The 243,793-nt window shown below is 34.9% G+C and overlaps 3 protein-coding genes, 1 long non-coding RNA gene and 1 other non-coding gene across 7 annotated transcripts; 4 read left to right on the forward strand and 1 right to left on the reverse strand.

Annotated features, from left to right (window-relative positions):
- The first annotated feature begins 45,392 nt into the window (after nucleotides 1-45,392).
- PLIN2 (perilipin 2) lies at nucleotides 45,393-72,857 on the forward strand. Of its 2 annotated transcripts, XM_051987008.1 has the most exons (9): nucleotides 45,393-45,558; nucleotides 49,237-49,288; nucleotides 49,667-49,862; nucleotides 51,483-51,565; nucleotides 55,391-55,676; nucleotides 56,351-56,532; nucleotides 58,063-58,197; nucleotides 58,622-58,912; nucleotides 71,506-72,857. In XM_051987008.1, exons 2-9 carry the CDS (start codon nucleotides 49,259-49,261, stop codon nucleotides 71,638-71,640), a joined length of 1,338 nt encoding a protein of 445 aa, XP_051842968.1. In that variant the 5' UTR covers nucleotides 45,393-45,558; nucleotides 49,237-49,258; the 3' UTR covers nucleotides 71,641-72,857. The 2 variants fall into 2 exon arrangements, with proteins under 2 accessions (XP_051842968.1, XP_051842976.1); XM_051987016.1 differs by lacking the exon at nucleotides 71,506-72,857 and having other exon boundaries at nucleotides 45,402-45,558; nucleotides 58,622-59,570.
- Nucleotides 72,858-76,780: 3,923 nt separating this feature from the next.
- HAUS6 (HAUS augmin like complex subunit 6) lies at nucleotides 76,781-113,412 on the forward strand. Its single transcript, XM_051987028.1, has 17 exons — nucleotides 76,781-77,834; nucleotides 79,605-79,700; nucleotides 81,893-81,971; nucleotides 83,237-83,369; nucleotides 85,238-85,382; nucleotides 85,997-86,059; nucleotides 86,190-86,238; nucleotides 86,940-87,113; nucleotides 87,994-88,187; nucleotides 90,024-90,150; nucleotides 90,772-90,874; nucleotides 95,497-95,578; nucleotides 100,403-100,469; nucleotides 102,252-102,425; nucleotides 107,094-107,229; nucleotides 107,914-108,900; nucleotides 112,481-113,412. The coding sequence occupies exons 1-17, from the start codon at nucleotides 77,686-77,688 to the stop codon at nucleotides 112,567-112,569; spliced, it is 2,847 nt and encodes a 948-aa protein (XP_051842988.1). The 5' UTR covers nucleotides 76,781-77,685; the 3' UTR covers nucleotides 112,570-113,412.
- Nucleotides 100,192-100,322, forward strand: LOC127546096 (small Cajal body-specific RNA 8). The gene has a single exon (XR_007949957.1). It is a non-coding gene; the product is annotated as a small Cajal body-specific RNA 8 (non-coding RNA).
- Nucleotides 113,413-121,173: 7,761 nt separating the features above from the next.
- SAXO1 (stabilizer of axonemal microtubules 1) lies at nucleotides 121,174-242,015 on the forward strand. The gene is made up of 4 exons (XM_051987041.1): nucleotides 121,174-121,687; nucleotides 208,616-208,795; nucleotides 233,002-233,204; nucleotides 240,603-242,015. The coding sequence occupies exons 1-4, from the start codon at nucleotides 121,641-121,643 to the stop codon at nucleotides 241,613-241,615; spliced, it is 1,443 nt and encodes a 480-aa protein (XP_051843001.1). The 5' UTR covers nucleotides 121,174-121,640; the 3' UTR covers nucleotides 241,616-242,015.
- LOC127555035 (uncharacterized) lies at nucleotides 205,317-219,327 on the reverse strand. Of its 2 annotated transcripts, XR_007952140.1 has the most exons (6): nucleotides 219,175-219,327; nucleotides 214,204-214,333; nucleotides 213,222-213,259; nucleotides 212,614-212,792; nucleotides 208,393-208,638; nucleotides 205,317-206,600 (listed from the first exon to the last, which is right to left on the reverse strand). It is a non-coding gene; the product is annotated as an uncharacterized LOC127555035 (long non-coding RNA). The 2 variants fall into 2 exon arrangements; XR_007952141.1 differs by lacking the exon at nucleotides 208,393-208,638.
- Nucleotides 242,016-243,793: the final 1,778 nt, after the last annotated feature.

A 243,793-nucleotide genomic window follows, 5' to 3' on the forward strand; every position in this document is an offset into this window, starting at 1 on the left:
AATTTATGAAACATGCAAAATTCATCTATCCTTTGTAAACACTGAATTTATAGTAGTCATAGAGTTGCTGAAAGACCTTATGGGATGAAAATAAAATAAACAGCTTAGCAGTTTTTATTCTCCTCAACTTTACCCTTCAACTCCAGGAAGAATTCAAATCCAAGACTATATTAAATCTATGATCTTATGATGATCTCTGGATGCTTAAAATTCTCGTTTTCTTCATCTGTAAAGTGGGGAATTTGGACTAAGTGATCTCTGAGGTTTCTTTTAGCCCTAGATCTATGATTCTATGATATTCTTTCTTTTGTATTAAACATTGCTCTCTCCCTCTGTCTCCCTCTCTTTCCTTCTCCCTCTCTCCCTCTCTCTGTCTCTGTCTCTGTCTCTGTCTTTCCTCTCCCTTCTCCTTACTACAGACTCCTCCAGAAGGGAACTTTAAGGTCATCTAATACAACTGTCTTCTACAGATGAATTAAGTAGGGCCATAAGGTAAAGGGACAGCTAGGTAATGTAGTTGACAGAGTACTGGACCTAGAGATATGAAAACCTGAGTTTAGAGCTGATAGAACTCAAAAAATGAGTTCAAGTCTAACCTTAGACACTTACTAGACATGATATGAATGGGCATTCCTTCAGATAAGTGAAGGCTTAGGAAAGACCTTAATTTAGAATGTCCAAAGTCATCTGCTGTATCCCAGGCCATCATTAGTCATCTTGATTTTTGTTTTGCCATTAGATTTCAATGGCTCTGGAGAAAAAGAGTGAGGCTGAGAACTTTTATCAGTAAATGTTTGATTTGTATTATCTATTTTATATATCTATATACCTGCGGTCACATAAAAATTTCTTGGGTAAAAATAGATTGTGAAAAAAAAATTAAGAAGCTCCGAACTAGATGGTCTATAAGGTTCCTTTAAATATAACAGTGTTTCATCAATAACAAAATTATATGATGATCAATTCTGATGGACGTGGCTCTTTTCAACAGAGAGGTGATTCAGGCCAGTTCCAATGAACTTGTCGATGGAGAGAGCCATCTGTACCAGAGAGAGGACTATGGGAACTGAGTGTGGATCACAACATAGTATTTTCACCTATTTTGTTGTTGTTTACTTGCTTTTTGTTCTCTTTCTATTTTTTCTTCATTTTTGATCTGATTTTTCTTGTGCATCATGATAGCTGTGGAAATATATATAGAAGAATTGTGCATGATTGACATATATTGGATTACTTGCCATCTAAGGGAAAGGATGGGAGAAAACAGAGGGAGAAAAAAATTGGAACACAAGGTTTTACAAGGATGAATGTTAACTATGCATATATTTTGAAATAAAACTTAAAAATAAATATAACAGTGAATATTTATAATTGCAGTGGGAAGAGTATTGTTAGAAGTTAGAGGACTAAGGTTTGAATTATGCATTTATCATCTTGTGATATTCCAAGTTATTTATTTCTCTGTGCTTCATTTTCTTAACTGTAAAAGAAATGGTTTGGACAAGATAATCTTTTCAGTTCTTTACTTAAAAGATCGTGACACACTACAAAGAGTTGACTAGAAAACTGAACTATTGCCGAACCACAACTATTTTTCTGTTTGACCATAAGAGGGAGCTCAAAATCCTCTAAGTGGAAAAGCCTAGACCCTGAGAAGACTTTCCCCATGTAGCTAGCCATGGCTGAGTCATCTGGATATCTCCACCGATAATGACTTTTCCTACAGACTTAGCTGTAATACTCAGTCATTGATAAACACAAATAATAACCAGATCTCCTATTATAATCCTAACATTATGATTGCTATAGAGGAATCAAACTACTAAGAACTCACACTTAAGACACATAATTTACTAGGACTAATCTAGGATTAGGAAGGAAGGAAGTTAGAGAGGGAGGGAGGGAGGAAAGGAGGGAGGAAGAAAGGGAGGAAGAAAGGAAGGAAGGAAGGGAGGGAGGGAAGGAGAAAGGAAGGAAGGAAGGGAGGGAGGGAAGAAGAAAGGAAGAAAGGAAGAGAGGGAGGGAGGGGGGAAGAAGGAAGGAAGGGAGGAAGAAAAGAAAAATGCAAGAAAAAAAATGCAAGTTCCATATACACCAAAATATTTATAGAAACATTTTTATGGTAACAGAAATGGAAACAAAATGTATGTTTAATGATAGGGAAATGACTAAATGAATTATGGTCCACAAATGTAATAGAATGTAATATTACTGTGCTATATAAAACAATGAATATGATGAATAAAGAGAGGTATGGAAGATATATGAAATTAATAGAAAGTGAAGGAAGTAAAACCAAGAAAATAGTATACACAATGACTATAACAATGGAAATGGAAATAACAAAAAATTTTAAATGTCATAAAATTATATTGACCAAATCTGGCCCAAAGGAAAAGATATAAAGGATACTTTTTCCTCCTTTCTTTCAAGGTGGGAGAAGGAGGTTGTAGAACCCTGGATAATGTAGGACTTGGTCAATGTGTTAGTTAGTTTTATTAAAAAATTTTTCCTGTCTTTTACATCTTTATTATAAGAGAAGGTCTCTGAACAGGACATGAAGGAGGGACATATTTGAAAATATAGGTGTCAGATGTCACACAGAAGATATCAATACGATTAATTTAGAAAAAATAAAAGGATATTTCCTTTCTGCAGCATCTTTCTTATTCTTTGTGATTTTTCTTTTTAAATAAATCTTATTTTTATCAAATCTTTAGTTTTGTATATATTCTTTATTTCTGAATACATTCCTTCCTTCTTCTCTACCTAGTGAATCATACTTTCTAACAAACATATCATAATTAGGAGAACTCTTCTGATCTGTTGAGCTGGAGCACCTCTCATACATCTGGACATGTCTTTTTTGGGTCTTTGGGGAGGAACACATATTTCAACCCTTTGATAAATAATATGTATGACCAGTAGCTCTTCTGTTTTCATATGCCCCCATTACTTAAGGCTGTACTAAAAAGGATTATCAACTGAGCCAGCAAGAGCTACCCATTCTACAAGCTCTAAGAAGGAAGAAGAGGTTTCTAGTTCTTCTTGAAGCAATTTCTTCAAAAGAAAACAATGCAAGCTCTTCCTTGAATTTTCAGCACAGACTTCAAGTCCTTGATTACCTTTTATGATTTGTGTCTTTTTTTTGACCTCTGGTCATTAAATATTGATCATAAGAAATGGTTATTTTCAGTCTGGTAACTAAGCTCTTAAGTTTAGGAGACTGATGGTTGATTTCCCAGTAGAAAAGTAACTAATTGGTAAAAGTAACACCTATTTATTAAGGGCCCTGATATGTAGGCTCAAACTTTTTTTCTAAAAGTTTATGAAACTATTTTTAAGACATTTGGTGTGGGGAACTAAGGCTTAAACCACTGGCAAATCTTCTCTTGGGAGTCAGAGGTTCTTCAAGGTTGGTACTGGCTTCTGAATAGATAAGCCACAATAGCAAATGTGGAGGGGAGTACTATACCCCGTGAATCAAGGTTGTGTTCCTGATAAATATCCTTTCCATGGTATTAAGTAAATCTCTTTTCATTAAATGTTAAATGGTCTTCTAATACCTCCTTTGTTCTATTTCCAACCCTGAAACACCTGGAAAGTCTGAGTCAGACCTTTCTCAGAACAAGTTGATTTCTACAACAGTTTCTCAAAGAAAACATGGCCATGGCTCTTGGTCTTATATATTTGTGTTAATTCCCTATATATCTTGGGTTATGTCCTATATATCAGACATACATCATGAAAAATGATTCCCCTTATTATTCTTTTCTATGTAATTGTTTGATAATTAACAGTTGATTTGACAATTAAGTCTATCAGTGGGTTTTTATTTTAAATTTCCTGGGACATAGTTGATTCGGGACTGATGACTTAGTTCTTCAAGACCAGCTAAGTCCTCTCTAGTTCTCTGCTTATCTTGCATTTCAACTCCCTGTTTGTCATTTTTAATGTGGCCCTTTCTAATCCAAAAGTTGTTCTAGGCAGAGAAAACAGAAGCAAATAATAATAGAGTACTTGAACCTTTTTTCTGTTGTTCTGTCATAAATTGCATTGTCTTACCCATTCTGAGCAATGATCCTGAATTTTATTTGATCCTTCTCTTTTCTCTAAAATAGAAAAATAAAAGAGAATAAAAATACTAATATATGTTAGTTATTATTTTTATTAGTTATTAGTTATTATTAATCCACTTAATTGGCCATTTAGTAACCTGAGATCATCCTCATGAAAGTCTATGTTTATTAGAATAAAAAATGTCCAGTAGAATGTAAGCTCTTAAAGTGTAGGTAAAACTGTTTTACTGCTACTTCCAGGTGCATATTAGATGTTAAAAAAGACATTTGCTGTTTCCATTAATATTTAGATCCTTAGTGCTGCTGATATTATTCTTATAGAATTCTACCATTCTTCTTGGTATTCATTTTCATTTACTTTACCTTACCTCCATCTTTTCTCAACCTTTTGTTGTTTTGTGCTATTTTATACATTATTGTCTTTTTCTAATGAGTCCCTAATCTTACCATATAAATCCCTTCTTGTCAGACAGTTAATGAACATTTACTGAGCACTTCCTATGTCTTTTTAATGTAGCAGGGAAGATTCTGATTTGCTGTTGTGGTAGAACCAGTGATTTTCTGACACAGCTTCCTTGATCCCGATTTAGCTTCCTTTTCCCATGCAACTTGATTGATCCCAAATTCCCAGATGTAGCTTGCTGGTCTAGGGCAATAAAAGATCTGAAATCATGTAATCATGACCTCTCAATTTGGTGAGTACCTGAGACCACTTAATGACTAACTGACAAGACTCATTTCTAGATGAGGGGACTAGATCCAGAGAAGCTGTCAGTGTATCCTATTTTCATAACCTTAATGTATTAGGGCAAAGTAAATCTCCAAGTTTGTTAAAAGTTCAAGAATTTGCAAGTGCTTATTTTATCCCAACATTGATCCTGTACTAAGAGAATTTTGATAGTAAATCTGTGGTGACAACAAGCTGAACTGGGAAACTTCCAATGGAGTTTGACACCTCTTGGACCTTGGATATGTCCCTTGTTGGGATAATAAAGGGAACTCTAGATTGGTTCTCAGTGGTAGAGGAGGTTCTATTGGAGAAGATGGGTGACTGAGTTTCAGGGGATGAACTCTTGCAAAAGAACCTATGTTTTTAGTGATTTACTGTAAGAATTGTACAAATGGCTCTACTTTTTTCCTTTGAAAAATGTGTCTTGAGAATTCCTTTTCTAGCACTTTTTCTCAACTGGACTTCTCATGGGGGAGAGGGAGTGGAAAAGGGGGAATGGAATTTTTCTCCATCCTCTGGTAATGGCAAATTGCTTGAGATGTGCAAAGCAATAATAATAATATGCTTGCCTAAACTAAATTTCAAGTCCCTAGCTGCCTTTGTCATTCTTTCTGTTTCCTTCTCTGTGTATAGGCATTTAAATCCAATTCTCTTGCATGCCATGGCATCATCTCCCTGATGTCATGGTCCTCTTTGAGAAGAAACGACAGAAAAACAATATGTGAGTAATAGCAGTAGCTGCCCCACTGGGGACCCATATGGCCAGTTTTAGTTGGGCAATGTTCTTCCTTCCTTCCTTCCTTCCTTCCTTCCTTCCTTCCTTCCTTGCTTCCTTCCTTCCTTCTTTTCATCCTTTCTTCCCTCCTTTTCTCTTTTCTTGATTTATGTCAAAACTTTCTAATGAAATGAGCCAAAAGTGGACTGGGCTGCTTTGAGAGGTATAAAATTTTCCCTCAATGGAAATTTTCAAGAAAAGATTGTTTTGACTCTTTGCTGGTTGTATTATAGAAAAGATTATTTTTCAGCCATTGGTTGGACTAACCTTTGATATCTACTGGGATTTTAAAAATAGTTTTATTGCCAGTGCTTGGCATATACTAAAAGCTTAAAAAAATTCTGCACTGAAGTGAGATGTAATATCTAAAAAGATGGCCAAGGAACATTTTGTATGCTCATTTAGCTAAAAGTAACATAACAATTTAGGGCACTAGCATCAACAACTGGAGATATTCTCCAAATGCCATCATGTGGTCAACAATTCAAATGTACAACTTGAGAAATTAATTCCAAACTTAAGTCAAGATAACCAAGAACAGAAATAAAAGACCATGTAAAAGCAGCCCTATATAGACAGAATCTTGCAATTTGAAAAAATTGACTATAAGTCTTCCATCTATCAAGAGATACTAATTTTTTATAAGTTGAATTTTGTGTTCTCTATTGACTTTCTTCATAAAACAATTGTCACCAAAAAAAAAAAAAGTTATGTTTTCTGAGGAGAAATTGTCAGAGGAAATAGGCCTTGTGACTTTCTTTTCCTACTGAAGTTATCTGTCTGTAAAAGTTATTATTTTTATCAACTTGGTTATTTTAGGAGAAATATTAGCTGTTTGTGTCTTAAATGTGATTTACTTCACATGAGTAAGTTCCATGTGACCAAAAGCTGTAGTTATGTTTCTTTTCTCTGTGATAATGTAAAAGACACTTTGTTCTAGCCTTGATTTGATGGAAATTTTTCAGCTTTCAGTTACTTCTTGATAAAAGTATACTCTTTTGCTAACAGTCCTAAATATATGCTAAATTCAAGATATTTTCTTTTATTCCTCCTAGAACCCTACCCAAGAATATCTTTGTGACTTCAACATGAGTTAAAAAACACCAAAATCTTAACACTTATGCTTTACATTCTCCAACTGATAAGTGGTCAAAGAATATGAACAGACAATTTTCAGATGAAAAAATTAAAAGTCTAGTCATATGAAAAGGTGCCCTACATCACTATTGATCAAAGAAATGCCAATTAAGACAACTCTGACATATCACTACAAACCTCTCAGATTGACTAAGATAACAAGAAAACATAATGACAAATATTGGAAGAGATGTGGGAAAACTGGGACACTGATGTGCTATTGGTAGAGTTGTGAATGGATCTAACCATTCTGGAGAGAAATTTGGAACTATGCTCAAAAAGTTATCAAACTGTGCATACCCTTTGATCTAGCAGTGCTACTACTGGGCTTATATCCCAAAGAAATAATTAAAGAAGAGAAAGGGACCTGTATATGCAAAAATGTTTGTGGTAACCCTGTTTGTAGTGGCCAGAAACTGGAAACTGAATGGATGCTCATCAGTTTGAGAATGTCTGAATAAGTTATGGAATGTAATGGAATGTTATTGTTTTATAAGAAATGATCAGGAGGATGATTTTAGGGAGGCCTGGAAAGACTTACATGAACTAATGTTAAGTGAAATAAGCAGAACCAGGAGATCACTGTACACGATAACAACAATATTATACAACAACCAATTCTTATGGACATGACTCTTTCCAACAATGAGATGATTGAGTCCAGTTCCAATGATCTTTTGATGAAGAGAGTCATCTACACCCAGAGAGAGGACTGTGGGAACTGAGTTTGAATCACAATATAACATTCTCACTTTTTGTTATTGTTCCCTTGCATTTTGGTAACAGAAATATAACTGGCTCTCAGGTAATTTTCTTTCTTTTTTTAAGGAGATCATCACCTAGGTCACCATTTTCCTCTTTTCCTCAATTCCTTCCCTTGTATTAGGGGCCTATAACCATAGAATAGGTATATTGCTTCACTGCCTCCTGTTGGTAGTTGGAAGCCAGAGGCTGCAAAACACTTTCATTAACTACTTCAGTCACAGAACATCATAGTTGGTCCTAGGGATTTAATCAAGAGTCCCTAGTCCAACCTATACTTGAACAAGAACTGTCTCCACAAAATAGTTGAGGTCTGTTATTCACATGCTCTTAAGATTCTGTGCTTGAGAGAAAGAAGATGCAGAAGCTATTTTAGTGATGGGAAACAGTGTCTCCTTACCCCATCCTAGATTTATTCTATGACCCGAACTCCTTAGGACTTCTTTTCATATTATAGACCATCTGATTCTCTTTATAATGACTCAAAACTTTTTTCACTTGGCTCTTGAAGTGAATCAATCTGAAAAAACTTAGAAAAAAGCCAAAACTGTTTTTAGGCAAAATTTCTAATTAGGTGATTTGTCTTTGTCCAAACTTCAGTCTAACTGAAGCTCTGATCCACACCCACCGCTCTCACTCCCCCACCCCCACTCATGACACAGAGTTCTCATGTCGCCCCTGGCTGACCAGAGTTTCTCTCTGTGGAGCCATATTTCAGTCTATCTACATTATATCTCCAGACTTTTGGAATTATATTAAGAAAGTGACTCAATAAATTGTGGTATATAAACATTACGGAATATTATTGTTCTGTAAGAAATGACCAGCAGGATGAATACAGAGAGGCTTAGAGAGACTTACATAAACGATGCTAAGTGAAATGAACAGAACTAGGAGATCATTATATACCTCAACAACGATACTGTTTGAGGATGTATTTTGATGGAAGTGGATCTCTTCGATAAAGAGAGCTTTAATTGATCAAAGATGGACAGAAGCAGCTACACCCAAAGAAAGAACACTGGGAAATGAATATAAACTGTTTGCATTTTTGGTCTTTTTCCCGGGTTATTTATACCTTCTGAATCCAATTCTCCCTGTGCAACAAGAAAACTGTTCGATCTGCACACATATGCTGTATCTAGAATATACTGTAACCTATTTAACATACAAAGGATTGCTTGCCATCTGGGGGAGGGGGTGGAGGGAGGGAGGGGAAAAATCGGAACAGAAGTGAATGCAAGGGATAATGCTGTAAAAAATTACCCTGGCATGGGTTATATCAATAAAAAGTTATTAGAAAAAAAAAAAAGAAAGAAAGTGACTCAAATGTTCAAACATTTTTGACCCAAAGATCCTACTGTAGGTGAAAACTCCTAGGCACATAATGATTTATCATGCTATCAGAAGATCAATGCTCAAGAATGATTGACCTATTTACTGCCAGAGAGACAATGGATTTCTATGAAGGAGAGGCATGTACTTCAGGAATGGTCAGCAGGAAATTTGCTTTGCTTGATTATGTATATTTTACTACAAGAGCTTACTTTTTGTTTTTATTTTTCAAAGAATTATTTTCTTCTTTAAGACTTTGTATCACTTCCAAGATGGAGCCAAGATGGCAGAGAGGACACATGTTTCTTTCTGACCTTACTGAAATGGAAAAGCACCCCAGATGGGACCATGAGAAACATAATCTTGAAACTCTGTAATTAGAAGTTTGTTACTAGTGCTTCATGCCCTAATGTAGATGGTATTTTTACACCCTCAGATGTGCTATCCTACAAAAATCTAAGACTTTGGCAACTTGATAAAGATAAAGAAATAATGTCTTATTGCCATCTGGGAATGGCACCCTTAGTGTAATAACCTTTGCCTTCTGTCTAGAATAGAAATTCCTTTTACTATGACAAATGTATCAAGAAACATTTTGATGTCTCTCTCTTCTTTCTATAAATATGTGGCCCTGAGACCACTCATTTGCTGACTCCCCTGTTCTAGTGGGGTTCAGTCACTAGCTAGCAATAAATGCTCTTAAATTTTCATATTTTGGCTGTCCTGTATTTTCTCTCACATGGGCACTTCAGTACAACCCTCAGACTAATTAGCAAATCCAGCCTGTGAATAGCTCTGGACCAGCAGAAGCCACAAAAATTGGGAGTGCAACAAAATACCAGCAGAAAATAATTTTGAGGATTGTTAGAAAAGGTCTGTTTCAATTGGAAATGGGAGAGAGGCAGTCAGTGCAAACAACTGAGCACAGATGCCAGTGCAGACACTGCAGAGGTGGGGCAGTGCAGACTCCATGAGATGGAGCAGACTTTGTATGGCGGAGAAACTATGAGGAGGAATCAGACCAGAAAAGGTCTGTTTCAATCGGAAATGGAAGGGAGGCAGTCTAGCACAAGTAGCTGAGCACAGACGTCAGCTCAAACAGCGCAGAGTCCCAGGGCAGTATAGACTCCACAGGGAGGTCCAGACTCCACATGACAGAGAATCTACAGGGAGGAATCTACAGCAGTGTTGGCCACTCTGTCCTGGTTGCAAGCCAATAGATCAACAGAGAAGTTATAAAACATCCAACACAAAAGGTAAATAGTGAACCCACAAATGCCAGAATCTCACAGGACCTGGCCACATCCACCCAGCACCAGGAGAGAGTCAGCACTGACCCAAAACAGCCATGGCTTCTAGAGGAAGCTTGGAAAACCTCCCTTCCCTAAAAGCAGACCATAACATTTAAAAAAAAAAAGTTTAAAAAGTAAAGAGAACTCTGATGATAGACAGCTTTTATGGTGAAAGAGAAGAACAGATTTCAAACCCTGAAGAGACTAAAGGCAGACTGTCTCCAGATGAAGCCCCAAAGGGGAATATAACCTTGTCCCCACTACACAAGGTTCTCCTAGAAGAAATTTAAAAGGATCTTAAAAGAGAGCTAGAAGAAAAATGAGGAAAGAAAATGAAAACTTTGTAAGAGGGTTTAGAAAAAACATATATCTCATTAAAAGATAGATTTGGTAAAATGGAAAAAATAAAACAATAACCAGAAAACAGAATTTGTGAAATGGAAAAAGAAAATTACTCCAGAATTTGTGAAATGGAAAAAAATTCCATAGAACAAAACAGCTCATTTAAAAATTCAATTGGACAAATACAAAAAGAAGTCAAAAAAAGTAAATGAAGGAAATAACTCACTAAAATTTAGAACTGAACAAATGGAATGAATGACTCAATGAGACAACAAGAATCAATCAAGCAAAACCAAAAAAAAAAAAAAAAAAAGAAAAAGAAAAAATAGAAAAAAATATAATTTCCTAATTGGGAAAACAACTGACCTGAAAAATAGATCTAGGAGAGAAAATCTAAGAATTACTGAACTCCCTGAAATCCATGATGAAAAAAAGAACCTAGACACTATTTTTCAGGAAATCATCAAAGAGAACTGCCTGGATGTCACAGAATCAGAAGGTTAAATGACCATTGAAAGAATTCACTGAACAACTCCTGATAGAGATCCCAAAATTAAAACCCCAAGGAATACCATGGCTAAATTTCAGAACTATTGGTCCCAAGGAAAATCTATTACAAGCAGCTAGAGAGAAATAATTCAAATACTGAGTCACAATAAGGATTACTCGGGACCTAGCAGCTTCCACTTTAACGGATAGAAGGGCCCAGAATTTGATATTCCAAAAGGCGAAAGAACTTGGAATGCAGTCAAGAATAAATTACCCTGCTAAACTGAGCATTTTCTTTCAGAATAGAAGATGGACATTCAATGAAACTGGTGAATTCCATTTATTTTTGATGAAAAGACCAGAGCTAAACAAAAAATTTGACCTCCAAATATAGAACTCAAGAAAAGCATAAAAAGATAAAAAGAAAAATAAAACTCTTGAGAACTATATTTCTGTTATGGGTATACATAGAAAGTCATGTATAATCTGATTTTACTGTTATAATATAAAAAAGAAACTAAAGGTGGAAAGGGGATTGCAACAGAAAAAAAGAAGGGGGAAAGTGGAGATAAAATGAGGGAAATTACATCTCAGGAAGAGGCAAAAAAAAATTATTATAATTGAGGGAAAAAAGGGAGAGTGATGAATATTGTATGAATCTTACTCTCATCAGATTTGGCTCAAAGAAGGAATTTTAGATATATTTGGTTTCTCTCACCAGTGGGAGGGGAAAGGGGAAAAGGGAAGGGTAGACTAAACAGAAGGGAAAATAGAAATAGTATGGGAATGGTATAAGAAAAGGGGAGGGTCTCTAAAGGGGGAGGACTGCTTGAGGCAAGTAGTGCTCATAAGTAAAATACTGGGGAGGAAGGAAAGGGGGAAAGGAAAGAGAAAAATATAATATGGGGTTAATAAGATGGCAGGAAATATAGAATTAGTGGTTTTAACTGTAAATGTGAATGGAGTGAACTCTCCCATAAAATGTAAACAGATAGCAATCTGGATTAAAAGCCAGAATCCTACAATATGTTGTTTACAAGAAACACATTTAAAGCAGAGTGATACATACAGAGTAAAGGTAAAAGGCTGTAGCAGAATCTATTATGCTTCAGGTGAAGTAAAAAAAAAAAAAATCAGGGGTAACCATTCTGATCTCAGTTCAAGCAAAAACAAAAATTGATCTAATTAAAAGAGATAAGAAAGGAAACTATATCTTGCTAAAGAGTACCATAGATAATGAAGCAATATCAATATTAAACATATATTCCTAAAGGAGAAGTTAAGAGAGTTGCAAGAAGAAATAGACAGCAAAACTTTAATAGTGGGAGATCTCAACCTTGCTGTTTCAGAACTAGATAAATTAAACCACAAAATAAATAACAAAGAAGTTAAAAATGTAAATAGAACACTAGAAAAGCTAGAGATGATATATCTTTGAAGAAAATTGAATGAAAACATAAAGGAGTACACTTTCTTCTTGGCAATTCATGGAACTTATACAAAAATTGACCATATATTAGGACATAAAGATTTCAAAATCAAATGCAGAAAGGCAGAAAAAGTAATGCATTTTTTTAAGATCATGATGCAATAAGAATTACATTCAATAAATGACCAGAGAAAAAATACCAAAAAATTAACTGGAAACTAAATAATCTCATCCTAAAGAATGAATGAATGGGTGAAACAGCAAATCATAGACACAATTGATAATTTCATCCCAAGAGAATGACAATAATGAGACAACATACCAAAATTTGTGGGTAATAAGGGGAAATTTTATATCTCTCGATGCTTACTTGCATAACATAGAGAAAGAGAAAATCAATGAATTGGGCTTGCAACTAAAAAAGCAAGGGAAAAAAAATAAATTAAAAAATCTAAATCAAATACCAAACTTGAAATTCTAAAAATAAAAGGAGAGATCAATAAAATTGAAAATAAAAAACTATTGAATTAATAAATAAAACTAAGAATTGGTTTTATGAAAAAACCAACAAAATAGATAAATATTTAGTTAATTTGATTAGAAAAAGGAAAGAGAAAAATCAAATCGCTAGTCTCAAAAATGAAAAATGAGAATTATCCACCAATGAAGAGGACATTAGAGCAATAATTAGGAGTTACTTTGTCCAAATTTATGACAATAAATCTGACAACCTAAGTGAAATGGAGCAATACCTTTAAAAAGTACAGATTGCTCAGATTAACAGAAGAGGAAATAAATTACTTAAATAGTCCCATTTTAGAAAAAGAAATAGAATAAGCTATTAATAAATCCCTAAGAAAAAATTTCCAGGACCAGATGGATTTACATGTGAATTCTACCAAACATTTAAAGAACAATTAACTCCAATACTATATAAACTATTTGAAAAAATAGGGAATGAAGGACTCCTACCAAATTCCTTTTATGACACAGACATAGTACTGGTACCTAAACCAGATAGGATGAAAACAGAGAAAGAAAATTATAGACCAATCTCCCTAATGAATATTGATGCAAAAATCTTAAATAAAATATTAGCAAAGAGATTACAAAAAATAATCACTAGGATAATACACTACAACCAAGTAGGATTTATATCAGGAATGCAAGGCTGGTTCAGTATTAAGAAAACTATTGGCATAATTAACAATATCAATAACCAAATTAACAAAAACCATATGATTATCTCAATAAATACAAAAAAATCATTTGATAAAATCAAACACCTATTCTTATTTAAAAAAACCTTAGGGAATATAGGAATAAATGGATTTTTCCCTAAAATAGTCAGTAGCATCTGTTTAAAGCAATCAGCAAGCACCATATGTAATGGGGATAAACTGAAACCATTCCCAATCAGGGGTGAAACAAGGTTGCCCACTATCACCATTACTATTCAATATTGTATTAAAAATGCTAGCTTTGGCAATAAGAGAAGAAAAAGAGATTAAAGGAATTAGAGTAAGTATTGAGGAAACCAAATTATCACTCTTTGTAGATGATATGATGGTATACTTAGAGAATTCTAGAGAATCAACTAAAAAATTATTAGGAGCAATCTACAATTTTAGCAAAGTTGCAAGATACAAAATAAACCCACATAAATCATCAGAATTCTTATACATCACTAACAAAATCCAACAGCAAGAGATACAAAGAGAAATTTCATTGTAAATAGCTGTCGATAGTATAAAATATTTGGGAATCTATCTGCCAAGGGAAAGTCAGGAATTATATGAGCAAAACTACAAAACATTCCCCACACAAATAAAGTCATATTTAAGCAATTGGAAAAATATCAAGTGCTCTTGGATAGGTCAAGTGAATATAATAAAGATGACAATACTCTCCAATCTAATCTATTTATTTAGGGCTGTACCAATCAAATTTCCAAGAAAACTATTGTACTAATCTAGAAAAAATGACAACAAAATTCATCTGGAAGAACAAAAGGTCAAGAATTTCAAAGAATTAATGAAGAGAAAAGCAAATGAAGGTGGCCTAGCTGTACCATATCTAAAACTATATTATAAAGCAGCGGTCATCAAAACCATTTAGGTTCACAGAACAAAATAATCAATGATTATAGCAATCTAGTATTTGACAAATGCAAAGACCCCCGCTTTTGGGATAAAAATTCACTATTTGACAAAAGAAATGATGGACACTCAGGAATATAATTTCTCCTATTATTATATATGCTTTCTTGAAATGGAAATTGATTATTATATATTTTGAATCCTCCCTGATATCCTGCTGGGTACATGATACTGTTTTATTTTTATTTTCCTATTTTGTCTTTTTTTCTATGCTGTTTTTTTCTTATTTTGTATTTAGTGCAATAAATAAGTTAAACCCCTGTGTAGGACGTAGAAGACCCCTACCCAAATTAATTACTCAGAGAGCACTTGAAGCAGAAAGTAGAAAGTTATTTATTATAGCTTCTCATGAGAGGCAGGCAGTCCAGCTATGAGAGATAAAGGGAAGTAAAAGTACTCACAACAGGAGGGCCTTCTTAAGAGTCAGTGAATATACACAGCTTTTATAGATTTTGTTACAAGAGATTACATCACAAGTAAGAGAGCATTGGCAGGGCATCTAATTAGTTGTTGCTATCTGGAGAGATTGGAATGGAAGGATTCTGGCTTAGGCCTTCAGGCTTTAGACAATCCAGTCGACAGTGACCAAGTTAATAGACTAAATACCAATAAATGTCAAATACTGATAAAAGTCACTGATTAATGTTAAGTAAATATGTCTGCATATGTAGGACACAGGGAAATAACAAAAAAAGAGAAGGAATTCATACAATACTTATCTTGTAAGTTCTTCATCTTTCCATTTCACACACCCTCAAAATTGGTTCTTAAATTTACTTTACCAGTAACCAGATAAAATAATGAAAGTTAGCTCAAACCTCATGTCTCTATTTAGAAAATGAAATGTGGAATCTTTTAGACAAGGCAATTCATTTTTTGATTTTTGATTGAATAGTTTTCATATTGATATATATATATGCACATACTATTTATAACTTTCTATACTCTCTCTCTCTTTCTCTCTCTCTCTCTCTCTCTCTATATATATATATATATACATATGTATATATGTATATATATATATATATACTATCTATATCTATCATCCATCTCTATCATCTATCTCCATCTCTCTCTACCTCTATCTATCTATAATCTACAACAGAAACTAATTTTACAAAATAAACTCTAATACAAAAATGAATTCATTTAAAAGTTGCCAGATTTAACTTCAATTGTAATAAAAGATTCTAGGATGGATACATACTTCTAGCACTGTTCAAATGAATAATTCCTTCACAAAAGTGATTTTATAAGATCAAACACAAGCTATTCTTCTAAAAAGAATTATACCAATATTTCTTAACACAGAACAGACAATTCTCATCTTAACTAAAGGACAGAATATCCTGACATCACAAATTTATGCTTCATTTGTCTAATTATTCCCATAGTATTGAGAAATTAAAAGATTTTAACTGAGAATATATAGCTAGTAACAGATACCAAAGCTAAATACTTAATTGTAATATTCAAAGGACTAAAATTCTAAGTTAAATAGCTCAAATCTTATATCAGCATCTTAGGAATGGGTTAAATAGGAACACTACATATATACCATATCTATAGTAACTCAGATATGCCCCCAAAATTAGCTTATATACGATAAAGATTTAATATTGTCTTCATACTTGACAGCTGATATGATTATGATATGTCAGTAGCCATAAAAGAATAGGGACATAAGGGAAAGTGTTCCTTTATTTTGATGTAAATTATAGGCAAAAGTTATGTAGATAGCCAATTTGCATCATGCATGATGGGATATTTTCCATTCAAGAAATGTCATATAAGTAAAACTGATTCAGGAGAATTTTACCTCACCTCATGTCTTTCCCATAAAAACTACATCTATACTAAACACCTAATTTTACAGAAAAAGCCCATGCAGTTTAAGTCACATAGAAAGTAAGATGAAAGATTCCAGGTTTTCTTACTGCAGTCAGAACTTCCTCAACCCACTCCCATGCCATACTGACATCTCAGTTGAGCCAGTTATCTTCTGAATTATCTTCCAGCTGGAGACATGAAAGGTTTACTAATGCACTGTTGGCAGAGCTGTGAACTGGTATGATAAATCTGGGAAGCAATTTGAAGTTATGTGAATAAAATGACTAAACTTTCCTTGCCATTTAAGCCAGAGATTCCATGGTCAGGCATATGCCCCAAAGAGATCATTGACCATAAAAGAAAAGCTCCATATACCCGAAAATATTTATAGTACAACTTTTTGTGTTAGCAAAGAATTGGAAATCAAGGAGATGTCTATCTGTTAGAGTAATGGCTACCAAGTCATGGAATATTACTGTTCTGTAGGAAATAATGAACATAATGAATATAGGTAAGTATGGAAAAGCTTACCCTAATACAAAATGAAGCAAGCAGGTCCAGAAAAACAATTGTTAAGGACCATGCCTAAGTGCCCTGCAAGGGCAGCTCAGTTCTCCAAGAGCCTCCACTGTTGTAAATCATAACATTTGAAGGAGTTGCAAAGCAGTCTTTACTGACACAGGTGTTGTTTGTGGACTGGGAAAATAAATTGGAGGCAAAGGGAAGAGGATAGAGGTCAGATAACACAATGGCCTCTCAGTGACGAAGTCAGAGAACAGCAACTGCCTCTCAGTCTCCTGGAACCACCATCATTCTCTCACAATACCAGAGGTAAAGCGAAGTTGCATATTGTGTTCCCAACAAACAATGTTTAGAATGACAGTGTAAATGAAAAGAATAAAAAGCTCAAAATAATCAAAACTGAATGTTATGAAATTATAAAGTACAACATTGACCCCCCAAACAGACATTAAAATAAATATCCTTTGAAGAGATTAGGATATAGAGGTGTGGATGACTGTTAGCAGGGTTTTTTTTGGGGGGGGAGGGAGAAGTTGCTAAATTTTAAAATTGTAATCCTAATTTTTGTAATCTTTTGTTTAAGCCTCTCTGACAGGGAAATGGGGAAGGTTATAATAGGAAATCTAGAAATGACAAAAAAAAATCTCTTTTTGGAAAGACGTAATAGAGGACATAAGTTTTAAGTAAAGATTTGAATGAAATAGGAATGTGGTTGGGGGATGTGAATTTTATTGATTATTTCTTCAAAGTATCACTGAATACATTATTTTTTATTCCCATTCAGTGCCTTATGAAATAACTTTTGGATTTTTGCAACAACTTGTTAATTATTCCCCCTATATCTAGCTTTTTCTCCCTTCAAGTCTTTGAAAACTATGACTTGTGAATTTATTTTGTTGTGAATTTAATTATCAGCAGACAAAAACATTTCTCTTTATTTTTAGTATTTTCCTCCAGTAGTATTTTATTTTTCTAAATACATGTAAAATTAGTTTTCAACATTCATATTTGTAAAACTCTGTCTTCCAAATTTTTCTCCCTCCCTCTTTTACCTTCTTCCTTCTTAAGACAACAAGCAATCTGATATAGGTTAAATATGTGCAATCCTTTTAAATATATTTCCATATTTATCACGTTGTGCAAGAAAAATCAGACAAAGGGCAAAAAAATTACAAGCAAGAAAATAAAAATGTAAAAATACTATGCTTCAATTCACATTCAGTCTCCATAGTTCTCTCTCTGAATTTGATTGGCATTTTCCATCCCAAGTCCATTGGATTTCTTTGAATCACTACATTATTGAGAAGAGCCAAGTCCAACACAGATGATAATTTCCAGTTCCTTGTCACTACAAAAAGAACTACTACAAACATTTTTGCACATATTTTTTACAATATTTTCATTGGTTCTTCATATAACTTGGGTATTAGACCTTTATCAGAAGTCTAATAGAATCAAGAAACCTCTTTTATTATCCTTTTGGGATACAAACCCAGTAATGAGACTGCTGAATCAAAGGGTATGCACCAGTTTTATTTCTCTTTGGGCATAGTTCCAAATTGTTTCCAGAATGGTTGGATCAGTTCACAACTCCACCAACAATATATTAGCATTTCAGTTTTCCCATATCCCCTCCAACATTTATCATTACCTTTTCCTATCATCTTAGGCAATCTGAGAGGTATGAGGTGGTCATTTCAATTCAAACATTTCAATAAATAATAAACAAAAAAAAGCAGTATGAGAAACTATGAACTATTACTTACAGTTTACTTAAAATATATTTGTCTCTATAGACATATATGAATGCACATGTATATATTCATACATGTATGCATGCACATGTATGTGTATATATAATTTAACAGGGTAGTAAAAAAAAACCAGCCTATTTGTTTGCTTCTTCTTCTGAACTTTTTTGTTTTTCTCCATGAATTTTCCTTCCTGAGGCAATTGAGGTTAAGTGACTTGCCCAGGGTCACACAGTTAGAAAGTGTTAAGTATCTGAGACCAGATTTAAACCCAGGTCCTCCTGACTTCAGGGATGGTGCTCTATCCACTGTGCCATCTAGCTGTCCCTCTCCAGGAATTTTTAAAGAAATATTTTATTGATTCTATTTTTAACATATTTATCATTACTCATTTATTCTTATTTCCCCTTTTTCCTTCTCTTCAGGATATCTCTAATAGTAAATCTTAATTCAAAGTGTATATACAGTTTGATGACTTTTAAGATATAATTCTAAATTGTTTTTATCACAGTTGCATCAAAGTAACTATTCTCCCATAATGCTTCCAATAATATCTATTTTTCTCTTTTATTACAATATTTGCCATTTTGATGGGAGAGATGTGAAATTTCAGCTTTAAAAATTTTATATTTCTCTAATTATTGATGTTGTGTTAAAAATTTGGTAGTTTTTTTTTTTACATGAAAACTGCCACTTGACATTCTTTGACTATCTGTTGGGGGAATGGATCAAATTCTTACATATTTGTGTTGGGTTTTCATATAATTTAGATATTATACCTTTATCAGAGGTCTAATAGAGTCAACAAGCCTTGGCAACTAAATGAATGTGGTAGGGGTGGGGAAGGGAGGATGAGAGAAGTGAAGAAATCAGGAATAACTCTGGGATTGTACTTAGGTGCCTGGAAGAATATTAGTTCCTAATAAAACCCAGAAACTCCCACTTGAGAGTTGCCCAGATCACTCAGAAATTAAACTTAGTTCCCAGGTTCATATCATCATATCTATATATCAGAGATGAAACTTGATCATGGTTCTTTTCCTGGCTTCAACACCAGCTTTCTGTAAAGTACTTCTCAATGAAACAGACCTTGTAAAATATAGATAATGTTTACAATCATGTAAATAGAAAAAAAAATTACAACTAAAAATAAATAAAATGCTATATTCATAAAAACAAAACACAGAACTAAAAAACTATTGGTTTCCATCTTAAACAAGTATTCAATACAAATTAGAAACCAATGGAAATAGAAAAAAAAAAAAGAATGCTTTGGATTTATCATCTGCTCTCCCATTGGGAGGAAGTGGAAAAGAACAGGCAAGTATCACTTCTAAAGAAAAAAAAAAAAAAAACAGCAACAATCAGTCTACCTCAGCCATGGTCTCAGGATGCTTCTTATGGATGTAGGGACTTTGAGGAAATTGATGCTGAAGTGCTTTGTTGCTGCTCACATATCAACTCTTCTGGCTACCTCATTTTTTTTTTCCGATGCCCATCATCTCCTCATTTCTGCAGAAGAACTTTGTCCAAATTTCTTTACCTGGCTAGGTTCTTACTTCTCACTAGATTTTCAGTATCACAGACAGGTTCTTAGTTGCTCTTAAACCTGTGGCAGGAGCTTATTCTTGAAGTTTTTAAGGCTATCAGTTCCTAACTGTTCACATCCCAGAAGCTGAAGTCACACTTTCACTTCCTTAAGGGAGTTAGACTTCCAATACCTTCTGAATAGCCCTGGAACCCATTGTGAAAAGTGCCGATGAGCATAGCACTTTGGGTAAGATTTTCATTGCTGTCATAAAAAGGTAATTGCCATTTGGTAACCTCAGGGATCAAAGTGTCTGTCTGAGGCAAACATAAAAAGTCGAACCACTGGTTGGCTTGACCTACTTCCTATAAGAATTGATAACACATTTCATCTCCTTGAGCAACATCCTCTGTCATGTGTTAAAAGTTAGCTTAGGTCATTTCAATCTTACACAACTCTCCATTGTACGTGAGAAAAAGCTTGTTAATGGTTTGAATCATTTCCCATTTAAATTTTGTATCTATTTAAATAGTGTTCAAGGTCTGTGAGTCTTATGATATTCCACGTGAATAACTTAGTAACTCATCTTTGGCACTGAGTCTTCAATTCTGACCGGGCTAAGGGTTGTGATTACACATTCAGCTCAGCTCACATGCTGTGGACTTCAGTCATAAGGAAATTAATGTCAGTATTTTCTTTCTAATCTTTCAATACTTTAGCATATCCATAGATCTGTGATCATTAGGCTGTGAGCAACTGGAGGGCAGGGACTATCGCTTGCTTTTTCTTATATCCCCAGTCCCTAGGATAGTGCCTATAACATGGTAGGAATTTGATAAATGTTTATTGATTGATTGCCTGATTTCATCAGTAGGAGTATTCCCTGCACTGCTATAGATGGCACCTTTTGTGTCTCATCCAATGGCAGTTTTGTTAATGTGTTTCCATAAATCTTCCAAAAAGGATCTACCAAATATGATGGAAGTCTTCCTCTGGTTATTTTAATATGTCATGAATATTGGGGTAAAAATTAGTCTATACATTTGTTTGTCCCTTTCTCTTACTACATGATTGACTCTATCTCTTTTTCTAGTCACACACTTAAAATTTCATAAGCATTATTAGAATTTTTTAAAAGTTAAAAATGCATGCATTTCAGCTACATAATAGAATTTCCCAATTTTTGGAGCCCATGGTACAATTACAAACTTATAATAACACATAGCCATTTACCAGTCTTGCAATCTATCTATATGCTCTTATGTTTAATCATGTCCCCTTTTAACATGTGTATACACATACACACATACACACACACAACCTCCAAAAATATCTCCCTTCTTGTCTTACCATTCCTTTATACTAGATATTTCAAAAGTTCTAGGGCAGTTTTAAGCTATGAAACTTCAAAACTTTTAAGTTAAAGATTAAGACTTTGTATATAATTTTGACTCTCCTGGAATTTGCAAATTGGAATAAAAAAGCAAAGAATGCTATTATCTATTTGTCAAAAGAACAAAATAATTAGAAGCAAAATAGATGGGCTTGGTTATACAAAAAGGGGGGAAGATATACAACAAAAACAATGTATTCAAAATAATAAAAAGAAATTGAGAAATAAATCTTTTTAATGGCTATATCTGAAAAAAGAATGACACTCAGAACCTATAGCAAATCAATAGATTTATAAAAGTAATAACCATCTCAATAAATAAACATTTATTAAGTGCCTACTATGTGTAAAATAAATAATTTTTGAATGTATAGCTCTTTTTTGTTTCAGTATAATTCTTGGGTAATAGTTCTAGAAGCGGGAGCACTGGGGCAAAGGGTATGATCAGTTTTGCAACTCTTACTGTATGTTGCAAGATTGCTCTTTATAAAGATTACACCAATATGCGCTCTACCATCAATAAAATTGCATGCTTGCTTCATCACCTCCCTTTCCTTTCCCAATGATTTTATTGTACTTAATTATATTTGCTTATTTGATGGGTATAAGATATTATCTTAAATATATCTTATTGTGTGTTTCTCTGCTTAGTATAGAGACTGAACAATTGTTGAATAATCATTAACAATGAACAGTTTATGTTTCTTATGTTAAAAACACTTTCTATCATTTTATCAATTATCCAGCACTTAGAACAATGCCTTACACATAGTAGGCACTTAATAAATGTTTATTTATTGAGATGGTTATTTGTCCATCTGTTCCTGTAGCAGATAACATCGATTGTGAATCTGGTGTGGGTGTGTGTGTGTGTGTGTGTGTGTGTGTGTGTGAAGAGTGATTACATTGTTTGTTGTCTTACATGAATTATATTGCTTCTCTGTTTTAATGAAATATTTTAATATTTGACTTATGGTACTTTTATGGCATGTGAATAAAAAGTAAGGATTGGGTTGGAATAAGAACTTAAATTATATTCACATATTTCAGATTACCTAGAACACTCTGACAGATTAAAAGTAGCCAAGATTTACATATCTGAAGGGGGATCCTGGTTGCATAAGGAAACTCAGAATGACAGAATGTAACAAATCACTTCATATACCATATACTGTATACCAAAGTGCCTAGGAAACAATGCTATAGAAATTAATTTATATAATAGTTAGAAAAATTCTAGAGAACACCTTTAGCCTTGATGAAGAGTTTAATATGCAGATTCTGGATAAAAGAATATCATTAATGCCAAAAGGCACATGATGCCTTGAGGTATTCATGACATTATATTTCATTGAAGTTTTAGAGATTTCTTGTTCGTCTGGACAATGAAACCTAGAACCTGTGGACCTAGGTGAAACTAATCTTAATATGTTAAGAGACTTTTATGTGAACAGGGAAGTTTTGCCCTCTTTCTGGATGCTTTAGATCTCTTCAGTGAATTTCCAGTGAATCCATGTCAAACTGGGAAAGCAATGGGATACAGTGGAAATGGGATACTGGCTTTGGGTAAGGAGAGCTTTGACCAAATCATGCTCTGCTACTTATTGTGTGCACGACCTTGGTTAAAAGATTTAACTTTTCTAGGATTCAATTTCCTTGTCTGTAAAATGAGGGGACTGGATTAGATGAATTTTAGCATCTCTCAATTCTAGTTCTATGTTTCTTATCTAATCTTATGGAGCTATTGCTAGTCCTCATAGGCTAAGTATTGTGTCCATTCCCTTCACCACTTAAGGACCCTTCTGTTCTAGACCCAAGTATTCACTTTGGACTGTATTCAGTCCTATGAGAGCCTGGCCTCTCATGAAAGAGTAGGATTCTTTTCTCACACTCATCAATCAGCTTGTTAAACCTCTGGGGACAAATTATTTAAAATTTAGGTTTAGGTTCACATCTAAAGATTCCTCAAAGGGGGGAAGTAAAAAGATAGTATCAAATGTCCAATATGAATCATGTATGGGACAAGTATTTATTTCCTATACACATACAAATGTTAAACACAGAAGACTCACAAGTATACGCTTAACAAAATATTCAAATAGGTTTGTGATCTCATCAATTCAAGTGTTCCCGCCAAGAATATAAATCACTCATCCATCTGTCTTGTGTGACTCTAGCTTAAGCTCTCTCAAAAAATTCACTACAAAAGGTCCACTCAACATGTTGAAGGCCTTTCTCATTTTCTCCCAACATTATTAGTGTACCAATGTATCACTCTGGCTGTCCATCTGTCATCCTTTATTCACCAGCCCATTTTCTCTTCCTATCTTACTTTTTCTTGATATTATTCTCCAAACAGGTTGAACACTTTACTCACTTTCTTCTGAAGTTGTGAGAGTAATCAGGATGTCAGTTAGCCCTTTCTCTTGCCAATTGACTAGTTCAACTCCTCTTCCTATCATAAAATGACATTCTTTACTATTACTCTTCTTTGAAAGTTTTGTTGATTATCTTTTGCAATCTGCTCCTTTTTCCTTGCTCATATTTTTTCCCTTTTTGTCCACAACAGAACTCAAAATTATAGATTCCAGTGATAGATAAGATAAAGGAGTCATCAAGTTTTGTGGGAACTATTTGAATTTTGATACATTCATTTATCTTCACAGCCTTCCACCTGAAGAATTTCCCTTTAATGGATGACAGCAGTTTATTTTCCTTTACTCTTAGAGAATCTAAAGATTTTCTTTGCAATTTATCATAAGGTTAAAAAAATGAATCTGTGTTAAGCCCAATGGGTGAGAAACTCAAGCAGATGCTTTTGGTCTCAAGTCCTCTTCTAAATTAAAGTTTGAAAATTTGTCAGATCTTGGAATATAAATTCCACAAAATATGTTACAAACTTAGAAACCATCATGTGGATGGTCAGTTCTATCAGGTCACACTTAGGGGTGGGGACTACTGGGTTAAAAACTCAGATTGTCATAAGGCCTTCAAGACTTGAAACCAAAGGCATTTGCTATAGTTTTTCATTCCTTATCTCAATATAGACTTACTTTAAAAAATCTTCCTAATTAGTTATGAAGAATATAGAGTCTAATTTACTTAGAATGATTCTCTGAATAGGGGGAAAAACCTCTCAAAGGGGAATTCTTCAATTATGAAGCAAGGTAAGCCATGAAAATAAGTGAATATGAAAAAGAAGGAATTTTCCTCCCACAAAATTTGATGACTCTTTCTTCTTCCCCCGTCACTAGACAAGGATTTTCCTCAGGTCATGTGGAGAGTCAGTAATAGCAGAGGATCAGGGCCAAGGACTTGTCAGTAATATAGATATAGTCACATGGGCAAGAGAATAAATCTTTGTTCCACCAAATTCATACCCAAAGGAGCCATTGCTGTCAAATTTTTTTTATTGAATTGGTGTCATACAGGCTATTCCCAAAAATCACTCCTTGCTCCTTGAGGCTTTTGTCAGCTCAGTCATCACTAACTCATATAATTTCAAAAAAAAAGTAAATCCCTGTTCTGTAGGGTTGAAGTACATACAGTAGATCAGCATGGATAGGGGATAGTAAAGGTTAAAGGTAGAGGAAAGAACAGATCAAAGGAAAGTGAGTTTTCTTTCCCTGTTTTATCTATAAAACATTCTTCAGATAGAAAACCTTTGATTCAAACTCAAATCAGAAAATTTTTACCTATTTGAATATTGATAGTTCAAAACACTAAAGTAGAAGATTGAATTAGACTTTGCAAATAAGTCAAACACTGAAATCCTTAGTGGGGAAAAGCATTAGAAATATTTGTCCCTTAGCCATGGAAATAATCTACAGTGAACCATTTACTAAATGAAAACTCTGGGTTAATTAGGCAGCAGTGACTGGGTACAGACAATACCTGATTTGGACGTTAGTTTAAATTTCAGCTCTTCCATGTACTAATTGTGTGACATTGATTGAATAATTTCATTTCTCTGAAATCCCCACCCCATTTCTGTTTCCTTATCTATAAAATGAGGAAGTTGGACTAGATGAATTCTAAGTTTCCTTCTAATTTTAAATCCTTAATATGATAATTAGATGATTTAATTATCTTTTTTGTATTGTTTTTTCTTTCACCAGGGTATATCCTGATCCATTTTATCCTATGCCATTCTCATCTATGACTTTATAAAACTTCTTTAAAAAGAACTACTTAAAGTACTAGAAGTTTTTCATCTGGTTCCTTGAGTATTTCCTGTGTTATTCTTTAGTTATCTGTCTATTATCCCTTGCTCTTACTACAGGAGGGTCCCAAATCCTTTTCTGGTCATACATTTCACAATTAGGTCATTTATAGTACCTTTCATATCTGTCATTGTTGAGAAAGTGCTAAAATTTTGTCATTCATCTTTCCATCATCCTTTGAGTCACCTGTAATTTTAAATTGCCATAGGATTTGGAAAAACAAAAAACAAAACAAACAAAAACCTATGATCCTTTTAGGAGAGGGAAAGGGACTAGACCTAAAGGCTTTCCAGGTGAAGAAACTCCTTCCTATGTATGCAGTTTGGTACCATCTCTGCAATCTATATTTTTGGATAGCTGCCTAGAGTAGTAAAAAGTTAAATGTTTTATCCAGGGTCACACAGCTAGTATAGCCAGTATCTATCAGAGGCAACATTTGAACCCAGGTCCTTCTGGTTCTAAAGCCAGTTCTATATCCATCATACAACTCTGTCTCTTAACAATTATTAATAGAGATTAATCTCATTGTCTTTCTTTCATGTTTAGAAATTATTCTAAGTTGCCGTCCCCATTAGAGTGTAAGATTCTTGAGATTAAGGACAATTTGACTTTGTATCCCCATTGCATAATAAAGAAGCACTTAAATGCTTATTGATTGACATGAAATTCAGTTTCATAAATGAATATAAACTGCTTGCATTTTTGTTTTTCTTCCCGGGTTACTTCTACCTTCTGAATCCAATTCTTCCTGTGCAACAAGAAAACTGTTCAGTTCTGCACACATATATTGTATCTAGGATCTACTGAAACCTATTTAACATGTATAGGACTGCTTGCCATCTGGGGGAGGGGGTGGAGGGAGGGAAGGGAAAAATTGGAACAGAAGTGAGTGCAAGGGATAATGTTGTAAAAAATTACCCTGGGTTGGGTTCTGTCAATAAAAAGTTATTTTAAAAAAAAGAAATTCAATTTCATAGTCATATTCTATTTTCTTTATAAGCAAAATCTTTATTTTGGTGGAATTTTTACTTTTTAAATTACATTCTCAATTATGGCTTATTTCATAATTTTGTAAATATAGTAGCTAATGCCATAGCCTGGGTAATTTCCACACAGAGACATAAGACTGTTATATATCTTCCGGACAGGAGATGATTGGTTGTGGTGAGCCAAAAGAAAATGTCACTATAGTAGAATGAGGACATTGTAAGGTTGGGGAAAATGGAATACACTGTGCACTATTTGGAATAAAGCAGTAGGAACTAGCCCATATTCACATATATTCTCTTCCTGGAATATCTTGGCTGTACCCTTACTAATTGTTAGCATTTGGTTAAGCTCCATGCACCCTTAAGCTCCATTCACAATGTTTTTAAAACTATTTTAATCCAGTTCAAACTAGTATTAGCTGGTTTGAACTAATTTAAATTGGTTTGAACTGGTTTATATTGCTGTTTGAACTGGTTAATCCTGCTTTGAATTAATTTATATTGTTTTACACTGGTTTTTACTCTTTTGAACTGGTTTAAACTAGATTGAATTTGTTCAAACTGGCTTGCTTTGGATTAAACTAATTTGAATTTATTTTCACTGGAGTAAACTGGTTTGAATTGTACTACACGATTTTTCACCAGATTAAACTGGTTTAAACTGCTTTGTACTGGATTAAACTGTTTTACACTGGATTAAACTGATTTGGACTTTATTAAATTGGAGGTCTTTAGAGAGGTTACAGCTACTAAATAGTCAGGATTTAAATTCAATTCCCTTAACTTTAGATACAATGCTTTTTCCCACTGTGTATGTAAGAGAAGGAATATATGTGTCAAGGAATAAGATTCTTGAGCACATACACATAAACTCACCTAACAATGAAATTAAGTTAACTAGATTGAAAGCTATTTGTGGCCAGATACTCTCAATTCTTTCTTTTGTAACCCTCACAGCACCTTCTATGGTGTAAAATGTATAGGGAGTCCACATTAATGTGCCCAGAAAGATGAATTTGGCCATTGATTCTGAGATACAATAATTTTTCTAGCATTCTCTAACTCTATTCCAATATTTTCATTCTTAGTTATTCAAAATTTTAACTAACAGCCCAAATGAAAAAAAACTAGTTATCTGACTAAGCTTAGACATGCAATATTGTACTTTCCAAATTCCTAATGAATTCCTATGGCTTTTCTCAATCCTCATTTTCCTTGACCTCTCTGTAATATTTGACACCACTGATCACTTTTTCTTCCTTCATACTCTTTGCTCTCCAGTTTTTTCTTCTGACTTTCTTCCTACCTGTATGATAACTTTCTCTCTCTATTCTTTGTTGAACTCTCCTCCAACTGATGTTTTGTAACTGTAGGTGTCCCTCAGAGTTCTCTCACCTTTCCCTCGATGGTGATCCCATTTACTCTCATGGATTGCATTACCATTTATATGCTGATGTTCTTAAATGTTTCTAGCTCAGTCTCTCTGCTTATCTTTATTTTTGCATCTCCAACTGTGTTTCAGACATCTCAATATCCAGTAGACATCTGGAACTCAATGTACTCCAAACAAAACTTATCTTTCCTTCTACAGCCTCTCGCCTTCCTAATTTACCTATTACTGTACTAAGCAATACTATCCTCCCAATCCTTCAGTCTTGCAGTCTAGCAGTCATCTTAGATTCCTCACCATCCCTACCCTCCACAGCCAAGGTGTTACATTTGCAACATTAAGGACCATGTCTAGGTGAAGCGGCAGGTCAGTTCTCTGAGAGCCTCCACAGCTTTGACTCATAACATCTGAAGGAGTTGCAAAGCAGCCTTTACTGACACAGGTATCTGTGGACTGGGAATGAAATAAATTGGAGGCAGAGGGAAGAGGAGAGAGGTCAGACAACGCAACAGCTTCTCAGTCAGAGAGGTCAGAGAACAGCAACTGCCTCTCAGTCTCCTTGTATCACCATCATCCGCTAATATGAAGAGTTCCATTCAACAGGTCTGAGTTAGACCTCCAGCAGCCACTGACAGGTGGCTCCCTTATCATTATACAACATCTCTCAAACATCCCACTTTCTCAGCTCTGACAATGTTACCTCTCTAGTGCATCATCTTATATATGGATTATTGAAGTAGTTGGATGATAGTTCTCTGCCTGTTTAAAGTCTCTTCTCATTCCAATCCATCTTTCACTTAGCCACTAAAGTGATTTTCCTGTCTCTTTAAATGTCTTTCCACTTCTTTCAGTATGTATCTATGATATTAAGAAACTCCTGAGGCAAATTGGTTTCCTAACTTATTTGTTGATTGAATGAGACATTTTGTCAGATTTAAACTTGAGGGGAAATGGAAGTCAAACATCTTTTTCTTTAGAGACCCATCATGTCATCCCACTACTCAACAAACTCCAGTGGCTTCCTATTGCCTCCAGGAACAAATACAAAATGTTCTGACATTAAAAATCCTTCATTACCTAGTCTCTTTCTAGTTTTCCAGTCTTCTTTTTCTTTTACTTTCTCTCTCTTCCCAACCCGCCCCCTCCCCCAATCTTTAATCCAGTGGCACTGGGGGCTGCTCTAGGCTCTTTCTTGGGATCTCCTTCATGCCTATAATGCTCTTCCTTCTCTGCTCTGACTACTTACTTTCCTATCTTTCTTAAGTCCCAATAAACACAAAACAACCCCTCATATTTCCAATGTCTTTCCTCTGTTAACTGTTTTCCTTTTTATTCTGTATATAGCTAGCATATATACATTTGTTTGCCTGTTAACTTCCCCATTTGATTGTAAGCTCCTGCAGGGCAGTGACTCTATCCTCAGAATTTTGCATAGGGCCTGGCATAATAGTAGATACTTAATAAATTTTTATTGATTGATTGGATATTGTTGGTCTAAATTAATCCAGAAGGCAATTGGGCACTTGTCTAGTGATCTCTGGAATAAGTTGTACCTTTCCTACAGTTCAGAGATGAGGAGATATCAATTGGCTGGCTGCCAGCTGAGGAAAGTGTGATCATTTGTCCAATCTGTTCTGTGGTAATAGTCTGTCCCCCCCAAAAAAGGAAAAATCTTTAAAGAAAAAGATGTTTGACTTCCATTTCCTCTCAAGTTAAAATCTGCTACAATGTCTCATTCATCAGCAAATAAGTTAGGGAACCAAATTGCCTCAGGAGTTTCTTAATGGCAAAGGCTCATACGAAGAGAGCGGAAAGGCAAATTTAAAGAGATTGGAGTAGATGCAATTTAAATCTGATAAAAATTAACAATTGTATTTTCTATTTTTAGGATATTTTAACAAAGATCAGTGAAAATAATCTAGTCAAACCGTGTGGTTCAAGTTAGTTCTCTGAAAATTAGAGAATATGACTCACATTTTCCCTCACTGTCCCTCATGCCCAGAACTCTTTTCTCCCTCCTCATAACCTCCTTAACTTCTTTCAAGTTTTGACTTAAGTGACATTTATGCAAGAAGTCTTTCCTAGTATACCTTAATTTTGATAACTTCCCTCTGAAATTATCCCCATTTCATCCAATATACCTTGTATATACATAGCCATCTCTATTATTTTCTCCCCCATTAGATTGTGATTCCGCCCCCCCCCAAGAAAGTGCAAGCTGCTTTTTTTTTTTTTTTGCCATTCTTTTTATCCCCAGCATTTAGTAGAGTGCCTGCCACATAGAAGGCACTCAGTAACTGCTTGCTGTTGATTTGATGATATGTGCTGTCGAATTCTGAAAATAAATGACCAAAGAGTCACAGATTAAATCAACTGTTAACTCTGAAAAATAAAATAAAATAAAACCATAGAGCTCACAGAGGTTACGGCAAAATGCCTTCTTTATTCCATTGGAGGAGGGAAATTAGTAATATGTGCCCAAGGCAGTGTGGCTAGTAAAAGAGCCAGGCAGTGAGGGGTAAAAGCAACAATGAGGCAAGTTTGCTTAATGGGAAAAACAAGTCTATTCATAGCAAGGTTTCTTAAGCAGAACACAGTTCCTGCAAGAGCTTATTCAAACTCAGGGACCACCTAGTGATGGCTTGAGCCAATTCTGTGATTTAGCTAGAACAGTGTTCATCTAGAAAGTGAGCAAAAAATGATTTTTGTGATGCTAAGCTCAGGGTATAGTTTATTTGCTAGGCCTTAGCTCGGAAAACAGGGTGTCTCCTAACAGTAAAAAGAAAATAGTAAAAAGAGAAGGGTGGTCTTGAATATCCTAACAATACTATTGAAAGCAGATTGACAATTTGATTTAATATAAAATGCTTCCCTATTTGTGATGAAGTTGCCTTACCTATGAGTACTTGGCTAAACATGTTTCCATTCTTGATTTTTATCTTTCACTGGAAAACAAGTTATAAATTAAGCAATTGTATTTCAAGAAATAGTACATGTTAGAATTTAAGGAAATATGGAACACACTAAAATGCTAAGAAGGCCTACTGAACAGCCAAATGGATTAGCTAGTAGGAGAGTTGTCAAAGACATGGTCAATGTATTCATAAATATGAAAAGTAGCTCACCTCTACACAGTCTTTAGCAGGGTTCTGCAGGAAAAAAACATTAGATTTGGCTTTTTTTGGATGATTTTCAAGGGTATTCTAAATATTGTAAGGCCTCCCCTTGCAAAGGAAGTTGGAATTTAAGTGAACCACTTCATGGAACTGCAAATGGGTCACTAGCATGCTGCCCCTCAAATTATTTCAGGAATAGCCAGTGTTGGCCATGAAATTGAGGGGCAGAACACTTCTATGAATATGAATTATGAACTTTTCAAAACTTTTTCTATTACCAGCCTGTTTTTCTATTATAAACTTAATTACAATCAACAAATAAAACCAAATAAACAGAATGGGGAATGAAGTTCCAGGTCAAAACAAAATATAAACTATATTTTGATGAAAATAAAAAAATACATTCACATATATGTATGTATTTATAAACTTTAGTCAAAAAATAATTTCTTTTGCTCTCTATGCCAGGAGCATCTCTTTTACATTTGGATACTAATAAGGGTTTATTTTAATACAATTTTACACAATGTGCATGTTTCATGCCACATTTTATTTACAAATTTTCCATATTGCTATACATTCTCTGTATGTACATCTAAAACACAGTGTAATGAAAAGAACATTCTATTCATATTCAGAGGAACTGGGCTCAACTACCATTTCTGCTGCTTATTAGCTATAATTCTTTTTAGTATATGTCACTTTGTTCCTTTGGATTTCAGTTGTTTCATCTGTAAAGTGAAGAAGTGTTAGATAATCTCTAAATTTCATTCAGGAAAGCTTTTAATCTTAAGACTATTCTATGGCAATAATATCTAAAATATATTTATCCCTTCCGCAATTGTTGCTTGCCATGGGTATTGGCACATTAATACAAGATTAGTGTTTAAGACTTTATCTAAAAAAAAAAATCAGCTACCATACTAATAGTTTCAATTTTTAATAGATACTAATAATTAGTGACTTGTATGTTTTATTATTTGTAGTTACACTAAATAGGATTGTAACTGTTAGTAATCTCTTATTCAGTTTACTATTGAAATCTATGTATAATGCCTTTGCATTTAATTATCATATTAGTTAATTGTTCTTAACAAGTATCTGAAGATGAAGTTGAATATATGAAGTTTAATTCTACCTTCTTAAAATTATGCCAAATTTGGGGTGATTAAGTGGCTTTTAAAAGTCTTATTATCTCTCCTCAAGTCTTGCATGATTTGAGATCCCAATAGCATCATTTAAAACCATAAACAAGCATCATATGTAATGAGGATAAATTAGAACCATTCCCAATAAGATCAGGTTTGAAACAAGGTGCCCATTATTTCCATTACTATTCAATATTGATTTAGCAATAAAAGAAGAAAAAAATTAAGGAATTAGGGTAGATAATGAGGAAACCAATTATCACTCTTTGCAGATGATATGATGGTATACTTAGAGAATCCTAGAGAATCTATTAAAAAACTATTAGAAATAATTCACAACTTTAGCAAAGTTGCAGGATACAAAATAATCCACACAAATCATCAGCATTTTAATAGGTTACCAGCAAAGTCCAGCAACAAGAGAAACAAAGAGAAATTCCATTTAAAATAACCATAGGTAATATAACACATAGAATATAAACATAATTACAAAATGCTTTCCACATAAATGAATTCAGATCTAATCAATTGGAAAAATACCAAGTGCTCACAGGTAGGCAGAGTTAATATAATAAAAATGACAATACTACTAAATTAATCTACTTATTCAGAGCCATACCAATCACACTCCCAAGAAGTTATTTTATAGAATTAGAAAAAGTAATAACAAAGTTCATCTGGAAGAACAAAAGGTCAACCATTTTAAGGGAATTAATGGGGAAAAATGCAAATGAAAGTGGCCTAGATATATCAGACCTAAAACCATATTATAAAGCAGCAGTCATCAAAACCATTTGGTACTGGCTAAGAAATAGAGCAGTTGATCAGTGGAATAAGTTAGGTTCACAAGACACAATAGTCAATAACTATAGTAATCTAATGTTTGATAAATATGAAGACCCCAAATTCTGGGATAAGTACTCATTATTTGATAAAAATTGCTGGGAAAATTGGAAATTAGTATGGCAGAAACTAGGCATTGACCCATACCTAACACCTTCTACCAAGATACGGTCAAAACAGGTTCACCATTTAAACATGAAGAATGATACTATAAGCAAATAAGAAGTACAAAAATAATCTACCTCTCAGATCTGTGGAGGAGAAAGGAATTTGTGGCCAAAGAAGAACTAGAGTACATTACGGAATACAAAATGGATAATTTTGATTATGTTAAGTTAAAAAGTTTTTGTACAAACAAAACCAATGCAGAGAAAATTAGAATGGAACCAATAAACTGGGAAAAAATTTTTTACCTCCAAGGATTCTGATAAAGGCCTCATTTCTAAAATACAATACAATAAATGCCTATCGGGTTATGACTTGCATCTTCTAAAGTCAATCAATCATTTTGTAGAAAAGTACTATGAGTGAGCATCCTGGATACAAAAATGAAGGCTGAAGAAATCACATTAGTTTTTGTGTGGACATTTCTACATGCTTTTGGTGATCCCAAGCTGCTCCCTGATGGAAAAAAATCCTTTTTAGATGTATGAAAAAAATACTCTAAGTCGTTATTGATCAGAGAAATAAATGCCAATTAAGACAACTCTGAGGTATCACTAAACACATCTTAGCTAAGATGACAGAAAAAAGATAATGATGAATGTTGGAGAGGATGTGGGAAAATTGGGATATTAATACATTCTTGGTGGAGTTGTGAACTGATTAAACAATTCTGGAGAGCAATATGGAACTATGTCCAAAGGACAATCAAACCGTGCATATCCTTTGATCCAGCAATATCTTTATGGAGCCTGTATCCCAAAGAGATGTTTAAAAAAAGGGGAAAGGATCCACATGTGCAAAAATGTTTGTAGCAGCCCTTTTGGTAGTGGAAAGAGAATGGAAAATGAATGAATGCCCATCAGTTGGAGAGTGGCTGAATAAGTTATGGTATATGAATGTTATTTATTATTCTTCTATATGAAATGATCAGCAGAATGATTTCAGAGAGGCCTGAACTAATGCTAAGTGAAATGAGTAGAATCAGGAGAACATTGTACACAGCGACAGCAAAATTATACGATGATCAATTCTAATGGACATGGCTCTTTTCAATAGTGAAGTGATTCAGGCCAATTCCAATGATCTTGTAATAAAGAGAATTATATGAATCCAGAGAGAGGCCTATGGGGCTGAGTATGGATTACAACATAGTACTTTCACTTTTTTGTTGTAGTTTACTTGCATTTGTTTTCTTTCTCTTTTTTTTCCTTTTTGGTCTGATTTTTCTTATGTAACATAATTGTGGAAATATGTATAAAAGAATTACATGTTTAACATATATTGGATTATTTGCTGTCTTGGAGAAGGGTGAGGGGAAAGGCAGGGAAAGAATTTGGAACACAAGGGTTTGCAAGGGTGAATGTTGAAAATTATGTGTGCATATGTTTTGAAAATAAAAAACTTCAACAAATAAAAACATTTTAAAAGATTTGAGGTTCCCATTCTCTCAGCTGAGAATTTTGAGTCATATTTCACTAAAAAAATTCAACACATTTGTCAAAATTTCTCCTCTCCCTCATCTTATACCACTCAGAGATGAATTCCTCTACTAAGGAATTATACTTTATACTTGTCTCAAATGAAAAAGTGGCCTTTCTCCTTGCTATGGCAAACCCCTTAACTGCACAGTTGATCCCACTCCATTCCTTCCTTTCTAGCAGATTGCCTCCTCAACTATCCCTACTCTCATTTAATGTCAATCTTTCCCTGCCTCTTCTCTACTGCCCACAAGTCCTCCCATATTTCCTCATCCTTAAAAAAAAAGTTCACTTAAATGCAGTCACTAGTTATTCATTCTCTTCTCCTTTATATTGTCTGTCTCTACATTTTCATAACAGTGATCTCTCCTAGTTTTTCCCCTTTTTGGGACTAAACTGGTTTCTCAATATCACCATTGATCTCTTAATTGCCAGATCTGATGGTCTTTTTTCAACTTTCTTCCTTCTTGACAATTTTTCTAAATTCTCTTCCTTCTGCAGCCTTTGACACTATCAATCACTCTCTTCTTTAACATGTCCCCTAGGTTTTCAGTGACACTGCTTTCTCCTTGTTCTCTTAGTATCTGTCTGACCATATTTTTTCAATTCTCCTTTGCTGATTCTTTACTCACATTGTGTCCACTAACTATGTGTGTCCCTTTAGCTTCTATCCTGTGTCTTCTTCTCTTGTTCTTTTATACTATTTTGCTTGGTTATCTTCTCAGTTCCCATAGATTCAATTATCATCTCTACAAAGATGACTTTTGGATTTGTCAAGCCTCAACCTCTTTTCTTGCTATTAGTCTTATGTATCTAATTGCCTTTTGGACATCTAGAACTGGATGTCTTATAGACATCTTGAACTCAATATAGCCCAAACTGAAAGCTTTATCTTTTTGCCAAACCCCTCTTCCTAATGCTGGTTAAGTCTCTGTGACTCGGGTATCTCACTACTCCAGTTCATTTTTAATTCATCTATCCATCATAGATCTGAGCATGTTATCTTCCTTTCTCAGTAAATTCCAGTGATTTCTTATCACCTCCAAAATCAAATATAAAATCTGCTTGGTTTTCAAATACCTTCATGACTCAGCCCACCCCTGCCTTCATAGTCTTCTTATACCTTCTATTCTTCTCCTCATACACACACTCTTCTTTCCTCAAACAAGACACTCCATCTCTCAACTGTGGGCATTTTTCGTTTGTTGTTCCTTTGCCTGAAATTTCCTCTCCCTTCATGTTTATATCCAGGCCTCCCTGGCTTCCTTTAAGTCCTAAGATTTCAACTTTTAGCAGAAACCTTTCCTGATTCCTCTTGATTCTATTACCTTTCCTATGCTATTTCCAACTTCTATTTGTGGCTTGTTTGTACACAACTATTCAAATCTTTTTTTTTCTCCTTTAGACTGTGAGTCTTTCTTCATAACCTTAATACTTACCACATGCCTGGCACATAGAAGCTTAAAAAGTGATTATTGACTGTCTGACCTATTCTATTAATACCTGCATGACTCAAATGATTATTTTGGAAACAGGCAATAACACGTTCAGGAATGACTAAAATTACATATGATTAATTTTTCACTCTGCAAATATAGTCGACTTGTCTAAATATGATGACACTTCTACTATATGGGGAAAAGGTCATTTTCCTTACCACATCCTCATTTGTTATTTAAGCCCTATAAAGACTATTTCAAGAATTCTCCTTACATCCTTCCACTGAATTTAATATTTTTCAGAATGTATCCCCAAGATTGGAAAACTAATTTTGGAGTAATGATTTTTTTTTCATAACTACAATATGCAAATAAGCAGAGAAACAGGAGAATAAAGAACAAAGAGAACTTCTTTAGGCAAGAAGGGTTCTGTTAAACTAGAACGCAGAATATATGAAGGAAATAATAGATGAGAATAGAAACAGGTTGAGGTGGGAGTGGGGCCTGAATGCCAGAATTAAAGATTAATACTTTTTTTTAACAGAAGCATCATGTTTATAATAAAAATATTGCTTGCCTTGGTCACAGAGAAAGATTGAAAAGACTAGTCTATCACTCTTTTTTGAAAGAGTGACAGACTAGAAAGAGTAATTTTGGGGAAAATATAACATCTCTGAATTTGATCTATGATTTTACTGAAAAACTAATAGATGTAACTATCAATTCAGAGGGTAAAGTGATCAGTTGCAAACCTTTAAGTTCTAACCCCCTCGATTTAATCACCCAACATGTTTTAATAATTATCTAACTCTTTAGTTTTGGGCTTCTGCAGTCTAGAAGATCCATATCATTTCATATTAAGTATGTCTTTCCTGAACTGTATATAACTGTGTAAGAACTGTAAGGCAAAACTAAGTCCTCTTCAGACTCGAAGAGCAAGATAGTCCCAAATCACTCTTCTGGGTTATGTGAAGGAAATGCTTGTTACTGTCAACAACAAACCTAATTATTATGATATTACAAAAAGTCACAGATACTGGAAGATATGATTAACGTTCTGGTTTGGCTGAACTACTTTTTCCTTTCTTTCTTTTCTGTATTACAAAGGGTGGTTTATTGGGTAGGAAAAGGAGATGGATTTATCTGGAAATGAAAGCACTGTCTAATCAAAAGATTAAAAATAAAAATAAGTTTTGGGTTTTATGCCTGTGTGTGTTGTTTCAGTTGTAATCTATTACTCTTCATGATCCCATTTGGGGATTTCTTAGCAAGGATAATGGAGTGGTCTAGCTCATATCATAGATGAGGAAATTTAGGCAAGAAGGGTTAAGTGATTTGCCCAGGATCTTATAGCTAGTGTTTGAAGCTGGATTTGAACTCAGGAAGATGAATCTACCTGACCCTGGCCCATCACCTACCTGTTTTCTTTAAAGAATGATTTAGCTGTACGAAAAATGAATTGGATAAGCTATAGATTGGAGGCATAGAGACTCACAAGAGATTAGGGTCTAAACTAGGGCTACTTAAATTTTTTTCTACTGGTGACCCTTTTTTGCCTGAGAAACTTGTAGGCAACCTTATGTACATAGGCATATAAAATAGGCATACATATCAAATGTTTGCTAACAATAAATCATAAATTTATTTTAAAACAATTTTTGGCATAGATATAATTTTACTATCTATAAAGAGAAAAACAAATTTGCATACTGAAACAGATGTACTTATTTATTTTTAGATAAAGAATTAAAACTTGGCTGAATTTTTTTTACTTTTTATCATTGCCAAATTTTTTTGATCCCTCCAATTTAAGAAGCCTTATTCTAAATTAGAGTCTTTACTTAAAATCATTAACTACCAACAAAAACATATATAGATAGATAGATAGATACACACACATATATATATATAACAACAATAACAACAAAAAGATGGCATATGAAATTTTTTTTAAAAAAACAGCTATAGTTGATCATAAAGGCTCTTCTAAGAAAAGCAAAAGTAGTCTGTTTTTATTCCCCACCCCATTTTGGATAATTTATTATTTTTGATGGAATTTCTCAGTCATTGGGAGCCAAAAAGGGTACAAAGGGCCAGGGTACATGTTGAACTTCATAAGAGGTACCCCAGTCCAACAAATTAGTGCTTTCATCATCCCTGATATGTAATCATAAATACATACATAAATATATACACACACACATATATATGGAATTAGGGATTAACTAACATTTATTGATTTAAACTAATTTATAGAATCATAAGACTTAGAGGCAGAAAGTTCTTCTAGCTAAATTTATGACCCTAATCCAACATGCTCATTTCAAAGATGAGGACGCTAAACCCCACTCCAGAAGTTCAATGTCTTATTCAAGCATGTAGTCAAACTGGAATCCAAATCTAGGGCCTCCCAAATCCAGTGACCTATTACTCACTACATCATGTGTCATTGATCTCAATTTTGGGAACTAGCTTTATCTACCTCTTGAGTTTACCCAGGGCAGGCAAATATGATCTATGGCCTACTTATCAGAAGGAAGACCAGATCACTCTGCACAAAGGTCATCATGTAAAAATAAAAAACCCCTATGAAGAGTTTACCAATCTAAAGACCTCTCCAATCCTATAAATCAAACTGATTGCCCTTGGACCTAGAATCTTTGCATGGGTCTTTTTTCAGATTTTGGGCCCTGTCGATTAGTCAATCTTAATGATGTTCAGTCACAACTATTGGAATATTTTACATGATGTACATGTATAATGGGCATTTTATTGCTTGCCTTTTCAATAAGTGGGGGTGGGAGGGAGAGAATTAGAAATGCACAATTTTAAAAATAAATAGAATGATGCATCAATGATGAGTTTAAATTTTGATTAATTTAAGCTAACAGAAACCAGACCTATTTGCTCATATCAAAGTAATTTGAACATTTTCATTTTTAAAAAATTCATGAGAATCAATTACATTAACCAGTTGTTGGGGTTGTTCCCCCTCTCCCCCTTTCCCTTATACTCATACTCTGGGAATGCAGTGTAACCAGTAATGTGACTAATTTCAGTAACACTGTTTGAAGGGGGGATGATGTGATTGTGATCTCAGAGATATTGTACCACATCTCCAAGTTATCTTTTTATTATTTAGATCATATTAATTGTATACTTTTTGACTCCAAGATGTCTGCTTTAGGAGATTGATGTTTGTCCTTAAGAATGCTGTATTAGTTTAACTACAAGAGAATGCTGGCATTTCCTAACAGAAATGAGGGCTCTGGAAGGAAGATGGCTACCCCTAGTTCTAACTAACCTCTAAGATATAAAATGAACATATCAGTAGAATGCGGCTTTCTTTGAAACTAAGGAAGTTTAACGTTACTACTCTAAAGCCAGTGATCTAAACAAACAAACAAAAAAAAACCCCTTTAACTCTATAAATATAATTTGTTGCCTTTTACTTTCCCTTTAAGAATTTAGCATGCTGAAATGAAATGAGTAGAACTAGGAGATCATTGCACATGTAACTTCTTAATATTTTAAGAAGATCACTTCTGATGAACGTGTCTCTTTCCAACAATGAGATGATTGAAGCCAGTTCCAATGATCCTGTGATGAAGAGAGCCATCTAAACACTATGGGAACTGAATGTGGATCACAACATAACATTTTCACTCTTTTTGATATAGTAAGTGTCAGAGGTCAAATTTGAATTCAGGTTCTCCCAAGTCTAAAGCCAGTGATCTATCCACTATGCCAACTGGCTGCCTTTGAATCTTAACTAAAATCCTACCTTTTTAAATCCCTCTCAATTCCAGTGTTTACTTCTTTTAATTATTTTCTATTTCTCCTTTATATAGATCACTTTGCATATATTTGTTTTTATATTGACTCCCCCATTACAGGAACTGTTGCCTTATTATTTTTTTTTTTTGCATCCCCAGCACTTAGCCCAGTGCCTGACACACAGTAGGTGCTTAATACATTTTTAGTGAATCAAAAATTTAAATTAATCTATATTTATTAGGCACAGCTGGGTGGTGCTGAGAACAGAATGCTAAGCCTGGAATCAGAAAGGCTCTTCTTTGTGAGTTCAGATCTGGCCTCAGACCTTAGTGAATAACCTTGGGCAAGTTACTTAACCTTGTTTGCCTCAGTTTCCTCATCTGTAAAATGACGAGAGGGAATTGACAAACCACTCCTGTATCTTTGCCAAGAAAACCTCAAATAATGCAAACTTCTTGATAGTATGAATTGCTTCTTTTTTTTCTTTTTGCCCTTATTTCTTAGCATCTGCATAGTGCTTGGCACATTGTAGGAACTTAATAAATGTTTGTTGATTGATTGGGATTTCTTACCAGCTGGGGGCTGTAGATGAACCAAAGAGATTTTTACTAATACATATTATTATAGTCCCACAAAGCAGAGAAAAAATTAAATGAATTCAGATCAAATAGAAAATGTTGACACATCTTGAGCCAACTATGTTCTGGTGGAGAGGAGACTTGGAAAGAAAGCTGCAGTTCTTTCCCTTAAAGATAGTGACAAAGGGCAACTGTTCTCATTGTTCTTTCCTGGACAATTCTTGGAAAAAGTCCCATCCCTCAAAGGGATGCTTCAGGTCCTTAATTAAGGAAAGCCCTGCCAATTGGAATGCCTAAAGGGAAGTATTTCAAAAGAGTGGCTCTACCCATGCTCAGAAGGAGGTAAGAGAGTGGGAGTAGATGCCAAATGCCTGCAAACCATCCCCTCCCGCCATGTTAAACTCAACAAAGATTTCTCAAGTGATTATCTTTGGGTAAAGCCCGGAAATCAAAAAACAGTATAAAGCCCTCAATCACTTACTCTCAAAAGTCCACAAATAATTATGTTGTATAATAAGGTGATTCAGACCAATTCCAATAGACTTGTGATAGAGAGAGCCATCTACATCCAGAGAAAGGACTATGGGCACTGAATGTGGATCAGAGCATAGTATTTTCACCTATGTCGTTATTGTTGTTTGCTTGCTGGTTTTTTTCTCTCATTTTTTTCCCCTTTTTGTTCTGATTTTTCTGGTGCGGCATGATAAATATGAAAATATGTTTACAAGAATTGCATGTGTTTAACTTATATTGGATTCCTTGCTGTCTAGGGGAGAGGGGAGAGAGGGAGAAAAATATGAAACACAAGGTTTTGCAAGGATGAATGTTGAAAATTATCTTCATATGATTTTTTTTACATTTATTACCTCATTTATTGCTCCCAAGAACCCTGTGAGGTAGGTGCAATTATTATACAGTTTTAAAATATATTTTTATATATTTTAATTTTTTAAAAAATAGCTTTTATTTTCAAAATGCATGCAAAGATAGTTTTCAACATTTACCCTTGCAAAATCATGTTTCAAAATTTTCATTCTCTTTTCCCTCATGATTCCCCTAGACAGCAAGTCATCCAATAAAGTTAAATATGCACAATTCTTCTATACAAATTTTCACATTTTTGCATGTACTTTGAAAAATAAAAAGCTATTATAAAATAATTATATTATAAAATAAAATAGAATTAAGAGAGAGATCCAGGCAGAATATTCTAGAAAGAGAATACTTTCATTTGAGAAGGGAAGAAAGGATAAAAGAAGTCTTCATGGAGGAGTTTGTACCAAAATTGAGCCCTGTAAAAAGAAAGAAAGGTTTTAACAGGAAGAGATGAGGAAGGAGTGTGTTCTAGGAATAGGAGAAAGCCTGAATGTCCCACGCAGAGAGAAAAGTAAAGGACAGTTCAGGCAGTTCAGTTTGGCTGGCATGGAAACTTTATGACATGGAATAGAGGGTAATACGGTTATTAATCTAGATTAGAGCAATATTACAAAGAATTTAGATAATTTGTCTCACTAACTTGACTATAGATTCTCTAAAGGCAGGGACTTTGTACTACCCACTGCATTCAGTATATTGCATCCCAAACAGTAGGGATTTCTGTATCTGGATCTGTTAGAATGGAAAGAAATTTCATAGATCACAGACACACACACACACACACACACACACACACACACACACACACACAGACAGCATGAGAGGATCTAGGTTCGTATCCTAGTTCTAGTTTTTTGTGTGTCTGAGGACAATAATTCACTTTTCTTCTCCGGGACCTCAGTTTCCTCATCTGTTAAATGTACAGAACACATTGAGTATAATTGCACTGGAGGAGCTCTAATGTCTCTTCGACCTCTATACTTCAGGATCAGATGGTATAAGTTTGTAACATTTCTCTATTGTGAGTTCTCTGGTAAATTCAAACTCCCTTAAAAAAGAACCAGATAGGTCCTGTTGGAAAGCTTATGGTTTATAGTCCAGGGGTCCTCAAACTACATCCCGGGGACCAGATGCAGCAGCTGAGGACGTTTATCCCCCTCACCCAGGGCTATGAAGTTTCTTTATTTAGAGGCCCACAAAACAAAGTTTTTGTTTTTACTGTAGTCCAGCCCTCCAACAGTCTGAGGGACAGTGAACCGGCCCCCTATTTAAAAAGTTTGAGGACTCCTGTAAGGTCAGTTTTCTCATTATACCAGATAAAAGGTAAAGTAGGTTGTGTGTAAACTAGGTTGTTTTTTAGAACTGTTTGGTTCTGCACACATATATTGTACCTAGGATATCCTATGACATATTTAACATATATAGAACTGCTTGCAATCTGGGGGAGGGGGTGCAGGGAGGGAGGAAAAAAATTAAAAAATAAACTTTATAAATTAAAAAAAACCTCATTAAAAATAGTTATATAATTTTTTTTAAAGATCTCTTTTGAAATTTCATGGCAAAATCAAAGAACTCATATTCTTGAAGGCTGTGTCATCAGAGCACGAACTCTTAAGGCATCTTCCTGGCCTACAACAGATGATATACTTTTGCTACAAGGACCAGCCTAGCTTCATGTGGAAGAGAAGTTCAACAGCAGGTTGGCCACCAATGCTTATTTTGGAGGGTACAGCAACTCATAGCATGGGGAGGCCTTGCTTCTACATAAGATCAAGGAGTCATCCATACTTAGAGGGAATGTAGAACTAGACAAAGTGTCTATTTAATAGATTAGGGGTTTCATCCTGAAATCTAACAACTATATGTCATATTTTCAGTGTGTTGTATAATGCTTTCAGAAAACACGACTCCAACAGAGAGGGGAAATGAATCAGAGATTTTGCAGAAAATAAGAGAAATATTTTGTAGCTGAAAGGGCAAGAAGAATCGCCATAAAGACTTATTCATTAATGCTGTAGCATTCTCAAGCATACTTTTATCCTTTTTTCCCTGAACTAGTGAGTTCTGTCTCAATTTTCACAATGTTCTATCTTCCTTTGATAGTTCTTCCTTCTACTTATTGTTAAAAACAAAAGCAAACAAAAATTCTCCATCTCCAAGATATTCTTCACATCCTTTTCATCATTTAATGATCATTAAAACTTGATTGTCTTTAGAATTACAAGCTTCCAATTCTTTCTTACTCATTTACTTTTTTAAAAATCTGATTTCTCTTGTGCAGCAAGAGAATTGTATAAATATGTATATACATATTGGATTTAACATATATTTTAACATGTTTAACATATACTGAATTGCTTGCCATCTAGGGGAGGGGGTGGGGGAAAGGAGGAGAAAATCTGAAACATAAGGCTATGCAAGGGTCAATATTGTCAAATTATCTGTGCATATATTTTGAAAATAAAAAACGTTATTAAAAAAAATTAGACAATAGAATTACAAGCTTTCTGAGAAGTAAAACATTATCAAAAGTTAATAAAAATGTGTATTAAAAAAAAAAAACAATACTCCTATTCAAGCACTTTGTATTCCAGTCAAACTTTTTTCTTGCACTTTGCATTCTCTTATCTCTTTATTCATAAGTCTTCATCAGTACCAGAACAAACTTCCACCTTATCTTTGCCTACTGGAATTTTTTTTTTTTTTTTTTTTTTTTTTGCAAAGGTCAGTCAGCTTAGGTGCAACCTTTTCCTTTAACATTAATTCATCTCTACTTTCTCTCTGCTGAAAGTAAATTTTCCCTTTTCAGATTTTCTTGAGGTTTTTCGTGTCTTTCCCCATGATCATCATATTCTATTATTTCATACTTGTTTCTGCAAGTCATATTACCTCTATCATACATTAAGTTTCTTGATAACTTGATAACAAGTTTTCTTTTTCATCCTTTAGCATATTTCATATAGAGCATACTGCAGGGTCTTGACAAAATTTTAAAGCTTTCATATTTTTTTTCCCAGGTGAAGCTTAAATTGAATTTTGTAAAATTGATCAAATATATCATTCTGGAGATAAATTAGGTATATAGATCTTGCCTAATTCAATTTAATAAACATTTACCAGCCAGAAGAAAGGGATAAACCAGATGGCTTTTTATCTTTTGCAGATCCATACATTTTTATTTTTTTTTAAAGTTATTGGGGGTGTAGGATTATCTATACACCTGCGTGTTTATCATTGATTCTGTTTCAATAAAGCCTTTGAAAACTTTTAAATTTCAGAGTTCCAGGGTCAATTCTTCTTTTATCAACAAGGAGAAGGGAAAATCTGTTTTCATTTTCAAAAATTCCAATCAGTCTGACCTAATTAAGGTCGTATCTTTACCAGCACTAATGAGAATTGTCCCTCACACTCCTATCTGCCTTCGGAACAGTAACGGGGACACGTCATTTGCTTTACTGGTTTAAAGAAGGTCGCCTGCTGAATGACCTTTGACATCATCCAGCACAGCCCTCTTATTTTTCAGAGCCCGGGAGGTGTCGTGTGATTTGTGTAACAGGCCTCATTCTTTGATTGCCGCCTCGGCCGTCGCACGTCGCTTGGTATTAAGTGTTGCTTTAGCTGCAAGCACTTAGTAGGGCAGGGACTTCCCCTGTGGGACTACAGTTACCGACACAAACTGGGACACAGGAAGGAATAAAGAAGACGAGGGAGGTGTCCGAGACTTTGTCCAGTGACGTCATCGTCCGGCCTTGGGCACCGCCTGCTGGGAAGGCGGCCCCCGGGAAGTCTCGCGAATGCAGTGGGGGAGGGGCGTGGGAGGCGCCCCAGTGGGTGGGATTTCTGTACATATATTTAGCTGGACTGAGGGGTCACTTAGTCTACGTTTAGGAGCGCGTCACCGCGTGAGTGGTCTGTGACATTCCGCCGCCGGTGACTCTCGCTTTGCAGGGTGCAGCCAGCCAGACGCCCCTTCCTAACTGTAGGTGAGTGCAGGGGAGAAGGTCCCGGTCCCGCGGCGAGCTTCAGGTTGAGGGACAGTTAGCCAGGCCGGCTCCGCGACGCCTTTCGGAGCCGGAGTTCCACTCGCTGCGTTTGGAGTCACGCGGGGCTGCCCGGAACCTGATCGTGGCAGTGGCCGATCGGAAAGCTGGGGGAGGAGGCGGGAGGGATAGGATTTCTCGGAAACAGAAGTAGGTTAGGTTCCGGGCGCTTCGGAAAGGCTGCTCTGCCGTCTCCTTTTGGTGGCGCTGGAGCTGGCTTTGTTTATCTCAGCTCGCTTGGTGTTGGAATTGGGAGTGATTGTTTGGATGGGCTTTTGTCAGTTCTGCAAATCAGGCTTAAGCGGCTGTCAGTCCCTGTGCCTGGGATTGTCCTCGGTCATGGGAATACAAGTGTAAAGGAGAAAGCTAGCCCTCCTGGTTATGGATTTACGTTCTAATGGGGGGAGGGTACATTTAATTACATGTGGAAGGGTGAATACACGCGAGAAGTGTTCTTCATTGATCCTGTGTGCATGTATATGCATATCAATGATCCTGTATACACGTGTGTGCATACATGCTTTTTAAATCCTCTATATATATGTATCCACATGTAATGTGTAAATATGAATAAACACATGCATAGGATCAGTGTTATAAACACGAGTACAAAGTACCTAATAGAAGATGATTTGGGAGAGCATCAGTATTCCTGAAATGGAGGAGAAAATGCCAAGTTTTGGAAAAGGAGACCTCTCTGCACCCTCGAAGTCTAGGGTTTTAAGGGGGGACGGGGAGAAGGGAAAGGCAGGGGGAGAGGGCGACCAGGGCGGCGGTGGCTCGAGCCAAACTGGTTTTTCTTCCTCTGAGCTGTCTTTTGTCTTCTGTCTATGTTTTATGTCTTATGGTTTCAGTGACCATAGTTAGAAGATTAAAGTTGCTTTTATCTGCCCTTGCAATTTGAATGTCTGTTTTTTGTCTTATACTTTGGTTTTAGTAAAATGAGTCATTTTTTTCATTCTTCCTTAAGGGTTACAGAGCTCCCAAGCCTTGTAGCTGAGATTCCACCTTCTAAGAGAATGTTGGAACAAAAGCTTTACCACGTTCTCACACTGACATAAGTTAAAATGCCTTAGGTTAGTGGAGATTTGGGCAAGACCTCAGTTATTAAAAAGAGACAGACACATCTAGAGTGCGCTCTCTCTCTCTCTCTCTCTCTCTCTCTCTCTCTCTCTCTCTCTCTCTCTCTCTCCTTCCCTCTCCCTTTTTCTCCCTCTCCCTCCCTCTCCCTCCCTCTCCCTCCTTCTCTCTCCTTTTCCCTCCCTCTCCCCTCTCTCTTCTCTCCCCCCCCTTAGTCTGTCTCCCCCCCCTCTCTCTCTCTCTCTCTCTTTCCCTCTCCCTTTCCCTCCCTCTCCCTCCCTCTCTCTCTCCTTCTCCCTTCCTCTCCCCTCTCTCTCTCCTCTCTCTCCTTTTCCTTCCTCTCCCCTCTCTCTTCTCTCCCCCCCTCTTAGTCTGTCTCCTCTCTCTCTCTCTCTCTCTCTCTCTCTCTCTCTCTCTCTCTCTCTCTCTCTCTCTCTCTCTTCTCTCTCTCTCTTCTCTCTCTCTCTCCCTCCTTCCCTCTCCCCTCTCTCTCTCTCTCCCTCTCCCTCCCTCTCTCTCTCCTCTCCCTCCTCTCCCTCCTCTCTCTCTCCTCTCTCTCCTTTTCCCTCCCTCTCCCCTCTCTCTTCTCTCCCCCCCTCTTAGTCTGTCTCCTCTCTCTCTCTCTCTCTCTCTCTCTCTCTCTCTCTCTCTCTCTCTCTCTCTCTCTCCTTCCCTCTCCCTTTTTCTCCCTCTCCCTCCCTCTCTCTCCTTCCCTCTCCCTCCCTCTCCCTCCTTCTCCCTTCCTCTCCCTCCCTCTCCCTCCTTCTCTCTCCTTTTCCCTCCCTCTCCCTTCTTCTCTCTCCTTTTCCCTCCCTCTTCCCTCTCTCTTCTCTCTCTCTCTCTCTCTCTCTCTCTCTCTCTCTCTCTCTCTCTCTCTCTCTCTCTCTCTCTCTCTCTCTCCTTCTCTCTTCCTTTTTCTCCCTCTCCCTCCCTCTCCCTCCTTCTCCCTTCCTCTCCCTCCCTCTCCTCCTTCCCTCTCCCTTTTTCTCCCTCTCCCTCCCTCTCCCTCCTCTCCTTCCTCTCCCTCCCTCTCCCTCCTTCCCCCTTCTTCTCTCTCCTTTTCCCTCCCTCTTCCCTCTCTCTTCTCTCCCCCCCCTTAGTCTGTCTCCTCTCTCTCTCTCTCTCTCTCTCTCTCTCTCTCTCTCTCTCTAGAAAGTCAGGTTAGTTAAATCTTAAGGAGGATATTGTATTCTACAAATTGAACCTATCATTAAACTCAAGGGAGAGAAGCAAAGGAGGTGCTTTGGGTACCTGGGACATATAACAAACCATTATAAGCATCTACTCTTTCCAGGAAGAACACTTGCTTAGTTCAGTTTTTGACTATTATAAATATCACATGCCTAGATATTGAGAAGAGCAGGATAGATCAGTGGAATGGAATATTTTGTTATCAGTTCCTAACTTATATGATTAAACATGGGAAGAATGATAAACTTAAGAGTACAAGGCAAGGAGTATTTAAATAAAAATAAAGCTGAAAAACTTAAGTATATCCAGAAAAGAACTCAGTAGGAATAAACAGAAGAACTTGTTTTATCTGTTAATTTGAAAAAATACTAATTTTATGACTTTTTTGAAGGAATTTAATTCCTTATGGTTAAAAGCTGTTTAATAACATAAATCTCAGTTTGATGAAGGTAGGACTATAAATATATAGCTATTATAAATGCCTTCATTTTCCCCTTTTGAATATGATAACTTAGTGTATGTACTTCACCTACTTAAGTTGTTGTGGTTTTTTTTTCCCCCTCCTGAGCTATTTTCTCCACTGTTGTCAGTCAATATGTGAGATCAGTGATCTCTGGAATCATCTGAACAAATGAAACTGGTTTTTGACAAACAATTATGGGAAAACATATATTCTAGCCCTGTTGAAATATTCCAAGAATTTGATATACATTTGCCATTAGCCTTATGAGAATGAGTCAGTCTCTCTTCTGAGTTAACACCCCTTCCTACCAAAATTTCACGCTGTCCTGGTAAGCTTGAATTTTAAGGGTGTTTTGTGTGTGTGTGTGTGTGTGTGTGTGTACACATACATATATATATATACACACATACCTCCTTATATTGAGAGAGAGCTTTACTGTGGATTCTAGAATTCAGTGATGACTTGCTTTTACTCCATATTCAATCAATTGGCAAATGTTGTTGATTGCTAAATCTAAACCATTCCTATCCCAACTCACATAAGCCCTACTTTAATTTGTGCCTTTAATACTACTTAAATTTTATTTCCCAGTCCAATCTAGTCTTCAAATAACTACCAAAGTCCTTTTATTAAAGTGTAGCACTAACAGTAACATTCAGATTTCAGTGACTATGCTTTCATGATTGAGTATGTTGGCCCTTCCCGGCATTTTGCATGTTATTCCTCACCTTGCCCTTTGTAATCAAAATTCAATCTTCATTGGGACTGTTGGGAAAACTGGGTTAAACCAAGTTATATAGGTAAAATGTTTAAAGATTGAAGGTTGCCTCTGAGCTTGATCTTAAGAAGAGACCTGGTGTTTTAAAACAAATGCTTTTTGTTTGCAGGTTCCGCAGATAAGACACTAAAATGGCTTCTGTTGCAGTTGATCAACAACAGGTATTTCTAAAATTAAATTCTATTATCAAATTTTCCCAACTCCTCTTCCTTCTACCCTCAGAAGACAAAGCAAGGAAATCAAAAATCTATTACAAATATGTATAGTTAAGCAAAATAAATTCTCAAATTGACTATGACTCAAAAAAAAAAATCTGATCTTCATTCTCCACCAGCTGTTTGTGAGGAAGTTGACAGCATATTTCATCATGAATTCTCTAGAATTGTGGTTGGTCATTATGGTGATCAGAGTTCCTAAAATCTTTACTTATTTGTCCTCATGATATTAGACAATAGATATGTTTCCTCTTCTTCCCTCTGAACACTTTTTTTCCCTAGGAAGACTTAACCACTTTTTTATCCTCCATTTTGGTTGCACAGAATGTGGTAACTAGAGTGGCCAACCTTCCCTTGGTGAGTTCAACTTATGATTTGGTGTCATCTGCTTACATCAGCACAAAAGATCATCACCCATACCTCAAATCAATGTGTGAAATAGCAGAGAAGGGAATGAAGACCATCACTGCAGTGGCAGTGACCAGTGCTTTGCCCATCATCCAGAAATTGGAACCTCAAAGTAAGTCCTTGTGTGCTTAAGACTGTATGAATTCCAGTGATCTGAAGGAAGGGGCTAAGAATTGTACTAAACAAGTCAACTTGGGCAATAATAATTCTTGAATTAGATTCTTTTTCTTATTCTCAGTCCTCACATAAATTCTTCATTAACTAGAAGTGATATGTTCTCCTGGAAAGAGCTTTGGACATAATCAGGAGACTTAGATTCAGACTTGACTGATATACTAGCTGGATGACATCTCACTGTTTTACATATATTTCAGATTAATACTTATATAACACCTACTTCCACTGAAGAATTGGGAAGAAAGTGCTTCAGATGTTAGAGAAATGTGAGGTTCTTGGGGAGGAGAAAGAGGGTGAAGGTATAGGTATATGTAAACATTTGTTTTTTGTTTTTTACTAATTTCTTCTTCTTGGGAATTTCCTGACATTTTAAAGTTGCTTATTTTACTTCTTATCATGAACTCACAATTTACTCATATTGACTCCTTTGCTAGTCCTCAAAACTGAGGAGCATCCTGTCACCTGCCTTATCCCCCATGCTTAGAATGTTCTCTCTCCCAACCTCATGACTCTTAGAATTCTTTGGCTTCCTTTGAGATTCAGTTCAAACACACCTGTTGCTGAAAGCCTTTCTTGTTCTGTGCCCCTCACCCCACAATTGCTAAAGGCATGCCCTCTATAGTATCTTCCATCTACTGTATTTTCAGTATCATATATTTTAATAATATATACACATGTTTACACACATACACACGAAACCTAATCTCTAAGAAATTTTATCTGAAACAGTGACAAATTTGCTTTAAATATTTTCATTCCATTTGTCTCAAAAAAGCAATAAATAGCAAATGGTAAATAATACTACACATGTATATGCATATGCATAAGTTATTATATTGTAATTGTAAATTGTAAAATATCTACAGTGTGTGTATGTGCGCTCACGTGTGCATGTATATATGCATTTACCACATTTTCTTTATTACAATAGAAGCTCTTTGAGGGCTGGGGACAGCTTTTTTGTTTTGTTTTCATTTTTTTTATATTCAGGAACTTAACACTGCCTACCACACATAGCACTTAATAAATGCCTATTGTGTTTTTTTTAATTTTTACTTTTTAAATTAATAATTTATGTTAGGCTGGTATAAAATTAGTATAAACAGACTTAGGAAAACTGGATTTTGAGAAAACCTGAGTAAGTAATTCTCTGATTCCTGAAATTCCTTGAGCAAGATACTTAGAGTGAATAATAACTTAACATTAGGATAATAATTTGTAATATTGTTGAACTCTGTAAGGCAGGATATTTAATGAAACCTAATATTAAACTTTAGCATAGTCTCTGTTTCTTGGTAGTTAAACTATCTTTCCTGACTTATAGACTCCTTTTCTCTTGTAAACTTGTGTGTTTGTGGTGAGTTGGGATGAGGGCGGGGGGAGGGAGGGATGGATGGTGGGGGTGGACAGTAATGGTAAGTACGGAGAAAGGGAGAGGAAGAGAGAAGCTTATAAAAACTTGATTTTAGCAAATTGTTGGATGAAAGTTCAATGAACACTTTTTGTATCAGAGCTTACATCTCAACACTGTCTCTTTACTAACTCTTCCATCTAGTTGCAGTTGCCAACAACTATGCTTGTCTAGGATTGGATAGAATTGAAGAAAGACTGCCCATTTTGAATCAGCCAACTGATAAGGTAAGTTTTGTCAGTTCAGATGGATGTGCTTTCTATGTCCTATTAGTCAAGTCTTTACAGGGTGGTTGGGGTGAAGAGAAGAGAAACTAGTTCTTCATCAAGCAACTTGGAAGCACTTAGTTCCTCATTCTACATCTTGACATGGACATTGAACTCCCACTCTTATGGGGATAAATCTCATTACTTGTATATTCTTAGAGAGCTCTAACAGTTCTATGGACCCCTCTCATATCAGGGCAACCCCCAGCTACCACTGTGTCCTAGGTCATGTTATTAACAAAATTGATATTCTTGGTCAAACATTGTAATGGCAGTGGTAGTATAGTTTCAGGATCTTGGTTACTTTGGGGCCTTTATTGAGGTCCATTCAGTGAGATAGTGGATGACCATGATTCCTGTCTACTTAGTGGCTGATGGTTGGCAACAGCGGAAGAAATGAGGAAACATTAAACTCTGGGCTAAGGGTCCTCTTAAAAAAATTTTGATATGAAACTTCTTATGTAATTTCAAATATTTTAGTTATAATTTAAATGGCGGCAACTTTAAACTTTGTTTTTTGTTCAACAATACTTAATGTATTTTTAGAAAATGTTAATAGATTTAAAGGGAAAATATTAAATATTCATAAGATCTGTCAAAAGGAGAAGTAAGCAGTGTTTCAGTCAAGGACAGAAGATAGTTGTTCCCTTGTTTAAAAAGAAAAAAAATAACATGTGAAACTGAATGTCTAAGAACTTTTATCTGAAACATTGACAGACTTGCTTTAACTATTTTCACTCTATTTGTCCCCAAAGAATAGTAAATATTAAGTGATAAATATAAATATTAAATAGGAAAGCCACATCTACTTTGATTGACTATTCCCTGACAAAAATATGACTGATACACTATGAAACTAGTGTTTCCAGGGGGTTGACATTTTTTTATATGACCATGAATATTATTTGTGTATTATTGCCATGTAGAAGACTAGATTTGGACTTAATTAGAATATGGCTTCTTCTACTGCATTGCTTCGGAAATTTCTTTACTGTTTAGTTATGTTTTCTCTTAAAACAAAGAAGTGGCAGTACAAAAATGAACTCCAAGGTTCCTTCCCATTCTTAATTTATGATCTTTTATAAGCTTCTTTAACAATCTCTATCTTAATTTTTTAAAAATTGTGGACTGTATAGATGTTTGCATTTTCTTATACAAAGAACAGAAAAGGATTGTCTATGACCCCATAAATGTACTAATATTACAATACTGCTTCCCTTGTGAACCTCTTTTTGTATTCTCTTGTCTTTGATATTTATATCCTTATCTCCTCACTCACAAGCCAGAAATAAAAGCCCTTATAAATACACAAGTCATTGTTGAAGTCTGAAAGTGTATTGTCCTAATAACTTTGAGCATCCCTTAATACATATATTTCTAGCGTCTCCTAAAATAGATAAGAAGTTCTTGAGGACTAGATCAATTTTCTGTTTTTAGACTGTTAATTGTTCCTCTAACAATCTTTAGAGTGGTCATGAAAGATTCCCCCCATTCCCCGCTCACTTTGAAGAAATCCTATAACCAGGTGACCTCTCTAAAGTACACAGATATCCCAAGTATTTCTTAGTAGTAAAATGAGACAGGTTTTCAGGGGCCCCCCAAGAAAGCAAACCTCAGAACCCAAGAAAAATAAACCCTAAACCTATCAAGCCAGATTATACCTATTTCTCCGTTTTCATGGGATATCAGAACAGAAGACTTTTTTTCCTGATTTCCCTGCCAAATGAAGCATAATGAATGATATCTTCCTCACATGAAGGTCACTTCCCTGACATTCTCTATATAATTTAGAAACCAGAATTTAGCAGTAAGTAAGAAATCTCAGAACAGGAAGAAAAAAGGTCATAAAATTTGTGCAGGGTACACATTGTATCTTCTGTGCACAGATTGTTCAAATTCTTACTAAAACCTCATCTGTAATTTTGGATCTAATGGGCTTGGCTTTGGATTATTAGAAAGGGCCAATACAGGCCTGTGAAAAGTAAACTCATGAGGAAGGATGATAGAAATATAAAAAGCACACTGTTAAGGGCAGCTGACCTGTGCTCATTGCCTCTGTTTTTTCCCCACCACATATTCTTCAGCCCTTTGAAATCTAATTTCTAGAAGCCCACCATTGTATTAATCCAGCTTTTTACAAAATTACTTACTTGCCTTAAATAAAATGTGTTTTATTCCCCTTTCATCTTCCTTGACCTTAATAGTAAAATATTTAGAACCACTCTTTCATCCTTTCTCTTCCCCTCACATTCTTAAGTTCTTTCCTTTTGTCTACTTTGTTGTTGTTTCACTTCTAAACTCACAAATATGGGTTTCCAAAATTCTCTCTTGACTTTTTCTTTTCTCTACTTTCTGCCTCAATCTCATCTAAGACATAACTTTAGTTATCTCAAAGAGTCTGGAGTCTACAGATGACTCCAAATTGTGGCTCTCTAGCCTCAGTTCATAGTTGATTATATGCTCAAACTGGAATTAATTATCCTTACCAACTTCTATTTGTGTTGATAGTAACACCGTTTTCCTGCCTGCTCAGATTTCTTTGCTCAAATCTCTTTATGAAACATATTGGATACATATGAAATATATTGTCTCAATTATTCCTTTTCCCTAATTTTGTACATTAGTTGCTGAATCTTATCAATTCTTGAACAAAGCCCTAGAGGTTTGATATGGTTTCTAGATCAGATTATTTTTCCCTGTGAACTTGATCTCACATATCTTTATTTTTGAGTGATAAAGTAACAAAAGCTATTAATCATGCATCTAGTTTCTAGTAATTTTCCTACTCTTAATTTTCAGAGGGTTTAATCAACCTAACATCTAACTCATTTTCACCTAACATGAATTAGGACTTTTATTTTGAGACTAAACTGTTGAAATTTTACTTTTAGATTGTGATTAGATAAGATGTTTCCAGTAGTTCCTAATCTAAGAAGGATTCATTTGGAGTTCTTTAAATGTTAACCTCAATCCAACTCCTCATAAATTTGTTTAGAGAAAGGGTCTCTGCTTGGCTCAGCATAGCCAGTCCATTTTTCCCAGCCCAGTTATTATAATTGATCTTGAAGTCAAAAGGTACCTAACTAATTAAATTATTCCCCTCCCAGATGGAAAAATCACCAGCTTTCTTATTACCTTTAAGGTGATTAGTAGATTTGAAAGTACCTTCAGCAAATATTTATTTGTTTTAATTTTAAAAAATTATTATTATTGTTATTATTGGTAGAAATCCATCTGCTCTTGGCCTTTGAGTGACTAAATAAATGTTTGTTTGTTTGTTTGTTTTTTGGGGGGAAGTAGTCAGATTTAAGTGACTTGTTCAGAATTACACAGTAAGTGTCAAGAATGTGAGGCTGAATTTGACCTCAGCTCTTCCTAATTTCATGATGGCTTTTTAAAAAAAATTTTTTTTCTTAAATTTAAAATTTTCATTTCCAATTACTTTTCCTACTGTTCTTCTGTCTGTTGAGAAAATAAGACATAGAATATCTGTTATATATATGAAGTCTTGTAAAACATCAAAACAATATTTTTTTCAAGGTCAAGGGTTCCAGGTGAAGAAACCTGGCTAAAAAGCTAGCAGATTCTTTTATAGTTCTGAATGTAGGTCTGTCACCCATAGAGAAAGTAACAAATTAAATCTAACTCTAAAATTTGGCTGCTCATAAGTCTCCTATCATGCTTTGCCCATTATGACCTCCAGTGTGCCAGCCCTAAGTTTAATGTCCCTTCTCATACTTAAGAGAAGTAACTTGAACTTGAAGTCAAATGGTTCTTCTTTTGTAGATCGTTGCCAATGCCAAGGGTGCGGTATTTGGTGCAAAGGATGCTGTGACAACGACTGTGACCAGTGCCAAGGATTCTGTGACTAACACTATTAATGGGGTTGTGGGCAGGACAAAAGGAGCAGTTAATGACAGTGTAGAAATGACCAAGTCTGTGGTGAATGGAAGCATCAACACTGTCTTGGGAAGTCGCATGGTACAGATGATGAGCAGTGGAGTTGAAAATGCGCTTAGCAAGTCAGAGTTCCTTGTGGATCAATATCTTCCACTCACTGAAGAGGAACTAGGTAAGGTCAGCTTTTGTTGGTACTACTTTAGAAAAGCTTCTTTTAGAAGTTTTGGGTAATTTTAAAACTCCAAATTTTATGAATAGAGTTGAATTTTTGTGAAGGGGGGGGGGGAGTAGAAGGAGTAGAATAGGAGTAGACTGTGATTCCTATGAATTAAAAAGTAGTCTAACTAAACTATTAGTGTAGTGAGGCAGCTAGCCAGAGCACTGGGCCTGGAGTCAGGTTTCAAATTTGATGTCAGATATTATCTAGCTTGAGCAAATCTCCTACTATTCTTGGGTACAATATGTGATCTTGGACAGGTTATTCTGTTTTTCCTCAGTTTCCCCAACTATAAATGAGGATAATAATAACATCTATCTTAAATGGATTATTGTGAAGAGCAAATGAAATATAATATTTGTAAAGTGCTTAGCACATAGTGCCTGGTACATAATAGGTGCTTTATAAATGCTAAGTATCATTTTTGTTGGCATTATAGAGTTCGAAGACTTGGGATCAGTTTCCAGGCCTGTGTTTAGTGAATGTGATGGTCATTTAATTTCAGGATCTAAAATGAGGGCATTCAATGACATCTCAGTCCTGTGATCTTAATTATACACAGTTCCTGTAAACTGACAGTGAAACTAATTAAGATTCTTCTCTCTTCCCTCCCCCATCTCAAATTTCAGAAAAAGAAGCAAAGAAAGTTGAAGGGTTTGATGTGGTTCAGAAACCAAGTTATTATGTTCGCTTGGGATCTTTGTCCACCAAACTCCGCTCACGTGCCTACCAGCAGGCCTTAAGCAGAGTTAAAGAAGCCAAACACAAAGGCCAAGAGACCATTTCTCAGCTGCATTCCACTGTGAATCTGGTAAAAACACACACACACACACACACACACACACACACACACACACACACAACCCCCAAAACTTTCTTTAATAAGTTCACTGACTGTGATGAATAAAATTAGTTGGGAGAGTGGGGTAGGGGTAGGAGTGGAATGGAAGCACTAACATGGGTAACTTTATTTTCAACTTTGTTCTCTCTAGAAGCAAATAGAAAGTTTTTCTTGTGCTAAAAGCACTTGATAATCTAGCCCCAATCTAGCCTCAGTCCACTACTCTGTTTTATGTGCTGCTGTCCAACCAAGCTTAGTTAGTTTGTTCCTTCTCATTCATCCCACAGTATCTGCATGAAAGGTTCTCTGCCTTCCCCAACTCATCTGTCTATTGTGTATCCTCCTTGCCTCCCTCTATTTCTCTTAGAATCTCTTTCTCTTACAAATTTCAGTTCAAATGCTGCTATCTGTGGTCCTTTACATTCCCTTTCCCCCATATTATCTTTATTATATAGGTTTCTTAAAGGCAGGTATTGTGGGGTTTTGTGGGGGGTGGGAGGGTGGGTTTGTATTCTAAAAGGCTAGCACATCTTAGATACTACTTAAATACTTGTTGGAACACTTATTGGAAAAACATGATTGCATGCCTATCAGTTTCTCCTATTTTTGACCATTTTAACTATTGGAGAATGGCTCATTGTTTTACATAGTTTAGCTAATCAGATTTTTTTGGTACAATTGGTACTTATGTCGCTTAAAGAGATGACATGCTCTTGTTGTGTGCCAATTGGAATAAATAGTTATGAACTGGATTGGAATACATTTTTTACCCAAGTTAATGTTAAACAAATATGTTGATAATGAATGATATTCTTCTTAAAACATATTTATCAAATTGTTACCACTTTATCAAACTTAATTTTAAACTGTGGAATAGGGCATATTACAAATAATTGATGAATCCTAATCATGATTCATATGAAAATTATTCTAGATAAACTTGTAACTCTTTCAAGTTTATGTCAATATATGTCTTTTTAATTTACATTTTGTATGCTAATATTTTTGTATGTGTCTCCTTAATCTACGTAAATGATAGTGGTAAATTTAATGGATTATTATTTTACCAACATATTAGATTGGTAAAGTACTTTTGAGTACCTCAGAAGATACAGGTAGGGGGAAGCATAGCAGAGAGAAAATTGGACTGGAAATTAATCCTCTCTATCTATAAAATTCTCTTATAGTCCTGATCTGCATCACTAGTGTTGAGTTAGATTAGACTTCTAAGGCTTCTTGTAACACTAAAATTCTTAATATTCCTTAATTAGAAAACCACTGTATTTATTCTCAGATTACATGGAATTTCTCTATTCCCGTTCCCTCCCCCCAAAAAAAAGCCTTAATCTAAATTGAAAATGAATGGATTAATTAACCTTAGTTTAAATAATTTTTAAAGTTGATAAGCATGATGTCTGACCTTTTAGGGTGTAGATTCTTGAGTTCATGATAGTCCTATTTTTATTCTAACACGGCTGTTTCTATTTCTATGTAACATAGATCGAGTTTGCCAGGAAGAATGTTAATAGTGCCAATCAAAAACTACAGGATGCCCAGGATAAGCTATATCTCTCATGGCTGGAATTGAAGAAGAGTATAGGACATGATGACAGTGATGAATCCCATTGTGCTGAGGTAAATGACAACTTGGGATAAAGCAAAGATGTCATATTTATTTAAAAATTCTTGAGTAAATAATATAATAAATATAACCTAATTTATCTATTGCCTTTTCTGGCATTTTGTGTACTTTAATACTAAAAGTTCATGTAATTTTGCTGCCACTTTGGAGTTTTCTCTTAGTTTTGGTCTTCTGTACATACAAGATAATGATTCTATAGGCTCAACAGCTAACTTTCTGCTTATTTCCATTCCTCTATGGATTATTGTCTTCATTTGTTAAAGAAGAAGTTCAGGCTTTCTTTATAATATGTAATCATATATTCCTTATAATATATATTATCATTTTCATGTGTCTCCAAAGAATAGTGTGATCTATGGGAGATTAATTTGAGCTATGTTTCTTTTTCTCTCTTCCTCTCTACCTCCCCTCCCCTAGCATATTGAATCCCGGACTCTAGCTATAGCTCAGAACCTGACACAGCAGCTCCAGACTACCTGCCTCACTCTTATGTCCAGTATCCAGGGACTACCCCAGAATATTCAAGACCAAGCCCACCATGTTGGAGCAATGGCTGGTGAAGTCTACACAGTATTTCGAAATGCCACTTCCTTTAAGGAAGTATCAGATGGTCTCCTCAGTTCCAGCAAAGGACAGCTGCAGAAAATGAAGGAGTCTTTAGATGATGTGATGGATTATCTTGTTAACAACACTCCTCTCAACTGGCTGGTAGGTCCCTTTTATCCTCAGCTAGCTGAATCTCGGATTGCTGAGCACCAGAATCAATGGCGAGAGATATCCAGCCACGAGGATAAACAGCTTGAACGCAGCACAGCTTAACTTTTTACATGACATTATTTTCTTCTGACATCTAGACGCTAAACTCTTCTCACTTAAAAATATCATGCTGCATTGGGGAGGGGGAGAGCTAATGAGCAGCATCCTTTCTCAGTTTTACAGAAATCTCAGCCTTAAATCTTGCTGAAGAATGGGAGAATGGATTTTTAATTTTAAATGGTTTTGGCAGTTCACAGGGAATTTCTACTGCTCATCTGGCTGGTTGTCAAGTTCTCTTTAATAGACAAAAATGGGAGACTTGGATGTCAGAGTTTGATTAGAGTGTAGTAAACAGTGCAACTACTTGAGGGTTTGCTAGGGCTAGAAGCTGCCCTACAATCTATTCTGGCTAAGCAACTGTATTAAATAAACCTTCATAAAAAGTGATTGCCATAACTAGTAAACTTGTTGGGGCCCTTTTTAGGTTGGGGTTTCTTATTTCTTTCCTTCTCCTTTTCCATTTATGTGAGGACTTTGACAATTTATTTTGACCTAAAATTTTTTGTTCTATTAATAATATTGAAAATTAATAAAAAGTTTCTTACTAATATCTATTTTCAGATTCTTCCTGTTTGTTCTAGGTATTTTGTGTCTAGTCTTCTATAAAGTTTATCAGATTTGTTCTTGTGCACATACCTGTTAAAGCATGAAGTTGGCTGGTTAAATTATAGGAAAAATAGCTACATATTAAAAACGTATTTAAATGCTTTTTTAAAAATGAAAAGTTGGAAACATTTTAAATGTAGTTTATGGCTAGAGATCACTGGCCCTTTCTTAACTTCTTTTTCCTTCCCTTTTCATTTATGAGATGGGCTCTTTGTGGTTGATGAGTCATTCTTACTCTGACCTAAGGAAGAAGATGTCAAAGCTGACTTCCCATTGGAATTGGGGAGTTAGCATCCTTAAAAGAAAGAAAGGGGACTTAGGACTGAGAGGAATTCAGGAAATTAATTAGTACTCTAGTACTTAATCTCATTCAAGAGTAGGAGTGGTGAGGGGTCAGTCACTTTTTATGGAAATTAAGGTCTCCTTAAGCACTTCTTTACTTCATTATTTTTTTACTCATTTTTAATTTCCTATTTCTATTCAATAATATTCATTATTACCTATTCATTATCTTCACTGGAAGACTAAAACTAACTTGCCATTAAATAGTGAAAGATGAATAGATTGACTTTCTTCATTGGAGAACATTTTGCTTCTTTTAAAAAATGATTAACAAAAACTCTTAACTATGGAGAGAAGACAGCATGATATAACAGCAAGGAATTTTAGATGTGGTATCAGATCTAGGTTCAGAGTCTATTCATGAGCCATTAACTTTGGGTAAATTTTTGCCCATTTTCTGATCTAGAGTAATACAGGGATACCTTTCTCATTGACTTTTGGGAAAATTAAATTGAAAAGTTGGCTAAGATCTTTAGGTATACTAGTGCTTATTTAACATTTTCATGAATAATGGCAGTCTATCTCCTATTCCTAGTAATCTTCTAAGGTTTGAGTTTTCTTGTTTCAGGTGCCTGCCATGTCAAAATTAAGAAGGTATTATGATCATTTTATATAGGTAGACAGGGTGAATGAATGTCTAAGTGACTTCAAAGTATGGATATTATAGTACTCTCATATACATCCTTTTCTTAAAAATAGAGATTTCTGAATTGGAAAGTTGAATTTTATATGAAACTTAAATTTGTTCAGCCCCAGGATGACAGAACTAGAACAAAACAAATTGTTCATGTGATAGCCACCATCATTTTGAATCATTAACAGTATTTTAAATAGGGGCTTAATGTTCACTAGATACTAAATACAGACTAGTATTTAACTTGTTTTGTTTATTTTATAAGACTAATGTTTAATCCAAAGCCATATACAGTCTAGTAGATAATTATGAGGTCAGAGCTGATTATGGATTTAGAGCTGAAGGGAATTCTAAATTTTGAGGTCATCAACTGTATCCCACCCAGATGAAGATACTACCTCAGGGGCTCACATACAGCTGGTAAATGAAAATTTGGGTAAATGGGTAAATTTGGGAAACATTAAAAGAAACATTTGAACATAGGTAATGTTGATATGTGGTTTTCTAAATCAATGTGTAACTCTCAGGAATCCTTTATGTACAGTTTAATTAATTTTAATTTGACACTACTGCGCTATACCTTTGCTTGTCAATACCGACCTGGAGTCAGGAACATCTGGGTGATACTGGGCAAATGACTTCTTTGACCCTCTGTCCCTTGTAAGATGGGGCTAATGGTGTATCCCTCACAAGTTTGTTATAAACAAGTACATTTTAGCTATAAAAAACTAAAATTCCAAGTCAGACTTTTAGGAGCAAAATAGAACATGAATTGATGTGTCAACATTAAGCAGTTTACCTTCTATAGGGAGATAGATGTAGAGAGCAAAATAATGTACCATGTAATGTTGAAAGTGGCACTAACAACTGGTAGAAGTGGGAAAGACCTTTTAAGTCTTCCTCTTTTAAAGAAAACCAACAGGTCTAGTTGTAAACATTTGATTTTTATTCCTTAGTAGCGAGAAGTTTTCATCTTGAATTAGTCTAGTAAATAAGAGATCAAGACACATTAGAGTAAGAGTTCTTAACCTTTTTTCTATCTTGGATGCTTTGGCATTCTGCAGCTTATAGATGCCTTGTTAGAATGTTTTATAAATAGAAATAAACTTCATAAAGCTACAATCAATAAAATAAATATATTAAAATAAAGATGTGATCTTTTTTCTCTTTCAAGTTCATTTGACCCCAGGTTAGCCTCTGAGTTAGAACATATTCAGGATGGTAGAGCACTAAAGATTGTCATGAGGAATGGTTGAATGAACTGGTGATGTCTGCTCGGGTATATTACATACACACAAATATAAATAATATATATATTATGTATATTATAACATACATATGTAAAGAATTTGGCACGTGGAAGCAGGATTGGATTTCTGTTGTACCTATAAAGCCTAGAATTAAGAGCGAGTGGGTAGAAAATGAGAAAAGAGTCATTGAGTTCCTTTTGGGAACTTTTAACAGCAGCTAGTTGGCCACTTTTCAGGATTTTGTAGGATTTTTACCTTTGGCTTTGGTTTTTCACTTCTAGGTGATTCTTCTGAAACAGAGATCTTTGTAACTTCTCTAAAGAAAATTGTCTAATAGCATGTATTATCTTAACTCAAACATTTGCCTACTATACATTAAATTCATGGTTGTTCATGACTTTGCTGTTCAAATGATTTTAGTTTAATTTTTTATTGTAACAGCAGAACTTCTTTTATATAAGCAGCAGACTAATCTGGCTTTGAACAAGGGAAAGAGAATCAGAAATGAAGTTTTTCTGTTTACTTGTTCCCAGAATATATAGTCATTGAGAATCCAGGCTTTCTTAATTACCTGCAGTTCTTTTCATAAATCAGTGAAGGATTAAAAACAAATCTATCTATATACAAGTGTCAAGAGATATAGTTTGGGCACTTTCTAACTTAAAAGAACCTGGAAAGTTTAGGTGAATGTATGATTAGATTCAAATATCTACTCTCTTAGGAGACAATTTGTTAAGGTTAAGATCATAATAAATTGTTCTAATTCCCCAATAAAGATGAGTATCTATAATGCAAATACATATTTCATATAAGTTAAATCAGATGTTTTATCTACCAGGGAATCAGTGTCATCAATTTTTAATAAAGTTAACAGATTTCTTTATGCCTGGTTGAGCCAGGAGAGCTTAAAAGATGAACCAGTACTTCTGTTTAAATGAAAAAAAAAAAAAATCACTTGAAGTATGACTTGTTTTATCATTTCATTTCATTTGTGCCTGACTTTTTATTTGGGATTTTCTTGATAAAGATATTGGAGTATTTTGCTATTTCCTTTCTCAGTTAATTTTTACAGATAAGGAACTGAGATAAACAGTTAGGTGACTTGGTCACACAGCTAAGTGTCTGAGGTAGATTTGAATTCAGAAAGTCTGGGCTTGGGGCAGCTAGGTGGTGAAGTAGATAGAGCATCAGCCCTGAAGTCAGAAGAACCTGAGTTCAAATGTAGCCTCAGACACTTAACATTTCCTGGTTGTGTGAACCTGGGCAAGTAACTTAATCCCAATTGCCTCAGCCAAAAAAAAAAAAAAACCTTTGTGCTAATGAAAGCAGCCTTCCTGACTCTAGAGTTGGTCCTCTATACAGTGCACTGTCTAGCTTCCTATTTTGAAGTCTGATGGAGATCCCAAAATTTTGTTTTAGGATTTCTACCAAAAAAAAAAAAAATAATGTCCCAAAAGTCACAGTGAAGTCTTAAGCTTATTAAAGCTTTTGTATATCCTGTATTTTAAATACTTTATTCACAAAGGAAACCCAATATAGTAAATGGATTTCCTTATCCTAAAAATTCATCTTTATGGCCTGCCAGAATGTTAACTTAAAGAATGTACCTCTGCTAATCTGAATGAATGCAACTTTTGGATAGAATTGAAGTTAACCTTTTAAAAATTAAATCTTTAGTTTGGTGAATGATTTTAATTTTACTTAATTCTTGTAAACTATTATCTTCCAGTTTTTCCTAGTCTAATTGTAAGGCCAAATCATAGCATAAAGGAAGAAGCCTCTCTTCTCTGTCACAAAGACATACACAGTAATTGTGCCAAATTATTTGAATAAAGATTACAAAGAAGAGGGGCTGGGACTGGTGACTGGTATTCTTATCTTTAAATTATGAGCAAATGACCATGGTGCATAAAACCTAAGCAATAGTGATGTAAAAAATTATGATGGCTTTCACAAAACAATTCTTACTTAATGGTACATATGTATACTTATCAAGATAATGAGGCATCAGGGATAATGATCAGTGGTTCAGATGAATAATATTGAATACAATTTTTAGTTTTTTACCTTTTCTACCATGACAAAGGTCAATGAAAACAATTTCTGAACAAACACTCTTCCATGGCTTAACTAACAACTGAACAATTAAAGTTACCTAGCTCTCACTTTCTTTCCTGTCTTCCCCCAGGAGTGAAATTTCCTTTTATGTAGTGTTTCCCTTTTTCTTCACTTAGAACCCTTAATGATCCTGGGATTGGAGGAGACTTTGAATCCTGTTTCTGACCCTCAGTAGCTATGTTGCCACAGGAAAATACCTCATCTTTTCTGGGGATGACAATCCAAAGTGAAATAGTATTTATATAGTGCTTTAATGTTCTCAAAGCACTTCATAATTATTATCCCATTTGATCCTCACAACTCTGGAAGACAAGTGCTGTTGTTTCTACTTTATGGATAAAGAATTGGAGGCAAAGAAATTATTGGTTGCCTCGTATCACATAGATAGGAGCTGAGGCTTAAATTGGACTTGGGTTTTCTTCCATCACAACTCTCTGTCCACTTTGCTACTTGGCTGCCTGAGATATGGAAATAGCCTGGAAACCTTGAAGATTGGGATTCAAGTGTTGCCTCTGACACATACCTTCCTATGTGATTCTGGGCAAAACATTTAAATTCTTAGAATTTTATGGTAATAGCTAGCATTCAAATACAGCTTTTAAAGTTTGAAAATTGCTTTGCAAATATATTTTTTTTTTTTTTTTTTTAACAACAGCATTGGGAATAGTTAGATACTACGATTATTCCAATTTTATGAGGATAAATGGGGCTGAGAGAAGTTGAGACATGGCCAAAGGCACACAAGTAATAAGTTTCTGAAGCTGAATTTGATGCCACAACTTCTGTATCACTTAGCTTCCCCTCCTTCCCCCAAACAACAACAACAACAACAAATCCACAACCATTAAATCCTCTCTATTTTCAAGGTCACTATGTGGCACAGTGGATAAAGTGGCAGGCATAGTCAGGAAGACTAATAGCACTTACTTTCCAGAATGAAGAAAGAGGAGACCTGGAGATGCCAAAAATTCACTGTATTCACTTAACAGTTTTTGTAAAATAATCCTCTGGATGCTCTCTTGTTGTGAAGAGATGAAGTTAGGTTTTAGATTAGCTTTGTCTCAGAAACGAGTCCAGGAATTAATTCTTCCTCAGGTCTTTGCTAACTGGCTAAGACCAAGACTGCCCATATTTACATCACATGGACTAACAAGGCATGTATAAACATTTAGGCCCTATTGTATATAAAGCATTGTGCTCAGTACTAAAACATAAAAAGACAAAATGAAAAAAATGCCCTTGCTTTTAAGGAAATTCAATTTTATTCAGTGGGACACAACTTGTACAATTAAGTAAATATAATTTAATTGAGGGGAGAGTATTTGATGAGTTTAGGGAGGGTAGTTATTCAAACCTAAGTAGATAGTTCCTTTCTTCTTTTATTCTGGATATTTCAGGGAAGAACACTGTTAATGTTTTGGGTTTCTGGGGTGGTGGGGTAAGAGGAGTCAACTATAAAGGGAGAAGGAAAAGAAACAAGCATTTATTAAACACTATTTCAGTGCTAAGCACTTAAAACCACCTCATTTGATCCACAGATGGTATTATTATCTCATTTTACAATAGAAAAAAACCAGGAGACAGATTGAATGACTTGGACCAGGATCACAAAGCTAGAAAATATCTGAAACTGGAGTTGAATTCAGGTCTTCAGTACCTTACTGCCTCTAATGATAGGCAACTCTACTTTGTTTGTATTTGTGGACATAGATAACCCTAATCTCTCTAGGAAGTAGCCTAAACATCTCATTCAGTTGGCTCAAAGAGGTTAAAATTAGGTCCGAGGTAATATGGATAATATCAGTCATAGGATAAAAGGATCAAACGAATTAGAACCAAAAGGTCTTATAGTTGAGCATTTTACAGATGAGGAAACTGAGAGGTGTAAGTGACTTGATCCAAAATCAGATAGGTTGTTAGGTAACTAGGAATTGAAAACAATTGGTTCCAAATGCAGTGTTCTTTCAGTGATACCCAGGCTCATACTGAGTCTATGTACTTTTAAGTTAACTTCTATGGAATAAGGGATAGGGAATAAATCTAAAATTTCATCAATATAGGGAACTCCCAGATGAGGAAGTACCCATTACCAATACCAGTTGTCACTTTCTCTGTAATTCAGAGTTGCTAACAACACTGAGAGTTGACGTGCCCAGGTTTTCACCATCATTATATATCAAATGTAAGACTTGAACCTAGGTCTTTTTGGCTTGGAGCCTGACTTTCTGACTATTATGCCGTGTTAACAATTTAAGGTTGTCTACACAGAGACAGGTAAAGAATAGAGGATTGATTCACTTGCAGAGGTCCAGGCAAGTGACTGGCTTTGGAAAGAACTGGCAACAGGTATAGGGGACTCAGTACTGGGAAAATGATCGTTCCCTAGAATGGCATAAAAAAAAAAATTCTAGTGGGATTAGCATACTGGGCAAGAACTTGTTCTCTTAAACAAAAGGAATTCTGGTTCCTTAAGATAATAACAGGACAATTTGATTCTGAGGATAAGGTAGAAATGTAGCTACAGGAAAACAAAATGGGAACTTATGGAAAATATAGAGTAGAGACACAATACCAGAGAGTAGCCCATTGTTTTGTTTAGAGAGACATCTTGGCAAATGGGAAGAACAGTGGACCTGGAGTCAGAAGCCTTGGTCTTGAATCCTGCCTTTGATATTTCTTAGCTCTAAAACCTTGAGATAATGATAGTCACTTTACCTCTGAATCTGTTTCCTCGTTTTTTTTATAATGGGAATACTAAAACTTCTATTACTTAAATCCCAAAATTGTTATATATTTTGGTTTCTATCTTGTTTCATTTAGTTGTGTGGTGTTATTTTTTCTTTTTCTTTTTTTAATTTAATATTTCCCCCCCCCAGTTACATTAAAAATAATTTTTTTACACTTGTTTTTTAAAACTTTTGAGTTCCAGATTCTTTCTCTTATCTCTACCTCCAGGTCCCATTAAGAAATCACATGCAAATTATGCAAAAAATTTCCATAAAAGTCATGTTATGAAAGAAAACAAATCTCCCATCCTTAAAAACAAAAATTAAAAAAAAAAAATACCTCAAGAAAAGGAGAGAGACACACACATTATAGAGAGAGTAGAGAAGAGACACAGAAAGAGAAAGAGAGAGAGAATGCTTCAATTTGTATTTAGACCCAATTAGTTCCTTCTCTGGGTATGGATAGGATTATTCATCATAAATCTTTCAGAGAATCATGTACAGTCTCAGTACTGCTGAGAATAGCAGTCTTTTATAGCTTGATCATCTCAGAGCATTCACAAGTCACTTTTTAACCTCACTCCCAGTCTCTTCTTTTATTCTGGAAAGTGGGGGTAATATAGGACTTTCTTTACAGAGCCACTTGTGAGGATCAAATTAAAGTGTATAAAGTGCTTCACAAATCTTAAAACATTCTATAAATGTTGGCTATTATTATTATTGTTTTTATTGTCAGGAAAGGTTTTTTTGTCAATTTAATAATGCAATATAATGATGAGTGTTTTGGGATGTAGAGCACTTTTCATATTCTATAGGGCTATCAAAAAGATTTTGACTCTTCCAGTTAAAAGTGGGATAACTTGAAAGGAGAATAGCAGTCTCTTTCCTAAAGATCTATTTAGGATATCCCTACCCAAAGTTAATGTCATTGCTTTCAGAATTTGAGAGGAAATTGGGGCATATGAAAGAATCAGAATCCTCTTAAGAATTAAGTAAGCTCTTTCTTCAAGAATATTATCTTTGATGATCAGAAATTGATTTTATCATCCTACTGTAATGACCGCGTATTTAAAATCAGCCGGAGTCAGGAATTCAGGTTAAGGGAAAAATCTTCAATCTTTATTGAAATAAAGAGGTGAATAAGGATTGCGCCGATAGCAATATGGGCAAGAAAGATTGCAATAGCAATATGGGCAGCTGCGACAGGAAGCCAGCTAACAGAGAGGGATGTGAGCTGGAAAACCATCGCAATGGCAATGCAAGCAGTCTCTCCTTCCCCTTCCTTTTCCACTCCTCTGCCTCCACCCACCAAAATCGTCATTTCCTATACAACACATCAGGACTTGCACAAAGAGTGGGCGGGGGCCATTCTTTCTCCAAGCTTATATATTAATAGAGTATGGTGCAATTACTATTTAGCCTCATGTACTTGGGACCTCAGTGCATCAACTCAAGCCTCAGCCCATTACATCCTATCACTCCCCTCCATTAAAAAAAAAGAAAAGAAACACAAAACCCTTGTGACAACTATGCATACTCAAGCAAAACAAATTCCTACACTGGCTATATCCAAAACCATGCTTTATTCTGCATCTTGAATCAATGACCTCTCTGCTTAGGATATGGATAGCACTCCTCTGGAATCATGTTTGATTATTTCATTGATGATGCTATTAAATTAAATCAGTATCAATAGCTGAAATTTTCAGAATATTTTAAGATTTGTAAAGCACTTTATGAACATAACATCATTTGGTATCTAAGAGATAAGCTCTATGGCTTTTACTGCTCCCATTTTACAAAGGACCAAACTGGGTTCATTGACTTACTACATGGCTGCACAAGGAATAAATGTTAAAGACAGGGTTTCAAACCATATACTACAATATATGTTCTTATGCTACACAATTCTAATCATTTAAATAATAATCACTTAATGCATTTTCCTCTTAAGATTCCTATAGAGAGAGTGAAGTTAGTTCATTTTAATTTTAATTTCTCTAAACTCAATTTTCATTTAAATCTTTTGTTTTGATGTCAGTTTTAAATATATCTCTCCTGGGGCAGCTAGGTGGCACAGTGAATCTAGCACCAGTCCTGAAGTCAGGAGGACCTGAGTTCAAATGAGATCTTAGTCACTTAATACTTCCTAGCTGTGTGATCCTGGGCAAGTCACTTAACCCCAATTGCCTCAGCTAAATAAATAAATAAATCTCCCTCTTCCTCCTCCCCCTCCCCTTCCCTATCTATTGATCCAGAATGAGGGGAAGGGGGGAAGGTAAGGAGGAAAAAAAGCTGGTGAGCCAAACTAACCACACTTCTATTGAGTCTGACAATGTATTCAACATCCAACATATATGGGTCAACAATACCTCTGCAAATAAAGGAGGGAAGTTTATCTTAAAGATAGACTAGACAAGGGCTTTTATTATAGATTCCTTTCAGGGTATAATTTCTCATCCACTTTTTTCTTTATACTCAAATAAACTTTGTTGGAGACCTTTGGGGACTTTAACTATAAATTAGATGCCATTGTTTGATCTTAATTGTCTACAAGGACTGGATATCGGGAAGCTGAGCTGTTTTGACTGGTTCTTCTGAGAAATTTAAATTTTTTTTGAAAATTTTGTGGAAAATTGTGTTTCAACACATGACAATTCCCATCTTGTTCCCAGCTGAATCCTTCACAATGCAAAAATCATTGAAAATAGTTAAATTAAACATCTGAGTGATTTTGATATGTACGTGCAACTTTCATCTTTAACAATTTTCCATTTCTTAAAAGAAAAATTGTATGTTTTAAAGGTAGTAACAATGTTTCCTGTAGTTTTTGATTTGAGATTTGTTACTGTTGAAAGTTGTCTTGTTTTTTAAGGTTGTAGTGTTCATATTGTACTTTTGGCTGTCTTTTGTTCAGTGTGTATCACTTCATGAACTCTTGCCACATTGCTTTGAATTCCTCAAGGTCTATTTTTGTGTTCTAATAATATTCTGTCATATTCATATAACACAGTTTGACTGGCTGTTCTCCAATCATTAGTTATAGAATTTTGTTTATTTATTTATTTTTTGGTGGGGTGGTGGTGGTGGTATTATAACAAATCATACCTTTGTTAATATTTTTATAGGTCTTTTCTTATCATTAGCCACTGCAGTGCATAAATCCCACAGTCAGATCACTGGGTCTGAGGTATTGAACTTTTCGAATCTTTTCTAGCATAATTATTTTCCAGAATAGTTGGGTCAAATCACAACTGATCTAGTGCATTAATAGTATGCCTACCTGTTTTCCTATGTACAAAAAATGGTGACTTTTGAAACTATTTCAGGTGTTCTTGGAGATTATGGAGAGGGTCAGCTTCTCCAAGAAGTGGGCCTTTCATGAAGGGCTTGAGCCTTTTAGATCATTCCATGTTGAGAATCGTAGGCAAAGGCTCTATCCCTATAGGATTTTGACTGCCTAGGAAACAGACACTTTTAAATAAATGATCAAGAGAAAAAAATAGAGTTGTGAGATCAACCAGCTAGACTGAGCCCCCAAGTCAGCAAATTAAACTTCTTCCAGATTGCTTTCAAATAATTAATCCAGTAACCATTTATTACATTTCCACTGTGTTAGATGTAATGGTTTGTTGCCTTTAATGTATAACTTCTTGGTGCTGTTAGTGTGTTAGTAGGTACACTTACTATTATTCCTAGAATTGGCTGCTTCTAATTGGTTAGGGGATGGGGAAAACATTACCAAGATTGTTAGAATTGTACCTGAAGGGGAAGTAAGGCTCTGATTATCCAAGAGTCTTTCCTATAGAACAAAATGCATAAAGCTTTATGACAGATTAAAAAAAAATACTAAAGGCCTTTTCTATCTTCTTTTTGCTTGTGGATATGTTTCAGAGGACTGCAATTGCTGGAAGTTTGCCTGGGGATTATTACTTTACTTTATTACATTATTACCTTAAGATATAAACAAGTTAATACTCAGTGCTAAAAGTCATGAATACTAAGTTCAAATTCTAGATCTTCCATTACTAGCTTTGTGCTCTTAGGCAAGTCACAAGCTCTGGTTTCTCTCAGTATCTTCAAATGCAAAATGGGGACAATAATTGCACCTTCCTCCCAGGGTTGTTGTGAAAATCAAATGAGATAAAATCACAGAGCTCTTAGCAACCATTATTATTACTTTGACTTTGGGCAAGTCAATTAGGGTAGGGACTCAGTTTCAATCTTAGTCAGCTCTACATCTCTGATCCTTTTATCCTTGTTCTTGTTCAGTTATTTCAGTTGTGTCCAATTCTTTGTGACTCCATGGTATTTTCTTGGCAAAGATAGCGGAATGATTTGTCATTTCCTTCTGCAGCTCATTTTACAGATGAGGCAAACAGGGCTACCTTCCCCAGGGTCACACGTTTAGTAAATATCTGAGGCTGGATTTGAACTCAGGTGTTCCTGACTCCAGACCAAGCATCTGACACCCAATTATCTCTACATACAGCTAATAAGTATCTGAGGCCAGATTTAAACTCAGCAAAATAAATCTTTCTGACTTGAACCAAGTACTCTACATTGAACTACCTGTCTCCCTTTTATCCTATAACTATAGATTTGCAATAGGAATGCTTTATACTTTAAGAAAATCTGGTACATAAAAATCTATATTTGTGTAATAAATCAAATTTTTTAATTTTTGAAAGTATTCTTATTTGGAAAGTATCAAAGATAGATTGTCTTTATAAGACAGGTTTTCATTCTCTACAGTTTTTTGTTTGTTTAAGTAGTCATTAATTTTAATATTTGTTTCTTCTCTTTCAGGTGCCAGATTTTACCATCACTGACTTATCTTCTGAAACTTATGAAATTCCAGACATTTTAGCTTTGGATGAGGAGGATGAAGCTGATTATTCACGGTGTAATGGATCTGTTAACTCAAGTCAGAATAACGAATAAGGAGTGACAAACTGTTCTTCTTGAATATACCATTTTACCTTGTTAAATCAAGATTTCTCCAAATATTTATATAGTTTTGAGGAGTGATAGTAAATTTTGCTTTAATCTTGTTGATTCCTTATTTCATACCCCAGAGTAATTGTTACAAACTCTTTCCTCTTTATTCAAGTCCCCTGCCTCACTCCTGTTCTCCATGCTTATAGCAAATACTCTGAGAAAGACTGTTTGATCCATGTTCTTCCAGCCCTCCACTCTTCAAAACTCCATGCCTCTGTCCCCAGTCTCACTCATTTCTGTAATCTTGTTCTAAAAATTAGGATCTCTCTAGATACATCATCCCCTTCCTTCTCATTACTTCTTTGCTTTTGTTGATCTTCCCATCTTAGCTAGCTACAGTTCAGCTTTCTTGTCCCTTAGGTTTCTTGAAAAGTTGAACCACTCTCTCATCACTTTCCTCATTAACTCCATTTAACTTGCCTAATGGAACTCCTCCCAAAAGATAAAAATCAGTCATCTCTTACTGTGGACCAGGCTCTGCTACATACTGTGGGCACAAATACATTGAAAGAAACAATCCCTATTTGAAAGGATTCCAATTTAATCCCATCACCTTTTATTTTATTGTATCAACATTATATATCTTTTAAATTTTCCAACATTTTTTTTCTCTCATAGTAAATCTCACTGGGTGAGGAAGGTGAAGAAACAAATAGAAAAGAGTACTTTCTTATAACAAATAAGCATAGTCAAGCTAAACCAAATTCTCCCACTTGTCATGTCAAAGAATATCTCATTCTGTTTCATCACTGCTCTATTAGGAGATGATTAGCATCTTTCACCATCAGTCATTTGGAATCATATTTGATCATTGTGTTATTCAGTGTTCTTAAATCTCAAGGTCTTTTTTTTTTTTTTTTTTTGAGTCTTTGCTTGGGGCATTTACCCCTACTGATCACTTTTCTTCTTTTGGATTCTATTTCTTCCTTTGACTTTTGAGACACTCTTATTCCTTCTACGTTTTTAATCTCCTTTTCTTTATGTCCTCTGCTGGCTCTTCAACCCTGAATGGAATTGTTTAATTTGTTCTCAAAAATACTGGAAGTCTGATTTTTGTTTTCTTTATATGGTATGTGTAAGAAACTCTGATTGTGAAGGCTATTAATTTAGCTTCATAATTTCATCATTGAAATGCTTGAAATAAAGTTTGACTACTGCCATTTGGTATCTGTATTTTATTCATTATGAATAATGCTATTTGAATAGCTTTTATCTTTAAAGTTAAAGGAGGAGTGAATTCAGAAAGACAAATTGGATACCCAGGATTGCCTTATTCTACATTGATACTGTACATAGAACAACTATCTACCTCCTACCTCCATCAAAAGTGAATGTAACAGTTATAAAGATCAAATAAGATTTAAATGGATATGAAAAGACATTCCACCCCCCTCCCCACCTCTTCAGCCCTTTGTGAAAGTGGGACGTCCATGGGTATTACATATAGCACATGTTCTTGGACTCTTTTAAAGTGTCCGTTGTGTTAATTTTTTTCCTCTTTAAAATAATACTATTCATTGTATAGGATGGGTCTCTGGAAGAGGTGGGGAGAGAAGATTTGGATATCTATGAGGATATAAAAAAACAATAAATACTTATTTCTTTGAAAAGAACCTACTACTTTCAAGGCAATCGAGATGCAACCACAAAGAATGAAACAATCCCTACTCTTAAGGAGCTTATATACTAATGGAAGATACCACAAATAAATGTAGATAAAGATGTAGCACTCCCTCTACGGTCATTTTATCACCTCAAAGTGGATGAACAGGTTGAATCCCTACAAAGCTGACTTCTTTTTCTTTAAGGGTAAAAATTTAATATCTTCTAGTACTGTTGTTCAGAAACCTGCATCTGTTGTGATCCCCAGTGATTATCAATTACTTGGCTAGAATTAATTAGCTTTAGAAAAGGATGTTCCTGAGACAACATTGCTACAAAATTGCTACAAGGAAGAACACCTCCCCTCCAATCTGGGATACTGCCACAATTACATCTTTTCATGAATTTTGATTGGTTTGCTTTTCATATCAAGATAATTTTCCCTGGGATACCTCAAAAAGTTCTCCTTATGTATAACTCTATGGGGCTTCAAGAGTTGATGCTGTTGTTGAATTTTGTTGTCTTTGGTAAGTCAATTCTTAATCAATATTATGTCCTATGCTGTTCTGGGATATTGCTACTGATACCCAATGACTAGTCTGAGTGTTTTGATCTATAATTTTAAAATTCATAAAGTTGTCTTCTGGTCAAAAGTGGAGAGGGAACTCAATTCTTCCCACTCTCAAAGGGAGGGAAGCATTAGATTGGTTTCCTGCTAGAATACTCATAGTGGAATTTTCTGTATCATTATAAATAAACCTAGATGTACATCTGATTCTTTCCCTAATCCCAGCACAATGCCATCTGATTTAATCTATGATCAAATTACTTCATTCTTCCCAAGTTGATTTTTTTCCAACTAGTTTATGCCTTTTAAAGATGTCAAACTTCTTAATTGTGGTCTTGGGAATCAAATGGTAGAATGGAAAACAATGTGGGGAGTTTCTATCCACAAATTCCTCTAGACATATTTAACAAATTCACCAAATGGAATTCTGATGGGGAAATCTGTTAGCATTCTTACAAGGTGCTAAGTCACTGGAATTGATAGACACAATGACTGTTAGCAGGGTGCTTAACAGTTCTCTAGATGTACTTAGTACTTACTACAGTTCCACAAGATTCACACCATTGAGAAAGCATATATAAGCTAGGAACCTCAACCAGGATACACCTCGAGAGATTCAGAGCCAGGATTTAGTCAAGGAGGTTCGCAAGTCAGAGAACCAAGCCCACTCTCGGAGGCTGAGTCAGATTCATTCCATCTTCCACCTTTGTGCTGGCTGGAGGCTAAAGCTGGCAGAATCAAAGGAATAGTGGCAGGAGCTCTTGGAACCAAGGAGAGAGATAGGCCCGTAAGAAAGCTAACTAGGTCCAAGGAAGGACAAGACCTGGACGGAGACAATAAAGGATTTGGACTTTAACTCCTGGTTGCATTTGAGGTGATTATTACACTGAACTGAAAGGAAGGCTGCTCCTAGAAGCCCCCAGGAAACCTGCTCCCAGAGAACTTTATATTTTAGAGAGAAACATTACAGAAATCCAGAAAAAGTCACAGTGACTACTTTGTCTAGTCCAGTTTAGCACAGAGACAGAGACATCTGCAGACCCTGGGGTGCCTGCATATTCTATTTAAAGAAATATTAAAAGAAAACTGCCCATATTTCTTAGAACCAGCCAGCAAAGTAGAAACAGAAAGAATTTTCTGGTTACTTCCTAAAAGAAACCCCAAAAATGAAACTTTTTTTTATTATTATTTCACAATAGATTATATAAAAGTACTTAAACCATATTCAAGATTAGTACCTTTTAGTTTACAAAATACTTCTATTACCTACACCCTTTTAGAAACCATTTCTATAATTTACACCAAGTTGGTATAACAGAAGGCCTATTGAGCACATCAAATATGTGGCTTTATACACTTAAAAAAATCACATATATATATATATATATATATATATACACACACACAATACATACACATATTTATATAATTATTGGGTCATACAAGAGAAAAAAGAGAAACAAAATAAAATGCAAGCAAACAACAAAAAATTAAAATGCTATGTTGTGAACCACACTCAGTTCCCTCAGTCCTCTCTCTGGGTGTAGATATCTCTCTTCTTCAGGAGCTATCTACAATTAGAACTGTTTGAATCATCTCATTGTTGAAGAAAGCCATTTCCATCAGATTTGATTATTGTATAATCTTCTTTTTGCAGTGCATAATGATGTCCTGGCTCTGCTCATTTCACTTAGTATCAATTCATGGAAATCTCTTCTGGCCTCTCTGAAATCACCCATGTCTTTCATTACAGAATAATAATATTCTATAACATTCATCTACCATAATTTATTCATCCATTCTCCAATTGATGGGCATCCATTCAGTTTCCAGTTTCTTGCCACTTCAAAAAGGGCTGCCACAAATATTTTTGCACATGTGGGTCCCTTTCCCTCCTTTAAGATCCAAAATGAAACTTTCATTAGAATAATACAAATCTAGAGCTTCTAGATCAAAGAGAAAAAAAAATACTGCCAAGCAGTCAGAAAGAATTGAAGAACTGAGGAGTCACTGGCAGGATCCCATATGATAGAGTAGCAACAGCTATGAAGGAGTAAAGAAGTTGAAATACTATATTCCAGAAAACAAAGGGTAGAGCTTGCAGCCAGAAATAATTTATTCTGTGAAACTGATTATAATACTACAATGGGAAAAAAAAGGAATCTTAATGAAATAGAGGACTTCCAAGCATTCCTGAGAAAGACCAGAGCTGCAGAAAATCTCTACAGTTCCAATACAGAAGTGAAAAGAAACATACTTTAAAAAACTAAATATAAATTCACAATGATAAAGGACAAAATAGGGATTATCAATTCTTGATATTCAAATATAGGGTGATGATACATATGCCCCTTCTGAACCCTAGATTCCAATTAGACCAAGTCTGGGAGTAGTTCTGTTATGTACTGATATAAGAAAAGGATGGAAAGAGAAGGGAAGAACTCACACTGTGGGTGAAGGAGGAATGTAAAGAGTTTAGAAAATTGTCATTTAATCAGGATGCATAAGGAGACATCCATACAAATAGGAGGGGGTGATGGTAAGACTTGAATTGAATTCTCATCAGAACTGGTCAAAAGAAGCAATGTACATATATACAGAATAAAGTACAGAAATACATTTCACTCAAGAGGAAATAGAAGGGAAAGGGGAAGGGGCCAAGTGTAGACCGACAAAAATATTTATAGCTCTTAAGAATTTTATTCCTTTTTAACACTTTTCTTTTAAAAATTTGAATTTCATTTTTTTTTCCTCTCACCCTTCTCCACGCATTGAAGAGACAAACAATATATCAATTATAAACGTGAAACAACGCAAAATGTAATTTCCACATTAGCCATATTATTAAAAAAAGGGCAAAAAGTGATAAATTATACTTCAATTTTCACTAAGGCTCCATCAGTTCTCTTTCTCTACAAGTAGGTAGTCTCCTCTTTATTAGATGAGTGCCACTGAACCAATTAATTTTCTTTCTGCACCTCATTTTCTTTGTAAAATAAGGCTAGAGAATTTCTCCGTTAAAAATTTTATTATTTATTTTTAACACGAATTTTTTTTTTAATTTAATTCCAAATTCTTTTACCTCCCACCTGCCCCTCTTCTAGCCACTGAAAAGGCAAGGAATGTTATACCATTAGCCAAGTTTAAAAAAAAAAGCAAGAGATATAAAAGAAGTGAAAAATCATACAGACGCGGTCCAGTTCTAACTCCTTTAATCCGCTACAATTCCAAAATATTAGGTTATTTTATTTAATTTAGTTCCCTTTCCAAAAAGGAATCCTCTTCTTTCCGCCAAAAAAGTGCCTAGAGAGTTGGATCTCGGTACTATAAATGGTGATGTAGCCACACCCGCATTTACCTCTCACTTCCTATCCGCGCAAAGCACTGTGGGGCTCGTATTTTCTTGAAGAGGAACGTTAATTAAAGTCTAGGATTAAAGAGCGCGCCTTGCGGCAGCCAGGCAACCTAGGCCAATCACATCAGGGCGAGTTTCCGGAAGTGACGCAATGCGCAGGGGGTGGGGAGGTGTTGCCGTTGGCGGTTCCGTTGAACCTGATGGCTTTGGGCGGTTTTTTCAGGGAAAGCAAAATGGCTGCTCCCTTGTGAACTGAAATGGGTGGGGGCGGCTAAGTAGTCATCTCGGCTGCCGCCTGAGGAGAAGTGGCGGCATGTAGAGGAGCGGTGAAGAAAGACGCATCTCGGGCTTCCGTCTTTGTAGTTCTTGCTTTCTGTCCGTCCCCACTGGGCTGCGGTTGTCTCCGGCGTTGGGCCTCCCGTGTGCGCCGGGCCGCGGCCTCTGGAGGAAGCAGCTACGAACCATGAGCGCCGGCGGCGGCGGTGGACCCGGGGCCGGGGCCGGGGCCTGGAAGAAGGAACACCTATGGCATTTTCTGCTGGCTCTGGGCTTCAAACCCGACAAGGCCGCGGCCGAAGCTGGGAAGCTCACGTCGCACACGAAGCTGGGCGTGTAAGCAGCGCAACGGGACCGGGGTCGCGTTGGGATGGAAACATGTTGTTTATCTCATTTATTTACTTTTGGAGGCAATCGGGGTTAAATGACCCGCATAGCTAATAAGTGTGAGTCCTGTTTGAACCCAGGTCCTTCAGGCTTCGGGGCCGGTGGTCCATATACTATGACACCCCAACTGCCCTTCCGGTAGTTTAATTTTTAAAACGCCTACTATGTGCCAGGCGCAGAGCTAAGGACTCTTGTCCCCCGAGGACCAGGAACCCTTTGCACCCCAGTGGGGCTTTTTATAGACTTAGTTTCACCTATTCCAATCCTCGCCCACGTGACTTTTTTTTTTTTTTTTTTTTTGGGAGGGGGTCGTGCCGCTAAAATGCTTTTGATTTTGGAGTTCGAGCCCAAGGGTGGTTTGCTTAGATCGGATGTAGCCTTCGAAAACCCCTTAGACCTTTTCCTCAGTTTCCTGAATTGAAAAATGCAAGGATCAAATGATGCAGTATTTGTAAGCGCTATAAGCATAATGCTTGGCACTTAGTGCTTTAGAAATTTTTTTTTTCTTTAACTATAAGCTGTAAAATAACAGCACCCTCCTTCAGAGTTGTGAGGTTCAAATGAGGGAACAATTGTAAAACTCATAGCACAGTATCTGGCAAAGTAGTAGATGGTGTAGAAATGCTTGTTTGTTTCTGGTCCCCCTCAACCATAAAATGAGGATAATAATAACATCATCTCCCTTCCTAACACTTATATAGTGCTTTGCACTCTGCCTGGTTTGTAACAGGTAGGTGATATAGAAATGCAAGCTGCATACTCTGCAATTCCAGCTGCAATTCAATAATAATTATTATTGTTGTCAAGGGAGATAGTATTTGCAAAGAGCTTTGTAAGCTAATACAGTATAAAAGCCAGTTACTGAAGCAAGAGATATAGAACAAAATAAAAGGTTAGGGAATTAATCTGTAGGTTCCAGTTGGAATTTCAGAGTCCCCAAATCTCAGAATTGGAAAGAATTTAAGATGTGGTGGAATTTAACCTATTCTGTAAGGTGTCCTGTTATAATCAACCTACATTTGTACTAAATAAAATGTTAGAGCTGGAAGTGATCTTAGAGAAGATTTACTTAATCCTTATTATTTTCAGATGAAGAAAATGAAGCCCATAGAAAATAGACTAAGATAATTCCTGTTTTAAAAGTACTTGATAGTATATAAAGTCCTGCATTGGTAAAGAAGGTTGGATGAGTATTATTTTCATTTTACTGATAAGAAAAGGGAATTTTAAAGTGGTGAAGTGAATTGTTCAGTGTAGTAAACATCAAAACCTCTGACTTCAACCCTCCTGACTTTCAACACCTTGTTTTTCCCCATTATGAGGCCCTGCTTCTGAAGATAGAGAAGTAAGTGACTTGGAACTTGGCCTTTCAGTGTTCCTTAGTTTTCTGTGTTTCTCTTGGTAGATACAGCATCTTAGTTGATGATTATCTTAAGGATTTGCAAACTTTAATAAATCTGAGCAATTTAGAGCTAATCGATCCATGCACTAATGGATTAGGCATTTTTTGGGAATTATCTAATATTAATGGCGCAAGATGTTATAGATTATTTCTTTTGATCAGAATTTCCCCAAAATTCACTTAGATTTTATAAATTATACAATCTATATGAATGAGAAATCTTAAGTTAATTTTTTTCCTCAAAGAAGAAATTTATGAAGCATATTGTTATTGATATTCACTAATTATTCTCTCTTATCCTTTAAAAAACCAATTAGGAGCATGTTTGACAAACCTAACAGTGATGCCTTTCACATAGTTGCCTACTTTTTGTTTAATACTTTGAATCCTTCCCATGCTAAAGAAGTATTCAGGTGAGCAAAATATTTTTTATTTTATCCATTTTTGCATATTAAATTAAAATACATGTAAATTTAATAAGTTATATAGAATTTAAAATTTTCTCACAATTTTTTTGAGTAGTTGTCTCAAAGCTCATGTTTTCAGAGGATATTTAAAGCTTCAGGCAGGTACCTATGACATAAAGTTTAAGTTCTTTAATTTTGCAGAATTAAAGTTGGGAAATACAACTTAATTTATGTCCTTGTAAAAATGTTAATTGTTCTAAAAGCACTTCAGCACCTTTCTGATGTGACACAAGGACTTTTTCTTTGAATTTACTTTGCTTAAGCATTCAATTCTTGTGCCTTGTGCGCTTTTTTTTTTTTTTTTGGGGGGGGACTTAAAAGGTCCCAGATTTCACTGTCTTTAATTGTATGCAATGTTGAAAATTATGTATTTTTGTACAGGTTCAGATTTTGGTTAATTTTATTTCACTTATAACTTTGTGTCAGAATTAAGCTCTAAACTGCAAAGGGGCAAAAGCTATTTCCCTCAGATTTAATTTTTATATAGGTTGTTAGTAGTGATTTATTAAGTGTCTACTATGTGTACCCCTATTACTACTGCCACCCACGGTTTACTAAATACTTGGAAAAATTTCATTAAGGGTGTTTGAATTATATGTCAGAGATTTATTCTTCTGCAACTCTATTATCATGCCTATCCTTTGAAAGAGAAAATACAGATGGCCTAAAAAAAGCAGAACTAATTGCTACCTTGACAAAAATATTAAGACAGGAAATTATAGTTTATATTTTGTTGTCTTCATTTAGAATATATTATTGTAACTATGGATAAATCTTAACTTATTTCATAAGTAGAGTTGAGACTTGTGGCTTCATTATTAGTCATTATTTTTTGGGACCCTTTTCAGGAGGCTAAAGCAGCCTTAGAATTATAATCCCTGATTAAGGCATTTTAGTAGTTTACTATTATATACCACCTTGGGGCAACTGGTTGACACTGTGGATTGAGCACTGGGTTGAAATAAGAAAGAGTTGATGAATTCATTCATCTTCTTAAGTTCCAATTTGGCCTTAGATACTAATTGTGTGACCCTAGGCAAGTCACTTAACTATTAGCTTCAGTTCCTCATTTGATATTGTTTGTCCTTCATCTTTGAGGACCTTGACCTCAGGAAAATGATTCTATACTTGAAAGTAAATTGGATTTGTGTGTGTGAGGGCTGTGCTAGGTCATCTGCCTCACTTTTTCCTCCAGATCCATTTGGGTCCAGTGGCCAGATAAATAGATTGGGTTGACTGGAGATGACTTTGGATATAATGGGAGACTTTGGCTTTTTGAAGATAAGGTCTTTAACAAGTTTCAGTTTGACATAGGGCTATGCTCAACCAGTGATTAAGTAAGAAATGAGGCAGAGAATGGCCTCTTTTACTTAAAAAAAAAATTCTGTCAGAGAGAGACATTTGCTCTGAGTCTATCAGGGCCCAATCCATGACCAAGTGGGGGTTGGCCTAGGACCTATCGTTGGCCAGTCAGTGAGAGCCAGAATGATTTGGGTTTAAAGAATGGTCCTTAAGAAAAAAAAAAAAAGTTAAACTGAGACCTGTTAAAAACCTTAACATCACCTCCCTGATGTCATGGTCCTCTTCTAGAAGGAAGGACAAACAACATTCTTATTTGTACAGTGAATTAGAGAAGAAAGTGTAAAACACTCCGTTATCTTTGCCACAAAAACCTCTAATGGAGTCAGAAACAACTGGATAAAAATAGAATGCCTTAATGGTGTTCTAATATATGACCTATAGGAATTCTTATGTATGGCCCCCTGTTAATCTTTGAGTTTGAATATATTGCATTAAATAAAGGTTCTTTGAATTTATTGTCCATTTTAAATGTAACTTCTGTTTATAATTCTAGGAAAGTTTTTTTCTTTTGCTTTTTATTCAGCAAGTTGAGTATTCAGCAATTTGAGTAAAAAATGCTATGCAAAAGGAATATAAGAACATGATCCTAACCTTATATGTTTTTTTTAGTGTCCATGTAGACACAGACTAGTTAGAAATGCCACCAACCTTGATTGTGTTCCTATTCATCTTAGACTCAATTAGGATAAAGGATTTTTTTTCCCTCTTAAATGGACTAGTCATGATTCTTTTTTTTTTTTTTTTTCTTTTCCCTTTTCAAAAAATAAAAATAAAAGATTCTGTTGGCCTCCAGTAGACCGAAAAGCTGATGCTGAATTTCGGAAACAGTGTTGTGAATGGTTGAAAAGAATTTCTGTGAGTATTCTTATTTTAAAGCTGGAAAGTATTTTTCAGTAGATCTCTGTTTTAACATTCTTAAAGGTATTAAAGAACTTACATGGGAAAATATTAATTGGCATAACTTTGAATCTATATTTTAAAAAAATGTTTGTTTTATGCACAGAAACTATTTTGGAAAGTATTTTTTTATTTAGAATTGTATTATTTCTTAGAAAACAAAACAAATAGGTAAGGAAAATTAGATCATGCAAAATCTTTATTTTGTGGAGTTTGAAAGAAACTTTCCTAATGATGGAAAAGTTTTAGCTTATTTCATAAATAAGGTCGACTTGTGATTTCTCCATAATTTAGAGAATCTCAGACTTAATGATCTCTAGGAGATTTTGGTTCCAACACCATATGCTAGAACTTAAAAATATATCTTATGATGCTCAGTACTGTGTTCCAAAATGTGATTTTTGTCTATGAATTCTTTTGAGTTGTGTTCATTTTTTTGTTTTTGTTGTTAATATGACTATATGGAAAAGTTTAGAATCTGTCAATGTTTTTGATTTTTGTCACCTGTTGCTTTCTTTAAGCAGGGAATTGGGGAAGGGAATGAGCATTTATGTAGTACCTCTTAGGTGCCACTTATTGTGTTAAATGCTTTATTACAAATATCTCATTTGATGCTCAACAACTCTTTGAGGTAGGTGCTGTTATTGTTCCCATTTTATAGTTGTAGAAACTGAGGCACACTAGGATCATGAAGTGTTTTAGGCCACATTAAAATATTTCTGATTCCAGGCTTAGCATTCTATCCATTGTACCACTAATTGTCTCTGCCTAAGTAATTATAAAAAGAGTAAGAAAGCAGATCAGAAAGGTGAAGAATTTGCCAAACAGGGCACCCAGAGAACTTGTGACAGAATTAGAATTATACATTTTTCGTATTTTTTCTTTTTCTTTTCTTTTTTTTTTTTATTCCCATATTTTTTAAGCAAAAAAACATATGGTAAGTAGATGCTAGCTTTTTTTTTTTTTTTTTTTTTTTTTTTGCTGAGGCAGTTGGGGTTAAGTGACTTGGCCAGGGTTAAGCGACTTGGTCAGGGTCACACAGCTAGGATGTGGTAAGTGTCTGAGATCATATTTGAACTTAGGCCTTCCTGACTTCAGGGCTGGTCCTCTATCCACTGTGCCACCTAGCTGCCCCCTAGTATTATTCTTTTAAGAGTAGATCTCAAAATTTAATCTCCAAATTTAAATTCATTTTCTTTCTTTCTTTTTTTTTTTTTTTGCAGGATGAATGTGGAAACAGCTTTCCTCAAGTTGTTGGTTCCTTGTTTCTTTCTCCTGGTGGCTATAAGTTTGTTGATCTCATGTATTCTTTTGCAAGATTTGTGGCAGTGCAGTATATTAAAACCAACTCTGAAAGTAAGTTAAGCAAAATGGCAATAATTTTAGTTTTTGAGAAACAAAACAAGAACTTTGGAAGTCAATAAAAAGGACAGCTCTTGTTAGCTTTGTTGGAGGAGTTCTAGGAAAATATATCAGAAACTGGGGAGAAAGTAATCTTATGCTTTTACATTAAAGCTTGTTAAGGGTTATCTTCGCTGCTTAAGATACCTTCATTTTACAGTTGAGAAAACTGAAAAGTCTTAGAGATTAAGGGATTTGTCTATGACATAATATAGCTATTAAGAATCTGAGGATGGGGGGCAACTAGATGACACAGTGGATAGAATGTCAGCTCTAAAGTCAGGAGGACCTGAAGTCAAATTTGGCCTCAGACACTTAGTACCTCCTAGCTGTGGTAAGTCACAACCCCAATTGCCTCAGCCAAAAAACAAACAAACAAACAAACAAACAAAAAAACCCAAACGAATCAGAGGATGAGATTTGAACTCAAGGCTCCTGATTCAGATTAAATATTCTTTTCCCCATGCCATATTGCTTTTAGAAAGAATAAATTACTAGTGTAGTGTCTGTGTTTGAGGGGTCAAGGAGGATGAGTATTATTTGAAAATATAAACGTTTTAAAAATTTACTAATTATAAAATATCACATAAGTCTGACCTTGGTTATATAAAACATGCTTTTCATCCCTCAATCTATGACATTATTATAGGAAGGCCTTTAACCCGTTGCTGAGTAAAGTAGGAAGAATATATGTGTTCAAGTGAATGCATACATATTTTGGGCTAATTGATTAGCTTTATTTCTTTTAAACATGTTAATTTTAATATACTATCAGATCTCAGATATAGGACTTTTTATAGGGGTACAATCTTTTTTTCTTGTCTCCTTCCCTAGTTTGGGTGACATTTCCAGTGGCATGCTGAAGAGATTTTTAAAAATCAGTAACTTGGATGGAAACATAGATTATTGACCACAGTTTAGGTAACATGAGACTGAAGGAATAGTTTTTGTATCAGGCAATGGGATTGAGAATCCTGACTGATGGAGAATGGTGGGCTAAAGTTAAAAAGATAAAACTTCATAGGAACAAATGAAAACATCCACAAGTACAGGAAAGGGACAGATAAGACTTAAAAGCATGTAAAAGATCGAGATATTTGGGGAACTCTGAAGTCATTAGTTAATGATAAGATTTTTAAAAAAGATTGTGATCTTCAGATGCATTAATAGAAGTGTGGATTAAGGGAGAGGGCAACTTTACTGTTGTTATTCTACAACTTTACCATTGTTAATCTATGTCTGGAGTGCTTTATTGAAATTTGTGTAACACACTTTAGAAAGTCCCTTTTAATAATACTCATAACAGTATGAGTAGAATGTCAGGTGGTTTAAAACATATCCTTAATAATTAGAACTGTCCAAAATTGGAATACACTGCCTTGGTGTAGTGAGTTCCCCATTATTGGAAGATTTTGGTTGATAGGGATGTGGTCCAAGGAATTTTGGACAGGGATCATACCAGGTAATTTGAGATCATTTCCAACTCTTTAGCTTGATAATTCTTTTTCTTGATACAGAATGCCTTTGATCATTTACTTGTTAGCTAGTACCTGTTTGGGAAATGAAAGGAGGGAAAAATCAATATTATTTCTTTGGTTTCTTGGAGCTTTAGTTAACGAGATAGCTAAAATGTTTTTAAGTCACATAGTTTTCATTTTTATTCATCCTATCACTATGAATAATTGAAACTTTCTTGAAATGTTTGAATAAGAGTGCTTTATGCTGCTCTTATGATAGCTATCTCAGTTAAATGCTATGTTGCTAAAAGGATATTCATTTGTATACAAAGTTATTCATGACTTTTTTTGTCTTTTAAAATTTAGATCCTAATTGCTTTGTAGACTCATTTAATACAAAATTTCAAGATCCTCGTAAGTCCTTTACAAGATGCCATGTAGGACGCACCCGGTTTTTACAAATTTTACAAAAAGAAGATTCTCTGATTCGACAATACCAAGAACATTCTCAGTAAGTATTTTTGTAAAATGGAAAATTTCAGTTGTCCTTCCAGTTGCATTTTAAGCCATATCTGCTTCAAAATTTTCCTTTAAAATAGAATATGATAGATTAGCCAAAAATAACTTTTTGCTGAGAGTTTCCATCACCAAAAAGTGTAGATGGGAGGCCTATATGAAAATTTGTTGGAACTGGCCCTGAAATGCCTAACTGCTAATACTATTGTTTTTGTGTATAATGAGAGTTAGCATAGTACAGTGGATAGAAAGTTGGACTTGTAGTCAGAAAGACTTCAGTTGAAATTCCTTCTTAGACACTTCTTAGCTATGTAACCATGGGGAAGTCATATAACCTTTCTGAGCCTCAAATTTCCTTGAGTGGGATTGAATTTGATAATCTCTTAAGATCCTTTCCATCCCTCAATCCATGACATTATTGTAGGAAGGCCTGTAACCAGTGGCTGAATAAAGTAGGAAGAATATGTATTCAGGTCAATGCTAAAATCATCTTTCTGCTTGGATAAAAAAATAGAAAAACTGAGGATTAGGGATGAACAATTTTTTCCCTTGTGTTTCTTAGCATGAGAGAATTTATTTGAAATTATAAATTATTTTATTTCTTTTCAGATCATTAATTAAACAAATAAGAGATTTGAATTCACAATACTCAGAATTGCAAAAATTACAAAAGTGAGTATTTTAAGTATATTTTTGTTAAGTCTGGGTTTAGTAGGTGAATTTGTTAACTAATTAAAAGAATTGACTTACAAAATCATGTGGTTTTTGTTCTAGCTAACCAAATTATTTAATTTTTAACTAGAAAGAGCCAGAATGAAGATCAAAATAGCATATCAGACAAAGTTGAAAAGGTGAGAAGTTCATTATTTTGTTCTCTAAAAACATTTAATCTTTACCTTATTATAGCTCTTCATATTGTTTATAATCTTTGTAAAGCTGGTTATGTATTACTTTTTCTCATCATCTTGGTATTCAGTGGTTTAAAAAAAGAAAACAAACATAAAAAACCATATACCCTGACTAGGGAATATTCATATATTTATGAATCTTGTGAAAGTTCCTTTCCTTGATGCAGATAACAACCCATCTGTGGTTGGCCATACAGTGCAACTAATTATTTGTTTATTCTCATAAGCTTGTTATGATGTATACTGCATTGTGTGGGAGGTCCTTTCTTGATTTTTCTTGACAATGAAATGTTATATATTCTCTATCTCAGTAGTATAATGTTCTTTTGTTTAATTACAAGCTAGATTGTCTTTTAGTGACTGAGAAGTACTTCTAGAAGTTGTGGCAATGCTTTCAAATTATTAAAGTGCTTAATTTAAATTAATTTAATTTAAAATTAATAATAATTTAATTAATTGATAATAAAAAATAAATTAATTTTAAAAATTTAAGTGTCTTAAATACTTTAAAGAAATTCTGTCTTATTTATTCTTAGAAATAAATGGATTAATGTAATTTTATTTTCCCGCCCCTCATTTCTTAGACTGTTAAAATAATATTCAGTCTTTAGTCTTTTAAAAAAAAATAATCTCTACTTTCAAAGGTTCGATTGATGTGGGCTTCTGTGATGGAAACTCTTACATTTTTGGAAAAAGAAAGAGAAGTTGTTAATTCGGTCATTACAGGTCACGTTGATCAGTATACTTTGGATGGAGCTGGTGTTACTATTAAGGTTCCAAGGCTTTTACTGGACAGAATTGAAAAACAAATGTCCCATGTAAGTTCTTGATGCTATACAATTTCTTAAAAATGACATTTAACTAATTAGTTTGTCTGCTTTTATTGCTCTGATAAAATATTTGAGCCAACAGTTTTAGAAAACATTATTCTTATGATATAAGGGTTTCATTAGCTAAACACATACATTGGGTAAAATTGGCTTTATTCAAGTTAATTCTTTTGAGTTGCTACATGATAAACCCAGAGATTAGTTACTTTTTACATTCTGTGATCCTGCATAAAGTTTAAACTTATTGAGTCACTTCCATACTTCTGCATCTTCTGACTCTTCCTGTATTCTTTTTGTGCACAGGAATTTCAGAATTTTTCATGTAGTTTTGAGGTTTTTTTTTTTTTTTTACTTAAAAGTTGAAGTACATAGATAGAACATTGAATTGCCCCCATATATTTTACATGCCATTATCAGTATTATCAATCAATAGACGTTCTCTTCATAATATTATTTTTGATTATTATGTGAATTATTATATTGAAAGAACTTGGACATGTCATTTTAAGTTTATCTATATTCAGGTAATGAATCTAGTACTAGTACTCTCATTGATCTGAGTCTTTTTGTATATCAATATGATAATATTCAGGTAATGAAGCTAGTATTGGTATTCTCATTGATTTAGTTTAATTTTCATTTAAAATGTGGATAGTATGTAATTTATTCTTGTGTACTTGTTCATTGGAAGATTGGGTGTATTTTTTATTCAAGGATTTTGTATTCAAGGGGCATATTTGTGTTTTCAGATAGCCCTTGGTGATATAGGCGACTTTTTTCTGTGGTAAAAAATATAAAGAAGTATAATATATAGCACACTCTTCACAAAATCCTCCTGTGTTTACTAACACTTTCTCCCTTTCTAAAGTTATTTATAGGAAACCTTTATGAAGCTGGAAAATTGAATCTTTTAACTGTTATTCAGTTACTAAATGAAGCCTTGAAAATTTTAAAAGATGAACGTAGTTGTATTGATCAAACAAGACTGACAGCAGACCTTAATTATGTTGAAAGAGAAGCCAGAATTCAGAAAAACTCATTGTCATATGTGCAGCAGATGAGGTATGCAGTGGGAGAAAACATTGAGCTGGGAGGCACTAGACTTGGATTATAAGTCTTGACTCAGACTTTGACTGGCCTTGTGACTTTGAGGAAATTGCTTTGCTTATTTGAGATACAGTTTGCTTAATCTTGGACTAACCTGGGATCTGCCAATTTATTTTTTAAATATATTAATAACTTTTAGTGTAATTTGTTTCCTTTGTAATGTATTTTATGCATTTAAAAACATTATTCAGAGAAAGGGAGTTGGTAGGTTTTACTTGACTGCCAAAATAGTCTGTGACATAAAAAAAAAAAGTTAAAAATACCTAGATTAGGTAATTGTCAGTTTCAGCTTATTACACCCTATTTGAAGCTTAGAAAACTTAATAGTTTTTTAATATTGGGGAGGAAGTTATTGCTGTTGTTTGTCCTTCATTCTTGAAGAGGCAATGACATCGGGAAGGTGATACCATGACATGCAAATGAGTTGGACTTGAGGGAATGCTGTGCAAGGTCACCTGCCTCACTTTCTCCTCCAGAGCCATATAGCTCCAGGAGGACTGGAGATGACCCTGGATGAAATGGGAGCTCTTGGCCTTTTTAAACTAAGGTCTTCAACAGGTAGCAATTGAAGCAAAAGAGTCTCCTTTTACCTAGTCCCGTGGTTCTCAAACTTTTGTTCTCGGTATCTTCATGTTGTTAAAAAACTATCGAGGATCTGTTCAAAGTGTTTTTGTTCATATGGGTTATATTGATAGCTATTTACTATATTGGAAATAAAAAGTGATTTTGAATTTGTAGACCCTCTGAAAGGGTTTCAGAGACCCCAACAATTCTTTGGACTATACTTTGAGGACCACTGACCTAGTCAAAAGAAAAAAAATCCAATCAATCAGTCTGGGAGGGAAAGACCCTCAGGGTTTCTATCCAGAGCAGAAATTATTGCTATTTACATTCAATCTGAGTCAATGAGGACCAAAACTATGACCAAATAGGGCTTGGCCTGGAACCTATTGGTAGACAATAAGAATCAAAAATGATTGTGATTTTAAGACCTTGTCCTTAAGAAAGAAATATAATCAGTAAACCTCAAGATACCTTGGGAGGGTTCAGAGATCTCTTCTCCTCTCCCCCCCCCCCAAAAAAAAAAAAAACCATCAAAACAATCTTTTAAGAACATCTGTAGGTAAGGATAGGATATCCTAGATAATGTCTGTCAGTAGAATGGTTTGCTTTTGATATAGTTACAACTTGTATCAGCCTTGCCAAATAAATATATAGAATTTAATAGCCTACATTTTTTTCTTCTTAACCTATAAGAAATGTTTGAACTATTCAGTAAAATCAGTATGGTTTTTCCTTGTTTGACTTAAATTGCTCACTCAAATTTATATACCTTTTCTTCCTCTCCAAAAAAAAAAAAAAAGAAAATGAGTCTCTTAGAGTCAGATTTTTTATAAGTGCTTATTACTTATTAAGTCTTATTATTAATAATACTATTTTAATATTTAATAATAATACTATATTGTTAATACTTATTGAAGTCAACTAAGGAAATATAGGGTGCCAACAAATTATTGTGGATGGTGAGCTAGTGAGATTCTACTCAGAAAGAATATATGTTCTATGAAATTAAGATTGGAATCTCTTTTGCCTTCCCCTTAAAAGAGAAGTTAATTATTTACAATGTTATTTATAGATCATTCCTTTAGTTCTAAGAAATGTTTTGTTCTATATTTAAAATATATGTTTTCTCATGGCTTATATTTACTTTTACCAGCTTTATTTTGTACAATTCTCAACTTATTTGCAATAGATTTTTATGATTTTTGAACAGTGTTTTGTCTATTGTAGGAATAAAATAAGAGAAGAAGCTATTTTAATAAAGCAATCAAATACTGAGAAACAGAAAAAATGGAATAAGAAGTGGGAACAGTTCCTTAATCAGGCTCCTTTTAGTTTAATTAAAGATGAGACACCAGTAAGTAATACTTTTAATGTTTTTTCTTTTTGTTGTTCAGTCATATTTGACTCCTTGTGAGCCAATGGACCATGTTGCCCATGGGAGTTTTCTTGAAAGCAGAGATAGAGTAGTCATTTTCCATTTCCTTCTGTTGTACTTTGCTGTTAAAGTATAGGGATGCGAATAATTTGTTTTTTTGCCCATTTTTTTGAAATTGGTGGGGATATAGACATTTATTGTGTTTGAGTCAGTATTTATAAGGTTTAGTGTTCAAATATAAGTTTGTATTATCCTAAATACATAAATGCATCATGAAGTAGCATAGTCATTAATTGTGTTTGGCAAACTTAATTTGAGATATAGATTTTATTAGTAAAGATGCTAGTCTAAACTTTTAATGTCTGAGGTACTTTTACCATTTTAACCTTGAGGAAGAAAGAGGGAGAGGAGCAGGTAAATAAAAGTCCTATAACCTCTGTGGTGGTGTACTTTCCATACATATAAAAAGGAAAACTAATTTTAAAAAATTGGTAAATTTGGGTATTATAAAGAATCACTTGAAGATCAATTTAATGGAAGTATTGCAGTAGCAATAAATAAAATGTATTTATTTCAAGATGTTAATTTTGTTCTTTTAAGGCCCTGGATCTTTTACCAGCAATGTCTCCTCTTTCTTTTGATCCTGCTTCAGAAGAAGATTATGAAAGCAGTATCTTCTTTCAATATCCCATATCACTTCCAGGTTTGTCATTCATGTGACTTTTCCTAAGACTTTTGTAGCTTTTGAAGTTTTTATTATAAACATTTTAAGCTTTTCATATTTTTCCTTGATAAGGTTCCTGAATTATCAGGAGCTGGATCAGTAATATTAAGATTTAGCTGTGACACTGATGGAAGTGCTGGTTGAAATTGGGCAGGACAGATATAGGGGCAGGCAAATGGCAATGTGGTTAGCCAAAAATATCATTAAGTCAACAGATTTTAGGGTTAGAAGGGATTGAAAATAATCCTATTAAAACCCTTAATTTTGTAGATAGAAACTTAACACAGATCTACTAAGTATCCAAGATGGAATTGAGACTCAGGTATTTTGATTCTTTAAGTCCTGAACTCTATCCACTACATTATAGACCTCATCCATCTTATTAATGCCCTCTAGTCCTGTTGTTTATTTTAGAAAAGGCTTCTATCTCTGAAATCCTTAAATCTCTCTGGATAATTGGATAATTGTCTTCAGGGCCCTCTACCATTATCATGAAAGCTCTTGGATTCTGTGAGAAGGAATGGGCTGCATTAGAAAGACCATATTTTTTGAGAAATGAGATTGGCATATGATCTTATTTCTTTCTCTGGATCTTTACCCCCTATGAGTTAAATTAACAGCTTTCTGTGAATATTTTTCAAATCTGGTGATTGAGCTTCAACCACGTTAACAGTTATGTGTAGGTATTTTCTGTTTGGTGTCTCTTAGGAGTCTCAGACTTAATGTGTACAAGACAGAGTTACCCTTCCCACTCAAATCTACTCCCTTTCTCAACTTCTTTTGAGAACACTACCATCTTCTAGTTATCCAGGTTTATAACCTTGTGTTCATCTTTGTCTCCACCACTTTCCTTCACTTTAAAAATAGTCAGTTGCTAGTTCTTGTCAATTTTGCCTCTATGATACTTCTCTCACTTTTCTCTTTAGTTATATGACTACCAGTTTAGTTTATACCATTATTAATTTTCCCCTGGATTATTACAGTAGATATATATATATATATACACACACACATACACATACATACATATATATATAACATCTTTTTATTTTCAGTTTATATGCATGGATAGTTTTCAATTTTTGTCCTTGCAAAATCTTGTGTTTTACATTTTCCTTCCTTCCCTTCAACCTATTCCCCTAGACAACAAGTAATAAGGTAAAAACATATGCAATTCCTCTATATGTATTTCCATATTTATCATGCTGCTCAGGAAAAAATTGGATTGAAAAGGGAAAAAATGAGAAAAAAAAGAGCAAGCAGAAAACAGAAAAGATGAAAATACTTTATTGTGACCCACACTCACTTCCCATAGTCCTCTTTATGGATGCAGATGGTTCTCTCCATTACAAGTCTATTGGAATCGACCAATTAGTTTTTAATTTTTTTTTCATAGAACCAATTCCTTGTGATACTTATTAATTCACTGCCTTTCTTACATTCAGTTTTATTAATCTCACCTTTAATTTTCAGGGATTTACAAATTGGTGTTTAATTGGGGATTTTTAATTGGTTCATTTTCTGTTTCTTTCTTTTTTTTTTTAATTGCATAGATAATATATTGATCTATTTTTTTCTCTATTGATATGTTTATAAACAAAAATTTTCCTCTGATTTACTGCTTTTGCTGCATACCATAAGTTTTGAAACATTGTCATTCTCATTCCATTTAATAAAATAACTTATTTTTCTGATTTGTCTTTAACCCCCTCATTCTTTGAGATTGTTATTTAGTCTCCAATTAATTTTTAATTTTTATTTTCCATGGTGATATTTGCATTTGTTTTTCTGCATTTATTGATAGTTTTTAATGGCCTAACATATGATCAGTTTTTGTTAAGGTATCTTGTACACTGAGAAAAATGATAAATACCTTTCATTTATTTCCAGATAGTTATCATATTTCACTTACCTAAGATCCTATAAATCTCCTTGACTTCTTACTTATTTATTTTTTGGTTAAATCTAATTCTGAGAGAGGAAGTTGAAATTCTTCATTATTATAATTCTGATACTTTTTCCACCTGTAATTCATTTCCATTTTATAGCTAAGTTCATCCCTTTTACATTCAAAGTTATAATTACTAGTTGTATATTTCCTTCCATTCTGTTTTTCCTCACTGTTTATCCTCTCTTTTTTATCCAGCCCGCCTCAGAAATCTAATTTACTTCTAAGTAGTTACTAACTAATTTACTACTAATTACTCCAATCTGCTCTCCTAAAAGTCCCTCTCTTATCCCCTTTCACTTGTCTAATTCTATTTAAAATTAGGACTTTTTTTTTTTTACCCCACTAAAGTTATATTTTATAATGTTATTCTTTCTTTAACTTACTTCTGATGAGAATTAGATTCTTGTACTATCTGCCCTTCACCCTTTCCTTCCTTCCATTGTAACAATTTTTCCATTCATGTTATATCTCATTTTGTATGAGATAATTTGCTTCATTTCACCTCTTTCTACTCAGTTTTTATTTTATTAGAATCATTCCATCAGATCAGCTCAGCCTCAAAATCTTCTTCCCAGCATCAGAAGTGAGAGACCATTAGGTCAGTGCTCCTGTCCTCCTTATCTACCAAGTACCTTTGGAGCCCATTTCCCCAATCTTCCCCTGATTAGTTGCCTAGTTCCCAAACCAATAAGGACAATAATTTCAGAAACTAAGGCTGCCCTCCACACAGCTACTTCCAGACTTGCTGTTTATTGATTCTGTCGTATCTGTATTTGCAGTTCATTTTGGCCAGATCACCATCCTGAAGGTGATGTCTTTCCTCATGGTCTGTCAAGTTATCTTAGGGTGGACATTTATTTTACCATGACTTATAATTATTTCTACTGCTCTAAAATTTACTTTGAGATTTTATTTTAAGTTATTTATAGGGGAATTTGAAAGAGCCAGGTAGTTTTCCTGCCTTATTCTGCCATCTTCCAGCACTTCCTTCTTTCCTTACCTTTTCTGTCTCTTTAAAGAGTGTCTATGACTTAGTCTTCCATTTAGCTTTAACTTCCTCCTGTTTTTTTGTTTTTTTCCTTCAATTTTTATAGAAAGAGTTTTCAGTATTGATTTGGTTAAGTTCTTAGCAGTATGTCACTGTAATAATTGGAAAAAAGGTCTTATGTTTAGAGTCTTGACAATCAAAGTGGGTAGATGGTCTTAAAATTATAATTATTATTTTCACCTTTTCTTCACTATCACTATCATTGCAGAGTGTAAGGGGATTATGCAGGACTGCAGGCCATTCCCTGCTTTTTTTTCTTTTGCTTTATGAATTGCTGTATCCCCCAAAATTATTACTAAGTAACCTACTGGTAATGTGCCTTTCCACACTTAAAAATGGGCTTGTTTAAGTGAAATGAGCAGAACCAGGAGCTCATTATATACCTCAACAATGATACTGTTTGAGAATGTATTCTGATGGAAGTGGATCTCTTCGATAAAGAGAGCTAATTCAGTTTCAATTGATCAAGGATGGACAGAAGCAGCTCCACCCAAAGAAAGAACACTGGGAAACGAATATAAACTGCTTGCATTTTTGTTTTTCTTCCCAGCCTATTTATATCTTCTGAATCCAATTCTCCCTGTGCAACAAAAACACTGTTCGGTTCTGCACATATATATTGTATCTAGGATATAGTGTAACTTATTCAACATGTAAAGGACTGCTTGCCATCTTGGGGAGGGGGTGGAGGGAAGGAGGGGAAAAATCGGAACAGAAGTGAATGCAAGGGATAATGCTGTAAAAAATTACCCTGGCATGGGTTCTGTCAATAAAAAGTTATTTAAAAAAAAAAAAAGAAATGCTAAGAGTGAAAAAAAAGAAATGGGCTTATACTTGAAAAGCAAATGAAATCTTTTGTTTGGACCATATTTTAAACCTTTCTGGCATAGTAGAACCTGTCAAATCTTGTCTTCTGTTGGTATTTGGAGATCACAGGGATTTTTTTACATTCTGAAGTGTCAGAGTAAAACAGTATTACTAAATGGGGGAGGGAAGAAGGGAGAGGGGAGGATGGCAGTTTCTGAAGAATTAAACATCATACAGAAGACAGTGGAGGAGAGGTACATGATGGGCATGAGTTGGTTATAGCATGTTATAACAATGGGAAACTTTTAAAAGGATAATAAGAGTTATTTAAAAATGTTGATTAGGAAGAGAAAAAGGGCTGGTCATGTGGGAAGGGCAAGTGGACTGGTGGACAGCCAGTATGTTTACTGCGTACCCTTACAATGTTAGGAGAAAGTAAAAGTCTCCAGCACAATCAAAGTGGATTCCTTCTGATGAATTTATAGGAGATCTGGACAGGAATTAGGATAAGCAGACCAGAAATAGACTGAAATTAATTTAATTGGATAAAATTTCCAATTGATGAAGTCACAGGTATATATGAGAGTATGATTATTTTCCATTAAAGATTAGTTTTCTGTTTTGAAAGCCTCACTTAACTTTAGTTACTCTGTTTTCTGTTTTATCAAATTATCTACATTACTATGTCCTTTTTTGGTTTGTTTTCATTCCTTTTTAAGTAAAAGTTCAAGAGATGCTTGGATATTTTGAGAGGCTCATTGGGTAACTAAAATATAATATAAACTATTCTTTTAGATACATCTAAGAAGCATACCCATGAAAAGTCCCACTGGAAAGATAATGATGCAGTAGGAACTATGGATGAACTAGTGAACAGGTGAACTAATTTGCCTTTTAATTTCATTTTTCATTTTAGGATACTTTTTAAAGCAGTTTTTTGTGATAGTCTCATATTCTAATTGACTTAAATAGTTCTTATTGTTATCATATGTTGCGAAAAAAAGATTTAATGTCTTATGTAAGGAGATAATTTTCTTTCTGTTCTTTACCATAAAAAAAAAGTGGGTTATTTATAATGAATATAATTTTATTTCTTGAAGTGTTGAATACAAATCCTAATTGGCAATTTATTTAGGTGTTTTAAAAATTATTCTATCATGGTAATATTCATAAATTTCTGAACCATTTGTTAGTTATTTTTGTGATTAGTAGTATACATAATTGCCTGACAGTTCTGATTAGATGGAATTTTTTGAAATAGGAAAAACTAATTAATTGGGTTTTTATTTTTATTATATGCAAGTAGATTATTGGCAAGAAGTCTAATCTGATAATTTAAAGCAAAGTAATGAAGCATTCTATTAAGACCTAATTTAGAAGTGATGAAGTAATCCATTAAAAAAATTTTAAAAATATCTCTTAAAAATTTTTGTTTCTTTCCTCCCTATTAATTAGTGGGAGGGCACCACCTGCCCGACTTCATAGTGAAGAAGAAACTAATTATTTTGTCTTAAAAGATTTTATGTTGTTGTGAATACTTCATAGGGATAGTAAACTAGATGAAAGTCCAAGTCCATAATGAACTTGCTTGGGACTTTGGCATTATACATTGTAAGATTTTGGTTTGACCAGTTGCTAGCAGTATTTTTCCTATTCTGGAGTTGGAAATGAAACAACTGACATCTATACGCTATTAAAAAATAGTTAGCATTTATGTGGTACTTTAAGATTTTCAAAGTACTTACAAATACCTAATTTTTATCCTTACAATAACTCTTAGAGGTAGGTGCTATTATCCCTATTTTGCAGATGAAAAAACTGAAGTAGAGAGGTTGAGGGGCATGCCCATGGTTACATAGGTAGTAAGTGTCTCAGGCTGAATTTGAACTCCAATCTTCCTGACTACTTGGCCATAATAATGTTCATTGAACTACCAACTTCAGATGAGATATGCTTTGTTGTTATAGTAGGGGAAATAAGAGATGATGTTTTATACATTCAGATTATCATCAGTCTCCTACACCCAAATATTAGGTCCCTTTTGTGTTGTGACTAGTTTGAAAAGGGTTGGTTTTTTTTCCTTAGGGGTTTGGGTCCTTGATAGGAGCTTAAGGTATTTGGTTCTTCGTAACAGAACAGATAAACTAGAGTGCTGTTATAGCCACAACCAATACTTGGCTCAATGTCTCTACATAGCAGGTACTTAATAAATATTAGTGGAAATGAAATTAGTTTCTCTCTCAGCCTAGAGTTCAGTTCTCTTATGTAAAATTCCAAAAGCTCTTTCTCAAGAAGAGATGAGACAAAATTTTATATTGATTCAACAGGTCTTTGTTAAGTGTCCCATTAAATTTAAGACATGAACTCTAAGAGATGAGAAAATGTTTATTGTGGCAGAATTTTGTGTTGTCAAATTGAATTTTTAATATGACAAATTCATTGAGATCTTTTATTCTATACATCTTTCATTTGTTGACTATAAAATTGTGACCTTCAGTGAAAGCCTATTTGTCCCCTTTTCATACCTTTAAGAATTTGGAGAGAGTGAATGTAGGGGGTTTATGTGTAGGAGGACTTAAGCTTTTAAAAAATTTTTAGGGATGGGAGGATAGACATATGAAATAATGGATCTAATTTCCTTTACAATATTTTTGTGAGCATGAACTATGATATGAGGTCCATAACTTTTTGCAGGCATTTATTTAGAATGTACCCCTTTCAGATATCTTGAATCACTCAACTGTTAAAAAAAATTAGATTAAATATTAATACATTGCCACTTCATGAGCTCTTCTACACTTGTCTTTTGTGTATTCACTGGAGTTGTAGGAGATTCCTTGAAGAACAGAGAGATATATATATAGACAAATACCTTGCCAATTTATTTTGCCATTGTAATGGAAGTTTTTATACACAGTCCAAACATAAGAAATCATAGATAATGAGGTCCTCCAAATGTTCCTTTGTAGATTATAGTTGCTCTGATTGCACTGTACTTCTGAACATTGTAGAAACTCTTCAGTGAAATCTGTAAATATACAAGAGTTTGAGCACTACAACATTTGGAGTGGTTTGAACATCAGTTGTATAGACAATTCAGGGGGACTGTTTTGTCAATACTTTGTTTAAGGAGAGAGAGTTCCGACTGAATTAAGGCCATAATTGGACAGGATGAAGAGAATAGTAGTGCTTAAATAGTAGTGCTTTTAGCAGCTCCAAACTTTTTCTTAAATTAGAATTCCACCTTTTTTTCTAAACAAAAAAAAAATAGAGTATTGTATAGTGCCACACTCAGCCATGATAAAGCAGAAGGTCTAGCATGTCAAAATTGTACATGGGACATAACTTAAATGAATTGATGTTGGGCAGGTAGATATTGCATTGAAAAATTGTATTGTGTTAAGGAGAATTGAAATAGTAGTGACACTATACTATATGCTAGAGATTAGTGTTCTGGATCAAGTGGGTGAACTGGGAAAGCTGGTATAGGCCTGGATAACATGACATTGGAAGGTTTCAGCCAGGTGTGACCAAAAGTTCAGACATTTCATATCTCTACCCCTGGGGCCTCTGGGCAGAACCACATGGATAGTGTAATGGCTAAAGTACTATCTAGGAAGACCTGAATTCAAATAGTGCCTTAGGGACTTATTAGCAGCTGTAGGTTATCCAGGGAATGTCACTCTTCTTTCTCTTCTCATTATAAATATATGGATAATAGTTTATACCTTGTAAGGATAAATGAGCTTAACTGAGAACTTTGGAAGCGTTAAAGCATTGTACAAATGCTGACTATTAATATCTCTGCCTCATCTTTCTCTTGTGCTTTTAACTTGTGCTTTTGTTTCTTCTTTTATCTTGCTCTCATGGTAAACTGGAATTTGACAATCTGGTGCTAAGACCAAGAGCAAATCCCATCTTTTTTTATGGTTAGTATTCTTCCACTGATACTGTGTGACTGAGTCAAGGCATATCCCATTCTCTGACAAAGCTGAAAGTTATGTAAAGGACAATGGAGAGGGACATAGTAGGTAGGACTGTGTTGCAATGCATTACTAATGAAGAATCATACAGGAGCAGTAGCATAAAAGATTTCAACAGAGCAATTGGTTAACAGAAAAGAAGAGAACCATTCATTTAGCAAGAATGAAGAATAACCACCGGACTTTGTTGGTATCTAAGCAATATTAAGAAATCTAGAAGGTGGCTCCCAGCTTATTGGTCAGACAGGTCCTAGTGAAGAGATTAAGGAACATTGCCCAGGATGAGAAGATGTGGATGGGTTATGATCTTTCAGAGGAGGTACATTCTTTGAGCTCTTCACAGATTAACAAAGTAAATGCAGTTTTGCTAAGCACTTGGGATATAAAGTTAAAAGAAAACAACCATGCCTTTTAGAAATTTATACTATAACACACAAAGAACCATGCCATGTGCAAAATGAGATGAGTACAGAAGAGAGGTCTGGGCATGAGGAATTTGAGGAGGAAGAAATCATTTTGAATTAATTAGAAAGCTCTAGAGAGAGACTTCATAGAAAGCTTATGATAATGAGTTGGCTCTTAAAGACAACAGGACTTTTTAACTGGAACTTAGGGCTAAAGGAGCCTAAATATTCCAGTAGTATATAGACATACAATAGCATGAATAATTGAGAGGCAGGTGTAGAGGAGGGCAGAATAAGAACAAAGGACAGGGAGTAGTCCAGTTTGCCAGAAAGTGAAGACCAAATTGTGGCTGACTCTGAATCCTAGAATTTAAACTTTATTTGAGGAATTGATTGACCATAAAAGGTTTTTAAATAGATAAGTGCCATCATAAATACAGCATATTGTTAAGATTTTGTGGGCAGTGTTTTGAAGAATATTATTAGAGACTAGAAGCAGGGAATTAGGCAACTAAAAAGTAGGAGTTGATGAAGGCTTGAAATAGGGTAGTTTTAGTGGAAGTTGAAGGGTGAACCATTGTTCCTATTCCTGTAATATATATGAGAGTTTGTTATTAGCAATTGATTGGATATAATGAATAAGCATGAGGGAAGAGTCAAAGAAAACAGTTTTAGAGCATGAAGAATCATTGATAGGCCATTGATGTAGTGGAGCACTATGTTCAAAACCTGGCTCTCTTTCTTATGTGGCTTTGGAGAAGTTACTTTACTATTGGTTTTAATTATAGATCATTTAATTATAGATTACCCTACATAAGGTAATTATTATTACCTTATTACATAAGGTAATTATTATTACCTTATTACATAAGGTAATTTTTGAGGATGCATAGTATAACATTAAGGCAGTAAAAGATCATCCAAAGCTAGAATATTGGAAAATATGTATATTTAAAATTTTTTGGGAAGATGAGTCACCAGCCTGAGATAGTAGAAGATTATAGAACTTTGTTGTAGACAAATATTTATTATTAATTTTTGTTTCAAATGATCTTTGTTCCAAATGAAAAAAATCTCAACAGTACAGACACAAAGTTTCATTCTGGGAGGCTGATACACAAGTAGAGCAGAATTATTGCTCTAATTGTCACAAGCTCTCCCAAGATAAAATTGCCTTTTGATGACCGGGACGAATTGAGTGAAATCGTAACGGACAGATACGGGGCAGATAAATTCTTTTTAATATACAAATGAATAAATTAAATAGTACTTTTCTACTTTTTAATGGTCATTTGGTATTTTTTCCTTTTTTAGGGCAGCTGTTCTTCCAGTGCATGCAGATACAACATCTGATAGTAGCAGTTCAACGTTACTTGAAAAGGTACATTTTAAAAAAGAGTTTTGATTTAAACATAATTTTTTCATAAAATTTTCAGTTATGCATGGGACTTCAGTGGTCAGTGGTCATCTGGGTTATCCTTACCCAAATATGGATCCCTTCTATAGTGTCCAACAAGCTGGTTATCCAGCCTCTGTTAGAATAATTCATTACTTCACAAAGCAACTCAATTCAATTTATGATCAGATTTTATTGCTAGGAAGTATTTCCTTATGTTGTTTTGAAGACTCATGTTTCACTATAACACTCTTTAAGCTGCATATTCTCAGTTCCTTCAACTTATTCTTGTTTGGAATGCCCTAGTTATACTCTTGGGCATGTTTTATCAATGACCCTTTTAAAATATAGTTTTATTAAGTGCTTACTGTATATCAGGCATTTGCTAAGTGCTAGTGCATTGTATACCTTTGTTGGGAACTTTAAATCTATATTATGGAGATTTGGTTAATCAGTAAATATTTTAAAGTGCCTATTTGTGTGCATTAATTCTTTTGACTAGAACATTATATTATTGAATCCTTTTATGTATATAATTTTAAAAACCTGACTTTTTTACATATTCCCATCCTGGACTTTTAAAATTCTTAATCCTAGGTTTCAGCTCAACCATTGTATCCTGTTGAGATGTTTTTGGGGATGCTTTTTATAATCCCACATATCAGTTAGTCTTTTTAGTTTGTCTTATTTCTCATATTTGATCAGTTTGCCATCTATACTTTAATCCAGGTTATTGATGAAAATGTGGAATTTGTCTTTGGACAAAGTTCTGATTCCATTAGTTACTTTCCATTGATCAAATCTTGTATCCCTCAGTTATGGTTAAGGAATTTTAAATCCTCTTAGTGATCTCTACTTTGGCTTCAATTTTTTATTATGACAGAAAGTGCTGCTATGAATATTGTGACATATATGGAAGCTCAGTTTCTATCTAACTTCCTATGACCATCTATTGAGGAATGGCTCTTGCTTTTATAAATTTATATCAACTTCCTTATGCATATGATTTTTTATCAGAGATTTGATGAAATTATTTTTCTTTATTCGTTTCCTTTTTCAAGGTGCATTGACTAAAATTTTACTCCTTTTTAGATAGAATGGCTTCTTTTGTTCTTTGTGATTTCATTTATTTTTTACTTGGTTAGGAATTATCCTGTTATCTGGAATTGCGAAAAATACTGCCTGCTGGTCGTCTGTGATTTTCTTAGAATTTTTCTAGGATTCTTTGGTATTATCATTTGTTCACAGATGTATTGCTAGTTAACAAAGTTAAGGAGGCTCTCTCTAACTTTGCAAAAGTATGCTCTGGGGAAATAACACATCTGATTTATTTCAAAACGAGTTAATGCAAGCCTAATAATTACATATAATGATTAGCTCTGTAAACATATTTCTCACTTTTTTTTCCCCAATTAAGAATAAAAAGAATTGTTGATACTAGTTAATTTTACTCTTAAACTGACAAGACTTTATTAATGATGTATCTCTAATGTAAAATTATGTGGGTAGAGGCAGCTAGGTGGTGCAGTGGATAGAGCACCAACTCTGAAATCAGGAGAACCTGAGTTCAAATCTGTATTCAGATACTTAATACTTTCTAGCTGTGTGATCCTGGGCAAGTCACTTGACCCCAATTGCCTTAGTGCCTCTCCCCCCCCCCCCCCCAAAAAAAAAAATATGTGGGTACTAAATTATTTGTTAATACAATTAAGGGGTGGGAGGAGAATGAGTAAAACTTTAAATATGTAATGTTTTTGTCTCCTTTAGGATGTGAAGACAAAGTCTCTTAGAGATAAAGAAAAATCGATTTCTAAAAACAAAAAAAGTATCAAAATGGACAGATCTCAACCATTGTCAGCTCAGAAGAACAGAGAGAGTTGTGTACTTCCAAAACCAGTGCTAGATCCTTTCAAAAAAGAAGTAGATCATCTGGCAGAGGAGGTAAGGAAAAATCTGTGTTAGAAAAATATGTATTGAATGTCTGTAGTACTGTGCTAGGTACTGTTGGCTAAATATTGTACAGTCTCTCTCCTTGAATGGTGTATGTGCTATTTCAAGAAACCTCATTATGCTTCTAAATTTCTAAAAAAATGATATATCATTTAGTGATTTTACAAATGTACAAGTACAGTAGGAATGCAGAGAATGAAAAAAATGCAGGCTAGACTAGTTGGGATAGATTGAGATAGGACATAAGGAAATAGTATTCATCTGACTTTGAAAGGATGGGTAAAATTTGAAGAGAAAGAGTTGGCCTTATTAATGTTTAGCAGGAAAGTGGAGAAAATACTAATTATAGAGCCAGGACCTGGGTTTGAATTCCAACATAACCCAATTAGAGCCTGTGTGACTTTGGGTAAATTACTTAACTTTTCTAGGTCTGAATTTCCTCATTAAAAAAATATCTTAAGTGATTTTTGTTTTTTATAGCATAGTTTTTTCCCAGTTACTCCTGCCTCCGAATCTTGTAACAAATAAAAAGTTAATAAAAACCAGTTAACAGGGGCAGCTAGATAGTGCAGTGGATAGAGCACCAGCTCGGAATTCAGGAGGACCCGAATTCAAATTTGGCTTCAGACATTTAACACTTCCTAGCTGAATGGCTCTAGGCAAGTCACTTAAGTCCAATTGCCTCATCAAAAAAAACAAAACAAAACAAAGTTAGTATAGAAACTAAAATCTGACAGCATATGCAAAATTTCACACGTGGCATCTATGACCTCTATAGAGCTGGAACAGAGTGTATTTCATAAACACATCAAGATTCTGAAACCAATACTAGTCATTATATTTAGTTTTTGATGTATTTTGGGGGTTTTGATGTATTTTAGGGTTATTTTTATTTGTTATTTTAATCAATATGATGTTGGGAGAAAGACCCCATTACATTAAAGTTTTATGGATATTGACTTGGAAACTATAGATAGGCATCCAAGCAGTTGTCTTCATTAGGTAGCTGACAATGAGAGATGGGCATAAGAGATTGCTAGGCCTAGACTTAGGAAGATCCGAGTTCAGATCTGGTCTCAGACACTTAGTAATTTGTGATCCTAGCCAAGTTGCTTAACCTTGTTGGCTTCAATTTCCTCAATTCCATTTACAAGAAATAAAATTTAATTAGGTATAGATTTATTTTAATTATTTTAATGTTATTGATTTCTTTCCTGGTAGAGGAAGAAGAGTACACTGCACAGGTCATAATAACAGTGTAGCTTGTGATGATCCCTCTTGGTCCTACAGGGTGGATTGTGTTGACTCTTCTGGCAGTGCTCAATGCTTCTGTTAACTATGCTATCCCTTAGAAATACTTGCCTTGCATTAGGTTTTGTACTAGGAGTTGGTTTAAAATAGGAGCTGATATTCAGTTAGATGAAGGATCAATCTGTGCACATGGGTAGTACATATGCTAAATGTAATTTATAAATAAGTTTTGAGAAGGAAAGAATGCTAATAAAGGAGGCTGATCTTAACTGTGCTTAGATGGATTCTGTGTTGGAGATGAGAGTGATACCATCTCAAACTGAGGACATTACTTCATAAATGAGAAGATGGGGTGATTTGTCACTAGCTTCCTCCTTGTCTCACTATTACATGTTGAATCACCTTTATATCCTCCTCTCTCCAATTATAGGGGAAGTGGTGGTTCTTCTTGTAAATACTATCTTCTTTGTGCCTTTGATTCTATTCCCCCAAGCTTCCTCTGGGAGTTTTCAGTTGTCCCTTTCCTTTCCCTTATTTTCAGTCTTTTATTCACTAGTTCCTACTCTAGTGGACAGAAATGTCTCTGTCCTTTAAAAAAAAAAAACAAAAAAAAAAAACCCAAACCCTTCATTTGATTATACTATCTCCTCCATTGAATATCCTTGGTAGGAAAAGAGGATTGGACATAAAATGGGAACTTTTGTTGGTTCCTCTTGCTTCATTCTCTAGCAGCTCATGAGTCTGCTTAGATTTCTCTGAATCTTATCTCTTTCCACATTTCTTATAGTACAATAATACTCTTGTTTCATGAACATGCCATAATTTATTTACTTGTTCCCCAATTGATGGATACTCATTTTATATCTGGTTTGGGTCAGTTCATAGTTCTATCAGAAGTACATTAATATGCTTGTCCTTTGTAGCTTTTACAGCCATTCTTTTTTGTTAGCTTAGGCACCAACAACCTTCTAGTGACCCAGTCTTATGGCTTCAGAGTCAATGTTGTCTCTTCTTTTTCTCCTCAGTAGTTCATATTCAATCATTTTTGACATTTTCCTGATTTTACCTACACACCACATTTCTCATATGGCTTTATTCTCTCCATTTGTACAAGCACCACCCAGATTCAGACAGTTGTTGCTTCTTGCCCAGACTTTTGCAGTAGCTTCATAATTGATCTCCTTGTAGTTAATCTTTACTTTCTCCAGTCCATCTTCCAAATGGATATTCTCAAGTCATACGTCTAACTATATTTTTTCTTCTGCTTCAAGAAGCTCTTTAGACTAACTTCTCTTTTTGTCACTTAAGATATACATTATTCTATTTCGTACATAAGCTTCAGTCAAATTGATCTACTTGCTGTTCCTTATATAGGCTATTCTAGTGACCATCTCTACCTTTTTTATAACTGTTTCCCATGGGTCAGTCTACTATCTATTTACCTCCATGCTTACCTCCAATTCATGAAATTCTTTACTTCTTTCAAGACTTAGCATGGGTGCTACCTTCTATAGGAAGCTTATCCTGATTCCTTCTCCCCCATCTTTACCTCTACTGTCCTTCAAAATCAGTTTGTTTCTGTTTTGTAAATATATTATTTTTGTCCCCACCCCTACAGTAGAAGATAATTTCCTTTTTTTTTTTTTTTTTTTTTTTTGTCTTTGCATTCTCGGCACCTAATAGTGCCTGGTGCATAGTAGGCAGTTAATAAATTATTGTTGTTTTGTGTTATCATAGATTTAGAGCTGAAAAAGGATTTTAGGGTCATCACACATATGAAGGATGGGATAGAAGTAGTTTGAAATAATGTGACTACATGGAAGGAATAGAATTATAGAAAGAAGGAGTTGGGTGATGGTCTGGAAAAATTATAACAGAAAAATTCCTTGCATTTGAAAATGTGGTCATTCATAACCTTGGAGAAAACAGTTTTAACAGAGTGGCAAGCATATAAGCTATATTTTAGGTTGTTAAGAAGAGGATAGATATTGAATTCAGGCGTCAAGAAGAGATTATTCACTTAAGAATTTTGGTAGTTAAAGGATTCGAAACAGGATGAAAAGTAGAACAAGAAGAGATTATTCACTTAAGAATTTTGGTAGCTAAAGGAGTTGAAACATGATGAAAAATAGAGCATTTCCTTTAGGAAAGATTTGTTCATATTTGAAGGAGATAGCATTTATTCATTTGTCAGGAAGTTAGGACATACTGAAGAGAGAAAGTATACTACTAGGAACCAAGGTCTTTTGGGATTTGGGAAGAGCATGGGAGCTGTTCTTGAAGTACAGAAGTAGTAGTAGAGGCCTTGAAATACAGAAAGACTCCAACTCTAGAAATTCAGGAAAAGAGAATGGCAGATGCAGAGAATCTTATTTTCAGAAAAAGAAGTATGAAAACCAAGGAAGGAATAAAATTGTTTGAACAGAACTTCTGCCATGTGGAAGGTGGCCAAAGGTTCTATGATCTTTTTGTTTTCCTCATTTTTATTTCTTGCTGCTTTGAAATATATCCTAGGTCCTGGTCTGGCTATAATGCTGGAAATGTATTCTTAAGGGCTGCTAGAGTGAAGAGGAAGATGTGCTCTATACTCAGGTTTCTGCAACTTAGAACTAATTTTCCCTAGCATAAATCTCATCTAAGACTTAGCCTTCTCATGGATGTTTGCTTATTATTTTCCAGTATGCATAACATTTTAATGAATATGAAAATGGCTATTATCTTATTTATCTTTTTTTGTTTGTTTGTTTGCTTAAATATATATCCCTACTTCTCACATGTCTTTTCTACCTTTAGTAATGAAGTTTCTCATGTGTTCTATATGGTGTTGATAGTCATTCTGCTTATTAATAGGGGATATTTGCTTGTATCCATTAGATTAGTAGTATATTTTTTTTCAAATGGCTATTTGTATGTAAAAGATTTTTAGAACTGAAAGAAATCTCACCAACTATTCCATTCTTCTCTTAGGGCTGAATCTATATAGTAATTTTCCTGGCAATATTTAATTTTTATTTTTGTGTCTCCAATGCCTTTTTGCATTAGTATTGTGTTAATTCCTTTTACTAATGAAATCATAGGTCCAGGAACTTTTATTCCTTATCCACAGTGCTTAGGACGGATTTAGAATATGAAGCATAAGTAGTGATTAATGAATAGTTATTGATTGACTTCTGATCTCTGGGTAAAGGGTTTATTCTTTTAAATAGGAGAAAAGATGTTCCACCCACTTCCATTATATTGATTGGGGAGTGCTTGGCAGTGATTGTGTACTCCTTTATGCATTGCTCTATAATGGTCATCTCTTAGCTGTCTGATGTGTAATATTGGGCATTCTTAATATTTTGGTTTTCTCACATATGCCGAGACAATTAGGCTTAATGTTTTTTTTTTTTTTTTTTTCCCTACTAGGTTGCAAAAGCTGTTGTAGAAGATTCACCACAGCTTTGTAAAGACAGACAAACAGAGTTAGGGGACTTAATTAACTGTTTGTTTTCTAATCCATTTTTGACAAGAAAGCAGATTCCACGGACCCCAGAAAATTTGAGTATGTTCAGTTTATGCTTTTGATATGTTATTTTATTACTTAGATATTAGTTTTTTAAGACTTTAAAAGTATTGTTTAGTATGATAAACTTAATTTAAACAGTATATTTCTGGTTAGAGTAAAATTGTAATGGATTATCTTATAGAATATAATGCCAGACATGTTGATTTTTAGCATACATATATTTAATATGGTGAAATATGTATTCTGATGTTTTTGTTAGCTTGGATATATTACTTTGCCTCTATGGCCTCTTATTTCTGTCTGATCATAATAAATTCTAAATCAAATAATAGTTCATTTTAGTCTGACTAAAAAGAGCCATAAAATAAGGGTCAAGGAGAACATTAGAAATTATTTTAATCTAGTATTCCTCCCAGGGTTCAGAAATCATCTCCACAAAATCACTCACAATCTGGCACATGCTTCCATGATTAGGTATTTATCAGAAGAATCTAAGGCTCAAGCTCATCCTTGCCCACCATTCTTGTGCTTTGATGAGTCAAATTGGAGTTTGTTGAAGCATAGTGGCAGATTCAGCAGTTCTATAATTTATTTTGAACTTTTTTATTTCTATTTCTAAAATAGTACCAATCATCCTGTGATGAATCAAAGTTTGCATTGCTAAAACAGTTATCAATAATATATATAGAAATAATTGCATTTTGTATTTATTTTTATCAGCTCCTGAAATTAGCAACTCCCAAAGAGAAGTTTTTCAAAAAGATGAAGTTGATCCAGATATAGAGATGGTTCAAATGGATGCTGTGTTTAATGACCAAATACATTTAAGCACGAACAGTTTTCTCTCCAGATCGGCTCTTAGTAAATCTTTCTTGCCAGAAGAAAGAGGTTCTCCAAAACTTGAGCTTCAAGAGAATACAGGAACTAGTCACCTTGATGCACTAACAGGCAAATGTGCAAAAATTTTAAATAAAAGAATCTCAGAACAGAATTCAGAATGTTCGGTTTTACAAGTAAATCTTGAAGAAAGAAGCCATACAGCATCAGGTTTATCTGCTGCAGAGAACAAGGCAGATGGAATAAAGAGTGAAGGCGAGCTAGTTAATAAAAAGCTGGACTTCTCATCTGAGTCTTGTAAAGAACAATCTTGGGTGCATACAACTTTATTGTGGAATTCTGAAATATTAAATGAAATTAGTTCTGATAGTAGAGAAGCTGTCCATTTTGATATATTGCATGAAACCCTTCCAGAGGTTGCTGACAATTTGAGTTTTAATAGCACAGAGTCTGATGGTGAAACAGGGCAGAATAGTTCAATGGGTAATGCTATCTTAATGGAAGAATCAATGAGAAAAAAATTGACTCCTGAAGAAAGAAACTTGGATTTTGAAGCTATTTGCAGTAGATTTGAAGCTCTTAAAAAGTCTATGTCTGTGAAAAAGAAAGAGTCTTTTCAGTTTTCTCCTGAAACATTTATGAAAGATGATTCAAAATTGAACTGTACTTCAAATAACACAGAAACAGATGACATGTTTAATTCTCTGGGAGATTTTCCTGCTCTCTACACAGACAACACAAAACCATCTATACGAATGTCCTTTGGTGAAAGAAAATCTCTTTCACCACTTATTAAATTTTCTCCAGAGGAATGGAAACGAAGATCCACAAAGCCAAACAATATTGGAGAATTTTTGCCTTATTTAAAGGGTAAGATTTTTATTAGCTTGCTGTTTTCATGAAAATAAGGGTAAATAGTTGCCTAATTAGATCCTACTAACTATTCTTCTTTCTGATTACTGTATTTAATTTGGCAGTTTACTCATGTCAAGACTATATTTCTCTGGAGTATACTAGTAAGTTTTAAATAAATGAAACTAAGAGCCAGATCTATTCAAATTTCAAAGAAACTGTCCAGGAAGTACGATGAAAATTTTTAACCCTTTGTAAATCATTTATCAAATAATTTTCAGTTTTCTGTATTAGTATATTTAAAGGTTAGATATTGTTAGCCACTTTCATGTATAAATGACCATTATCTCTATATTCCAGTTATCCCAACACCTGCTGCTGTTTTCTGTGAAGCAGGGTTAAGAAAGAACAAGCATTTTGTTGCAAAAAATAATTACCTCTCAGTACCATTAAAAATGTAAGAAAAAAAAGATTCAACTTTAAATTTTATTAGGGATATCTGATTTTCATTAGGCAGTGATTGTTTTCATGACCACTTTAGAACCACATGGTTTTCTGCTACAGAAGAGTTAGTTCTTCATTAGTATAAGGAAGCGATTATATCATATCTAGAACAATTTGGAGTTTTGTTTTGGTTGGGAAGCGGGGAAAGAGGAGACATGTATGATGTAGTAGAAGAGAGCACAGGATTTGGGGGTCACAAGACCATTTACACCCCAGCTGTCAATTCATATTAGCTGTGTGACTTAGTAAGTCACTTCCAGATCTTTGTAGAGTCCTTTAAAATGGGCAGAGGGATTTATAAATTTTAAAAACACTATAATTGTTTATACTATTAAATTCCTAGTAAAGTGCGGTCATATAACTGACTTGGTTGCTATTGTTCATGGGAAGAGATAAGGAAGTGAGTGAGGTAGAGTTTGAATCTTAGTTTTTATTAATGTGTATTATGTGCTATGCAGTAAGTTAGATGCTGGGGATACAAAAACAAAAGACCATGTGTGTGGTTCCAGTCACTACAAGTGAGGCTTGACTCAGGAATTTTGAGCTATAGTGGGCTAAATGGATCTGTCTAGTACGCTAAGTCTGGCAGTTATAGCAAGTCTTGGTGGGATGAGGGAAGTGGTGGTATAAGTTTTCTTTAGGGAGAAGTAAGCAGGTTTGTTTTTGTAGCTATCAGAGTGGGACCAGACCCATGATTGGCCCAAGACCTAATAGTCTTTTACATGATTATAAATGCATGTATATAACCTAGAGAATAACAAGTAAAAGGAGGGCACTGGTGTTTGAGGCAATCAGGAAAGTCTTCATATTAAAGATGGTGCTTGAGTTTTTCTTGAAAGAAGAATGGAATTCTAGGAAGTAGAAAGCTCAGGACTGGTGACTCATGCAAAGATTTGGAATCAGGAAATAAGAGTGTCTTGTGTGTGACAATCAAAGAAGGCATGTTTGACTGGATCATTGAAGAAAGTGGGAATATTATATGAGATTGGGAAGATAGGTTGGAGCCTGGTGGTATGTTTGTTTGTCTTTCATTCTTGAAGAGGATTAATAACATCACAAGTGTGATGTCTAGACTTGCTTGTGAATTGGATTTAACTGAGGCAGAGATATGCAGATATCAGCCTCTCTTCCAAAATCTTTGAAATCCAGTAGCAAGACAAGTTAACTTAACTGATGGTGGCCTGGGATGCAAAAAAAGTGACCCTGCCTTTTCTCTGATCTCAGCTTGCCTGAGGCAACAGTGGGCGATTAATTCAGAGATTAAGTACTAGGTAGGAATGGCCGAATTTGCTATCTTAAAACTATTAATTTGGAAGGGGAAGACTCTTATTAGAGTTTTTCTGGCCCAGTGTTTAAAAAGCTAAACAAAAGAGTTTATAGTATCTTAGAGGCAATAAGGAGTCACACTTGGTTTTGAGTAAAACTTGCCTTAAGAGTTATGCTTAAGTAAATCACTTTATCTGTAGTGTGGATGATAGACTTGGGCACGGGAGGGGAGATTTGAGACTGGGACACCTGTTAGGATGTTACAATCTAGGAGAGGGGATGAATGGAAACTTCTGATTTGTATAAGAGAGAAACAGCAAGATCTGGCAATTAATTTGACATTGGTAAGAAGCAGAATTGAAGTACTGTCCCAAATGAAGGCATATGTATATCTAATATATATATACTCATAACATATGTGTAATTGAGATTTTATTTGTAGCCCATCTTAAATTTTCTTGCTTTTGAAGATGTTAATGTCTAGTTAATGCCATATTAGAATTGTTAAATTTGTGTATTAGATTGTGTATTATGATAAGAATTATGTAGAGCAAACTCATTTATCTAACTGGTTGATATTTGTACAGTTATCACAAAAGAAAGCAAAAGACAAAGCAATATTGGAAATATATATTAATGAAATTTTAAAAATTACTTTTAAAGCTAAGGTAAGATGGTCATCCCATATAGATCTTGTTATAGTGAGTTTCTAGATGAGATGTGATTTGTCTAATAGTAAACATTTATTAAATATCTACTATGTGTCAAGACACTGTGATAAAAAAAAAAAAATTCTTAGGATACAAAAAAAAAGGTAAAAATACAGTCTCAGCCCTGAAAGAGTTACAGCCTAACATAAGAGACAATGTGCAAATAAAATACATATTGAGCTAAAAATACAATAAATAGGAAAAAATTAAGACTGGGAAAGGCTTCCTGTAGAGGGTAGGATTTTAGTTGTGACTTTAAGATGAGGTGAATAGTGAGAGCCAAGAAGGGAGAGTAGAGTGTTCCAGGCATGGAGGGCAGCTGAAGAAAATGCTCAGATCTGAAAGATAGTTTTCATGTTAGAACAGCTAAGATCCAGTATCATTGGTTCCAAGAGTGTATATTAGGGCCTAAGATATTAGAAGACAGAAATGTAGGAATGGGCTAGATTATAAAGGTCTTTGAATCTCAAAACAGAACATTTGGTATTTAATTCTGAAAGCAATAGGGAACCACTGGAGTTTGTTCTTTAAGGGAGTGACATGATCAGACCTGTGCTTTAGGAAGATCATTTTCTGGGCTAAATGGGAAAAAAGATTGGAATGAGGAGAGACTTAAAGCAGACAGTTCTACCAGCAAGCTATTATAACAGCCCCGGTAAAATTATTAGAGCTTTCACTAGAGTGATGGCAGTGTCAGAGGAGAAAAAAGAAAGCATATTGGAGAGAGTACAAAGGTGAAATTGGCAAGCTTTGGTAACATCAGATATGGGGTAATAAAGAATTTAGACTGTCTCCTATGCTGTGAGCCTGAGGGCCTGGAAGAAGAATGTTGCCTTCTACAGTAATAGGCAAGAAAGGAAGAGGGAAAGATTTAAGGGGGAAAGATGAGCTGATATAACAAAACCTGAGGAAGAGTGACAAGTTTTTTGACAGAATGTTAGCGACTGTTTTGGGGGAAAGTGCTGTAATTGGGAGAGTTAATATAAATTTCTTAAGCAAATAAGTATAAGCACAATTTTATCATCTATAGGGATCCTAAGTGTTTTTGTTATTTGAAATGTGTGATTTTTGTTTTTGACTTTGTTTTTTTGTTTTTGTTTTTGTTTTCATTTCTACAGAAGAAGAAAACTTGGATACAATTCTCAAATCCTCATCTACCTTAAAGGCTGAAGAAGATGGAACAGTTGCACAATTGATTGAATTATGATGGATTGAAATTGAAGACACATTATAGAATAAAAAACTGATTTGTAATCTAAATATTTTTGGGAAGCCTTACTCCAGATAGGAAAAACCCCAAAACATTCTGGGTAACATTAACCCCCCCAAGAGATAAATTTAGTATCCTATTTGTTGAATAATTTAGTCTTTTTGAATGGAAAAATGTATAGGTTTTTACCTATTTGTAAGAAATGGAAATAGAAAACAAAACATTGAATGCACAGAATGTTAGAACTTGAAAGAACTTTAGAGATCATTTAATTCGGTCTCCACTTTTTATAGATGAGGGAACAGGTCCAGAAGAGTGAAATGATTCCAAAGTTAAGTAAACTATTGACATAGATAATAGCGTGACTGATTTTTAAAGGAAAAATAATGGCCATTTAGAAACACTGTACTTTCCTCTGAAGCAAATAAAAATTGTGTAAAACTTCACTATTACTTAGAATATATTAAAACCACTAACAGAGATATCTGAAAGTAGTAAAGTAGGACATGAATTAGAGAAAAAGTAAGAACCAGATAGTGGTAAACCTTAAACTTGCTTTTTTTCCCAAAGTGGTAATGGAAACTGATGGAGATGAATTTATGTGAATTGATGAATGTGTTTTTGAAAAAATAGAGGGAAGAGAATATCTGAATGAGAAAATGACAACAGAAGAAAAATGATAAGAAGAGAAAATAGGAATGACTGACTACCAAGGACTAGAAATCTACTTAGTGGGTTTAACTGGGTAGTGGACTTATTTGGTCTAATTTAGACTGGAACTATTTATTTTTCTAATTTTGTATTTAAACAGAAACATGTAAATAAATTAAGTAATATTCACTGTTTCTCTGGTTGGTTGCATTTATAACATGAAAATTCTTCAGATATGAAATAAATTGGAAATTAGTATTCACTAAAAAAAATTGAAAAATGGAGAAATAGAATATTTTGTTAGAAGTACCTGAAAAGACAAAATATGAAATGTTTTCATCTGAATGAAGTTAATATTTTAGTTCAATTCCTTTTTACTTCAATATAAAAATTTATAGCCAAAATAATAATTTTGTATAGAAAACATGATGACTGTATTAACTCAGATTGGGTTTTTACTCTCCCATTACTCTCATACTAAAATGGTGACCATATTATGCCTGTAAAGTCATTTGCATAATCACACAGATGATGATGGGCTGAAAGCTAGGTGCAACAACCTCCTACTGCTTGAGTTCTATAAATTGATAATTTTGTACGGCTCATGAAAGATGTTATAAATATCCAAATGTCCCTTGGCAGAAAAAAGATTCTCTACCTGCGCTTTAATGAATACCATGGAAATCTTTATTTCGGCGTTAATTCACAATTTAACTCAATGCAAATAAATTGAGAGATAGAAGAGGTTATAAAAAGGCTTGGAAATCACAATTGCCAAAAATTCCCATAAAAGTTTGGGAATCACAATTATTGTCAAAAACTATATCCCAAGAAAATATAATGCACAGCACTTTATTTCTATTGATTATACTGCAATTATGATTTAACTGAATCAACACATGTAAGCCATAAAAATTGTCACATTGCCAAGGAAAAACAACTAATTTCTACCAACTTAACTTTTTCTATTTATTTTTTATTATAGCTTTTAATCGACAGAACATATGCATGGGTAATTTTTCAACACTGTCCTTTGCAATCACTTCTGTTCCAACTTTTCCCTTCCCTCCCTCCACCTCCTCTCCTAGATGGCAGGCAATCTCATACATGTTAAAATATATCTTAAATACAATATATATGTGTACACATCCATACAGTTTTCTTGTTGCACAAAAAAAATCAGATTCAGAAAGGTAAAAATAACCTAGGAAGAAAAACAAAAATGCAAGTAGGCCACATTCATTTCCCAGTGTTCTTTCTCTGGGTGTAGTTGATTCTGTCCATTATTGATTAATGCAACTGAATTGGATCTTCTCATTGTCGAAGATACTTACTTCCATCAGAATATATCCTCATACAGTATTGTTGTTGAAGTGTATAATCTCCTGGTTCTGCTCATTTCACTCAGCATCAGTTCATGTAAGTCTCTCCAAGCCTCTCTATTCATCCTGCTGGTCATTTCTTACAAAACAATAATATTCCATAACATTCATATACCACAATTTATCCAACCATTCTCCAATTGATGGGCATCCATTCATTTTCCATTTTTAGCCACTGCAAAAAGGGCTATCACAAACTTTTTGGCACAGGTCCCTTTCCCTTCTCTAATATCTCTTGGGGATATAAGCCCAGTAGTAACACTGCTGGATTAAAGGATATGCACAGTTTGATAACTTTTTGAGTATAGTTGTAAATGGTTCTCCAGAATGGTTGGATCTGTTCACAACTCCACCAACAATGCATCAGTGTGTCAGTTTTCCCGCATCCCCTCCAATATTCATCATCTTTTCCTGTCATCTTAGCCAATCTGAGAGGTGTGTAGTGGTATCTCATAGTTCTCTGATCAATAGTGATTTGGAACATCTTTTCATATGAGTAGAAATAGTTTCAGTTTCATCATCTGAAAATTGTTCATATACTTTGACCATTTATCAATTGGAGAATGGCTTGATTTCTTATAAATTAGAATCAATTCTCTATATATTTTGGAAATGAGGTCTTTATCAGAACCTTTAACTGTGATGATGTCTTCCCAGTTTGTTGCTTCCCTTCTAATCTTGTTTGCCTTAGTTTTGTTTGTACAAAGGCTTTTTAGTTTGATGTAATCAAAATTTTCTATTTTGTGATCAGTAATGGTCTCAAGTTCATCTTTGATCACAAATTTCTTCCTCCTCCACAAGTCTGAGAGATAAACTATCCTATGTTCCTCTAATTTATTTATAATCTCGTTCTTTATGCCTAATGATCTTATCTTGGTATATGGTGTTAAATTTTCAGGTTGATTCATGTTGTTACATTACTACTAGCCTGTGTTATATTGCTATGTGCTTATATAAATTATGTATAATGCCTCCCATATTGATGGATTTATGTATACCATGTATATCTGTTACAAAGTTCTGGCCCATATTGATGGATTTATGTGTACCCCTTCAGAAACCCACTAATCTGATTTGATTTCCTATTTCCTTTGGTGTTTTCATCTCCCTTCCTGAGATGTCAGGGAAGGCGTGATCACCTTTTAGGTGGGGTTCTCACCTCCTTGAGAAATCAGGGAGGTCATGACCATCCTATGTTCCAAAACAAAAGAAAGGGGGAGATGTTGGAATCCTTACAAACTGCTAACTCATTAGAGTTGATCTAATCTTACAAGAAGATGTTTTGGGCCAGAACCTGAAACAAGGTACTAAGTAGAACTAATTAGTACAATGCTTGTGTTTGCACCTTTACTCATTGGAGTTCACAAGTTTGCCAGATTCACAAAGTAAACTTTGTAACTTTGTGAGTTCACACCTCCCTTGAAGCTCTTTGGGCCAGAGAGCACTATGGGAGAAAACCCATAATCCCTCTCTCTCGTATCCTACAATTCATCCCTCTTGTATAAAAGAAACAGACAGAGGCTCTCGGTCAGATTTCAGCGGAATTACACCAGAAGCCCTCTCTCCAAGGCAAGGCAAGAGAGAATATATTCCACTTGGCTGGCTGGTCGAAGAAGAGAGTTCAGCTGCATTGGAGAGGAGCACTCTGGTGCAGACACAGAGCACTTTGAAAGATTTCACTGGAATGACATGAAGAGTGGAGCTGGCTGGAGGCTGAAGAAAGCAGAGGCAGAGGCAGAGGCTGAGGGACAAAACCTTTGGATTTGGCGACATTTGGAGGGAGCTCTTGGAACCAAGCAGAGAGATAGATCTCTAAGCTAACCGGGCTATATTAGAGATAATAAAAGATCTGAACTTTTATCACCTGGCTGCGTTTTGAGAAGAAAAAGCTCACCACATTTTGGCCCACAGGTCCATGCAAAAGCAATTTATTCTTTAGTCCTTTATAATTGTAAATTTGTTTTTACCCTTTTTATTTTTCTTAACTTCACTGTTTGAACTTCCAAGTTTATATTAGCATGGCCCATCCATGAGCACTGTTTATTCTCCAAATTTTAAGTTCTTTATTTTTTAAAGGATTATTTTCTAATTGAATCTAAGTCTTTTGTGCTTTTTAGTAGATTGATCCCTAAATACTTTACGGACATGGTAATCATTAAGAATGGGTTTTCTTTTTCTATTATTGCCTCTTGAATTATATAGGGATGCTATTTTTAAAATATGTCAATTGCATATGTGAAATCATGCAAAATATCCCATATTTGCCATGTTGCCAAAAAAAAAAAAGGCAAAAAAGTAAAGTGAAAAAAAAATTATACTTAAATCTGTACTCAGACTTAATCAAGTCTCTCTCAGAAGATGGTTACTATGTGTGGTTACTATGTGTCCTTTGGAATTGTCTTAGATCATTGAATTGATCACAGTAGCTATCATTCACAGTTGATCATCATTATAATTTTGCTGTTACTGTGTACAATATTCTCCCGGTTCTGCTTTTGCTTTGCTTCAGTTTGTATAAGTTCTCACAGGTTTTTTGAAATCATCCTGTTTGTCATTTCTAACAGCATAATAGTATTCCATCATAATCATAAGCCATAACTTATTCAGTCATTCCCCATTTACCACCAGAAAGAAACTGCTATCAATATTTTTGTACATATAGGTCCTTTAAATCTCTTGGGATACAGACCTCGTGTTTGTATTGCTAGGTTAAAGGACATGAACATTTTTGTAACCCTTTAGGCATAGTTCCAAGTCATTTTCTGGAAGGCTGGACCATTTCATAACTCTTACCAACTATCAGTGTCCCTATTTTTCCACATCCTTTCTAGAATTTATTATTTTCCTTTTCTATTATGTTATCTAATCTACCAAATGTGAGATGTTTGGTGCTTCCAAATTATTTTAATTTGCATTTTTCTATTAATAGTGATTTAGCTTCTGAGAAATGCTGTTGATTTTTTTGAGAACTTATTTTGTACCTTGTAACTTTGCTGAAGCTATTTATTGTCTCAGTATCTTTTGTTAATGATGTAGTATTTTCCAGGTAAATCATCATCATGATCATCTGAGAACAGGGATAATCTTATCTCCATTTAATTATTGTAATTTCTTTATCTTGCCTATTGTTAGCATTTCCAAAAATATAACAAATAATGATGAGAATGAGTGTAGAGAACTCCCAAGGAGCTAGAAACTTCAGTAACTGGAATATTTCTCTCCTCCTATGATTAATCAAAAGTTCATTTTAAGTTTGAAATCATGAGAAAACATAAGATCCTGGTACAATTACTGGGGCATTGTGAACTTTAAATAAGACCGAGTCCCTAGAAACTAACAACATACTTCAGAGAGGTAGATCATAGAAAACAGAAACCAGGTTGGTTACAGAACAATGTTTTTCATAGTAACATTATTTTAAGATACATAAGCAACATGATTTCTTTCATTAAATGGTTCTGTTGAATTATCAGCAACCCCATCTCCTCATTTTCAACTGCCTCTAGCCTTTTTGCTGTGCTGGCCACAAGAAGAAAAGGTTCTAATCCTTTTTATAAGTGATACTTTTGGTTTTAGATAGATATTCTTTATGATATTAAAAAAGGTAACTCTATGCTTTTCCTTTGTGGGGTTTTTAGTTTCAGTATTGTATCCTGCATCTGTTGAGATAATCTTTGGTTTGGGATATATTTTTAATATGATGTTGATTGTTTTCCTAATTGATCATGATGAGTAGCTGTAGCCTGACAATTCTATTTAAACATTTTGAATTGCTATTCATGAGTGATATAAATTCATGGCTTTCCTATTCTTTATCCTTCCCTAATTTAGGAATTAGGACTATATTTTCTTATAAAATGAATCTGGTAGAGTGCTTTCTCTCAGTTTTTGGTTCTTCAGTGTTTGAGAGAATTTTTCTATGGAAGAGACATCAGGGCCTGTGATGACCGCGCTAGCACCAGGGATACCTTAGAATCAATCGGAGTCAGGATAAGCAAAAGTCCTTAGTCTTTATTCTTGGTCTTTAGGGGTAAAAGTGAACAGAATTGGGAGCAGAATCTCCTCAACTGCCTTCTTCCTTGTCTACTACAAAAAGTGACTCTGGCTTGTCTTACTCCACCCCCTAGTCCCTCCTATAATCCTCTGTATACACCAATCATTGAGCCAGCACAGGATGATGGGAAGGACCATTTTCCAAGCATATGCCCATAGAATATTGTCCAATCAGTAATTAGCCCTAAGTGCTTGAACTGACCTCAGTGCAACGACTCAAGAGTTTCAACCCTCTACATTGGCCAGGAGCCTTTTTCATTTGGTAGTTTCTTTACCGTTAGTTCTGGCCCATAATAGATATTTTAAAAATGCTTATTGATTGATTAATTGATTTCCTTTTCTGATACTGGGTTAAGCTCTCTATTAGATATCTTCAGTTAGATATTTTATATTTTTGAAGAGACTCATTTTTGTATGTGTATTCTTAGTTTTGATTGCATATAACTATGTATAATTCTGAATTTTTTTTTGTTTCTTCTACTTTTGTTATATTTCACTTGCTACATAATAGTTTAAGGCAGTTAGAACAATTTCTCCCTCAACAGGGGAGAACTATATTCTATTAAAAGTTTATTATTTTTAAGAATGGCTTGTTAGTATGATGTAGCGATGGAAAGCCAGGAAGTCTCTGAGCTCAAATTCTCACCTCTGGCACACATACTGGCTGTTGTATGATTTCCCAGTGTTCCATATCCGGGTTTCTTAAACTTTTTCCACTTGCAACCCCTTTTTGCCTGAGAAATTTTTATGTGACCTTGATATATAGGCAAATAAAATAGGTATACAAATCAAACATTAATAATCCAAATTTCATGACTCTCACATTCAGGTATGAGACCTATTCATAGTTAGAGAAGCTGGGCTTCAGATAACTCTAAATTGCGGAGGGTGTCAACCTGCATTGCTTTGGATAGCTTCCTAAGCTAGGATTCCCTAAAAATCACAGATTCAGTCTCTTTACCGTAAGATGACGAAGACAAAGCAACTGGGATGTTTTTTGGCAGGCATGGAAAAGGTCTTATTCATGTATCACGTTTGGATAGCATTCCACTACTACTATTAAATTGACAGAAAGAAAAAATGTTGTTTTAGAACAAATGTCAGGTTACAAATGAATGACTTTCTCCCAAAAAGAAATGGCTTTAAAGAATATGAAACAAAACCAGTTGTCACGATTTAGGAGTGTTACTCAAAATATATGTCCTAGAATTTTAAGGAGAATGAAGTGGTATTTTGAAGAAGAAAGGATAATTATTTTTCTTTAGAGACTTTTGTTTAGGTCTGTTAAGGGGTCCTCTGAACTTCTTTTTACATTCATTGGAAGTTGGTGAGTGGAGTAGAGATACAGTTAGGTCAGGAGAATTGCTACACATTTGCAAAATGCTTTATAAAAGTTGACAAAAATATGTTCACATTATCGTTGACTTTCACCATCCTTTGAGATAGATAAGGCAGGTAATATTCTATTTTACAAATGAATAGGCAGAGAGAAGTTAATTCCTTGCTGAAGAATGCAGAGCCAATCCATTGTATTGATTTCCAACAAAAGCCAAACAGTTAACATTCTAAAGTGCTTTGTACCACCTCTAAAGTAGATGATCTTAGAATGAAGTTGAAGAATAAAAGAATAGCACCTATGAAAGGCAGTACTGATGGTGTAAATGGGAAGAACACTGACTAGAAGTCAGGAATTCTGGCATATTATCTTGAAACTAAAGGCAATAATTAACTTTTCTGAACCTGTTTCCTTAATCTATACAATAAAAGATACATACTGTCTATATCACAGATTTGTGAGGAAAATACTTTGTAAAAATTTAAAGCACTACAATCATGAAGAAAAGTACTGTAAATTAAACACATACTCAGGACAAAATACTTTAAAAATCAGTAACCGATAGTTTTGGTCACAAGTTAGCAAGGAATCTTATAGATTATTATTATGCTATTATTGGAAGGGATGTAAAAGATCATCTCTCCCTGTTCTGAAATCCCAATGGAGCGCTAAATAAATACCAGAAAGGAGACATTTCAGGTCCCTCTGCGTGAAAACAGCACTACTGGCTTTAAAATTGTTTTACTTCATCACATATTTCCCAATTACATTTAAAAGATATTTTAAATATCCATTAAAATTAAACAACAATGTTGAATTCCAAATTCTCTCTCCCGTCCTGGTCTTCCTGACTCCTTAAGAAGGCAATCTGATAATCGATTATACATAGGAAGTCATGCAAAACATTTCCATATAAACTGCTCTTTTGGGCTCAACTAATTTCACTTCCCTTTCTTCCTATTCCAGAGAGCTATGTTTTCCTGTTTTTCAGTTGTCTCGTAGAGACCGCCTAAACATCCAGGTAGAAGTGAACTAGAACCGACTATCCTTGAACTTCGGGATCCGCAAAGGAATGGGGTGGGGGTGGGGCGAGTCCCTGGCGTCACAAGGGCTAGCGCCGGGATCACAAAAGCTCACATGCGTCCACCCATGAACATAGGGACGTCACAGTAGGCCCTGCGTGGAACGTCACGGGAAAACCCCGCGAGTGTGCTTTGGCGAACTGGCACGTGCAGGAGCTCTGGGTGCATCTTGGCGACTAGGGAAGTGCTGGGAGGCAATCGTGGGTGCGTGGGGGTGGGCGTGTGTGTGTGCGCGCGGGTGGGCACGGGAGCCCTACGAAAAAAAGCGCAGCAACAATTAGGATCAAGAACACTGGGGTCAGCCATCCGTCCTCTGTGTATAGAGAGAATGCTACCGGATTGACGAAAACCCGACAAAGAACTGTGCAAATAAAAAAGTCGGTTTTTTTTTTTTTTCCTTTTCGAAAATATTACTAGAGAAAAAGCCCCTCAAAAATTTTGAGGTTGGTTGTGAGTAAAACAAGCCCGTCTGGGCCTCCCAAAGACAAGCAAAGAAGTTCGGGGTATGCACTACCCAGTCAGCAGCATCCGTAGCATCCGTAGCATCCGCATCAGCAGCTAAAGATGTCTCAGCCGACGAAAAAATGCATTTGCGAGCTGTGCTCCTGCGGGTAAGGTTCCGCGCAGCCGCGCCCGCCCAGGGGCGGGTTTGGACCGGGGATGGGGCGGAGGGACACTGCTTCTTGGAGCTGGTCGGCTTGGAAGCACCGCAATGAATGGAGGAGGCCGCCTTGCCATGGCCAACCTCGAGACTCAGTCTGCCGGGAGGTTTAGCTTAAGAAATGTTTGCGATAGCAAAGCCACAGTAAAAAGAGCCTCCACAGCAGTACCTTGAGCCCTTTTGTCATTTGGCATTTTATACATCAATGTCATAGGCATTGAGAATAATGTGGTCCAAATCTATCGGTGTTCAGATGAGGAATTTTCCCAAGGTAGCAGGAGCAGGGTTTGGAACCCAAAGCCCTGATTTATGGAGTCCAGGGTTCTTTCCACCACCCCCAAGTTTCTTGGTTTGGAAAGTGACCAACAACTTATGAGTACTTTGGGATGATGGTGAAGGGGAAGCCTTCAGAGATACCGAAGTGATTTTGTGGGGAATTTTATATCAAATGTTATTTAAAATTTGCTTCTCATGAATATCTCAGGATGGGTTTATTTATGATAATTAACTTGAAAAATGCCATCATTAACCACTTTCAATATTTAGTGAGAACTAAGGTTCTGAAGATTTATTTCTAAGGTAAGACTAATGCTGTCATTTTAAGACTTTAGAAAATTTCTGAAGTCCCTTGAAATAGCTCTCTAATTTCCAGGCATTTGTGCTTCAATTCAGTCACATGAAAAAACCCAGCATCATGGTGACAGGCCTTGGGAAAATGTTTTCCTATTTTCTAGCGTCTTGCCAGAAGGGCATCTAGCTTCTTAACAGATTGGGCAAGGCAGAAGCTTAGTTTATTTATGTACATTTCAGTATAGAAAAAGTATAAGAAAAAGTTCTTATTACTGAAATAGTCAATGATAGGAGATATTTTTATTATCTATATTTCTAAATGGATACAAAGTAAAAACAATGGCAATAAGAAGGGACATGAATTTAAATACTTATTTTGCAAATAGAAATTTGCAAATTTAGCTTTCAGCCCCTCCTCTCTGGAAAGATTCTTGCCATGACCCTTCAAACTCTACTTCCTATTAACAACCAAACATATGATGAAAGAGTAATTTACCTGTAATGTTTTGAATTAAATGAAGTTCCTCACTTAAAGTCAACTATATATACAGCTAGGAAGTAGTAACATTAGGACTTGAGCCTGAAATTATGCTTTGATGATGTTTTCACTATACCACATTGCCCCCATAATATCAGGGAACATATCTCTTTCCCCTCCCTACTTGCCCCCTTTCTTGTCTAAACTTTGTTATAGCCTCCTAGCAGGTTTTCTTGCTTTCAACTCTCTCCTCCAATCCATCCTTTTATTGCTGCCTGAGGAATATTCCCAGAGCACTACATTGTGTCACTCTTACTCAAAAACTTCTGAGGTTCCTTATTATTGAATAAAATATAAACTCTTGCATTCAGCAATCTAGCATTCCTAACATCATATTTCCAACCAGTCAACTATTTGACTCTTCATACTTTTTTCCACATGCTTAAATGTTTATTGAATCAAAGACTGAAAGAATTGTATCTCCATCATTCTTGCTATGATTTGGCACCAAAGTGATAGCAGTTAAAGAGGAACAGCTTTGACTCAGAAATTGGGCATTATATTAATAATTCACATTTTATACTACTTCAAGGCAAAGCAAGCTTATTTAATAGAGATTTGCATTTTTTTTCTCTTCTAGCTAAGTAGTACAGTAGATAGAGTACCAAGTGTGAAATCAGAAAATCCCGAGTTCAAACCCAGACTCAGACATTTATAAGCTGTATGATCCTGGGAAAGTCAATTAATTATTAATTTAATTGTCCATTATCAAGTTAATAAATATCTGGATTCAAGTCCAGGTTTTCTGAATCCAAGTCTATCATTCTACATCCACTGACCCACATTAGCTCATGATATCATATTCACTTATGACGTGGGCCAGATATCTCTCTCTGTTGATAAACCTGAAAATACAATAATCACAATAATGTTCTGTCCCTAATTACAGCTATAACAAAATACCACAAATGTTGAGACTTTAATTTTTTCTTTTGTTTTTCAATATCTAGAATATCTAGAAATTTCAGTAAGTCAATTTGTATTTCTCTATAGCAAAGTCTGAGAACTATCCAGTTTAGTCTATATATTTATAATACAGATGCTTTTTAAAAAGTTATATATCATAATTCATTCATTTAGGAGTGTTAAAAAACAAGAGTCCTGAAGTTATGGTCATAATCCCTCCCTCCAAATTCTTCTATATTGGTGTTCTAGGCATTTGAGTCAACTTATTCTTTGATAAAAGATCTGATATGTTAATATGTTTGTTAGATAATTAAGATATGTTATCCCACTAAAGCTTTCCAGTTTTTTCTAGGTTTTTCTGCCCCAGACAGATGAAATATGAAATAGGACTTTTCAGCTAGAATGGATAATTAAATAAATTGAAAGCAGTACCTCCCCCCATTTCCAAAAAATGAAAGAGAAAGAAAGAAACCAACTTAACTAAAATTCATAAATAAGTTTTAAAGTTAGTGCCAGTGAAATATTTCAAAGAATTCATTCAGTTCAAATGAAGCAAATAAAACAAACTGAAGTGATTTGAAAATTCTACCTCATAGCCCAGACCTTCATTATTTTAGTTTTGTAATAATGTAACTTCTTTCTTTCTAGTTTCCAAGCTTGTACTCATTCTAAAATTTTCTGCACATTTTCTAGGATTGTTCCATTTGCCATGATCCTCCTCTACATAAAGTTGTTTTCCCCCCATTCTTCCTGACTGCCTCCCTAGTAGCTGTATCTATATCAAGCTTGGATGTGTGATTGTTTTATGCCTTTAAGTTCTGTCTGCCAGAGAGATCTAGGGCTCTATCTGTCCTCATCTCATCTTATTGTCGAAAGTCAGAACTATCTTGCCTTAACTCTGCTGACCATTAATTAACTCCACTATACCTGGGTTTAAGCTCTTTTGCTTGTTTTACCTTTATATAATCTTAAGCAAGTAATTATGCTTATTCTGGGGCTCCAAGGTTTATTCATCTGTAAAATTAGAAATTGAACTAGAACAACTGAGAACTGGAGATCTTTCTTCTGGTGAGTATGGGGGGGGGGAGTTGGTAAAAGGAGGGGAGGAAGGGAAGGATTGTATGGATCTATAGAGAAGATGCATTGTTTATTATTCTCTCCTGGAGAGATCTCTCCTTCCTTTTCTTTTATAAAAAAAAAAATAAACAATTTCTTAGTCCACAAATTTTGCTTTCCATTTCTTCATGGATATTTCCCTGTATTTCCTTTTATGCTTCCTATTTATCATTTTAACAAAAATAATATTATGTTAGCATACAATATATTCAGCCATTTTTCAATAGATTATGAATTTTTTCCAAAACTTTTTAACTATTACAAATAAAGTAGCTATGAATAGATATAGATATGCACATATATTATGGATAGGTCTCTTTTTCCCTTTTATGATTTTTATTTCAGGATAAAATGCTAGTAGTGGAGTCACTAAGTCAAAGATAATTTTTGATAACACATTGAATGGTGTCATATTTCTCTCCAAAATGCTTGTACTAGTCCAGCAACTTATTAGAGTTCTTATTGATTCACAACTTTGAAAATGCTGGTTTACTTATTTTCAGTTTTTATCATTCTAGTCTTATAACTAATAGAGAGGTTAGGTATGCAAAAATTATCTTGTTTTGCATGTTTCTGATTATCATTTCATTCAATAAGCATTTATTAAGTGCTAATTATATTTCAGGCAACATGCTTGTTGCTAGAAAAAGGCAAAAATGTTGTTGCCTTTGAGGAGTTTATGTCATATGGAAAGGAAAGAATGGAATAGACAAGTAAATAGGTTTTTAAAAAAAGGTAATTTGGTGAAATGGAGGACAACATTAGCAATTTTAGTTATTAATAGTTTTCCTATTTCTCACTGTCAATCATTGCTTTTCCCAATGAGCACCCCCATTTCATCTTTTGTAGGAGGAGGTAAGCTAAGGGATTCTAAGAAATTAAGTGAAGAATAAATGCATTACAGGTATAGGGTTTATCTTGTGCAAAGACATGGAAATGGGAAATGTAATATTGGGTATATGGAACAGTAAGTAGATTGGATTTGCTAGAACCTAGAATAAGTCAAGGAGAATATTATTGTAGTTATCTTAGAAAGGTAGATCAGAACCATACAGCAAGGGCTTTAAATGCCAAACAGAAGACCTTGAGTCTTATACTAGAGGCAGTCGAAAGACACTGGAGATTCTTGGACTGGGAAGTAAGATGGCTAGACTTGTATTTCAAAAGTATAAATTTTACAGCTGTGTAGAAGATGGGTTTAAGGTGACAATGGATTCAGGAACACCAGTTAGAGGTTATTGCAGTAATACAGATGAGTAATGATGAATTTCTGAACTAGGATAATAGCTGTGTGGGTAAAAATAAGTCTGCTATGAGAGATCCTAATTCCAGAGGCACTACAATCCTTCCAGATATTCAGCCTCACAATCCCAGAATTCTCAACTATTTCTTCTCTCTCACCCCTAATCTCTAACTGATAGACTCACTGACCTTTTAAATCCCTTTTCAGTTGTAGACCTGAGATTCTATGATTTAGAATCTCTTATAATGTTTATCTTACATATTCTGTAAGTCTTTATTGTTGTTATCTGATATATTTAATGTAAACATTCTATTAATTTTCTTTTAATTTTAGAGAATAATGCTTTTGGTGGTGTACATTTAGATTTTTTTACATAATCAAGTCCATTCATTTCATTGCTAATGATTTTTTCTTTTTGTTTCATTAACAATAATCTCTTTTCTCTCTGCCACTTTTGCCTTTTGGCAGATAAACTTTCTTAATATTTATAGAGAAAAATAGATCACAGATGAAAAAGCTGAGGTCTAGGACAAGAGGAGATGGAGTATCTGTGTACTATGGACAGAATGAGAAAATATCCCAAATATCTGAGGTGGATGGATATGAACTAGATATGTAATCCTGTGGATGAGTTTGTACTCATTAACTAATCAAGCATTACTCCAGCGCAGGATTCTAAATGAGTGGAATAACTTATTCAAGGAAGAAAGGAGGGGATAGTATCTACTGTGAAAGGGAATTTTCCAAGTGAAGAAGGGACTGACTCAGTGAATGAAAATTTCTTGATCTTCAAAGTGGTGAAATGATAGAATCAGCTCTGAAGATAACTTGTAGATCATAATTGAAGATCTTAATATCCTGCTATAATTTAGACATTGATTAGTTTCAAACCGGGGAACTGGACTATGGGATTTTTTTCAAGGTTCCTTGTAATTTTAAGGTTTTAGGCTTGAAAGAAGATTAGGTGGGATAGCAATTGGCAATGGTTATAGCTTAAAGGACAGATAAGTGTGAAGAAGAAAACAAAGGAAGAATTAGGGGAAAAAATCCTGGTCTCTTGACTCTGAAGTACCAAGTTTTAGATCTGTTTGACAACCTGGCTCTAGATCTGTCTCTCAGCATCTGAAAAATTCAGGCCCATTAGTTTTCTGGGTATCATTTTCTTCTGTAAAATGAGATGTTTAGGATAAGTGATCTCTGAGTTTAGGATAAGCCAGATCTTTTCGGATCTGGCATCTGATTCTAAACTTTTTCTTCAGGGATTACTGGGTTTGTAAAGAACCACTGCAGGTAAAATTTAATGAATGACTTCATATGTGAGATGCTGAGATTATGTTTTTCATCATTGTGTTTTACTTAATCCCGTTGGCGTATAGTACCTAATACATTTTGATTGTTGAATTTAATAAAATTAAATACCAAACCTGGAGAAAAGTGTCAAAAAAGTGTGATGGAGAGTGTGATGATAGTGGTGGTGGTCTGTGTGCCTGATGGGTGTGTTTGTGTTTAATTATCCTTTAAAAGTAAGAAAAAATCATGCTTACCAAAAAAAAAAATTTTGCTTCATTTTGTCCAGAAGATGGCAGCATGCTACCGATAATTTGCCTGTGTCAGACTTGTAAAGCTCTCCTAGGAGAACCAAACCCTGCACTTGAATGATTTCCTTATGTGTTATTTCTTACACTTCAGCTTTGTTAGGCATCTTTTATTATCTCTTTTATACTAATTTGAGTTCAATGATTGGATAGTTTGTAGAGTGAATCACAGAATACTAATGATTCTAAAGAATCTAATAAATCACAAAGTTTTCCAAAAATTTTTGTCATTGAGTTGTTTCACTTGTGTCTGACTTCTGGACCCTGTTTGAGTTGTTGTCGGCAGAAATATTGGAGTGGTTTTTCATTTCCTTCTCCAGCTCATTTTACAGATGGGGAAAGTGTGGCAAAGAAGGTTAACTGACGTGCCCAGTGTCACATCATATGTTATAAGACTGAATTTGAACTCAGGTCTACTGACTCCAGGCCCAAAACTTTATGCACACCTAGCTTTCAAAATGTTAATTAGAACAAAGGGTTTTAAGGGCTTCCCAGATGGATACATCTTAGCTTTATGTCCATCATTTTCATTTGGGGTATATAATCTCCAGTGAGATTGAATCAATCATTGAAAGGTAAATCATCCCTTCTTTACTATCAATGTCTAATAATGTGCCCAGCTTCTTAAACTGTGATTCCTGATCCTATATGGGATCTCCTAACTACTGAATGTAGGTGTTATGAAATTATGATTTATAATCAGTAAAAGTTTGATTTGTATATCTGTTTTATATATCTATATATCTGGAGTTATGTACAAATTTCTTGAGTGAAAAGGGGTCAAGAGTGGAAAAAATGGAAAAAATCTTGGCATATAAAGTACCATTATTACAAGAATTATAATGATATATTTTATATAATTTCAATTACATTGCACTTTTGTAGTCATTATTTCATGAAAAACTTATAGTGTGTAGATAGCGTAAATGTTATCTATTCATATTTTACAGATGAAGAAACTGAGACTCAGTAATGGTAAGTGAATTAATTACTCAGTCTCATACAGGTTAAAGGCAGCTAAGGAATGGTATAATGCCTGGAATCAGAAAAACCTGAGGTCAGATTATTTACTAACTCAGTGATCCTGGGTAAATCACTTTACTCTCTGTGCCTCGGTTTTCTTATCTGTAAGACTAGTTAGAGTAAGAAATGACAGATCACTCTAGTATCTTTGTCAAGAAAATCCCAAAGGCATCATGTAAAGTTGGACTCAACTGAAACAACAATTTTGAACTTGATCCCGAGCTAAGACTTATGACTCTAATAATGTTTTTCTCTACTGTAAATCAAAATACTTGGAATTTAGCCATTATTACTTACTTGTATGTATACCTTTTTTTGCTTTGAGCACTTTGTTTTTAAGCTGTCAGGTATATGTGAGTTTCTGGTCCTCTGTGACATTATTTTTTTTTAGCTCAGAATTTATACTTGTAATTGTATTCATAATTCCCCCGTTGCTAATACTAATCAATCTGTAAACATATACTAATATTTACTATATATCAGATTCTGTGCTAAGAACTGGATATAAAAAGACAAAAATGGAATATTCTGGTGGTTCTAGGAACTTACATTCTACGAGGCAGGATGAATCCACATAAACATGTAAAAATTAAATACAAGTTATGCGATTAAGTAAAAATACTTTAGAGCACTACCGTTTGTCAGGGATTAGGAAAGACTTCATGTAGAAGATGGTACATGAAAGTTTTCAGTAAGTAATGGATTCCTCAAGGTGTCAGTGAGAAGAAAGTGCTTTCCAGACATTGGGGAGGACCTGTGTAAAAATATGGAAAGAAGAGATGGAATGTTATTTGTAAGGAATAGCAAGAAGGTCCCTCTGGATGTACTAAAGCATACATGAAGTTGGGGAATGTGAATTTGGAAAGGTGTATTAGATATAGGTTGTAAAAAAGCATTCAAAATCACAGACATTTATATTATATTTTAGAGGGAATAAGGAACCACAGCAATTGATTGAGTGGGAGAGTGATATGACCAGATTTGCAATTAATGGAAATCACTTTTGAGGGTCAAAGGTTTTTGGAAAATTCTTTTAATGGCCTCATGTTTCTTTCTGAAAAAAAAAAAAAACCTCTTAAAATATCGATGTTTACTTGTCACTTAATTGACAAGTTACGAAATACAACAATTTCCAGATGATTGAATATCACCCAAAGGATAAAGAGAGGTACATTGTGGATGAGAATAGACTACAAAACACATTACAAGTATCAAAGAGAAGAATATAAAGGATGTCGATAAAAAAATATATGGGCATAAAAGTCACTTTGTCAGCTGAGTGAAGAGGGACTTGAGGCAGAGAAACCATTTAGGGACCATTGTAATAGAGTAGATGATAATTGTTGTGAGTCTGAATAAAGAACTAAAGAAGTGGCTGTGTGAGTCATCGAAATGGTTGAAAGTGATGCTGTGCAAATAGAAATGGAAAGAGTAGAAGAGAAGGTGAGGAGTCAGGAGTGATGTTGAGAATATGACCTTGGGAAACTGGGAGAATGCTGGTATCCTTAACAGAGATAGGAAGAAATCTTATGTTCTTAGAGTGCTTTGTTTTTCTAAGCATACTCATAGATATCATCTAATTGAGCTTTCTTTATTAAGTGGAATGGGAAGAAGGGAGAGAGCATTGCTAACTACTTTTAAGCAACTTAATCCCCTGATTTTAATCTTCTCCACATTCCGTGAGATGTTTTATATCTCCTGCTTTTGTCTAAAATGATTAGGTTTTAAGCAAGGCAACATTTGTTAATGATAGATGATAGAACAGAAAAAAATCCTATATAAATCATCTAGTTCAATCTGCCCATTTCACAGATGAAGAAATGGAGACACCAAATGATTTTTTCAAGGTCACACCAACTGGTAAGTAAAAGAAAAAAGATTTAATCTCAGATTTCTGACTCTACAGTTAGCTTGCTTTCTTCTCTATCAGGGAGTCTCTCTTAAGAATCAATTTCTAGCTCTGCCATTTATTACCTTGGACCATTCACTTACCCATCCTGAGCATCATCTGTAGATTGGGAATATTATATATATATATATCTTATTAAAAAGTTCAATCAATTAATTTATTGTTGTTGGTTTTGGAGGTTTTGTTTGGTTGAAGGTGGAAAAAGATTCTTCTGTTATACTGCAATAAGAAGAGTAAAGGATCTTTACTCCCTCTTCTGAGACTTAACTTGGAGCATGGGCATTGTTGCTACTCTTCTTCTGTTGGGTGAGATTCTCTAATCTGTTTTTGCTCCAACTTTATAGAGAGGTCCTTATGAGCAGGCAGAAAAGGGAACAAAGAGAATGCGACTACATAGTGCCCACCTTCTCCCCTTCATCAGACCTCTAGAATGTTAGGATTTTCTTTTTTTTGTTTTTGTTTTTGTTTTTTGTTTTTGGCTTAACAGGGACAAAGATTGGCTTTACATTGTTTGGTCGTGCTCTGCTTTTGCAAAGTTTACACAATAAAATAATACAAAAGATTCTCTCATATAGTTTAAGAGCCCCTACTAAAGGGAGAATCTTGGTGATCTAGAAAGAAAATACTTGCTTTTCCATCTACTTTCACTTTTTTAATATACTGTACTCTCACTGCTCCATTTTTTCTTTGTAGCCCCTTATTCATTATTAATGAAGCAATAGATCAAAAGCAGCTATTAAAAGAAACCCTATTAAGAACTTGCTCTGGTCAAATAAAGACAACCCAAGGAAATAAGACAAAGGAGTTAATTACCACACCGATGTTGTTGCAGTTGGAATGTGATTGGCTTTGATTTAAAATTGGGCTGCTTTTTATAGACACTAGTAAGCAACTTCCATAGAAGGGCAAATGTATTTGGATTACTACATTTAATTATGTGGAGATGTGATGAGTGCTGCTTCATCTTCTTGGTCATTATAGTGTCATGGGGAGATAGGATTAATAATCATGACATTTCTATCTTATTCAAGCTAGCTGCCATGTACTCTAAAGTCTAAATGAGATTTTGAAATGGAATCACTCAGACTAACTCAGCACAAGAGCTAACTTTGCATAGAACTATAATCAATTAAATTTTTATCTTGAGTAAATTTGCATATAGGATACTGATTAAAAACCAAGTTTAACTAAACTTTAAAAAATACAAAAAATTTGGATTTGACATATGTGGAGAGATCTTGTTAGAAAGGTCATAAGAAGAGTCATAATATGACAAAATATGAGAAAAATTCTGCAAGATTGAATACAATGCAGCCACACCTCCTCTTGGAGGGATTGTTAGCCTGAGGCTGAAGATACTAGTGAATGCAGTTATTCAAATTCTGGCAATACCAACCACCTTTATGCTCTCTCCATTTTTCTCTTCTGTTTCACTCCCTCTCCCTTCTTCAAATGCCCAGTTGAATTTCTCTCGTTTGAATACTCTGCGTTTTTGTTCACCCCTCCATCCCATGATTTGTCATGATTTGGTGGAGCTTCTGTTTTGAATAAGGGGAAACATTAATGCCTCTTTAAGATTTAGTTTCCACTTCTGCCAGGAGTCCCTACAACTAAATACTGAGCAGCTCCTTTTTGTTCATGGAGGGGAAAGGGGGAGAAAAAGTAGTAAAAAGTGGCAATCTGGGAATGCTTAAAAAGAGAGAGGTGATGTTATGCCACAGTTCTCTTTTATTGCCCTGACTCAGTTTCCCTAATTATCCTGACTCAGTTTCCCTATTGTTCTGCCTCAGTTTATAATTGTTCTGCTCAGTCCTGCAAAACCTCTTTTCCTTCTTTATCAGAATATTTGATAAGGAAAAGAGATCTTATGTTTTAGAATATCAGAATGCCTATCCCCATCCCAAGCTATTGGAATGTCAGATACCATTTTATCAAGATCCCTCTCCCTATCTCCGGGGTGCCTCCCTCCATCTCCAGTGGCTCACCCCACCCCGTCAGAGTCCTGTTCCCATTTTCAACACCCAGACTTTGTCCCTGCCTTCCTCTACCCCCTGAGTCTGAGCCATGTGTATATATGTCATTGAAAACTGACATTACTTGCTGGATTCTTGGAGACAATAGCCTCATTCAGTCCTCTGACCAAACCATAGATTCATTTGGTCCCTGTAAATCTCTCCCTTTTAAATAAATTATTAAATACTCTCTAATCTCTATCTTGCCTCAGTTTCTCTGGCATTACAGTGATACCTGAGTTGTAAGATATTAAACAGAATTAGTAATTTAGGTTTTTTTTCTACCCTTGGTCCTTTTTCTATATATTCTCTCTGTATAATCTTAGGAATACAGTTAATTTTGGAAAACAGTATGACAGAACTAGGTTTAGATAAATATCTTACACCATTTACCAAGATAAAGTCAAAATGGATACATGATCTAGATATAAAGGGAGATATAGTAAACTAGAGGAGCATGGAACATATTATTTAATAGATTTATGGATAAGAAGAATTTATAAATTAACAATTGATAGAGAACATTATGGGACATGAAATGAATAATTTTGATTTTTAATTTAATATTAAAAAATTGTACAAATCAATGTAGCTAAGATTAGAAGAAAAGAAAATTGGGGGAAATTTTTTAAAAAGACAGTTTCTCAGTCTTATGTTTTTTTTTTGGATTATTATCTTAAAAATTTTTTTTATTATAGCTTTTTACTTGCAAAATATATGCATGTGTAATTTTTCAGCCTTGACAGTTGCAAAACCTTTTGTTCCAACTTTTCCCCTTTTTCCCCCCACCCCTTCCCCCAGATGGCAGGTTGACCAATACATGTTAAATATGTTAAAGTATTAGTTAAATACAATATATGTATATATGTCCAAACAATTATTTTTCAGCCTTACATTTTAAAAATATTGACAGTCAATTCAAATTTATAAGAATATGAATCTTTCCTAATGAATAAATGATCAAAGGATATAAACAGGCAGTTTCTGGAAGAAGAAATCAAAGCTATATATAGCCAAATGAAAAAAATGCTCTAAATCTTTATTGATTAAAGAAATGTGAATTAAAAGAACTCTGAGATACTCTCTTACTCCTATCAGATTGGCTAAAATGATACAGAAAGAAAAATGACATGCTGGAGGAGATATGGAAAAAATGAGATACTAGCACACTGTTGGTAGAATTGTGAACTGATCCATACATTTTGGAGAGCAATTTAGAATTTTGTGTAAAGAGTTATAAAATTGTGCAACCTTTTAACTCAGCAATACCACTATTTGGATTGTTTCCCAAGGTAATCAGGGAAAAAGGAAAAGAACCTACATATTTTAAAACATTTATAGCAGCTTTCTTCATGGTGTCAAAGAACTGGAAACTGAGGGAATTCCCTTCAACTGGAGAATGGTTGAATATGTTGTGGTAGATGATTGTGATGGAATACTACTGTACTAAAAAGATGAGCTTTATGGTCTTTAAAAAACATGGAAAGAGGGACATTATATATATAGTAACAGAAATACTATTTGAAGAGGAAATGTGAATAATTAAGCTGTTCTGAGTTATGTGAATATTCAAATCAACTACAAAAGACTTATAAAAGGAAAATACTATCCACCTCCAGAAAAAGAAATGATATATGGAAATATATATTGTGTGGTTCCATGTATATATCCATATCAAATGTCCTCTCATGTGATATTGGGAGGGAGGGAGGAAGGGCAACAACTTGGAACTCAAAATGTAAAAACAATTCTATTAAAAGAGAAAAATACAGTTTATAATGACACATAATAAGACACTGATGTGCCTACTATCTTTTGAGGCAGTATGGCTAAGTGGTAAGAACTGACTCTGGAATAAGAGGACTTAAGTTCATAATCCTACCGTTGGTGCTTCTTTTCTTTGTGGCTCTGGGAAAGTTGCTTAGACTTCCTAATCTTCAGGTCCCTTACCTATAAAATGAAGAGGTTGGATCAGATAGTCTTGGAGGTCCTTTCCAGTTCTCAATCTATGATAAGATATCAAACCATGATAAGTAGTTTAGGAAAGTAGAAATCAAAAGTTTCATGATATCTTAGACAGAGAGATAAGATACGAAAAAGTTATGGGGTAGAGATTGGAAATTGTATAACTAGTGCTAGAAATATATTAGGAAAATAGGACTTGTCCATAAGCAGCTTCCAGCAAAATATGAATGCATATAAGAAGTGCAAAGTTCTTTTTGGAGAGAAGAATCATTACTGACTGGGGGAGATCAAGCAAGGCTCATGGAATAATGGCATTTAAGCTCACCATTAAAAGATTATTAGAAATTCAAAGGACCAAGACAGAGGAGAAGGATCCTTCTATATAGAAGTATGTATAGAAAGAACTGTGCATTAAAAAGTACACAGCAAGGAAAGTGTTATTTAAGATCTGGTACTTGGAGCAGCTAGGTGGTGCAGTGGATAGAGTACAAACCCTCAAGTCAGGAGGACCTGCGTTCAAATTTGGTCTCAGACACTTAATACTTTCTAGCTGTGTGATGCTGGGCAAGTCACTTAATTGCCTCAGGAAGAAAAAAAATCTGTCACTTGTTGGAATTAGGTGCCTATGGGGATTTGGGACTTTAGTCTTATCATGAAACAAACTTATTTAGTTAGTTTTTTGTAGCATAAATATTACAAATTTTACAGATGAGGAAACTCAGATCCAGAGACCCAAACTCATATAGTATATAGTGGAGCTGTAATTTGAACTTGTTTCTTTCCCTCCAAATTCAGCACTACTTACACAAACAAATGCTGAATCTTTTTTAAAAATTTGAACTTGAAGTTGCTGCTATAGTTAATGAAGTAATCGATATAGCAGTAACTTTTACATCCGATCATTTTTGTGGCTTGCAAAACATACTTTTTTTTTCTATTTAAGTGATACAGGAAATTCCAGTGCTGATTAATGTGTCATTAAATGTTTATATTGCACTGGCAGTGTGCTCAGCAGTTTATAAAAAAGTGAGTTCCTTAGAAGACTTCCAGAGTTGAAAAGGATGTGGATTTGGCCCTTGAACAGTGCATAGGGAGAAAGGTGATCTCTCGGGCAAGCCATATATCTGCAACTTAAATCAGTTATGTTAACCAGGGAGAACCTTGTTATTTTAATTTTGGAAAATATTTTCTTCACATTGATGGAAATTTCCTTAACCTTAGATTTTTATTTTCTTAGAGTCTTAGTAACAAATTGAGAGGCAGGAAAAAAGCTCTGGTCTAATATTACATATTTTCATGTAGAATTCTCATTTTTAATTTAAAAAATATACTTCCTAAATACTACTGAAGAAAAGAAATGGCACAGAGCAACTTTGAGATACTCTTAGTACTATCTTTATTGTCTTGGTTATTTCTTAGGAGAACAAATATCTGGAAGTTAAGAAACAAATAAATTAAAAATTCCTACCACCTATCTTCTCTTCTTTACCTTCAGTGTTCTTGACTGCATTTTTAAAATGTTAAATTTTTAAATGTTAAGCAACAATGTATCCATGTCTTTTTTAAGCACTTAAAAATGACATAATTTTGGAGTTGGCAAAGCCTTCATGTTTAGAATTTAGCCATCTGTTCACACACCTTACATCTTGCAGAAAGAGAATAAGACAAGACAGTCTGTATAATTTGCCAGATCCCAATTTAATATCAAATTACACCAACAGAAGAATTAGACAAACTATATATATTACTTTAAGGATTTGTGATTTTGTCAGTGGGACACTCCCTCTGACATTGCAGATCCAAGTGCCTTTACAAGTTAGTTGATAGTCTTGGAAAAGTGATTGTGGTACCAGAATTCATTGTTCTGAGGCCCACCTGAATTTAGCCAGATTGTTTTTTGGTCACAAGTAGTTGTAGTCAACAATAGTCTTCTTTTGGGCCTTTATTTTAAAAGTTGAATCTGCCAAAATTTGTATGTTATGGCATAGCCTTTGAGGCCCCATGGAGACCTTCATATTATAAGGGGACAATAAGGGAAAGGGTCTAGGGGAGGAATACTGATTATAAAGTATGCTTTATAATCAGTATTATGCCAAGTAATATGCCAACATATATTAAAACATATGTAAAACTGTTTTTCTCCCTCTCCCCAAATAATATTGCCTCTAAACCCAGTCGTATATTACATGATGAGTGTTGTTAGAGCAGAAAAGATGTGCTTTAAGATTCAGAAAAGAGAGAAGACTAGAAAGATTTTGCAGAAGAAGTCATATTTGAGCTCAGCCTAGAACAATTTAAAACCATTCAGAAAAAGAGTAGATCATCTTCATCAATCTGCCAATGGAGTCTGTGACACATAAAAAAAAGTTAAGAACCAGCTGATGATTGAATTTTCTTAAAAAGCCATTTGTGCTGATAGAACATTTTCCAATGGCTATAATCTAATGAGTGACATTGGAGCATGAGAGCAATAATTTACTCTCTTTTTTATTTCTAAAACATCCTCAGAGGAAAAGTTAGAGCTGTTTTTCCCCCTCTCTCCTCCTCAGTCCACCCTATGGGACCTCTGTATAGTTTTTGTCTTTTTTTTTTTTTTTTTTTTTTTTGCTTAGGCAATTAGGATTAAGTGACTTGCCTAGAGTCACACAGCTAGGAAGTGTTAAGTGTCTGAGATCAGATTTGAACTCAGGTCTTCCTGACTTTAGGGCTGGTGCTCTATCCACTGTGCCATCTAGTTGCCCCAGTTTTTGTGTCTTTCAAGTTGTCATGAAGCATTTGTTAAGTGATCACTTTTTGCGTGCTACAAAGCAAGGCAAAAAAGAGTCATGCTTTCAAAGAACTCAGTAGTCTACTGTGGGAGAATTTTTAAGCAAGAAGACTTGTTTTTTAGATGGGAAAGGATAGGACAACATACAAAAGAAATTATAACTAAAGATAAGGAAAGAGATAGTAAATAAGAGAGTACCACAATCCTTTAAATGAATTTGTGTCTTTAGACTCTGACAAAAATACATCCTAGAACGCTGAAAGAATTCAGAGCCACTGTGCATTATCTCTGAGAAATCATGGAGAATGAGAGAAGTTCTAATAGACTGGAAACAACTATGGGGCAGATTTGGAAAACTACAGAATTGTAAGCTGAATATGATTTCCTGGCAAAATTCGATTTGGAAGCTATTAAGAAAGAATATAATGGTTGCCAGATGCCAACAGAGATTAAACTCAAATACTCAAATGAATGTGATCTCATTGATTCAGTTTTCCCTTCAACAAATAAATGACAACTGGCTTATCCATTCTGAGCCATAGTGTGTAACTCTGGTCCCATTCTCTTTTTTATTTAGGGAAGAAGTTTTATTCTGAGCCATAGTGTGTAACTCTGGTCCTATTCTCTTTTTTATTTAGGAAAGAAGTTTGGGATCATGAGGAAGTTATGCAGTTTTCCAAAGAAAATCTAGCCCTCTCTATTTCCTTCTGTTTAATCGTGGGCCCAATTATTGCCCATTTTCTGTGTCTGTTTAAATATGGATGGACAAGTCATTGTCCAATTCACTGTATTCGTTATCTAAATAAGGGGGATTCTTCACTTGATTGTTTTTTTCCCATGTAAATGTTTAGGTTAAACTCTTTTGGAAGGTCATGAATCTCTTCTAGGAGATGCTGACTCTTTGTGATGCTGGGGATCATAGCATACCAATGCTGGCTTTTTTTTTGGCAAAGATACTGGAGTAGTTTTCTATTTCCTTCTCCAGTTGATTAAGGCAAATAAAGGTTAACTGGTTTGCCTAGGATCACACAACTAGTAAATGTTTGAGGTGGAAATTGAACTCTATGCTCAGTGCACTTTCTACTGAGCCACTTACCTGTCTTACTAGACTTGATATGACATCATTTACAAAGAGAAATCATGAAGTCTTTCTGTAAATCATCATTGTTTTGCAATGACTTTGATCCTTGAAGCTATACCAGTGGAATTTAAGGTCTGACAAATTCTACTGTTTTGGAAAGCATTGAGTATGATCCTGAAAAGAAACTTGAGTTTGCTTTCTTAGGACCAGACTAGTTAAGAATAGAAAGTCTCCTCACTCCTAGGCTGACTGCTTGGCAATGAATTCTTTGGCTGTAGCGACTTAAGAAACTAAGAAAAATAGAAAATGATCCTCTGTCCAGGGGACAACTCTTCTATTTCTATAATAATGATATGGGCAGAATGGCAACAAACAAACAGGGGATGTTAAGATTCACATAATTTTTACACTGTCTACAAATGTTAACTTACTCCAATGACTACTATATGGATACTGATACTAACGGAACTTTAATAGTATTCATCTTGACACATGATTCTTATGAGCAAAATCAAAGGAGAAAAGAGAGTTGCAACTAAATGGAAGGATGTCTCACAAACTAGTATCTTTGGAAATTTAAATAAAGGAATTGGTGAAATTAATTTTATCATACATCCAAAAACAACAGGTAAATATTTCATTGAATATTTGTCTTCACATGTTGCAGAGCTCATGATAAGTACTTGCAAAAAAAAAGACCTTCATGAAAATAACTGTAATCTGTACACACAAATATCTGTTGGGAAAAGAACTTGATAAGATCAGTCAAATTAAGTCAACATATACTTTGATACTTGGTGATGAAAATAAACATGAAGGTAATGAAAGATCTGTGGGATAATAGGGATCATCTTTGTCCTTAGCAACGTTGCTACTAGATTATAATTTAAAGAGATCAGACAGAGAGGAAAAGGGTCCATGTGAGCAAAAGTGTTTAAGATAGTTCTTTGATGGTGGCAAAGAACTGGAGACTGGGAAAGAGGGGAGTCGTTGGTGTGCTAGTGCTAACTCATTTAGGTCAGCTGACTTTTCATTGTTATCATTTTCATGTTAGAAGTCTGGAAAATGTTGCAGATCAGGGTTTTATCTATAGTTTTGTTGATTGCTTAGACTTAAGAAAGTGATGGGGAAAAGTTAGTAATGCAGATTAAACTTTGAAGTGTATCTTTGGGCTTTCTGGAGAGTCAGTGGTTAAAAGCACAATTAAGAAAAATCTGTTTTTGAAAATTCTTCTTCACTGCACATATTTTCCATTACTTGCTTTCCTACAGATAGACGATTTATTTCACCATCAAACTCTCTAAAGTCACAATTGATTACTGTATTGAACAGAGTTCAGATATATTTCCACAAAACTGTATAAATTATTCTCCTGGTTCAGCTCACTTTTCTCTGTCTCAATTCTTATAGGTCTTCTCAAGTGTCTCTGAATTTTTCCCAATTGACAATTTCTGTATCTTATCTTAAAACTTAGAATTTCTTATAATACTGGCACAATCCTATGCTACATTATCTTACTTTATTACTCACTTAGACAATAGTTGGAATTATGTTTTTTTATTTGGGCACTGATAAATTAAGACAATAAGAAAAGAATGCCTAGAATGATGAAGAGTTGACAAAATCACGTTTTAATGGTAAACAGTTGAAGATATTGAATGCTTGTTTGCCACTTTCATAATTTCTGATCTTCCCCTAAAGTCCTTCTCTGATGCTTCATTGTGGTGGGAAGGTGACCATGGGATCTTGAAGGCTATGCCAGTGGAATGCAAGTGCACTCCTAAAGCTCACATTTATATGGCACATTAGGTTTGCAAAACAATTTCCATATGATGAATCCTGTGACTTGAGAGTGTGAGTGTGATTATTTCCATTTTATAGATGAGGAAACTTAGGCTTTGAGACCTTTAGTATCTTGTCTGAACAATTTATAAATCTCTTAGGCTGAATTAAAAAATAATTTGCTGACCTGTGATCTACTGTGCCAATATTGCCTCCCCACAAAGATATGAAGTATAAGGCAGTATACTAAGTGGTAGAATAAAGACACGACTACTTTAGTTACCAGAAGGATGATCACTGAGTGAACAATTATTTTGGAAACAGTAATGGATCTTTTGAAAAAAAATTAATAGTAATGGCTCCTATTTATATATTACTTTAAAATTTACTTGCTCTTTATAACTTCTTCCTTTCACTGAATCTTCAAAAGTTAGTCTGGCACATAGTGGATGCTCAATAAATGCTTGTTAACTTGTCTTTGGATAGCTTTAAGAGGTATAGTTAGTATAATGTAAGGATTACTATTATTCTTAATTAAAGATAGAAAAAATGAGTCTTGGAGGAACTAATTTTCCCACAAACACACAGTCAGAATGTGTTGGAGTTAGGAGTCAATTCCAGATGACTTGATTCCAAGACAAAACTTTCTACTTTGCCATCCTTTTAGTCTACAGAAAAGATTAGGATCAATATCAATATCACTAACATTCTCCAAATATTTGAAAAGTCATCACATAGAAGAAGCGGCAGACTTATTTCTTATATAGTTTCAGAAAGTAGGACAAATATCAATGTTAGAAGGCAACAGGTTGTTTTTTCCTTAGTATAAAAAAGAACTTTTTTAAAACTAATAACAACAACTGTTGATAATAAATGGTTCTTTGAATAAAAGAAAGATTAAATGAAAAATGAAGTATACTGCCTGCAGAAGCAAAGGATGAATAACATTTTTTGAAATCTGGTAAAAGGGAATTCCCACACTGGGTAGGAGTTCTTACAGTCATAGCCTCCTTTGGCAGTCTGATGAAATCTATGGATCCCTTCTTCAGAATCATGTTTTCAATTGCATAAAATAAAATACGTAGGATTATAAAGAAAAACTATATTGAAACAATAGTTATCAAAATATTTTTAAAAGTTCAAGGACTCCTTGTTATGAACCTTTGCCCTGTCTATATGGCTCCAGAGATCCTTTCTTACGTTCTGAGATTCTATATTCTAGAGAGAGAAGAAAATTTGTTTTTGCATGTGGTCATCAACCTGGAAAGGCTATTACCGATCTTAATTCAGAGAACAGTGGGCTCACATCACATGAAGAGATGAGTGGAGAGCTATAATCCATATGTTACTAAAATTAAATAGGTTAAGTGTTTCCTTAAGGTATTCATGGGTAAAGTGAAAAAACTTACACAGAAAATACTTCCTTAGTTCCTGGACTCAGTATTGTTACAGAATTTGTCTGCTATGTCTTTTTGCTTTAGCCTTGAAAACTCTTCCCTCTTAGGGCCCTGTGAACATCTCATATCATTTCAAATCTATAAACATCTGTCATCTGTATGCTAGGTACTGTGGAGTTACACAGAAAAAAATGAAGCAGCCCCCACCCTCACAGACCTTACATTTTACAAGAGAAACAGTATGTGCATAGATAACTCAACACAAGCATCTACAAAATTAATACATAATTTATACCAGTGGAATATAGTTGATTGTTTCAAGTGTGTTGATCTCACAAATCGTCAAAAATACTAATATTTAAAAAGACTTCTTTTTAAACAGTATTTTATTTTTCCAAACACATGAAATAGTTTTCAACATTCACCTTCGCCAAACCTTGCATTCCAAACTTTTCTCCCTTTCTCCCCCTTCTTCTTCCCCAAGACAACAAGCAATCTGACATAGATTAAATGTGCAATTCTTCTAAACATATTTCCACATTTGTTATATTGCACAAGAAAAATCAGATCAAAAGGCGAAAAAAATGAGGAAGAGAAGGAAATTAAGCAAAAAATAACAAAAAAAGTGAAAATACTATTCTTTGATCCATATTGTCTCCATAGTTCTCTCTCTGGATGTGGATAGCACCTTCCTTCACAAGTCAACTGGAATTGTTCATCATTGTTAATCATCACATAATCTTGTAAAAAGATGGTTTGAATACATACAGTTCTTTGCTTGATTATTTTAATTATCTGAGTTTGCTGGTCAATAATACTTACTAAGTATTTACTATATTTCATGCACTGTGTAAGGTTGTAAGGCTATATAGAAAGGCAAAAGAGAGTTCTAGTTCTCAAAGAGCTCTTAATCTAATGGGGAGGACAACATGAAAATAACTATGAGCAAGATATTTACAGAATAAATTGGAGATGTTCTATAGACAGAAAATATTAACATTAAGAGATATCAGGAAAAAACTACTCATAGAAGGTAGAATTTTAGGTAGCTGGGCAAGTCAAGAGCAGAGATGAAGAAGAGAATTCCAGGCATGGGGGACATTAAGTGAGCATGCCTCCATAATTAGCAAGAAGGTCAGAGTCGCTGAATCACAGAATGCAAAGAGGTGTTGGGATTATATAAAATGTAAGAAAATTGAAAGAGAGTTTAAAGGATTTTGACTGCCAAAGGATTTTATATTTGATTTTGGAGGTGATAGAGAAGCATTGGAGTTTATTGAAAAAAAGAATGTTTAATTTAGAATTTCTCAAGCCACAGATTATACTTAATAAGCATGAAATTGAATAAGTACTATTACAATAACTTTTGTAGAAGAGGCCATGGAAGATAAAACATCTTAAAATAATAGACTTAAGAATGAGCTCTTTTCTCTTCCAAATTTACTTCCAACTGTTTCATTCTGAAGAATTAATCACCCCAAAACAAGCATTTTTTAGGTTCCTATAAAGTGCCCTGAAAACAATGAACATCAAAAAAAAAGAAAGAAAAAAAAAAGAAATCTTAAGTGTTTTTTCCGGGAGAAAAACTATTTAAAAGCTTTTGACTTAAGTTAAAGGATGTGAAAATTAGTTTCCTACCTTTGAAGAAAGGTGGGAGACTATAGGTATAGAATATTGCACATATTATCAGCCTTATTTGGTTGATTTTGCCAAACTTAAAAAAAAAAAACAACATCTTAATATTTGTGGCAGTCCTCTTTGTGGTGGCCAGAAACTGAAAATTGATGGGTGGATGCCCATCAATTGGAGAATGGCTGAATAAATTGTGGTATATGAATATTATGGAATATTATTGTTATGTAAGAAATGACCAGCAGGATGATTTCAGAAAGGCCTGGAGAGATTTACATGAACTGATGCTGGATGAAATGAGGAGGACCAGGAGATCATTATATACTTCAACAACAATATTATATGATGATCAATTCTGATGGATGTGGCCATCTTCAGCAATAAGATGAACCAAATCAGTTCCAACAGAGCAGTAATGAATTGAACCAGCTATACCCAGTGAAAGAACTCTGGGAGATGACTATGAACCATTACATAGAATTTCCAATCCCTATATTTTTGTCCGCTTGCATTTTGGATTTCCTTCACAGGCTAATTGTACACTATTTCAAAGTCCGATTCTTTTTGTACAGCAAAATAACTGTTTGAACATGTATACTTATATTGTATTTAATTTATACTTTAATATATTTAACATATATTGGTCAACCTGCCATCTGGAGGGAGTGGGGTGAAGGAGGGAAAAAATTGGAACAAAAGGTTTGGCAATTGTCAATGCTGTAAAATTACCCATGCATATAACTTGTAAATAAAAAGCTATATATATATATATATATATATAAAACCCCAACATCTTACAAGAGAAAGCTTTACTCAGTGAGGAAGTGAGAAGAGATATGTATATTTAGGGGGGATTAGGAAGAAAGGAAGAGGGAGGAAAATAAGTATTAATAAGGAACAGTGTTGAGTGTTTTACATACATCTCTTAATGGATCCTCACAACAAACTTGCGAGGTGGTAATTATTACCACAATTTTACAGCTGAGGAAACTGAGATAAATAGAGGTGAATTTTGTTTCAGGGTCATGTAGCTAGTAAGTGTCTGAGTCTGGATTTGAACTAAGATCCAGGTCCAGCATTTCTCTACTGCCTCATTCAGAATTAAAATGTGATGTAAAAGTAAAAGATATGAATGAAACAACAAAAATGTATTATCTTTACATCCTTCCATTCTCAAGAATAGATAAATGGAAAATTTTGCCCATTCTAAGGGACAGTTTGACCAGTTTCTCTCTTTTTTGGGCAAATGTAGGAATTCATGCAGATATCGGAGCAAATCTCTTCATTACTTTTCAGTCATGACCATCAACAAGAAATGTCTTCTTCTAGCATAAACAGCTCTACTGTTCCTGAGGTTTTTTTTAAAAAGGATCTTTTCTTTTTCATTCTTCCTCCTCATAAATATTTGCTAAACCTCTGAGGGAATTTTAATGCTTTCCAGTTCATCCCAGGACCCATATTTGAGCCTGTATATTTTAGTCAATTCTAATCATTTGGCTTCTTCTATGTATACAAGAGAATGTTTCTATCTCTCATCAGCAAGATGTTTTATTTCCACTGTGGAGCCAGTTCTGAGATGTCCATCATCTTTAATTGGGCATAGAACTGGAGAGTGATTTGATAATGTGCATGGTGAAATCGAGGCCCTTGTTAGTCTGTAGGCCTACCTTAGTGACAGTCATAAATCTGAGCATGATGAAAATTGGCTGAATTTCTAAAGTAGAATGAGTTTATATTCACCTTCTTAAGTAATTTGGTTACTTTCTGACTCCCTGTTTTTCTCTTTTTTAATTTGGATCAGCAATAAACAAAGCTACCTGGCTTGAATAGGCCAGAAGTAGCCTAAAACTTTGATTGAAAGAAGATATAGGACAGACTGGGAAACGGAGACAGAATCAAAGATCAACAAATAGCACCAGCCACAAGCCAATGGAGGGATTTTTAATGGGCACCATATAGTATTTAGTGGAAACATCAATGGACTTGGGAGCCTTGGACTTGAATTTGAGCTATTTTTTCTGGGCCTCAGTTTACTTACCTATTTAATTTATGCATCTGAAAAATAAGGGAATTGAAAGGAGTTCTTAACTGGAGATCTGTGAAGTTTAAAAAATATTTTGATAAATTATTTTGATATAATTATTTCTTTGTAATCTTGGATATTTTATCTTATGCATTTTACAACATTTAGATCTTCCATAATATCTTATATTATCATAGTTGTTTGCATCTTGTCTTCCCCATTAAAATCTCAGCTTCTTGTGCGTAGGAAAGTTTTGCCTTTGTATCTCTAACATTTAGCACAATGTCTGGTACATTAATAAATGTTCTGGTGCTTAATAAATGCTTGACTTATTCTGAGAAGGGTTTGTAGATTTCACCAACCTGCCAAAGGCACAAAAAAGTTTAAGAACCTCTGAGGTCTCTTCCAGCTTATGAACTGTCTACTTATTATGTTTTTTTGAGTGACTAATGTCCTCTAGATAGGTCCATCACTATTCAGTCAAGCCAAGGATCTGTGCACTATTCTCTATAATTTTTTTGTTTCTATGCCTTTTTATATTAGTTGATAAACATTTATTAAATGTCTACTACATCCCATGAAAAGCACTAGGGATACATAAAAAGCAAAAGATACCCTCTTGCCCCCAAGGAGATGACATCCTCATATTTTCCAAGTTGTACCCTCAAAAAATCTATCACTCAGAAAACCTTAGCTGGCTGGGAACATCCAATTTTTATCATGTTCTTATTTTAGGTTTCCTCAACACTTAGGTAAATTCCCTTTGTATTTGTTGATAAGTGTTTAATAACTTGCTTGTTGGTTGATTGTTTGTCTTGTTTATGTATATTACATATCCCCCTATCACTGTCCAAGTTTTTTTTTTTTCTGTTGTGTGTTCTCACCTAGTTCTTTGCAATGGCCATTCAATCAGTGTTGTGAGTGACGGATGTCATTTGAGTATAGTCCATAATCAGAGAGATGCAGAGAATGCAGGGTCATATGCCAAACAAGCTTGGTGTCCTCTATTACTCATCTTTTCACTGACTTGATAGATGACCCCTGGAAGATGGCTGTGATGGAATAATAGTATCTAACCTGTTCCTGACATACATTTTGAGAGTTAGGTTATGTTTCTCAGTTGGTCCAAGGCACCAAATAAATATGGTTCTATTTTTGTATCACATTTGTTGAGGAGGCATGTAAAACAGAGGGAAAGTTGGTTTGGGGGCACTGGCTAAATGTCTTGCCTTTGATACATGCTCACTGTCTGTGACCACTACTTAATCTTAGAGTGTTTCCAGGCAAATCTTAAAGGCTGTACATTGCAGACAAGTTGCTGATTTAGATCAGTGAATATAGTTTCTTCTCCAGGAGTTCCTAACACCAACCAAATCACAGGTTCAGACTTCACTATTCCAATAAAGGAAAATATTGAAATGTATCCAGATGGCTTAGTGAATAGACTTTTAGGTCTGAGATCAGGAAGACCTAAGTTCAAATAATCCAGGTCAGGGTTATCACCCTAAAAAGGGCAGAGACCATTATAACCATGAATCATCTTGTGTCCTTTGGTAGCATCTTGTTTGCGCCTTAGAGTATAAGCCCTCTCTCATTTAAATCCAATTCACTTTCATGTCATGGCATCACTTCCTTAATGTCATGGTCCTCTTTGAGAATGAAGGACAAATAACAACAACAAATAATAATAATAATACTTTGTGTTTAAATAGTGCCTTAAAGTCCTTATGCGTTTGCTGTATTTTTCTTGATCCATTCCCATTGTTGTTCATATGAATATGTGCATCTCTAAATAAATGATCACTGTACTTAATAGTGTAATATAAATAATGATGACAAATACTACTTTACTAGGGTGAGAAGAAAGAATTTTGTCTTTTAAAACACTGTAACAGTATGTGATATTAAAATATAAATACTACCAAAATTATTACTGGGGAGGGGGGCAACTAGATGGTGCAGTGGATAAAGTACTGGCCCTGAATTCAGGAGGACCAAAATTTAAAGCCAGCCTCAGAAACTTAACATGTCTTAACTGTGTGATCCTGGGTAAGTCACTTAACCTACTTGTCTCAAAACAAAGACAAAAATAAAAAGTTAAAAAAAGAAAAAGAAAATTATTATTGATAATAGCCCAAAATGATCATCAATAATAATAGTTTACTTTTTTGCAATACTTTACAGTTTTTCAAAGGGGTTAAGTAATTTCCATATATGAAATTTGTATCTTGAAATATCCGTGTGCTATGACAATATATCATTATACTGCTATTGGCTCATAGCACCATCTAGTAAAATTTCTGTCTATTAAAATTTTGTCAAGGGAATTGCCCCAGTAGTTGCTGAAAGAAGTTGTTAAGGGTTAAAAAATATCATAAAACTTCACTTTCTTCTGTTAATCTTTGTTTCCCATGAAATTTTCTATATGCTTGTTCTCCACAGGGGGGCAATACATGATCCTAAAAAGGAGACAAGAAGTTGGTTGTTCTGGCTGTTACCTGCATTCACCTGGAAGCACTTACTGTACAACAATGGGTGGTATAGCCAAGTGAGGTGCTCCCTTACTTTTGCAGAGCCCTTTCCTAGGGCCTGTTTTTCTCTAATTCTTGTAGATTTACTTTCACCATCTTTTTATTCTGGTAAATCTGGATGTTTGTGACATGCATTTATAAGAATAAGAAAGCTGGCTTGATACTTCATTGGGAACTTCAGTCTGATTAGAGTTTTTAATGGAAAAAAAAAATGAACCAAAGAATTTTAGAATTAGGACCTTAGAGATTATTTGTCATTTTACAGATGAGGAAAAACTCGAGACCCAGAGAAGGTAGATAGCTTGCTTAAAGTCATAAAGCTAAGTAGTGTCAGAACCAGACGTAGGACACTAGTCTGCAATTTCTGGAGTGTTTCTATCTATATCTTGGTGCAGTTATCCCAGAGGTCCCTATCACTGTTTCACATATACTAAAATACATGTTTGTTGATTAACATGCTGGGCTAATGTCTGGAAATTCACTTCAACTAGATGAATTAATAAGAATTTTATTAAGTGCTTTCTATATAACCAACACTGTTCTAGACACTGGGGATGCAAATGCAAAGAATGAAACAATTTCTATCTTAAGCTTACATTCAACCATCTAAAATATAAAACCTTATTTTCCCCCCTCCCCCCTTACCTTTTCAGAAGTAGCAATGGATTGTTGTTGTTTGGTCATATATGACTTTTCATGCTCCATTTGAGGTTTTCTTGGCAAACTGGAGTTTCATTTCCCAACTTATTTTACAGATGTGAAAACTGAGGCAAACAAGGTTTAGGTTCTTGCCCAGAGACACAGAGCTAATAATTTTTTGAGACCATATTGGAACTTAGGAACAGGAGTCCATCTCTCTATCCCCTGTGCCATTTAGCTATTGGGCTAACAGATAATGGCAATATTGAATACATTTGGCACTTAATAAATGCTTGCTTTTTTTTTTTTTTTTTTGCTAAGGCAATTGGGGTTAAGTGACTTGCCCAGGGTCACACAGCTAGGAAATGTTAAGTGTCTGAGACCATATTTGAACTCAGGTCCTCCTGACTTAAGGGCTGGTGCTCTTTCCACTGCACCATCTAGCTGCCCCTAAATGATCTTTAATGAATTGAAGGGAAAGTTGACATATTAGTAATTTTTTTCAATTCTTGTTCCAATTTAAGTTGAACCAACTGGCTTACTTTTCAAATGTGAGTTAATGCTGACTTGGCAAAATCATCAACTTGTGAATCAGGTCTTTCCATTGATTAGCTACCACTACATCCTGGTTTTCACAAATTTGAAAGTGGTTCATAAAGTAAATAAAGCACTTACGTGTTGAAATGATTGGTAGACTATATTCCACTAAGTGCACAGACAAGAAATATTTGTGCACTTCATTATTAGGTAGTTGATCAAGATTTAGAAAAACATAATAGTCACAGAATGAGGCACTTTGATATTGTAGAATTAAAGGTCCCAGAACTAGAAGGGACCTCAGAGAGTATAACTAATCAAGACACATCAGCAAATATTTAAGTGTTTCTTAGACTCCTGGATTTGTACTTGGTGCTGGGGGAGATAATATGGTAGAGTAGAAAGTGCACCATGTTTGGAAAGAGGAGAAACCTTCATTTTCATTTCACTGCTGACCCTTACCAACTATATGACTGTGCAAATCTTCTCATCTGGAAAAATAGGAAAATTTAATTATAAAAAATAAAAGATATAAATAAATAAAAACAAAATATGGAAAATAGTATCTAGATAATAATAAATTAAATAAAAATACCTAAACAAAACAATGTAAATAAATACATAAATATAAAAATATATAAAGCAATATAAAGGAATAAATGTGAATTTGAATATGGATATGAATAATAAAATAACACAAATATGTAGATAATGTTTAATATGAATAAATACATAAATAATAAAAAGAAATGAATAAACATTCTAAATATATAAACAATAAAATACATAAAATAATATAAATAATTATAAATGATATAGAAACAATTGTGTAAATAATAAATTAATGAATAAACAATGCAAAATTAAAAATAGGGAATATAGGGGATATTCAATAATAATAAATGATTCAATAATAATTCAATACAATTCAATTAATACCTATTAAGCACCTATTTTATGCGGAGTACTATGCTAAGCACTGGGAATACAAAAAAAAAGGCTGGGTGGGGGGAGGGGGAACAATGCCGGTTCTCAAGAAACTTACAATTTAATTGGGGAGGACAACAGGCAAAAGGAAACTGAAAAAGATTGGGGCACAAGAAGATAAATAGTGCCATGGTATGATGTCCTGTGGAGTCTAAACCAAGCAGAGCTGTTGATGGATACATATGTCTGAGGGTTCTTGTGAGAGTCAAAGAAACTGTGGTCTATGCCAAGTTCTCTATACAAATGTCAGTTATCACTATTATTATTAAAATGCAAAATACTTAATTCTTGCTCTTAAAATATAGTTGGAGAGATAGGTTCAATGTATGAAGGCACTAAAGAATAGTAACGATGTTCAGTTGTTTTCAGTCATGTCTCACTGTTCACAACTCCATTTTGGGATTTTCTTGGAAAAGATGCTGGAGAGGTTTGCCATTTTCTTTTTTAGATCATTTTACAGATGAAGAAACTGTGGTAAATAAGATTGTTATTTGTATGTTATATAGCTAGTAAGTGTCAAAAGCCAACTTAGAAAGATGAGGCTCTGGTCTGACACAGTATCCAATGTGCCATCCATCAGACTCACAGAATAATACAAGTGAGTAATATACATTTCAGTTATTCAGTGTAGCGAGGACTGAAATGTTTGTTCTACACAAAATATCTGAGTAATTGATTTAGTTTATTGCCTTAAGCATTTTAAAATTTTAAAACAATTTAAATTAGAAAACTTTGTGTTTTATATACTTCTCAGATGTCTTAAAAAGAGATTAAAGAACACAGATAGGTAGGTGGCATATTTCATGAATGCTAGATTTAGAATTAGGAAGACATGGGTGCAAATATTGCTGCAGAGACTATGTGACCCTGGCAGAGCCTCACTTTTCTAATCTGTAAAATGGAGTTAAAAAAAGCACCTACTTCATAGAATTGTCTGAAATAAAATGAAATATTTGTATGCTCAGAAACCTTAAAGTGCTACATAAATGCTATTATTATTACTAATAATAAAACAAATTAACATTTCCTTGTTTTGTTATTAAATATTCATTTTTATATTATCCTGTAATCATCCCATTTGTGTATACTTTTTCTGTTTGTTTTCTCCTTTGCTGCCAGACTGTTAAATCTTTTGTTGTGTGTTCATTTCCCCACTTTCCAGTCTATTGTTTTGGAAGAACACTGCCTTTGGTGTCATAATTGGGTTTGAATCCAGCTCTGCTGTGATTTAGAGCAACACAATTAACCTCTTTGAACCTCAAGTTTTTTCCCTCTGTAAAATGAGCAATTTTTACCAGACCAATGATTTTTCAGGTGGGATGTGGAGATCCCAGAGTTCCTCAAGGCTTTTTCAGGAGGTCTGAGAAGTCAAAATTATTTTCAGCATAAAACTAGGATGTTTAATTTCTAATATGATAAATATTGACTGATAAATTTAATCCACATAAACAAAAACTTCTTGGAATCCTCAAGCATTTTTAAGAGTGTAAAGAGGTTTTAGTACCAAAAATTTTTGAGAATCATTGCCCTGGTTTCCACCTTTTTAAATTCTGACTTGCAACCCCATATAGGGTCTTATAACTGAATGTGAGAATCATGAAATTGTGATTTAATATCAGTACATGTTTGATTTTTATACCTATTTTATATACCTGGGGCCACCTAAAAAATTTCTCAAGTAAAAAGGTGTTGTGAGTGGAAAAAATTTAAGACCACCTGCCCTAGATGACTAATAGCATTTATGCTCTCATGTAATCCTAATAGTCTGGGCTGATTGACTAAGCTATTTGAACTGGTTAGTTGTTGTTGTTGAATCATTTTAGTCATGATTCACTCTCTGTGACCCTCATTTGGAGTTTTCTTGGCAAAGATACTGGAGAAAATTTGCTAGTTCCTTCTTCTCCAAATCATTTTACAGATGAGGAAACTGATGTAACCAGGGATAAGTAATTTGCCCAAGGGTCATGCAACCAGTAACTGTCTGAAGCTGGATTTGAACTCAGGTCTTCTTGACTCTAGGGCTGGAATTGCTTCACCTAGTTGCTCATTAGAAATGTATGTGAAATAAGAAGCACTAAGAGTGAGTTTTGAAGGACCTGTGAAAAAAGTGCAGAACCTTAGTGTGGGGCTTTATAACAACTACTTTGAATGTTCAAAGATAACTCTTTTTCTTTACATCCAGGGTTGTGAGTCTGTGCTGGAAGGATGAGTTTTCTGAAAATCTGACCCTCCAGATAACTGATATATTAATATAATATAATCAGGATTTGAAGAAAAAATCAGAATATCCAACTATCTCCTTTCCTATGAGAGGATGATGTGATTGAGAGATATTTTTGTTTGTTTAGGCAGGAAATGTGGATTCTATTCCTAATGTGGTTATGTCCTACTGCTTAAATTTTCTATTTATAAATTTATTTGTTTAAAAATAATGTTATTGACCCTTTCCTACATCAAGATGTCATAGGTATGACTGGAAGCAGTGTTACTAAATACTCGGGACTCTTTATGTAGAAATTCTTCAACACTGATAAAAATAATATATTTTACTTTGTAATTTAGGACTAGACTGGTTTAGGAAATTCTTTTTACTAATGCATCTTCATAGGAAGAGATTATAGGATCCCATATAGGACCCTATCCCATAGGCCATTTAGTCCAGTTCCTCACTCATTTTACAGATGAGGAAACTGAGATTCAGGGAGTTTGAGTGGCTTTTCAAAGAGCATGTAGTTTTCAGGAAAGTTTGAACCTGGGTTTTCTGATTCCATAGCAAGTGAATTTGTCATCCTAGAAAATTGTTGAGCATGAGAGTGGAAGCAATGAGAGGTTGTTACTTGCTCCAGATAATGTAACCAAGTATGTTTCAGAGTCAAAATTTGAACTTAGCTCTTTCTCCCTGTGAGGCAATCTCTCAATCCAACAATTATTCACAAATTTTCTGGCCTTGGGACACCTTTATACTCTTGAAAATTATTGAATACACTCCCCTCCTGAATTTTTTTGTCTATATAGATTATAGCTATTCATTTTTACTGCTCCAGAAATTAAAATGTCAGTATTGTGGAAATAGTTTTGACCTAGTAGACCCTTTGAGAACTTCAAGAGTCTCTGGAACATACCTTGAGAACTCTTGGCCAACATTGCCTTGCCTCTCATCATACTTTATGTGTTACTTTTTGAGTAAAAAATATGCATTGAAAAACCTAGACTCATTGGATACCTGACTGTTACTTCCTTTTCTAGAGACAGTTTTACTATAGAAGACTGAATAATCTCATGATGAGTGGAATGGCATCTGGACTTGTGGTTTATTATTGTAGAGAAGAAACTCCTTCCCCTGTACAGAAGCAACTCATTTGCAACACACATAATCTTACCTGTTTGAGGGCACTTAGCAATGGTCACACAGTCATGTGACATATAATCAATATGTGTTAGAGACTGGTCTTGGTCTCTGTTCTCCCATACTCCCATGCAGACCAGGCCTCTCTCCACTATACCAGACTGCCTCCCATGCTCTTAGAGATGAACGGAAATTGTATGAGTAAAGGGAAAGTTTGACTCGCTTGAGAAATGAAAGATTGTAAGAATTTCAGGATTTCTCACAGCTGTTTTAGTAGGTATAATTCTTCTATTTGGGGAATAACACCCCCAGAAATTTTAATTTTTCCTAACGTTTGTTCCATTTTTATTATATATGGGTTTTCCCTCCATGAGATTTAAATACCAAATTGTTTTGATTACTTCATAGTTTCCACCTGGGGTTCAGTGAGTTTGCATACGTCCAGAAAAGCATCTGTGGTTCTCTCTCTCTTGCCACATCTCATAACCCATGTCTTCTTTTCATGCTGTTTATGTCATCATCACCTCACCATATCTCTGTGTGTTCCTGGCTGCATTTTCCCTTTTAATTCAAGCTGTAGCTTAAGAAGCAGTGTTGGCTCCCCAGGGCTAAAAGCCAGAGTTTTCCTGCAGGATTTGTGCATTGTAGATGTTTTCGATTGATGACTTTTCTCTGAATCCCCAACCTCTGTCTCTTGGATTTCATGTTTTTTTTTTTTTTAATTGGCCAAGTTTTTATTTTATTTTAATTTTAAAGGACATTTTCTGGAAGCACGTGAGAAGGATTTTTTGGCTCAGCTTTATCAATCTTTTTATTCCCTGTGAATGTGTGGAAAAAATCAGAGAGAAACCAAAGACATATTCAGCTCTGCTTGTGCTTTGACAAAAATTAAAAGGAAGGGGGTCTATATTTTAAAAAATAAAAGGGTTATTTTTTATATGGGGATTATATTGTGGGAAAGTAAAAACCTTTGGTGATGTACACAAACCTACTTGATCAATTTGAATTAAATTAATTCTTCAGTTAACTAGTCACTTTTGTTTTGGGTTTTACTTCTTTCTTTCTCTTTTTCCTCTTCCTTCCTTCCTTCCTTCTTCTTTCCTTCTTTCCTTCCTTCCTTCCTTCTTTTCTTCCTTCCTCCCTTTCTCCCTCCCTTCCTTCTTTCTTTCCTTCCATCCTTCCTCTCTCTCTCCCTCCCTCCTTCCCTTCCTCCCTCTCTTCCTCCTTCCTTCTTTCTTTCCTTCTTTCCTTCCCTTCCTCCCTCCTTCCTGCCCTTCCTCCTTCCCTTCCTTCCTTCCTTCCTCCCTTCCTCCCTTTCTTCCTTCCTTCCTCCCTTTCTTCCTTCCTTCCTCCCTCCCTCCCTTCCTCCCTCTTTTCCTTCCTTCCTCCCTCTTCCCTCTTTCCTTCCTTTTCCTTCCTTTTCCTTCCCTCTCTTCTTCCCTCCCTTCCTCCCTCTCCTTTCTTTCTTTCTTTCTTTCTTTCTTTCTTTCTTTCTTTCTTTCTTTCTTTCTTTCTTTCTTTCTTTCTTTCTTTCTTTCTTTCTTTCTTTCTTTCTTTCCTTTTTTCCCTTTCCCCCTGATGACCATCATACTTCCCACTAGGCTATAAATGATAGTAAATTCCTGAAGACAGTATCTGGATTAGCTTTGTATCCTCCTAATGCCTAACATATTATCTGTCATACAGTTGGGAAAACATTAATAAATGTCAAATTAATTGTTGGTAAATGAACATCACAGAAATTATAGATGTCTGCAACTTTTGTTACCCAGAACTCATCTCTGAGGACAGTCACAAGTTGTTTATACACTTCTTTTTTCACAGAACCAACTCCCTATAACTAAATATCTCAACAGTTGGTCTCATCACCTTGGGTCTGCAGATTTGTTGAATTTCTTTCCTTCTCATCTCACTCTTGGAGGGGTGAGAAACCTGAGTTAGACTTTTGACTCTAACCCTAATTGACTGGCTTTGATAATATTTTGAAATTATCCTGGCATTTTTATTTATACTCTTATTTCCCTGATTCTTCCCCAAAAGATGTTGGAAGACTTCAGAAAGGTAGCATTCTGATAAGTTGCAGGGTATAAAATCTGCTCTGGTGGATTTTATCATCATTCTCTCCTGGCTGGCATAATTACTGCTGAGATTAGGGAGGTATTTGAGAAATAAAATCCGAGAAGGCACTAGGACCTAGATATCATCTACCTACTCCCATAAGAAATCTCTCAGTTAGGTACTCATTACACATCTGGAGGTTTCCTCTTCCACATTTGCTTTGGCACTCAATCACATATCCATGTTCTTTCCCCAAAGCATTACTGTCAGATATTCTAAGCATCCTGTCTGCCATATAATACCCACCCCAATCTCTTACCACAAATTCTACTTTCCTGTCATCACTACTCAGAAGATCATAGATATAGAGCTCAAAGGAGACTTAGAGGTCATCTGATCTAAATCCCTTTCATTTTTCATATGAGGAAACTGAGGCCCCAAAGAGGCCTTGTTTGAGGTCATATATGAAATGGCAAAGCAATAATGTGTATTCACCTCTGGACTTCAAATCTAACTGCATTTTCTACTTTCCTATAGTTCCTCTACCAGATTTCTAACTTCCTATTTCATCAAACACCATCTCTGAGTTTTATCTTGAAGCATTAAACTGGCCCCCAAATTGTAGAGACTATCTTCCTTTACAGCATTAGACACATGAGAGCATTTTCTTTTTTGGTCCTTAACTTGTTCCTAAATTGCTAACACTGTGTCATCTGATCACTAACCTATAAAATTTGAAGAATAATGCTTATATTTCCTGGCTTACAGAGTTGATGTGGAGAACATTTTATAAATGGTAAATAAAATGCAAATGATGATGATGATTACTCTAGCTATTACTTTTCTTTCCTTCATTTAGTATTTCCAATCCCTGGAATATCCTTGTCCTTGAATTGTTCTTTTTTTTCTAGTTGATTTACCTTTGAAACAAATTCAGTTGGTAGTCTCAAAGAATGAGAGAACTAGAGGTGAAATAGTATAATGAAAGAACAAAGGACTTCAGGTCTAAACATTTATATTGGGATCCTGGCCGCACTAAACTGATGATTCTGTATAAATTATGATGTCTTTGGGCTTCAGTTTTCTACACTGTGAAATGACTCAACTACAAGATCTTTAAAGTCCCTTCTGATCAATGCGTGCCAAGGTATGTTTAAGAACTAGCTCATTGAAAATAAAGGAATTAGAGTAGGTAAAGAGGAAACCAAATCACTCTTTGCAGATGATATGATGTTATGCTTAGAGAATCAATTAAAAAACTACTAGAAATAATTCATAACTTTAGAAAAATTGCAAGATGCAAAATAAATCCATATAAATCATGAACATTTTTATATATTACCAACAAAGTCTGGCACCAAGTGATACAAAGAGAAATTCTGTTTAAAATAACTTGATAATATAAAATATTTGGAAGTCTACTTGCCAAAGCAAAGTCAGGAACTATATGTATAAACTACAAAACACTTTCTGCACAAATAAAGTCAGATCTAATCTCTTGGAAAAATATCAAGTGCTTATAAGTAGGCTGAGCCCAATAAAAATGACAATACTACCTAAATTAATCTACTTAATTCAGTGCTCACCAATCAAACTCTCAAGAAATTATTTTACAGAGCTAGAAAAAATAACAACAAAGTTCATCTGGAAGAACAAAAGGTCAAGAATTTCAAGGGAATTAATGAAACAAAATGCCAATGAAGGTGGCTCACCTGTACCAGATCTGAAATTATATTATAAAGTAGCAGTCATCAAAACCATTTGGTATTGGCTAAGAAATAGAGTAGTGGATCAGTGAAGATAGGTTAGGTTTATAGGACAAAACAGTGACTACAGTAATCTAGTGTTTGACAAACCTAAAGACCCCAGCTATTGGGATAAGAATTCATTATTTGATAAAAACTGATGGGAAAATTGGAAATTAGTATGGCAGAAACTAGACATTGACCCACACCTAACACCTTATATCATGATAAGATCGAAATGAGTCATGATTTAAAAATAAAAAATGATATTATAAGTAAATTAGAAGAACAAAGGATAGTTTACCTTTCAGATCTATGAAGTAAGACATTTGTGGCCAAAGAAGAACTGGAGTACATTATTGAATACAAAATAGGTAATTTTGATTATATTAAGTTAAAAAGTTTTTGTACAAACAAAACCAATGCAGATGAGATTAGAAGGAAAGCAATAAACTAGGAAAAAAATTTATATTCAAGGATTCTGATAAAGGCCTAATTTTTAAAATAGAAAATTAACTCTTAATTTTTAAGAATTCAAAACACTGTCTAGTTGATAAATGGTCAATGGATATGAACAGAAAATTTTCAGATGAAGAAATTGAAACTATTTCAGGTCATACAGAAAGGTGCTCTAAATCACTATTTGTTATGGGCCAGAACTTGAAACAAGGTGCTAAGTCACTAGAATTGATAGAGACAATGATTATGTACTTAGTACTTATTAGAGCTCACACCTTTAAGAGAGCATATATAAGCTAGGAGCCTCAACAAGGATACACTTCGGGAGATTCAGAACCAGGATTCAGTCAAGGAGATTCACAAGTCAGAAGCCCAGAAGCCTACTCTTGAAGGTGGAGTCAGATTCATTCCATATTCCACCTTTGTGCTGGAGGCTTTGGATTCAGAGGGAGCTAAAGGCAGAAGCTGGAAGAGACAAAGGACTAGCCACAAGAGCTGTTGGAACCAAGCAGAGAGATAGGCCTCTAAGAAAGCTAACCAGGCCCAAGGAAGGACAAGTCTTGGATGGAGACAATAAAAGATTTGGACTTTAACTCCTGGCTGCATTTGAGGTGATTATTACTTTGAACTGAAACAAAGGCTGCCTCCAGAAGCTCCTCAAGAAACTTGCTCCCAGAGAACATATTTAAGAACATTACAACTATGGATCAGAAAAATGCAAATTAAGACAACTCTGAGATACCACTATACACCTCTTAGATTGGCTAAGATGACAGGAAAAGATAATGGAGGGGATGCAGAAAAACTGGACACTAATATATTGTTGGTGGAGTTGTGAACTGATTCAACCATTTTGGAGGGCAATTTGGAACTATGCCCAAAGGGCTGTGCGTACACCTTTGATATCCAGCTTTATGTTTTTTACAGGGCTTGTATCCCAAAGAGATCATAAAGGAGGGAAAGGGACTCATATGTGCAAAAATGTTTGTGGCAGCCCTTTTTATAATGGCAAGGAACTGGAAACTGAATGGATGCTCATCAGTCGGAGCATGGCTGAATAAGTTGTGATATATGAATGTTATGAAATATTATTGTTCTATAAGAAATGACCAGCAGGATGATTTCAGAGAGGGCTGGAGAGACTTACATGAATTGATGCTAAGTGAAGTGAACAGAACCAGGAGATCATTGTGCATGGCAACAAGAGTATATGATGATCGATTCTGATGGACATGGCTCTTCTCAACAATGAGATGATTCAGACCAGTTCCAATGATTTTATGATGAAGAGAGACATTTGTACCCAGAGAGATGACTGTGGGCACAACATAGTTGTCATGGGCCAGAACTTGAAACAAGGATTCTTACAAGGTGCTAATTCTGTGGAATTGATGAAACAATGGTTATCTAGTTTAGCATGGTGCTTAATAGTTCTCTAAGTTCAGTATGATTGATTTACTCTTACAACAAATAATGGTTTCCTGTAATGGGCTGAGGCTTGAGTTGATGCACTGAGGTCCCAAGCACATGAGTCTATATAGTAATTGGACCATACTCTATTAATATATAAGCTTGGAGAAAGAATGGCCCCCACCCACTCTTTGTGCAAGTCCTGATGTGTTGTATAGGAAATGACGATTTTGGTGGGTGGAGGCAGGGGAGTGGAAAAGGAAGGGGAAGGAGAGACTTTTGGTATTGCTTTGCCACGGTTTGCTCAGCTCACATCTCTCTCTGTTAGCTGGCTTCCTGTTTGTTTATCAGGAACGGGAGGAGATGGCTCAGTGGATAGAGCACCAGCCTTGAAGTTAAGAGGACCTGAGTTCAAATCCAGCCCCAGACACTTAACAATTCCTGGTTGTATGACCATGGGCAAGTCAATTAACCCCAACTACCTCAGCAAAAAAAAAGCAAAAAGAAGAAGAGAAACAAACAGGAAGCCAGCTAGCAGAGAGAGATGTGAGCTGAGCAAACCGTGGCAAAGCAATACCAAAAGTCTCTCCTTCCCCTTCCTTTTCCACTCCCCTGCCTCCACCCACCAAAATCGTCATTTCCTATACAACACATCAGGACTTGCACAAAGAGTGGGCGGGGGCCATTCTTTCTCCAAGCTTATATATTAATAGAGTATGGTCCAATTACTATTTAGCCTCATGTGCTTGGGACCTCAGTGCATCAACTCAAGCCTCAGCCCATTACAGTTTCCGAGTTATATAATGATTGGTTTATACTCAGTGTAGAATATATGAGCTGGGAGCCTTAGCCAGATTCATTCAGAGCTAGGGAAGACAAGTGCACTGGAGGCTGAAGCACAAGCCCTTGGATTCAGATTCATGCATCCCATCTCACACCCTGAATTGGCAGGCCTGTCCACCTGCATTTTCTCCACTGAAACCAAGACTCCAGGAGGCCTTTAAGAAAGCTAACTGGGCCTCAGGAAAGGAGACAAGACTTTGAAAGAGATAATAAAGGATTTGGACTTTAACACCTGGCTACTCTTGTGGTGATTTCTCTGACTGAAAAGAAGGCTACCCCAAAGACCTCTGAAAAACCAAAGAAAATTACACATAGTATTTTCACTTTTGTTGTTGTTTGCTTGCATTTGTTTTCTTTCTCATTTTTTTCTTTTGATATGATATTTTTTGTGCAACACAATTGTGGAAATATATATATATGTACATATATATATATATATATATATATATATATATATATATATACATATACATTAAACATGTACATGTTTAATTACTTGCCATCTAGGGGAGGGGATGAAGGGAAGGGAGGGAAAAAATTTGGAACATAAGGTTTTTCAAGGATGAATTTTGAAAATTATCCATGCATATGTTTTGAAAGTAAAAAGCTTTAATTAAAAATGGGGGGAAAACTAGTTCTTTGGGAAGAAACTATACCTTTAAATTAACATTTTCTACATTACTTTCTTAAGCCTAGACAATCAATGAAATTTTAAATCAAGCCTTCATTTCTAGCATCAGTCACTTCTGAGTTGTAAATGCCCCCAATGAAAAATTAAAAATTGGCTTTTTTGTGCTGGTTTTGAGTTGGTTCTAGCACATTCCTGCCTAGAGTTCTAAATCTGATGATGTATAATAACTAGCCATAATTAAGGCCCAGTCCTGAAACATGTGTGAAAATCTCTGACTGTTGTTAATCTTTATGCTTCTAAGACTGGAACCTCATTGGCTAGTTGCCTATAATAAACATGACTTTAGAGGCTATATTCTCATTAGGTTTCATACACAGTTAACCCAGCTTCCCTTTTCTAGAAGTGGTTATCCCTCATCCACAAATAATGACACTGTAGGCACTGACTAGGTATTCAGATTTTTGCCAGGTTGATTTTAATTATGGATTTTCTTCTTTGTGTAGAAGATGTTATAGCCTTCATTGAAGGACTAAAGAAAAGATCAGAATCAGGGTTCTACATAGGAAACTGACAACTAACTAACTCTCTTTGGTAGGGGTGAGTAGATATGGACATGAACTTTTCTTTTCCACCTCCTCCTCTTTTTGTTTTGTCTCTGATGTTCTTAAGCTGGGGTCCCTCATAAAGGGTGTCAGGTCAGTTATCTGTTTCATAGTAGTGTGGCCAAAAACTAGACAGAAGTGGTGGATGCAGGACCTAGTCCCAACTCTGCTGCTGAGGAAAAGGGACTAAGAGGAAGAAAAATTGAAACATTTTAAGACTGTCCAGAGGATCAGTGTTCTGTTTATGTCTAGGGAACTTTATTATTTTAAAAAAGTTATATAGTACATTTAAATTTAAAGTGTTCCACAGGGCTGGATCTTCACATTCTCTTCCAATTTTGAAAGAGTAAGATTTGGAGATACTTTCATTCATGTTTTCTCTATTGTAGGGGAAAATTATGAGTATCTCAATCTTTTTCTTTGTGTATTTTGTTTTTGCATATTTATCAAGGGATGGAAGAACATATTTACGTGTATTTTTATCCTGTTTGTACTTAATGCTTTTAGTGTAGCATGCTGTAGTGGAAAGAAGGCTCACCCTAGAAATGGGAAACTTGGAGTGAATGTTGCCTCTGATAGTCACTGTCTGTATGATTATGGAAAAAACACAACTTTCTTGGAGCCTTCATTTTCATTATCCAGAAAGTTGGGATATCAGTACTTTCACCACATACAACATACTTTAAAAAAATAATTTTCAAAACATATGCATGGATAATTTTTCAGTATTGACCCTTGTATAACCTTGTGTTTCAGATTTCCCCTACTTCCCCTACTCCCTCCCCTAGATGGCAAACAATCCAATATATGTTATACATGTTAAAATATGTTAAATCCAATATATGTGAACAATGTGTTACATAAGAAAAATCAGATCAAAAAGGAAAGAAAATGAGTAAGAAAACATATTGCAAGCAAACAACATCAAAAAAGAGTGAAAATGTTATGTTGTGATCCACATTCAGTTCCCACAGTCCTCTCTCTAGGTGTAGATGGATCTCTTCATCACAAGATCATTGGAACTGGCATCAATCATCTCATTGCACAAAATAAAATCTTATAGAAATATGATTACTACTACAAGTGATTATCATTATAATTTTTAAATTATCCATGTTGAAAAGCAGTTTGTTGTAGGGGATAGCATGGAGTCAGGAAGATCTAGATTTAATTCCTTTCTCATATACTTAGCAGTTGTGTGACTCTGGACAAGTCACTTAACCTCTCAGAACCTCAGTTTCCTCATCTGTGAAATGAAGAACTTGCTCTTGATGACCTCTGAAGTCTCATCCTGCTTTATATCTGGGATTTTTATAATCACATAAGAAAGGGATATGTTAGACTTTTGTTTGGTAGACTTTGGAGTATTCAAAGTAACTGTAGCGCAAGGGAGGAAAGTAAGTACAAAAGTATCTAAGTCCATTCCCTGAAGTTAGCAAGAAAAATGAGGCCATTGTTGCCATCACTTTATGCCCTGGAACGTAAGGTTTACAGTTTGCAATCAGATGGAGGGTTTGTGTAGCAGTGGGTATTTGGGGAGAAGGATTGAGTCTGCTCCTATGGACTATGGGTTCTTAGTTGAAAGAGACCCTGTGTGTCATCAAGTCCAACTTCTTACCCAATCTGTGAGTCCTCTATACATTGTGCTTATTATTTGTTCCGATAACTGTGATGACAGGGAACTCCATACAAGTGAAAATCTGCTTTCCAGGAACTTTCAGTTCCTATCCTAAATGCCTAGTCTCACTCTATGAATCCATGTAGGGTAAATCCATTCCTCATCGATGCTTAGATATGCTAGACAAGGGGTCACTTCTGTGTCTGAACTAGGTATATTTGAATAACCTTAGGCAAAACACTTCAATTATTTGAGACTTTAGTTTATAAACATAGTAATTTTACCTCATCAAATCCTAATTCATATGACACTTTTTGGCCATAAATTTTTCTGCTGTCAGTATGTACCTATTATCTCTATCTCTATTTGTTTCTATCTACTCAGAATCCAACTAGTATGCATCCATATTTATATATATAATCCAACTGGGTAACAACTTTTTTTGTATGTGTGTGAAATTATCAGCTTTTTTTTCTACTTTGGCTGCAAAAAATTATCTGATTGTATTGTAACTATGCTAACTAGACTCTGTAGTTCTTTGAAGAAACCTTTGCCAGATCTGGTCTCAGGACTTTTAAACTATTTTGATTTGCTAAGTTCTAGTCTATGCTTGGTCATTACATCATCATGTGACTTTGGAAATATTATTACTCTTCTTTAGGTCTCTGTTCTTTTAGAAAAGAGCTGGACTATATTAAGGACTTTTAACTTTTTGTTGGATCATGGACCCCTTTGGTAATCTGGTGAAGAATAGAGTAAATAAAAAATAAAGATATAAAGAATAAATAGAAGAAAGGACATTGAATAAAATAGAAGAATGAGAATAATGTTTTTAAATGTGTAAAATTCTTGGAGATTACAAAGGAAACCAATTACATTAAATAAAACTATCAGTATATTTTAAAATCTCTTAAATTCATAATGGAGTCCAGGTTAAGTAATCCTGGATTAGATAGGGGTCTGTAAGGAATGTCCTTTCTTTTTTTCTATAGGTCTATGTCCTATGATCTTTATGTTTAGCCCCTTAAACCTCCTTTTTTTCCAACTACTATCTAGAAGAAATCATATATTGGTACAAAGAATGAAAATACTGAAATTTACAGTTAAAATGTGATTTGTATGTAATTAAAAACTAAAATTAGAAAAATGATACAGAATAGAAATTCACAGCCTCCGGCATAATCTGATCAAGTGAGATAATCTATATAGTGCACTTTGCAATACAAAGTTCTCTCTCTATAAATATATGCTATTATCATTATTAGTAGCAATTATGTCTTCTACTAGAAATGTGCACTGAATAATCAGATTTAATAAAAATAAAACATTTTGCAGCATTTTTTTGCTGGTAGCAAGACCCAAAAGTGGACAAACACTGGTCTAACCCAAGTAGGGATAATAGTTGAATATAGAGATGGAAAGGAATATGAAGATCATTTCATCTAGCATGTTCACTTTTTTGTTTCATGAGAAAACTGAGATCTAAACAGGGAAGTGACATTTTCAAGGTCACAGTGAGATAATGGCAGACCTGAAACTAGGAATTAGATCTCAAGGATGCCAGAATGAAGAGAGTTTTTAAGGAAGGCAGTATATGCTAAGGTAACTCTCATCTAGAAGAATCTATAAAGTGAAACCGAATCATCTCACTGACCCTAAACCAAAATGATCGTAAAACTTTTGTCTGGGATTGCCTGTGGGAAAGATTTGTTCAAGGAAATATGTACCCTGTTCAAAATAGCCACAATAAAATAAGATATCTTGCTGAAGCCAAAGTTAAAAAAAATTACAAAGATATAAAGTTGATAGTTTTGCAAAACAGAAGTCACTTCACAGATGGAGAGAGAGAGAGAGAGAGAGAGAGAGAGAGAGAGAGAGAGAGAGAGAGAGAGAGGTGTATTATCATATGTTCTTAGAACATCAGGAAAAAAATATTTACAGCAAAAATGTGCCATGTAAATTAGTGTTTGGTAGACTAATGTTACTGTTTTCTTAGGATTTGTCTGGATTTTGACATTCATGCATCAGTGCATTATCTGGAATGATTTAAGTCTTCTGTTGTAAAATTATTTATTAGTTGTTATTTATACTTGAATGTTTATTGATAGACCACCCAATATATTAAGGAAAAAACACCCAGGTTCTGTCTTTCCAAAAAAAGCAAGAAAACAAGGAGGGAGCTCATGGGAAAGGGCATCCTGTACTCTAAAGGTTGTGTATTCTGGCAGGTCAGACCCTAGATTAGACATTTCGTAAAAAAAAAAAAAAAAAAACTACTAAATGAGAGAAGGGAAAGAAATTGTTGGGGAAATCCTAGACCAATCTGTTCCCATCCCTCATTCTCTTGGCCCTTCTTCCACCTCCATTCCCATTCTGTAGTCCTTTTTAGTCCCCTAAGTCATAAGCCTTTTATGGCCACTTGGACTTTACTGTCTTATCTGTTTAAAACAATGTTATTATATATTTGCATATATACATATCTCATACACATATTTTCATGCATTTTTGGTATATATTCTAATAGTGGCTTAATTGCAATTCTACAAGGCATTCATTTTTACTCACATAATGTTCTTAATATACAAATATGAACATATTTATTCAGAAACATTCAGTGACTTCTTATTAACCATAAAAGTGACAGGCACATAGCTGGCATTTAATAAATGCTTGCTCCTTAACTAACATTTCCTTTTTTCTCCCACTGCTATTATTCTTAATCATGTACTCATTGCTTCTCACCTATCATATGAACCTTTTCACTAGTCTTCCTGATTCTAGTATGTCCCTTTTTAGTTCACTGCTTACCCAAATCAACAAGCATTTATCAAGCACCACCTTGTTGTTGAGTTGTTTGAGTCATGACTGACTATATGTGACCCCATTTGGGAGTTTCTTGGCACTGGAGTGGTTTGCCATTTCTTTCTCCAGATCATTTTATAGATAAGGAAACTGAAGCAAATAAAGTTAAGTGACTTGTTCAGGGCCACACAGCTCATAAATTAGGCCAGATTTGAACTTAAACCCAGTGCTCTGTCTACTGTGCCACCTAGCTGCTCATTAAGCAATGTGTCAGATTTTGTATATATCATCTATATATATATATATATATATATATATATATATATATATATATCTGCTCAAGTACCACCTTGATTATTTCTTCTCTATTCAAAAAATTTTCATTTAAATTTTTTTTTTACCAAGTAAAATATATTCTCATTCTAGCATTTCAAGGCCCTACAGGTCCAATTTAACTTCCTAATCTTATTTTATACTATTTTTCTTCACATCCTTTATATCCTAGCCAAAATCTACTACTCCATTCCTTCCATGACCTCCCTGACTTCCTTTAAGTCTCAACTGCAACTTTACCTTTACAGGAAGACTTCTCTAATCCCTTTTAATTTCAATGCTTCCCCCTTTTAATTATTTCCTGTTTGTCCTATAAAAAGTTTGATTTGTATATGCTGGTTTGCAGGTTGTCTTCCCCATAAGGCTGTAAAATTTGTTCAAAACCCAGTTCTTACCTTAGCACAGTTACCTAGCACATAGTAAGTGCTTAATAAATATTTATTGATTTATTTTTATTAATGTCCTTAAAAATGCAAGTGACATTATTATATTGAACAACACTTTGCTAAAGTAATTTATTTCAATTATCTTTCTGCTAATTTATTTTCTATTCTATTACTGCGTGGAGGTTAATTGTTTCAGTTAATTTTAGTTGAATTGCTAATACACCATTGCATATCACATGTGCAAAAACAATAATTTGTTTCTTTTTTAATCTCTGATTTTCCCCTTGACTTCTTTATCTTAGCAAATATTTCTAAAATGAAATGAAGGTAATGACAAATGACATCTTTACTATGGAGCTTATTGGAATGATGGAAAGACTTTTGCCATTTCTCCATTATAGATAATACTAGCTTTTGGTTCAGATAGATACTGTTTACTATAAAAAGGAAAGGTCCATTTATTCTTAAACTTTTTAATATTTCTTTATACATAAATGGATATCATATTTTTGAAAGGCCTTTTCTGTATCTAATTGACAGAATCATGTGATTTTTATTACTTTTGTTGTTAATGTGGTCTATTATGTTTATGGTTTTCCTAATGTTTAACTAACTCTGCATTCTTGGTATAAATCCAACCTAGTCACAGAGCATAATTGTTTTACTATGTTGCTGTAGCCTCAGCCCCTTTTAAAATATTATATTCAATATTTTTGTGTAGATATTCATTAGAGATATTGGCCTATGGTTTCAATTCTTTGCTTTATTTCTCTTTGGTTTGGGTATGAGGACCATATTTATTCATCTCATAGAAAGAGTTCTTTATCTATTTTAGCAGAATAGGTAATTATTGAAGTACATTTTTCTTTGAATTTTGATAGTCAACTTGTAAACACATCTGTTCTTTTTTTTCTCCCTTGAGATTTTTTTTATGGCTTGCTCAAAGTTCTTTTCTATGATTGAATTATTTAAATTCTCCTTTTTGGGGGTCTAGTTAATCTGGATAAATTATATTTTTATGAATATTCATCCATTTAATTTACATTATCACTTTTGTTGTCATATAAGGCAAATCAGTACCTAATAATTCTCTTCATTTTCCTTTAATCTATTATGAAGTTTTCTTTAAAATTTTTTATTTTGATAATTTGATTTTCCTTTCTATTTTGATCAAATAAAAATGAACTAATGGGTTGTCTTTTTTTTAATTCTCTTCTAAAATAAATCTAAGTTTTAAAAATGTGTTTATGTAGTAGTATTTTTAATATCATTTATTTTAAAGAGTTTATTTTTGTGTTTAGAGTTTTAAAATTTATTTTTGTAGGTTTCTTTTAACTTGCAGTTCAATTAAATTTTTTTCTTTCTTTCTTTTTCTTTCTTTCTTTCTTTTTTTGGTTGTTGTTGATAAAAGTATTCAGAGGTAGAAATTCTTCACCAGTAATGACTGGGGTTTGCTTCCCACAGTTTTGCTATATTGTTTCATTGTTTTTTTTCTTTTTCTTTGTTGAAATTATCTATTGTTCCTTTGAGTTGTTCTTTGACAAAGACATTAATTCAGATGATATTTTTGGTTTCCATTTATGTTTGAATTTTCCTACAAATTACTTTTCATTTTTAATTTTTATTGCATTGTGTTCAATATAAGATATTAAACATATTTTTACTGTTCTGTATTTGTTTCTGAAGTTTTTATGTTCTAGCATCCAGCTTCTTAAACTGTAGTTTGTGACTTTTTAATTGAATGTTGGGATCATGAAATTATGATTTATCATGAATAAATGTCTGATTCGTATCCCTATTTTATATACCTATATACTTTGGATGATATAAAAAATTCTTGCGTAAAAAGGGGCCATGACTTGAAAAAAGCCCTGATACTAGCACATAGTTTTAAAAGTAGCATGAGAAATATATACATTTTTATTTATTATTCATCTATTGAACCTAACTTTTCCAAAATTTTATCTAAATATCCTTATCTTTTTTGTTGTTTATCATTTTTGTAGATTTGTCTTAGTCTGAAAGGAGCTATATTGAAGCTAACTATTAACATCTTTGCTTTTTTTTTCCTCTGGTTTGTTTAGATTTTCTTTTCAAAACTTAGCTGCTTTGTCATTTGGTGATCATAGTTTCAATACTGAAGCTATTGAATGCCTTTTAACATGAATTGATATTACTTATATTTTAATCATATCTATTTTTTACTATTGCCTTGTCTGAGACCATGATTGCTACTCTTGCTCTTTTAGATTCACCTGAAGCATAATAAATTCTGTTCCATACTTTCATTAAAACTACCAAACACTGGTTTAAGAAGAATTTTGAGGAGCTATAGAGTGTCTAGAGGAAAGCAATCAGGATGATGAAGGGCTCTGAGTCTTTAGCATATGAGGATTGGCTGAAGGAACTGGGAATGCTTAAGAGGGAGAAGAGAAGAGAAGGAATTAACATTATAACTGCTTTTAAGAATTTGAAGGGTTGTCAAATAGAAGGAGGAATTAGATTTTCTTTGTTTGTCTCCAGAGGGAAGAAGTTGGGTAGAAGTTGAAAAGATGCAAATTAAAGTTTAATATCAGGAAAAACCCAAACTCACCCCCCCCAATTTCCTAACTATTAGAACATTCAGCTGATGAGATACCTCTCAAGTTTTCTCTTCTTTATCTTATCCCCAGAGCACTTGCCATATCTTCCTCCTCACTCCCCAGTAAAAATGACATCTTTGTCTTCAATCATTTCTATACTTGGAATTGTCCTTTGCACTTATCTCGTCCTCTTTTACATAGTTAGTTGTGTACTTTATTCTCTCTTAATTAGATTATAAGCTTCTTGAGAGCAGGCTCAATGTTGTATCTTTCTGTTCCCAGTGCAGAGAACAGTACTTTGCTTATAAAAACCACTTAATAGATGTTTGTTTAATTGAATCAAATCAATGTGAATAGCACTTTTTCTTTTAGAAAATATTTGGAGAATTGTGTTTTATCCAATTTCATATTTTCTCTATAATTTTTATTGTCTCTACAATCTTTCTGAACCTCTTAGTCTCCCTATAAATAGCACAACTGAGATTCTAGAAAACTTAAGGTATATTTGAAATTAAGTCTTTTTCATTGTTAGATTTTGCATTTATTAAATTTCTTTAGGATATGGTAATTAAGTCAACATCTTTTTCCTTTTGTTCATTTACATTTTTTTTTGGTGTTGATAGATTGTTCAAAGAGATCACATTGGAGCTGTCATCAGATGTGGAGGCTTTCTCTTGGACTTTTTTCTTTTATGATTTGTCATTAGTCAGAACCAATGCCATGGTTAATGAATTAAAAAAAATTAGTAAATCCTTACTATTTGCAAAACACTATGCTAAATACTAGTATTTATTAATACTAATTATAACACATATAATATTATTACATATTATCACATCTTATAATATTTTAAATAAGTTTAATAAATAATTATACAAATAATTATGATTTATATAATATTATATTTTATAATATATAGTAAATATTATTACATATAATATAATAATAAAATACTAATTAATAAATAGTAAAAAAAAAGTAAGATGGTCCTCAATTTAAGGAGTTCACATTCTAGTAGGAGGAGATAAGACAAATACACATACATACACACATGCATAGACACACATACATATATCAGAAAGATGATAGATCATAAGATTTAGAGCAGGAAATGGACAATTTACAGGTAATCTCTTCCAACATTTTAATTTTTTTAGATGAAAGGTAATAAATATACACTGTTAAGCAAAGCAAATTCCCACATTGGTCATATCCAAAAAGGTATAGTATCTTAAGTTCATTAATGTCTACTTAGGAGTTGGGTAGCATGCTTTATCAATAAGCTTTCATAATTATGGATCATTATATTGATCCTGGTTCTTAAGTCTTTCAAAATAGGCTTTACAGTATTACTGTTGTTGTAGAAATTGTTTTCTTTGTCCTACTCTTTTCAGTCCAAGGTCCCATTACATCATGCTGTCCCTTCAACATTATTGCTCTTTACACATTGTACATTCTAGAAAAACTAGATTAGTAACCTATTCTCTGATCTTGACCTTCTATCTCCCATCTTGATGTTCACATAAGCCATCTGCTTTGCATGAAATTCATTGTGATCTCATATTTATTAAAAGTCTTTGTTTTCATTCTAGACCCAGTTCCATTGCTATCATCTTTATTCAGCTTCTTCTTCCTCTCTTCTTCTGTTTCTCCTTTTCCTCCTCCATGTGGATCATTTTCTGACCTTATTATATACTTCACTTGAATTGTGTAGGATAGAACTCTTTGTTGGGATAAGGGATCATTTTGATTTTTATCTTTATTTCTTCAATGTTAAACACAGTGCCTAACAGGTAGGCACCTGACACATGAGATATAACTAGTCAGATTAGGTCAATACACATTAATTAAATTCTTTTTATTTCCCAAGCACTGTTGTAAGCATTGAAAATAAAAATACAGTAAAGAAAAAGGACAGCCTCTGCTCTCAAAAAGCTTACATTCTAATAAAGGAAGATAATACATAAAAGGGAGTAGAAAAGGCAGGGGAAGAAAGGAAAGGTAGGTACCCTTTTGAGACATGAAGGACAAAGATAGAAAGTTAAGGATCAGACCTGGGGGAAGAATGAAAGTAAACATGGCTTATTTGTATACCACCTAGAAATAGAGGTTAGAGGTCAGGAGGAATTTGCTAATTGGAGGAGAGAATCTAAAAGAGTAGAAAAAGCCCATTTTTTTTTTTTTAAAACAATGTGAAAATCCCACTGGGGATGGAAGGGAAAGTCTAGAAAGTCAGGAATAGAGCCAAGGAAAAAGAGCATGTATTATTAACATGTAAAGGAATTTACAAGTCTTAAACTATTACATTACTCCTACTCCTATTCCTACTCCTACTCCTACTACTGTTACCACTACTGTTATTATGATGACAACAACCACTACCACTACCACTACCACTACTACTGTTAAGTTGCTGAAGGTCACATGGCTACTATTGTCACAGGAAGATTTAGTGCTGGAGTCTCCTGGCTACTGCCTTCAGTCCTTAATTCACTGGACCATGCTGATTGTACATGAAGTTGTGGAAATTATAGGAGAGGAGGGAAGACTGAACTATACGCTTTTGTTAAAAATAGTGCAAAACTATGTGTGCTAAAATGGAGGAATCAATGAAGCATGAAAATAAGGATAGTATTTTTAAAAATTCCAGAACAAGGCTAATTGCACTTTGATTACTGTCTCTAGAGGGTAATTCTTATTCCTCAGTAGGAAACCATGAGTAAGTCTGACCATTTAGCCTTGTGAAAATAAACCCCATTTAATTTATTGACACTTTAGACATATCTGCCAAATTTTAGCATACTTTTTTGACATGTGTCTTGCTTGATGTAGTCACCATAGTACAGTATATATGTTTTTAAAGAAATTTTGTTTTGCTAAGGAATTTACTTAAATTGTTAAACCATATTGCACCTTGTTCTCATTAGCCCTTGGAACCTAGCCGCTGCCAGAGCAGGGAGGGTGGCGTAGACAGCAGTAGCTGCTATTTAATAATCTTACCTCTTCTCATCAGGATAGATGATAGCTTCTGCTTGAATTCTGGGGTTTTAGCCTTGTCATAATGGCTGCTGTGTGGGCTAGTGCAGTTGGTAGACTTTGTAGGCACAAGCCCATCAGTCAACTTAGTTGAAAGGTAAATAATGAACTGTCATATTTGCACACAACCCAGCTTATCATGTGTACCATACATTGTTCAGGAAACAATCACCTTTTCAGGATTTTATCTTCTGTTGGAAATATATGATAAAGTAAAATTGAACTTGTTTTTTGCTTACATTTCTATAGCATTCTGAGGCTTACAAAGAAAATGTTCTCCACATGAGGATTCTTTTCCTATATCGCACAATCACAAAAATTTAGAATTGGAAAGGCTTTCTGTAGCCATCTGATCCAAACCATACCCCTTGTATCAACTCCATTAAGTGTTCATCCAGCCTTTGCTTAAAGATTTCAACAGGGGAAACCCATTAACTCCTAGGGTGTTCCACTTCTGGACAGCTCTGGTAGGAAGTTTTTACTGAAATCAAGCCTAAATTTACCTCTTTTCAATTTTCACTCTCCACTTTTGGAACACTCTAATTGTTAATTTTTTTTTCTTTAAATAAGCCTCATTTTGACACTCTGCAACTTCTTCTGACCACAGTATTTAGTTCTTTTTTTTTCTTTTTTTGGCTGAGGCAATTGGGGTTAAGTGACTTGTCCAGGGTCACACAGCTAGAAAGTGTTAAGTGTCTGAGGTAAGATTTGAACTCAGGTTCTCTTGATTTCAGGGCTGGTGCTCTATTTACTGCACCACCTAGCTGCCTCGAGTTCTAAATAGAAACAAATTTAATATCTGTCTACTTGAAAGTCTTTAAAGTATTTGAGGACAAACTAGTATGTCTTTAGTCTTCTCTGGGCCAGATTTCCTAGCCTCACTTCTGGATTATGTCAGTAGCCTGTTGATTGGTTTCTCTCCCCCAAGTCTTTGTCCACTCCACCACCATTCTCTATTTAGGTAACCTCTTCCTTTTCCTCCTCCTTTTTTCTCCTTCTCTCTCCTCCCCTCTCCTCCTCCTCCCTCATCTTCCTCCTCCCTCTTCTGTCTCCTCCTGCTTCTGCCCTTTTCCTCCTCTCTTTCTCTTCCTCCTCTTCTCCTCCTCCTCCTCTTCCTCTTCCTCCTTTTACTCTTCCTCTTCCTTCCTCTTCCTCCTCCTCCCCACTCCTCCTCCTCCTTTCTCTTTTATCCTCCTTTCTCCTTCTCCTTCTCTTCCTTCTCCTTTTACTCTTCTTCCTTCCTCCTCCTCCTCCTTCTTCCTCTTCCTCCTCCTCCCTCCTTCCCCTCCCTCCTCTTTCTCCCTCCTCCTCCTCCTTCCTCCTCCTCAGTCCTTCTCCTTCCTCCTTCTCTTCCTTCTTCTCCTCTTTCCTCCTCCTTCTCCTCTCTCCTCCTCTTTCTCCTTTCTCCTCCTTCCTCTCATTTCTCCTCCTTCCTTCTTTCTCCCCCTCCTCCCTCCTTCCTTCTCCCCCTTCTTCCTTCTCCCCTTCCTCCTCCTTCCTCCTTCTCCTTCCTCCTTTCTTCTCCTCCTCCTCCTCTTTTTCCTACTTCCTCCTCCTCCTCCTCTTCCTGCTTCCTCCTCCTTCTCTTCCTCCTCCTCTTTCTTCTCTTCCTGCTTCTTCCTCCTTCTTTTTCTTCCTCCTGCTGCTTCTTCCTCCTGCTTTTTCCTCCTCCTCCTGCTTCTTCCTCCTCCTCCTTCTTTTTCCTCCTCCTCCTGCTTTTTCCTCCTCCTCCTTCATCTTCCTCTTCCTCCCTTCTGATTCCTCTTCCTTCTCCTCTCTTCTGTTTCCTCTTCCTCCTCCTCCCTTCTGCTTCCTCTTCCTCCTCCTCCCTTCTGCTTCCTCTTTATTTTCCTCCTCTTGCTTCCTCTTCCTCCTCCTCCTGCTTCTGCCCTTTTCCTCCTCTCTTTCTCTTCCTCCTCTTCTCCTCCTCCTCCTCTTCCTCTTCCTCCTTTTACTCTTCCTCTTCCTTCCTCTTCCTCCTCCTCCCCACTCCTCCTCCTCCTTTCTCTTTTATCCTCCTTTCTCCTTCTCCTTCTCTTCCTTCTTCTCCTCTTTCCTCCTCCTTCTCTTCCTCCTCCTCCTCCTTCTTCCTCTTCCTCCTCCTCCCTCCTTCCCCTCCCTCCTCTTTCTCCTCCTCCTCCTCCCTTCTGTTTCCTCTTCCTCCTCCTCAGTCCTTCTCCTTCCTCCTTTCTCTTCCTTCTTCTCCTCTTTCCTCCTCCTTCTCCTCTCTCCTCCTCTTTCTCCTTTCTCCTCCTTCCTCTCATTTCTCCTCCTTCCTTCTTTCTCCCCCTCCTCCCTCCTTCCTTCTCCCCCTTCTTCCTTCTCCCCTTCCTCCTCCTTCCTCCTTCTCCTTCCTCCTTTCTTCTCCTCCTCCTCCTCTTTTTCCTACTTCCTCCTCCTCCTCCTCTTCCTGCTTCCTCCTCCTTCTCTTCCTCCTCCTCTTTCTCCTCTTCCTGCTTCTTCCTCCTTCTTTTTCTTCCTCCTGCTGCTTCTTCCTCCTGCTTTTTCCTCCTCCTCCTGCTTCTTCATCCTCCTCCTTCTTTTTCCTCCTCCTCCTGCTTTTTCCTCCTCCTCCTGCTTTTTCCTCCTCCTCCTTCATCTTCCTCTTCCTCCCTTCTGATTCCTCTTCCTTCTCCTCCCTTCTGTTTCCTCTTCCTCCTCCTCCCTTCTGCTTCCTCTTCCTTTTCCTCCTCTTGCTTCCTCTTCCTCCTCCTCCTCCTGCTTCCTCCTTTTTTCTTTCTCTCTCTCTTTCTCTTTCTTTCTTTCTTTTCTTTCTTTCTTTCTTTCTTTCTTTCTTTCTTTCTTTCTTTCTTTCTTTCTTTCCTTTCTTCATTCCTTCCTTCCTTTGTTCCTTCCTTCCTTCTCCTTTTTGAAAAGAAACAACAAAAATTATTATTATTATTATTATAGTCATCATCATCATCACCACCACCACCACCATCATCATCATCATCATCATCATCATCATGGCTTATGTAAATAAGCCTTGAGCAATTTGAGTGCTTAGTACAATACCTGATATATAGTAGGTACTTAGTAAATGCTTATTGATTGTCATATTAAATGAAATTAATAAAATACTTTACAGATTGCAAAATTGTTATTTTATTTGTTGATCCTCAACCATATATTACAGATAATATTATCTTCATTTTGCATGTAAAGAAACTAAGGCTCAGACATCAGCTATCCTTCTGAAGAGCAGGTATGCCCATGTTATGTCAACTTCTCTTATTCAATAAACTCTAATGGCTTCCCATTATTTCTAGGATCCAAAATAAAATCATGGTTTGCATGAAAACCTTTCTTAACTTAACCCTTTCCTATCATATCAATATTCTTACATTTTATTCCCCTCTGTAATCTATAATATAATGACACTAATTTGACAATGACACATGTTCTATAATGTAATGTCATTCTTTGTTGTTCTTTGCACAAAACACTCCATCTCCATTCTTCATGTACTACATGCCTGCACCCCATGCCTAGAATTCTGTCACTCCTCATCTGTGGTTCTTTGCTTTGACTTCTGTGAAATCTCACTTAAAATCCCACTTGTTGTAAGAAGCCTTTTTTCAGTTCTCCTTAATGCTTGTTGGTATCTTTTCTCTGAGACAATCTCTAACATCCTATTTTTGTTTGTTTGTACATAGTAGCTTGCATATTGTCTTCCCCATTAAGTTGTGGACTTATAGAGACTTTTTAAAAATCATTTTATCCCTTGTACTTAGTTTAGTACCTAGCACATAGTAGGTACTTCTTACATGTTTGTTGATTTGACTTAAGATATAATCTTACTTGCTTATTTTACTTATCTTCCTTATTTATTTGACTTAGAAATGTAATCTGGAGGTTAGGATGTATTAAAGTTCATTTGAACACACATTTGAACAAAATACTGAGATTTTTAGGACTTATGTAGATTTTGCTAGCTGAAGTATCCAAGACAGAATAAGTGACAATATTTTTTTTTTGAATATTAGGTTAATGAAAGCACTGACATACCGATGATTATTCTGATCCATTAGAGTAGATTATTATAATCTGGATATTATGTGAAAAGTGACCTTCAATAGTCTGGTATCTTTCAGTTGGATCTGAACTTTGGTTGTCTTTGATGGAATGTTGATTCTTATCAGCCTTGGATTCAGAGCACACCTGGACTTTAAAATTTGACTTTGCCACAAACAACCTTCATAAAAATAACTTCATCTCTTTGATTAAGTTTTTTTTTTCTTGAAAAAAATCAAATGTTTTATTGATAATTTTTCTTTCCAACACCAGTGGACTTCTCTTTCAGTGACTTTCCATCTTTCCTATTAGAATCCTCCTTTTAACAAAGAGGTATAAGTAAGCAGACTAAACCAATAAATACATCAGCTATTTAATTCTATAGCATGTTTCACATGTCAACAATAGTTCATCACTTCTCTGACAAGAAAAAAAGTTCTTTGGGAGTCCTGTATTGATCAGAATCCTGATGTCTTTAATTATTGTGTTCTTTACATTGTAATGGTCATTGTGTAGATTGTTCTAGATTCTGTTTGCTTTATTCTGCAACAGTTCAGACAAATCTCTAGTTTTTATGAATTCTTAATTTTTGTTGTTTCTTTTGGAGTATATTTTATTACATGGAGACTATTCCATTCCAATGGAAAGTATTCCTTTGTAATCACAGATTTCAATTTGTTTAGCCATCTCCCAACTTTGTTTCAAGTTCTTTGCTTTTACAAAATTATTTGGATATATGAGATATTTCTGCATCTGTTAAAAGATCTGCCTAGAGTTTTAAGGATCAAAATGAATCATAGATCTGAAAATGCTTTTGTTAATTTATTGTAAGATATATTTCTATGAGGCTGCTTCTCATCATATCTCTTCCAAAACAACCCTTCATTCCACTTAAAAATAATCACTGAAACATTACAAAAAATAAATATGCCAGAAATTTGTTGAAGTGTTTCTTATAATTGATAACCATATGCATATTTATGCCAAGGGCAAAGGGTTTCTTGGGAAAGTCTATGATTTTTGTATCGTAGCATTTCTTTTCTTTGTTGCCAGTGTATCAAGAGAAGAAAGGAGTGACAGGAGGCTAAAGTTCAATTTGTTTTCTACCTCTGGACAATTAAAACCTACCAGAATAAAAACATTTAAAAAGCAAATCCATGGAAGACCTAATTTAAAGTAAACCAATAAGTATTTAAGTGTCTTTTACATGATGAGCATTTTGTTTAGGGCTGGGATTCCCAAAATGAAACAGTCCGTACCTCAAGGAATTTGAATTATAATGGCTATAATTTCTTATTTTTAATACTATTTTCCCTAATTACATGTTAAAACACTTAACATTAAAAAAGTTTTAAGTTCCAATTTTTATCCCTCCCTTCTTTCTTTCTCCCAGAGATGATAAGCAGTTTGATAAGAACATGTGCAACCATGTAAAGCAATGGTTATAATTTCAAAAGAACAATTATCAAAAAGACTATGTCTTTTCAATAAATTAAATGGATTTAATGGTACAGTGAAAAGATTTCTGGGTCTTGGAGTTATTGGAATTATGGAATCATTGATTTCAGATTGGGGTCAGAGAACTTGGATTTAAAGCCCAACTTAGCTATTTATTATCTGACTGGGAAAGTAGTCATTTAATCTTTCTAAGACTCCATTATCTCACCTGCAAAATGAAAGAGTTGGATTAAATGGAAAAAGGAGGAATGTTAAATAATTAAAAATAAAGTAAAAAAAATGATGTGGCAAGGTTTATTTTGTTTTGTTTTGTCTTGTTTTTTTTTTTTTTTAACAAATATGGTGAAGATAAGATGCTTTATACTTCTAAGTGTTACAACCTTACGCACATTATTTTTTCCAGAACCTGTTTCTTCGTCTATAAAATGGAGTTATAGAAACTTTGTAAGCTTTATTTTACACACTTTGTAAACTAAACATTATTATAAAAGTAAATGCTAGGAATTGAAGCATGGATAAACCAGTGTATGGAATTTTCATTTTCTTGCTAAACAAATGGTTTCTCCTTATTTAGATTCCACTTGCACAGATTCATAGAGGTTTGTATAAGGTAGTTCTTTCCTGCCTGTCAGGCCTTTCTCATACTCGATTTTTAGTGAACATCATAGGTGGGTTTCATGGGTTTGTAGGATTAATGAGCTGCTAAAACTCTACTTTTAAGCTTTTGAAGCTCTTTAGCAAGATTGAAAAATATGACCTACCACAGTTATTTCCCCACACCCCATTTTATTTTTGATCTTTAGGTTTAAGCACAACACTGCCTACAAGTTCATACTTCCTACTGTTATTCCAACAGAATTTAAGCCAAAAGATGCCAGAAAGACATTTTGATGGATCAGTTCAGAAACCTCCCAGCATGAACATGTCATTTAGAATGATCCACCTGTCAGGCCAACAGCCTAATTAAGCCAAGGTTAATGATTCTAATTTTCTAATCCTCAACTATAAAAACTTAAGATTTTTAAAATATTCCAAGCTGACTTCATCATTTTCTCTCTTCAAACCTTTCTCCGTTCCAATGACTACCCTCTTTCTTTCAGGGACACCATCATTTATTCTCCTAGTTCTGCTTTTGAAACCTTTACACTCTTCTTGACTTAATACTTTTTCATCTCTGAATGTATGCAGTCTATCTTTAGGCTGTGTAATTTTTTTTGTTCCAAAAATCTCTTAGACTGATTTCTCTTCCTCCTCTCTGTTACTATCTTAGTTTAGATCCTCATCCCTTCTTCTAGGTTATTGTAACAAATCTCCTACTTGCTTCTTTGTCTCCAAGCTCACCTCCTTTTAAGTTTTGGGTTTTTTAGGCTGCCACCAAGATAATCTTCTTCAACTACTACTTTTCGCACAGGATCTGAGAATCAGAGAATTTTGATCTGGAAGGGATTTTGGAGATCATCTAATTCAATTCACCCATTTAATGAATGAGGAAAAATGAAACCCAGAGAGAAGTGACATGTGCACAGCTAGTAAATAGTAAATAGTAAATAAATTAGGTTTGAACCTATTACTTCTGACTTCAAATCCATTGAATCATTACCACTATATTTCCTGGCCAGCCGTTTTTTGGGGAACTTACTCCCTGTTACTGTTTCCTCCAGGTATGTTGCTGTTGCTTTTCAGTTATTTTAGTCATGTCTGACTCTTTGTAACCCATTTGGGGTTTTCTTGGCAAAGATGCTGGAGTGGTTTGCTATTTCATTCTCCAACTCATTTTACGGATGAGGAAACTGAAGTCAAAAGGGCTAAGTAACTTGTCCTGACTCACACAGTTAGTATCTGAGGCTGGATTTGAACTCAGGTCTTCCTAACTAGATTGATGCTTTTATACACTGTGCCATCTGGCTGTCCCTTGATACCCATCACATATAAAGAATTGTATTTATTCCTTGCTTTCAAGGCTCTTTATACTATGGTCTCACCTTAAGTTAAATAATGTTACACTTATTTCCACCTATTTCTAAACATACCTTGGTTCTTCAGTTTGGTTAAAGCTGCAATATTCTTAACACATTCTTGTGCCTTCCATGCCCATTCTTAGCTCCATGACAGTATTAATGCTTCCTTCAACTGGAATAATGAACCTAAGTCTGCCTTGTCATTTGAGGTCTATTTCTTCTATGAAACTTCTAATTTTTAGTATAAAAATGTTCATTAATACAAAGAAAAGAAACAAAGGTGGCCAACAATGGAACGGTAGGGGGCAGTCAATCAATAAGCAAATATTTATAAGCACTTAAACTATTTGTCAGGCACTGAGCAAGGTTCTAAGGCATAAATGCAACGAATGAAATAATCACAATTTTCAGGAAGCTTATGTTCTAATGGGAGATAGAGTAAGGTGATATACATATATACACACACACATACATGGACACACAGAATAAATACAAAGTACTCAAATACAAGAAATGCACAGTAGTTTAGAAGAAAGGGCCCTTTTCTTGTAGTAATCAGGAAGGACTTCATGAAATTTGAGCTGTATCTTGAAGGAAGGGATTCACTGAAAGAAAAATGAGGCAGTGCATTTATTCCTGGGGAACAGCTAACACAAAGGCATAGAGGTCACAGGTGGAGTGTGTGAGCAACAGAGAGAATGGCCATTTAGCTGGATCACAGAAGGCTGACATATGGTTAAGGTGGAGTATTGGAGAGGAAAGGGTGATGTACTTTGAAGCTGGAAATATGGGGTGGTACCACAGAGGGCCACAGATAGTGGGGGACCTCGGTAAGGTATAAGATCCTTTAGCCCAAAGGGAACTTTCTGACAATGAATATTTGGCTCCCAGCTCTTCTAAGGGTTCTTGGCCTTTCTGAGAAGTCAGGGGGTCATGACCACTTCCCTTTAGTGTTCTACCCCTTCCTGAGAAGTCAGGGAGGGTGTGACCACCTGTGTTCTACTTGAAGGAAGGAATACTTACAGTAAAGAGGAATTTACATATCAATAGCAAGAGTGCTTATAATTAACACTTGCGCAGTGTGATATGGTGAGGTAATGGTCCTGAGGTCCTCCAGAGAGCTAGTCCAGATAGTATATTTGGCACCCCCAACTTGGGGGCTCTAGAAAACATACTATATTTTGGCGCCCAATGTGGGGCATAAGACAAGAAGAAACAGCAGCGTTTGAGAGCTGTTTGTGAGTAGGATCTTCCCAGAGTTCCTTCAATACCCCATGGGGAAGGAAAGAGAGAAGAGACTTGGTAAGACTTTTTTTAGTTGGAGTAATTATCCATTCTATGGGTTTTAGTTAGACCACCAGCAGCCACTGACAGGGGCTAGTCACAACATGGGACTAGGTTGTCAAGAGTTTTAAAAGCTAAACAGGATGTTTATTTTTCATTCTGAGTATGGATAGCATTTTTCATCAATATGTCCTTCAGTGTTGTCTTGGGTTACTGTATTGCTAAGAACAGCAAAGTCATTCATAGCTGACCATTTTACAATATTGCTGTTACTTTGTACACAATACATTTCACTTTGCATGAGCTCATGGAAATCTTTTCAGGTTTTTCTGAGAGTATCCAACTCATCATTTCTTAAAACATAATAGAATTGTATCATAATCACATACTACAACTTATTTACCCATTCTCCAGTTAATGGGCATCCCCTCAATTTCCAGTTCTTTGCCCTGAGAAAAGAGTTGATATATTTTGTCATTTTTCCTTTTCTGTCCTATTAGCCAGATTAATGAATAAGGAGTGGTATCTCAGAGTTGTTCTAATTTGCATTTCTAAAATCCATATATAGTTATAAATAGCTTGATTATTTCTGAAAACTATTCATATTTTTTGGATCATTTATCATTTAGGAAATAGCTCTTCTTTTTTTTATTATTTTTAAATTTGACTCAGTACCCTTTATGTTTGAGAAATGAGAACTTTATCAGAAAAACTTGCTTCAAAATTCTTTTCACAACTATTATTGCTATCTATTTCTATTCTCTCTCTTCTTTTACCCCATTCCTTGCCCTCATCTGACTACGCCTCTTCCAGTATGCCCTGCTTTATATCTACTCTCTCCACTTCGTGTTTTCCCTTCTCCTCCTACTTTCCTGCAGGGTAAGATATATTTCTATACCCAATTGAGTATGGATGTTATACCTTCTTTGAGCCAATTCTGATGAGAGCAAGGTTCATACCTCCCCCCTTTTCCCTTCCATTGTAAAAGCTTTTTCTTGCCTCTTTTATGACCAGATAATTTACACCATTTTACTTCTCCAGTGTATTCCTTTCTCACTCCTTAATGTAATTTAAAAACCAAATTTTCTATTCACTTCTGGTCTTTTCATTGTAAATGCTGGAAAGTCTGCTATTTCATTGAATTTCCATTTCCCTCCTGAAGGATTATCTCAGTTTTGCTGGGTAAATGATTCTTGGTTGTAATTCTAGCTTTTTTTCTCTTCAAACTATCTTCAAGCCCTCCAATCCTTTAATGTAGAAACTGCTAAATCTTGTGTCATCTTGTCTGTAGCTCCACTATACTTGAATTGTTCTTGCTGAATGTTTGCAGTTCTAGAAGTTGGGTATAATATTCCTTGGAATTTTCATCTTGGGATCTCTTTCAGGAGGTAATTGGTGGATTCTTTAAATTTCTATTTTTACCCTCTGGTTCTAGAATATCAGGAAAGTTTTTCTTGATATTTTCTTAAAAGATGATTAGGCTTTTTTTTTTTTTAATCATGACTCTCAGGTAGTTCAACAAATTTTAAATGATCTCTCTTGGATCCAGTTTCCAGGTTAGCTGTTTTTCCAAAGAGATGTTTCACATGGTTTTCAATTTTTTTCATTCTTTTGATTTTGTTTTATTGCTTCTTGATTTCTTATAAAGTCATTAGCTTCCATTTGCTCAATTTTAATTTAATTTAAGGAATAATGTTCCACAATGAATTTTTGTATGTCCTTTTTCATTTGGCCAGTTTTGCTTTTTAAGACATTTTTCTCCTTTTATATTTCCTTTTGCACCACTCTCATTTCTTGCCCCAATTTTTCCTTTATCCTAATTCTTACTTTTGACCTTCAAAAATGCCTTTTGAGCTTTTCCATGGCCTAAGACCAATTCTTATATTTCTTGAAGGCTTTGGATGTAGAAATTTTGACTTTGTTATCTTCTTCTGAATATGTGCTTTGATTTTTGTCACCATAATAACATTCTATGGTTAGAATTTTTTGTTGTTTGCTCATTTCCCTAGCCTATTTATTTGTTAAAGTAGGGCTCCATTTCCAGGATGGGGAGGGGTACAGTACCCCAAGGTTCAGAGATTTTGTGCAGCTGTTTTCAGAGATCTTTTTAGGGACCTGTATGTTTTGAGTTCTTTCAAGATGATATGATCCAAGGAGAAATGTGTTTACTACTCTCCTGACCAGTTACTAGATATGTGACCACAAACACTCCTTTCTACCCTGAAATTGTAAAGAGGGTTCCAACTCCACTGTGACTGTAAACAGTTCTAGTGTACTAGTCTTCCTCCTTGCCCTGGGACTGTGAGCCAGGAGTGCATCTTCAATCTGATTATAGGCAAAGCAACAAATTTTTGCCTCACTGGTAACAAAGAAACTTCCTTCTGACCAGCTTATTTGACACCCTTACTATCTGTGGCCTGAAACCTCCAGAAGTTGCTGCCACTGCTACTGCTGTTACTGCTGTTGATTCAGTGGTTTTCTGAGACTGGAACTATGTTCTTTTCTCACCCTAGTTTGATAAACTTTTCCTGCTCACATTCTAAGTATTTTTGGTGCCTGGGGGCTGAAAAGTCTGGAACCTCCACTGCTGACATTGATTCAGAGGCTCCCAAGGTGGTCTTGGTGGGGCTGGGATTGTGCCCCACTCTTACCCTGGCATGATATAGCTTTCCTGCCGACTTTCTGAGTTGTCTTTGGCTTGAAAATTGTTTCTCTCTGTCTTTTTATTTTGGAGGGTCTAAAATTTGTTTAGAGTAATTATTTAAAAGTATTTGGAGGGGTTTGAGGGAGAGCTCAGATGAGTTCCCTGCCTTTACTCTGCCATCTTGTCTCTGCCTCCCATTATCAGTAATTGTGAAGTTTGGAAGAGGAAAAGGTTGCATTTTAGGTATTTCTGGATGCTAGATAACTACTTGTTAGATGCAGGACAGTTCCTATATTGACAGGTAGTTGGACTAAAAGATTTCTAAAAGCGCTTCTAATTTTCCAGGCCTTATGTACTGGAATTACAGTCAATATCAGCACTTAATTTTTTTTTCTAATTACTTCATATGTGAGCTTGTCCAACTCTGAGAGAAGACATCCCTTCCACTTCTTTTGTATACCCCATGATTGACAGTGTTAGAACCAAAGTCATATTGATTTTAATGAAGAATTTAAACTTTTTAAAAAGGTATCAGAAATATTAGTGCCATCTTTCTTATATCCTCATTTTGTAATAAACTTTATCAATGCCTATAAAAGATTACTAAGTAGTATAACTCATGATTCAGGGGTGACCCCCTACCACAAAGAATTCTAAACTGATACAGACTGCTTTCAGCCCAAGGAGAACCTGAACCATAGAAGAGTGGAGTTAGGATTTTCTCACTTTCTTTCTGTCTTGTCTCCACTCCAGAGTATTAGGTAAAATCCCTTAAATTAATCTTTGATATGGTGCATAAGTAAGGGTTTTACATAAAGGATTAATAGGCTCTCTTCCAGGAAAAATATGCTCACTGTCCAAAATAGACACCAATTATAGGAAAAATACTTGCTTTTTTTTTCCAGTACAAAAAGTGCTTAAAACACAAAAGACTCATAACAATGTATTAACAACATAAGCCTAAAACAATAATCCATCATTATCATATTCTCTCTGAAAGAAAAAGCAAGAATTCTCTTTTTCATTTTGTGGGGACTCATTTTCATCTTAGATCTATAGTGAATTACAATAGAACAACTCACAAAGTCTAGGTTTCTCGGCCAGGCAGACAAGGATCTCTTGTTTTTTCATGTTTCGGATGATCTTTCGTGATCATGTTCTCCAAGAATAACTGTGATCTCAGGAATCATCTTCCACTGGGGAACTGGCACTTTTTTCATGGATTCAGGAACTTGAATTCATAAAGCAATTGCTAAGGCTGGAAATAACCATTTCTCTACAGGATCTACTGGTTAATAGTCATAGAGGAATATAGAAGGAAGGTAGTGACTTCTGTCTTCTAGGATCTCATAACTATATGCCTTCCCACTCTCAAAAAGGGACCTCATCTTTTACTTTACTGAAAGATTTAAGGCCATTCATTGAATTCTTTTTCTTCCCTTCTCTTTACCTTCACTCTCTTCTTTTTTATTCCAGTCTCTGATAGTAAGACAGATCTTCTCCTTGCCAAACCAACCTTGCCATTTCTTTCCATCTTCTCCAAGTGATTATCACATCAATTATCTACTCCCCTCAATTGTTAGTCTCTCTTGATTCCTTCTCTACTCCCTTCAAATATTAAAAAAACTGTCTCATCCTTTAAAAAAATCTTCACCTGATGCTGAGTGAAATGAGCAGGACCAGGAGATCATTATATACTTCAATAACAATACTATGTGATAATCAATTCTGATGGACGTGGCCATCTCCAGCAATGAGATGAATCAAATCAGCTCCAATAGAGCAGTAATGAATTGAACCAGCTGCACCCAATGAAAGAACTCTGGGAGATGACTATGAACCATTACATAGAATTCCCAATTTCTATATTTTTGTCAGCCTAAATTTTTGATTTCCTTCAAGGCTAATAATACACTATTTCAAAGTCTGGTTCTTTTTGTACAGCAAAATAACTATTTGGACATGTATACTTATATTATATTTAATTTATACTTCAATATCTTTAACATGTATTGGTCAACCTGTCATCTGAGGAAGGGGGATAGGAGAAGGAGGGGAAAAATTGGAACAAAAGGTTTCGCAATTGTCAATGCTATAAAATTACCCATGCATATAACTTGTAAATAAAAAAAACTATAATAAAAAAAATAAAAGTAAAAAAAAAAACTTCATTCCACTCTGCCATCCAATCAAGCTATTGTCCTATATTTCTCTCTTTTTCAGCCAAATACCAATAAAAATTTATATAGACTCATTTCCTTTTCATTCTGTCTTCTTACTCCTAAATATTTTTGCCATCTACTATCCTCATCAGTCAACTTAAACTGTTCATTTCAAAGTTATTAATGATATGTTAACTGCTAAATCCAATGATCACTTTAAAAGGCATCTTCCTTCTCTACCTATTTTTGCTGCATATTTGACACTTTGATTATCCTCTCCTCTTGCAAACAATCTCTTTTCTAATTTTTTATAACACTACTATCTTCTAGTTTTCCTCTTGCCTCCTTAACTTTTCTTTTCCTTTTCTACTGTTGGTTCATCTTCCATTTCACACTTGATAACTGGTTGTACCCCAACTGTCCTGGACTTGGGGCATACCTTTGGCTCCTCTCTCTGTTTTCAGTGATCTTACCAACTTCCATAAGTTTATTGTTCATCTTAATGCAGAGGATGTGTGTGTGTGTATGTATTTCCTACAAGGTTCTATCTTCATAGTCTTTATCCCACATCAACTAACTGCCTATTGGATATTGGATGCCTGGAGATATCTGAAACTCACCATTTAAAAAAAATGAACTCATTATTTCCCCCATCCTTACTACTATTTCTCTATTGAATTTCTTTAAATTTTTGTGGAGACATCACATTATTCTAATCTTTCAGGTTATATTATCCTCAGGTCCTCCCTCTTCTTTATTCCATATTTCCAACCCACTTGCCAAATCTTGTTTCTTCTTCTATAATATTTCTTGCATTTGATCCCTTTTCTCTACTAACAAAATCATCATTTTAGTTCAGATCTTTTTTCCTGGATTATTGGAATGGCCTTCTATAGGGTTTTCCTGCCTCAAGTCTCTTTCCAATCATCCACACAGATGCCAAAGAGATTTTCCTTTACGACACTATGTCTTCCTCCAACTACTCATTAAACTCCTACTGCTTCTAAGATCAAATAGAAAATCCTTTTTTTAAAGCCCTTCAGAATCTGATCTCAACCTATTATTTTTAAGCCTGATTATACATTACTCCTTTTGTTGCACTCTATGGTCCAGCCAAAGCCTTTTGTAAGTAATGCAGATTCCTCTCATATTTCTCTCCTTTTTCCATCTCTGGCAGTCTTCTTCTTCTTCTTCTAATTCTTCTTCTTCTTCTTCCTTCCTTCCTTCCTTCCTTCCTTCCTTCCTTCCTTCCTTCCTTCCTTCCTTCCTTCCTTCCTTCCTTCTTTCCTTCCTTCTTTCCTTCCTTCCTTCTCTTTCTTTGTTTCTTTTTCTTCCTCCTCTTCCTCCTCCTCCTCTTCCTCCCTCCTCGAAGGAGGAGAGAGGAAGAGGAGGAGGAGCAGGGAGGAAGAAGAGGAAGAGGAGAAGGAAGAGGAGGTGGAGAAGGAGAAGTAAAAGGAAGAGGAGGAGGAAGAGAGAAGGAGAAGGACAATACCTCTCTTACTTTTTAAAAAAATATATTCAGATACACATATATAATTTCATGTTGTCTCCTCCAATTGAATGTATGCTCCCTAGAAAGGATTGTTTCTTTTCTTATTTTTCTTTTTTTCTTTCTTTTCTTTTTTTCTTTCTTTCTCTCTTTTTCCTTCTTTCTTTCTTTCTTTCTTTCTTTCTTTCTTTCTTTCTTTTCTTTGGTCTTTCTATCCTCTGTACCTAGCAGAATGCTTATTCATTGATAGTCATGCAAATAAGTTTTTCTCCTGCCATGTTCTTGAAGCTGACATTGCCACTGAGAAGGAAAAAGAAATCACTTTCTCCTTGATCAAAGTCTAAAGGAAAGGAAATACTAGGAGGAGTCTCAAAGGAGAACAGTGGTGAGGCTGGTTCATCTCAGCAACTCTTCTAGCCCACTGGGTTGGCAGCTTCTCCTGATTCTGTGGTCAGTCATTTTTTGATGTAATCTCTATCAGTTGTGACCGTTCAGATGTTGCTGTACCATTTCAACATGGGACAATATTGCTCAGCCAGACTTACTGTGCATGCTTCACTCCAGGGATCACCTTCTGTTACTTAATTAAAATAAATGACTCCTGAATCCTGACAATGTTCTATTAAAAAACTTTACTAACCTGAAACCTTCTTCAGAAAGAAAGGTAGTAATTTCAGTCCTTTGGTCTGTAAGTTCAGTTTAACTTTAAAACCATTTGTTCATTTCTGAGGTTAGTCTTATACAGCACTATCTCAAAAATTTGACTTAAAAATAAGGGTAAAAAAGGTGTTTGTGACTGTATATATATTGAACATTGAGAAATTGGAATGAATTAGTGCAATTTTAAAACAAGCATGGTTCAAATAGTTTGAAGAAAGTTGTCTTCTTTTTTTGTAGCGACTACTATGTACACTTAACCCCTCCCCCCAAAAAAAAGAAAAAAAAGAAAAAAGGTCAAAGGTTGGAGGGGGTATAGTAATTTTCTCTCTGGCTAGAATTTCTTAGAAAAGAGAATTATTACTTCACCTTATTATGGTAAGTAAAAGGATGAAACGTACAACAGTATTCCAGTATGTACAGCAGTTCTACACAGATGTAAACCTGAAACAGATTCTAAGTGAATAAATGTTCCTAATTGTTGATAGACTTACAGAGAGACTGTAGACTTGGAGGATTGGGGAAAATGCAAGGGAATAAATGGTCCAGACTTATTAATTTTCCTAATTAAGCCAGGATATTTAGAAAAAATGAAAATTCACAATAATTGAGTGGGCTTTTTTTTCCAACAGAGGCCAGAAGTAGAGGGATGTGTGTGTGTGTGTGTGTGTGTGTGTGTGTGTGTCTTTTTGCACATGAGCAAGTTCATTGGCTATCAGAAAAATAGATTCTTTGCCAGCTTCCATTTAAGTGTGATTTCAAACCATAAGTTTTTAACGTTTTGGAACATGTATGTTGAAGAAGGAAAATTTATCATGCAAAATGAAGATCATAACCACAACATTCAGAAAGGGACTTTTGAACTTGATAGGAGTTGCAATTGACCTTGTAAAAATTGCATGTGAAAGTCTTTTTGTGTAGCTACAATCAAACACACTTAGACTTTTCTTTCCCCAGAGGAATAGTTGCTTTTATGGCACATTTTAAAGCTTTACTTAAAAAAACATCCAATATCTTAAAACAAAATAAAACAAAATGTTGTACATTCCTCTAGCCTTCACCTACAATGTGTTTTCATTTTTCTCAGTCTTATTACTAAATATCTGGATATGATACATGGCAATACATTGCATATGGAAGGTTTTATCCCACTCTGACTGCTTAAATTGTACAGCAGCTCTCCCTGATCTCTCCCTATCATTTTCTATGATCCTTGATTGCACTCTGGCTTCTGAGTTGGAGGAGATTTAGAATTTAGAATGTCAGAAGTAGTGGGGATTTTAGAACATAGAACACAGAATGTCAAAGTTGACATGGGTTTGAGAACATAAGCAGAGAATGTCTGAGGTGGTGGAGATCTGAGAACATAGTGTGTAAACCTGGAAATCAAACCTGGAAGGGAAAATAAAACATGGAATGTTAGAGTTGGAATGAATCTTAGTTCAACCTGTTCATGTTAGAGATGAGCTGACTGAAAATGAGAGAGAGGAAGGCTGATATGTAGAAACTTTGCCTGATTAATATTTAGGAAGATTTCCACAGAAGATTCAAACGCTTCAGTGAATGTGAAAGCATGATTATAGTATCATCGTTGAAACTCAACAGATGCTTTTGCTAGGATTTTTGGGTCAGAGAAAGCTTTGTGCAAATATTTACTGCTTCCTTTGTGTTCAGATCCTACTCTCTTGCCTCTGAAAGCTATACTCTTAGCCTGGAATTTCCACATTCTCTCAATTCCCTTGTTCACAGAATTTTAAAAATTCTCTTTCCCCCATAATGTCCTTTGCCAATAACTCAAAAGTAAAGCATTGATTTACTTTGGATACTGCTTCACCTCTCTCTCTATTAGGATTCTGAGCAAATCATGTTTCTGAGAATATGAAATAACTTTGGTCAATACATAGTTTGTATTGTTCATATAGTCAGTACCGAGTTTGTAATGGTAATAAGAGGATCAAAGATTATTGATGCTATATATCTTTTTTAAATTTTTTAAAAGTTTTTCTTTTTTATTATGGCTTTTTATTGGCAGAACATATGCCTGGGTAATTTTTCAACATTGTCCCTTGCAATCACTTCTGTTCCAACTTTTAAAAACCCTTCCTTCACTCCACCCCCTCCCTAGATGGCAGGCAGTCTCATACATGTTAAACATCTTAAAGTATACCCTAAATACAACATATGTGTACATATTTATACAGTTCTTTTGCTGCACAAGAGAAATCAGATTTAGAAAGGTAAAAACAACCTGGGAAGAAAAACAAAAATGTAAGCAGTCCACATTCATTTCCTAGTGTTCCTTCTCTGGGTATAGCTGATTCTGTCCATCATTGATCAATTGGAACTGATTTGGATCCTCTCATTGCTGAAGATAGCCACTTCCATCAGAATACATCCTCATACAGTATTGTTGAAGGGTATAATAATCTCCTGGTTCTGCTCATTTCACTTGATGCTATATATATCTATTAATTCCGGAACAATATAATCTCTTAATAATCAAAGTTTGGTTGACCCAAAATGTAATGGATAGCTAATGTTCATGTAGTACCAGGCACTCTGCTAATAAGTTACCATTATTACTGCTAAGTGTTACCATTATTATCTCATTTGATATCTTCACCATAACCCTGGGAGAGAGGAAATAGGTGATATTATCTTTATTTTACAAATGAAGAAACTGAGGCAAACAGAACTTAAATGACTGAGCTAGGGGTCATTCATACAGTTTGTAAATGCCTGAAGCCAGGGTTGAACTTAGATCTTACTGATTTCAGGCCCCATGATGTACCCACTGTGATATCTAGCTGCCCCACTAAATGGTATTGGGCATGTAAGTGCCTTAATGATGGTATGTATTGGAAGTGGTGACATATGGAATATTTTCAAGAAAACATAGGATCATAAAAAGAGATGAGCTAATCAGGGAATTGCTAGGGAAAGGTAGCAAATAGACAGTGGAAGTACTTCACAGTGATCTTGGAATGTTGAAGAGCTTAGAGAAAGGACTCTAGAACTCTTGATTAGATCTTGTCCACAGGATGCAAGGGAGGGCATGAACAAAAATAACATAGAACGCGGTGGTGTAAATGTTGTGCTATGCCCTGTTGGGAGGAGTGCCTACATATAAGACCTCAGAGCTCATATACTCTGGTCCCCTCATTTTACAGAAGGATTGAAGGAACATAAAAAAGAAGAAGAAGAAAGGAAAGAGGGATATGTCTAGAAAGCAGTTGCCTAAGGGGCTATTCAGTGACTTCATGGAGGCAGTGTAAGATGGAAGAGCATCGAATTGGGAATCAGAGCACTTTACTTCACATCCTACCTCTGCCATTTATTCTCTGCCCTAGTGGTCTTGAACAAAGTCATATGGCTTTTTGGGACCTCAACTCCCCCTCTGTAAAATGATTGGGTTCCAAGTGATATCCTTAAAATATTGAAATATTTAAATTATGAAAGCAAATGCAAGGTACACTTCAAATTTTTTATCAATTTAGATTTCTTTTTTTTTTCTTTTTATAGAACTGGGCAAGGGAGAAAGTGAAGAGATGGCAAATGCATTTGACTTTGGGCAGGCACACTGGATTTGAGAACTGATTTCACAATTTACTGTGTGGTCTTGAGCCTCATGAACTTCAATATTCTCATGCTGTAAAAATAGTGATAATTATATTTGCACTACTTAGATTCCAGGAATTCTAAGAATCCCCAATGGGTAGAAGAGAACGCATTCTAGGAATGGAGGAAAGCCAATGAAAAGACCAGAGATGATGAGTGAGTGAGACAATATCATGTGTGAAGAATAGGCCAGTGTGGCTGGACCTGTAGTGTGTGTGGTTGGGGAGAACCGTGTGAGAAGACTGGGAAAATAGGAAGGAGCCATGTGGTAAAGGGTTTTAAGTGGCACGCTATTTGATACTAGAAAATAGTGGAGAGCACTGGAGTTTATTGTGTGTGAGTGATATGGTCAGGTCTATGCTTTAGGAAAAACACTTTGGAAGCAGATTGGATTAGGGAGAAAAGAGAGACCATCCAGGAGGCTTTTGCAGTGGTCCAGGTGAGAGGTGATGAAGGGCCGAACTTACAGGATGGTTGTTGGAAGTGCAGGAGAAAAGAATTGGTCCTAGAGTGCCTGTGATGTCAGAGAATCAGTGCTAGTGAGCAAAGTATGTCCAAAAGAAATTTTCCCATCATAAGATCATCGAGAGGACCTCAGAGCTCATATACTCTGGTCCCCTCATTTTACAGAAGGAATGAAGGAACATAAAAAAGAACAAGAAGAAAGGAAAGAGGGATATGTCTAGAAAATAGTTGCCTAAGGGGCTATTCAGTAATACGACCACTTCCCTCTCTAAGCCCTCCTACCTATTTATGATCCTTTCCTGTTACCTGTTACCCATTTCTTTTGTTGTTCTTCTTCCTTTGTATTTGCTACAAGTTCAGAAGAGGCAGGACCAAGAAAGCTTCCTTTAAAAAGCACGTAGAGTATAAACTCCATGAGGGCAAAACCAGCACGCAGTACTGGTTTTTAGACATTGTTGTAAGTGCTTAAGAATGTGTTTATAGTATTGAATTGATGCAAAGGCAGAGGCCATCACTCCCCCACCTTACATTCTTGTGGTCCTAGCATTTGAGAAGTCAATTTGGACATTTTATGGATTCTTCAAATCCCTGGCTTTTGGTGTGGGGATTAGGATTGGAGGAGAAAAAGAGACTATCCTCATTTTTGATTTCTATATTAGGCTTCTCAGTTTTGGAAACATCTTTTTTTTTTCCTTTGTTTATAACAAAACACAAATTCTATATTTTTTAGTGGAATAATCCAACAAACCCTCAATTTATGAAACCTTAAAAGAGTCTCCATTGAGACCGACATTATCAAGTTTGTCAGCATATGAAAACATTTTTCTGCTATTCATGGAAATAGTAGAAGATTTGAAGTGAGAAACAAACAAAAATCCTGGAGTCAGACTGATAGAGAAAAAGCTAGAGAGCAGAGTATTATTTTAGTGAATCGTTCTTTTCACAAAAAAGTTTATTTTTCTCTCTTCCATGATGTGAAAATCAAAATGTGAATTCATACCAGTGTCTGTCTGTTCTCCCCTAACACCTCTTTGGGCCCTAGTACTTTTGCCAGCATCTGGGAGGTCTAATAAGAAAGTCTTTAAATTCTGTGCATTCTTCCAGAAACCCAAAGGGTTTAACAAGTACTGATTTCAACTGAAAAATCCTCCCTTACCACCCTCTTCCTACCCTCTCAATCAGCATAATTTTTACACTGGTAATATGTACCTAGAATACTGTTCTTTGAACAAAAAATTCTTAATGTGTTTTTCAAGCAATGAAACCAAATCTGTAATTTATTTTTAGCTAATTGGCAATTAATGGAGCTTAGCTTCTTTTCTAGGAAACAAGTTAGTACATAATACTTTAGGATGTCTTAACTGTTTTCTAATGCTGTATTTTATGGAGTTGGTTTAGCAGTGTCTGTAAAAGATAGTGCTGGGTTAAAAAGTTAAAAAAAAAAAAGGAAAACTATACAATTGAGAAGGGATTTAAAAAAAAAAAACTCTCTTTTAAGAAAGCCAAACTCGGATTATTTGCAATGACCAAACTTTGTCCCTGAAAACAGATGTTGAAATATATTTCTCACCTCTGGATTAAAGGTTGGGGACAATATATACTACCAGTTATTGTCCTTTTCTATCTTTCCTTTGTAACAAGGTAGGATTTAATGGTAGAGAATATATTGAGAATGACTAGTGAAACAGAAGGCAGTTATAAAACTTATTTGAAAATTCCACTAAGATTGAATGGCAAATGTGGCCAATATCTTAAGGAAAAATCTAGGAAATCATTGAGGGAGACTGAAGCACAATTTGACATGTTGAATACAACAAAGTGATGAGGTAATCTCATTTTTTTCTCTTCAACTACAGTGACTGTTAAATTCAGAAACCAGCCTTCTGCCTTTTTTGGGGGGGGTCTATAACGCTGACATCAGTATGTAAGAATCAAGCACTTATTTAAAATTATTTATGGCACTTGGAGGAATAAAGTTGAGTGAAATGAAACTTGTGCTCTAATGTTGTTTTACAGAATTTTTCATTTTGAAAGGACAGTGTAATAAGCATGATTTTGGAGTGGAGGTGAAAGAAGCTCCCTAAAGGCAAAGGGAAAATCCTTGCTTTATCAAAAATCATTGTTTGTAGATTACTACTAGCAAATATTTTTTCTGTGGGTGACATAACAGGTGTTGGACTTTTGGAACAAATTGGAATTGTTAAGGCATCAAGATATGAAACATGCAGAAATGAGAAATGTATCTGTTGGTACAATTTATAATTGTAAAATCAGTGACCACTATTTGAATTAGGAACCCTATCAGCTTGGTACTCTTGAATTACTATAGCTTTTTGTCTGGGAGCCCCGCTGGTCTCTTTCACAGCAGCCAAGTCTTGTTAGAGTAAAGTGACCATATTTCATATAGGGATAGGGCTCAACTTAAGGGCAGGACCACAGGTGGATGGGATAGAGGAGAAGATGAGAAGAACTGACTGAGACAGAGTTTCAGGCTATGGTGGTAGGGCAAGAGCCTTGGGGAAACTTTACTTAGGGGAACTTAGGCAAGGAATGTTATTTGGCAGCAAGCCCAAAGCTGGAAAGTGTCTTTCCTTGGGCTGTCTCCAAGTTTCTCCCACTTAACAATATGTGGCAAACTGCTAAACATCCACCTTGTGCCTTTCCTATGGAAAATTAACATGTTTGTTGAGTGAATAAATGAATAGCTCTTCTTGTTGAACTAAGATGTGGGTAGACATTAATATATAATTTATGACAATTAGCAAAGCAATTCACAGCATATCACAAAAATAAGGCTATGTTCTTACATGACACATGAAAGAGTATCTGAAAAAAATTTAGGAGATTTCTGTTGGCCATCCATTTGAAGGGAGGTAGGCAGCAGTTATGTCCTATTTTTTGATTCTTTGGTTTCGTAAACCTTATTAAGAAATTTTCAGCAGGTCAGACATAGAATTGCATATACAGTTTTCAGAATGATTATAGAAACAAAGAAACAATAGTGCTTGCTACTAGAGTTAGTGGATGAAATGGTATTTTTATTTTTCTGGACTCAATTCAAACTTAATTCACCAACAAAGCTTGGAATCCAATTGGAACTCAACTCAAGGAAAAGTCTTTTATGCACCTATGTTAGGGGGGATAACCTGACCCCAGAAATGCCAGCTCTGAACCATTCTTATCGGTTCTCATTGTATGCAGAGGGACATCATTGATTCATGCTACTGCAGCCACATTCTTGACCCCTAATGCACAGCCAATGAAGGCCTCCTCTAGTGGGAAGTTCTAAGGGGATTGTGAAAGGGGGAAGGCAGGGATTCCAAGAGACAAGTGCGATGTGACATCAGTCAGTAAATGCTTAAGTACACTTTGTGGAAGCATTAGTTTTTGAGGATAGGACCCTTATGACAAGTTCTGGGCATTAAAACTGATTATCTGGAAGTAGTTTGAAGATTGGAGGGGGATGAGAAGAGAGTCAATAGCAGTATTTGAGACAGGTGACAATGAATTCTTGGGTGGAGGCAAGGGAAATAAGAAAAATCAACAAGCATTTTTTTTCTGTTTTATTTTAGTAAGTTTATTTGCTTATTTTTAAATATACATTGCTTTATGAATCATGTTGGGAGACAAAAATCAGAGCAAAAAGGAAAAACAGTGGGGAGAGATAAAAAAAAAAAGAACAAAGAAGTGAACATAGCATGAGTTGATTTATATTCAGTCTCCTTAGATTGTTTTCTGGATTCAGATGGCATTTTTTTTTTTTTGGTCCAAAGTCTATTGGGATCACTGAATTGCTGAGAAGAACCAAGCCTTTCATAATTGATCATTGCACATTCTTGCTATTATAGACAATGTATTCCTGGTTCTGCTTCAACAAGCATTTATTAAGCACCTGGGGATGCTGGGGGTACTAAGGCAAAAGTGAAACAATCCTTGCTCTCTATGAGTTTTTGTTCTGTGGGAAGAGCTTATAGATGTAAGTAAGAGATGTAAGGGGAGGTTGTTTTAATTGGATATGGATTTTTATGTGAAAGGTGATTATTTATTATTATTATTATTATTATTATCATCATTATTATTATTATTATTTTGCTGAGGCAATTGGGGTTAAGTGACTTGCCCAGGATCATACAGCTAGTAAGTGTTAAGTGTCTGAGATCAGATTTGAACTCAGGTCCTCCTGACTTCAGGGCTGGTGCTCTATCCACTGTGCCATCTAGCTGCCCCAAAATGATTATTTTCTTTGCCTCTGTCCCACACTTAATCCCTTCTCATTGTGTCCGTTGGCCCCGTGGGCAATGACTTAGGTTCTCAAGGTCCAGAAATCTTTTTTTATAGAGAATCAATGTCATCATTGTACAGTGAAAGTGCCAGTCATGGAGTTGGTAGAGACCTTAGTTGCAATTCCATTTATGATACTTACCTTGAGCAAAACATTTATCTTTTCTGAGCCTCAGTTGACTATTCTGTAAAATGGGGATAATTAGTCCTACTTCTTAGAATTGTGAGAAAAGCACTCTACGAATCTTAAAATACTCTATAAATTTGAGTTATTGTTCCTGCATTTGCATGCCTTATTTATGTGGGTGATCCAACCTAAATATAGTGCTGCTTCTTATTAATTTTAGACTAATAAATTTTTATTTCTAAACAGAAGATAGACTGGAGATTTGTGAAACAATTTTGTCTGGTTTCATTTGAAGTTCAGTATACCAGATTTCTTAAGAGAATAAGTTCATGAGATCCTTGGCTTCTGGAGAATACCAAAAGGTCATAGTTAGATCAAGCATATTATAGTTGACACAAACTTCAGAATGCAAAAAAGGAAAATTCCTACTGTTATTCCTTCTACACATGGTGTCAACATAGATTCTGATCATGTTCTATCCCCAGTGGTTCAATACTTCAAGGATATGTAATTTCATCTATGTGGCTATTCCCTTCACTGACTTAGATTCTTCTAAGTAAATGGTTTTTGAGAGCAGTCAAAAACCCCAACCCCCCAAAACAACAACCCTCATTTTGTCATTAACCTGGTGCTGAGTCTCTCTGAAGTTAATTTACAAGAACCATACCTGTACAAGAAACATGGAATGCATCATGGCTTCCATACTTTGAAGTCTTTCTAGGGTAATCCAGCACCTAATTGATAACCTCTCCCTCCCCTTCCAATCACTCTCCAGGTTTCTGGGTTTATATGGATTAATTCAATCCTGAATTTGATTGACCTCCAAAAGATCCTTATCTTTTTCTGTATTGCCTCACCTAGAGTTTTCCAAGAAAGTCTCAAAATATAAATTGAGCAAAATCCATATTTGGTTTTCCCCAAATGTAATTCCTACACAAATATTCAATATACTAAGTTTAGGTATAGGATAATTTTTTTATTTTATTTTACTGAAAATGGAAAAGATGAAAAGGACTCTCAGGAAACTGAAGAAAGATCCAATTTCTCCAAGTTTTCCAGTACCATAAAGTGGTTCAGAATTCCCCCTACAAGGCAAATATACTTTGAAGCTTCTAAACAAGCAATCTCCTTTCCATTAGGAGAGTACTACTATTTTTGTTGTTGTTGTACAGCCTTTTTCAATTATGTCTGACTCTCTGTGATGACCCCATTTGGGGTTTTCTTGGTTAACATGACTGGAGTAGTTGGCTATTTCCTTTTCCAGCTCATTTTATAGATGAGGAAACTGAGGCAAACAGGATTAAGTGATTTGCCCAGGGTCAAGCAATAAGTCAGGTAATAAACATTTTGAACTCAAGAAGATATTTTCCTGGTTCCAGGCTCAGCATTCTATCCACCGGGCTATCTAATTGCCCTTGATTCCCATTATGCATTATCTAAAAATTCATTGACTTTGTTCTTCAATTAGAAGGTTTTGCAGGGATTATGTAGACTATTATCTACTCTTTTTCAATGGAGCATGTTGCATCAGGAATTTTTTTTTTCTCTTTGGAACAGGGTTCTTGGATTTTTAGTGTGTCACATATTCCTTGGGGGAAGCCTATGGATCTGTTTTTAGAATAATTTTAAACATGCATAAGTAAAATATATAGTATTATAAAGGAAACTAGTTTTATTGAAATATAATTATGAAAATATTTAAATATTTAAAATATAATTATGAAAATATTCATTGGCACCAACATAAGCATCCCTGCTCTAAAATGTCTGATCCCCGTATTCTTTAACTTGAGAACTCTTCAACATAGAATGCTTAGGGAAATTCTTCTGGAAAGGAAGCTAGGTTCCAATATTATACTGCCTAAGGAATTTAAAATCCCTTTCTTTCTTAAAGAAATCATATATCATGAGCATTGTCCATGAATGAACATTTCAGGTCTCATTTAAACACATATCTACTCTCTTACCTGTGCTTCTACCTCAAATTTCCATTAATGTTTTTTTCTTTCACACATCACTTTTATACTAAAAGGATGACTGTTCCAGTTGGGTGAAGGGTATCTTTTAGAATACATATAATACCCTGAGTCTTTGTCAGTGAAATCATCTTGAGTTTCTTTGAATTGACAACAGGGCATCCATGGGCATTCCCTTATTGCATGGGGAGGAGTCTTTAAGATTACAATAGTAATAACAATTATTATATAGTTAGCATTTACATAACACTTTAAGCTTAACAAAGTACTATATATTTTATCTTATTTGATCCTCATAACAGATAACAGGTCGGTTAGCAGGTGGGGTACTATTCATTTTATGGATGAAGCAACTGAGGCTGAGAGAAGTTAAGTGACTTTTGCCCAGTAAGTGTCTTAAAAGAAGATTTAAATTTAACTTTTTCCTGATTCTCATTTCTAGCATTCTGTCCACTTTTAGATGTCTATGTAAACTCATTAATTTGAATGGAGACTTCATCAAATAGATAATGAGTTTACAATTTTACCAAGTGTTAAATCAGCATGGTAGATCTTGCCTTATCTACTGCTCCATAGACATTAGAGAATCACGAGTTATCTCAATGCCAAGATAAGGCATCAGAGTATAGGACGATTTAAATTAAAGCCTTCAATATAACTCAATATTTAATTAGTAGCTACTGTAAGAAAGCTATATAACAAAATGGGGAGATATTGATATTAAAGAGACTTTTAGCAGTGAACAATATGAAATAATTAAAATTACACTTCATTAATTTCCAGATGGTTCAGTGGGTAGAATATTGGACTTGGAGTAAAGAGATCTTGAGTTCAAATCTATCCTTACACAATTATAGGCTGTATGAAACTGGTCAAGTCATTTAACCTCTCTTGCTTTAGTTTCTTTTCTATAAGATGGAGATAATAATAACACTTACCTTCAAGGGTTATTTTGAGTATAGCATGAGATGATATTTGTAAAGTGCTTAGTAAACTGAAAAGCAAGACAGCCCTTCATATAGCTAAGGATCATTTTCATGACTCCCTGCAAGACTTTCAAATACTTGAAGCAGCTAGTAGTCATATCTTCTCAATATCTTCTGTCCTCCAGCCCTCTCCACTCTTCCCCAAGTCTTCTTTAGATTAGTTAAATATCCTTAGTTATTTAAACCATTTCCCACCTGACATAGTTAAAGTCTATCATTTTTGTCACTCTCCTCTAGAAACATTTGTTTGTCAATATAAAATGTGGCATCCAAAATGGAATACAACATTCTAGGTATGTTCTGATGAACCTATAGTGGATTTGCTATTCCCTTGTTCTTGACAATTTCCTTCTGTTAATACAATCTAAGGCTTCATCAGTTTGTTAGGTTGAACTAACAGTTCATTTAAATCTCTCTTCCTTCCCGCACCCCTTCCTCCCCCCCTCCCTCCGAATAGTTGTTTGATATTAGGTTTTAATACTTTCAAGAGTGAATTTTACATGCATATCTATTAAGTTTCAAATTTTACATGCATATCTATTAAGTTTCATTGTTAGATGTTAGTTTGTCAAGAACTTTTTGGATAGTAGTTCTGTTATCCAATTAATTAGCTATTTTTTCTAGCTTTCTATTTTCTACAACTCTAACAAATACATCATTTATGTTTTAATTCAAGTGAACAAGAATATATTGCTCAAAATTATACTGAAGAGACTTTGCTCCAGGTTGACATAGATTAATAAAATATGTTGGGGACATACTATTGAACTCACAAATTTACTCCACATTTCCCCATGTCTTTCACAAATATCAGGAGATATTTTGCCTTATTATTTATATACAATAAGGGATGGGACAGGATTAATGACTGTATCGCGTGCATGTTAATTGCCTTGAAATCATTCCAAAATTGACACTATTAACCAAGAAGTCATGTAATCAGACAAAGAGATGATTTTCTAAGGGCAGAATTTGGACAGTCCTTCTCATTTCTCATGCATCATCTCATAAGATTAGCCTGTTCTCAGATCCCTCTGTAATAGTTGTTTCTCAGAAAAGAGCCAGTAAGGTAGAAACCCAAGGAGGACAATCAGTGTCTTTAAAACCTTAAGATGCTCATTTATCAGCATTATTTGCTGACATAAAAAAAATTCCTCCTCTCTGCAATCTGTACATCCCTCTCAACAAGTACATGATTTTAGGCATTCATTAACAAAGCTGTCAGTGCCTTTGAGAATGGAATAATTCTACTATGGGAGATTTTTAGTGGGACAATTATGAATAGAGTATCATCAGATTTGGGTACAAAAGGACTCAATCAATTAGCAATCAAACAAAAAAGTATTAAGAACCTACCATGTGTCCTGCACTGTCTTAAACTCTTGGAATACAAGTAAAGTAATAATAATAATTAGGGCTTTAAGGTTTATAAAGCACTTTATAAATGTATTATTTTATCTTTATAACTACCCTGGGAGGTAGGTGCCATTATTATCCCCATTTTAAAGATAAGTTAACTGAGGTACAGAGAGGTTAAATGTTAAGCCCTGGGTTGCAACTAATAAATTTCCAAGGGCAGATTTGAACTTAGACCTTCCTGACTGAATTCAGGTCTAGTGCTCTACTTGTTGTACCACCTAACTGTAAGATGATTCCTTCTTGCAATGAGCTTACATTCTACTAAGAGTGATGATAAGTACAAATTAATAATCCCTCACAAATATAAAGTTAATAATTGCAAATAATTGCAAAAATACATATTAGCTAATGAAAGGAGGGTACTAGCAATTGGGGAGGGGGAGAATGAGGAAGTACTTCACACAGAAGATGGTGTCTCAGTTTCATTTTGAAGGAAGAACCTTCAGAGGTTCAAAGATAAGGATAGAGTGAACTCCAGGCATGAGGAGGGACCAGTGCAAAGACAGGGAGACAAGAGAATGGAGTGTTATGTGAGGAATATAGAGAAGGTCAGTTTTTCCAGATCACATCTACACAAGGGATAGTAATGTTCAATGAGACTTGAAAAATAGGTTTTGTCCAGATTGTGAAGGACTTTCAAAGATAGAGGAGTTGATTCTAGAGATACTAAGAAGCCGCTGTTTTTGCTTGAATTAGGTAGTCACATGGTTAGATCTGCCTTAAATTTTATTTTGGTAGCAGTGTTTGGTATGGACTGGAGTGGTGACGGGTCTGTTGGGATAATCTAGATGAGAAGTAAAGAGAGTTTTAAGTAAGATGCTAATTATGAGTAGAGATGAAAAGTCAGCTGCATGAAACATGAAAGGGAGATGGTAAGATTGGAAGTTGAATGGATGGCACAGGCGACATAAGTGAGGATTCCAGGATAAAACTGAGGTAATAGACTGAGGAAGATGGTGCCTTTGGCAGAAATTCGGAATTTTGGAAAAGGAGAGGGTTTAGGAAGAAAGATTATGAGTTCAATTTTAGACATGTCAATTAAAAAAACGTCTCTGGGACATGCATTTTGAATGTTCAATATGCAGTTGGTGATGTGAAACTAAACCTTAGGGGAGAGATCAGGATTGGATATGTAAAGTGGGCAATCATCTGTATAGATCCTGTGGGAGCTGATGAGGTAACTATGAGAGCAAAATGAAGGGAAAAGAAAAGAGGATCCAGGCCAGAACTTTGGGAAATAAACATAATTAAGGGGACATGAGATATGTATTATGATTTAGCAAAGGAGACAGAGAAATACTGATCATACAAGTGGTTCAGGAGAGAATAGTGTCACGAATATCCAGAGAGAGAGAGTATCTAGGAGAATGATGTTCAGTAATGTCAAATATAACAAGATAGGTTGAGAGTGGATTAAAACCGAGAGAATATCTCCAGATTGGACAATTAGATCCTTGGTAATAGGGAAGAATGGTTTCAGTTGAGTGTTGAGGTCAGAAGCCTAATTGCAAAGTGTTAAAGAGTAAGAGGAGGAAATGGAAGTAGTTTCTATATATATAAAATGAAGGAGTTGGAATCAACAACTTTCATGGTCCCTTTAAGTTCTAAATCTATGATTTTCTGATCTGAGTGCAAATATAGGTCATCCTTTCCCTGCAAATCTGATTTTCATAAAAATTCAGTGTAACTTATATTTATTATCATTTTCAGTATATAACTATGCCTTTTTTTCTTTTAAAGGAATTTTCATTTTAGTAGTGGGGGCTATATTTAGACCAAAAGAACAAGGTAATTCAAATAACTGGTAGTTTCATAGCAGATTAAAGAAAGGGAGGGAAAAATAAAATCAAGCCCAAAGTTAATTTCTCTTTTCTGTGCTTCTTCCTATCATAGAGCCTGTAAATGAGAGAGCTGCAACCTGTAGGTCATCTCATTTCTTTGACATGGAAATCATAGCCCATTGTTATTTTTAGGTAGGCTATTCATTCCTGTTTCTTAGAAGAATATTTGCAGCAGTTCTTTTTTCCTAGCTCTTTGGTGAATAGGAAGATAAGAAGGTTAAAAAATCAAGAGAGCAGATATCAGAGGGCCTGGCAGTTTTAGAATTGTTTCTTCTCAATTCTAGTAGAGTTAACTTATCTCTACATGAGGACATCTGGTTGTAGCAGCTGCCTGCTTTTCAATTCTATTAAGCATGCCCCATCAGATCATCATTCCTTCTCCCTCAAAGAAGAATGTAAGTTTCTTGAAGGCAGGGATTGTTCTGTTTTGTTGTTTTTTCTTTTGTCTTCCCCTAGCACTATGGAATACTATAAGTAGTATATTTATTTATTCATTTATCTACCTAGTGGAATATATATTTAATATTTAATACATTTGGACATATTATATGTATTTCTTCAATTAAAATGAATCTCTAACATTCCTCTAACTTTAACAATCTAATAATATTATGGGGAAAAAAAGCAACTTTTTTTTCTCATTTAAAATCTATCATTTTTATTAACTTTTAAAAATTGTATCTTTTAAAATACAAGTTAATATCTGATTATCTCCAATGTTCCCCTTCTTGACAAGAATAACCTCTTAAGACATTGTAGTTCATCTCTCACAAGCCAAGGAGAATTTAGGGTAGAATTTCTTAATTTTTCTCGCACCCCTTTTGCAGGTCTGATTAAATGTATGCATATCTCCTCAGAAAAATGTTTTTAAATGAATGAAAAAAATAGAAGAGAAACCAATTATGTTGAAATACAATTATCAAAATGATGTTTTAAAAAAATTAATGGACCCTAGATTAAGAATCTCTGTGTAGGGATTTGATTAAGCACCCTTTCCACAAACTCTGGGGATTACTATTGCTGGTAAGATTTGCCTTTTTTCTGTTCTAAGGAAGCTCCTAGTCCCCAGATTAGGGAAGGAGGAAATCAGAGAGAATGTGGAGTTAATGCTACCATGATGACAATTCTGTCGTCTCAGATTTATGTGAAAAATCTATATACTCATGAAGGAACCTGAGTGATTATAGTATGTTATTCACAATCAAGTTCATCCCCTATCCTTGGGGAAGATTATATCAGCTAATAATTTTCACATCAGACCACGACAACACTTGAATCAAGGGATTTAGAGCTAGAAGGAATTTTTAAAGCATTCCATAGATGAGGAAAACTGAAAGTATACTGGATTCCCGATTCAGATCACAAAATTCGCATGGAGACAAACTAGAGTAGTGATAGGGAGAATTTAGCTCTGAATATTTGATACAAATCTCATTTCTCTAAAAGGAAAAATTGCAGACACCACCAGTGGAGCTTGCTGCAAGCTTCTTGGACCTTCACCAAGATAACAAAAGTCTCTGTTTGCTTCCCCTTCTAGACTCCTTTTCTTCTATGCATTTTCCCTCCTGAATTTTTTGCTTTTGTTATATTATTGCCCCATATGTGTAGTCAGGATGTATATTTTTGTCGTTTTATTTTCTTCACTCTGCATCAAATTACGTGTCTCCCTATACTTCCTTATTTTCTTCATATTTAGCATTAATTATGGTGCAGCAATATCCTTTTGGATTCATATATCCCATTTTATTCAGCCAACTCCCAAGTGTTGGATATGTGGGTTGTTCCTAGACTTTTGCTATTATGAAAAATGTTATGAATATTTTTTCTGCTTAGGTCTTTCCTTCCCTCAATAGCATCTTTAAGGTATAGTCTTAGTACAGGAATTCCTTTTAAGATTAGGAAGAATTTTAGAATTCTTATTGTATATATCACATAATGATCATTGTACATGGAGGGTCCCACTTCACACATCAAAGAGCAGCATGATAAGGTACTGATTTCTCTACTGCATTGCCATCATTAACTTTTATCATTTTAAAATGCTTTTCTTACTGAATTGGGTGTAAAGTGATAGTGCAGCATTCTAAATTCATATTTCTCTAGTAGAGAATATTATAAGTAGTTATTGTTGATAATTTCTGTTGTTTTCTTTTGAAAACTGAATATTTATTTCTTTTAATTACTTGTCCTCTGGGAAATGAGCTTATTTGTTTGTAAATCAATTTGTATTGATTCTTTACAGAACTTGGATATCAAGTTTAGTCTGAAGCAATTTTAAAAAATTTATTCTGGTTGTATTTTTTGTTAAGAATATTATTTTTGCACAACAAAATCTATTTTATTTCCTATAATGTTTTGTTAAATAGATGAAATTTTTACTGTTCCATATTTGCAGCAGATAAGGTTGCATTTTTCTAAGTCTTTATTGTTTTAAAAAGTCTGATTATTCATCCCTTTGGAGTTCATTTTAGTATCATTAACTCTATAATCTAGTTTTTAGCCTTATCATTATACAGAAACTGCTTTCTCTAAAGTTAGCAATTATCTCCAAATCACTCATTTCAATGGCCTTTTCCCCCTCCCTTCCCTGCCCTAGTGCCTTTATCTTTCAGATTACCTTCTTGGCTCCTCTATGTGTAGGGATCTAATTATTTACATGTTGTCTCCCTGTTATAATGCAGAATCCTCCAGAACAAATTGTTTTTTATCTTTCTTTGTATATTGAAGCATTTAGTCTAATTGTGTACACCAAAGTACTCATCAACTGACTGACAGTATTGCATGTGTTTTCTCTTTTACATTAGCTAACACAAATTCTTAGTCACAGGAAAGAAAGGGGAAAAAAAAATTAGGTTTCAAAGTTCTTAAAGGAATGAGCCTTGTGGTTTTAAATTACAATTGCATTGCAAATATAAGTCAATTATGCAATATGTTCATCCAGCTGCTAGTTATATTAACTTCTTGTAATGATACCCACTTTACAAGATAGACATGAATATCCAGAGGTCTTTTCACTTGTCTTGATTGGAAACACTTTGTGCTAGACAAGAAATTTCTATGAAATAAATGATTTTATTTAGGTGGTCTATTAAAACATTTATTAGTTTTAAAAAGTGTACTAGTGTAGTTTTAGGGATGGATTATTGATAGGTATCCGCATGGTTTGGAAAAGTAGACAAAATTAGAACAAGAAATGAAGGCAATAAATTGGTGTCCTGTCTTTAGTGCTACTAAATGGTAAGAGTATAGGGATGTCAAGATGTAAATGTCAAAAGTCTGCCTAAGCTAAAACATGCCAGACCCCCAGGAAAAACCTACGATGTACTGATGGATGTTCTAGTAATGTTATCCTTATTGATTTCTATGCAAAGAACTCTGTGAAATACAGCTTTTTGGGTTGCTTTAGATTCTGAAAAACTTCTTAAATTTTTACTTTTCAGTCTCTTGAGTGAATCTTTATCATTCTACCAAGTGAGATAGGCACGAAATTTTGATAATAATTAACAAGATACTGACAGGTACCATTTACTCATTCGTCTCTTTTGTAATCTTGTTCTCAGATCCTCATGCCGTAAAGCAAACTCAAAGAGAGAGGCTCAGGATACCAATAGTCTTGTATGAGGAGAGCAAAGATAGCTAGCCAGAAGATTCACAACAAACCATAATCATGGAGAATAATGGAAATAGATCCTGAGGGAACTGGGCTTCCTGTTGTGGCTCTGGAGGGAATGGGGTGCTCTCTCTTCAGCCAGTCAAGGACTCCTGGGATAGGGTTCTCCTCTGGATTCAGCAAGACCAGACATTGCGTACAGAGGTCAAAGAGCTTGGGGACTGATTCTGATTCATATTATTTGGGAGAAGAAAAGACTCCTGGGAACTAGTTGATATTCAAAACTTCCCACTGGTGAGAAAAGGGAATTTGGGCTACTACTGCTGGTTTTATTCTTTCACTGTATTCCTTACACTTGAAGGCCATAAGTCACCTTTCTTTTTGCCAGTTTGCACTGTGAGATTCTAAAATTATTGGCATAACCTTCTTTTCCTCAGGATTCTTGGAAATCGTGAATAGTATGATTCAGACAGAGAAGTCACTTTGGAGTCAGCTGCAGCCTAGCCATGTAATTTAAAAGAAAGAGCCCTGACCCAAAGCTGGTCCTTACTGGCTTAGTTTGGCCAGTCACTTCTGATCCGTTGGTACTCTGCAGCCTCATCTATAAAATGAAGAGTTGGACCTCAAGGGCCTTTGCAGCGCTAACATGCTCAGATTCTAGTACAGATTCAGTTTTGGGACTTGAATACTGTTGAATTTTTCAGAATGTTATTCCTTAAATCTCCTTCTCCTGTTACTCCAGATATTTTTCTTCTCTCTTCACTTGATAGCTTTAAGGGGAAAAATTCAAAACAATTAACTTAATCTTCCTTCTATCAGACTATTTTTTTTTCTTTTTTAGACCCTTTAATTTGCTTTGAGTCATGGAATTCTCAAAGTTGTGGGGCTTCTTTGTAAGTCCCTACCATCATCACCATTATTAGCAATGTCAAGAAATGTTTTGATTGCTCAGATGACCCATATTCAAATCAATTAAATAATTAAAGAAAGGGAAATAATAGTAGAGGGAATAGAGCTAAAAGTTATCTTAAGCATGATAGTAAGAACTGATATTCACTTGGCACTTTTGGGGACTTCCAAAATGTTTTCTGTAAAGCCCTGTGAGATAAATTTTAAAAATCCTATTATTTCCATTTTACATCTGAGGAAACTGAGGTTCAAAGAAGTTATAAAATTTGCCTAGGGTCATACAAATAGCTGAGACCTGAGATTAGCTCTTCTGGCCCCAGATCCATCAAAGTCTTTACAATTCCTATGGTCATTGCAGAAGATTCAAAAAACTTTTAAGAGGAAAAGATTTTACAATGGAGATCAGTGGACTTTGTTCAGAAATCCATTTTTGTACCAAGTATTATATATATATAATTTTCCCAAAGGACATATGATAAATAAAATATAAATTAATTTACAAGTATTATTGAATTCATAGAAGTTTTTTGACATCTGATATTTTTCTTAATACTAATAATAGTGCAGTTGTTTTAGAGTGATATATATGAGAGTCTGTAAAACCTTTTTACATTAAAAAGATTTGAAACCTATGTAGCCAACAATAGAAGGAAGGCAAAAAATTAGGGAGAAAATTTTATTATATTTGTATACAATTAGAATAGAATACAATGACCCTTCAGAAATACAATAACATGACCCAATTCCTGATTTGCAAATGTAATGAACAAGTTAATGATATGATAGAGTTGAAAAATATTTTTACCATCTTGCTGCAAACAGGCAGTATACTATAATGGACAAATGGAACTTAGAATCAGGGAGAATGACCTGAGTCCAAATTCCACCTTAGATCTTTTTTGGTTGTATGACCCTAAGCAAATCACTTAAACTCTCAGCCTCAGTTTTCTTCATTGTACACATTAGGGTGTTTGACTTCCCATCCACCAAATTTCCTTCTACTTCCTAATTTTATGATTCTACAAATGAGTAAAAGCAGACATAGTCCCATTACCCCTCAGACTACTCTTTGAATGCTAACATTTCCAAAAATTTTGATTTACATGGTGTTATATTGAGTTTAGAATCTAATTTTTAATTAGATTAATTTTTATTTTAATATTTTTAGTTTTAAAATATTTTAATCTAATTATTGATAATTAGATTACTATTTTAAATTAGATTCTAAATAGATTCTAATGTAATTTTTAACAATTAATTTTTCTTCTATCATTAACACACTTATGTTTTAGGGTTTAGAACTGTCAGGGACCTTAGAGACTGCTGAGAGTCTAGATCAACCAATCCTTCCACTTTGAAATGACTTGCCCATGATGGCACAGTGGCAGAGCTGACTTGTAAACCTGTCTAAACTCTCAATCAAGGGCATTTTTTCATGGCACCGTGTAGTCTCCTTTTGAAGGTCACACCTTAGCTGATGTACTTGAATTCATAGCCTTCAGTAATAATCCCACTATAAAATCTTTTCTTCTAACTGTTTCAAAATAACTGCTTCAATACTATAGCAGATAGCTAGGCAAGTTACTGTATACTTTAGTCTGTATCCATAAAATGAGAGAATTATACTGAACGATTGCTACAATTCTTTTTTACCTTAGTAAATTGTCTTCTCAGTAGATCAATAGTCTTGGTTAAACATAATTTAGTAGCCTTTTATTAACCTTCTGCTGGTGATGATGACCGTTTTTGAATTGTTTGGTTGCCTATGAATTGCCAAAAAAGAGTCTCTTCCTCCTTTCCAAAAATTTAACAGCTTGAAACCTTCAAGCATCTTGAACATTAATGGAATAATTAATTTCTCTGCTTTCCTTTTTAGGCGCCATCGTTGCCCACACATGCCTACCAAGATTTACGAACAATCAGAGAACAAATGCATTCTTACAGAGTACGCAGATAATTATCCTATCTATCAGTTTTATCAACCAAGAGAATCCTTCAAACCCAAGTTAGAATATCACAAAGGATCTTTGCCAATGGAAGCCCTCTCCACAGCAAGGTAAGACACTGTAAACATCTTTGGGTTTTTTTTTTTTTTTTGGAGGGGAAAAATGAATACTAGGATTATTCTTATTTTTTTAAATAGCTTTTTATTTACAAGTTATATGCATAGGTAATTTTACAGCATTGACAATCGCCAAACCTTTTGTTCCAATTTTTTCCCTCCTCACCCCCCCCCCCCATTCCTTCCCCACAATGGCAGGTTGACCAATACATGTTAAGTATGTTTAAATACAATATAAACATACATGTCCTAACAGTTATTTTGCAGTACAAAAAGAATTGGCATTTGAAATAGTGTACTATTAGCCTGTGAAAAAAACAAAAAATGCAGGCAGACAAAAATATAGGTATTGGGAATTCTATGTAATCGTTCATAGTCATCTCCCAGAGTTCTTTCCCTGCGTATAGATGATTCAATTCATTACTGTTCTATTGGAACTGATTTGGTTCATCTCATTGCTGAAGAAGGCCACGTCCATCAGAATTGATCATCATATAGTATTGTTGTTGAAGTATATGATGATCTCCTGGTCCTACTCAGCATCAGTTCATGCAAATCTCTCCAGGACTTTCTGAAATCATCCTGCTGGTCATTTTTTACCAAACAATAATATTCTATAATATTCATATACCACAATTTATTCAGCCATTCTCCAATTGATGGGCATCCACTCAGTTTAGGATTATTCTTATAAAAGAATCTTTGGAGATTCTCCTATTATTAGGGAACCTTCGCATCTGTTATCCATAATCTTTTAAGATGAATTTGAGGTTCCTTAGACCTCCTAGTTGTCTGTGGCTATAGTTATGTTTCCTGAGAAAAGCCTGATCAAAAAATGAGGACTATCCCTTGAAGGATGAGTTTGTAAAGGTTCTAATAATACTCTACTAATAAAATTGCCTGATAGGGCATTTAAAGTTTTCATGTAGTCTGGATATCAGAGGACCAAATTCCCTGCTTAGGCAGGACAGTCTTGAGCTGGACTTCCTGTTTCTGCTTGGAGGAGTGTCGTGAAAATGTACTGTATCAAAATCTGCTTATTTTATGGGTTGGAAGTATAGTAAAGTTTCTTAAGAGAATTCTGGCAAAAACAGAAACAAACAAATAAAAATACACAGAAAAACTGTTGCTTTTGCAACAGATTTTCCCTGTGTAGATTCAGAAAGTAGAAAGTCAGACAATTGAGGCAGAAATGAACATGGGTTTGATAAAACCATGAAGTGTGATGTAGTTATTGAGGCATTTCATTGAGAGTTAAAAGACCTGGCTTCTAATCTTGGCTCTGATTCATTTTTCTTTTCCATTCATTCCATTCCATTCCATTCATTCCATTTATTCACTCATTTATTCATGCATGCATCCATCTATCCATCCATTTATTTACTTATCATAAACTTAAATAGAAAATAGGGGGAAAAAAAGAACCTTGCTATAGACACAATATAATATTACAAAGGATTCAAAATATAAAACAATAAATTTCCATTTCAAGAAAGCCAGTATAATAAATGCTACAAATTCTATTCAGAGCTGTCCATCTTTTCTTTGCTTCCTTGTATGTTTCTTTGTTTTCTGCTGTGCACTTTTAATTTTCCCTCCTTCTTCCTTACTGCCCCTGAAGGTTACAATTAAATGTGGATATATTTTCATATATATATATGTATACATATGTATAATATGGATATATACAGATATATCCATATATATGCACACTTATACATATAAGCTCTGATTTTTAACTAATTGTAAGATTCTGGGCAATTTTCTGAATTTCAATTTCTTTCTTTTATAAAGTGTATACTGTTTACATTATGTGACTCAAAGGAAAGTACATTGTAAAGTGCTGTGTGTGCATTATTATTGTGATAATTTTGGAATGGAAAAGAGACATCAGATTCATAAAATATTTTGAGAATGGTGAGAGAAAAGCACTCAAATCAGGGCAGCTCCAGAAGTTAGCAAGAAAATTAAGATACTTTCAGTTTGTTCTCAAAAATTATTTCAGCATTGGACTGAGAATATTCAACTCTGTGTTTGGACACATTTAGTGACAACTAATTTTAGTGGCCCCTCTTTTGACTTATGGTCAGTTGATAGAATAATTATCAGAGATAGAACTCTATTTTTCAAGGAAACCATAAATGATCCAATCCAAAAAGCAGTGGTTAAGCATAAGGCAAGGGAGATAAGCAAAAAAGAAACAACACTCCCTGTTTTCAGGGAGATTATATTCTATTAAAAGATTTATGTATACAAGTAGCTAAATTCTTATACAAGTAGCTAAGTAAAATATCTCTGGACAAGTAGATGACTCAGTAGATAGGATTGCCAGGTTTAGAGTCAGGAGGACCTGAATTTAAATCTGGCCTCAGATAGTTACTAGCTGTGTCATCCTGGGCAAGTCACTTAATCCTCTTTGCCTCAGTTTTCTCATCTGTAAGAAGAGCTAGAGAAGGAAAAGGCAAATCATTCCAGTATCCTTGTTAAGAAAACCCCAAATGGGGTCACAAAGAGTTGGACACGACTGAATTGAACAACAACCAATATCTTGAGGAGGGAGAGAATCCTAACAATGTTTTTTCTTCAGAAAACAGGAAAGGCATTCTGTGAAGCAAGCATTAGAGTTGAATCTTGAAGGTAAGCATTCTGAGACGTGAAAGGGAAGGAGGATATTTTAGGGATTGGGGGAATCATTTATAAAAGATAGTGAATGGAATTCTGAATTGGGGGACCAAGTAGGCCAGTTTGGTTAGAGCATATGCTACACATTGGGAAGTAGTATGGACTAAATCTAGAAAGGTAGATTGGAATCTGATTGTATAGGACTTTAAGTGCACCAAGCTGAGGAATTTGTATTTTGTCTCAGGGGTAATAGGTAGCCACAGAAACTTATTGAAAGGCATTGTGGTTTATTTTGGTAGAATGGTCAGACCACATCTGCACAACTGCCTTCAGTTATGGGAGCCACATTTAGGGAGGATGCTTTTTCCCCCAGTAGTATTTTATTTTTCCAAATACATGCAAATATAGTTTTCAACATTCACCTTTGCAAAATCTTGTATTCCAAATTTTTCTCCCTCTCCTCTCCTCCTCCCCTCCCAAGACAGCAAGCAATGCGATATAGGTTAAAAATATGCAATTCTAATAAACATATTTTAGGGAGCATGTGGATTAAGCTGAATGGTATTCAGAAGTCCAGTCTTGAGAGTTTGAGCTCAGAGATGTTGAGCTCAAAGATGATAAGACTCAGGGGAAACCCAAGTTCAAATCCGGCCTTAGACATTTAACACTTACTGGCTGTGAAGCCCCAGATAGATCACTTGGAGTTGCCTTGCCAAAAAAAAAAAAAAAAAAAAAAAAAAAAGAGAAGAGAATGAAGGACAAATGATAACAAACACTTGTATGTGATAAATCCTGGGGATACAAAACAAGCAGACAAGGTGATCCCTTATGCTCAAGGAGATTCTGTTCTAATGGAGTAAGACACCACACAAAAAGGAACTGAAAGGGGATAGGGAAAAGTACCTAGAAGAGAGCAATTAAGCTATTGAGGAGGAAAAGGAAGGTCATAAGTGAGTTGAGGTGCAAATGAGGAGAAATGTGGCTGGAGATCTTCTTAAAACGGCAGCCTTTCTAAAAAAGGAGTCACCAGTGAGAACAAGCCTTTAAATGGGATGTCAATTATTAAGAAGAATATGAGTTAATCATATGATCCTATGATCTAAGTCTTATCATTCCTAAAAATCAAACATTTCTCAAGGTTGACTAAGCTCTCTCTTAAACCCCACAGAGTCAGAAGCCATAATCCTTACCTTGGAAAAAAAGGGGTGTTTAAGAGAAAGGAAGAAAAAAGAAAGTTTTATATATTGGTTGGAAGTGATAACTCAGCTTGCTTCATATTCTTTTTCTTCTTGCTCTTGTTTACTTAGCATCTTCCTTCTCTTATCCCTCTGGATGAAGAAATTTCTCCAAGGGAGTCTCACCAGCCAAACTTAGTTATATGGAATCATAAAAAGATGGGGAAAAAACAAAACAATCTTTTCACAGAGATGTAACCACTGGGACATGTACTTGAGTTTAACATTTGAACAGAAGTCATTTTATATATTCTAGGGAGAACTTGGGGGTGTTGGTGGGGAGAGAAAAGGAGGGGAATTTTTTCTTTGGAATGTAAGAGGAGGCAGATGTTATCAATCATGTGGTATCTCAGAGGTCACTAAAAATTGAGAGTTCTCATTGTATTTAAAATTTCAGCCAAAAGACAAACTCTGCAAGTATCAATTGGAAGCATACAGTTTATAATTCTATAATTCCTGCCCTAGTGAAGTCAGGAAAAAAAAATTTCTTTGTCTTTGTAGTGGTCTATAAACAGAGATGAAAAGGGGAACCCAAATATTTTGGGAAGACATGCTCAACCCACCTCACTCTGTAGGTCCTAAATTGAATTTTTCTGGTTACCTGTAAAATGAAATTTTCTCAGTAAATGATCTTAAATTATTATTCATGTTATTTATTTTCACTTTTTTAATTGAAGCTTTTTATTTTAAAAACACATGCAAAGATAATTTTTCACCATTGACCCTTGCAAAACCTTGTGTTTCAATCCCTCCCTCCCGCCTTCTCCTCAACCCCTCTCTTGGATGGAAAATAATCCAGTATATGTTCAACATATCATAAAGAACAATAAATATCTATACAGTTTTGAATTGAAACAAAATCTAACAATTTTCCATAGACATAGAAATATGACCTAAATTAACATTTGGCCAAAGGCAAGGGACAGACATTGAAGCATTTTCAAAAGTGAACCCTTTAAAGGGACTACACACACACACACACACACACACACACACACACACAAGCTGTATATAATGGAACGACTAAAAGATTTGGTAGCTGAGAAGCTATTTAAATCCTGGATTAGTCACTTATTTGCTGAAGGATTTTGAGCAACTCACTTACTGAATCAATAAGTAATTTAGTATTGATTACTACCTTGCTCACATATAGTCAAAGTTATAGTTTTTCTAGTAGCAATCTTAAAGTTGGATTATAATGAAATCTATGCTTTCAGATTGTGATACTGGAGAATCCTTTTCTGAATTTCTTGTAAAGAAGGGAGATAAAATCAGTCAATACTTAAAGAAATTAATTCAGGCCATTTACTGAAATGTCAAATAGTAAAGCTGAAACCTGAAGACCAAGTAGATTATATATCTCCTCTCTCCCAGTGGTTTTAGGGGATGTTTATTGTTCTCTGCAAATGTCTCCAGCTCCCTCCCATGGTGTTTCCCCAAGTTTAGAAAGTTTTCTGCACCACAGTTCCATGTGGCCACTAACAGAACACCTTTTATGAAGAAATATTTGCTTCAAAAGTTAAAATTACAGTTATACAAACTTACCTTCCCAATATGTGAGAGGCATAAATTCTCCTTCCCTTTTGTATCAGCTCAGAAGAGAAGAGGATTAGGTTTATTGTTTAGACTCATTTGTATAGACCAGGGCTTCTTAAGCTTTTTTCATCCATGACCCCTTTTCATGGAAGAAAATTTTACATAATCTCTATGCAAATCAAATATTTACTGATAATAAATCATAATTGTGTGACTCTCACACTCAGTTGTAAGACCCCAAATGGGGTTGCAACCCATAGTTTAAGAAGCAGGGCATATTCATAATTTTAGCAAAGTAGCTGGCTACAAAATAAATCCCCATAAATCCTCAGCATTTTTATACATCACCAACAAAACCCAACAGCAAGAGATACAAAGAGAAATTCCATTCAGAATAACTGTTGATACCATAAAATATTTGGAATCTATCTACCAAAGGAAAGTCAGGAATTATATGAGCAAAATTATAAAAAGTCTCCACACAAATAAAGTCAGACTTAAATAATTGGAAAAATATTAAATGCTCTTGGATCGGCCGAGCGAACATAATAAAGATGACAATACTCCCTAAACTAATCTATTTATTTAGTGCTATACCAATCAGACTTCCAAGAAAATATTTTATTGATCTAGAAAAAATAACAACAAAATTCATATGGAACAATAAAAAGTCGAGAATCTCAAGGGAATTAATGAAAAAAAAAATCAAATGAAGGTGCCTAGCTGTACCTGATCTAAAATTATATTATAAAGCAGCAGTCACCAAAACCATTTGGTATTGGCTAAGAAATAGATTAGTGGATCAGTGGAAAAGGCTAGGCTCACAAGACAGAATAGTCAATTATAGCAATCTAGTGTTTGACAAACCCAAAGCCCCTAACTTCTGGGAAAAGAATTCATTATTTGATAAAAACTGCTGGGATAATTGGAAATTAGTATGGCAGAAATTAGGCATGGACCCACACTTAACACCATATACCAAGATAAGATCAAAATGGGTCTATGACCTAGGCATAAAGAACAAGATTATAAATAAATTAGAGGAACATAGAATAGTTTATCTCTTAGACTTGTGGAGGAGAAAGAAATTTGTGACCAAAGATGAACTAGAGACCATTACTGATCACAAAATAGAAAATTTCAATTACATCAAATTAAAAAGCCTTTGTACAAATAAAACTAATGCAAACAAGATTAGAAGGGAAGCAACAAACTGGGAAAACATTTTCACAGTTAAAGGTTCTGATAAAGGCCTCATTTCCAAAATATATAGAGAACTGACTCAAATTTATAAGAAATCAAGCCATTCTCCAATTGATAAATGGTCAAAGGATATGAACAGACAATTTTCAGAGGATGAAATTGAAACTATTACCACTCATATGAAAGAGTGTTCCAAATCATTATTGATCAGAGAAATGCAAATTAAGACAACTCTGAGATATCACTACATACCTGTCAGATTGGCTAAGATGACAGGAAAAAATAATGATGAATGTTGGAGGGGATGCGGGAAAACTGGGACACTATTGCATTGTTGGTGGAGTTGTGAACGAATCCAACCATTCTGGAGAGCAATCTGGAATTATGCCCAAAAAATTATCAAATTGTGCATACCCTTTGATCTAGCAGTGTTTCTATTGGGCTTATATCCCAAAGAAATACTAAAGAAGGGAAAGGGACCTGTATGTGCCAAAATGTTTGTAGCAGCCCTGTTTGTAGTGGCTAGAAACTGGAAAATGAATGGATGCCCATCAGTTGGAGAATGGCTGGGTAAATTATGGTATATGAATGTTATGGAATATTATTGTTCTGTAAGAAATGACCAGCAGGATGAATACAGAGAGGACTGGCGAGACTTACATGAACTGATGCTAAGTGAAATGAGCAGAACCAGGAGATCATTATACACTTCGACAACGATATTGTATGAGGACATATTTTGATGGAAGGGGATTTCTTTGACAAAGAGACCTGAGTTTCAATTGATAAATGACGGACAAAAGCAGCTACACCCAAAGAAAGAACACTGGGAAACGAATGTGAACTATCTGCATTTTTGTTTTTCTTCCCGGTTATTTATACCTTCTGAATCCAATTCTCCCTATGCAACAAGAGAACTGTTTGGTTCTGCAAACATATATTGTATCTAGGATATACTGCAACATATCCAACATATAAAGGACTGCTTGCCATCTAGGGGAGGGGGTGGAGGGAGGGAGGGAAAAAAAATTGGAACAGAAACGAGTGTCAATATAAAGTAATTATTAAATAAAAATTAAAAAAAAAAAAAAAGAAGAAGCAGGGCATAGAGTACAGTAACATTCCAAGCCTGAAATTTCTTTTGGGATCATGTATCAGATACCCTGGCTTCCTTGGGTCTCTTGGTTAGACTAGCTGGTTGCACTAAAGCATTTGCAATCCTGGCTCCTAATTCACCATGCCTTGAACTCCCAGGGTTAGTAGGGATTACCACCTCCGTTCAAAACCTGAGAAAGATATGTTAAACAGAAGAGTAAAATATTCTCAGATCCATTTCTCTGAGCCATAATAAAAGAAGGGGAAGAGTCGGGGGAAAGGAAGTCTATTTCTTCTTATTGGTTCAGTTCATGATGTCCCTGCTTGTGATCTTCATCCTCTGAATGATGGAGGAAAGGAGCCCACAGGAAAGAGTGTGAGCCAGAAAAGTGCCAGAAAGAGATGTCTCAGTTTCACTAGTTTGAAAGACTCTAGCTATCCTAGATATGTAAATATATATTATGTGTATATAGGATAACCTCAAAGGAGGCTATCAACACCCACTTGATACAATGCAGAGTACCTCTACTTTTTAGATCTGGGTATTTGTGTCCAGGCAAGCCCCCATAGGTATGCCTCTGGGGAAATTGGGCATTCTCCAAAAGCCCTACAAAATAGATATATGATTTTTTGGGAAAGGTAAAAGCTAATGGGGAGAGAGGGAGAAATCAAGAAAGGCTAAGGTAACCCATGAGCTGAATTTTGAGCAGAATCTGAGAGACAAGAGGTAAGGAGTAAATAATTCCAGGCATGGATGGCAGCTAGTGCAAAAGCAAAGACAAAAGCAAAGACAGAAAGTTTGGAGTGCTTAAGAAAGTAATTTTATCTCAAAGAAAGAATATATAAAATATGTATATGTAAAATATAAAAATATAATTTAAATTGAAAATATATATCTGGTTGGGGTCAGGTTGAAATGTATAATATAAACATAAGATTGATATTTTTGTTGTAGAGATAATAGGGGACAACTGGAGTTTATGAAGTAGGGGAATGATATGGTTTGACCTGAATTCATTAATTCCCTTGAAATTTTTGATCTTTTATTCTTCCATATGAATTTTATTATTATTTTTTTATCTCTGTAAAATAATTTCTTGGCAGTTTGATTGGTGTGGCACTGCATAGATTAATATAGATAGAATTGTCATATATTTATCATCACAGCATGTGATACCATTAGAATAGCACATGACTCTTACTGCTTATAAATCTTAAAAAGTTTACAATTTACAGCACATGCCACATGAGGCAATTGGTTGTTATTTTCAGTCATTTCTTAATATGAAATTATTTCTACCAACCTTTGGATATGCTTCCTTATAAAGGATCTGCCTTTGGCTAGATTGACAACCTAAATTTATAGGTATCACTTAAGAGAGTTATATTACATGTTTCTTTTTCATTAGTGAAATTCTGTCATGAGCAATTGGTATTCTTCTAATTATTTAGATCTAACTTTATTTGTGTGGAAAATGTTTTGCAATTGTGTCATACAGTTTCTGGCTTTGTCTTGGCAGGTAGACTCCCAAATATTTTATATCATCTATAGTTATTTTAAATGGAATTTCTCTTTGTATCTTTTGCTGCTGGACTTTGTTGGTAACATAGAAATGCTTGTAATTTATGTGGATTTATTTTGTATCCTGCAACTTTGCTAAAGTTGTTAATCATTTCTAGTAGATTTTTAGTTGATTCTATAGGATTCTTTAAGTATATCATCATATCTGAAAATAATGTCAATTTTGTTTCCTCATTACCTATTCTAATTCCTTTAATTTCTTTTTCTTTTCTTATTGTTAAAGCTAGCATTTCTAATACAATATGGTAATGATGATAGTAGGCAACCTTGTTTTATCCCAGTTATTGGAGCTTATTGGAAATGCTTCTAGTTTCTCCTTATTATATGTGATGCTTGCTGATGGTTTTAGATAGATGCTGCTTATTATTTTAAGGAAAACTCCATTTATTCCTATATGCTCTTGCATTTTTTTTACAGGAATGGGTGTTGGATTTTTTTGACCATAACTTTAAAAGGAAAATCACCTTGGCAGTTGTATGGAGGATAATTTGGAGATGAGAGAATCTTGAGAAAGGAAGACCATTTAGGAAGTTCTTGTGCTTTCTTTCCTTCAAAATTCAGATCAAGCACCACTTTTCTACATGAAGAGTTTCTGATAATTCCTAGTGCCTATCCTCTCTCCAAATTATTTCATTTATTTATATATTTAATACATTTACATGTATATGTATATACATACACACACATATAAGTTTGTTTACATATTATCTTAAGAAGAATGTAGGCTTTATTCAGAAGATGAAGGTAGCAGCTGTTTCCAATTTGTCTAGTGCCTGGGACATGATAAACACTTAATCATATTTATTGATTGATTGGTGGCTGTGTGAGTGGAGAAAAGAAAAATTATAGATTGTGGAAGTTGAAAATAAAAATAAATGATAAATTGTTTAGATGGGGGGTTAGAAAGAGTGAGGAGGCAAGGATAACTCCAAGTTCTTGAATCTGGATGACTGGTACCATTGGTAGAAATTGGGAAATAGAGAAGAAGTCTAAATTTGGGAGAAACAATAAGGAGGTCTGTTTTGGACATGTTGAATTTGAGAAACTATGGGACATTGGCGCCTGAACATGGGACATAAGAAACAAAGAAGCAGCAGCACCCGATAGCTGTTTGTGAATAGGATCCTTCCAGAGTTCTGTTATTAACCTGTGGGGAAGAAAAGGGAGAAGAGATCCAGTAAGACTTTTTTAGTCAGGGTAATTAAGTGGGCCAACCCATCAAAGGGCCGAGCCAGGAGACTGATGAGAGATTTATGAAAAAATGCTTGTTTTGACTACAGTCCTCTTCTACATTTGAAAGTTAGCCCCCATGACATCTCACAAGCTTCAATACCTGCTATAGTGCTGTTTGCACTCCCTAGCATGCGGACTCAGATATCTTAGCATGTGGACTTAGCTAATAGCCAATGCATAAACTTACTGACCATACTGGGTGGGTGGGGGGAATAATCATACTCCTATAAAACAAAAAACAGGGAATTGTTAAGGACCATGCCTAAGTGAAGGGGCAGGTAAATTCTCAGAGAGCCTCTCCAGCTGTGGATCATAACACTTGAAGGAGTTACAAAGCAGCCTTCACAGATGTTCCTTGTGGATTGGGAATGAAATAAATTGGTGGCAGAAGGAAGAGGGGAGAGATCAGACAATGCAACTGCCTCTCAGTTGAGAGGTCAGACAATGAAACTGCCTCTCAGTCTCCTTGTATCATCATCATCTTCTCACATGAAGAGATACATTCTACAGATTTGACTTAGACCTCCAGCAGCCACTGGCAGGAGGCTCCTGTATCACAACAGGACAAAGGGTTAGAAATGTCTGAAAGGCAGTTCATGAGGTGCTACTAGCTAATCAGGAGTGAGATTAAGTCTGGATGTCATCAATTTAGAGATGAAAATTAAGCACCTGTTGAGCTAATGAGGTCCCAAAAAGAGGACAAAAAGGAGAAAGAGTCTAGGATGCATTGGAAAGTATAACAGTATTGGAAAGTGGTGATGGTGTGAGAAAAGAAGAAAAAATTGGTAAGAATAAAGAATAAGTTTAGAAAAAGTAAGGCCTAAGGAAAAATAAATTAATAATAATAATAATAATAATAAATTGTGACTGGATGAAAGAATTTCAGAATTCTTGATCTTGGCAGCAGAATTCCTTTGTAGTTAAAATAATCAAAAGGTGTGAACATTCATGTGTGTAGCTGTGGAGAAGCAGGTCATAGGGAGTTTACAGTGTTTCCTCATTTGTAAAACTGAAGAAATTAAACTAGATGTTCTCTAAAGTAGCTTTCTAGCTTTGAATCCTATTTTTCTATATTTTTGTGACCTGAGAGTAAACTAAGGAAAGGTGGTAGAAGCATGATTTCTATCCCTTAGTGCTTTAGAGGAGGGGACAAAAGTGGAGAGAGAAACAAAAATAACTCTTCCGTTCTTCCTGATCACAGAATCCTTCTGTGAGCAGAAGGAAAAATAAGGGAAAACAAGTAAAAGGAATCTCATTGATTTTGATTATACTCTTAGGAATCATGGAATTTCACTTAGGCACTGTAAAGCATGAGATTATCAATAAATTCAGTTCAATTTAATTTAATACACATCTATTAAAGTAACTATTATGTACCAGGCATTATGCTCAGTGTAGGGAATACAAATAAGAGAGACGGTCTTTGCCTTCAGAGAGCTTAATGGAGCTTACATTCTAATGGAGGAAGATAATATACAAAAAGAAGTGATGGTAGGCACCAAAAGGTTACTTGTGGGCATATGAGATTTAAGGCAAATCTGCTAGTAGACATTGTAATTACTGACAGCCCAAAGAAATGCTTTGGGAAGAGTTTCATGTTTTACTCCCTACCACCTTCAGTTCTCTGATCAAAGAAGAAAAGCAATTGAGGACAAGTTGAGAAATTATTAAGTATCAAAATCTGAGTTTATCTGAGTCAATCCTGAATCATATTTCTAGACCTTTACCTTCTATAGTAGAGCCCTAGTTCATGGATCTTGAAAGGAACATGTGACTTGGGTAATTACTGATAACCAGAGAATATAGAGTTTATCTGTCACAGAAGAACTGGGATGTAGTTGGATACATCCAACACTGTGGCCCTGAGACAGTGTTCTATGTCTTATTTGGTGAGTGTTCACCATCACTTCTACAATGGTGAATGTATAAGAAAATACTCTTACCAAATACCCAAAGATTGGCCTGGCTTAGATTTTGAGGTTGGTGCCCAAGGCAGCTTGGTAGTCTGCTTCAGGACAGTGGTATAACGCAATGGTTGGTTGCTTTGCTTGATGGTAAACCCAAACATAAAAAACACCTGGCTTCTGGAAAGGTTATCATCACAGCATGGGATACCATTAGGATAGCATATGACTCTTACTGCTCATAAATCTTAAAAAGCTTAAAATTTACAGCACATGCCACATGAGGGAAATAGTTGTTATTTTCAGTCATATCTCAATATGAAATTATTTCTACAACCCTTGGATGCTCCCTTATAAAGAATCTGCCGTTAGATTGACTTAACCTAAATTTATAGGTATCACTTAAGAGAGTTATACTACATACTTCTTTTTCATTAGTGAAATTCTGTCATATGAAGTACTATTTATGAGCAGCAATTTTGGTGCAGTGGAAAAGGGCACTGGGCTGAGATTTCTAATCCCAATTTTTTACTCTAGTTTGCTATATGGTCTTGAACAATTCATTTCTCTTGGAAGTAAATAGCCTCTGAATTGCAACTCAATTGCAACTTTTCCCATCTATAACATGATAGAGTTGAATTAGATGCTCTCTAATGTCTTTTTCAGTTCTGATAGTCCATGATTGGATGGGACTAAGACACAAATATCCTTAGATATTACACTGATCCACTTTTGTCATCTATACTTGGATTATGGCTCCTTTTCATCTCTACCCTTTTTTTCCCCTTACTAGTGCCATCCTTCTTTATAATTAACTATCTTCTACTTATAATTGAAATATGGATTTTGTTTATATTTACATATGTCTTTGGTGTCCCCCCATTAGAACTGCATTTTGTTAGAAGGCATTATTTCACTTTTTTTTTTTTTTTGCATTTGTATCTCCCATATCTAGTACAGTACCTGGAATGTTTAAGACTTAAAAAAATATTGATTTGGCAATCATGTTTCTATTAGTTAAGGACTAATTCCACAGATGGGAAAAATTAATTACTTTGGAAAATTTATCCCATATTGGAAAGGTGAGGTTCTGAATTTCTTTTCTATTGCAGTTCTAAAATGAGTTTAACAATAGGTGGAGTAAAGTTAGAAGGGAAAAATGATTTTGTCAAAAATATGACTAGAAGGTCTATTACCTTGGACCTTTTTTTAAATTAAAAAATTTTAAATCAATGAATAAGATTCCATTTTCTTACTTTTTTACTTTTTCCTTCCCCCTCAATGAAGAAGAAAAAAAATAAAATTTATGCAGCAAATATACAATCAAGCAAAACAAATGCCTGCACTGGTAATAACCCCAAAATATTTGTTTCATTCTGAACTCTGAGTCCATCACCTTTCCTTCATTAGGCAGGTAGCATGTTTTATCATAAGACCTCTGGAATTGTGGTCATTCATTGGGTCAATCAGAATTCATAAGTCTCAAAATCGTTTGTCTTTATAATGTTGTTGTTGAATAAATTGTTCTCCTGTTTCTGCTTACTTTATACAAGTCTCCCCAGGTTTCTCCAAAACCATCACCCTCCATCATTTTTTTAATATAACACATCAGTATTCCATTACAACCATGTACTATATCTATTTAGGCATTCCCCAGTTGATATGCATCCCCTTATTTTCCAAGGTCTTTGTCAGTACAAAAAGTGTTGCTAAAATCTTTTTATATACATGGGTTCTTTCTTTTTTTGTTTTTGTTTGATATTTTGGGGTATGGACTTCTGTAGGATATTACCAATTCTCTTCTAGTAGGGTATTAGTAATTCTTAATTTTAAGGATGTAACCTCAAGAGGGAGTTAACTTGGCATTATTTTATAAAGGATTGAAGTAAAATTGGATGAAGGTTGAAGTGGGAATAAGAGATATCTAGTTAAAAATTTTAAAAGGTACTATTGGCATTAGGGAAAAACATGAACATTATTTTCTAATTTCCAAATCCACTCTTCACTTGGAAAGGGAATATGGCAGTATTATAGGAAGACTATCCTGGAGAAAGAGTCCTTGGAAAACGATAATAATAATTATGGCTATTTTTAAGACATAAAGGGAAATTGAACTTTAAAAAGAAGAATGTCCATAATATTGTAATTTTAAGATAATGTTGATGAACTCTCTTGCATTGTGGATAGGAGGCATCAGGTGTTGGAGGGATGGGTATTAGGAAGAGATTGTGTAGGGTGAGAAGATAGGTTTAGAGAAGATTTGTAAACTCTCAATGTTTGCTTGGACTTTCTCCCCTTAGGATTTAGTTTCTATCTCAAATAGCTGCTGTTCTTGCTAGCATATTCTGTGGTCTTGCTAGCCTAGTCAGGCTTATCAGTTGTCCCCTGAATTTTATGGCCTTTGCTAGCATAGGGAGGCCTATCAGTTGTTCAGTGAGTTTTGTGAGGGTGATCAATAAATTCCCTGGCTTACGTTTGTCTTTGGTGGTCTGCCTTCATCTCAGTAGTTGTAGTAGTCCCGGCCTTATTGTAGATCAGTTGTAATTCAAAGGCTACATGACTCCTTCCTTTCCCAGAAGGTATTAGCCTGGAGAGAATCTTTGTTTTGCTGGAGCAAGGAAAGAAGGCAACAGTCAGTGAAAGGTCGTGGCCCTTCCCTCTTCTTCCTGATTCAGTCTGGCTCTCAGGACACTCTTGGACAGAGGAAGCAGTAGGGAAATTAATAAAGAAATATGAGGCTACACAAAAAGATGGAGGGAAGGTGATAGCTTCTTGTTTGGCCAATAGAAAAAATATCTAACATTTATATTAGTGCTTACTATGTACAGACCCTGTGCTGAACACTTTATAATTGTGATCTCATTTGAGCCTCACAATAACCCTGTGAAGTAGGTGTATTCTTGTTTTATAGATAAGGAAACAAAGGTTAAGTGACTTAAGTGACTTTAGACAAGTGGATTCAAAAACACAATCTTTCTAAGTTACCTCTCCTCATATTTGATGAACTGAAGGGAGAAAAGCAGAGAGAATAGAAGTACATTAAGGAAATATATTTGAAACCTTTTATTCTGTTGTCTTACACACACACACACACACACACACACACACACACACACATACACACACAGAATCTTTTAGTAATCCTATCAGTGAGAGGGTGTGACCCAGAGAATTTAATTCACTTATTGTATTTATAAATGTATGAGATTGTTTGTGCAGAGACTGTGCAACCACTGAACCACAGGGAGAAAGAATGTTTTAAGATGTTGTTATTTGTTCTTTCTCAAAGAGGATCACATCAGGGAGGTGATGTCATAATATGAAAGTATATTCGATTTGCAAACCATTCTCCAATTGATAAATGGTCAAAGGATATGAACAGACAATTCTCAGACGAAGAAATTGAAACTATTTATAGACATATGAAAATATGCTCCAAATCATTATTAATCAGAGAAATGCAAATTAAGACAACTCTGAGATACCACTACACACCTGTCAGATTGGCTAGAATGACAGGGAAAGATAATGGGGAATGTTGGAGGGGATGTGGGAAAACAGGGACACTGATACATTGTTGGTGGAATTGTGAACACATCCAGCCATTCTGGAGAGCAATTTGGAACTATGCTCAAAAAGTTATCAAGCTGTGCATACCCTTTGATCCAGCAGTGTTTCTACTGGGCTTATACCCCAAAGAGATACTAAAGAAAGGAAAGGGACCTGTATGTGCCAAAATGTTTGTGGCAGCCCTGTTTGTAGTGGCTAGAAGCTGGAAAATGAAAGGATGTCCATCAATTGGAGAATGGTTGAGTAAATTGTGGTATATGAACGTTATGGAATATTATTGTTCTGTAAGGAACGACCAGCAGGATGAATACAGAGAGATCTGGCGAGACTTACATGAACTGATGCTGAGTAAAATGAGCAGAACCAGAAGATCATTATATACCTCAACAATGATACTGTTTTTGAGGATGTATTCTGATGGAAGTGGATCTCTTTGATAAAGAGAGCCCTAATTGAGCAAAGATGGACAGAAGCAGCTACATCCAGAGAAAGAACACTGGGAAATGAATATAAACTGCTTGCATTTATGTTTTTCCTCCCGGGTTATTTATACCTTCTGAATCCAATTCTCCCTGTGCAACAAGAAAACTGTTCGGTTCTGCACACATATATTGTATCTAGGATATACTGCAACCCATTCAACATGTAAAGGACTCTTGCCATCTGGGGGAGGGGGTGGAGGGAGGGAGGGGAAAAATCGGAACAGAAATGAATGCAAGGGATAATGCTGTAAAAAATTACCCTGGCATGTGTTCTATCAATAAAAAATTATTAAACAAAAACAAAAACAAAAACAAAACATTGTATGTGCCAAAAGAATTCTATCCAACATCTTGTTTTATGTATGTATGTATGTATGTATGTATATATACATACACACTAATGATGGTAATCACTGACTGTAATAGCAACTATCCCTCAATATATTTTATGTGTATATATACACATACATAAAAATATATGATACATAAACCTATATTATATATTTGTGTGTGTATACATATACATACATAAAATATATATGATACATAAACCTATATTATATATATTTGTGTGTGTATATATACACATACATAAAAATATATATGATACATAAACCTATATTATATATATTTGTGTGTGTATATATTATATATTTATATCAAGTTATCTTGTTACAGATAAGTATTATCCATAATATTTTCACTTCTCATGAACAGCAGCACAAAATCCTGGCTCTTCGTTTCACACTCACTACACAAAGGATGCACCTTATTTTCTGAGCTACATTAACTTTATTATAGCTTATTTCAATATATGGCTGCATTGCATGGACATCTTTTGTTGTTTCATTTTTTATCTTTCATTCAAAATTGGGTTTGATTTTGATCTTTTCTCTAGCTCATAATCACATTGCAAGTAGATTTCAGATTCTTCAGTGATTCTTCTATTGGGAACCAGTTCTTCCCTATTTGTTGAGGTTATTTTTAAATGTATTTTCTAAAATAGTTTCTACAGATTCTATAAAATAGTTTCTACAGATTACTTGTCTAGTTAATAAAAGCCAATAAATAGAAAAAAAAAAAAAGAAAGTATATTCGATTTGAGTGAGGGAGGGTGATACAAAATCACCAGCCTCACTTTCTCCTCCAGACCCATCTGGATCCAGTGGAAAGATATAGATTGACTGGAGATGGCCCTGAATGTAGTAGGAGACTTTGCTTTTTAAGCTAAGGTTTTTAACAGGTCTCAGTTTGACTTTGTCAATACCCATTCAGTGATTAAGTTGGGTAAGAAAGAAAAAAAGCAAAGAATGGCTCTTTCCCCAAGTCTTTCCCCCCAAAAGAAATCAATCTAGGAGGGGAAGACCCTGATATTTGAACATGAGTTTTCTGACTCCAAGATGTACCTTTTCTGCTGCCTTTCTATATAAGAATGCTTCATTTTAGGGATCAAATCTTATGTATTCATAAATAGTCAAATGGGTCAATAAAATCATTGATTTGAATGTTCCCTCCTTAAATGATCTGCAGCATTATATGGATCAAAACTCATTCCAAATATTCTCACATTCTTATTGGAGTCAAGATAATAATTTCTTTTTTCCCCCAAAGTCTAATACCTTTATTTTTTTTCATATCCAAAATATAATTTAAAATATTAAAATTTCACCATCTCCTAATGATGGCAAATTTCAAATCTCCTTGCTTTCATCCCATCAAGCCATAGCTAAACCTAATGGTTTTAATGGCTGTAATTACAGAGTTTATTAATTTCATTTATTTGAGCATAACAAATGGATGCATTCTTTCCTCCCATAGTCACTAACATACATATGCTGAAAATTACTTAAAACACCAGGAGAGGAACATTACTGGGCCAGGAGAGGATTCTTGGGCAGCTAAACCAAGGTGGAGATGATACTTGTGTGGAAAAAAGATTTCTTGGCACTTTGAATGACCCTTACTCATCATATTCATTGTCTCTGAAGTTGACTTTAATCCTTTCTGCAGTATATCCCTTTTTTAAAACCTTTTTTTCCATCAATTCTTGTTAAATCATAGAAATATAAGATCATAGAATAACCCTTGAGGGCCATAGGTCTAGCCCTTCTCATTTAACAGGTTTAACTGAGTTTGACAGAGAGAGTTTCAGTGACTTGCTAGGAATTGTCTAAGTTAGGGCTTTACTCAGATCTTCCAGACTTTATATACCAGGATTCTGTATACTACCTGATTAAATTGTTATAGCCTTCTTCCTTAGAAAATCCTTCTTTAATCTTTGCTTAATTTTTATCTTAGCTTTTGGACTTCTATGCTGGATAACTTTTGTAGCTATATAAATATAATCTAATTAACACTTAATAATATCTGAGCTTTATTTAGCACTTCAGTAATACAAAATGTTTTTCTTACATCATTTCCTTTGATCCTTTCCCAGATCCTATGAGAATCAGAAGTGCAAATTCTATTGTCTCTTATTTTACAGATGAGGAAATTGAGGCTGAGAGACTTTGATTAGATAGTGAGTGGCAGAGATAACTGTGAACCCAATATTTCTGACTCCCAGTCTAGTGTTTTTTTGTTACATCATCTTTGATTATTTCCTTCTTTGTTAGGTCGTGAGTATTTGAGGAGTGGCTAAAAATTGTATTTGAGAAGTACAAGGGAGATAGCACAACTATTACCAAGTGGGCAGGAACCTTGTACAATGGAAAGAACAACAGATTTAGAATCAAAATGATGAGATATGGAGTCGGAGGCGTTGAACCCCCCAATATATTGGGGCTTCAGAACTTCCCCTGTACAATCTATCAACTGTTGGGAAGAAAAGGTTTGGACCCTAAAAGTATACTGGGGTTTTGGTTTAGTGTTGTGAGATGTCTCAGTTTGTAAGATTATACCTTCTTCAAATCAAGAGGCAAAGTTTTTGTTATGCTGTTGACATGTGCTAAGTTCCAAAAGGGAGTTTTAGCCATTAGCAAAAGGAAAGACAGGAGCTAAGTTCCTTAAAGAAACCTGCCATTAACAAGGGGGAAGATGCCATTAGGCAGTCTTGGTTCTAATAAATTTGCTGCCACAAAGGGATTGCAGTTCCTAATGAACCCTTGAAACTGCCATAAGATAGGCTGAATTCCTTAAGAAAAAAAAAAGTTTAGTAGGGGATTACAGTATCAATAGATTTTTTATAGGGGAAAAAATAACCTTAGGGGTTAACATCAGAACTTAGCCTTCTGTGGAGTTTGTTGATGCAAGGAATTTGACAAAAGGCCTACTTAAAAGTAAAAGGTCCTATAGAGCATCAGCCCTGAATTCAGGAGGACCTGAGTTCAAATCTAGTCTGATACTTAATACTTTCTAGCTGTGTGACTTTGGGCAAGTCACTTAACCCTAATTGTCTCAGGAAAAAAAAAAGAAAGAAAGAAAAAGAAAAGAAAAAGAAAAAGAAAAAAAAGGTCCTCTTAAAGAGATAAATTGCTTACCACAGGGAGTACTTTGGACAGTAATTCTGGCTCTCCTGTCAATGTCCACCTAGCTACCAAGGACCCCATCAAAAGGACCTAGGTAGTTCCAATTGATTTTGCCACTACTCACTATTTGTATTATTTTAAACAAGTCTGGGCCTCAATTGGCTCATCTGTAAAATGAAGGGATTAATCCAAATTTCTAAATTTCTCTTTAACTTTAAATCTATGACCTTATGAACTAAAAGTCTCAGTGTCATCTAAGAAAATGGAAGATTTTTTAATGTGGTATATAGGATGTAATGATAATGGGGATATGTAGTTATGTTAAAAATCAACATATATTACAACTAATATCTTGGAAAGGGAAGAATTTGAATATTTGTGAATTATGCTTAAGCTGTTACTGTTCAGAGATATCTTGTTTTTGTTCGAGAGGAAACATTTTTGCTTTGGTAAATTAAAAATTTCTATTTCACTGAATATACTTGTACCTTATGCTTTTTGCTTTTCACTTCAGGTAACAAGATTTGGTTAAAAATTACATTTACTAAGAACACAAGGACTCATTTGGACAAACATCTTTGGAAAGCACAATCCTCAGATTTGCTAGTTGTGCTCCCTTGTTTCAATGATTAGCCTATTTTTTGTCTTCAGTTGTAATTAACTCTTTGTTGTTGTTGTTGCTTTTCCTTCCTTTTTAAAGAGGACTATGACATCAGGGAAGTGATGCCATGACATGCAAGTGAATTATTAAGTGAGGAAGGACTGTTCAAGGTCATCTCACTTACTCCTTTAGAGCCATATGGGTCCAGTGGCAAGATACAGATCAGGACAACTGGAGATGATCTTGGATGCAATAGGAGACTTTCCCCTTTTAAGCTAAGTGAGTTGGATCTAAGTGAAGGTGGCTGTGCACTACTTAATAGGCAATTTTATGAGAAGCCATAAGTACTAAATAATTTTATATTGTCATGCTTTACCATTTAATAGACAATTCTGGGTTAGAGTGAATACAATGACTGAATCCTTTGCTCTGTACTATAAAGGTCATCATGGCAGTTAAGTGGTACAGTAGATAGAGTGTTGGTCCTGGAATTAGAAAGACTCATATTCATGAGTTCTAATACAGCCTCAGACATTAGTTGTGTGAACCTGAATAAATCATGTAGACCTATTTGCCTCAGTTTCCTCACTTGTAAAATGAACTGGAGAAGGAAATGGGAAATCATTCCAGTATCTTTGCTTAGAAGCCCCAGAAGGACTCATGAAGAATCAGACATGACTGAACAAGAAAAAATGCCTAGAATACATATAGCAGAAAATACTCCTGAGTTCTCTGGGGAAACACTAATTATATAATTTTATAGGAACTTTGTAAAGGAAAATAAATAAATAATGGAGGATTTTACAGTTGTCAGCATTCTTGACAATCATTTGTTGGGTAATTCTGAATACATCAAAAACTAACTCTTTTTTAAAAATACCATAGAGTTGTTAAGTATTTGGGGCCACCCATATCTAGGAAATATATAACAGAGAATATCTCTGTGCTGTCTGGGGAATCAACAATATAATGAAATTATTTTTTTCCCACCTTCATTTCTTGCCCTTAGGATCTTCTGATGTTCCCCACTTTGAATGTGAAATGGAACAGAGCAGTTTCTCTGAATTAGTTGAATGATATGTTTATACAGGGATGTGTGGTCCAATATAGTCTTCAAACTGAACCCAATGGCTTCTTAAAACAGAGATCCCCTTTCCTCCTCAATTCTCCCTCTTCTAGCATTGACATTTTTGACAGACAACAGCTTTTCCTAAGTTAAGCTGAAATGCAGTTTTATTTATGTGTTCTCCAAACAGGGCCTATATCATAGGAAATTTCACTACTTGGTATTTGCTTAGGTAATGTTCTGAAGGCCACATCACTGATATTTTCAGGCTGTATCTAATTACAGTGTTGAATGGATTCCAGTGGAAGATACTTGTATACAAAGTAGTGCTGTGTGGGCCATTCTGCCCATTTGGGGACCTATTTCCCACCCTCAAAGATTTATACAGAAAACCATTTTCCAGATGCTACTAGTCACATAACTGCCCATTTTACATTTTACTGACAATACAGAAGCCCCTGGCATCTAAACATATGGATTGGAGACATTTTTGATGGTCATTGTAAAAGATTTCAAATCTAGTCTGGGAATATACAAGGAGTTCAATGAAAATATCAAATGGCTCTCTCCCATATTTGCTCAGTCCCCAGAGAGATTAATTTTTCCCTCTGCCTCATCTTCCCTTTTTCTCACTCTCCAATATTTACAGGACTTGGTTTTGGTTTATTGACAAGTGTGTGTATAAATCCAGGCAAGACAGATTACAGTGGTGCATGTTAACTTTGCTAGTCAAGCATGGTTTAGGGGAATGTTGTTCCAGATTTTGTCCAGGAAATACATTTTATTGGTGTTTGGTTCTAATGCTTTCCTGTCCGGAAACCTTCCCCTTTGGCTGAGCTGCTGTGGAATGCGCTGTCAAGGGGAATCTGCTTTCCCCTGGCCCAGTTGGATGTATGTACTCTTGTTGATATATGTTCTAAAATAAGGTAGAATTTGTATGTTTGTGTGTCCACATGCACACATGTGGTTGTATTTTTTAAAGTATAAATTTAAAAGAAGAGAGGGTCTGATGGCCAACACTTAAGAATAGGCCAGGTTTATTTGGATGCTGGTGGATTAGATATATCTATCCTATCAGATTACCAGGATAATTTTTGAGTGGTAACAATTTTTATTTTATTCTTTTAAATTTTATGATGGTTTTTTTTTTGAAGGGTCAGGAGAATTGACATTTTTCCCTTTTCTCCTTTTACTATCTTTTAAAAAATAATAGCCTTTTATTTTTAAAAATACATGCAAAAGATAGTTTTCAACATTTACCTTTGCAAAACCTTATGTTTCAAATTTTTCTTTTTCCTTGCCCTGATATCTCTCCTAGACAGCAGATAATCCAATATAAGTTAAACATGTGCAATTCTTCTAAACATATTTACACATTTATCATGCTACACAAGAAAAATCAGATCAAAAGGGGAAAGAAGAGAAAGAAAAAAAGCAAGTAAACAAGAAAAACCACAAACCAAAAAGATAAAAATATTATGTTATGATCAACATCCAGTCCCTACAGTCCTCTCTCTGGAGGCAGATGGCTCTCTCCATCATAAGTCTATTGGAATTAGTCTGAATCACCTCATTATTGAAAAGAACCAAGTCCATCACAGTTGATCATCACATAATCTTGTTCTCTTGGTTTTGCTCACTTTGCTTAGCATCATTTCATGTAAGTGTCTTGAGGCTTTCTGAAATTATCTTGCTGATCATTTCTTATAAAACAATAATATTCTATTACATTCAGGTACCATAACTTATTCAGCCATAGCAGAACATGAGAGGATTCAAAATAAAAAATAATAAATTTTTGTTTCAAGAAAGCCTATGTAATAAATACTACATATTGTGTTTGCTTCCTTGTGTTTTTTCTTTGTTCTCTGTTATGCATTTTTACTTTATTCTTCCCCCACCCCTTTCTATCCCCTTTAAGAAAGCTATGATTGAACTTGGAGACACACACAGACATATACAGAGTTATTAGTAATCATATACATATATACACACACACATATATTCATATGCATTCATGTAAGACTATAGTATGCTCTGTTTCTCTGAAGATGGATGTTTCTCTTCATAAGTCCAAATCTTTCCATATTTTTCTAAATCTACCAACTCATCATTTCCTTTACAGCAATATTCCAATCTTATAATTGTCTAGTTATTTTAAATAGTCTAAAACAATATTGATCAATTCTGGCTGATATATAGTATAGTTTTCCTATTTTTCTCTTTTGATTAATTCTGTTATCTTTAATTTTTGTCTGAGATAATTACTATTGCTTTTTTTACATAATAAATTCTACTCCTTAATTTTGACTTTATTAAAAGCAAGCATTATACCGTTATAATTCTTTGGTACTCTTATAGTGACTAACATAGTCCTATAGACACATAGTAAACATCCTTATGGAACATTAGCCTGTTGAAAGAAGGAAATGTTAATTTATTTTTGTCTCCAATTTTTAGTACAGTACACATACTTAGCACTTAAAAATACATGTTGATGAATTGAATCAAATAGCTATTTGTTGAATTTTACATAGTAGAAAACACAGATTAAGCTTTAGCTTTAAGCCAACCATTAAAATAATGTGTTGATTTTATTTATAGGAGAGATTATGGCCCTCATAGAGTATTCCCAGTGAGGGTAAAGCCACCTGACCAGTTCGTTCCAAATGAAGAGAACATGGATTTGGTCACAACATATAAACAGGATTTCAGTGCCTATCCTTTCTGTCGAGTAGATCCTATCAAACCACGTGAAAACAAGCAACAAAGTAAAGACAAGATGGATTCTCTGCCTACATATAAAGGTATGAACATACCCTCATTATTTTCTTTGCATTGGTAAAAGGGAGAGGATTTTCTTACACCAATAAAATATAGATCTCGACAAAAAAAAGATTGTCCTTAATTTACTTTATCTATAAAATATTTCAGGTTCAAAATTTTAGTTTAATTTTAGTTAACTTAATATGTACCTGATATGATGACTTCTGCTGATGAAACCTTTTAATCAAAATGTTTATGTTTGGAGCAAATAGGCGTGCCATGGAAAATAGCGTACTCTCAGTACCAAGTGCTCATGAATAGGGTATATATCATTATTAAATAAATCTTATAGCTGTGTTACCTTGACACGTATCTAAATATGTGAATAATCATTATTGTGCTATGTAAGTAAATGGGCACAAATGATAAAAGCTGATAAAAGCAGCTCAATAATGTCTGTAATGAGTAATTTTTTAAAAAAAATGACCAGACTAAGCCTAGTTGAGTTTGGGATGTGGGATAGAATCAAGTCCTGTTTTATAACACCTTGTATGATTTTTCACACATCAACACTGGGACCAGAAATATTTCTTAGATTTAGAGGCAATGTTGTGGAATAAATAGAATACTGGACTTAAAATCAGGAACATCTGTATTTGAACTCTATCCAACCTCACATACTTACTAGCTTTGCGATTCTGGGAAACTATCTTTAATCTCCCTGGGATCAGTTTATCAAATCTGTAAAATTGAAGAATTGAATTCAGTGACATCTAAAGTTTCTTCGATGTATCTGCTTGTATGTCTCCAGCTCTCACTCAAAAGGAAAAACTCTTATGTTCTTCAATTTTTCAGTTCTTATCATTCAAAGAGGACTAAATTAAAAAAAAAAAAAGGAAATCTGAATCTATCTGGAATCTCACCTCATGTCCTCTGCCTTACAGATAACTTATGTGTTTAACAAAGCTCAAACTCTAGCTTTGTTAGAGTTCAAGTATGTTCTAAAGACCCAGGTTCAAATTCTTCCTCTTCTTACTTCTTAGCTATGAGATTTTGGGAAAATCACTTTCTGATAGTCTTTGCACTTCAGTTTCCTCATCTATCAACCCAAAGGGTTAATTTTAGATGTTCTATCTATAAATCATGTGAAACAATGATCTTCTCTGTTTCTTGAGCCTCAGGACTGTTTTAGAGAATTTTTTACATGTAGTAGGTCAAAGCAGCTATTAAGTCCCTAAAAGCTTAGGTCCTTGTTTGTTAAGGAAAATCTATGAAATCTTATTTATTCATTTTATTAGTTTTGTGTGTGTGTGTGTGTGTGTATGTGTGTGTGCGTGTGTGTGCACCAAATGACAGAACATCAAAATTCATTTTTTTTTTGAGACAATCTGGGTTAAGTGACTTGTTCAGGTTTCCATAGCTAAGTATCTGAGGCTAGATTTGAATTCAGGTCCTCCTGATATACAGGGCTGGTGATTTATCTACTGTGCCATCTAGTTGTCCCCAAAAACCTTTTTAAAAATGCATATTAGCACTTTCCAAAAATACACAATATTTCAAGCTTTCAAAGCAGATATACAAATAACTGAGAGATCCAAGCTCTGGTTCAGAGTATTTACGTGAAATGTTGCTAAAATATCCATAACTTGGAAATTTTGCAGGGGTGGGGAGCAGAGTGATAATTTAAAAATCATCTATAGTAGGATAACTTAGCCATATATTACTTTATTTCTCTTTCTACCTCCTTCCCATTATGGAGATTTTTCTTTTTCGTCTTTTCTTTTAGTTTTGTCTTAAGTTTAGTTGAACTTATTTGGGAAAAATATGAACCCATGGTGCTTCATAGGGGTTTCAGGTAAGAGAGGATAGATAAAATCAAAGTAGTTTCTAAAGCTCCTGAGCATACAAGGCTGTGGTTTAGGCACTGGGTAGCTGTTCCAATTGACATTATAGGTTTAGTGTTTTGTTTTTTTTTTTTTTTTTCCCTTTATGTGAATGCTCACATGTGGTCAGAACTGGAACAGAAGCTTTGTTCAGGGACCATTCTTACCTTATCTTATTATTTTATCATTGAGTCAAGTGACTTTTTTTTCCTGTTACAATTCATTTGCTGTATTAGTAATTTCCCTTGCAACTTCATTATTTTATGACATAATTTCTTCCTCTTTCCAAATGGAGAGAAAAAAGGCAGGGGAAGGAGAAAGACAAAGATCATTAAAAGCCTCATTTCTTATAGGCAATATATATGGAATTTCTGTCTACATATTCACTCCCCTTACATTTACTCCATAGGAACCATATGTAAATCTTTCCCTTTATCGCTGTTAAGGTCAGCACCTTTACTGCAGCACAGGAACGCCAGTAAAATACAGGGGAACAGCATTTGGTTGTAATTTGTGGTATTTTCAAAACAACATGCAATTGGAAGGATGTAGAATATAATTATTCAGTGCTCTGGGTCTGCATTGAGCTTTTGTTTAGTCATTTTTCAGTGGTATCCAACTCTTCATGACCTTAGTTTTAGGGGTTTTCCTAGCAAAGATACTGGGCTGGTTTGCCATTTTCTTTTTCAGTTCATTTTATAGAAGAAGAAACTGAGATAAATAAGGTTAAATGATTTGCATAGGGTCACACAGCTAGTGTGTGTTTGAGGCTATATTAGAACTCAGATTTTGCTGGAGTCTAGTACTCCATGCTCTGTACCACAACTACCTGTTGGTTTTGCATTAAACTACTTTATTTTCACCAAAGAAGAACTAGAGATCCCTATTGACTACAACATAGAAAATTTTGATTATATCAAATTGAAAAGTTTTTGTACAAACAAAACAAATGCAAACAAGATTAGAAGGGAAACAATAAACTGGGAAAACATTTTTACAATCAAAGGTTCTGATAAAGGCCTTATTTCCAAAATATATAGAGAATTGACTCTATAAGAAATCAAACCATTCTCCAATTGATAAATGGTCAAAGGATATGAACAGACAATTCTCAGATGAAGAAATTGAAACTATTTATAGACATATGAAAATATGTTCCAAATCATTATTAATCAGAGAAATGCAAATTAAGACAACTCTGAGATACCACTACACACCTGTCAGATTGGCTAGAATGACAGGGAAAGATAATGCGGAATGTTGGAGGGGATGTGGGAAAACAGGGACACTGATACATTGTTGGTGGAATTGTGAACACATCCAGCCATTCTGGAGAGCAATTTGGAACTATGCTCAAAAAGTTATCAAGCTGTGCATACCCTTTGATCCAGCAGTGTTTCTACTGGGCTTATACCCCAAAGAGATACTAAAGAAAGGAAAGGGACCTGTATGTGCAAGAATGTTTGTGGCAGCCCTGTTTGTAGTGGCTAGAAGCTGGAAAATGAAAGGATGTCCATCAATTGGAGAATGGTTGAGTAAATTGTGGTATATGAATGTTATGGAATATTATTGTTCTGTAAGGAACGACCAGCAGGATGAATACAGAGAGGACTGGCGAGACTTACATGAACTGATGCTGAGTGAAATGAGCAGAACCAGGAGATCATTATATATCTCAACAACGATACTGTTTGAGGATCCACTTCTGATGGAAGTGGATCTCTTCGATAAAGAGAGCCTTAATTGATCAAAGATGGACAGAAGCAGCTACACCCAGAGAAAGAACACTGGGAAATGAATATAAACTGCTTGCATTTTTGTTTTTCTTCCCGGGTTATTTATACCTTCTGAATTCAATTCTCCCTGTACAACAAGAAAACTGTCCGGTTCTGCACAAATATATTGTATCCAGGATATACTGTAACCTATTCAACATGTAAAGGACTCTTGCCATCTGGGGGAAGGGGTGGAGGGAGGGAGGGGAAAAATCAGAACAGAAATGAATGCAAGGGATAATGCTGTAAAAAATTACCCTGGCATGCATTCTATCAATAAAAAGATATTAAAATTAAAATAAATAAATAAATAAATAAATTCATGCTAAAAAAAATAAATAAATAAACTACTTTATTTTCAAAAAGTCTAGAGTGTGAAAAACAAAGTCCTTCCTCCGTACTTCACCTGCCTGCTCCTTTTGGAAGAAATGATTTTTCTGAATACCTGTTCAGTGCCCTACTTTATTACATTCCTTTTGGTGAATTGTTTATATTGTGAAAATGTGTAGTTTTTCAGAATCTCAGTGTTTTGCATGTGAAAAGATGGAGAGAAGAACAGTGCAAGTGATAGCTCACAGTTGAGGAACTTCACTTTTTTACACACTATTACATGGAGAGGCCTGTAAAGTTCCCAGTCTCCTTCCTGTTACATATAGGGAGCATGTAGGGATCCACGAGCACGACACCCCATTTGACTGTCATCTTAGTTGACTGTGTTGAAGTCTGCCTCTGGAACATGTGGTTTGGATTCCTGAGAAGGTCCCCTCTCAATTCACCCTAATGCTTTCAAGATGCTGATGTAACCATTAATTTCTCTGGGAAAAGGATTAGGCTTTCAATTAAAATGTAGCATATTTTGAATACATGGTAGTCTCTTTGGCCTAAAATAAACTTACAGTGTGTCGAGGGGGATTGTACACGTGCATCTGGATAAAACTGAAGTTTCCCATCCCCATGCCTTTTCTCTCTTAAGTAAAGCAGTAAGCTCAGTAAATTCCCAATACAGTTACATACAGTGATGTCAGAACGTTGGAGTTTCAGGGAGTTCAGAGCAGTTATTACAAGCCTGATAATTTATGAGAAGTTAATCAGGAATTCTGACACCTTATACAGGCCTCTGGTTCTCCATAGCCCTGTACTCCTTCAGGAACCTTAGGGGACTGATCCACTATCTTCTCTGCTTCACATTTCCTTATAGCCATCTATGTCCAACTCTTCCAAACAATTTTCCTCCTTTTGGGTCTTTTTTATTGAAAAGTCTTTGTGAGGGTCTAGGGAAAAAAAAAAGCATAACTTCCCTACATAGCCATCAGATATATTTTGTGTATGAGGAAACTTCTGTAGTAGGATATCTTAAGATGTTACTTTGGGTAAATCATCAAACATTCCTTTGTCAGAGTTTCCTTATTGATACAATGGGATTACTTTGATAGTAATAAGATCCCTTCAGCTCTTACAACCTATAATTCTCTGATTCTTCAAATTATGGACTTTTAGGAATCTTATAACCTTTTGACTTACAATTTAGTGGGAATCCCTTGAAACTTTATCTATGAATGAAGATCTGGGTGGGGTCAAGCACAGAATAATAGTGATAAAGTTAAATTTTTTAAATGCTCATTGTCATTTTGCTTCTTGATTCCTGTTTCTTGGTCACCTTGAGAACCTGTGAAATGATAAATGTTCTTGTATATTGTTCTCAAAGGAGTATTTATTGGCCCAGTGCCTTGTCAATAGAGGGACCTTAGATAATCTCTTTTGGGTAACTGGATGTCAGTGACATTTTGCATATAAAGTTGCACAGCCAAGGCTTCAAGCCAGATGCTAAACTTGGAGTCAGGAGAACAGAGTTCAAATTCTAACTCATTTATATATCAGCTTCGTAGACTATATGAAGGCTTCTTAAATGTGTCTGAACCTCAGTATTTCCACTGTAGAATGGGAATGAAAATCTTTGTATTCTCTTACAATTATTATTGTGAGGGAGGGAATATTAAACAACATGTTGGTAAGAATGCTTCATAAACTGTAAAATAGTATATAAATGTCAGCTGTTGCTGTTTTTTTTTATAAAGATAGGAGACTTATGTCAGAGTCTTTCCCTAGTGACCACATGCCCAGTTCTCCCAGTCTTCTCTAGGACGTCATTGCCATCTACTTGGAAGAGGTGGCAATAATTTTATTTTGGTCTGCACTCTCTATGAAATAGAGATGTGATGGTCTCTTAACATCCAACCAAAGAGCATTTACTTCTCATGACAATATATTTATTCAGTACTTTGCCTTTTTAGTCATTTGCCCTTTTAAAAGGTAGCTTATAAGGATATCAGGCTTAGACTGTAAGCTCTTTGAGACAAGGGACTCTATAACTCTTAGGTGGTTTGGTATAAAAGAGCTTTAAGACTAGAATTGGGGAGACCTGAGTTCAGATTCCTCCACATTTTAGCTGTGTGACTGAGCAAGTCATTTAACCACAACTGTAAAATGAGGATCATAATGGTACCTATATCATAAGATTATTGTGAGGATCAGATGAGATGACATGTATAAAGCTCTTAGTGTAATGCCAAGCATATAATAAGCATTTAATAAATGCTCATTTCCTCCCTGTCTTCCCTTTCCCCTCCCATTTCTATGGTAAAGCACATGCATATAGGGACATTAAATGAATTCTTGGGATATTGATGATCTAAATGTAAAGTTCATATGTATAATTTGTTTAAAATTTTAATTCACTTAAAATTTTACTTACTATATTGAAAAATAATTCTGTTCCCTATCTATAATTCATAAAATTCAATGATAATGTTAGATAGAAGGTAATTAACACTTTGCAATTTATAGGCACATCAATTCATTTGCTCCTCACAAAATGAGCTATTTAAGGCCATGGGCATATATTGTTGTTATTCTCATTATACAGATGTGGAAATCAAGGCCTTAGTTAGTTTTACAGATATGGAAACTGGAGCACTATTGTAATCATGTCATTCACCTACTTAAAAGAACCTTCAGAGGTTCCCCAATTCATTTTGAATAAAGTCAAAATTCCTACTCTTAGAATTTAAGGCCTTCTGTAATTTATCCAGCCTTATCTTATAGGCTCAACTAATATCCCACATCCTTTCTCCCCTGGAAAGCCTTCTTTTCCCCATCTCTTCCCCTGTCTCAAAATTAGTTTTCCCTTCTCAAGTTTCTCATTTTGTCCAGAACTATTCTTTATCTGGAAACTGCCTTAATGTAATAGGCTGTTAATAAATACTAGATAAGTTTAACTGAATTGTCAAACTCACCTTTGTGTCATAATTATTTGGTACTTGTTATTCCCAGCATCCTTTAGATGATAATATGATCCTTGAGAGCAAGGTCTGGGAATTAGCTCTGCTAAACATAATGACTTGTGCATAGTACATACTAATGAAATAGTTTGCTAAAGGCTACTTTACATCTGTTCTTCATTCCAGTTCACCAAGACCTTTTTCAAGATTAATATTATTGAGTGTTATTATTAATTATTGTCCTCATCCTCATCATTATTTTCTAGAGATGAAGGCTGTATAGCAGTACAGGAAAAAGAAAGCTTTTCTTTTTGGAAATGTCATATAACTGAAACACTTAAGTCCCTAATGCAATTAGCAGATAAGTAACCCTTGTATCTTATGAAATGAAACTATATTTAGGAATAGATTACTAATTTTCAGTCATATATATGTGTTACACATACACACACATACTTTGTATGTCAGGAGGTATGACCTATATTGATTTGCTTTCATTTCAGTTGATTATTTGCCCTGGAATCAACCAAAACGTGAGCTGATAAAACCAGAACAATCCTATCGCCCATCAACATCGAAGTTTGATTATAGAACCACTCACCAGGATGATTTCCCCATCAAGGGCTTCGTGAATACAATGAGTTGCAAACCCTATTATCAGCAGAAAATATATGCCCTACCCCTAGAAGATTTGACCAACTACAAGATGAATTATGTACCACATCCTCTAGAGAAACGAATTCCCATGGAGTCAGCCAAGTACAAGCCCTCGGACATCCCCTTTGATGGTCTCACAACTCATAAGGATTCCTTTAGGGGATTGCTTGGGGAGCCTGCCAAGTCCCTGAAACCCCATCCCAAGGTTTCCAGTTGTGAAAGCCCTTTTGCCACCACAACTGAATTTCGGGACAAGTACCAAACGTGGCCAATACCCCAAATGTTCTCTCGGGCCCCCATGGCTTACAACCCTCCAGATGAGAAGATGGACTTTATGACAACTGTGCAGGCTCACTACACTTATCATAAAGGGGGCCCTGCTCAATCCTGCCGTCCAGTGATACAGTCTAAGAAACCGGGGCGCTTTGAAGGTTCCACCACCAACAGAGATGACTTCAGGCAGTGGCCTGCTACCAAGCAAGAGCCCATCAAACCCCTTGCTCAGCTAAACTTGCCTAGAGAGCCTATGGACTGCCTCACTACTACCAAGACCTACTTTGTGCCTCATCCACCCATTTTCACAAGGAGCTGTAAACCTTATGTTCCTCCTGCCCGGTGTCCGGCCCCTCTGATAGGTGAAACAACTTACAACATCAGCTATACTCCGAAGGAACCAGTGAAGTGCCTTGCTTCATATCCTGAGCCACCAGGCTACACTTTTGATGAAGTGGATGCATTTGGCCACAGGATATATCGCCCTGTGGTCCCGTTGGACCCACTTGGTTCAAGGAAGAACAGTTACCTTCCTACAAATAGAGCAGATGTTCCCAACCAAAGGGAGCTAGCAGTGACAGCCTGATTCTTTTTCCTTTTTGAAAATTTTCTCACAAAATTGCTAAAATTCACAGTACTTATTATATAGTCTGTTGATATTTATTCCTTGAAAAACTTTGACCTTCTCGATCATTCCCAGGGGTTAATTCCTGCTGGAAATTATGAATAAATGAGAATCCGTTTATTTTTAGGAAAATGACAGTTAATCATGGATGATTAACGAATTTCCTCTCTTGACTCTCTCCTCCACCAAGCCAACACTTCCCAAATCCCCATGCTTCTTTATATTTCTTAAAGATGGACTAGGTTCTCTCAGAAGCTAATTTCTTACATTTGAATCTGTGATGGTGATTCAGTTATTGTATTAATAACGAAATTAGACTTGAATCCTGATAAGGTTGATGAATAAAACATATTTTGGGGAATTGGCTTTTTAAAATGATGTATCTTTTCACACACATATATTGTACAATAGTAAAATATAGGGGGAAATCGGTACTCTTTGAAAGTTAGAAACTTGTGAATTGGCCTATGAAGGTCTTGGCTTGGGTTTTAAATGAGTTCTTATAGCCAGACATATTGGTAGAAGACAGGTCTGAAAGCCAGCTTTCCCACATTCTAGGACGTTGTTTTTTTCCCATTAGATTAGAGTTTTACTGCCTTTTTCCTTACATGGGTCATAGGATCATAGATTTAGAGCTGGGGGGGAGGGGACATCATTTGGAAACATGTTAGGCTCTGTCCAACAGTAGGAAAGCTACCACCTGACTCTGATATACCCACTTTGAAAAGTAGAGGAGAGCTATGTGATGTACAACATGCAGTGGTCTATCTTGAAGGAGTAGGAATGACATCTTTAACTTTCTATTTGGGTTCAGAGATTACATAAGGCTAATTATTCAACTGTTTTGGCCAAAAAAAAAAAAATCTCGGGAAAGAAGTTATTCAAGAAATGAGAGACAATATAGAATAATAGAGTATTTTAAGTCGAGACGAGTTCAAATCCTTGCTCTTAATACTAAGTTACAATGGATTAAAGGGCAGATCAATTTGCTCTGCCAGAGTCAATTCCTTTCCCCATAAAATAAGGATAACAATACTTATACTACCTATCTCAAAAGGTAGAACAACTAAGTTGTTCTAAGACCAGAGTGCTATAAAAACATGAGTTTTCATCATTTTTAGGTTATTCAAATGAAAAGTCTGGGAATGAAATGAAAGAGAATAAATCATCATCTGAAGTAATTTTCTAATTAGCTTTTTTAAAATGAGAAGAGGAAAATACTTGAGGAAAGAAACCAATAGGTTTCATTGATCAATCTCTTAAGTTTTCATCATTTTTAGATTATCCAAATGAATAGTCTGGGGATAGAATGAAAGAAAATAGATCATCATCTAGAGTAATTTTTTAATTAGCTTTTTTTAATGGGAAGAGGAATATACTTGAGGGGGAAAAATAGTTTTCACTGATCAATCCTTTTAAAGGTGCATAGAGTTTCCTGAGTTGGGTCTATTTTTCCATTTTATTGATAACTTATGAGACTCATCTTATCTTTGAAGTGGCTGCAGTGGCAATGTCAACTAGAAGAAGCTACTTCAAAGTCCCATAGTGTCACCTTTTCCTGTTACCTTCCATGTTGTTGGTAAGTATCTCTTTATAGTTTCCAAAGTATAGCAGTTCTTTTCATTTTAAAAATACTGGCTCTGGGTCATTTTAATTTAGCTTTTGTTACTCTCACCTTAGATCCTTCCATCCACAGAGATAAACACACACACAAACACACACAAGTACTATCTCTGCACAAAACATGAGGCAGAATATTTGAGAGTCAGAATTTATTTAGCAGGTTGTGACAAATCTAGTTAGGTAAAGTTTTCTAGAATAAACAAAGTTATAAATCTGGGTTCAAAAAAATCAATTTTCTAAATACAGAGTTGGAGGAAGAAAAACTTTGGAAGTGTTAGTGAATTTATAACCTCAAGATGAGTCAGTGAGGAAATGTATCTGCCAAGTCAACTCCATATTTAAGAAATATTACATTCCTACTAGCCAATAAACATTAAGTTCCTCCTATGTGCCAGGCACTATACTAAGTGCTGGAAATACAAAGAAAGGTTAAAGATGGTTCCTGCAATGGAGGTGCTTACATTCTAATACAAGACAATGTGGTAGGCAGGAGGGCTACAAAAAAAAAGAACAAAA

This window comes from Antechinus flavipes, chromosome 1 (genome assembly GCF_016432865.1).
Source record: "Antechinus flavipes isolate AdamAnt ecotype Samford, QLD, Australia chromosome 1, AdamAnt_v2, whole genome shotgun sequence".
Taxonomy (NCBI): Eukaryota; Metazoa; Chordata; class Mammalia; order Dasyuromorphia; family Dasyuridae; genus Antechinus; species Antechinus flavipes.

Excerpts from the sequence above, each read along its gene's own strand:
- SAXO1 (XM_051987041.1), top strand. The coding sequence starts at position 121,641 with ATGTCTCAGCCGACGAAAAAATGCATTTGCGAGCTGTGCTCCTGCGG. Across the intron at positions 208,796-233,001 it reads GAAGCCCTCTCCACAGCAAG|GAGAGATTATGGCCCTCATA; the intron begins GTAAGACACTGT and ends TTTTATTTATAG. Across the intron at positions 233,205-240,602 it reads TTCTCTGCCTACATATAAAG|TTGATTATTTGCCCTGGAAT; the intron begins GTATGAACATAC and ends CTTTCATTTCAG.
- PLIN2 (XM_051987008.1), top strand. The coding sequence starts at position 49,259 with ATGGCTTCTGTTGCAGTTGATCAACAACAG. Across the intron at positions 49,289-49,666 it reads TTGCAGTTGATCAACAACAG|AATGTGGTAACTAGAGTGGC; the intron begins GTATTTCTAAAA and ends TTGGTTGCACAG. Across the intron at positions 58,913-71,505 it reads ACACTCCTCTCAACTGGCTG|GTGCCAGATTTTACCATCAC; the intron begins GTAGGTCCCTTT and ends CTTCTCTTTCAG.
- HAUS6 (XM_051987028.1), top strand. The coding sequence starts at position 77,686 with ATGAGCGCCGGCGGCGGCGGTGGACCCGGGGCCGGGGCCGGGGCCTGG. Across the intron at positions 81,972-83,236 it reads AATGGTTGAAAAGAATTTCT|GATGAATGTGGAAACAGCTT; the intron begins GTGAGTATTCTT and ends TTTTTTTTGCAG. Across the intron at positions 83,370-85,237 it reads TATTAAAACCAACTCTGAAA|ATCCTAATTGCTTTGTAGAC; the intron begins GTAAGTTAAGCA and ends TTTAAAATTTAG.